This window comes from Sciurus carolinensis, chromosome 7 (assembly GCF_902686445.1).
Source record: "Sciurus carolinensis chromosome 7, mSciCar1.2, whole genome shotgun sequence".
Lineage (NCBI taxonomy): Eukaryota > Metazoa > Chordata > Mammalia > Rodentia > Sciuridae > Sciurus > Sciurus carolinensis.
In genome coordinates, this window is record NC_062219.1 from 109,505,724 (window position 1) to 109,710,099 (window position 204,376).

Here is a 204,376-nt window from a genome sequence, read left to right on the forward strand (position 1 = left end):
TACAGGCTCCTTTGGCAAGGACTCATGTATTACTGGGATCTAGCATGGGGTGGAGGCAATAGACATAATTTGCTAAAATGAATGAATGAATTTGATCTCTCTAGAAGCTTTGATTTTCCCCTGATGTACTCAGCCTTGAAAATTTAATTCCATTTTCTAAATTTTCTCTAGTTGTTTTATATTCAACATGAAAGAAAAACTAACATTTGATTTAAAATTATCTAGTGAGATCTGACTCAAATGCCTCTTTCTCATGGCCTTCCTATTCACCATGGCAGAATTACTTATTCCCTTTTACCTAGTGGTTTATTACTATTATATTTTGCAACTGTTTGCTATTTCTCCTATCAATATAAACAACTTGAAGGCAGGGACTCTGTTCATTTCTTTTTACATTCACCGTGCCTAGCACAATGCTGGACAGTCAGTACCTATTGAATGCTTAACAAAAGAGAAAGGAGTCTGGCACCATGTCCTTTATAGTGGACGGGAGGAATTCATTATAAAATGGTTTTATTATGGAAATTGTTTTATCATCACACGGAATAATAAAGATTTCAATACTTCAACTACAAGCTGTATAACCAAACTCATATAGACTACAAGGTGGTAGATACTGTGACTTTTCCTTTTAACTTGTCCTTCAACCTTCCATGGCCAAGGGCCTTAACCCTAGGATGTGGGGTGTATCATCCAGCCACCATGGGCTGATCAGAGCCTTCTTCTCCCATCCTCCCAGATATTCCCAATGTCCTGCCTTTTCTGTATCTGCAGTAGGTAGCTTACTTCTTTCTGTCCTGCTCTGCTGCTGAAAAGGGAATGGGGTCATTTCAAAAACCACTGCATTATGAAGATTAAACTCCAATTATATATCCCTCATGCTTCATTAAGCAAAATATTTTGAGTTCTATAAAAAATATTTAAAACTCCTTAATGTTAGGCTAGAGAGGCCCTTGGCTTCAGAAAAGCAGAGAAAAGGAATATTCTTATCCTAGTACAATACTTCAGGTTTCAATACTTCCTTTGAAGGAAAAGGCCAGGTATGGGATGTGTCTAAGAGAACTTTAGATACTACGTTATTTTAATATTTTTATGAAAACAAGGCACAAGGAAATTGGGCAAAACAGAAATCATATTTATTCTAAGCCACCTTAGACCTCTTTAAACAAAACACAGCATACTTTAGAGATTATAGTTTCTCCACCACTAATAAGCCACTTTTAAGGAGGCTTAGAAAATTACTGTTTATTGAATAGTTTATAAAGCATAATTATACCCTGTTATGAGAATGAAAATTACAAGCTACAGATAGGAAGAAAATATGTTCAAATCACATGTTAACCTAGGATTTTGTATCTATAGTATGTAAACAACTTTCAAAACCCAATATTAAAAAGAACAATGTAAAAATGAGCAAAAGACCGTGAGTTACATTTCATCAAAGAGGATATACAGATGGCAAAGAGCATGAAGATTTTCACCATCATTAGCTATTAAGAAAAAACAAAACCACAATGACCTATCACTACATACCAGTGATAATGACTAAACTAAAAAATAGTGTCAACACCAACAATGACAAGAATATGGAGAAACTGGATCACTCACATTGCTAGTGGGAATGTAAGATAGTGCAGTGCATTTTAAAAACAAAATGTGTACTTGTCATAAGACCTAGCAGTTGCACTTGAATTTTTATACAAAAGAAATGAAAACTTATGTTCATGCTACAACCTGTACGCAAATGTTTATAGCAGCTATATTCCCAATAGTTCCCAAATTAGAAACAGCCCAAATATCCTTCAGTGGATAAATGGTTTGACAAAATCTTTATACTGTGGAATACTACTCAGCAACAAAAAGGGAAAGAAAGGAACCAGCAATATGTGCAACACCTTGGAATGTTCTCCAGGGAATCATGTAGAGTTAAAAAAACAACAACAAAAAACCTCATATGATTACATAGCATATGATTTCTCTTTTTTAAAAATCTTTAGTTTTAGCAAATGTAAAATATTAAAATAGGTCCAAGTACATGAAAATTCTAAGTTTTCTAATTGTATTCCAAGATGGTCTTTAAAACATAATATCCCATATATCACAGAAGAGCAACCTTGAGCTGCAATTGTACAGAATGAATTTTACAAACATGATATATTTATGCCCTTACACATAACAATATGTACAATAGCAATTGACAATAGTAGCTCAGAACAGCAAAAAGATTAGCTCCTCCCCACAAGTTATAATTTGTCTTTATACAAAATTCTTAGATTAGCAGAACTCAGAAAAGATTAGTGGCTACCAGGAACTGGGGGAAGGCAAGAGAGTGGCTATAAAGGGGTAGCATGAAAAAGTGTGCTAATGGAACTGTTTGGTATCTTGAATGTGGTGGTACACAAGTTGATAAAATTGCATAGAACCACACACACACACACACACACACACACACAGGTCTTGTAAACTGATGAAGCCTAGATCTGAGGCTTTTACCAATGTCAGTGTCCTGGTTTTGATTGTGTATTACAGTTATGCAAAATGTTATTAGGGAAGACTGAGTGAAGGGTGTGCTGGACCTCCCTGTATATATTTTTTGCAACCCTATAAAAATCTAAAAGTCTTTAAACATATTTTTAAAAATTCTATGAAATTCAGATTTCAGTGTCCACAAATAGTTACATTAGATGACACACAGAGAATTAAAGCCTAGTTCATTGTGAGCTTTGAGTCACTGCAGGATTGGTCTCCCTTCTAAAGAGCCATGTGACCCACACAAATTATTTATTTTCTGTTGCCACATCTGAAGATAGGTGCAATGATACATAACTTGTGAGATGATTCTGAGGATCACATGCATTAATGTAAGTACAGTTAATATGTTTGTATTAAATAAATGCTTGAGATGCAATAAAACGTAACAGAAAAAGGAAGAATTTTAGATTTTGAAAGTCCCTATTTCTCATGTCAGGGCAACATGGACAATGACATTTTCAAATGAGTTTCCTCATCTATAAAAAAAGAAATCTTACTTAATTTAATTACAAAGACTGAATGACTCAATGTGGGCAAAGGACCAGTACAGTAGACATGTAATGAATTTTAAATTATTGGTAATACTGATAATTCTTTAAAATGCTTTCTCTCTTAAGTCTCTTAATCATTGAAAAAGCATAGATATTTTAAAAATAGACTTACTCTAAGAATTTTTTAATTTCCTTCCTAATATCTTCTGTTATCCATTCATCATATAGTAGCATATTGTTTAATCTCCAGGTGTTGGAGTAGTTTCTGTTTTTTTCTCTTTCATTAATTTGTAACTTCAATCCATTATGATCTGATAGAATACAAGGTAGTGTCTCTATCTTCTTGTATTTGCTAACATTAGCTTTGTGGCATAAAATATGGTCTATTTTAGAGAAGGATCCATGTGCTGCTGAGAAGAAAGTGTATTCACTCTTCGTTGGATGGTATATTCTATAAATGTCTGTTAAGTCTAAATTATTGATTGTGTTATTGAGTTCTTTGGTTTCTTTGTTCAATTTTTGTTTGGAAGATCTGTCCAGTGGTGAGAGAGGCACTTTAAAATCACCTAGTATTATTGTATTATGGTCTATTTGGTTTCTGAGATTGAGAAGGATTTGTTTGACATACATGGATGAGCCACTGTTTGGGGCATAGATATTTATGATTGTTATGTCTTGCTGATTTATGGTTCCCTTAAGCAGTATGAAATGTCCTTCTTTATCCCTTCTGACTAACTTTGGCTTGAAGTCCACATTATCTGAAATGAGGATGGATACCCCAGCTTTTTTGCTGAGTCCATGTGCATGGTATGTTTTTTCACATCCTTTCACCTTTAGTCTATGGGTATCTCTTTCTATGAGGTGAGTCTCTTGCAGGCAACATATTGTTGGATCTTTCTTTTTGATCCAATCTCCCAGTCTATGTCTTTTGATTGATGAATTCAGGCCATTAATATTCAGGGTCATTATTGAGATATGATTTGTATTCCCGGTCATTTGACTCATTTTATTTATTTGTTTGTTTATTTTTGACATGACTTGGTTCCTCTTGAGAGTTCCTTTAGGATAGCTCCTCCCTTTGCTGATTTGCTTCTTTGTTTTTCATCTCTTCCTCATGGAATATTTTGCTGAGAATGTTCTGTAATGCTGGCTTTCTTTTGTATATTCTTTTAGCTTTTGTTTATCATGGAAGGATTTTATTTCATCATCAAATCTGAAGGTAAGTTTTGCTGGGTATAAGATTCTTGGTTGGCATCCATTTTCTTTCAGGGCTTGAAAAATGTTGTTCCAGGCCCTTCTATCTTTTAGGGTCTGGATTGAAAAATCTGCTGATATCCATATTGGTTTCCCCCTGAATGTAATTTGGTTCTTTTCTCTCACAGCCTTTAAAATTAGGACTTAAAATCAGCATATTACAGAGATACAGCCACATCAATGTTCATAGCTGCTCAGTTCACAATAGCCAGATTGTGGAACCAACCTAGATGTCCTTCAATTCAATTGATGAATGGATAAAGAAACTGTGGTATATATATACAATGGAATATTACTCAGCCATAAAGAATGATAAAATTATGGTATTTGCAGGCAAATGGATGAAATTGGAGAACATCATGCTAAGTGAGATAAGCCAATCTCAATAAACCAAAGGACGAATGATATGGCTAATAAGTGGATGATGACCCATAATGGGGGGTGGGAGGGGTTAGTGTTAGGGTTAGAGTTAGGGTTTGGGAGGGGAGCAAGAATGGAGGAAGGAAGGACTGTATAGAGGGAAAGGAGGGGTGGGAGGGGTGGGGGGGAAGGGAAAAAATAACAGAATGAATCAAACAACATTACCCTATGTAAATTTATGATTACACAAATGGTATGCCTTTACGCCATGTACAAACAGAGAAACAACATGTATCCCATTTGTTTACAATAAAAAAAATAAAAATTAAAAAAAATAATTCAAGTAAAAGACAAAAAAAAATAGACTTACTGAGAATTTCCATACCATAAAACTCACCCTTTTAACGTGCAGTTGGCTGTTTTGACAAATGTATGCAGTTGTCTGTATACCTTTATTATTTTATTGCCATATTATAATTATATGTAATAGTGGGATTCATTGTTAAATATTCTCTGTGATTTTTATACAATATGAATTTGCATATGTTGTAAATGCACACCAGTACTAAGTACAAATGTATATAGTTGGAAGTATAGAGTACCACAATTAAAATATAAACATTTTCATTATTCAAAAAGATACCCCATGCCTGTTTGCTGTCTGCCACTCATGGGGTCAGTTCTTGAAACTGCTCTGCCTATTCTTTTGCCCTTTCAACATGTCACATAAATGGAATCATGGCTTGTAGCTGTCTTTGATCATTTAGTATATAAGGCCTTTGCATTCATCCATGTTGTTGTATCAGTAGTTAATTTTTACTGATAAGTATCGTCCATTGTATGAAAACATCACATTTATTCACTAGATGATGGGACTTTCAGGTTATTTCCAATATTTGGTGATTATCAATGAAGCTGTTGTAAACATTCACATACCCTTCTTTGTGTGGACATATGGTTTCATGGGAAACCAGTAGGAGTGGGGTTGCTGGATCATGTGGTAAATGGATGCTTAACTTTGTATAAAACTTGCCAACTTATTTTCCAAAATGGCCCTGTCATTTTGCATTCCTAACAATATACTAGCAGTTCTGCATTTTCAGCAGCACTTGGTATTGCCTGTCTCTTGAATTTTAGCCATTCTTCTGCTCTGTAGTGATACCACACAGTGGTTTTGTGTCCTTAAAGATGCTGACAATTTTTAATGTGCTTATTTGGCTTCATCTATCTTCTTTGGTGAAGTGTCTGTTCAAGTATTTTCCCCACATTTAAAAGGGCTGTCATCTTACTTTTGAGTTGTAAGAGCTCTTTTATGTTCTGAATACAAGTCAGACATGTGTTCTGCACTTATTTCCCTCTCAGTCTATGTCCTGCCTTTCACTTTCTTATTTTTTTAAGGAAAAAAAATGTGATTTTGATGAAATCAAATTAATTTTTTTCCTAGGCAGTAGTGTTTTTGCTCCAAGAAAAATTTGCCTAACTGTATCAAAATATTTCCAATGCCTTTTGCTATAAGTTTTATACTTTTAGATCTCATATTTAGGTCTATGATTAGTTTTTAATAAATTTTATATGTGGTGAGATAAGGACTGAGGGTTTTATTTATTTTGCATATGGATATACAATTGCTATACTGCCATTTGTGTCAAAGACTATAATTTCTTAATTAAATTATCTTGGTGCCTTTGCCAAAAATTAGTCATCTGTTTATGGGTCTGTTCCTCTGCTCTATATTCTGTTCCACTAATCCACCTGTCCATCTTTATGTCAATACCACACATTCTTGATTATTGTTCAAACTGCTTAAAAGTCAGTTTTGAAATTGGGTAATATGAATCCTTCAACATTTTTTTTTCTTCAAACTCTTTTTGGCTATACAGTTTTACTTTTCCATATGTTTTTTAGAATATACTCACTAATTTCTGCAGAAAAACAAACCCTGCTGGGATTTTCATTAGAATTGCCTTATAGACAGAGATCAACTTAGTAAGAATTGACTTCAGAGCAATAGGGAGTTTTTAAATTCATGGATGCAGTTTATCTCTCCATTTAAACCTTCTTTTTCTCAGGAATGTCTTGTGGTTTTCAGTGAATACATCTTTCTTTTTAGACTTAAGTTCTTCCTGTTTTTTGATGCTTTTATAAATATTAGTTTTTAAAACTTTAGTTTCCAATTTTTCTTTACCAGCATACAGAACTATATTCATTTTTTAGATTGACCTTACATCAGTGACTTTCCTAAGATTTGATTATAAACATTTGCAGATGTTTGAGAGTCCTTGGGATTTTCTACACATATAACTATATCATCTAGGAATAAGGACAACTTATGGCTTCTTTCCAATATGTGTACCTTTTCTTTTTCTTGCTTTATTGTAAGGGTTAAGACCTCTAGTATGGATGTGAATGGAAATGATAAAAATGGACATACTTGTTCCATACTGGATCCAGGGGGAAAGTCTTTTACCAGTATGATATGAGCTACCCACATATTTTATTTAGATTCTTTTTATCAGACTGGGGAAGTTTCCTTCTTTTTCATTTTTGGGGAGAACATTTAACACGAAAAGAATGAATTTTATAAAATATTTTTCACATTCTATTGACATGTTTTTTCTCTCCTTTTTGATTTGGCAATAGTGAATTTTTTGGTTGATTTTGAAATCTTGAACCAACCTTGTATTCCTGGGATAAACCTAAGTCACAATGTATTATACTTTTTATAACACCAGATTCATTTGCTAATTTTTTTTCACTTCTATGTTTATGGATTTTTAAAGATTTTCAGGACTTTTATTGTGGCAAAAAAACATAACATGAAGTGTGTTATTTTTAAGTATGGAGTTGTGGGGCATACATTCATACATTCATATTGTGCAACCATTACCACTATCCATTTCTAGATCCTTTTCATCATCCCAAACTGAAACTTTGTACTCAAAACAGTAATTTTTCATTCCCTCCTCCCACCCCAGACCCTGGAATCATGATTCCACTTTCTGTCCCTTTTATTATTCTAAGTGCCTCAAGTTAGTAAAATTCCATAATATTTTTACCTGGCTTATTTCACTCAGCATGTTTTCAAGAGTCATCCATTCATAACATATATTTTCTTCCTTTTGTATGTACATACCACATTTTAAAAATCTATTTATTTATGGATATTTGGGTTGTTTCTACCTTTTGGCCATGTGAATGATGCTGCTTTAAAAATTGTTGTAGCCAGGAGTGGTGGTGTACACCTATAATCCCAGTGGCTTGGGAGAATGAGGCAGGAGGATCGCACATTCAAAGTCAGCCTCAGCAACTTAGTGAGCCCCTGTCTCAAAATTTAAACAAAAAAAGGGACTGGGGATGTGGCTCAGTGGTTAAGAGCCCCTGGATCCAATCCCTGGTACCAGAGGGGGGGAAAATTGCTGTATAACTATCTGTTCGAGTCTGTGCTTTTGTCATTTTGAGCATATACCTGGAAGTAGAATTGCTGGATCCTATGGTAATTCTATGTTTAATATTTTCCATACTGTTTTGTGCAGCAGCTGCACCATTCTACATTCCCATCAGCAATGCACAAGTGTTCCAATTTCTCCAGAATCCCAATGGCAGTTGTTATTTTCTATCTCTCTCTATCTATTTATATATGATAGGCATCCTAAAGGGTGTGAAATAGAGCTCATGGAATTTTGGCAGATGTGTTCATAAGAAATATTGGTCTGTAGCTTTCTTTTTAAAAATTGAATGTAAGCATTTTGGATAAATAAGAGAAACAATGAGAAGTCAAGGATGACCCTGAGGTTTCTTGGTGTATAGAACAACAGGAAATCCTGGATAAACAGCAGATTTGAAAGGACAGGAGAGGAAGGGCAAAAAATATTGATTTAAGATTGAGAAATTTGAGCTCACATGGATTGCAGGCCATCCTGACAGATATGCATCGTTAAAAGTTGAGAAATGAGTAGGGACCAGAAATACAGATCATACTAACATCTACCATTTATTGAAGCCCCTTATGTGCTTGGGAATTGCCAACATAAGGATAGTAGCTGAAATCCCATAAATGTGTTGTTCTTCCTAATGAAAGAGTAAAAATTGAGAAGAGGTCCAAGAAGAGAACCTTGAAGAACCAAAATTTAAGAACTCTTGGCATCAAAAAAATAGCCAATGAGACTAACAAAGGACAAATGAAAACCCCATACAGGATGAGGGTCAAGAGGGAACAGTGTCACAGAAATCAAAGCAGAACATAGTATCAGAGGAGACTACTTCTCCAATATTTAAATAAATTTCAATTTTACTTTTCTCTTCTATCCCAGCCAGTAAGCATGCTCGGCACTCATTCTTAGTTATCCATCCTTCTTAATGAGAGAATAACTGAGTTCATAGGGAGTGACCAATGAGTAGAAATTATGGCTACAGAGTATAAGAATTCTTTTGGCATCAAACCGGATGCCCTAAATTAAACCAGTTTCTATTTTAGCTGTGAGAAATAAAGGTTAAGATTTTTTTAAAAGTTGTCTCTAAATTTTTTACTAGCATCTTAACTCAAAACTACACCAGGAAAAAACATTCCTTGAAAACAACCAATTAGGTATTTAAAAATAACATTTATTTTTAAAAATCAGAATAACACACTATATTTACTCACATATATTCCAGTTTGTTACCAGATATTTTCAGTAAACAGACCTCTTTAAGCATCTTCATCTGCTTTTATCAAACCTTCAAAGTGGCACCTACTGCTGTTGACAATCACAGCAGCCTGCTGGGGGTAAAGTATGGGGAAAGAAAAATAATCATGTATTTCTCAAAATTCAGAAATAATGAAACCACTGAGTGGGCAAAATGTGCATTTGTATGCTATTAACGAAGGCCAAATACTGGTATAATTTCCATGCATACTCAAAAATAAAGGATAATATAATTACATATTTGTTAAATCAACTAATAAGATTTTATATTATTTAAATCTATCAAATTCCAGGTTTTGGATAATAGTTATTAAACTAATATTGATGATACTTCTTTAAACTGTGGCATGTTTAAACACACATGACTTTCTAAGAAGGAAATTGAGCATTAAATGCGGTGAATGATAAAATCAGAGGCATTATACAAGATGATTCTGAAGGTCGGAGGAAAACAAAACATGAATTAAACATGTATATATAAATGCCTTTCTCTCTACCTTCTCCAAAAGACCCTTCTAATTCTACAAATACCTTCTATGCTTATAAGCCATGCAGAGATGTATTGCTTGGTCCTTGATTTCAAGCTGCTCATTCTTGTGTATGGGCCTTGATGTGTGCCTCCACCTAGCAGGGGAAGCAACAGCAGTACAGGGGCTTTGAAGCTGTTGAAGGCATTCAGAGGAAGCAGCAGGTGATCATTTTAGGTTATTAAGAGTTTAGCCAATCAAATGAAGCATTTGCAAGGGGTGATGACAGGTATGCAGTGAAAGGTAAAGGCCAGAAGAGGGCAAAAGGGCAGGCTGGCAGGGGATAGCACTGAAGATGTTAATCTGTATCATGTCTACCAAGGAGAACTGAAGGTAAGAATGCGGGGTAACTTGCCTAGAGCTCTGTAGGAAGACGACTGTTGCCCCGAGAAAAACAGATTTCAAGGTGAGACCATCCAGTCATGTAAGAAATCTGTAGTACATTTTAAAGTCTGAACAAAATTTTCCAATCTTAAAATGAGGACATAAACTCAGGAAAAACAAACACTAATGAACTTTTAAAGATTTTGTTTTAAAACATGATATCAATATAATGGCACCCTTTAGGTATAGACAGGTGAGGTTCCAGAGATGAATCATTTCATCTGGTAAAGAAATGGAAATCCAGGGAAGTGAAGGGACTTGATCCTATTTATACTACTCTGTTAGAGGTAAAGTCCAAAATAGGATAGATTCCAAGTTCAGTTCTTCTTCCACATCACCTGTCATTCAATAATTGTTTTATATTTATATATATATATATATACATATATATATGTATATATAAAACAATTATTATATATATATATATAATTTTGTTATACACACACACACACATATATATATGGTAATTATCTTTAAGGAATGCTGGTATAATCAGGGATAAGAGGATTATTTATTTTCCAAAAAAAATTTTTTTAAACTATCAAGTATTAAAATTAAGCATTTTTCCAAGGGAGAGCCTGAGAAAAACATGGGTGACTATATCAATTATAAATAAATATGCTTCAAAACTTGGAAGATACTAGAGGAATTCCAGCCTTATAGATACAAATTTAAGTTAACACAAAGTTAAGTGATTCATGTTATATGTAAGTGCAATTTTTCTTGAATACTTAATAGTAAAATATTGCTACTATGAAGAGCAGAGATTCATATAAAAACAGAACATTTAGTCCTTCTCACTAGTGTATAATAATCAAACAGGATTTGGATACCCGAAGAACACATTATACCTAACTAAAAGCAAACTTTTAGCAAATATTCTCTTTAATTAAGTATATATACTAATTTAATTATACATATAAAGAAGAGAGAACTTCACATAACCAATGATAAGAAAAATATATATGTATATATATATATATATATATATATACACACACACACACACACACACACACACATATACTTGGAAAAAATCATCTGAGAAGAGAAAAAATGTGAAAGCAAAGCAAAGGACTGAAATGTCAAATATTACCAATATGGAGCTAAAGAGAAGTAAAGAAGCACCACACAGAGTAGTACTATAATAAGAAACTGAGAACTGGAATTGTGAAGTGTATGAATATGTACAAAATATCACAGAAATTTGTATTCCTTTTGATTTACCAGATTATTTTGGAAAGGAACAAGAAGATCCTAAGTTGGCAAAAATAAACCAAAATAATTAATGAATGATTTCACTGGAGAAGTCTGACTGCGATGGAATATATGTAAGATATGCAGGATTCAGTCAGATTAAGGATTCAGATTAAGTGTCCAAGCCAGAGCATAGTGACTCCATTCTAAAATTTGTACTGGAAGAAATTCAGATTCATTTAAAATGTATGAGACAAAAAAACGAAAAAGAAAACCTGTTTTTGGAAGATGCAACAGTGCTGGGCTGGGTTGTTGTGAAGGTGATGTAAGACATTTACCTGGTACTTAATTGGTGCACAATAGCTATCAGCTGTAATAATAATAATAATTAGAAAGATCTGCATTTTTATCCTGGCTCTGCTGTTAAGTCACTATGAACATGAACAACTGTACTTCTCTGAGCCTCAGTTTCCTGATATGTAAAAGAAGAGGGTTAAACCAGATGACTCCAAGGAATTGTTTCAGGTTAAAAATTCCAGTCATTCATGTTGATTCAGATACCAAGGAACTTATTTATGTTTTAATCCCAAGTCCCCCAAAGAATAAAGCTAAATCTTTTTTTTAAATTCAGTTGCATGTAATTATTTTGATACAGTTTTCACTTAATTTTATAAGTTACAAAACATAAAAAAACCAAAATTTCCCCAAAGTTGTTCAATGCAGAACACTGGGGATTTAAGCACATAATAAACATTTAGTACATTTGACAATTCAATTACAGATTGGCAAATGTAATGGAAAAATGACCTAAAGAGGATTTGAAGAGATTAAACTCTACATTTTGCATCACATTAAAATAGATTTTGAAGTGTACTTCCCCCTCTTAAAATGGCAGTGATTATACATCAGTGCAACCACAGAGCACTTGTAAACTTATTTCTGTCCAACATCATCCATGTCCATCATAACAAATTCTACTTTGTTAGCTCCCGGGTCTTTCTTGGGCCTGAGCTTTTTGAGTTTTCCTATTTTAACAGTTATAGTCTTTTTCCATAACTGCAGCAATCCATCCAGGACAGTCCATTGTCTAAGGCTGGGGAGAATGTGGGACACAGATGAATCTGGAGAAATCTACCTTTCTAAAATAAAAGTGATTTGATTCAAAGATTGGGTACATGACTACATACCATAGACAGTTTATACTTATAACATTTTAGGCAGGGAGCTCTGTCAAACTGAGTAAGATTCAGTGTTAGTAGGATGTGATTTCTTTCTCTCTCTCTCCCCTCTCCCTCCTTCCTTCCCTTAATATTAGGAAAGGGAGGTAAGAAAGGACACACGTCAGAGTTGACTGACTTCATATCAGTCTTGCTTTTAGAATACCACTGAAAGGTTGATGGTAACAAAGGTTGCTTTTTACAAAAGGACCTATACAGTTGAATTTTAACCAAATCAACTGTGATTCTTTTATTTTTATTATTTTTTTTTGGTAGATGAACACAATACCTTTATTTATTTATTTTTATGTGTTGCTGAGGATCAAACCTAGTTCCTCACATGTGCCAGGAAAGCACTCTACTACTGAACTACAACCCTGGCCCCTCAACTGTGATTCTTAATAAGATTCTTGAAATTCAATGACAAAACTGTATTGTAATGGGACATGTAACAAGGTGAATGCTCGTCTCTTTTCTCATCTCGATTCAGAGTCTGTGGCTGTCAGGGGAAGTTACTAGCAAGTGTAGTGGACCACTAACCAATGAACACAGACTGAAGGATGGGCATTGACAGCAAGTAGCTTTGCTTGACATCCAAACATCATCTCAACTTTACATTTATTTTTTATCCTCCTTGCAAGAAAATGTACATCCATTTCCTTCAACACTAGGGAAACTCAAGATGCTTTTTTCATGAATTTTCATTTACCTCCCTTTAATTTACAATATATACACTTTACAACAACAGAAGAGTGGATTGTCAAACTTCAATTATAAACACTGACATAACAGGTTAAAAGTATTTCTTAAGCACTACATATATATTCTTCCACATTCCTATTGTCTACTTCAGCTGTGAGATGCTGGCTCCCTCCTGCTGACTTCTTCTAAGCAGTCTCTTCAGAACAAAACAGCATCTCAAGGGCCAAACCGTCTTGCCCAAGGTGAAAGTAGTCAGGGTTCCATTCTTCTTTAGAAAACAGTGTGCTGGGTCTCCTTGGATAGCCTTGTGAGAGCCGACAGATCACTTTTAGACAAAAAGAGGAGTCAAAGAGAACTTGGGTTTCCAGAGAAAAATAAAGTGCTGCCCCCTATAAATCACAGTCTCTGTGGAGTAAGGTGTCTTCCTAAAGAGGTAGAAATAATAGGGGGTGTGTGTTGCAGATGCCCGTATTTCAATAATACTGAATACTGTATCTTTAAGGGCTTAAAATGGACTGACTCCACTCATCTCTCTGATTTTTTCATAAGTAAGCCAGAACACCAATGACCAAGGGGTCTGAAAGATTAACCAAAGAGATTAGTGCATATTTCAAAGCAATTATAAATATTCTACATATATGCATATACATCTTTGAGTGATAAAGTCATTTTGAATCTACGTAGGCCAAAAAATATCTTGTCTTTCACACTTAATAATTTTTGAAGCATTTTTCTGTATTATTTATCACCAATTTCTCTAGAAAATGTATAATAGGAAGGAAAAGTAATCATGTCCCAATCTTATAGATGAGGAGTCTGAGGTTTAGCAGTCAGATGTCTACTGACATGGTGCAGAGCTAGACCACAGGCTTCTGTTTTCCATTCCCAAGGTTCTTTGAAACAACCACTTCTGGCTATAGGACTAGGACTCAAATGCCTGAATTTTAGGCTGGGCTCCTTTACATGTAGTTTGTATATACAGCATAATAACTAGACTTAAAACCTTTTAAGTAAGGAAAATAAAAGATTATTCTTTAAGAGTTTGTATAAAACCCCAAACTTGAGGTCTCACAACATGTATGTAAACATTCACATTAACTAGGGAAAACAGCTTCCATCTCAAAAAGGCTTGACTTTAATCTGAATGAAGGTGTGGCTGTATTAAAGGACTTATAAGAGGAGTCAGGTTAGAAGAAGATAAAAACCACTAGTGAACACAATGCTGACTGGAAAGGAACTCTATCCTACTAGAATAAAGAGATTAACTTAGGCAATTAGAATATAAAATGTATTTGGTTAGGGAGTTTGTAAAGCTGTCATGTATCTCTGTCATGTACTCAGATATACTGAGCACATTACATTGGTAAACTGAGAATTTACTAAATAGTGGATCTAGAAGAACACATCTTTATTAATGTATGAGGACATTAATAATAAATAATAAATATAAAGCTGTACAGATACCCTATTCTTCGGACAACAAATGTGAAGTGACCCAGAGATATAACTATAGTCAGATCAAGGAGCATGAGGCCTTTGTTAAGAAAGAACCATACAATCATTTCTAATTGCTGTGGTGATTGGATTACTTCATCATGTTAATGACATTATAGTATCAAAACAATAGACAAACAAAGTAGAGATTAAACGGGACTGAGAAAAGCAAGGTCATACCACCTCTACCTAGTGGAAGGACTTGGGAAAGAGCTTAGCTGGGTTTTATATAGAGGTAAAGAGGGAGATTAGATAGCCCAAGAATGTGGGTAATAAGTGAGTGAGCTTTTCTGAGCCTCTGCACAGGAGTGCATGCAGATACTGTGTTTACTTATTAATTTCCTCAACAGCATAGTTGTGACTGCTGTGAATAATCCAAGCACAGATGAACCTATGCTGTTTCCTCTGGTCTGCCTTTTGCCACAACTACTGGAAAAAAGCAGAGTTCTCTGCCATGCCATGTTACTGTGGAGCTGGACACGTAAGAGTTCTCTTGAGTTGATATCTGAAATATTAAGTCTAAAAATAGGCTCTTCTTATGGTGATTCTCTGTTAAGTCAGCAACCTTCTAATTATAACTTGGGCCACCATATAGCCTGAATGCTGGAGGAAGCATGCCGGCCTGAGGTCATCAACACCTGGATCACTTGCCCAATGTGTTGTGCAATGACTATACCAGGTGTTCCAGTCTAATCACCAGTTTCAATGAGTTCAGCTAGGTGAATTTGTATTTTCAAGGCCAATTTATTTGGAAGTGTTCATGAGTCAGGTTTTGGAGCTCAGAGTCATGCACTGTGTGAAAGCAGCATGCAATGGTCCCCTGGTGATGTTTGCTGGTTAGCAGCCTGTCTTTGTTAACACCCCTCCATCACTATATATTATTTCTTTTCTGTTAAAATTTTTGTAAACTAACTACAGGATCTTGAGCAGCTCAGTATACTGCATTAGTAAGGAGTGGGAGTTTTTGAGTTGAACAGACCTATAATCAATTCAGCTCTGCCACATACTAGCTATATGAATTTCAGTAAGTCTCTTAACACATTGAGTCATGGTTTTCTTATCTGAAAAAAGAGGATAACACTACTGCTTTACTGGGTTCCTATAAGGATTTAATAATAATTGATATAAGTGAAGAGCTTAGTACATATTAAATACTCCTTTTCATCATCTATATTTTCTAAACCTCACATATAAAGGGAATGTGTCAGATTAAGAGCTCCTATCCTTTGTACTTGGATAGTCTTCCTGCCCTTCATCCTGACTGATCCTAATTTAATGTTTTGGCAATGTTTTACCCACACTAGAAACATAAAAACCCCATTTTCTTTTTTCTACCTCTTGCCTTCCACATTTAATCAGTTACAAAGTCCTGTGGCATCAACCATAAACGTCCCTAGAATGTCTTCCTTCCATTACTCAGTTATCCCTTGGTCAGACCACTAAAAATTTTCTTTCTTACGTCCCTGTTTTCCAGGTGTCATCTATACTACGTTCACAGTAATCTTAGTGTGTTGCTTTTGTGATTGCTGATGGCAGGATCACACCTAGACCACTAAGCTTGGCCTGCAAGGTCTTTCCCAACAAGGTCCTTGGGGATGTCTCCAGCCTCACCTCCTGCCACCTCTCCCCTGAAAACCTAGTTTCCAGACACACTGAATTGCCTGCAGTTTTTCACACTTACCAGGCCCACAAATGACATGACACCCAGGCTCGCATTGCTTTCTCCTATTTCTCTTGACAAACACTGAGGCTTCAAAACCAGCTCCATGCAGGCGTTTGTTACTTTCAGACACAGTTAAAGCCATTCCTACTGTATTAACCATGTTCCCGCAGGGTATTGTTTATACACTGACAAGTCCTAATGCAACCTTAGTAAGACTACACACTCCAGCATCAGGCTGCCTGGATTTGATGCCTTGGGATACTAGTCAGCAACCGTCTTAGCCTTGCCATGTTATTCAGACTATGTTTTTGTTTCCTCCTCTATAAAAGAGGGATATGATAGCAACTTCCTGCAGAAATTGTGGGAAAAATTCAATGAGTTAAACCATAAAAATGATCAGCATAGTGTTCATCACATACCAAGTGATTCTGTGATATATATTTAGAAATATATATCATTTCTAGGATTTTAACTACTTACTTAACTTCCATATTGCCTTATAAGCTCCTCCAGCACAAAGATTCTTATTCCTAAGTATATTACCTGTGCCTGTGACAGTGTCTGGTTCATATAAGTCAAATCAAAACCTACTTTTTCAGTTTTGAGATAATGCCAAGGTACTGTATAATCAAGACTACCAAAACAACCTGTGTGTTTTTTAAACTCTAGTACACTTTGTATCAGATATTGCTTTGAGCTGTTACTTTGGCTATTAATTTCATATTAGTAAATATCTACTGTCCTTTGATAAACATTTATTCCCAAAGTTTCAACTACCATCTATATGTGGGCAGTGCTCAAATCTAAATCTCCATCCCCAAGTCTCTCCTAAGATCCAGAACTACATATTAAATTAGTCATCTATACCTTTCCACTCAAAAGTACTATGTGGACATTTTGCTCCCCAATTTTTTTCCTTGCAAATGATCCCCATTTGGAGACAGTGCATCCTCCTTGATTGCTCAGGGCCTGCCTTTTCTTATCTCCTCCATTCCCCTATCCTCATCTAATTGGTCACATTTCTACTTCCTAAATTCTATTTATAATCCATCTTTTGTCCCATTACCAACTCTCACTTAAGCCACCATTATCCTCATTTATCACTACGCTAGGCTTTTCTCAACCCAGGGAAGCTAGAATAATCTTTCTAAAAATGTAGATTTAATCAAGCCAGTGGCTACCAGTGCATGGTTATGTGGACCTCCTGGATCGGGCCTCTGCCTCTCTGCTTGTGGGGTTCTGTGCCTCTGCCTGCTGGGCTTCCTTGTACTCACCATGCTCTCTGTCTACTCCAACTGTGGCTCTCTATGGAATGCTTCTTTCTGCTCCTTTTGCCTGGCTAAGTCGTACTCATTATTCCAATGTCAGTTCAAAAGCCTTCCAAGAACCCTGGGGTTTCTCTTAATTTCCCAGCATAGGCCATACTTGTTTGCTACACATTTCCACACATGAGCTCTTCCTGCAAAACTCATCACTTGCAGTCTTTTATTCAAGGTTAAGCCCTTAGTACAGGGCTTTGTATGGAGTAGGTGTTCAATTAAATGTGTTTTCACACATACATACATATTATGCTACATATAATTGTTAATTTTTGGTTATTTGAATTTCTAAACCCATAATGCATCCATTCTTTCAAATATTTTCTAGCTTACAAAAGATATGAGTACCTTATGTCGTATTTGCTATATATTACTTAAACAAGTCTAGTCCTACATCTTAATTCACTTTAGTAAAAAAATAGCATGTAAACTAAGTAAGGAAGACATAATGCCTTCTTATGAAGCAGAGTTTTAAGCTGTAATAGGCAATGTAACATTTGCCATCAAAGTAACAAATTTGTTTGAAACAGTAAACTTTTCACAGGAATGATCTCTCCTGAAATCTGTATACTTATCCCAATCTACTATATTTTAATTCAATAGATTATGAAAGGCTCTATATTACCAAAAGTCTATCCACTGGTTTTATAACAGATTATGGACCTATTTGTTAAAAGAGGTAACTAATTTAATCTACTTTAATACACCAAGAAAGGCAATCCAACTCTGAGGAAAAGTGAAAGAAAATCGAAAAAGATTTAAAACGAAAGGATGGATCTTCATTTGGGGGCAGGGTCATGCCACAAACCAGAAAAGGGAAATGTTTATAGATTTAAATATAAAAAAAAGAAAAAGAAAGGAATTAACAAAATGCTTAACTTTACCATTCGCAGCCAAGATGGTAAAAAGCCTTTATATAGACTCATGAATCCTTCACCATGAACAGCCTGAATCAAGCAGTCAGTTGATGATTTATACAAAAGTCCCCTACAAAGGGAACAAAAGGCATTGTTAAATTTCCTCAGTCTAAACGGACACATAAATAAAATTGTCTAAGAAATATTATGTTAAATATTTTCTGCTCATCTTGAACAAATGATATTTGTGGTTTTAAAGATATAGATAGCTTTGTTTGAACTTAAAGAAATTTTCAAGACTGACTTCTGATTCATCCTCCCCTGATCTCATGCTTACAATTCACTCTACCTGATTTCTTCCAGAGAGGGGACTATTTCATATCAACTCTAATTCTCCATGTTACCTGAAAGTGAACAGCTTCTGAAGAAAGTGCTATGTAAATGCTCAGCAGAGTATGCTTTCAAAAACAAGTCATAATGAATACCTTCTGTTGAAATATTATGATTGTTAATTAGCTTATTTCCACAAATACATAGTAATTTTTCATCAAAGATGCAATAATTACATAAAAACAATTTCCTCTTTGACCACAAAAACACAAAAACACATTTATATCAAGAATAACTACATAAGTCAGATGCAGTGGCACACACCGGCAATCCTAGTGACTCAAGAGGCTGAGGAGAAGAATCACAAGTTCAAGATGAGCCTCAGCAACGTAGCAAGAGAGACCCTGTCTTGAAGTAAAAAAATATAAAGGCTAGGGATGTAGCTTACTGGTAGAGCATTCCTGAGTTCTATCCCTAGTACTGCCAAAACGAAACAAAACAAACAAAAACCATTATAGAAAAGTACATTCAAAGAACTATATTCTTATAGACATTCAAGTACAGAAGAATTTCTCATTACCTTCCTTGTTTATCTCGTGGTTGATTCATTATTCGGCTTTTGATAACATCAGCTGGTGTTCCCAAAATAGAAGCTACTAGTCCAGAACATAAACTGTAGATACAAATAAATGAAATTGAAAGATAATATGCAATAGTTTGTATATTTTAAGGAAGGGAAATTGATATGAAAAAGAATGGAATGAATCCTAAATATATTATTATAATATTCTTTATGATGATGTTTTTTAGCTTAAAATCAGTGCTAAAGTGATTCGGTAAAGAAGTAGAAAGAAAGAAATAACAAAAAGAAGGTCAGGCAACAGATTCACGCTGAGCACCCTCTGGTGACATGCAGACCCTGATCTGGAGGAGCATACACTCTACTTGGGGAGAGGCAAAGAAGAGATGAATAATTTGAGATGTTGATAGGTGCTATGGAAAAAATCAGACGGGGAAATGTGAGAGGGAACAACTATGGGCAGGTAGGGAAAAGCTTTAGAGGTGACAGTAGCCTGTGTGAAGACCTGGAGGAAGGATGTCACAAGCAAACAGAGCAGCAAAGGACCCGAGTCTGGTGTTTTTAAGTATATATGTATCTCCAAATATCACTGGTTTGACAATATTAATTTTCTTTTCTTTTCTTTTTTTTTTTTTTGTAGGGGGTGATACCAGGGATTGAACTCAGGGGCACTCGGTCACTGAGCCATATCCCCAGTCCTATTTTGTATTTTTATTTACAGACAGGGTCTCACTGAGTTGCTTAGCACCTTGCTTTTGCTGAGGCTGGCTTTGAACTTGCAATCCTCCCACCTCAGCCTCCTGAGCTGCTGGGATTACAGGTGTACATGGCTGTATTCAGCTGACACTATGAATATTCTTTTGGGGTTATCTCAATAGCCTAGAGGGATCCAGAATTTGTAAACAAGACCAGAAGCTAAATGAAATCACTCTAATGTTAAGGACAGTGGACATCTAAAAAACAATTTATTCTAATGGATAATTTGAACTTGTGTTACTGAGAGATTAAGGAACTGTCCCTTCTCGGAGTGCCTTTCCTTCTGTCCCTGTCTGGAAGAGTCACATTCCTTCCAAACCTTATCTAATTCTGCCATTGTGAGCCCTTCTGAGTAGTTATTTTCTCTCCTTCCTCTGAACCCTACAGTGACCAGTCATTCTGTTTGTTTCAGCGCTTACTCTGGAGTGTTTTTATACTTGTCTTGTTCTCTCTGTCGGTAAGCTCCCTAGTCAGGGGTTGGGTGCACTGCTTCTGTGCCCACTGCAGAGTCCTGCACAGCACCTTTAACATCAAAGGTGCTCATGTATGGTGTTGAATTGATTTAGAAAGTCAGTTATCACATATTGTCCCTGGGATGGCCCCATCAAGGTGTAAATACTGGGGGAAGTTTAACCTGAAATAACCTGTAATTCTGTCTCTCTTCCCCATTTTAACTGCAATAAGCTTTAAGAATATTATCATCCTCCTCTAAGGGTGGTACCACTAGATTCCTGATCAAAAGTGTACCAAAGTTGGAATTTATGGCACAAAAGTCAGAAAAGGTGATAACATAAAAAGAAAAAAAATAGGGTCAAACTAAAACAATCACTTACCTGGATAAACCGTGAGTCGTGATATTGTCCTCAAGTGGTGTATTCAATACCAAGTAGTGCTTCACTGTATCATAAGTGGTTAAATCTGGCAGTGGAAAAAAAGAAGGTTTAAGTCTTCATTCGTGCAATAGTAAACGTCTTTTGTGTCAAGAATGTGCTAGGCTTCTGGAAGGGATGGGTAACAGAATGAAAGATAGCATTCTTATTCTCAGGCAGAGGATGGAGGGAGAGAAAAAGAGGAAGAGGCTGACCCCTGGTCGTATCATTTGAACACCTGAATCTAGCTATGACTAACCCAAGCTCAATCCCTGGACTTTTTAGTCTTTAAACTGATAATTCATTTTTGGGTCTAAGTTAGGTTGAGTTGAGACCCTGTCACTCATAAACAAATGGCTCCAGGGATGGAGAGAAGCAAATGAATTTGCACTGTAACTACAAGATAACATTGCCTGGACTTGGAGACTATTTAGAGATAAGAAACAAATGAAAGGAAGAGCAAAAAGTCACGCCTAGGTTTCTTGCTAGTATAATGGAAGATATTGTGATATATTTTGAGGTTATGAAGAATGGAGAGAAAAGTGGTTTTATATAGAAGTCTGGTTTGGGCACATTCAAAGTGATATACTTGAGACATCCAAATAAAGATTCTGAATAAGGAGCTAGAACTTGGAAGAGAAATCTGGGCTGCAATAGTCTAAGGCAACAAACTGAGAACTACAATCAGAAAAGTTCCCTGAAAACCCAACTAACCAGTAATGTGATATAGTAGACACAAATGGATAGAATAGCAAAAAAAAAAAAAAAAAAAAAAAAATAGATTTACTTCTTTTACCATTTAAGTGCTGCATTACTGGAACCCTTGAAAGTGCTCCTTATAAATTTCTTAGAATCACATAATTGGTCTTAGAAAGGATTCTTTCATTGATTAATTCACCAAATGTTCAATGATTATACATGAAGGATGGGGAAAATAAAGATGAGTAAAAACACAGTCCTTGCCTTCAAGAGGCTCATATCTAGTGGAAGATACAGACCCATATCTAGTGGAAGATACAGACGTGCAGTAGAAGGCAGTGAAATGAGCTACAAGTAATAGCAGCAATAGGCACAGGGAACTACAGAAACCCACAAAAGGGCCTCTAAGACAACACTCCATGGTGAAAGGGATTGAGGAAGTTTCTGGAACTGTTAACACACTGGTGTAGAACACTCTTTAGATAAGAATTATAGGATCTGTAGAGAAAAGCTAAACAGAAAAGGGAAGAGGACAGAATGCAGAGAGGTAAAGAACAGCTATGCATATGTGAGAAGTGGAACCTTTTGGCTCATGACTTTCTGCTTCACTCTTTCCAGCAGGATCAATGAACTGCTCAGTTCTCTGGAAGCACAGGGCAATTCCTGCAGACTGTCTCTGTCATGTTGCAAAATTCCCACTTTGTTCCGTGGACAATGAGAAGACAGTGCTGGGTTTAGGGACACCAGCAACGTTCAGATCTGTGTTTTGATGAATCACTCTGGATGCTGTGTATGAATTTGGAGGAGGAAACCATTGGATGGCTGTGGCAGAGGTCTAGTTGAGAGGTTTTGATGGCTGGTACTGTAGAAATGCTCATTTTAAGGATAATAGGTGTGTACAGGGGAGGGGAAACTTTAAGAACTCAGAGGATGGCAGTGGTGACTGTGGAGGCTGCCTTCTCAGAGCCTGTTGTGCATCTACATTCTGACTATTCTCAGAGATGAAACCCAAGGAGGGCAGGAATAAGGCTTTCTTTTCTGTACCTCAAATTCTGTGCTCTTGTTTTCTAAATGGGAAAGATCAGCAGTTTCCTTTATCTCAACTGTTGCTCTAACCTTTCTTAAATGCATTTCCAGTGAAGATTTTGTGTTCCTTTTGCTATATGTGCATCAGCAGGGGCGGTTCAGATCTTTGTCTATTATCAGTTGTTAAACTATCTCTCAGTCTCTTCTTATAAAATGTTTTAACCATATATATTTATTTACATATTCTATATTTTGAAGTTAGAGAATTAGTGGATATACTTAAAATTGCTCTTAGCGAAGTCACCTATCAACATTTTTTTTCAGTAATGTTGCATTTATTTTTTTAATTCATTCTTTTAGTTATACATGACAGTAGAATGTATTTTGACATATCATACATACATGGAGTATAACTTCCCATTCTTCTGGTTGTACATGATGAGGAGTTACATTGGTTGCATATTCATATATGAACGTAGGAAAGTTATGTTTGATTCATTCTATTGTCTTTCCTATTCCCATTCCCTTCATTCCCCTTTGTCTAATCCAAAGTATGTCTATATTTTCTTCTTTTTAAAATACTTTCCCTCTCATTTGTTCTCTGGATGTTCAGTGTAACTTAAAACTTCACCTACAGCATATTATTACTATTTTAATAGCATTTCTTAAATAAACATAAATTGGTATTTTTCTGAGATACCGTTTTAGAAATTTTAATGTTCTTCAAGCTTTATTGAGGTCTAATTGACAAATAAAAATTGTTCATATTTAGGGCATAAGAAAAGAAAAGGGAAATTAAAAATGAGATTGAAGGGTAGAGATGAATTAAGAGATTGTTTACATTTCCTGCCAGGCTGAACAAGATGGATTATATAGGAATAGGAGTAGGATTGCCAGGGGTAAGGATTTGGATATTCTGGATATAATGACCATTCCTTTTAAAAAGGAGGTCAGGATTAGAGAAGAGACGTTGGAAATAGTTTGAGCCTTTCTCCTTATTTCCATTATTGGTCTTTCTTAGGAAATCCTTGTCAAACATTTCTGTAGAATAAGGTGAAAATGCTCCAGGAAATATATGCAATTGTGACATTATCACATATGTGGAGCCTGTCACTGATATATGTTATTACAAACAATAAAATAAAAACTTTCATATTCCTGATATAAGAGCATACGACTATTAAGTTATTTGGACTTCTCAGAATTCAGCAAAGTTTTCATTACCTCCCATATTCACCAGCGCTGCTCTTTGTATATTGGGTACCCAGCCTGCCCACAGCCCACGTATTCCTCCTTCAGCTAAGATTTTTGCAAATGCATGATGCACGCCACGGAATCTAAGGAGAACAATAATGAAATGTGAAAAGTTTGGGTATTCTTGGGTATGGAATGCAATTCAATAGGCTTCACCTATAATTGTTACAGAGTAAACTAATATTTATTCAAGTTAAAGGAATATATATAAGTCTAATATCCAGATAAACTTAATAATCCTTTAGAAGAAAGACCAACATTTGATTTAAACATTTTTAATGGAAATCATTATAATTTTGTCATTTCTTCTCAACTTCTCAGGTTATTAAAATAATCAAAATATCTTTCTTGACATATCATCAGTAGGCATATTAATTATAGGAGGAAAGAGTGACTGTCAAGACTTCTGGATGCCTCCTACTAGTGATGCGGGGAACCTGCAAACTTTTTAAATTTGTCAAATAACATTAAAAAAAAATCATTGACTCTTAGGGCTGAGGATGTAGCTTAACAGTAAGGCCCTTGCCTAGCATGTTCAAGTCCCTGAGTTAGATGCTTAATACCACAATTTAAAAAAAGAAAAGAAAAGAAAAATCACTAACTTTCACATAACCTTGTGAATAAAGGATATTTTTAGATCAGAAAGTAGAAAGGACAATAATCTAAGAATTTTAAAAATTGAATAATTTTAACTTTATGAACAATTATTATCCTATAATTATTTTGCTCACATTTCTGTAGGTAGGTGAAAAATGGTGCTGAACTGTGAATCGAATCTGGGAACCACTGGTGTAAATTAAAGTCTGGGATTGATATGGTCAGAAAAATCTGGAGTCAAATGCCAACTTTATCACTTACTTTACTACGTTGGCTTTACTAAGGCATTATACTTTCTGAATTGCAAAAAAATATGACATTCTGGACATGCATAATTGCTATTATGCTACATGGAATCACAAATGATAATTGTAGCTAAAATGTATTGCATACTTACCAAGTATCAGGTATTTTATACATGAGATGCCTTTTAATCCTGAAAAATTTCTGAGGTATAGGTATTATTATTCCAATTTGTATGTAAGGAAAGGAAGGCTAGAATGGTTAAGAAACTTGACTACTATTACAAAACTAAAGTGTGGTAAAGGCTGAGGCTGGCTTGGACTCTCAGGCTGATCTCAAGGTTCATGCTCTTTACTACAACATTAATTTAATCAAACCCAAAATTTCCAACATCAGGGAAAAAGAGAAGACTAAAAACCTAGGGAATCAGTTTAAAACATATCTATTTCATTTTTATTTTAATTTTTTATTTGTTCTAATTAGTTATACATGACAGTAGAATGCATTTATGCATTTTGACAAATCATACATAAGTGGAGTTCAATTACTCATTTTTTGATTGTACACAAAGCTATTTCTTGATCCCAACAGTTTTCTCCTCTCCAGTCAAGTCTGTGTCACTTCTTTCTGCTACTCAGTCATTAGAAATTGTTATAAAATGACAAACGGGCTCCATAAACTTCTCGCTTGAGTCAGAGTTGAGTCTTTTCTCCTCTGCTAGGCCTCTATCTCTCCCTTTTTCGAAGGCTAAAGGGGAACTGCGGCTGCCACAGCCCAACCTCATCCTCCAACATCTGCTAGAGGAGAAGGAGTGGAGCGCAGTCATCAGCGGCGACCTCCTAAAGATGCCTCCAAACCCTCCTCCTCTGGCTCTGGCTCTGCTACAGATCAGAAGTGTTCAAGAGCAAATCCCTTCAGACTCAGCTCAGATCATCCTGCACATTCCTTCTTTCCTGAAAGGGGTCTATCTATATGCAAAATTTGACCCTTTCCCAGGGGAAACTGGCTAAGTAGCTATCCTAATAAATTGCCCTTTGAGGAAAGATTGACTTTTGCTAATATGGGCAGGAAGATTTTACATCACACAATCATAATAAAAAAAGTCTTCCTTAAAGGGCCCTAAGATATAGGAAGGATGAGAGTAAAGAAGAATGTGGGAACACAAGATTGACCTTGTTATTTCCCTTCTTTCTGGGAGAACAGAGAGAAAAGCAAGGATTTGGAGCCAGGCATGTTAACCACCACTAAAAACTTTTGAGAGAGCCCCTTTTAAAGATGAAAGTACAGAGACTGGAAATGTTAAGTGAATGACACAATACGAACTACAGTGGCAAAGCTAGGGTGCATAGCATGGCACATTTTATTATTAAAATTCTTTATATCAACCTGCAATAGGGACAAGTCTAACTGCCTTGGCTGGGGAAGCAGCAAAGAGCTAGGGACACATGACGAGAAGATAAGAGACCTTGTCATACAAAGAAAAGATCCAGTTCAGCTCTCCTCTTCATAAACAGCTTCTAAATTTAAAAAGTCAGTATTAATACCTTTACTGAATACTGGATTGCAAAAATAAGTCCATTAGGTAAATGTTCAAAATATGATGGTGTCAACGGGAAGGAAAAGCATCAGTTAACTGGAGAACTTACCTCAATGGTTTTCCTTCAAGTTTCCTTTTTCCTTCCATCTGCATCTGAACCTTCACTAGGTCAGTTGGGTTGGCTAAAAATTGGCCAATAACACCAGCCATCATCCCTCCAATGACTGACTTCCTAATTATAAAAGGAAATGTTGTTTTTAAATTTGCCATCAATTTCACAAATTTTATAGTGAACAAATAGTAAGCTGAGACAGGCCTTGGGTAAGAGATTTATGACAAAATGAAGAAAAGGATAGACCAAAATGAGCCACAGGGAAAAAAAAAAAAAAAACAGATAGTTTGGTTGTTTAGTGATGGGAGGGTAAAGGACCAAAAGAAACTAAAATTAAGATTTTCACTTTCAGAGCAACTATGAAATTCATTTGGAAAAATAAGAGAGCCAGAATAGCCAAAGCAATCCTAAGCAAAGAAGAGTGAAGCAGGAGGCATCTTGCTACCAAACCTTAAACTATAGTACAGAGCTATAGTAACAAAAATAGCATGGTATTGACCTCAAAATAGATAGACCAATGGTGCAGAATAGAAGACACAGAAACAAACCCACATAAATACAGTTATCTCATACTCAACAAAGGTGCCAAAAGCATACATTAGAAAAAAGATGCCTCTTCAACAATTGGTGCTTAGAAAACTGGACATCCATATGCAGCAAAATGAAATTAAATCCCTATTTCTCACCCTGCACAAAACTCAAATTGAAGTAGATCAAGGACTAAGGAATTAGACCAAAGAGCCTGCACCTAATAGAAGAAAAAGTAGGCCCAAATCTTCATCATTTTGGCTTAGGATCTGACTTCCTCAACAAGATTCCTAAAGCGCAAGATATACAATCAAGAATCAACAAATGGGTTAGATTCAAACTAAAAAGCTTCTTCTCAGCAAAAGAAACAATCAATAATGGAAGAGAGAGCCTACAAAGTGGGAGAAAACCTTTACCACACGCACCTTAGACAGAGCACTAATCTCCAGGTACTCATAAAGAACTCACAAATCTTAACATCAAAAAAAAACAAAAAAACAAAAAAACAAGTCAAAAAATGTGCTAAGGAACTGAACAGACACTTCACAGAAGATATACAATTGATCAATGAGTATATGAAAAAATGTTCAACATCTCTAGCAATTAGAGAAATGCAAATCAAAACTACCTACGATATCATCTCACTTCAGTCAGAATGGCAATGATCAAGAATATAAGCAAGAATAAGTGTTGGTGAGGTTGTGGGGAAAAAGGGATACTCACACATTGCTGGTAGGATTGCAAATTAGTGCAACCACTCTGGAAAACACTATGGAGATTCCTTAGAAAACTTGGTATGGAACCACCATTTGACCCAGATATACCACTCTTTGGTCTATTCCCCAAAGACTTAAAATTTGCATACTACAGTGATGCAATCACATCAATGTTTATAGCAGTTAAGTTCACAATAGCTAAGCTATGGAACCAACCTAGATGCCCTTCAGTAGATGAATGGATCAAGAAACTGTGGTATATATACACAATGGAATTTACTCAGCCTTAAGGGAGAATAAAATGATGGCATTCATAGGTAAATGGAATAGAGCTGGAAATATCATGCTAAGCTAAATAAGCCAATCCCCAAAACCCAAAGGTCAAATGTTTTCTCTGATATGTGGATGCCAATCCATAATGGGGGTGGGGGTGGTGAATAGAGGAACTTTGGATTGGGCAGAGGGGAGTGGGGGATGGAAGCGGGCAGAGGAGTGGGAAAGATGGTGGAATGAGATTGACATCATTAACCTAGGTACTTTTATGATCACAAGAATGGTATGGAATCTACATGATGTACAAAAAGAGAAATGAATAGTTATGCTCCATTCAAGAACAATGAATCAAAACACATTCTGCTGTCATGTATAATTAATTAGAACAAATTTAAAAAAAAAGATTTGAACTCTCAGGTCTTACATGGCCTGAAATCCAAAGGAAAGGGTGGATGCTTCAAAGATATAAACTTCTGAACTGATAATTTAGTTGCAGCTTAATTCTGACTACCAGATGAGAAAAGTAGCAGAGATGTAATCAACCTAATAGAAATGGGTAAAAAAATATTTTAAAGCTTCAACTTTAGTGGTTTTCCAAGTGAAGGGGTTTGAAAACATTGCTCTCTGTGAAGAAATTGTTCCCATTCCTAGACTAGTCCTTCTCTTCCCCTATCAGTCAACAGTGAGCAAGACTAAATGATTATAATCACAAATAAGGAGCTGGGTCAACAGATTACACATGTTAAATTTTCAACTATAGTGTGTGTTACAAAAAGTCTATAGTAACTTATCTTTCCCTTAACTGCTTAAAGATAGTTTTAATTGATTTCCCTTTAATTGATTATTGGGGAGGTTGAGTATGTTTACAGGTTTAATGAATATTTATATTTCTTCTTTTGGAAACTATTGACATCCTGTTCTTATTTTTCCATTGTGTTCTCTATATTTTTTATTGATTAATAGGTGTTCTATGTGTATTATATATAGTAACAATTTCTTAGGGGTGGGTACTAGGAATTGATCTCAGGGACACACAACCACTGAGCCACATCCCCAGCCCTATTTTGTATTTTATTTAGAGACAGGGTCTCACTGAGTTGCTTAGTGCCTCACTTTTGCTGAAGCTGACTTTGAACTTGTGATCCTTTCATCTCAGCCTCCTGATAGTAACCTATTTTTTGTTTCTGTTTTATATTTTATTTTATTTTATTTTATTTTATTTTATTTTTTTCTTGTCAGGGGGATGTCATCCAAGAACCTCTCCCACCACTGCTCATAAAGCCAATGGCACACAGATAGCACCTTCAAGTGGACACTCCAACAACCTCGCAGGACTTCCTCCTCTCTCCACACCCTGTCCAGCAATGCTCTCTTCCCGTTCGCCTTTATCTGAGACTCAAGACCTGCTCCCTCCCGTTCCCTGTGCTTGAGTTTGATCCCTCGGGCTGCTGGCATCCTTTCTCACCACTCTGACCATTGAGCACAGACACAAAGCAAGGAAGGAAGCCACTTGTGTCCTAACTGCCAGTCACAGAGTGAGGAAGATCCCATATGCAGCCAAGTCAGTAGGAAAATGTCTCATCTGTGTTGTGTGTAGTAAATGGGTAGAAGAGTCCTTTGTAAATACAAAAGGTAGGAAAAAACAAGAAATCCAAGTGTCACGTTCTAGGAAAGAATGTCCTCACCGTGGGCCAGACCCTGGGCTGGGAGTCTTCGATCTCTGAAGGAGTCACTACCATCGCACCTCAACGACCCTCCTTCTAGGAAAGTCCAACAGTTGGCAGGTTTGAGAGGTGGAATTTGAGCACAGTTTCTCACTCCAAAGTCCTGCTACACCATGTGACTTCTCATGCCACACACAGGGGTCCCTTCACAGAGTGAGGGAGCTCCTTCCTTACCCTCCAACATACAACATGCTCAGGGGCTCAAGTGTTTTATATTTTATATATGACAGGTAGTAACATTCATTATCTCAACTCCTAAAAAAAAAAAAAAAAGCATAATGGTAGATATTACCTCTATAGCTGAGGAACTGAAGATAAAAAAGGAGAAGCCCAAGTTACACAGTAGGAGAGTGGAAAATGGAGCCCATCTCTGACTGACTAAAGCACAGTGTTCTGGGGTATGCAGAGGGAAGAATAAAAGAAGGTACTCTGCTGAAAGACCAGCATAAGTTGGTCATTGGATGTCACTATGGTTCTTAATAAGCAATGACATAATGACAATATGAGTCTTAGAAAGAATAATGGCATGGAAAAATACATTATTATAGGGATAAACTTGAATCAAAGAGACAGTCTAGAAGTTGAGGGTCAGAACTACATGCGCTGATTTGGAACTGAGCAGCCTACAGCTGTGGTTGAGATTGCAGGAGTGGACAATCACAGCAAACATAAGGAGAGCAAGCATCCAGTTCAGTGAGAAGAAAATATTCCCAGCATGGTGCTCTTCCCTTGCAAAACAGTGATGACCAAGATTGGTCCTTGACTTAAAGGAGTCACCTCAGTCTTGCAGGGATGGGGCTTATACGAGAAGGAACAGCAGCAAAAAAGGCAAAGAAGAAACCAGAAGAGATACTGAAATACTCCAAGAGCACAATATTCAGAAAGTCAAAGATGGAGGTACTTACAGGAGTGTCAAGAGAACTACATTTAAAGGGAAATGAGGATTTGGTACTAAGTCAATCTGATACACTCTTCATTTTTACATTCTGAGAATGAAGTATGTATTAGTTTGTATGTTCAAATCCTTAAAGTCTTATGCATTTTTCCAAGCTTCTAAATTTGCAACCTAAACTTTAGGGAATGAGAAGATTCTGCTAAACAGAATGTATGTTTATAAACTACGCCTTCTTTATGCTCCAAAAATAATGAAAACAGCACAAAACAAAATCCTACAGGATACTTGCCATCCTTTATAATTATATGACCACCAAAACCATTGACAGATATTTTTAAAGAAATTTTAAATCATTCAAAAAGGAGGCTAGGTATTGACAGAAAACAAGCAAGAGTTTTGCTTAAGTTTAGAAGGCTAGATTTTACTATTCTTGTTTTTATTTAATGAAATTTATACAAAATGGAAATAATTGTTTACTTCCTGACACAGGCTTAAAGAAACGGACCACACACTAACTTCTAATAATATAAAAGCCATACCCAGAGTGTGTGGGGAAAGTATGCATTAATCAAAGATCAGCTTGCTGGAGGAAGAGACGTTATTATTTTTGTGTGATTGAAATCCAAAGGGAAGGCTGGTTGCTTCATTTTTGTGTGACTTCTTTCTAAGACTACATTTTTCATTTAGAAATTTGATTCTGAGATCAGTGGTATCAGAATAAAATATGGGTATACAGGTAATTCAAATGCACTAAACATGAAAAATTTTAAGGATTTTATCAGATACGTAAAACCTGGCATTTACCAAATATATCATCAAACTAGCATTTGTAAAATTGAGTATAATGTCTTTTGAGTGTTATAACCATAAAAAAACATAATCCATAAGTTTATTATTATAATAGTTTAATGTGTTATTTTGTAGTCACCAAACCAAGCAAACAATAAAAATGATGCTCCCTTAGAATTCTTTTAATATTACAATATTAAATATTTCTACACATGTGTAATTCGTTATGCATGTATGTATGTCTGTATACATGTATGTATGTATGTTATGTATGTCTATACAATTTTCAGTAAATGCTCAATTATTTGGATTTATATGTTAATTATTTGCTTTTTAGCCTAAGCAATTTTAATACAAATGTACAATTTTACATAAATCTATTAGATAAACAGATAGTCTTTGGGGCCATAGCACATTGTTTTCAAAACAAAACTTACCAAAGGGGATAATGCTTATCTTCACTTTTGCCAAACACAACCTCCCGGAGATGTTCATATGTGACCATCCGACCTCCAGAGTACACTACATAAAATAGATCATTAAAAAGGCATATTCAGCTCCATGCTGAAAAAAATAAGAGAACATTCTACCCTGGCCTAGTCACACTCTCTAGCTGTGACCTTCTCTTATGCACCCTGTGTTCCTCAATCATGGGCTTCTTGATATTTCTCCAAATGGTGCAGGACACTTTAAGTCTCAACCTTCACACTCACTGATCTTTCTAGAACAGGTTCTCCTTTCTTGGCTTTGTTGATGCCTCCTAGTCCTTTAGAATTCAACTCCAGTATATTTTTCAGAAAGTGCTCTCCAATTTTTCCCCCAGTATTCTAGGCAAGCATTGCACACTCTCACATGGCAAATATCATACTCATTAGTGATCTAATTAGTTCTCCTTGTTGATCTTTCCATCAGAATACAAACTACAGGGAGGTTCTGTTTGTTTTTTATTATGTCAGATGCCCTGGTACAGGCCTTGGTACACAACAGGCATTTTTACCCAATAAACATAACTTCACTGGAGAATTTGTTATATTAACATAATTTTTTCAGTAAAGTTTCAAACTCATAAAATTAATCTTAATGGTAAAGTAATATATGGTGGTCAACAAATTACAAATGAGAAGAGGCGAAACGCTAAACAACAGAACACAAAGAAAATATTTTAAAAGATGAAAAATAAAATTATAAAAATCAGCACATCTTATTTAGAGAGTTTTTCTTGATGTTTCAGCAAGTTTTACTCCATATTTTAAGATAATCACTAATATATGAAGTGTGAAAACAGTAACAGTCCATGCATGGTTATGGTTAGTTCTTGATAAATATACTTTCTCATCTGAATAACTGAATCTTTAAAAATATGAAGCAGGTAAATATTCAGTTTGAGCGATTTCCTGGTCATAGGTTCCTATACGCTTAAATAAACATTATGAATGTAAAGGAGAAAAATACCAAAATACTACACCTATCCTACTTCCTTTGGAAGTCAACTTTAATTTCTCCTGTTAACAATCTAAGAAGTCAATAATTCTTGTTCCTATGAGTGTTGCTGTGGAAGCAGAGTAGAAAAGTGCACTCACTGGCACAGTTGCAACTACTCTTGTTTTTGTTTTGTTTTGGTACCATGAATTGAACCCAGAGACAATTTACCACAACCCTTTTTATTTTTTATTTTGAGACAGGGTCTCACTAAATTGATGAGGGCCTCACTAAGTTGCTGAGGCTGGCCTTCAATTTGTGATCTTCCTGCCTCAGCCTCCCAAGCCACTAGGATTATAAGTGTGCACCACCACAACCAGCCAGTTGCTACTATCTTGCCACAGTTACCAATAATGGCCCATAAAGCTAGTTAGGTGCCCTGGGGAACTGAGGCTGAAGTTGCCTGTGTTGACTTTTCCCTGTAGCCAGAAGTGGATGAGGCAGGGAACCCTGTTCTTTTTCAGAACAGCCTGGTCTCTGATGTATGGGATAGAGGTTCTTTAATTTTCAAAGAACATTAAAAAAGGTAAATCCTGTGTTTAAATCTTAAGTGGAAGAAAGTAAAAGTAACCATTATTCATTTTTTTCCTTCTCAAACCTTTAAAAAAACTTTTTATAAGGAATATTTTCAAACATACATAAAAGTAAATTATATATAACTTACCATTAAAATTTATCAATTGCAAAATGTGCTTCATTTTTTTTTCTTATTTTGAAGTACTTCACAGATACCATGCTAGTTAATCCCTAAATACTTTAGTATGCATTTCTAAAAATTTAGGACAATACCTCCTCAGAAACAACAGGTAGTTAATTTTTTTCTTCCTAAAAGATTGATTATATGTTCATTTATCATCAGTAGGGAAAAAAGTCTAGGTGGTTTTTGGACACAGCTAAATGGAAACACAGAGGAGACAAACACAGGACTCATAACAAACTTACCAGCTAGAATCAAGATAAATACCTACGTGTCTGTAAATGGCAGGCGTCACTCCTTGCCAAAGCTTTAGAAAGCCTTCCTCCTCAATGATTCCTAGGGCCGTGCGCACCATGCCCCTATAGGGGGCAGATTCTCTTGCACTGTCTCCCAACCGAGCAAGAGCAGCTTCTCCTTGCATTTGGAGTCGAGTTTTTGTAAGATCGAGGGGAAAGGTTGCTAACAAACAAAAGAACAAGCGAGGGGAAAAAAACCCACAACATTCAGAGAAACAAGCAAAAATTCTAAAATCATAGGACTAATGTTTTCCCAAGATTACTGATTGTCAATTTTAGAATTACAGATTTTCTACTCCCATGCCCATGTACTCTAATTTCAAATCAGCTGATTCTCATGCATTCCCAAATTTAAGAGTCACTGGACCAGAGCAAACTGGATCACCAATCAAAAATCAAACAGTGAAAACCCTTGAGTTAGTTTTCTTTAGAAATTTCAATCAGCAATCTACTTTAGTAATGGTAATTTTTTTCTCTCCAATGAAAATAAGTATCCATATTCGGTGGTGTTCTCCTGACTGCAACCATGATTGTTTAACATCTATTGTAACTTTAGAACACTCTACTACATATTCTTATGTATTATAATAAATGCAAGATAAAGGAGAATTTTATAATTTCATGGGTGATTTTCACATGCAGATGAATCACAGCCCCGATATTTGAGATACAGAAGATTCAACGGAGTTCATAATGGCTTCTTTCATATAGAAGGTTGGTGTGTTCAATATTCCTTAAATTAAGACATATTAGTGTTTTCCAGCACTGAAAAGTTTTAAGTGTGGCATATTTGTGGCCTCCTAACAAGTATCAACTATATATGTAAAACCTTTTTCTGTTTGCACATTGAAGTAAAGATGGATCTTTTACCTTAAAACAAAGTTAAGCTAGCTGACTCATATAAGGAAAATCAAGCTCATAACTTTCACATTGGGACAGGTTTGTGAACATTACTGACAACATTACTGAACATTTTCAATGATCACCACTTAATGCAAAACCTTATCATCTCTCTCTCTCTCTCTCTCTCTCTTTGTGGTCCTGAAGATTGAATTCAAGGCTACCACTCAACTCTGTCCCTGGCCCCTTTTATTTTTTTTATTTTGAGATGGAGTCTCCATAAGTTGTCCAGGCTGGCCTGGAACTTGTAATTCTTCTGCCTCAGTTTCCAGAGAAGCTAGGATTAAAGGCCTGTGACACAGCGCCCAGTTGAGCATGACTTTTCTAATAGAAGAAAGAGTGGGGAAGAGGGAAAAAATATATTACACTTTGGAATATCTTGCCAATAGTTTCCCTAAATCAGAAGCAGCTTTTATATGAAGTCTCCAAGTAATGTTGTATTGACAAAAGAACCTGAAGAAAAGTCATAAGAAACAGGAACCTCTTTCTAAGTACAAGTTATGCCTCTCAGAATAATTTTTGTGTTCTTTCTGGTTATAGATAATTCAGAGTCTGATCCTGAATTGATCTGTTCTCGGAACCATACCATATTGTGATTCCTTTCCCTCCCATCCCCATTCCCCACAGTTCTCTCCCTGAGTTTTTCACAGAAGGAGTCTTCCTGTATAAAAGCCATTGAAACATAAGGGGAAACGTCAGTTAAAAACTAACTGGAAATATATCTAATTATTCAGCAATCTCACTTTAGATGTCTTTAAAAGTTGATGATTTTATTTCAGGAAGAACAATGAAAAAGAAAAATTCTCCATCGGTTTTGAGAGGAGAGGAGGAGGGGGGAGGAAAAAGGGCAAATATGAGGGTACAAAGGACAAAATGACAGCATGTACTGGCTATGCCAGAAATGCAAAATAAACTCATGTTAGAACAGGACTAACATTCACAAATGACTAATGCATCAGAGCTGTTCCTCTTTTCGTTTTTTTGTTTTTTATGGGCAAGAAAATAAACGTAAGGGTAATCTTGAAACACACAGTTAAAGCTTCGCAAGGAACACACAGGCACTCTACTCACAAAACCCTTGGAAGAAACACCACCTGATCATGCAAGGGCATCATAATTTCCCCCTGGGTGGTCTCTTAAAGTTTGCTATGACTCATTAGCAGATAAAACAGTTCTAGGCTCTATGATAACCTAAAAATAGCTTCATCGTAATAAGTGGCACATTGTAATTGTCTCTCTCTGCATGTCTTCCAACCAGCCTGTAAGAAGGTCAGAACAGGAACTGTTCAATTGTACATCCTCAGGCCCTACTGCTGTAATAATTATAACGATGTCGCAATTAATAGGTGCCCTGCCTTGAATTTAGTATTTACATATCATTGACTTCTCAGGATCCTTCCTGTAAAGTAAACACAATATAGATGAGTTCAACTCAAAGAGGTCAGGTAACTGGATGTTAAATCCATGCTCAACAATGAATGGTTAATAACTGAAGTCCCACAAGGTAGATCCACAACTTGGCTTCAAAAGACACAATGAGACTAACCATATAAATCATGTAAGAGGCGATCCCCATAAGGATGAAAACTGTATGTTTTAAAAAGGCCAACCTTACCAAAAGGAAAATGATTCGTAGCGAGGAATGACAGCTCATGAAGCTTCTAAAAGTATACATTCGGACACAACAACACATCTCTAAGGGAGATTAGACGAAATTGGACAGAAAGAACCTGAGAGACCTCCAATCCCTTCTCCCAAAGCTGGCCTTGCCTCCACCCTGCTACATCCGCCAGGCAGGCGTGCAAGAAGAGGGCGCAACCTCTTGGGAAGCACTCAGCCTGGAGCAAAGCAGCACGCCCATCCCTCCCCCAGCGCCACGGCGCGGCGACTTGCCGAGGAGGCCCAGGTGTGGGCGGCCGGGTACCTAGCTCGGCCACGGTAGCCGCGCAGCCGGACAGTAGGAACTTGCTCGCTCGGGGCCATCTCTGGGCGAGTGGCAAAAGCCTCTCCTCATTCTCCGGGTCAGACATTCAGGAGCAGGTCTGGACGCAATGCACCCCTTCTCGCCGGTGCACCGCGCCGCGCTGGCCTGCCACCTTGCCACGGCGGCCCCTTCTCAACCTGCAAGCGGTCAGGTGGAGACCATTTCCCCAGTAGGGCTCGGCGAACCCGCGCCTTCCTAGCAGACCCCGACTGGAGTGGTCCAGCGGCCCCAGTATTCAAGAGCCGAAAAAACAAAACGGAGCTACGAGGCTTCTGGGAAATGTAGTCCGCCGAGCTCCGCGACTTCTCTGATTGGCGGGTAGAGAGACGCCGGTTGAGCAGTTGTCCCCAGGTCTCCATGGCAACACCTCTTGCTCCCTCCCCCCCAGCCCCGCCCCGCCCCGCCCCGCCCCGCCCTGCCCCGTCTAGCCCAGCCCAGCCCTTGCCTTGGTTCGGTGATAGCCAGGATTTGAAATAGAAGAGGAGGTGGGAGGGAGCGATGATGCAGACATCACCTAAAAATTGGGGCGGGGAAAGGAAGTTACAGTTACGAAAGAGAACTAGCTGCAAAAGTTGGAGCGGAAAGGTTGGGAGACCCGGAGGGTCTTCCCTAGCCCACAGGGAACGAGGAAGTGCCAGGTCAGCAGGACTTTCTCAAACTTCTCTAGTTTTGGAAAATGATGGAGCAAAATACAGAACTGATTTCCCCAACAGTGATTATAGCCCTGGGTTGCTTTGCTCTTTTCTTATGCCTTCAAAGGAAGAACTTGCGTAGACCCCCGTGCATCAAGGGCTGGATTCCTTGGATTGGAGCTGGATTGGAGCTTGGAAAAGCCCCTCTAGAATTTATAGAGAAAGCACGAATCAAGGTATGTGGCGTGGTAGACGGGAATTTCAGAGGAGTTAACATTTTCCTTTTTATTATTTTTTCTTCATTGGATTTCACGTGCAGTATTAGATCACCGGGAATATACTTGCTTCCCGCAATTCAATTAAACATTATTAATAAAGCATTTTTAATCCCTCTACTAACAATCAACAACCTTGTCCTACACAAGGTTTTACAAAGGAGACGAAGTACAATGCAGCTTGCTCTGCCTTATTGAAGTAGAGATTAACTTTGAAGTGTTAGCTACTTCTTCGAAGTTAATTTCTAAGCGAAAACATTTTAACTAAATGCTTGTATAGTTGGGAAAGACAGAAGTGTAATATGATATAAATTTATGAAAATGAGTAATAAATTCGTTTCCAAAATGGAGCTAATACCAGGATACTGTAAAAATTGCTTGCAAAAATTGATCTTTACAAATCTAAGGGGTACCATTTTTCCTCTTGGTATTGTTACTGATGATGGGTGGTTCTAATAGATGTTTTTGTTCTTAAAGTATCTTTTGAATGTTTGAGCACTTTAGGGAACAGACATTTGCCAGTCTTTAATTTCTATTCAATTTCCAGCCACCAAGATTGTGTGGTGATATTAACCATCATCATCATTATGGATCATATTGCAGTATTTTCTGTGCTGACTTTCTCCACACAGGTTTCTATCTAGTTAGCCCAATTTACAGAATACTTTTATATATAGTAGCATTATATATACTGTTGATGGTTTACTTTGAAAATTTCCAAAATTCCAATTTAGTTTAAAATCTTGGAGAATACTGAAGAAAAGTAAGATGAAAATAAGAGTAACCTAGAATATCACACCAGAAATGAAACATTAAAAATTTACCATACATTATATTGCCATTTTTCTATGCATTTATAAACTATTGAGTAAATAATATTGACTATTTCATGTCCCTTTTAATTTAAAAATTAATGTGAATAATTTCCCCAGGTCAGTATTTTTCTGAATCTTCCTTTGATGGCTATAGTTCATGATATAAAGATATGATAGTTTACTTAAATCTCAGTAGTTGCATACAAAAGTTGTTGCCACCCTTTTTCTTCATCTTAAGCAATGTTTCAATGAACATTCTTAGCCTGTGTCTATGTGGTTGTACATTTTGCACTTATCTGATAGTTTCCTCATAATAAATTTTTAAAAGTAGAATTGCATGCAAAATGTGACTACATTATTTTATATTTGATATTGAAAGTTATTAAGCCTCACTCTTGCCTCTTCCCCTTGTACTGTTCATCTGGGCAAGATGCTAAGAAAGTGTACGAACTCCTATCTTTGGTGCCAAGGGAAATTTAAACTGTACAAAACACCAGCTCTTACTGGGACATGAAATGGACCAAACTATATTGTTATTTTGTGTGACTGTATGAATATGTAGCAACAAATCCCATTATTATATAAAATATAAGCAACTGTAAAGAAAAACTTATTCATTAAGAAGCTATTAGGAAAAAAAAAGAAGCTATTAGGAAACTTTTCAAGGTGAATAATGGCATTCATTATCTTGATCATGGCAGTAATTTTGCAGGTGTATATATATGCCAATTTTAGCAAACTGTACACTTTAATATGCAATTTATTGTATGTCAGTTATACTTCAATAAAACTTAAAAAAATAAAACTCTCAAGCAGAAATGCTCAGACTCCCTGAAAGCAATAAAACCCCTAAGCGACATCTGCTTTCTTAAACTATTTTCAGATCAGCTTAGGAGACCAGTAGTACTCTTCCCAGAAAAGTCCCATTATGTAAGTGATAAACCTTTTCATACCCCCTTGTTGGGTATGTGACATCATCAATCTTGACATTTGAACCAGATTTTGGGTGGAGGGTTCATAGTGCTTTCTCACAGCATTTGCAGTAGGTTCTAATTGGTAGTCTTGATAGAAAGTTTCATTTAAGGGGCTACTATATGAGACACTACTTACTGCATATTGATTCATTTGAAGTTCCAGCTTCTTCCACTCCTGGAAAAGGCAGAAAAGAGAAAGCTTTGGAGACTGTAAAAATCTTCCCTTTATTTTTATTTAATAATTGAGTAGATTATGCATTGATATAGTTCAATTTTTTGAAAAAATAAAAACCACAGTGAAAAATCTCTTTGACTTCTGTTTCCCTTCCACTCAGTTCTTATCCTTTATTCCCAGCCTTGGTAATACTAATTTATTTCTTATGTATCCTTTCTTAGTTTCTTTAACCATATAAAAACAAATACAGTTATAGATTCTTATTTTCCATCTTTTATAAGTGAAATGCATCATATTACCCACTGTTTTTTGGTCAAAAGATATTGAAATCTTTACATATCAGTACTATCTAGAACTCCTAAGTTTTTTTTTTTAAGATGTGTGGACATAGTTAACTTTATTTAACGTGTTTTCCCATTGATAATCATATGGGGTAGTCACATTGTTTTAATCAGTTTTTTGCTGCTGTGACTAAAAGGATCCGACCAGCACAATTATAGAGGAGGATACGTTTATTTGAGGGCTCATGGTTTCAGAGGTCTTGGTTCATGGAAGGCCAGCTCCATTCCTCAGGGCTCGAGGCAGAACATCCTGGCAGGAGAGGATGGTAGAGGGAAGCTCACATGAGATCAGGAAGCAGAGAGAGACTCCACTCTCCAAATACAAAATATATACCCCATAGCCATGCCCCAATTCCCATGTCCTCCAGCCACACCCTACCACTTCAATTAACCCCATCAGGGATTAATTCACTGATTGGATTAAGTCTCTTACAATCCAATCATTTCTCCTCTGAACCTTCCTGCAGTGTCTCATATATGATCTTTTGGGGGATACCTCACATCCAGACTGTAACACAGATTTCTATTATAATGATCACCACCTTTTACATCCATTCCCATGTATAATCGCCTCCTCTGAGGTGTTGGCAGAATTTAGGAACTCCCTTCTAATGAATAAAAATATGGCATAAATGATGGGATGTGACAGGTGTCCTTAAGCTTTCATTTGGATAGCAGACTCTGTTGTCTTCTCGGCTCACACACTTTGATGGAGAGGCTCATAAGGTAAGAAACAGAGGGAGGCCCTGGCCCACAGCCAGTAAAGAACTAAGGACTGTGGAAAACTGAATCCTGCCACCTACCATGTTACCTTGACAGTGGGTCCTATCCCATTTAATCCTGTAGATGGCCAGTGCTCTGTCTTTATTTAGTAAGTTTACAACAGAAAAACCCATATTGTATACCCAATATTTTTAAATTTTGAGACAGAGAATTTTGTTTATATTTCAAACTGAGTCTGGTTATATCAATCTTACATTATGATTTACAATTTTTTAATTCATTTTTCTTGTAAACAAATGGGATACATTTTGTTTCTCTGTCCATGAAGTAGAGGCATACCATTTGTGTAATCATATATTTACCTAGGGTAATAGTTTTTGATTCATTCTGTTATTTTTTCTTCCCCTCACCCCTCCCACCCCTCTTATCCCTCTATACAGTCCCTTCTTCCTCCATTCTTGCCCCCCTCCCACCCCTCATTATGTGTCATCATCCGCTTATCAGCGAGATCATTTGTCCTTTAGTTGAGATTGGCTTATCTCACTTAGCATGATATTCTCCAATTTCATCCATTTGCCTGCAAATGCCATAATTTTATTATTTTTTTGGCTGAGTAATGTTCAATTGTATATATATACACCACAGTTTCTTTATCCATTCATCAATCAAAGGGCATCTAGGTTGGTTCCATAATCTGGCTATTGTGAATTGAGCAGCTATGAACATTGATGTGGCTGTATCTCTGTAAATGCTGATTTTAAGTCCTTTGGGTATAGACCAAGGAGTGGGATAGCTGGGTCAAATGGTGGTTTCATTCCAAGTTTTCTAAGGAATCTCCACACTGCTTTCCAGAGTGGCTGCACTAATTTGCAGCCCCACCAGCTTTTCTGCATCTGCAATGTATGAGTGTACCTTTTTCCCCACATGTTCGCCAACACCTATTGTTGCTTGTATTCTTGATAATGGCCATTCTAATTGGGGTGAGATGGAATCTTAGGGTAGTTTTGATTTGCATTTCTCTTATTACTAGAGATTTTGAACATTTTTTCATATATCTGTTGATTGTAGATCTTCTTCTGTGAAGTGACTGTTCATTTCCTTAGCCCATGTGTTGATTGGGTTATTTGTATTCTTGGTGTAGAGTTTTTTGAGTTCTTTATATATTCTGGAAATTAGTGCTCTATCTGAAGTATGAGTGACAAAGATATTCTCCCACTCTGTAGGCTCTCTCTTCGCATTGCTGATAGTTTCCTTTGCTGAGAGAAAGCTTTTTAGTTTGATACTATCCCAGTTGTTGATTCTTGCTTTTATTTCTTGTGCTATTAGAGTCCTGTTAAGGAAGTCTGATCCTAAGCCGACATGTTGAAGATTGGACCTACTTTTTCTTCTATAAGATGCAGGGTCTCTGGTCTGATTTCAAGGTCCTTGATCCATTGTGAGTTGAGTTTTGTGCAGGGTGACAGATAGGGGTTTAGTTTCATTCTGCCTGCATATGGATTTCCAGTTTTCCCAGCACCATTTATTGAAGAGACTATCTTTTCTCCATTCCATCTTTTTGGCACCTTTGTCTAGTATGAGAAAATTGTATTTATTTGGGTTTGTGTCCATGTCCTCTATTCTGTACCATTGATCCACTTTTCTATTTTGGTACCAATACCATGCCGTTTTTGTTACTATTGCTTTGTAGTAGAGTTGAAGATCTGGTATTGCAATACCCCCTGCTTTGCTCTTTCTGCCAAGGATTGCTTTACCTATTCTGGGTTTTTTATTCTTCCAGATGAATTTCATAATTTCTTGCTCTTTTTCTGTAAGGTACATCATTGGGATTTTAATTGGAATTGCATTGAATCTGTATAGCACTTTTGGTAGTATGGCCATTTTGACAATATTAATTCTTCCTATCCAAGAACATGGGAGATCTTTCCATCTTCTAAGGTTTTCTTGAATTTCTTTCTTTAGTGTTCTGTAGTTCTCATTGTAGAGGTCTTTCACCTCTTTTGTGAGATTGATTCCCAAGTATTTTATTTTTTTCGATGCTATTGTGAATGGGGTAGTTTTCCTAATTTCTCTTTCTGAAGATTCATCACATATATAAAAATGCATTGGATTTTTGAGCATTGGTCTTATATCCTGCCACTTTACTGAATTCACTTATGAGTTCTAAAAGTTTTCTGGTGGAATTTCCTGGTTCCTCTAAATATATAATCATGTCATCAGCAAATAGGGATAGTTTGAGTTCTTCTTTTCCTATTCATATTCCTTCTAATTTCCTTGGTCTTTCTAATTGCTCTGGCTAATGTTTTGAGGACAATGTTGACTAGAAGTGGTGAAAGAGGGCATCCCTGCCTTGTTCCAGCTTTTAGGGGGAATTCTTTCAGTTTTTCACCATTAAGAATGATATTGGCCATGGGCTTAGCATAGATGGCCTTTACAGTGTTAAGGAATATTCCCACTATCCCTATTTTTTCTAGTGTTTTGAGCATGAAGGGATGCTGTATTTTATCAAATGCTTTTTCTGCATCTATCGAAATAATCATGTGATTTTTTACTTTAAGTCTATTGATATGGTGAATTACATTTATTGATTTCTGAATGTTGAACCAAAATTGCATCCTGGGATAAAACCCACTTGATCGTGGTGCACTGTCTTTTTAATATATTTTTGTAGGTGATTTGCTAAAATTTTGTTGAGAATTTTTGCGTCGATGTTCATTAAGGATATTGGTCTGAAATTTTCTTTCCTCAATGTGTCTCTGTCTGGTTTAGGTATCAGGGTGATATTGGCTTCATAGAATGAGTTTCGGAGGGTCCCCTCCTCTTCTATTTCATGGAATAATTTGAGAAGTATTGGAATGAGCTCTTCTTTAAAGGTTTTGTAGAACTTGGCTGAGAATCCATCTGGTCCCGGACTTTTCTTTGTTGGTAGGCTTTTGATGACTTCTATTTCATTACTTGAAATTTATCTATTTAAATTGTGTATACCCTCCTGCTTCTGTTTAGGTAATTCATATATCTCCAGAAACCTGTTGATGTCTTCGAGATTTTCTATTTTGTTGGAGTATAGATTTTCAAAATAGCTTCTAATTGTGTTTTGTATTTCAGTTGTGTCTGTTGTGATATTTCCTTGTTCATTCCAAATTTTAGTAATTTGGGTTTTCTCTCTCCTTCTCTTTGTTAGTGTGACTAAGGGTTTATCAATTTCGTTTATTTTTTCAAAGAACCAACTATTTATTTTGTCAATTTTTTTGATTGTTTCTTTTGTTTCAATTTCGTTGATTTCAGCTTTGATTTTAACTATTTCCTGTCTTCTACTACATTAGGTGTTGCTCTATTCTTCTTTTTCTAGGGCTTTGAACTCTAGTGTTAGGTCATTTATTTGTTGATTTTTTCTTCTTTTATTGAATGCACTCCATGAAATAAATTTTCCTCTAAGTACTGCTTTCATAGTGTCCCAGAGATTTTGATATGATGTTTCTTTGTTCTCATTTACCTCTAAGAATTTTTTAATTTCCTTCCTGATATCTTCTGTTATCCATTCATCATACAATATCATATTATTTAATCTCCAGGTGTTGGAGTAGTTTCTGTTTTTTACTCTGTCATTTATTTGTAATTTCAATCCATTATGATCTGATAGAATACAAGGTAGTGTCTCTATCTTCTTGTATTTGCTAACATTAGCTTTGTGGCATAAAATATGGTCTATTTTAGAGAAGGATCCATGTGCTGCTGAGAAGAAGGTGTATTCACTCTTTGTTGGATGGTATATTCTATAAATGTCTGTTAAGTCTAAATTATTGATTGTGTTATTGAGATCTGTGTTTTCCTTTTTCAATTTTTGTTTGGAGGATCTATCCAATGGTGAGAAAGGTGTGTTAAAATCACCTAGTATTATTGTGTTGTGGTCTATTTGATTTCTGGGATTGAGAAGGATTTGTTTGATGTGTGGATGAGCCACTATTGGGGGCATAGATATTTATGATTGTTATGTCTTGCTGATTTATGCTTCCCTTAAGCAGTACGAAATGTGATTTACAATTTTTTAAGCATGAGACTTTGATAAAATCTCTAACACTCTGACTGCAAAAGTAATTTTAAAGGCGTAATAGTATGTGTCTCAGTCTTCCCATTGGCAGCTAAGATTATGTATTTGCTGACATGGTGGAAACACTATTTGAAAACAGTATCCCAAAATGCACTAGGACAAGTTTGGATATTTTGCAAAACTGATAGTATAATTTCATAAAACTCTTGAAAAGTTGTTTGCGCAATTAAGCATCATGATTTTTCAGACTTTATTGAAAGAAATGCTATCCACTTCCCACCATAGTGCTGAAATCCATAAATACGAGTACAAGATCCAGTTTGCAGACAAGCCTCCCCCTAAACATTCCCTACGTTAAAATGACTTACCTAGACAACTTCTTCAGCCTCTCTGCTTAAACAACTCTTGCTAAGGATACCTACTTGCCCATTGAAGAGCTATTTGATGGTCTTATATGTACTAATCCATCATGAGTTAAAATCAACTTTCTCTAATATTATTATAGTTACCCTAACTTTCTCTGAGTTTTCATGATACATGATTCCATCTCTTCCTTTATGACTGTTATGGGTCTTTATAATTAACTTGTCTCATGTGAAATACAAAATACATTAAGCTGAATGCAAAAACTGCAACATATCAGAGTTTGTCTCACTAATGCTTATATTAGAAAAAAAGAAAAACTAAAGTCAGTAATATGAACTTCTGCCTCAAGACTCACCCAAAACAGTCAAATAAACCTAAAGCAACAGAGAAATGTTAAAAATCAGGAAAAAAATGAAGTTGAACAGAAAAAGCAATGGAGAAAATCAATGAAAGAAAAAGTCGGCCATAAAGAATGATAAAATTATGGCATTTGCAGGCAAATGGATGAAATTGGAGAACATCATGCTAAGTGAGATAAGCCAATCTCAGAAAACTGAAGGACAAATGATCTCGTTGATAAGTGGATGATGACACATAATGGAGGGTGGGAGGAGTTAGTGTTAGGGTTAGAGTTAGGATTAGGGAGTGGGGCAAGAATGGAGGAAGGAAGGACTATATAGAGGGAAAAGAGGGGTGGGAGAGGTGGGGGGAGGGAAAAAATAACAGAATGAATCAAACAACATTACCCTATGTAAATTTATGATTACACAAATGGTATGCCTTGACTCCATGTACAAACAGAGAAACAACATGTATTCCATTTGTTTACGATAAAAAAAAAAGAAAAAGAAAAAGTCGGTCTTTTTAAAAGATCAATAACATTGCCAGACCTCATGCCAAACAGAAGTGACCAATGTTAGGAATGAAACAGGGGATATCATTCTGAACCCTGTAGACATCGAAAGAATGACGGAATATTATGAATAACCCTGCATACATAAATTTAACAACTTAGATGAAATGGACCAGCTACCAGAAAAACACAAACTACCACTAATATTCAATATGAAATACATAATTTGATTAGACTGTACTTTTAAGAAAATTTAATTTGTTATTTTAAAATTCCCCTAAAAAAACTCTCTAGGTCCAGATTGTTTCACTGGGGGATCATACCAAGTGTTTAAAGAAGTAACAATTAATTATACATAATCTCTTCCAGAAAGAGAAAGGAATACTTCTGAGTCTATTTTATGAAGCCACTGTTTCCTTGATATAAACCAAAGACAGTGCAAATGAAGAAAACCAAAGAATTCATTATGATTACAGAAGCAAACCTATTTAACAAAATATCAACAAATAAAATTTAGTAATATATAGAAGGAATTAACAAGTAGGGGTATATACCAGGGATGCACGATCATTTTAATATTTGAAAATCAGTCAATGTAAAGCACCATATAAACAGGCTACAAAAGAAAGAATGTGTGATGATATCACGTGATGCAGAAAAGGCATTAGACAAAATTCAGTATTCATGATAAAAAAAAATTCAGTAGGAATAGAGGGTAAGTTCTGCAACTTGATTAAATTCCCTCCCTCCAAAAAAGAATGTCAACACAAATCTTACAGTTAGCAGGATACTTAATTATGAAAGACTATTGTTTCCCCTCCATGATTGGGAACAAAGCAAAGATTTCTGATATCAGTACTCTTAACACAGTGCCAGAACTTTTAGCCAGTGTTACAAAGGAAAAGAAATAAAAGACATGTTTGGAAAGGAAGAAATATAACTTTCTCAGTTTTCAGATGATAGGATTGTCTATGTAAAAAATTCCAAATACTCAAAAAACAAAAAAAAAACAAGAAAAATATAAAAAAAACCTCTTGAGAAGTTTTATAAGGTCCTATTCAACTTTCAGTTGTGTTACTATATACTAACAACATGTGAAAATCACTATTTAAAATATGACATTCATAGCCATTTAGAGAAAAAATATGTAAATATAAATTTACCAAATATGTACAGGACTTACATGCTGAAATCTATGAAACACTGATTTAAAAAATCAGAGTCTTAAGTGGGAGATATACTATATTCATGGATTGAAAAAGCCATCATAGTACAGATGTCAGTTCCAGTTTAATGCAAATACTATCAAATTCCCAGCAAGACTTGTTGTAAATATAAACAAGATTATTCTAAAAATTATATGGAAAGGCAAAGGAACTACAACACCTAACACAATTCTAAAAAAGAAAAGTAGAAGGAATCATTCCACTAAATTTCAAGATTTATTACTCATCCAGACTGTGTGACATTGGCAAAGAGATAGACAAAATGATCAATAGAGCTGAATAGAGAATTCAGAAAGAGACTCATACCAGTATCTAACTTAGCTTTTGACAAAGGTGTAAAAGCAATTCAACAGAGTAAAGATAGCCTTCTCAACCAATGGTGATGAAGCAATTAGACACCTTTTTGTTGTTGTTGTTATAGAGAATTGAACTCAGGGGAACTTGACCAATGATCCACATCCCCAGCCCTATTTTATATTTTATTTAGAGGCCGAATCTCACTGAGTTGCTTAGTGCCTCACTTTTGCTGTAGCTGACTTTGAACTCTCTATCCTTCTGCCTCAGCCTCTTGAGCTGCTGGGATTACAGGCATCAACACCATTCCCAGCAGTTAGACACTCTTAACTGTCATTGTAGGGGTTCTCAGAGAGGGGACCTTAACTCAGGACAAGTGGGGTCTTTGGCATATTCAGGAAAATAATTTCAACCTGCACCAGTTGGAGACACAGATTTATTTAGAAAAATTGATACTGATGTGGCCTATTGAAAAAGAGAGAAAGAGCAAGAGACAGCAACCCCTTGTGGGATATTAATATTATAGAGGGACAGTACTGGATTGGGCTGCAGGTGGAGTCAGGGCAGAGTTACAGAGTTTCACACCAGTTTTCTTAGTGCTAATGTACTGCCTTCTCCTTATGTTACTTTGGGGGCAAGGTTGCCAGCCAAGGGCAGGAGCTGGGTTGCTCAACATTCCAGTGGTTCATGGTCATTTCCTGCATCCCTGTGGGCACTTCTTTTTTGAGACTGATTATATCTTTCTTTTTCTGAATCCTCAAATTCCTGCCTCAATAAAAACAAACAAACAAACATAACTCCAAACACCAAAATGTGCATGTCAACCTAAGTCTCACATCTTAAACAAAAATGAACTCAAAATAGATCATGAACTTAAATGTAAAGCATAAAATTATAAAACTTTTAGGAAAGAAACGAGGAGACTATAATCTAAATCTGTAGTTAGGCAACAGGCCTTAGATTTTTAGCTCCTACCCATCCATGTTGCAGAAGCCCACTTTCATGTTATGGTTTAGATCTAGACTTTCTCCTTCCAGATTTCATGTGTTCAGAGTTAGGGATTTTGGAAGTAATTGGATCCTGAGGGCTGTGACGTCTTCAGTGGACTAATCCACTACTGGGACATGGAACCTGTTGGAGGAAGAAGGTCACAAGGGATGTGCCCTGGAAGGGTTTATCTCCCCACCACACCCTGCTCTGCTTCCTGGCTACCATGAGTGAGCAGTTTGCAAACAATGAAAAAGACTCATCTTCTAAGTATTGATTAGTAAACAATTGCAGATAGGTAATATTGGAAAGCAATGTAGATGTCTGGATCATCACTGTGGGAAGATGGGCTTCCCTTTTTAGCTATACAGTGATTCTTGGACCCACAGTTGCCTGGTAACACCCACAAATGTATCAGAGGAGTAATCATCTGCCATCTCATGGTAAGTGTTGAAATGACTGTTATTTGAAGTAGCAATGAGCATAAATGATGTTCTGAAATTCTATAATAACTGTAATGGTCTATGAAAGTAAGGTTTCTTATGATAATAGAATCATGGATAAGATTATGGTTTCTTGCCTACATTCATCATTAAATCAAATGCTCAATTATGGTTGGAATTCACTGAAAATGATATCCCACTTCCCCAACAAGATCATGGACAAGATCATGGATCTAGCATGAAGTGTAACTTCATGCTAGAGTATGTTTTATAGGCTGCTAGGAGTGATTCAAGAGAGAGGGAAAAAAATTGATATCAGAGAAAGAAGGCATAAATGTAGAACAAAGAGAAAGCAAGGGAGCATAGGGTCCATAAGATAGGGAAGGAGTTGGCATTTCATGTCCTAATGTCCGTGTTCACAGGAGGGAAGGCCAGGGGAATGGGCACAAGTGGGCTTGATTAGCCAGATGATGGAGTGAGAAGATGAGGCTGGGCCCAGTAGATTGCCTGCATTTTTTTCCAGTGAGTTACAAGGCCTCAGAGTGGAGAGAGTTGAGTAATTTTGGAAAATAAGGAAGTGAACAGGCTAGTGGACAGAAAAGTGTTTGAGTTTGCAAGATATAGTTGAGTGACCATGGATTTCCTGTAAAAGCAGCTGGCAATTTTTGTGTCTTTTTCTTGAGCAATGTCTAGCTATTGGTTGCTTATAATCCTATTGCTATCTTGACAACAATTGTTTATATCACAGTGTTGATGTATTTTCTAGTTATTCTTTATAATAATTATTTTCTAATAATTATTTTATGCTGCAGGCATGCCAGGATTACATGCCTGCAATCCCAGTGACTTGGGAAGCTGAGGCATGAGAATTGCAAGTTTGAAGCCAGCCTCAGCAACTTAGCATGACCCTTAGCAACTTAGGAAGACCCTATCTCAAAATAAAGAATATGAAAGGACTGAGGATGTAACTGAGTGGTAAAGTGCTCCTGGAATCAATTCCCAGTACCAAATAAATAAATACATAATGATAATAATTACTATTATTATTATTATTTCATACTATAAGAAAGGAAGATATGATTAAATAATGTCTGTCTTATTATAGACATTATTAGGACAGAAAAAATTTTGATTTATATAACAACATGGCTGAAATAGTCAAAATTCATAATTAATTATCAGATATAGTCCTACTGATCTTTATTGTGACCATAACTTCAGTATTGGGGTTCCTGAGGAAAATATAACCATACTTAGAAATGCTTATTAATATGAATTGTGTTTCTGTGTTTTATTTCAGTATGGACCAATATTTACTATCTTTGCTATGGGAAACAGAATGACATTTGTTACTGAAGAAGAGGGAATTAATGTATTTTTAAAATCCAAAGAAGTGAATTTTGAGTTAGCAGTACAGACTCCCGTCTATCGTACAGGTAAGAAATACATTCAGATAGTTCATTTGAAGTACAACGTTGGAATTCAAGAGTAGTTTTTGGCAAAAATTACATCCTTACACTTCTCTCAAGAATGACAACGGTCCATTGCTTCATTCCCGGGGTAGAACTAGAAGGAGAAAAGAGCGTAGGATGAACTTCTCTGGTCATTGAAGGTCACATTACTGGCAGCCTGATACTTTTGGACTTCAGTTAGACATGAAAAAGAGATGGGGTTACCTCACTGATTGTTTTTAGAGAATATTTGCAGTGTGTATCACATTACCACACCCAAAATGTGGATAAAACTGTTATGCTGCTGTGATGACAGCTCTTGGCTTGATTATAAGTTGTTACTTTCTGTTTAGGAAACCCTTTAATGGTTTTTCCTGACATATCCCACAGGGCTAGTAAGGTAAGCCAGGGCCTGGCTTGTCTGTTCACAATTTCCCCATCTAATTTAGCAACTGCTGGCTTGTACTGGGGCATGCTTCTAGTGTGGCTGTTGGCCTTCACTTCTTCCCAGGCTGCAGATATGTGTGCTGAAGCTATTTGTCCTTCCCAGAATGCAAAGCTGGTTCACTTTGTGCCCATTCGTTTTCTCTACTTTCACAATGTTTGCACTTGTTTCTACCTTCTATGTCTTCTTTCTTTTTTTTTCTTTGTCTTCGGTTCCTTTTCATGTACTCTCTCATGCATTTCTTGCTATTAAGACAAAAAGTTTTACAAGTTATCAGTGATCCATAGCATAGCCATTTTTTTCTTCTTGTTTGCATGAAAATCACATGTTGATTAAGTACTCTATTTACTGCTTGTTGATATATGGGTTGTGGAATTTCTGATGAAGAAATATAAATACTTTGAAGACTTTTAATCTGTATGGTAACATCTTTTTTAAAAAATATACTAACTTACCTATTGGAGGTATATGGAAATTATCATTTTTTTTTCTACTGTGCCTCCCCTGGGGCCTTTTCTGTGTAAATATTTCTGTTTAACAAATGAAATATGATAATATTTACTCCTAAGCCAGTTTCCCTTTCCTTTCCTAAATTCTCATAGAGAAGATGTATACTCAGGAAATCTAGAGCTTATTTTAAATTAACTTACACAAAATATAACCTACACATAATAAGATGATGAAATACAAAATACAAAATTATATTTTTATATTTGATAAAAATTACTTCAAGGGCAATACAACAAGATAAAAGAAAAATCTAAGGAAATGAGTTTTTTTAAAAAAACTTACATTCCCACTACCCCAACCTAACTGGAAGTGTATATTGTGAAAGGAACATGAACATAAAGGAAATAGTGGAGTCAGTTATTCATGGAATTTGAAAAGGCTTTCTAGTAGAAGTAACATTCAAGAAGACACTAGAAGGATAAATAGAAATTAGCCTGAGAATGTGGGTCCTATCAATGTGGGTGGGTGGGGGTGGAGGTTGGAGTGGTAAAATAAAGAATGTTCTGAGCATGTAGAATAGTTTCTAAAAATGCTGGGATATGTAAAATATGTATTTTAAGTATGCATGGAATATAGATTTGGAGGAGGAAGGAGCAGAAAACCAATCCTCTCCATTCCGTAAAGTGAATCACCCTCTACAGTGGTGCTATCTCTATATGGATAGAATCTTCACCCACATTTACTTGCCAGATATAATTTTATGTACATGGAAGACTTTGGTAATTGTCCCTACTGACCATGTAATGTCAGAGGTATACTATCTGTATGATTTAAGGTGTGGTTGCTTATTTTGAAAATAGTTTTCTTTGCTTATAGCATCAATTCCTAAGACTATCTTCTTAACACTGCATGAAAAGCTATATATTATGATGAAAGGAAAACTGGGGACCTTCAACATACATCAGTTTATTGGGCAACTGACTGAAGAGTTACATGAACAACTGGAAAATTTAGGCACACAGGGAACAATGGACCTGAGCAACTTTGTAAGGTAAATAGGTAAATAAATAAACATGTTAGTATGATTTAATTTTGCTTTTCTGGAATAAAAAAAAATTTGAATACAATATATTGGACTTCAGAAATTACTTGGTGTGATGAAGTAATTAGAAACAAATTGATTCAATACAGTTAATGAAATTTACCTAATGAGGCTATTAGAAATTTTTTAAAAAATCTTTTAAATTTTAATTAATGTGCAATTTTAGTTTAGCACTTCAATTTTGTAGTAAGCTAGTGAGCCAATATGATTATTCTGATACATACAGTAACTTCTACTTTGTTCTTCCAGTACTCGTGTATATGCCACATGGATGTACCTCTCACAATTGTCACAGACCCACCATTCAGACACTGAAAGGACAGGGGAGAGAAGGGAATCATGAAGTGGATCATGGGCGTCCAGAAGGTGTCTGTGAGACTTTAAAAGGCAAAGCCCGCATGGACTTCAGGACTGAGCTCTAGTTGTCTTAGAAGGGAGGACCCAAGAGACAGGAAAAAACTGGGAGGTGGTGGTGGGGTAGGGGGCAGGGGAAATCAGCCCCATTCTACAGCTTGATGGAAAAGTTAAAGGCTGGGTGTAGAAGTCATGAGAAAAATTTCCTCCACACATAAAGAGATTTAAGAGATTTGGTAGACTGGAACACCTGAAGCTCTTTTCCACCTCAGTAGAATTCTGGAGTGCTATAGACAAAATCCAGCAGTTCTGACTCAAAACAGAACACTGTATAGTGGTTTCTTAGAAGTTCAGAAAGAGAGGGGGCAAACACAACCAACCAAACTTAAAAATTTGCTAAAGCTTGCTTAGTATCTATAATAAAACAAAGCAAATCCCTAGGTGTTTTTGAAGTTTTGGAAGAAGGTGATCCTCAAGGGGTAGTAAATATCTTTGATATTAGAATATATTGGATATTGAATATTTTGGATATTCTCTTTCTTAATTATGCCTCATTAATCATTTTATTCCATCATAGTAAAAATATTTTAAAGATCAATAGTATATTTCAATATGCAGTAGTTTGAATATGTGGAATCCTGTGAAAAATTATGAAATTTGGTGACTACTACTGCCCTTGATTCTCTGGTTATTTTTTGCTGCTATTGAAAGGCATGGGTTGTACCTTAGACATTGTTATTATCTGTTAAATAAATACTTGTTGAACTGTATTGAATCAATTTGCTTCTGTTTATCATCTCATATTTGTCAGGCTCTAATATATTTGCTTAGAAATTTAGAACCTTCAGACAAATAAAACCACAATTTCTGCTATTCCCATCTTGACCAGTAAGGAAATATTAAAAAATTTTAAGCGTGATTTTCCCCAAAAAGAAACTATCCCATAATATCTGCCCCTAATAAGTCACCTCTTTTGTATCTTGTGGCTTCCTTCTTCTATCACTAGGTCCGATTCACTATGTGCTTCTGTCTTTATAGGCATCTCCTTTATCCCGTCACAGTGAATATACTCTTTAATAAAGGTTTGTTTCTCACACACAAGAGGAAAATCAAGGAGTTTTACCAACATTTTCAAGCTTATGATGAGGGTTTTGAATATGGGTCCCAGATGCCAGAATGGCTTCTGAGGTAGGTCATTGATTCTTTAACCAAACTCCTTTTAACCATTTATATAGTTTTCCCATTTCTCTTTTTTCCAAGTAGACATAATAGCGATTTAAGTGGGAGAGGATTTATTTCTATGACCTTTTTGTGTTTTGGTGTGTGATTGTGAATTGAGGGAGGAATGAAAGAAAAGAGATGCATTTCTTCCTTTTTCTTTTCTCTCTCTCTTTTTTTTTTTTTGGATGAACAAAATCAAAATAATTTTAATTCCATAGACATTCCCTCTTTTATACTATGACCCATTATTCTTAATATGCTTTCAAATTAATTTCTACACACATATTTTTTCCTCATGCAGAAACTGGTCAAAATCCAAAAAGTGGCTCTTAGCACTGTTTGAGAAAAGCATTCCAGATAATGAGAAAGATAGGATGAAGAATTTATTCTGAGGCCTTTTATTCCACATATAGCTTATTATTATGACACTGATTCAGTTTGGATCCATGCTAAGCCATAAAGTGTGACCAGTCTTAGCCCTGTTCTCTCCGAAGCAAAAGTAGGTGTGGCCAAATGTATTTCTCACAGTTGGTTCAGATAAATGTTTGTAAAATTATTCAAATGAATAAATTTTAATTTTTTGACCATTGCTGTATGTCATACTCCATTTGAGCTGTTTTAAGTACCATGGCCTGAATAGTTCATAAGCAATAGAAATTTATTTCTCACAGTTCTGGAGGCTGGGAAATTGGAGATCAAGTTCCCAGCCAAACTGGGTTCTGGTGAGGGCTGTCTTCCAGTTTGTAGACAGTCCACTTCTCACTGTGTCCTCGTGTGGTAGAAGGGGTGGACAAGCTCTGTCCAGGCTCTTTTACAAGGGCACTAGTTCCCTACATCAGGAAACATTTCATGATCCAGTTACCTTCCAGAAGTTTCCGCCTCCTAATACCATTACCTTGGGTGTTAGGATTTCAACATAGGACTTTGAAGAGACACAGACATTTAAACCATTGCAATGTATATTGGTGGCTTTATAAAAAGATTAAAACTATGACAGCTAGTTTCTTTGCAGGTTTAACTCAGCAATTGGTCTCTGTGCTGGGTTTTCTTCCTTTTACAACTTTTGCAACAGCCATAGTGAAAGTAAACCAAGAACTCATGCAATCTCTTTTTTTCTTCAATGCCAATCTAGTAGGAATCCAGACTTTATTTTGCAAAAGACTAAAATGCAGTTCCCTTTGTCCTCTCAATTGTCCTTGTGAACACATGAGGTAGACCTCATATGAAATAGACCTCATATTAAAATCCACCACAAATAAAGAAGACATTAGGAGAAATAATTTTAATTCCATAGACATTCCCTCTTTTATACTATGACCCATTATTCTTAATATGCTTTCAAATTAATTTCTACACACATATTTTTTCCTCATGCAGAAACTGGTCAAAATCCAAAAAGTGGCTCTTAGCACTGTTTGAGAAAAGCATTCCAGATATAAAAGCATACAGACCTGCAAAAGATAATTCTGTGGTAAGGATTCCTTAGCTTCTTTTAGAAAATATGTAAGATAGTAATAAACTATGATTGTTAAAAAACATTTTTGCTAAAAGGCATGTGTTTAATTAATACCACTTTTGTACTAAGTGGATATACTGGACATGTTAACATACATTATTATTATATCCTCACAACATAGAGGTATCACTCCTATTCTACATAAGAAAAAAATGGAGGCTACATATAACAAAATAAAACAAAATTCTTATATTCTTTATATGTTATACAGTTGATTGTATCAAAGGAAAAAAAATAAAGTCTTAATTAAAATTATTTTGCAATTCTAGAAAACAGAATAAATATTCTGATAGGCTGAATGGAAGAGGTTGGTTTCATAAACGGAGAAGGGCTGAAAACAAATGAACAATTTAAAAAAATCCCCAAATCAGATCATTTGTTTCAGTCACTTCCCGTGAAGATGGAGGTCAGGGAGACTAGCTGGGCATGGTGGCATACATCTATAATCCCAGTGGCTTGGGAGGCTGAGGTAGAAATACTGCAGGTTTGAGGCCAGCCTCTGCAACTTAGTGAGGCTCTAAACAACTTAGTGAGACCCTGTCTCAAATCAAAAGGGTGGGGGTCCTGGGGATGTAGGGATGTGCCTCAGTGGTTAAGCACCCTTGGATTCAATCCCTGATACCAAAAACAAAGAATGATTGATTGATTACCATCAGATCACCACTGGTTACTTTTCGTAAGGATTAATGGATTTAAGGATTAAAGCAAAGGGAACTTCATCTTTTGCCTATTGATTTGTTTGAGAAATTTGGCTATCATTCATTCTCCTGATTTCTTGGACAGTCAGAGCACAACTTAATGATGACTTGATGATGTTTAACTTTAGCTTGGGTGAGTCTATTTGATTTTTAGTCTGGTCTCTGGGAGCCCAGTGTAGAAATTTAGTCCAAAACAATGGCCTCTGAAAATTTTGATTTAACAGCTTTGCCAACAGTGTCAGGAGGGAGTAATAGCAAATTAGGACAGGATATTAAAGCTCTACAAAGTAGACGGTGTTCATGATGCCACCACCACCAGCCGTTCTTAGAATAGTATGACTTAAAGTGCAAGATACTGGGACCAGTGCCCTCAGTGTTAGTCTATGCCTGTGGTTCTTCCCTGAATCAGAAGCTCTGGGGTAGATGGAGTCCAGCAGTCATTTCCCAAGCCTTCCCAGGTGTTTCTGAGGCCTTCCATGGTTTTCACTCATGGAAGTTATTAGAATCACCTCTAGAACTTTTGATAACGACCTGATCTGACACATGGGCCCACTCTCACAACCTGGATTTCTTTTGTTCTGGGCTGCTTGGGCTCAAATGTGATCACCAGTGTGTGACCATGGGCAGAACCTGAACTCTTAGCCTCAGTTTCCTCACCTACCTCATAGAGTCACTGTGGGGATTAAATGAGTTAATTTTTGTTAAGTGCTTAAAACATAGCGAGGACTAGTTAAGAGTTCATCACTGTTCTAATCATTTTAAAAATCATTTCAAATCTTTTTGTACTTAAAGATGACATCAAGAGCTTTTGCTTGTCTTTAGTTGTATAATAAATGTTGTCACAAACAACTTGACTCTGGAGAGGAATATAGTCTTAGAAGAAAGAAATGTGTGAACGCTCTCGTGTCTCCCTCCTCAGTAAAGGAACAGAAAGCTATCCTGTAATGCTTCTCATTGACAGAAATGTTTAAGAAACATTTCCTTTTTACAGAGAGACACAGGCAAACATACATTTTTGTTTGCATTGCTTTCCAGGGTTTAGGGACAGAAGTATATGTGTATGGAAAGCATACTCACCTCTGTAATCTATGGACCTAGAAAATAGGGTTTTTAAATCTCAAGCTAAAATTCCTTATATCTGTAGAATAACATTTATTTTTCTTTCTGTGAAGAAATGAGGCATTTTAAATCATAGGTACTTCAGTTCCCTATTTGAATTAAAAAAAAAATCTGAACTTTGCAGAAGTTAACCTAACATTTAAGACTTTGGGGAAAAAATCCAACTTCAACATTCATGAACTTCATTTTTTGTTGTATTGCCTCTCTGTTTTCCTTCAGCAGTGTTCATAATGAGCTTGTTTTTATACCCACTATCTCTTTTTTTTGTTTTTAATGTGGGTTTGGAAGAAAATAAAAAGATTTTGTTATCTTCTACTGTGTAAGGCCTGGTTCAGAAGAACACCAAATAGAAGTTGTATTCCATTTTAAAAAAAATTGAACACACATTTTATCACAACAGAAATGCAAATTTTGGTGATCTTCCCTGTTATTCTAGATATATATTATACTAATTTTTCATTTAAAATCACCACACCACAAAATAGCATGTCAAAAGAATTAAATACATCTGTAGGATTTTCATGAGATAGAACTTAGTCTTGTAACAATTTATAGTACAAATATGAGACCAGAAGTAAATGCGATTTATATTTAAACCATTTTTATTTCTGCCAATCCATTATCATAGAAATGATAATTAGATGTAAGCTCATATTTATGTAGTGTGCCAGTTATAGTGTTATCTTTTACAAAGCAATTTCTTACTTATTTATTTATTGATATTGGGAACTGAACCCAGGGGCACTTTACCACTGAGCTGCATTCCCAGCCCTTTTTAGTTTTTATTTTGAGACAGAGTCTTGCCAAGTTGCTTAGGGTCTCGCTAAATTGCCCAGGCTGGCCTTGAACTTGTGATCCTCCTGCCTCAGCTTCCCAGGTTGCTGGGATTACAGGTGTGTGCCACCATGCCCAAAAAGGGGAAGTTTTTAAAGATGAAATTGAGAAAAATTAGATTAGATATTTTTAAGCAATTAATCTATGATCCTGGGTTGCTTACATTTTCCTAAGAGTAGAAATTTATTTTTTAAAAAGATAACATTTGTCAAAATGTGATACGTACCAGGTTTTGCTTTGGGCATTTTATAGGTAACTGCACAAATTAATTTAATTCTCACAACAATCTTTCAGGTAGATACCATATTATGTCCATCTTATAGATTGAGGAAACTGAGGTACCAAGAGCTTAAACTAACTTGTCCAAGGTCACTCACCTCTTAAGTAGCAGAACCAGGATTTTAAACAAGACAGAAACACAACTGAGCTCCACTGGAGTTGTTATTCCTAATTCCTATACTACCAGCAAGTATATCAATCCCTTAGCATTGCCTCAAATTGAAGTCTGGGAATGACAAGAATATTTCCTTTTAGGTTAAAGAAAAATGCTTACTTTTCTGTTTATTAATATCAATCTTTGTCATGTAGCCACGGTTTGACAGTATTTATTTCTTTTAAACAGACAGTAATGCAGGCTGTGCTGGATATTGTAGAGATGGAAACAAATAAACTGAATCCAAATTATGGGCTGTTAATGCTTTGGGCTTCTCTGTCAAATACTGTTCCTGTAAGTATGTAATAAAATGTGGGTTTACTTCTGTCTACTGTACTTTTGTTTCTTCTTTTCTTTCTCCCTCCCTCTCTTTCTCTATCCTTCTGTCTCCTTCAGTCCTTTTGCTTATGGGAAAGAAAAAGACTATAATGGTTTCAGTTGTGAGATTAAAAAAAAAAAAACAACTGATTACCTAATAAAATCTGAGTAGGGCACAAAGGAGGCAGAACAGAGATCCAAAATGACTCCTCTGACAGGCAGCATGTACAGTCCAAGGGAAAAGTTTGCCCTCTGCAGCCACAGTGACAACCCCTGTTTATGAAGCACTTGCTATGTGAAGGCTGTGTGCTCAGAACTGATGCCACACAGGGTTTGGTCCCAACCTTTTATGGGGGAAGAATAGGGGAATGGATAGTTTCAGACAGAATTGGGCTTAAATCCAGACATCCCCAGTCATGGCTAGAGAATCTTAAGGTGGAACTTAAATTCTCTGTACCTCCATTTCCTTATTTGATAAAGAAATAAGGTACCTAAAGCCCCTAGTACAGTCCTAGGTCTTGGGTACTCATTTCTCTACAAACTTCCATTTCTCTACAAAGTTGCTGTGAGGATTCAACAAGATGATCTCAGCTGGTACCCAGTAAATGTGAGTTCTTTCTCTCCCTCCATGCCTATTCTGTGTACTGTCCCCATTTGCATGACTTGACCATTCAGTCCTAGAAGTTTCCCTGAGAATGGGGCTCGTGACATTGGATCTCACAATACATCTGAAGAAAACAGAGGCTTTCAAAAACTATTTCTTTTTAAAGCTGTTATGAGTTAGGTTAGAGCCATGAGATTTTCCTGCCACTTCCTGTTCACTCCACATCAATTTCCTGATGAGGAGACTCTCACATTAGCCTTGTTGCTCTGATGTTACCTCAAGTTAAAGGGGAGCCCCTTTTACATATTTATTTACTACCAAACATGCACATTCAATCCGTCTCAAATGATAAGACTCATTTTCTTCCTTTTTCTTCTAACTAATAGAAATAAAGAAGATGTTTTCAGTATTATTTATTCTTCCTTCTTCTTTCTAAAGGGGTTGGCTAACAGATTTCTAAGTCCTGATATCCCAGTTTCCCTTAAGTTGGTGTGAAATTTTTTTGGGGAAAAGCAGAGACTGGAATTCTGTTCTATCTAATCAAATACATGTCAGCCATGAGAATATATACATTTCATCATGTATGGTCAAGTAAAATTAGTGTAATCCCTTCTCCTATTTTATGTACTTCTAATGTTAATCTCTGATTTTTCCTTACATAAATTTCTTGGTAACTGTTAAGTTGCTGCAAAATTGAAAAGCAAACATCAAAACAATTCCCAAAGGAGCAACAAAACAGCCTCTTCTGTCAGAGGATTAATTTTCAAGATCTAATTAGAAAGGTTCCCCGGAAGAAAGCCACACAAAGGGCCATTGATCTGACACAGAGGAAGTCAGTTCTTTGGAATTTGTTCCTGGCACTGATCTGAAAGGATTTAAATCATTCATTTCAGAAAGGATGTGTCTGATTAGCAAAAGTTCCATCTTGCTGGCTTTTAATGGCCCTTCCAAGAGACTGCCTAGTGTGTGAGCAGAGACCTTGGGAAGATTGTGGAGTCAGATGCAAAGCCAGTTCCCAACACTGGGTGAAGTGGGTCAATTGTTTAACCTCTCCAGTCCTCAGTGTCCACATCTGCAAAATGGGATTGAAGCGCCTATCTCAAAGGATAGTTGTGAGGATTATCCTGGAAGAAGTGGAAAGTGACTTGCAGCTAGCACTCATTAAAAGCTAATTTTCTTCCCTTGCAAAAATCATCACTTTGGTTTTAATCAATGATTGCCTTCAATTAATAATAAATAAAGATTTCCCTGGTTTCCAAAACGCTTGACTTCCCAAAGGTCCAGGATGGGAGTGACTCTGCTGTCCGGGTTTTTATGACCTCTTGTTGCTGCCAAGAGAGCTGTGGAAGCCCTGCCAGAGATGGTGGTGGCTGTGTCCCTTCTGGGGGTCTGGATTACTTCAGTGTCACCTTGCTCCTATTTGTACTCTGTCTGGAGGCCCCTGGAGTCAGGTCTCAGATTTCAAATGGGCTTGGGACCAGTGTACTGGGAGGCTCTCTGAACTGACTGCCAAATGAGCTTTTTAGAACATTTCTCCCAACTAGTCTCAAAGCTGACATTTTACCTTTTATCTGCTTCTCTGAAGTTCTTTCTAAACGCTTTCAGCAGCAATCTCCATCTCATCCCACTCAACTCCTACGGCATTTGTTGTCTGTACCACATGGTGGCACTTTCACTGTCTTGTACATTTATGTGTATGTCTCACATCCCCAGTTAGATGACAAAGTTCTTTGGGCAGAAATTGCCTTGTGCATATTTGTGGTTACCATGACTGGCCTGTGATGCAGACTTTGTCAATATGTGTTAAATCATTTTTGGATGGATGAGTAAATGATGCTGGAGAACATAATTCATTTTCTTTTGACCCAGCAGAGCACAGAGCTTTCATTCTTGTCTCTTCTCGCTGTCGTTGTTAACCCCCCGAACAATGGAAAGGCATTGTGGCAGCTGCTTCTGCTGCTCAGTGGGTCAGGTGGCCTTTCTTCTTTTTGCTCAGCTCTGACCATGGAACTGAACTGACCCCTTTGGCAAAATATCAGTTGGTTCTGTTGGGAACAACAACAATTTTTGACTCTTTTTCCCAAATGTGAGTGCATGATGACATTAGGGTCACCTGACCTTGTTTATTGATTGAGCATTACATATAAACTTTTTATTAATTCCTTACTCTATTTTGCATACCTTGTCTTATTTTTTAAAAGTACTTTTTATTTGAAATGGAAAATAACAGATTTTTGAAAAAGAGAAATCTGTTAAGAAAAAAGAGGTCTTAAAAATGGTAACTTAACACCATTGCATAGCCATCTGTAGTTTAACTGGATTCCTTGTGTTTGTCCTAAAAATAAATATTAACCAGTTTTAGTAAACCTACAGAACTACCACAGGCATATAAAATCTGAACTCTTTGGTGTAACGAAAATCTATGTATTATCACCAGAATTCCCCTTCCAAGTGAACTCTGACTCTTCAACTACAATGAATTGAACATGGAGTTGTTATTTAATTGTTAAAGATCAACATATTAATTATATAAATTAATGAAATTTATTGTGGAATTTCCATAATGCATTGATTGTGTCTGTGCACATTTCTTTCTTATATCCTTGCTGCCCATCCACCCACTCTTCCCAGGCTGAAGTAATAACTATTCTACTTTCAGGTCAACAGTTTAAAATTTTTTTGACATAGGAGGGAGAACATGATACATGTCTTTCTGTGTCTGACTTGTTTTGCTTAACATGATGTCCTCCACTTCTGCCTATTTTGCTGAAAATGACAGAATTTCATTCTTTATGGCTCAGTCCATTGCACTTATGTACCACATTTTTAAAAATCCATTTATCAGTTGATGGACAGCTAGGCTGATTCCATATCTAAGCTATTGTGAGTGATTCTACATTAAAAATGGATATTCAGGTGTCTCTTTGGTATGCCGGTTTCACTTTCTTTGGCTGTATCCCCAGGAGTGAAATAGCTGGATCATATGGTAGACCTATTTTTAGTAATTTTGGTGAACCTCCATAATGGGTGTGCTAATTTACATTCTTTTTTTTAAATTTATTTTTATTGTAAACAAATGGGATGCATGTTGTTTCTGTTTGTACATGAAGTAGAGGCATACCATTTGTGTAATCATACATTTACATAGGGTAATAGTGTTTGAATCATTCTATTATTTTTTCCTTCCCCCCACCCCTCCCACCCCTCTTATCCCTCTATACAGTCCCTCCTTCCTCCATTCTTGCCCCCCTCCCACCCCCAATTATGTGTCATCATCTGCTTATCAACAAGATCATTCGTCCTTTGGTTTTTTGAGATTGGCTTATCTCACTTAGCATGATATTCTCCAATTTCATCCATTTGCCTGCAAATGCCATAATTTTACTATTTTTTATGGCTGAGTAATATTCCATTACTTACTGAGTAATGGAATATTACTGAGTAATATTCCATTCCATATATATATAAACCACAGTTTCTTTATCCATTCATCAATTGAAGGACATCTAGGTTGGTTCCACAATGTGGCTATTGTGAATTGAGCAGCTATCAACATTTATAGAGCTATATCTCTGTAGTATGCTGATTTTAAGTCCTTTGGGTATAGGCCAAGGAGTGGGATAGCTGGGTCAAATGGTGGGTCCATTCCAAGTTTCCTAAGGAATCTCCACACTGCTTTCCAGAGTGGCTGCACTAATTTGCAGCCCCACCAGCAATGTATGAGTGTACCTTTTCTCCCACATCCCCTCCAACACCTATTGTTGCTTGTATTCTTGATAATCGCCATTCTAATTGGGGTGAAATGGAATCTTTGTTTTGATTTGCATTTCTCTTATTACTAAAGATGTTGAACATTTTTTCAAGTTTGTTGATTGCTTGTACATCTTCTTCTGTGAAGTGTCTGTTCATTTCCTTAGCCCATTTGTTGATTGGGTTATTTGTATTCTTGGTGTAGAGTTTTTTGAGTTCTTTATATATTCTGGAAATTAGTGCTTTATCTGAAGTATCAGTGGCAAAGATATTCTCCCACTCTGTAGGTTCTCTCTTCACATTGCTGATAGTTTCCTTTGCTGAGAGAAAGCTTTTTAGTTTGAATCTATCCCAGTTATTGATTCTTGCTTTTATTTCTTGTGCTATGGGAGTCCTGTTAAGGAAGTCTGATCCTAAGCCGACATGTTGAAGATTTGGACCTACTTTTACTTCTATAAGATGCAGGGTCTCTGGTCTGATTCCAAGGTCCTTGATCCATTGTGAGTTGAGTTTTGTGCAGGGTGACAGATAGGGGTTTAGTTTCATTCTGTTGCATATGGATTTCCAGTTTTCCCAGCACCATTTGTTGAAGAGGCTATCTTTTCTCCATTGCATATTTTGGCACCTTTGTATGAGAAAATTGTATTTATTTGGGTTTGTGTACATGTCCTCTATTCTGTACCATTGATCTACCTGTCTGTTTTGGTACCAATACCATGCCGTTTTTGTTACTATTGCTTTGTAGTAGAGTTGAAGTTCTGGTATTGCGATACCCCCTGTTTCATTCTTCCTGCTAAGGATTGCTTTAGTTATTCTGGGTTTCTTATTCTTCCAGATGAATTTCATGATTGCTTGCTCTATTTTTGCAAGGTACATCATTGGGTTTTTAATTGGAATTGCATTGAATCTGTATAGCACTTTTGGTAGTATGGCCATTTTGACAATGTTAATTCTTCCTATCCAAGAACATGGGAGATCTTTCCATCTTCTAAGGTCTTCCTCAAGTTCTTTCTTCAATGTTTTGTAGTTTTCATTGTAGAGATCCTTTACCTCTTTTGTGAGATTGATTCCCAAATATTTTGTTTTTGAGGTTATTGCCAGTGGAGTTGTTTTCCTCATTTTCCTATCAGATGTTTCATCACTTGTGTATAAAAATGCTTTAGATTTATGTATGTTGATTTTAAAGCCTGCTATTTTGCTGAATTCATTGATGAGGCCTAGCAGTTTTCTGGAGGAGTTTTTTTGGATCCTCTAAATATAGAATCATGTCATCAGCAAATAGTGACAGCTTAAGTTCCTCTTTTCCTATTCGTATTCCTTTAATTTCTTTATTCTGTCTAATTGGTCTGGCTAGTATTTCAAGAATGATGTTAAATAGAAGTGATGAAACAGACATCCCTGTTGTTCCCATTTTTAAAGGGAATGCTTTCACTTTTTCTCCATTAAGAATGATGTTGGCCATGGGCTTAGCATAAATAGCCTTTACAATTTTCAGGTATTTCCTACTATTCCTATTTTTTCTAGTGTTTTGAGCATGAAGGGGTGTTGAATTTTGTCGAACACTTTTTCTGCATCAATTGAAATAACCATATGATTCTTATCCTTCAGTCTATTGACATGATAGATTACATTTATTGATTTACGGATGTTAAACCATCCTTGCATTCCAGGGATGAACCCCACTAGATTGTGGTGCACGATTTTCTTACTATGTTTTTGGATATGGTTTGCCAGTATTTTGTTAAGGATCTTTGCATCTATATTCATCAAGGATATTGGTCTAAAATTTTCTTTCCTCGATCTGTCTTTGCCTGGTTTGGGTATGAGGGTGACATTAGCTTCATAGAATAAGTTTGGTAGGGTACCCTCCTTTTCTATTTCCTGGAATACTTTGAGAAGTATTGGAATGAGTTCTTCTTTGAAGGTCTTGTAGAACTCAGCTGAGAATCCGTCTGGTCCTGGGCTTTACTTGGATGGAAGGTTTTTAATGGTTCCTTCTATTTCATTGCTTGATATTGATCTGTTTAAATTGTATATGTCCTCCTGGTTCTGTTTGGGAGGAGCACATGTCTAGAAATTTGTCATTGTCTTCGGTAGTTTCTATTTTGTTGGAATACAGATTTTCAAAGTAGCTTCTCGTTATGTTATGTATCTCAGTGGTGTCTGTAGTGATATTTCCTTTTTCATCACGAATTTTAGTAGTTTGAGTTTTCTCTCTCCTCTTTGTTAGTGTGGCTAAGGGTTTGTCTATTTTGTTTACTTTTTCAAAGAACCAACTTTTTGTTTTGTCAATTTTTTGAATTGTTTCTTTTGTTTCAATTTCATTGATTTCAGCTCTGATTTTAATCATTTCTTTTTTCTTCTACTTTTATTCTTCTTCTGTTCTTCTTTTTCTGGACTTTGAGGTGTAATGTTAGGTCATTTAGTTGTTGACTTTTCATTCTTTTCTGGAATGCGCTCCATGCAATGAATTTTCCTCTTAGTACCGCTTTCATAGAGTCCCAGAGATTTTGATATGTTGTATCGTCATTCTCATTGACCTCTAAGAATATTTTTATCTCCTCCCTGATGTTTTCTGTTATCCATGTTTCATTCAATAGCATATTATTTAGTCTCCAGGTGTTGGAGTAATTTCTATTCTTTATTTTGTCATTGATTTCTACTCTCAGTGATCTGATAGAACACAAGGCAGTATCTCTATTTTTTTGCATTTCCAAAGGGCTGCTTTGTGGCATGACATATGGTCTATTTTTGAGAAGGTTCCATGTGCTGCTGAGAAGAAAGTGAATTCGCTCGGTGATGGATAGAATATTCTATATATTAAGTCTAGTTTATTGATTGTGTTATTGAGTTCTATGGTTTCTTTGTTTGGTTTTTATTTGGAAGATCTATCCAGTGGTGAGAGCAGTGTGTTAAAGTTACCCAGCATTATTGTGTTGTGGTCTATTTGATTTGTGAAATTGAGAAGGATTTTTTTGATGTACAGGGATGCACCATTATTTGGGGCATAAATATTTATGATTCTTATGTCTTCCTGATTTATGGTTCCCTTAAGCAATATGAAATGACCTTCTTTATCCCTTCTGACTAACTTTGGCTTGACGTCCACTTTATCTGAAATAAGGATGGAAACCCCTGCTTTTTTACTGAGTCCATGTGCGTGGTAGGTTTTTTTCCCATTCTTTCATCTTTAGTCTGTGGATGTCTTTTTCTATGAGATGAGTCTCTTTCAGGCAGCATATTGTTGAGTCTTTCTTTTTAATCCATTCTGCCAGTCTATGTCTTTTGATTGATGAGTTTAGGCCATTAACATTCAGGGTTATTATTGAGATATGATTTGTATTCCCAATCATTTGACTTATTTTTGGTTTTTAACTTGGATTGGTTTCTCCTTTGAGTGGATTTTTCTCTTAAGGTAGTTCCTCCCTTTGCTGACCTCCATGTTGTTTTTCATTTCCTCCTCATGGAATATTTTTTTTGAGAACATTCTGTAGCGCAGGCTTTCTATTTGTAAATTCTTTTAACTTTTGTTTCTCATGGAAGCATTTTATTTCATCTCAAATCTGAAGGTTAGTTTTGCTGGGTATAGGATCCTTGGTTGGCAACCGTGTTCTTTTAGAGCTTGAAATGTGTCATTCCAGGCCCTTCTAGCTATTAGAGTCTGGGTTGTGAAGTTGGCTGCTACTTGTATTGGTTTCCCCCTATATGTAATCTGATGCTTTTCTCTCGCAGCCTTCAAAATCCTATTTTTATTTTGAATGTTAGGCATTTTCATTATAATGTGCCTTGGTGTGGATCTGTTGTGATTTTGTGCATTTGGTGTTCTGTAAGCCTCTTGTATTTGATTTTCCATTTCATTTTTCAGGTTTGGGAAATTTTCTGATATTATTTCATTGAATAGGTTGTTCATTCCTTTGGTTTGTATCTCTGTGCCTTCCTCAATCCCATTAATTCTTAAATTTGGTCTTTTCATTATGCCCCATAGTTCCTGGAGATTCTGTTCATGATTTCTTACCATCTTCTCTGTTTGGGCAACTTTATTTTCAAGATTAAATATTTTGTCTTCATTGTCTGAGGTTCTGTCTTCCAAGTGGTCTAGTCTTTCGGTGAGCTTTCCATTGAGTTTTTAATTTGGTTTATTTTTTCCTTCATTTCAAGGATTTCTGTTTGTTTGTTTGTTTGTTTTTTGAGAATCTCTATCTCTTTGCTGAAATGATCTTTTGCTTCTTGCAGTTGCTCTTTCAACTGCTTATTGGTATTATCATTCATTGCCTGCATTTGCTCTCTTATTTCATCCTTTGCTTTGTGAATCATCTTAATCATGTATAATCTGAAGTCCTGTTCTGACATTTCTTCTACCATACTGTCATTGGATTTTATTAGTATAGAATCTAGATGTGTTTGCGTCATTTTCTTCCCTTGTTTTTTCATGTTGTTCATGTATTTTCCCCTCTAGCAGTACAGATCTGGGGTATTGCAGATTCCCCCCTATAGGCCTACAGTGGCCCTATAGGTTTCCTAAACCTTTTCTTTGAGGGGAAGACCAATATTAGCAGTGCCCAATTCAGACAGTATGCAATCTTAGACCAAATAGTTCCTATGAGGACATTAACAATATTGTTATAATAAACAGAATGAGTTCAATTATTATCTTCAGTATAACAAACAGATTTGCAATAAGGTCTGCAGTTTCTAATGGAGGACAAAGAGGATGCAGAGGGATATAGGATGTAGCTGTTAATGGGATAAGAAAAGAATGTACAGAAGTTCTAGATAATAGAAAGTGTGAGAGTATAATCCAAAGAAATTGGTTGTTAGCATGCAAAAAGGGAGAAAGAGACTCTGAGGGAACAGGTAAACAACAGGAACAGATAGCAAGAAAAGTAAAGAAATAAAAACTGAAAATTGTTCAATAAGGAGAAAAAAGAAAATCTACAGTATAACAGTCATATAGTATTCAAACCTCGCAGTCTTCAGTAGCCTGATGCATGAGAGGTACCTGACAATGAGCTTCAAGTCTCCAACAGGCATCTCAGGATGCGATTTGCCCCACCTAAAGATGGGAGCTACTGCTTCCAGGATTATCCGAGATGGCCACTCTGGCTTCCAAATGTGTTGGCAAATAGGGAGATGCAGCTCGGGGTGTGGACATGGTCGACTGGAGGTCCTGGAGGCAGGGTGTGGTTGGTCAGGCAGGGGTCCTGGAGTTCGGTTGTTTTTGGTGTTGTTGCAGTATCCTGGAGGCAGGGTGCAATCAGTCGGTCTGGGGTCCCGGTGATAGGGCACAGTCAGTTAGTCTGGGGTCCTGGCGGGGGAGTAGTCAGTCGATGTGAGGGCCCCAGAGGCAGGGAGTGATCGGTCAGGCTGAGGGATCCTGGAGACGGGGCTCAGTCAGTCCCGCCAGGGGTCTTAAAGGCCCTGGCTGTTGTCTCAAAAGGGCGGCAGCCATATGTAACCAAACCTGCAGGTACTGCAACAGTGAACTTCCAGGCAATAGAAGGCAGCTAGTGCTCCACTGGCAGTCGGTGATCAATTTGCTGGCCATTGTCAGATGATTGGGAGGTGAACCTCGGGTGGTGGGTGATGGATAGATGTAAAGCAGGCGATGGACAGGCAAGAGGCAGGCAAGAGGCAGGTAAATGGCGGATGATAGGCGCCTGACAGTGAGCAATCTGCACTCAAAAAGGCGTTGATATGGTGGCAGACTGCAGGTGATCACAGTAGACAAATGGGGTAAACAGCGGGGGATTGATAAGCAGCAAAAACTGCCTCACCAAGAAACAGATATCCTCTGCTTGAAACCCCAGTTACAAAGTGACAAGGAACGCAGCCTCCCTCTAGTCCGCCATCTTCTCAGAAATTCTTGATGCTCTCCTAATTTACATTCTTACAAAGTGTTTGAAAGTTCATTTTTCCAACATTCTCATTAGCTTTTATTGTTTTTTGGGTTTGGTTTGCTTGTTTTTGGTATTAACTGTTCTAACTTAGGTGAGATGGTATCTTCTCGTAGTTTTGATTTGCATTTACCTATGGCTAATGTTATTGAGCTTTTTTCCATATATTTATTGGCCATTTGTATATCTTCTTTTGAGAATTGTCTATTCAGATCATTTGCCCAGTTTTAAATTGGATTACTTGTTCATTGTTAAGATTTTTGTTTTCCTTAAATATTCTATAAATTAACTCCCATTCTGTAGATTGTCTCTTTACTCTCTTGATTATGTTCTAACCTCCACAGAAGCATTTTAGTTTGTTCTAATCCCAGTTGTTATTTTTCATTTTTGTTTCCAATGTTTTTGGAGACCTGTCCAGAAAGTCATTGCCTGTACCAATGTTTTGAAGAGCATCCCTGAAATTTTCTTGTAGTTTCGAAGTTTCATGTCTTATGTCAGTCCTTGATCCATTTTAAGTTGATTTTTTTTGTACAGGGTGAGAGAAAGGGATCAAGTTTCAAACTTCTGCTTGTGAATATCCAGTTTCCCCAGGACCATTTGTTAAAGAGTCTGTCCTTTGACCAATGTATGTTTTTAGCACCTTTGTTGAGAATAACTTGGCCTTAGATGTGTGGATTTATGTCTGTATTCTTTGTTCTGTTCCATTGATCTATGTCTGTTTTTATGTCCATTCCATGCTATTTTGGGTATGATGACTCTGCAATATGTCTTCAAATCAGGTATTATGATACTGCTATTTTGTTCCTTCTGTTCAAGATTGCTTTGGCTATTTGGGGTCTTTTGTGCTTCCATAAGAATTTTAGAGTTGTTTTTCTAGTTCTGTGAAGAATGTTTTTAGTATTTTGGATGAGGATTGCATTGAATCTATAGATCACTTTGGATAGTATGGACTTTTTAACAACATTAATTATTTTAATTTGTGAACATGGGAGATCTTTACTTTCATTTGTTTTTTAAATTATTTATTTTTTGTATATTCAATTTCTCTTATTAGTGTTTTATAGCTTTCATTGTTTAAAGTTCTTCACTTCCTTGGTTTGTTATTTATGTAGTTATTGCAAACGATACTGCTATCATGATTTTTTTCCTCGGTAAATTCATTATTGGTGTCATTATTGGTATGCAGAAAAGCCACTGATTTTTGTACTTGATTTTGTATCCTGCTACTTTACTGCATTCATTTATCAATTGTAATAGTCTTTGGGTGAGGTTTTTTAGGTTTTCCGATGTGTAGAATCATATCATCTACAAAAAGTGGCAATTCAACCTTCCCCCTTTCTATTTGTATGCCTTTTTTTCCCCTTTCTTTTAGTTGATTACTTTGGTTTAAATTTCTATACTATCTTGAATAAGAGTGGCTATAGGGTGGTCTTGTCTTGTTCCTGATCTTAAAGCAAATGCTTTCAGCTTTTCCCCATTCAGTATGATGTTGGCTGTGCGTTTGTCATACAGAGGCTTTATTATGTTGAGTTGTGATTCTTCTAGACCTAATTTGTTCAGAACTTTTATCACAAAGGGATGTCAAATTTTATCAAACACTCTTTATGCATCTAATGTAATGGTCATGTGATTTTTTTTATGCTTCTTTCTATTTATGTGACACTTATTGATTTTTTGTTGTTGTTGTTGAACCATTTTTTCATCCCTTGGGATGAAACCAAATTGGTTATAGTGTATAATCTTTGTGATTTGCTGTTGAATTTGATTTGTTAGCATTTCGTTGAGATTTTTGCATCTATGTTCAACAGGGATGTTGGTCTATAGTTTTATTTATTTATTTATTTTTTGTTTTTTTTTTTTTGTTTTTTTGGTATGTGTGTGTTTTTAATGTCCTTGTTAGATTTTTGCCAGCAGTACAATGTTGGTCTCATAGAACGAATTTGGAAGGGTTCCCTCCCTCTCAATTCTGTAGAATGATTTCAGACTCATCAGTGCTAGTTTTTTAGTGTTTGGTAAAATTCAGCAGTGAAGCCATCTCATCCTGGGCTATTCTTTGTTGGAAGTCTTTTCTTTTTATTAATGGTTGCTGTGACCTGTTATGGCCATTAATTTAGGAACCAACAAGGGGTAATGGGGGATAAGAAAGACAAACAAACACATAGAGAAAAAGCTGGGATGAGGTGGGACACCATCCTCTGATGTAGGAACAATGACCCAGAGCTAGCTCAGCACATTTATTATATAGGTTTTATCTTCAAAAGGGTTTTCTGTGAGAAAGTTTCTTCACAGCAGGCAGGCTGAAGGTCAGAGTACTGGCAAGCAATTATAATTATCTAGATGCACTCAAAATTCTCTGTCCCTAGCAACTGGTGTCTGAAATCAGGATCAAAACTGATAGTCCTGTACCTTGCACAGAACCTCCTTAAGCAGGGCGTCATCATAGCAACTGGGCAATCTTTGACCTGCCTCTTTGCACAGAAAGTTCCCAGTGCAAGTGCAGTCTCCTGTGGTAAGGCAGTCAGAGACCATGATCCAAGTCACCACAATTGATTCCATCTCATTACTTATTATTGGTCTATTCAGGATTTTATATCCCCTTGGTTTAATTTTGGTAGTTTATAATTGTCCAGAAATTTGTACATTTCTTCTAGTTTCCATTCCAATTTATTAGCATGTAGTTTTTTAAACTAATTTGAGTTCTATGTATGGAGACATATTTAATGTCTCCTTTTCCTTTTTCCTTTTTGCCATATTGAGGATCGAACCCAGGGGTGCTTTACCACTGTGCTCCATATCCAATCCTGTTTATTTTGAGACAGGGTCTCATTAAATTGCCAAGATTGGCCTCAAACTTTTAATTCTCCTGCCTCAGCGTCCCACGTAGTTGGGATTACAGATGTGTGCTGCCACACCTGGCTGTAATGTCTCCTTTTTCATCTCAAGTTTTATTTGTTTGGGTCTTCCCTCTCTCTCATCGTTAGTCTTGCTAAAAGGGATTACATTTTGTTATCTTTTCAATGAAACAACTCTGTATTTCATTGATCCTTTGTACCATAGTTTTAGATTCATAGTTTTGATTTATTTTTGCTATAATCTTTATTATTTCTTTGCTTATACTAAGTTTCAGTTTAGTATATTCTTACTTTTTTAAGAACTTGTGATGCATCATTAGGTTGTTTATTTGGTATCTTTCTGTTCTTTGGATTAGGCACTCAATGATATAAATTTCTCTATTAGTACTGCTTTCATTGTGTCCCACATGTTATGGTATGGTATTTTCATTTTCTTTTGTTGCAAGAAATTTTTAAATTTTCCTTCTGACTTCCTCAGTGACCCACTGTTCAAAGGTGTCTTGTTTATGTATTTGAATAATTTCTAAAGTTTCTCTTTCTAATGACCTCTAGTTTTATTCCATTGTCATCAGAAAATATATGGGATATGATTTCATTTTTTGAAAATTTCTTAAGACTTATCTTGTAGCCTAATGTATAATCTATTCTAGAAAATGCTCCATGTGCTGATGAAAAGAATATATAGTCTGTTAATGTTAAATGGAATGTTCTGTAAATTTCCATTAAGCCCATTTGATCTGTAGTATACTTTAAGTCTCATTCCTTTGTTAACTTTTTGTCTGTATGGTCTATACATTGGTGAGAGTGGGATATAAAAATCCCTCATGTTTATTGTATTAGAGCCTATCTCTTCCGGTCAAGTAGTGTTTGCTTTTTTAAATTGAGTGCTCCAACATTATATGCATATAGGATTATAATCGTTATATTTCCTTGAACATTACACAGGTCTTTATTTCTTCTTCCATCCTGATGGATAGCCTTATCTGGTATAGTAGTCTTAGTTTGTAGGATTTTTGTTTTGTTTGTTTGTATTGTGTTGGGTTTTTTTCACAGGACTTTTTCTCTTTTTACTGTTTTTCTCTTAAAGTCTATTCTGTCAAATAAAAGTATAGCTACTCCTGCTCACTTGATGTTTCCATTTGCTTGGGATATCATTTGACATCCTTTCACTTTCAGTCTGTGTGCATCTTTATTGATAAAATTACTTTCTTGTGGGTAGCATACTATTGGGGCTTGTTTTTTATTTTTCATTTTAATTTATTTATTTATCTTTATAATGCTGGAGATTGAACATGCAAAGCTCTCAATGTACCAATGAACTGCATCCCCAGCCCAGGTCTTATTTTTTCATTCCATTTATTCAGTCTACTTATTTTAAGTTCAGAGTTATTACTATGACTGTCATTTTGTTGATTTTCTTCTAGTTTTATTGAATAGTCTTTATTTTTTCCTCTCATGAATCTTTGTGATTTGATGGTTTACTACATTGATAACTTTGTTAATCAACGTTTTGTTTCTGGGAACAAAACACCTGAAAAGGACAACTTCGAGGATAAAAAAGTTAATTTTGGCTCATGATGTGAGAGTTTTAGTCCATGGTGGGCAATCTCCATTGCTTGAACCCAAGGAAGAATATCATGGCAGAAGGAGATGGTAGAGGAGTCCTGCTCCAACCATGGCAACCAGGAGGCAGAGAGAGGTGGGAGAAAGGGGACCACACAGAAGGTGACTCCTTCCGGGGCCTGCTCCCAGGGATCCACCTCCTCTATCTAGCATGCCCCACCTGCGTACAGTTATCACTCAGTTATTCCATTCATATTAGAACAAAATGATGAGGTTATAGCTCTCATAATGCATATTCCTGTATTAACATAGGAACTTTGGGAGGACACCTCATATATAATGATAACATTTTATTCTCTTCTATTTCTCATTTATGTATCTATTCTTCTAGTGGGATTTATACTTTTACATGCTATCATGATTGTAGCTATTTTTCTTCTACTTTCAGGTATAGAACTCCCTTAAGTATCTTTTTTCTAGAAGATTCATGATTTGGTAGTTATGAATTCCTTTAGCTTTGCTTATCTTGGAAGGTCTTTATTTCTTCTTCCATTCTAATGGATAGCATTAGCTGGTATAGTAGTCTCAATTTGTAGGGTTTTCTTTTGTTTGTTTGTTTGTTTTCATGGAACTTAAATTAATCATTCCATTCCTTCCTGGTCTGTAGAACTTCTTCCAGGAAATCTGTTGTTAAACTTGTGGCATTGCTCTTAAATGTGACTTGGTGCTTTTCTCTTGAGTATTTTAAAATTCTTTGTTCTGCACATTTGACAGTTTGAGTATAGTACATTATGGTGAGAATTTTTTTTCTGGTCATGTCTATTTGGGGTTCCATAAGCCCTCCAGTATCTGGATGTCCAATTCTTTCCCCAAATTAGGGAAATACTCTGTTGTTTCATTAAATAGACTTTCTATGCCATTAACCGTTATTTTTCCCTCTTCGATTATGCCCATGATGTGGGTGTTGATCTTTTTTAGTGTCCCAAATATCTAGAAAGCTTTCTTCATTCGTTTATATATTTTTCCTTATTTCTGTCTGCATGTGATATTGCAAAAGACCTATCTTAAATTATACTTGATCTGGTCATAGTTGAGGCTTTCAATTAATTTTTAATTTATGCTTTTAATTATTATTATTACTATTATTTCCTAGTTCTAGGATTTTAATCCAGTGTCTTATGCCCTAGGCAAACACTGTCCTACTGAACTATACCACCAACCCCTTACCTGAGTTTTTTTATCTGACTTTTATTGAGCTCTTCATTTCCAAGATTTGATCATTTCTTTTTCAAAATATCTATCTCTGTTGAATTTATTGTTTGTATCTTGAAATGTCTACCTAATTCCATATAACTATCTGTAGTCTCTTGGTTCTCAATGAACTTTTAAAAATCATTCTTTTGAATTCTTTATCAGGCATTTCATCTACTTCGATATCTTTGGAATCTGTTTCTAGACAGTTATGATCTTTAGGAGGAATTATACACTTTAGTTTTGCATATTTTCTGTGTTCCCAAATTGAGATTTATGCATCTGGTGGAATTGATAGCTCTGCAACTTTTATGGATTGGTTTTCATAATAAGTGGTTTTCTTTTGCAGATGCTTCTTGAGATAATGGTTTATTATGCAATGTTGAGTTTAGTTGTAGCGGGCCACTATAGTATAATCTCCTGGAGCTTCCTTATCTTTGTTTGGTTAATACAGGAGTTGGAGAGACCTACTGTCTCTACCACTCATACAAGCATGGAGACACTCTAGCAATTTAAGCAGGTGTGGTGTTGGCAGCAGAGTGGGCAGAGTTTACTCTGGTTATTCCTGTAGTGGGATTTGTGGCCCTATCAGTTGCTGGGGGTTTCCACAGGCCCTGTTGAAATTGACTGAGTTGATTGAAAGGGTCTCTGGTATTGACTACTTCAGTAGTGGTGAGGGCCTGAAACACTTTTCCTCTGGTAAGACACTGATGCAGATTCAAATGCTGTACAGGGAGAGGCAGGGACAGGAATACAGAGGCTACCCCCTGTGACATTCACACCCACTCTTGCCAGCAATGAGTGATCGAACAAGAGAACAACCAGTTTAGGGAACCGAAATAAGTGTCGTGACAACATAAGTTGCATTGTTCTTTTCCGAGGCTACTGTGGGCATGCCTGCTCAAGAGTGTAACCTCATATTCCCCCAGCTGTGCATGCCTGGGCATGGGGCCTTTTCTCCCCCTGCCAATTCTTTCATCCACCAGGGATCAAGCAAGAATAGGTCAAGGCTGGAGCTATACAAAATTCTTTTCAGCTGAGATGCTCACAGGCCTTAGAGCTGAATGCAGCTAATGCTAGGCAAACTTTTTCTCCAGATCTTCTATGTTGTGTGCCTTGAGGATGGGGCAGGAGCTGGAGCCTCAGTGGTGTTGCTGCAGACTGCCCCAGCATACCTCTGTGGGTAGGAGAGCAGTGGAACCAGAGGTTCTTTGCCTTGTTAGGGACAGGTGCCTATGCACAGTGCTAGGAGAGGGTAGTGGGAACCATGTTGCCTTCAGTCCCAGTCATGTATGAAACCACATGTGACTAGCCACACCTGCAGTCTCAGAAGAAGGCTGGTTCCCTAACCCTCAGGTTCTTGAGGGCAGTTTCCACTTTACTATCAGTGTTGAACACCAGTGTGGTGCTCTAGGCAGGTTTGTTCGGAGTCATTCTGCTAAGCCTAGTTTGTTTTGTGAGGCATCTACCTGTGGAGCCAGTGCCGTGGAATGGCTGTGGCACACCAGAGATGGAAATATAGAGAGGCTTCTGACCCTGGAGTTGTCCAGAGTCAGACACTAGATCCCTTCTCTAGATGGCTCCTGGCTGTAGCACTCTTAAGTGTTCACTAGGAGATAAAGTGAATTCCTTTCCCAAAGCCTCAGTACCATGCAGATTTCAGGATTCTTATCTATTCAGGCTATAAAACCCATAGGGTTGTAAAACTCTCTAGTAGCTAGGTTTACCAGTATCTGCACTGATAGAGTTTGGTAGGAACCCTCTTTTATATTTACCCTGTGGAGGGGAGACTCCCCCTCCCTTGGCTGTGGAGTGGGATCAACAGGTGCTGGGATATAATTTGCTTCTCTTACTATGCCATTGTCTCAAATGTCTGGATTTTATAAGGTTTCTGTTTTTCTACTGTTGGATTCCAGGACTCTCCTAATCTCCTGTGGTCACTCACCTACACAGCTACACACCTGTTTCGCTGGTTCTTCTTTGTGGGGGGTAGAGGAATGCAGGGTGCCTCTTATTCAGCTATCTTGCTGATCCTCTCTGAGTGGTTATTAATTAAATTCAGGGATTCAGTACTTCCATCTACAGGTAATGGGAGAAAAGGCCTGAGTGTAGAGACAGGAAAAGAGAACTCTGAGCATCTCTTTTTCCATCTGTGAGAATGAACTGGGTAAAGCTTTCCTAATCTGAACTGCACCCCAGAAAGCTTGCAGGGGCATAGGTTCTCCTGTTTATCTTGTTCATGTAAACAGTACTATGGACACACGTTTAATCACTGCACTATCAATTTAATGTCACCCAGGGGGAAACCTCAGCAGTATTGCACTTGATTCCTTTGAGCATTTCCTGTCAGATGATTGCTCTTCCTCTTTTGACCACACCGGGGAGTATTGGGATGATTTCAAGGTGCATAATTACTTCCGAAAAAGACAAGAAGGTTGATGGTACACACCATTGTGCCTGAGTCCTTTCAGGACTAATTTTCCTTTCTTTTACAATGAATATTTATAGAAATATAGAAACTGAAAGGGAAACCCATGCTTCTTTTAATGATTTTGGACAAGTTTCCATTATTGTATAACCTAAGAATGGAAACAAAAACATCTATCAGAGTAAGAAGTTAAATTTTAAGATGCATAGAATGTGATTTTGTCTTATGATATCATATTTGGTAAGGACACGAAATGATTTCCATCAGTCAATCGATCATTTGCAAATATGCTGTATTCCACTGTATTCAGGTGTGAAATGATTTGATGCTTCATGTAGAGCACCATCATAATTTAGTTTATGAGCTTGTGCATTTGGATTCCTGGGCTTGTTTAAAATTACTGTTTTGCCTGAAAAAAGTAAAATTTGCTAATCCGTTTGTATTTTAGGGACATTAAATCTTGAAAAACGTTTTTGTTTTCTATTAACATTCTTAAATGTCATGATTTCTTGTTTCTGAATATTTAATACATGCCTTTATAATATTTTGTTGCTTATTAGTAAAAAGGCATTTTACTTTTTCTATTTTTAGTGAAGTTATTTCAATCTATATAAACAACAGTTAAGCCCTAGTGACAGAATAAATCTATAAGTTTGACATCTAAAAGTTATATGACATCTCTCCTGTTCATAAAATCTTGTCATTTTCAAAGATTCTCTTCTCTAACATGCTTTTAAGGTTAGTTTAGACATTATACTATTTTTTTTGTTTGTCACTAACAGTAATTATGTTTTTGTTTACCTTAAAGAAGTCTGTAATTTTGACATTTGTTTTTCTTTTTCAGGTTGCATTTTGGACACTTGCATTTGTCCTTTCTCATCCCAATATCCACAGGACCATTATGGAAGGCATATCTACTGTGTTTGGCACAGCAAGTACTAAACTCCAGCTCATTTTCATACTTGAGAACACATTTAATAATCTAATACACGGATTACTGGTCTATAGTTTGGATCTTAATTATCCCCTGAATGCCCATGTTTTAAGAACTTGGTCCCCAGGGTGGCACTATTGGGAGGTGATAGAACTGTTAGGATGTGGAGCCTAGTGGGAGGTATGTCACTTGATGTGTGGCCAGGAAGGAGATTGTGGGATCCTGGTCTCTTCCTTTTTTCTTTTTCTGCATCCTAAGTGTGAATGAACAATTTGCTGTGCCATACATTCCCCACCATTGCCATCCTGCATGCCCACGTGAGGCTCAAAGTAATGGTTTCACCCAATCTTGGACTGAACCTCCAAGACTGAGTCAAAATAAACATTTTCTCTTTATAACTTAATTATCTTGGCTATTTCATCATAGCGACAGAAAACTGACTAGCACAATTGGCAAAGTAAATACCTATAATTTTATAGAAAATCAACATAATTCAAAGTTCAACATATTTTGTGATGTGTTTCAGGATATAAATTGATCAGGTAGAATCCTATAATTTAGTTACAATCAAGTATTTTAGAGAGTATCTTAGCCAACTCCCGTTTTTTCCAAATGGTGAAAAGAGTCCTAGAGAGATTATGATTTTCATAATTCTCTTTTTAAAACATTTTTATTGGTGCATTATAATCATACATTCTAGTGGTATTCTTTATGCCATATGTGTACATACACATCACAAAATTTGATCAGTCTTATTCCCCTTTACCTCCCCCTTTTCTTCCTCCCTCCCTCTGATATACTTGCTCTACTCTATTATCTCCCTTCTATTATTATTATTTTTCTTTTTAAAATGCTTTCTTAGTGCCTTATAGTTACACATAACAGTAGAGTTCAGGCTGGATATGGTGGTACATGTCCGTAATCTGAGTGACTTAGGAGGCTCAGGCAGAAGGATCACGAGTTCAAGGCCAGTCTTAGCAATTTAGTGAGCCCTGTTTCACAATAAAAATAAAAAAGGACTGGGGATATGGCTCAGTGATAAAGTACCCCTGGATTCAGCCCGCAGTACAAAAAAAAGTATTATTAAAAAATAATATTCATTTGAACATAATCATACATACATGGAATTTAATTTGCTCCAATTCAGTCCCTAGTGCTTCCTCTTTCCTTCTGCAATTCCTTCTCCTCTAGTCTACTGATCTTTGTTCTATTTATTGTTTTTTTTAATTGGTGCTTTATAAATATACCCAAAGGTGAAATTCACTGTGGTGTATTTATATATATACATAACTTAATTTTGTCAAATTCATTCTGCATTTTCTCCCCTTTCCCATCCCTCTTCCCTCCTCCTCAATCTTCTTCCTCCACCATACTGATTGTCCCTCTATTATCATGAGATCTGCCCCACCCATATTTTATGCCCTTAACTCGTTCTAGCTTCTACAAGAGAGGACCCATTTGGTCCTTGATTCTGTGAGTCTTGCTGATTTCACTTAGCAGGATGTTTTCCAGTTCCATTCATTTAATGGAAAAAGTCAGAATTTCATTAATTTTTATGACAGTAAAACTCTGTTGTGTACATAAGTAACATTTTCTTAATCCATTCACCTATTGAGCGACCTAAGCTGGTTCCATAACATGGATATATTGAATTGTGCTGCTATGAACATTGATGTGGCTGTATCACTATAATATGCTGATTTTAGTTCTTTTGGGTAAATACCAACGAGTGGGATAGCTGAGTCATATGGTGGTTCTATTCCTAGTTTTCTAAGGAATTTCCATACTGCTTTCCAGAGTGGTTGTACTAATTTGAGGACCCACTAACAATGTATGAGTGTACTTTTTCCCTCACATCCTTGCCAGTATTTGTTAAAATCTGTATTCTTGATAATTGCCATTCAGACTAGAGTGAGATGAAATCTTGGTGTAGTTTTGCTTTTCATTTTCCTGATCGCCAGGGATGTTGAAAATGTTTTCATGTAATTGTTGGTTATTGGTATTTCTTCTTTTGAGAAATATCTGTTTCGTTCTTTTGTCCCTTTATTGATTGGATTATTTATTTTTGTGGCATTAAGTTTTTTGAGTTCTTTATATATTCTGGATATAAATCTCCAGTTGGAGGAATAGCTGGCAAAGATTTCTCTCTCCCATTCTGTAGGCTCTGTCTTCACTCTTGTAATCATTTCCTTTGCTGTGCAGAAGCTTTGTAACTTGATGCCATTATTGATTCTTGGTTTTATTTCTTGAACTTGAGCTTAGGGGTCTTTTTAAGGAAGTCAATACCTGTGCCAATATGTTAGAGCATTGACCTATGTTTTCTTCTATAAGTTGCAGTGTTTCTGGTCAAATTCCTAAGTCTTTGGAAACTTGAGCCTATCTAGTTTCATTCTTCTACCTATGGATAGCAAGTTTTCCAAGCACCATCTGTTAAAAAGGCTATTTTTCTCCAACATATGTTTTTAGTACCTTTGTCAAGTATCAGATGACTGTGACTGTGGATTTATCTCTGTGTCTTCTATTTCACTGGTCCTCCTGTTTTTTTAATTAATTTTTTTATTTGTTCTAATTAGTTGTACATGACAGTAGAATGCATTTATACATTTTGATAAATCAAACATAAATGGAGTGTAATTTCTCATTTTTCTGATTGTACATATTGTAGGATCACATTGGTCATGCAGTCATATATGTACACAAGGTAATAGTCTGTTTTACTCTACTAGCCTTCCTACCCCCATGCCTGCCTCTTCCTCTCCCTTCATTCCCCTCTACCTAAGGTAAAGTAACTCTATTCTTCCCTATTCCCTGCACCTTAGTGTGAATTAGCTTCTGCATATCAGAGAAAACATTTGGCCTTTGAATTTTGGGGTTTGGCTTATTTCACTTAGTATAATATTCTCTAACTCCATCCATTTACCAGCAAAAGCTATAATTTCATTCATCTTTAAAGTTGAGTAATATTCCATCATGTGTGTTTGTATATATATATGTATATGTATATATGTATATATATAAAATATTCCATTGTGTGTGTGTGTGTGTGTGTGTGTGTGTGTGTGGATATATATCACAGTTTCTTTATCCATTCATTTGTTGAAGGGCATCTAGGTTGGTTCCACAATCTAACTATTGTGAATTCAGCTGCTGTAAACACTGATGTGGTTGCATCACTGTAGTATGCTAATTTTAAGTCCTTTCGGCATAAACTGAGGAGTGGATAACTGGGTCAAATGGTGGTTCCATTCCACGTTTTCTGAGAAATCCCCATACTGCTTTCAGAATCATTGAACATTTTAATAATCATTTTTTTAGAGTCTCTCTCTGGAATTTCACCCTGTTCTATATCTGTGGGTTAATTTACTTAGAATTATAACTAGAGGGGGAAATCCTGTTTGTCTGTTTCTTCATGTTTTCAGAATTCTTATACTTGCACATCTGTTGAGATGGATTTTCCTTCCTTTTTTATGGACATTTCCTTTGGTGTGTACTTATTATTATTTTTTCTAGGGACTTCTCTCTTTTATTTGCTGTATGAATAGATGTCCAGGAGTAGGACCTGAGGTGCCCCTCTAGCTGTTTCTACTTGTGGCCTGTTCATTGGCTTGGGGATTTTGTCTCCCCTAATCTATGTGTCGAAGTATTGTTGGAGCTTGAGTGGGGCTGGTTTGCATGTGGAGTGAGGTTTGCTGTTACTTGGCTGAGCTGTGAGTGTAGCTCAGCAGCAGAATATCTACCCTGTGAACTCATGAACTTGTAGTGTCCTAATCACTTCTCTTAGAGAAAGGGGGATCTAGAAATAGCAATGTGGTAGCCTACAATGTACAACCTTAAAATAAATGTCCATTTCCTACTATGGCATCTATAACACTAATTATCACCTGAAGAGGAATGGTGGGGTCAGCATTTAACCTCAGTACCAGCAACAAATTGCCATGAACTAGGTCAGACACTGAAGAGAAGATGTCATTTAGGTTGTCCACGATATTAATAACTACAACAACATGAATGGGGTAGGAATTATAAGACTAAATAGTTCTATCAGATATTGGAATTACAGTTTCTTAAGTGAAGAGAAAATATGGTGGGAAGGCAAGAGAAAGTTTGCAATATTTTAAAAATGAATAGAGAAGAATCAGGAGAGAGGTAGCTGGTAATGGCTATAAAGTAGGAGGAATAAAAAATAACTAAAAGTAACAAAGTAAATAGAGAGGGGAAGAGGGAATAAGGAAATTTGGCTACTAGAAAGGGAAGAAAGGGAAGAAGTCATAATAAAAAGAACAAAAGCAAAGGTACAAGCAAACAAACAAAAATCAAACCAAATCAAACTCACATAAAATTTTATCCCACTAAAGTCAAAGCAAGGCCAGATAACAACCAACTAAAGAAGAGGGCAATTAAAATTAAAAACAATAGGAAAAAATATATATATAAGTATTTTTAAACCTATCAGCACAGCAATAATATGCGCACCTGTGTGCGCGTGCATGCACGCACACACACACACACACACACACACAATCACACAGAATGGAAAAGAATTAAAGAAGATAAAGTAAATTAAAATAAAAATAAAAAAGGGAGGAAAATAAGAAAAAAGTTCTTTTTTATTTTTAAATTTATTCTTTTTAGTTATACATAATAGTGGAATGTATTTTGACATATCCTACTTACATCAAGTATAACTTCCCATTCTTGTGGTTGTACATGATGTGGAGTTACACTGGTCATGTATTCGTAGCAAAGGAAAGTTTGCTGATTCATTCTACTATCTTTCCTTTTCCCATCCACCCTCCCTTTCCTTCATTCTCCTTTGTCTAATCCAATGAACTTCTATCCCTCACTTATTGTGTGTTAGTATCTGCATATCAGAGAGAACATTTGACCTTTGATATTTTGGGATTGACTTATTTTACTTAACATGATAACCTCCAGTTCCATCTGTTTACTGACAAATGCCATAATTTCATTTGAGTAATATTCCATTGTGTATATGTACCACATTTTCTTTATCCATTCATCTGTTGAAGGGCACCTAGGTTGGTTCCATAGCTTAGCAATTCTGAATTGAGCTACTATGAACATTGATGTGGATGCATCACTGTAGTATGCTGATTTTAAATCCTTTGGGTATATGCCAAGGAGTGTGATAACTGGGTCAAATGGTGGTTCCATTCTGAGTTTTCTGAGAAATATCCATACTGCTTTCCAGAGTGGTTGCAACAAATTGCAGTCCTACCAGCAATGTATGAGTGTTCCTTTTTCCCCAAATCCTCACCAACATTTATTGTCCTTGTATTCTTGATAATTGCCATTCTGACTAGAGTGAGATGAAATTCCAGTGTAGTTTTAATTTGCATTTCTCTAATTGCTAGAGATGTTGAACATTTTTTCATATATTTGTTAGCCATTCATATTTCTTCTTCTGTTTCTCTTCCATACCTTTGCCCATTTATTGATTGGGTTATTTGTTTTGTGTGTGTATGTGTGTGTGTGTGTGTGTGTGTGTGTGTTAAGTTTTTTGAGTTCTTTATATATCCTGGAGATTAAAAATCTATTCAAGGTACCAGTGGCAATAATTTTCTCCCATTCTGTAGGCTCTTTCTTTAAGTTCTTGATTGTTTCCTTTGCTGCGAAAAAGCTTTTTAGTTTGATACAATTCCATTTATCAACACTTGATTTCACTTCTTGTGCTTTAGGAGTCTTGTTGAGGCATTCGATTCCTAAGCTGACATGAATAGGGTCTCTGGCTTAATGCCTAGGTCCTTGATCCACTTGGAGCTTAGTTTTGTGTAGGGTAAGAGATAGGGGTCTAATTTTTCATTTTATTACATATGAATTTCCACTTTCCCTCAGCACAATTTGTTGAAGAGTCTTTCTTTTCTCCAATGTATACTTTTGGCACCCTTGTCTGGTGTGAGATAATTGTATTTATGTGGGTTTGTCCCTGTGTCTTCCACTCTGTATCATTTGTCTTCATGTCTTTTTTGGTGCCAATGCCATGCTCTTTTTGCTACTGTAGCTCTGTAGTATAACTCAGGGTCTGGTATTGTGATGCTTCTGCTTTGCTTTTCTTGCCAAGGATCACTTTGGCTATTCTTGGTCTTTTATTTTTCCAAATTAATTTCATGACTGCTTTTTCTATTTCTCTGAAGAACGTCATTGGAACCTTAGTAGGAATTGCATTAAATCTGTGTAGTGCTTTTGGTAGTACGGCCCTTCTGACAATATTAACTCTGTGTATCCAAGAACATGGGGATCTTTCCATCTCTTAAGGTCTTCTTCAATTTTTTTCTTTAGTATTCTGTAGTTTTCATTGTAGAGGTCTTTCACCTTATTTGTTAGATTGAGTCCCAAATGTTTTATAGATAAAATTTCTTAATGAGAAATAAAGGACTCATCTCCAGTAAACTGTCACAATTGTTGGTGAGGATAGATGTATATTGCTTATGCTGTTGTGTTATTCTTTTTGAGCTCTGTAACCCTTTGATCAAGGACTGCAGGTTGTTAAATCTGACTTCCTTGTATTTCTCACCAAGCTGCTAACCATTATGACCTGGAGCCAAAGCTGGCTGTAGTAGCTCTCAGCTTTCTGTGTAACAGTATAGGATAGGGTAGACTGTGGAGTACCAGCAACTGATGTATTCACAGAACAGGGCTGATACAGAGTTCCAAATGGGACGTTCCAGTAGCTGGGATATAATTCTGGCTGTATTTTGGAACTTTGGAAGGCATTTGATTTTGGATCGGTGCTCCCTGTTGCTAGGCAAATGCTGACTCCTGCTGGATATCTGGGTCTCAGGGATGTCCTCCAAATTCCAAGCTCTTCACTGGTCATGGATGTGAATTACCAGGATCAGACCAGGAATACACCTGTCTGACCAGTTTCTGGTCTCTTTCTCCAGCAACAAAGGGGACTCTCTCCCCTCAGTATCCCCAGCCTGGACCATCTCAGGCACAATCCTCTTTGCATCTGTTTCAGTCACGGTGGTCCAGGCACATTCGGGACCACAGGAAACTGCTGGGTCAGGCTGGCAGTGCCCTTTATGAGCCCCCGAAAGTCCTGCCTCTGCTGACTGCAACTTTGCCACTTGCAGTTGGTTCCTGCCACGACTCTCTGCTTGTTGGCCAAGTGATTGTGATCACTCTCAGATCATCAACTTGCTCGCCCTTGTGAGTCATTTAAGATCAGCCTCCCTCTCTATTCCACAGGTTTCCCCAAGCTGATTTTTTTTGGGTGATTTCCTCTCATTCTCCTCCCCTTGACCCCCTCCTTGCTGGGGGCTGGTGCTGCTGCCCCTGCTGCCACTAACCAATATGTTGTGTCTCTAACATATCTCTTAGTTCATGTTCAAAGCTTTTGGCTTTGTGTCTCTATGATTATTTTACTGTCCAGTGTTGGATTTCAGTGAATCTCCTCAGCCACCCAACTCACTGAGCTGTGATACTCCTGCTTGCTTCTGGAGCTGAGGAGCAGTGGGAGGGCACAGCTTCCTCTAATCTGCTGTCTTCCAAATCCCCTTAAATTTCTTACTTAAAAATATACGCAGGTTTTATTTTCTTTCCCTCCCCTAATCTCTCAATTGAATTACAAGTCCATAGTTTGGAATCCAAAATTTTCCAGATTTAATGAAAGTAACATGGTGCATAGGTGCATATTGCATGTATTATATTATAATGGGTATGTGGTGATCAGGTTTGGTTCGCATCAAAGGATTATGAGAAGAAGAAAAAATCTTTCCTTACCTGGAGCTTGCATCTCCAAGCAAATAGAAATGTACATGCCTACATGTCTACAGAAGGAAAAAGGAATACACATATTCTTCTTTATAATTTCCTTACTAAAGTCTTTTCCTGACGTAGAGTTCTACCAATCCCTGATCTTTAAAATTGAACAAATAGCGCCGTCCCAGAATAGGGATGGTGGGGAGTTTTATTTGACCCAGAGGCCACAATATAGCTGTAACTATCTAAATTTCTGTAATTCTTGTATCTGGGACTCTTGAACACAGTTCTAGTAGGGGAAAGACAAAGTCTTTTCTCTTTTTCTATATTCTCTCCTCTGACAGAAAAATGTTCCTTTAAGTAGTGTTACCTGGGTAACTGCTGTAGTATATCAATACTTTCAATTGAAAGCCATGTATAAAAAATATCAATCTTTTTTTGCTGTGCTTATATAGGAGCAGTTCTGGTCCATCCATATAGAACATGTAGTAACAGCTCAGGAGCATGTGGGAGTAAGAGCTTCCCCTTCTTCCATTCTTTGTCCCTTCTGGGCCCTCACCCTATTGGATGGTGCTGCCCACGTTCAACATGGGTCTTCCCAACTCAGAGTACTCACCCATGTGCTAATCTTCCCTTGAAACAGCCTTACAGACACACCAGATGTGTGCTTTACCAATTCTCTAAGCATCTCAAATCCAGTCAAGTCGACAGCCAAGATTAACCTCTTACCACTTAAAGACCCAGGATGTTTTGAAGGACCTAGGAGTCATCTTTGAAATGTGATCATCAAGGGAGATATTTTCCCTATCTGTTTCTGTGTAGGATAGAAGCTTATTTTCAGTGAGTACCTGACTCTATCTTGCAAAACTATCTTCTCTCCAAAAAAATACAATAAGTTTTATTTTTCTTTTAAGTACAACCTAACACAGACAGCCACCCCAATTACCAATCAAATTAGAATGAATAAAATATGAAAGGGGATACTGTCAAATCCCCTCACGTGAGGTCCAATTATCATTTATTTTCAGGACATGTCTGCACTGTATTTTAGAAAAGTGTGAGATTTCTTTTTGTCTACAGTCTCTTAATGATTATCTGTAATGCACACATAATATTCTACTTAATTACTTATGCAGTGTTCAAATTGTTCTTTATTTTACAATTTTGTGGAGTAGTTTTTGGGGATTAGGAGATTTTTTAAATGTTATATATCCTCAAAAACTCTCAACCATGATAAACTTTCTAATTTTAGTATTTAGGTGTGTTTTACACAGACCATGAATCAGTTTGGAAACCACACATGTAAAACAAGTGGAGTATATAAAATATATGAACATGTAGGACTTTATAAAACAGTATCAAGCAATTTGTTGTCTACTTTTCAATTTACAATTTTTTTCATGTTTTTTGATGAATACATTGTAATTTTCATTAATCTTAATATAAAGTGTATTTAAAATGTTAATTGTGCCTCCATGAGTTAATAATATAGAATGCATATTGATATTATAATTTTATTATATGGGGTATATCATTTATCAACTATATAATTAATTTGCTTCTTAAAGAGCTTATATAGAATATATAAAACTAAAATTAGATAATGTATAAAGTATTATGCATAATTCTTGATACATGATAACAATCCGTAAATGTTGCCTATTACTGTCATTATTTCTATCCTTTCTCTGTTTTATATGCTTTTATGAGATGGTCAGTCAAGTGTGGCTATAAGAGGAGACACAGGAGACACTCAGGGGAACAGAGTATGGCTCTGGGTTGAATAGTCTGCTATCAAAAACATGCATCTAGTTGAACTCTTTTTTATTTCCAAGAGCCATTTTTATCTGAGATTTGCCTAGACTGGTAAGGGCAGTCTCTCAATACTCAGAAAGGTTTTTTAAGATGTCTAAACATAATATACAGAAAAAAAGAGTTATAACATGTGCTTTGTTGTGGTTGTTGTTTTTTCCCACTAATATCTACAAAAAATGTTAAGACAGATTCAAGGAAGATATTCAGACATTGCTGGTCCATTACCATTTTAAGACAACCTTTATCTACTTCCCCTTCTATTCCCTGAGCCCTCTACCCTCTTGCCTGACCCTAAGCCTTCCACTAATAAAATGTCAACACAGGACTGGGGATATAGCTCAGTTGGTAGCGTGCTTGCCTCATAAGCACAAGGCCCTGGATTCGATCCCCAGCACCCAATTCTGTAATTTTAATAAAATTGACATTTCTCTTATGACTGCTTTTGAGAAAGGATTTTGAAAATTATACTGGAATCAAATTCAATAAATAATTTTGGGAGGTTAAAAAAAAAGTCAACACATTCTGCCAAATAGAATCCTTATACACAGCCACATTTATATGAGTTTTGATTATGGCTATACAAGGTAGTTCAAGATTTGCATTAACTACCAAAGAGCATAATGTAAATTATCAACTTATTGGAAAATGTAGACTAAAAATAAAGGCTGATTATCATGTTTTATAGGTTTGTGTGTATTCCTACGTTCTTGGTTCAATTTCCCCTTTCTATCTCTTTGAATTAGAGTTCAAATTCTTATATCGTATTTGGTAAAGAGCTAAAATGCTAAAAAAGCCCCATGTATTATTAAGGAGTAAATCCTAGGAGATTTTAGTGAAAATAGTTGTGATGGGAAAATTTTTATAATCTTCAGACATAAAAATAGACTGAGATAATATGAACAAAATCAACCCTATTTCAAATGAACCCTTGCTGTTTTACAACTTTTCATTCCTCACTTATCTTTCAAATATGCAGTCTAGTCTATAAGTAGAAATTTCTCTGCATATTATTTGATTTTCCCACAAAACAGTGAAATCCCAGCCAGGTGCTGCGACACACACCTACATCATTATCACCCAAAGTTTAGAATTACATCAGAGTTCACTATTGGTGGCACATGTCCTCTGCAGTTTGATGAATGTATGATGACGTATCTACCAGTATGATCTCACATGTTACTTTCACTGGTGTAAAAATCCTCTGTGCCCTACCTATTTATTCCTTTCTCCTTCTAATTACTGGGAACCACAGATCTTTTTACTGCCTACACAGTTTGACTTTTTCAGAATGTCATGTAGTTGGAAACATACAGTATTTGTCCTTTTCAGATTGTCCTATTTTACTTAGTAATATGCTTTTATGTTTGCATCATGTCTTTTCATAGCCTGATACCTTTTTTTTTTTTTTTAAATTGCTGGTAACATTTCATTGTCTGGATGTTATATACTTATTTATCTCTTCACCTGCTGAAGGACATCTTGGTTTATGCTATAAACATCCATATGCAGGTATGCATATCAGTTTTCTTTTCCTTCGGGTAAGAGTCAAGGACCATGACCATTGAGTAGTAATGTATAAGAATGGTAGGTTCTGTAAGCAGCTACCAGGCTGTCTTTGAAACTGGCTCTACTTTTTGCCTTCCCACCAACAATGTGTAAGAGTTCCTGTTTCTCCACCTTCTTACCAGCATTTGGTGTTGTCAGTGCTCTGGATTTTGGCCATTGTGACTGGTGTGTAATGGTGTTCATTGTTTTAGTTTGCACTTCCCTGATGACACGTTATGGAGCATCTTTTCATGCACTTATTTGTTATTTGTCTATTTCCTCTGGTGAGGTGTCTGCTAAGATCTCTGGCTCATTTTTTAACAAGTTGTTTGTGTCATTCATTGTTGAGTTTTAAGAGTTTTTTTTTTTTTATTTTGTACAACACTCTTTTATCAGGTATGTCTTTTGTGACTCTTATCTTCCTGTCTGTTCCTTGTCTTTTCATCCTTTTGAAAAAATTCTTCTTTGTAGCACACATTTGTAGTTTTAATAAAATCCTGCTAATAAATTCTTAATCTTTCATGGATCATAGCCCTATTGTTCCTCCTAAAACATTATCGCCAAACTCGGGATGACCCGAGTTTTATCCTGTGTTATCTTCCAGGAGTTGTACAGCATTGTGTTGTACACTTAGTTCTTCAATCCATTCTGGGTTAATTTTTGAGAAGAGTGTGAGGTCTGTGTTTTGGTGTTTTCTTTTGCATGTTGATGTTCAGCTGTTTCAGCATCATTTCTGTAAAATCTTTATTCCATTATACTGCCTTTGCCCCTTTGCCCAAATCTCCAATTATACTTAGGTGGATGTGTTTCTGAGATCGCCATTGATCTATTTGGTTATTATTTAATCAGTATCACACAAAATCTGTGGTTTATAGTAAATCTTAGGGTCAGGGAATGTCAGACCTTCAACTTTGTTCTTCCATATTCTATTGGCTATTCTGAGTCTTTAATCTCTCCATATAAACTTTGGAATCAGTTTGTTAATACTGTATTCACATACTAACATGCTATTAATTGTGATCACATTGAATCTGTAGATCAGTTTGGGAAAAACTGACATTTTGACTATTTTAAGTTTTCCTGTTCATGAGCATGAAGTATCTCTTCATTTACTTAATGTTTTATTTATTTTATCAGAGTTTTATAGTTTTTTCTATTGACTTTGTATATATTTTATTAAGTCTGTATTTCACTTTTGAGTGATAAGGTAAATAGTATCATGTGTTTAATTTCAAATTCTACTTGTTCTTTACCATTATACAGGACAGTGGTTGACTTTTGAATATTAACCTTGTATCCTCTAACTTTGCTATAACTGATTTTTAGTTTCAGTAGTTTTTGTTGTTGTTGTTTTTGATTCTTTTGAGTTTTCTATAAAGACAATTCTATCTTCTGCAAACAAAGACAATTCTATTTTTTCCTTGTTAATTAGTATACCTTATAATTCCTCTTATGCATTAAGTAGGACCTTTATTGTTCTTTTCTTTGTTCTTAGTGGAAAAGTTTTAAGTTTCTCACCAGTGAGTATAATATTAGCTGTAGGATTTGGGGTAGATATTCTTTATCAACTTTAAAAAAATTCCCTCTATTTTCAGTTTACTGTTTTTATCATGAGCAAATATTGGATTTTATTAAATGCTTTTTCTACATGTACTGATAGGATCATGTGCTTTTTCTTTAAGCAATCACATTGGTTAGAAATCTCACTTCCTAAGAATAGCAGAAATTGAAACTCATTTTTTTATTAGCAATCTCACCATATTGATAATGTACATGTGCAGTTTTATGAACTCAAGATAGGGATCCACATGTTTGCCAGCTTGATGCATTTCAGAGTTACAACAGAGGTAAAAGTAATTGTTTTGGCTTCCACTGGGTTTTCTTTTATAAGAATGGCATTTTAATTATTTTTTCATATCTAAGAAATACATCTGTGACAATTTATCTCTCCAGATATTGGCTGTATGTGGTGGAGGTATAATTGAAAATTGAGTTAGAGCCTACAGAACACAAACACACACACACACACACACACACACACAATCAATTAATGGAACTGTATTTGAAACCCTACTCCTTCCTATTTTGATAAGTTACCCACACATTTCATCTTATGGGAGAGTGGGGATGCCGACCCTGATGAGGGAGGAGTCCTGCAACAGCTGCTCTGACTGACAAGGCCAAGAGTGGCAGTGACGGTCAGCAAGGTGTTCAGCTATACATGCCATTACAGGAAGGAGGCTGGCCCTCACCTAGAAAAAAAAAAAAGAAAGAAAAATTGTTAACTTACATTAATGTAGATGCAATAATAAAATTGTTACTAGGGAAGACAAGACATAGTAACAACTGAATTATTTTAGTAAAATGTCAGAAATCCCATAACACACATGCACTGAAAAATTCATCTTAAAAATATAAGGTTAAACATCTGACACTGAAACTAAACTAATCCAGGATATAAAAATGGCAATAGAGTAAAATTTTTTATTTTGATAAAAAATTATCTTAAACAGCATGAAATTTAAAATATATCTAAGATGAAGGTATAATGTGTGCCAAAAATCAAATTCAAATATAAATTAAATTGTAAAGCATCTCATTCAACTTTAAGTGGACTAGATTTTATTTGTTTACAAAATGGATGAAATGTGAAAAGTTCAAAAGTTTAAAAATAGATTTTATATGGGTTCATCATAATCTCTCTGTATGTTTTTTTTTTCATGAGTAATGTTTGTAAATATGCAAATACTTTAAGATTAAAAGAGAAAACAGCCCATAATTCTTTCAGTAGGTACCAGGATCCCATCAGGACTAGAGTATGAAATGGGGGATAAAGCCAGGAAAGATGTAAAGAACACTGCAGGGTTGCATTGAATGAGCATCTGTCCAGTACCAAAATAATTTAGAAATAAGAGGACACTATGGAAACTTGATTACAAGACCCAAGGTGTAAAGTCTAAGATGGTCTCAAAGCAAGAATGACCTAAAACTGAAACTTCCATGTAATTAATTCAGCTCCTTATCTCGTTCAAATGCCTGAGATGGAACAGGGCCTAGTTTTGTGCCAAGTGGTTACAACCCCCAGGACAAGTGACTGAAAGAGGGATAGGAACTCTGGTTGCCTCTCTTATTGATGCTGGATGTTATATCCTTGACGCTATTGTAGAGCTGAGGATTTGCATGGACATATGGAGAAGACAAGGTCTTGAAAAATCTAGGCTACCAAAAAGGAAAAGGATGGCTGGTGATAGAACTTGGTAAAGAACCTAATGCAAGTTAAAATTCTACCATATTTGGTGAGGTAGAAAGACTTGAGTGACTGAAGGTATTGGTAGAGCCATAAAAGGCAAAAATATTTTCTTCTTTCTCCTTGCTTAAATGGTCAAATCCAGTGTATATGACATTTGTATTTGAAACATGCTAAACCAAAAATAAATAAATAAATAAAAATGGTAAACAATGTGGACTTTAAAGTCACTAGGTAAATCCTACTGTTTATTTATTTGACCACATGCAGTATATTTCATGGAACAATCATTTGCTCTCTCAATTTGAAAATATGAAACATCTACAAACTACTGGGGTCTTTCAGATATCACTGTCCTTAAGTTTTTTTTTTTTTTTTTTAACTTGTAATGACTAGAAAAACTGATTTGGGGAAAGAATATGCTAAATTCTTATTGAATCCCTCTTAATAACTTGGTCATTTATTTCAGGTAAATACAATATGCCTTTATAAAAAGGCATATTGATCAGTAAATGATCAGAATCATTTACTGAAAAATCTCTAGTTGGCAAGAAAACCAATTAAAATGTTATACATTCCTTTTACCAGTAAGTCAATGTATTTCAAATTTCATTTTATCCCATAGTATCTGTTCCTGGAGTGAAGGGAGGGACGGGTATAGGAGTAGGAATGATAGTGCAATGAAACACTCATGTACATGTGTGACTGTGTGACCAATGTGATCCTACAATATGTAAAATCAGAAAAATGAGAGATTACTCTTCATTTATGTATGATCTACCAAAGCGTATAAATGCATTCTACTGTCATGTAAAACAAACTAGAACAAATAAAAAAAATTTAAAGAAAGGATAATGACATACATGCAAGGTGCCATTAGAAAGATTTACCATATATATATATATATATACACACACACACACAAACACACATACACACACACACATATATGTATATATAAAATGTCAACATACATTTTACTATCATGCATAACTAATTAGAACAAATAAGTAAAAGTTAAAAAAGTAAAAAAGCAAATGTGCTAAATAATCTAAAAAATTACAAATTTAATATAGATATTCCAGCTATGTTATATTAGTATGTTTCGCTAAACCTGGAAATGAGTAAGAGAGGACATTATTTGAAAAATGCTGATAAAACAAAGAGTGGGAGAACCTTAAAGAGTTTTTGTTTTCAGAAACACTCTTTCACTTCTACTAATAATTGTAGTATGTTTGTTAATCATCACTTAATATTTTCAAAGCTATTTTATGATTGGGAAAAACTTTACTAATATTTTCCCCAAAATTGGGCACAATTTTTCAATTGAGAATGTACTTTATCAATAATATTGACTGATATTGAAATCTAATATTATTTTATTTTCCCAATGATATTTTCCCTCTTTAATTTTTATTTTGAGGCAGGGTGGTCAACTGAGGCTGACCTTAAACTTGCGATCCTCCTGCCTCAGCCTTCTGAGTCACTGGGATTACATGTGTGGCCACCTCACCCAGCAATTTTCCCTTATTTAAAGCTATAGAAGAAATTAGATCTCTCAGTTTATTATATCAACCATTGCTGCTAAAAGAAAGCCTGTTTCAGAATTCTTGAATTACATTTTAATAAATCCACAAACTGTCACAATATCTGACATTTCTTGTGGAGGACATTTTGCTACTGACCAGTAAAACTGCATTTCCTGATAGTAGCAATTATCAAAAGAAAAAAAATTTAAAGGAATAAGTTTGGCCTCCTATAAAATATTGTAGAAAGAGCATTCATAACTAATCTTAAATAGACACACTTTCTTTCGGAGCACCAAAGGTCCACATGGTAGTGAAGGATAACTGAGCACAGGTTTTGCAGTGTCTGCAAACAGAGCCAGTGGATGTTTGTTGGGAACACTGGCTGTGGATACACAGAGAAAACACAAGCAAAAGAGATTCTCGTCACACTCATATATTTTCTTGTTTAAAATTGGACTTAAAATTTCTCTACCCAAACACCCACTTGAGATTTGAGCTGGCCTCTCATCCTCCCAAGGAACACATCACTTGTTGGGTCTCTCTTCTCTTTGATCAATAAGCACTCGCACCTATGTTCATCCTCAACTGGTAAAGCAGGGTTTAACCCACTTTAAAAATGAAACATTAGCACAGGCTAAGCAATTGCTTGCTCTGCTATGTGAGAAGGAACTAAGGCAGAATTTCTGTTTTTTAGAATACAATAATTTCTTCACCTGTACCTGATTAAAGAAAGATAACCAAGGAGAAAGTTCTTTAAAATCATTAACTGGCACCCTTTCTCAATTTTAAAAACTATGTTTTTGTTAAGGAAACTTTGAGGGACAATTTGCCCTAATCGTTCCATATCTAGTTCTCCATCTGTTTCACAGAGAGATTACCAAAGAAGAAATCTGGACTTAACCCTGACAACTGGACTGGGAGGTCTGAGAGGAAACCTGGAGAGAGTAATTGACCTAGAATTTGAAGACCAGGCATTTGGAAATTGAGTCCAGCTTTATAATCACCCATCAGCTTTATAAAGTAGATTCTCTGATTCCTAGTTTCATCATTTATAAGTGGAAATATTAAACCTACCTTTTAGAGTTGTTTTAATTATAAGAACTAGTATATAGATAGATAGATAAATAGATATAGATCTAAACTCAGTCATCTCTTTTGACTGCATTCTTCCATGAAACCAATGAGTTTATAAGTTCATTAGAAAATATTTTTGTATTAGATAACGACTAAAAGGAATTGAAATCATTAGAATTTATCTACAAAATATACAGAATTCACATTAACCAATTACTGTTCCAATATAAAACAATGCTTTAAATGAAAAATTTCCTGACTTTTGTTCTCTTCACTCTGAATCCTCAGGAACCCAGGGACAGGTAGAATCATGGCCAGCTCTGCAAAGAGTTTGTTAAAATACAAATAATAATCATCATATCATCAGGCATGTATCAAATATCTGATGTATACCTATCACTATTTCTGAATGTTTCATATCTATTGTCCATTTCTATGGCTGAAGAGGGTTTGAGCCTGTGGTAGTCTCTCTTCATGTCCATCCCTTCCTTGACACTTGTCTTATATCTGGTTACAAATTAAGAATCCTTTACAGCTATTTCCATCAGAATCAGGGATGCTCATTGGGTTTTAGGAATTATATTCCTCAGAAAGTGCTTTTACTTTGCCTTTTAGTTAGATAGGTGAGGCATGGATCTTTATAGTGCATATATATTGCAAATAATGATAGCTTCTAATTGGCAAAGTTAGAGTGAAATGCTATTCTTCCATTATATGCATTCAAATATTTGCATTTTATGTATGTGTGCATTTAATCTCTTTATTTGTTTATTATTTTAACTCATTTGATAAGTAGATAAGTAAGTTAAAAGTAAAAAGGGATGCCAAGCCTGGTGGCTTCAGCATTGGGGATCTCTGAGAACCTGATAAGCATTCAACACTCACAGTGCTTAGCTGAGGCCTGAAGCACTGGATGATTCCCTGGTGTGGGTTAATGTTCCTTCCCACTTGGTACAGTGGTGGCACTGATGTCTGCAGGCAGAAGCCAGGATCTGGCCACAGGAACATGGTGGACTGCTGAGGGAATATGGTAGCTGCAGAAGGTAGGCTACCTGTCATGTGCAGAATTGAGTCACAGTCTACTTTCTTTTTCTTTTAATCTTAGGCTTATGCAAAGTCATAAATATGGGCAACAAAAAATTTGGCTAGGCTTGTGGCATGTGCTTATAATGCCCTAGCCATCTGAAGACTTGGGCAGGAAGATCACAAGTTCAGGATCAGCTTGGGCAACTTAGCCAGACTAAGTATAAACATAAGAAATTAAATGGACTGGTGACATAGCTCAGTGGTTAAGTTTCCCTGGGTTCAACCCTCAGTACCACTCACAAACACACAAAATCGATGTCCCCGTTCACTATTATCAAAAATGACCTACAGAGATAACATGAGAGGGAAATTCAGAACTCCAGAATGCCTATCCTCCATGAAAAGAATGAGAATACTGGCCAAAAATAAAGGTCAAAATTAACTTTTTCAGAATTATGGAAATTAATAATCTGGTGAGCATTTAGACAACTCAATCTTGGTAAAAACAGTAAATGTATTGGTATTTTAAATTGCTCTCTTCCCAACTCCTTCTCTCTTCCCCTCTCCCTCTCTTCAACTAGGGATTTGGCAGGCAAACCAAAATAACCCCAATTGTAGTTAAATAAATAAATAAAGTCACTGCAGGAGGCAGAATGAGATTTATCCTTCCCTAAATGCCACTTATCAGAAAATTATTACTGTTGGAGCTGTGTGGCAATTCCTTGAAAATCTTCATTGCAAGACCTGCTTCATGTCACCTGCCTCAGAGCTCATCCAGGAAGAACAGGCTTTTCTTCAGAGGTCTTTGTTGATAATTCAGGGGCAATTATTCAATATCACAGCATCCTGAGGCAGAGATAATGGTTCAGGGCAAACTATAGAGCAACTAAAGAAAAGTATGAGAAGTAGGACTTGCCAAATAGAAAAATATCAATAAAGAAATATAACATATTAAAAATAAGAAATTCATTATATATTTTGATAGCAGAGTTGAGCTAGCAAAATAATCAGTGAACTTGAAGATAAAGAGTGTTTAAGTAACACAAAAATATAATGCAAAATTAACAGATTCTCAGACATGTGGTCAACATTAATCTTACCAACCAACACATAAGTGAAGTCCTAGAAGGAGAGGAGAGCAAGCAAGGGGTGAACATTATTTGAAGAAATAATAGATGAAAATTTCTATTATTTAATGAAAAACAATCTGGTCATCTAAGAAGATCAATAAACTCCCAAAAAGATAAACTCAAGAGATTATCAAATAGGCACAGCAAAAATCAGACCTTCAAAAGCGAAAAACAAAAAGAAAATCTCTGAAGCATTAAGTGGCAGTATATAAAGGATTCTGCAATAGATTAAGCAATTTATTTCTCACAGGAAATCATCAAGTCCAGAAGGTATTGATATGGATACCATGGCATGATACCATTTTCAAACTGCTGAAAGAAAAGATTCTCAGTGAAAAATTATCCAGGAAAACTAACATTCACAACATAAAGGAGAAATTAAGATATTTCTGGAAAAGCAGTAACCAAGAGAGTTTGTTGCTAGAAGATGAGGCCTACAAAGAATAATAAAGAGAGTCTTTTAGGATAAAAACAAAGGTCAATAGATATTAACTCTGCATAAAGAAATGAAAAGAGTGTTGTTTACCAAACACGTTAATTAATAAATAAGACAATGTAAATGTTTTTTGGTGGGACATTTTTCTCCTATTTTAAAAAGCAACTGCATGAACCAGTGGTCTTAAGCTTGTATATGATGAACCTATAAGGTAATAATGATAGAATTTTATGTCAGTGGAACATAAAGTAGGAAAGAAGAAATGGAGCATATCCTTAGAAATAACCAGTAGCAAAAATCTGGATTGTTATAAATTAAAATGTTAATTATAATTCCCATGGAAACCATTAAGAAAACAACTAAAATAATATGTAATAAAACAATGAAGAAATATTAAAAGTTACATTAAAAATGCCCATTTAGTAGAAAAGAAGGCAATAGTAGAAAATCAGGAACAAATATATAGCAAGAGAAGTAGAAAGCAAATTATTAACAGCAGACGTAACTCCAACCTCATCAGTAATTTATCTTCAGTGTAAATGAATCAAACATTACATACACAAGGCAGAGATTGAACGGACTAAAAAATGTGATGTAATTATATGCACACACACTTTTGAAAGTGTGGCTTCACCATGCATGGTGAAGCTACCTAGGTGGGGAAAGAGAGATTAAAGACAACTGTTTCAATGCATTGAAAGGAAAGGGTTCAATTTTGTCCAATGCTTGATTGACTTGTACATTATTACATTCATAGATGGTATTTGTTTTTTCCCAGACACAACTTGTTCTCAAAGTCCTCTCCAAAGTGTTTGCTGTATTAAAAGTGTCCCCAGGGTAACTGTTCTTGGTAATATATTTGGGTTCCCTCCCATGTACTTCTAGTATTCAGAAAAGAAGCACATGTTCTTGGAATAGAGAGAAAACTGAAAAAGTGGAAAAACTGCCTACAGAGAAAAATTTAAATATAAATTTAAGTAAAATAAATATCTGGGAGATTGGAGATATTAAGTACTTCCTTCCTAGAGAATAAATTATATTTTGTGAAATCCAGCTGATTTCTCCTAAAGCAAGTCCCAGAGATGAAATATGAGAGTGAGGAAGTCTCAGAGCATCAGCTACTGTTTGTTGAGAGGTTTTCTCTCAACCAGGTTAGTACGCCAGGCGGGACTGAGCACTGATCCACATTATTTCATGGAATCATCTTAAAAAAACTTACACTTTGTTATACTTTTGCTGACTTGGAGGAAGAAGATTTTACCGTACAAAATCACACAGTAAGTGTGTGATTCTCAAATTTCTCTGACTCTCAGACCATACTTTTAAACATTTTTGCTGAGAGTTTCCAATATGCCAAGCATGATCCTGGGCACTTTATGTCATCTCACTTAATTTGCACTAGTAAGGTGGTTATTATTTACCCTGATTTTACAAATGAGAAACCGAGACTTAAAGCAACTAAGTCACATGCCCCAGGGCAATTAGGTGTTTTTCTTTGTTCCTTTTAAAATAATTTTTAGAGTCTTTTTAGTTTCAGAGTAAAATTGAGAGGACTGCTCAGGATTCCCAATACACCCCTTGGCCCACATACATTATCAGCATCCTCCCCATTACCAGTGTCCTCCACTGGAGCTGTACTTTGGCTGCGATTGGTGTGCGTGCAGTGACGCCATGATCACCGAAAGTCCACAGTTTATGTTAGGGTTCATTCCTGGTATTATACAATCTATGCATTTGGATAGGTAGTCAGGTTTTTAAACCAGGTGTTTCTGAATTCAAAGCTTTTACTCTTTAAGTGCAAAGAAAAGAAGAAAGAGAGGTAATTGTGTGTTTGTGTGTGTGCACACACATGTGCGCATACAAGCATGTGTGTGTATAAGAGAGAAAGAAAGGTGGGGAGTAGGGGGGAGCCTGACTTAATCTAAATTAAGAAACCTCCTGGGACTAAAGATGTTCCTATGATGAAATACTTCCTTGTAGCTCAATGCTCCTCAAATTTGGTGGCACATTAAAAAAAATTCTGAATCTCAGTCTATATTCCAGAACAAAGAAAGCAGACTCCTGAGGAAGGAACCAGGCATCAGCATTTGGCAGGTATCCTGGGTGATGTTAGTGTGCAGCAAAGAGAGGCACAATTCTAGAACTCCCCTTCCGCTGTGCTGTTGGGATGCTGCTCCCACTTATGCATACTTGAAAGGGTAACGTTAACTCCAATGACTTCAAAATAATGGAATAATCTTAGAACTAAGAACCAATACTTTCCTCCGAACCTCACAGTGACTTGATAGAAACAAAACATCTGTGATCTTATGAGAATCAATAGCTATTTAATAATACCTACTGATTGTGAGGGTCCTAAAGAGTGCTTGGACAGTAATTGTGGACTTAATAAGATTTAGAGAAGTAATAAGACACAAATCTGAACTTGACTCCAAATGTCTCTGGCAACTTAACTGGATGACATTCAGTCCAGAATCATTTGTTTCCCATGTGTTTCTCCAGGTTGGAAGCATGGGATCAAAGAGCTTTATCACATCTTACAAACATAAGCAAACGGGTTAAAAGCCCATCCTCCGGTTACTGCTTTCCTCTTGCGAGTGTTCTTGTAATTATGAGCAAGGCTCTCTTCTCCAGTCCCTTCCTCTCCTAAGACATTTCAGTACAACTGCCCAGTGGAACCAAGTTTCACAGTCCACCCGAGTCTGAGTCAAATTTTTTTTTCTTTTTGTTTTTCACAGTAGACTTTATTGTTAGAGCACTTTTAAAAATTGAGCAAAACTATACAGAGCTCCCATGTTCCGCTTCTTCAGCCCCCTCCCAGTTCCCCCTATGATTAGCATCTTCCATGAAGTGTGACATGCTTACATTACATAGTTTACATTAGAGTTCACTCCTTGTTGTGCAGAAAATATTAGTACCTGCTGACACACTAGTTAACAGTTTTCCCTGCAATTCCTGAAGCTGATCGTTGAAACAAGATCTTCTGCCCAACTCCCTACTTAACCTCACCTGAGGTTATCTTCCACAACAGTCAAGTGAAATATGTCTTCATTCATTCTGATGAGTTTGGAAGTCATCAAGAGGGCCTGGGGCAGCTACCCATTCTAACATGTTAATAGTGTAACGTGTCAGACACTTGCACATGGGCAAACTTGTTAGTGACAAATCATAGCTCAGGAAATAATCGTCTTTATTCTTGAGATTTGCAGAACTGAAAAGCATCTTGTGATTAAGCAAGTAGGATCACTGTGTCATTTAACCACAATTCTTCACCTATGAGAAGGTGCCCTACAGTCTGCAATCACACTTTTCCTTTGTAAACCTGAACCTTCTGGAAAGGTGGACTGTGGGCAAGAGTCTTCTCTCTTTACCTTTAACCAGTTTTTTAATTAAGTCTACTTCTTGGCCCCCACACCTTGCGTCGCAACCTTATTGGCCTGTTTTGGGGTAGGCAGCTGGAAGTCCGGGAATAATTTTTGGTGAACTAGCCAGGTGCCAACCCTATAATAAGGAACCTTGGGACTGTCACTCGCAACAGCTGGAATCCTTTTATTCTTGAGAATCTCCCTTGCCTTCCAGAGGTGACGCAGACATCCCAAAAGCACTCTATTGGCACAAGGAATTTATATTTGGGTGAACCAACAGTCACATTGGGAGTTCCTTTTCTTCCTTGCTTAAGGCTTTTGCCATCTGAAACTTGGGTCAGATGAAATAGTTGTTAGATTCTGTACCCAGTTTTGTGTCTGTGTGCTTGTGGGCATAAAGCAGAGATGGGGATATTTGTATGCTTGATGTTTGGTCCAGATAGTAGCTCACTTGGGTACATTCTGGAAAAATGATCTGAGTTTGGTTACCCTCCTAGTCTGAGAAAGAGATGACTGATTTTCTATTATAATACTCTCTGGCTACAACATACATTAGGATGTAAAGAAAATAGGTCTGGAGTCAGGATTAGGCAGAATTTCATTTACACTCACTAAGGTAAATTGCCCTTGGAATTCGGGAACAGCTTTGACCAAGGTGGCTGTGTTTACAAGGATTTGTAACATAGAGCCCATGGTATCATCTTATGGCCTGTTTTGCATTCACTGTGAGCCTTTTGTAATATTTTTGTTTGATTGGCATGCTTAATTTAAAAATAGTTAAAGGATTTTTGGTTCTTTATTTTTCTTTCAGCTGACCTGCTTGCCTGTACTCATCTGAAAATGAGAAAAGGGCAGTGGGGAGTTAAAGAGGCTTTAAAAAAAAAAATCAATCTGCTATGGGAACTGCTTGACCTGAGAAATTTTGGTCTACAGACAAACATAATTTGTATTCAACTGTCTCTCTATAAACTGGTATGTTTGTAATGATAAAAATCCCCTAAGGAATTCTATTCACAATGGGTTACAGGTAGCTGAGGGCACAAATGAATTAATTTAAATTTGCTGGTAAAATAAAAAATGAAGATATCTTCATGATTGTTAGCATAATTGTTTTCCTGGGTTTCTGGTCAGTCAGGATTATATCTTTTGGTGTTATATGTTTAAGACCCAAAACAAATATGTAACATTTATAATATCTCTTGTTTTCTATGTTTTGAGTACAGCAACTTCCTGGGCTTTTCTCTGGTACACAAAGAACTTGAAATGATGGCTATGTTTGTATGCTTATCAGTTTTTGTAAGTGATCTAGACTTGACTCTTAAAGGTAAATAAGTGTTTATAACTGTTCTGTAGAGACAAAAATGTCTGAGTCATTTTTAAGTGAGTTGAAATACTGAAATAGCAATTGCAAGGTATAAATTCAAGTACTCTTGGAAGGAGGATATATATTTACATCTGTTAATATGTTCTCATAAATTGTTTCTATATTGAAAAACTGTTTCCATATGTAATTCTATGTGAAAAAAAAGAAAGAAAGAAAGAAAGAAAGAAAGAAAGAAAGAAAGAAAGAAAGAAAGAAAGAAAAAGAAAGAAATCAGGAGAAGAGGGCTGAAACAGCAGGCTGGGTTTTACCCTCAGACACCAGACAAGGAACCCAATTTGATGAGGGTGCCTCCTTCAGAGTAGGGCAATTACAAGGACAGGAGGGCCAAGTTTGGATTCAAATTAACCAGTTTTTCAGTTGTCACCGCTGTCACCTGTTACCTGTGAGACAGTACGGCCCTTTGAAATGGGCAAACGGGACCCTGGAAGAGCAAAACATACCCAACTTTTACAAATACCCCTAAAGGAAGACATTGTAAATCCTAATTTAAAGCAATATCTGCTAAAACAGGAAGCACAGGAGGCATACCACCGATTTTTAAAAGATTCTTGGGCATGTATTCTCCCTATAAAAAAGTCAAAACTGAATGAATGCCGCCATCTGTGGGAGAAGGGGAAGAAAAATAAAAAAGTTGATGTAGATTTGGTATTATTTCTTCCTTGAGGGTTTGATACTGATCACTAATGGCCTGTGTAGAGCTGTAGTTTTTTTGTTTTTTTTTTTTTGTTTTTTTTTTGTTTTTTTTTGTGTGTGGTAATGACTTTACCTGTGAATTCAATTCCTTGGTAAGCAGAAGATGCTTCAGATTACCAAAGTTCACTCAAGAAGAGATAGTTTGTGAATTTTAAGAAATTTGCCCATTTCATGTAAGTTCTTGAATATTTTGGCATAAAGCTATTTCACTATATTTCCTGTTGTTTTAATATCTGTAGGTTCTGTGGTAATGTCATCTGCCTTATTTTGATATTGATAATTTGTGACATGTGTTTATTTTTCTAAACAGTTAATCTAAAGGCTTATCTTTTTTTCTAAATTATCTCAAAAGAGGATAACTTTTTGTTTCATGGATTTTCCCTGTGTTTTGTTTTCCATTTAATTGATTTATGCTCTGATCTTTATTTCCTTCTTATTTCAACTTGAATTTTCTACTTTTAAAAATAGAACCTGCAGTTCTGGATTTGAGACTCCTTTATGCAAAAGTGTGCTTCTATAGACAAACCATTTCAACTCACTTAAACCCATTAGGGAGTTTGTTTTTGATGTACTGTAACAATACATGTCTCTTGGCCAGTGTATTTAGAACACTCACATTTGAAATGGCTATTGATGTAGTTAGATTTCTGCCTGCTACATTAGTATAACTTTTTTTTTTTTAATGGCACCTGTTTGTTTTCCTTTCCTCCTCCTCTCTTTCTTTCATTGGTTTAATTGAGCATTTTATATGATTGCATGCCATCTCTTCCTTTAGCATGTCAATTATGTTCTTCTTAAAAATATGTACGTGCGGAGATCCAAAATGGTGGACTAGAGGGAGGCTGCATTCCTTGTCACTCCTTAACTCTGGTTTCAAGCAGAGGATATCTGTTTCTTGGTGAGGCAGTTTTTGCTGCTTATCGATCCCCTGCTGTTTACCCCATTTGTCTGCTGTGACCACCTGCAGTCTGCCAGCATATCGATGCCTTTTTTGAGTGCAGATTGCTCACTGTCAGGCGCCTGCCTGACATTTGCCTGCCTCTCGCCTGTCCATCGCCTGCCTTACACCTATCCATCTCCCAACCCACGAAGTTCACCTCCTAATCAACCGACAACAGTCAGCAAACTGATCGCCAACCACCAGTGGAGCATCAACTGCCTGCTGTTGACTGGAAGTTCACTAGTTACAGTACCTGCAGGTTTGATTACACATGGCTGCCGCCCTTTTGAGACAACAGCCAGGCCCCATAGGACCCCTGGCCAGACTGACTGAGCCCCGTCTCCAGGATCCCTCAGTCCGACCGATCACTCCCTGCCTCTGGGACCCTCACATTGACTGATTGCTCCCTATGGCCAGGATCCCCAGACCAACTGTCTGTGCACTATCACCGGGACCCCAGACCGACTGCACCCAGCCTCCAGGATCCCACAACCACACCAAACACACCTGAACTCCAGGACCCCTGCCTGACCAACTGCACCCTGCGTCCAGAACCTCCGGCTGACCACATCCACACCATGAGCTGCAGCTCCCCATTTGCCAACACATTTGGAAACCAGAGTGACCATCTTGGATTATCCTGGAAGCCGGAGCTCCAATCTTTAGGTGGGGCAAATCCCATCCTGAGATGCCTGCTGGAGACTAGAAGCTCAATGTCAGGTACCTCTCCTGCATCAGGCTACTAAAGACTGTTATACTGTAGATTTTCTTTTTTCTCCTTATTGAAAAATTTTCAGTTTTTATTTCTTTACTTTTCTTGCTCTCTTTTCCTTTTGTTTACCTGTTCCCTCAGAGTCTCTTTCTCCCTTTTTGGCATGCTAACATACAATTTCTTTTGATTATACCCTCACCCTTTCTTTAATCTAGAACTTCTGTATATTCTTTTCTTATCCCATTAACAGCCACATTCTACATCCCTCTGCATCCTCTTTGTCCTCCATTAGAAACTGCAGACCTTATTGCAAATCTGTTTATTTTACTGAAGATAATAGTTGAACTCATTCTGTTTATTATGACAATTTTGTTATTGTCCTCATAGGGGCTATTTGGTCTAGGATTGCATAGTGTCTGAATTGGGCACTGCTAATACTGATCTCCCCTTAAAGAAAGGGTTTTGGAAACATATAGGGCCACTATAAGCCTATAGGGGGAAATCTGAAGTACCCCAGATCTGTACTGCTAGAGGGGAAGATACATGAACAACATGAAAAAACAAGGGAAGAAAATGATCCAAACAAATCTAGATTCTATATTAATAGAATCCAATGAGAGTATGTTAGAAGAAATGTCAGAAAAGGACTTCAGATTTTACATGATTAAGATGATTTGCGAAGCAAAGGATGATATAAGAGAGCAAATGCAGGCAATGAATGATAATACCAATAAGCAGTTGAAAGAGCAACTGTAAGAAGCAAAAGATCATTTCAGCAAAGAGATAGAGATTCTCCAAAAAAAAAAAAAAAAAAAAAAAACCAAACAGAAATCCTTGAAATGAAGGAGACAATAAACGAAATAAAAAACTCAATGGAAAGCATCACCAAAAGACTAGACCACTTGGAAGACAGAACCTCAGACAATGAAGACAAAATATTTAATTTTGAAAATAAAGTTGCCCAAACAGAGAAGATGGTAAGAAATCATGAAAGAATCTCCAGGAACTATGGGACATCATGAAAAGACGAAATTTAAGAATTATCGGGGTTGAGGAAGGCATAGAGATACAAACCAAAGGAATGAACAACCTATTCAATGAAATAATATCAGAAAATTTCCCAAGTCAGAAGAATGAAATGGAAAATCAATTACAAGAGGCTTAGGGAATACCAAATGCACAGAATCATAACAGATCCACACCAAGGCACATTATAATGAAAATGCCTAATGTTCCAAATAAAAATAGGATTTCGAAGGCTGTGAGAGAAAAACATCAGATTACATATAGGGGGAAACCAATACAGATAGTAGCCAACTTCTCAACACAGACTCTAATAGCTAGAAGGGCCTAGAATAACATATTTCAAGCTCTGAAGGAACATGGTTGCCAACCAAGAATCCTATAACCAGCAAAACTAACCTTCAGATTTGAAGATGAAATAAAATCCTTCCATGAGAAACAAGTTAAAAGAATTTACAAATAGAAAGCCTGCGCTACAGAATGTTCTCAAAAAAATATTCCATGAGGAGGAAATGAAAAACAACAATGGAGGTCAGCAAAGGGAGGAACTACCTTAGAGAAAAACTCACTCAAAGGAGAAACCAAGCCAACTTAAAAACCAAAAATAAGCCAAATGACTGGGAATACAAATCATATCTCAATAATAACTCTGATTGTTAATGGCCTAAACTCATCAATCAAAAGACATAGACTGGCAGAATGGATTAAAAAGAAAGTCCCAACAATATGCTGCCTGCAAGAGACTCATTTCATAGAAAAAGACATCCACAGACTAAAGTGAAGGATGGGAAAAAACCTACTACACACGTGAACTCAGTAAAAAAGCGGGGGTTTCCATCCTTATATCAGATAAAGTGGACGTCAAGCCAAAGTTAGTCAGAAGGGATAAAGAAGGACATTTCATACTGCTTAAGGGAACCGTAAATCAGGAAGAAATAACAATAGTAAATATTTATGCCCCAAACAATGGTTAATCCCTGTACCTCAAACAAATCCTTCTCAATTTCACGAATCACATAGACCACAACACAATAATTCTGGGTGACTTTAATGCACCACTGTCAGCACTAGATAGATCTTCCAAACAAAAGCCAAACAAAGAAACCATAGAACTCAATAGCACAATCAATAACATAAACTTAATAGACATATACAGAATATTCCATCCATCAACAAGCAGATTCACTTTCTTCTCAGCAGCACATGGAACCTTCTCGAAAATAGATCATATGTTATGCCACAAAGCAGCCCTTTGGAATTGCAAAAAATAGAGATACTGCCTTGTGTTCTATCAGATCATAATGGAATGAGAGTAGAAATCAATGACAAAATAAAGAACAGAAATTACCCCATCACCTGGAGACTAAATATGCTATTGAATGAAACATGGATAACAGAAAACATCAGGGAGAAGATAAAAAATTCTTAGAGGTGAATGAGAATGACGATACAACATATCAAAATCTCTGGAACACTATGAGAGCAGTACTAAAAGGAAAATTCATTGCATGGAGCGCATTCCAGAAAAGAATGAAAAGTCAACAACTAAATGACCTAACATTACAGCTCAAAGCCCTAGAAAAAGAGGAACAGAAGAACAGCAAAAGTAGTAGAAGACAGGAAATAATTAAAATCAGAGCTGAAATCAATGAAATTGAAACAAAGGAAACAATTCAAAAAATTGACAAAACAAAAAGTTGGTACTTTGAAAAAGTAAACAAAATAGACAAACCCTTAGCCACACTAACAAAGAGAAGAAGAGAGAAAAGTCAAATTACTAAAATTCATGATGAAAAAGGAAATATCACGACAGACACTACTGAGATACATAACATAATGAGAAGCTACTTTGAAAATCTGTATTCCAACAAAATAGAAACTACTGAAGACATTGACAAATTTCTAGAGACTTATGCTTCTCCCAAAGTGAACCAGGAGGATATACACAATTTAAACAGATCAATATCAAGCAATGAAATAGAAGAAGCCATTAAAAATCTACCATCCAAGAAAAGCCCAGGACCAGACAGATTCTCAGCTGAGTTCTACAAGACCTTCAAAGAAGAACTCATTCCAATACTTCTCAAAGTATTCCAGGAAATAGAAAAGGAGGGTACCCTACCAAACTCATTCTATGAAGCTAATATCACCCTCATACCCAAACCAGGCAAAGACACATCAAGGAAAGAAAATTTTAGACCAATATCTTTGATGAATATAGATGCAAAGATCCTTAACAAAATATTGGAAAACTGTATCCAAAAACATATTAAGAAAATCATGCACCATGATCAAGTGGAGTTCATCCCTGGAATGCAAGGACGGTTTAACATCCATAAATCAATAAACATAATCCATCATGTCAGTAGACTTAAGGATAAGAATCATATGGTTATATCAATTGATGCAGAAAAAGCGTTCGACAAAATACAACACCCCTTCATGCTCAAAACACTAGAAAAAATATGGATAGTAGGAAATACCTGAACATTGTAAAGGCGCTAAACCCATGGCCAACATCATTCTAAATGGAGAAAAACTGAAAGCATTCCCTTTAAAAATGGGAACAAGACAGGGATGTCCTCTTTCATCACTTCTATTCAACATTGTCCTCGAAACTCTAGCCAGAGCAATTAGGCAGACCAAAGAAATTAAAGGGATATGAATAGGAAAAGAGGAACTTAAGCTGTCACTATTTGCTGATAACATGATTCTATATTTGGAGGACCCAAAAAAACTCCTCCAGAAAACTTCTAGACCTCATTAATGAATTCAGCAAAATAGCAGGCTATAAAATCAGCACGCATAAATCTAAAACATTTTTATACGTAAGCGACGAACATTTGAAAGGGAAATGAGGAAAACAACTCCATTTGCAATAGTCTCAAAAAAATAAAATACTTGAGAATCAATCTAACCAAAGAGGAAAAAGATCTCTACAATGAAAACTACAAAACATTGAAGAAAGGAATTGAGGAAGACCTTAGAAGATGGAAAAATCTCCCATGTTCTTGGATAAGCAGAATTAATATTGTCAAAATGGCCATACTACCAAATGTGCTGCACAGATTCAATGCAATTCCAATTAAAATCCCAATGATGTACCTTGCAGAAATAGATCAAGCAATCATGAAATTCATCCGGAAGAATAAGAAACCCAGAATAACTAAAGCAATCCTTAGCAGGAAGAATGAAACAGAGGGTATCGCAATACCAGAACTTCAACTCTACTATAAAGCAATAGTAACAAAAACAGCATGGTATTGGCACCAAAATAGACAGGTAGATCAATGGTACAGAATAGAGGACATGTACACAAACCCAAATAAATACAATTTTCTCATACTAGACAAAGGTGCCAAAAATATGCAATGGAGAAAAGATAGCCTCTTCAACAAATGGTGCTGGGAAAACTGGAAATCCATATGCAAGAGAATGAAACTAAATCCCTATCTCTCACCCTACACAAAAATCAACTCACAATGGATCAAGGACCTTGAAATCAGACCAGAGACCCTGCAGATTATAGAAGAAAAAGTAGGTCCAAATCTTCACCTTGTTGGCTTAGGATCAGACTTCCTTATCAGGACTCCCATAGCACAAGAAATAAAAGCAAGGATCAATAACTGGGATAGATTCAAACTAAATAGCTGTTTCTCAGCAAAGGGAACTATCAGCAATGCAAAGAGAGAGCCTACAGAGTGGGAGAATATCTTTGCCACTCATACTTCAGATAGAGCACTAATTTCCAGAATATATAAAGAACTCAAAAAACTCTACACCAAGAATACAAATAACCCGATCAACACATGGGCTAAGTATATGAACAGACGCTTCACAGAAAAAGATCTACAAGCAATCAACAAACATATGAAAAAATGTTCAACATCTTAAGTTATAAGAGAAATGCAAATCAAAACTACACTAAGATTCCATCTCACCCCAATTAGAATGGCGGTTACCAAGAATACAGGCAACAATATGTTGTGTTGTATTCCAATATGTGTTGGAGAGGACGTGGGGAAAAAGGTACACTCATACATTGCTGGTGGGGCTGCAAATTAGTGCAGCCACTCTGGAAAGCAGTGTGGAGATTCCTTAGAAAACTTGGAATGAACCCACCATTTGACCCAGCTATCCCACTCCTTGGCCTATACCCAAAGGACTTAAAATCAGCATACTACAGAGATATAGCCACATCAATGTTCATAGCTGCTCAATTCACAATTGCCAGATTGTGGAACCAACCTAGATGTCCTTTGATTGATGAATGGATAAAGAAATTGTGGTATACATTTACAATGGAATATTACTCAGCTCTAAAGAATAATAAAATTATGGCATTTGCAGCCAAATGAATGAAATTGGAGAATATCATGCTAAGTGAGATAAGCCATTCTCAAAAAACCAAAGGACGAATGATCTCGCTGATAAGTGGATGATGGCACATAATAGGGTTGGGAAGTGGGTAAGAATGGAGGAAGAGGGACTGTATAGAGGGAAAAGAGGAGTGGAAGGGGTGGGGGGAAGGAAAAATAACAGAATGAATCAAACACCATTACCCTATGTAAATGTATGATTTTGCAAATGGTATGCTGTTACTCCATGTACAAACAGAAACAACATGTATCCCATTTGTTTACAATAAAAATAAATTTTAAAAAAATATTTTAAAAAATGTATGTGCTTACCCCCAAGTTTACATTATACAGTTACAACTTCTCTGTCTTCACATATCACAGTACTACCTCATGTGTAGTACAGGCACCTCACAACACTGTCCCTGATTCCTCCTGACTGTCTTGTATGGCAATGTTGTCATTCATCTCATTTATGTATATGCTGTAATTCATCAATACATTCTTACCATAATTACTTCAAATAAGCAGTTTTCTTTTAGATCAGTTAAGAATAGGAACATTAAACAGTTTTACTCATGGATTCCTTCTTCTGCATTCTTCCTTTCTGACACTTGAACACTTTCTTTCCCTCCAGTTTCTTCTTGCTTAGCATGGTAACACTCTAATTCTTTCCAGATGTCCAAGGTACTGAATACATATTTCTCCCTCTGGATACTTGCAGTATTTCCTTCAGTATCTTCAGTAGTTCTTCAAAAGTCCGAAGATAACTTTTGCTTTTTTGATATTTATCCTATTTCCTGCAGGTTTGATTTCTGTCATTAATTTTTGAAAAATCTCAGGCATTGTTATAACAAATACTTCTTATCTATTATTTCTTCTTCTGGTATTCCAGTTATGTTTGTTTTGCAGATTTTCCAACTCATCATACAATATTATGTCTATTCTGCTTTTTTCCCCATTCTTTTTTTTTTCCTTGTACTTCCATTTGCAGAGTTTCTTATGGACATATCTTCAGATTCTTTGATTATTTCATTGTGTATCCACTCTATGGATGAGGTCTTCAAAGCTGTTATTTATATTAGAATATTAGAAGTTTAACACTTACCTTTTGATTCTTAGAGTTTCCATCTTTCCTATAAAACCCATGGGATCTTGAACTTTTCTGCTAATTTTCCCTTAAGTCATTTATGTATCAATCATAGTTGTTTGACATTACTTTTCTCTGTGTTTTGTGAATCTGTATGCTATAGGGGAAAAAGGTTCTGTATCACCTCATAAATATATAAAAACTAGCAAATTATGAATGAAGCTTGGATCCTATGGTGATCTTCTAAGCAAATTCCATGTTTACATTATTTTAATTAGATCGTCAGTTTCACTGCATTACATTTAAAATTTTTCACTTATTCTTAAGATCTTATATATGGTTGTCACTTGTCCATGTAATACCTGGTGACTTTTCTCTACTTGATGTATCTCAGTGCCATCTTGCCAACCAATGACAACATTCTTGGAAGATTCCATCATGGCCTGTCATAGACCTGAAACCCTTTAGCTTACTTAACAAGCTCACTCATTCCCAATGTCCACCCTGCCAGGAATCAATGGCTGATAGCCAAAGTTATGTCTGTGATAAATATTTGGTCCTTTGTGTTGCTGATTGCCCAAAATATTGAAGAGATCAAGTAACAGAGCCAAGGGCATTCTGATGGAGTTTGGACAGAGAAAAGTAATTTTATTAAAATTCTTTCCACTCCCACTTGAAGCCTGACAATATGAATCTAATATGGAGATTTGCAAGGCTATTACATTTTATACAGGAAATTTGTCACTTAGCCTCATTTTCCTTTGCTGGCCTGACTTTTATGATCTTGGATTGGATCCAGGAAACATTAACTATGCATAAGCTTCTTATAAAGCACTTCTCAGTCTTCAACCTTAAAGACCATATCTAGATTGCCTAAGGAAGTATTTCTACATGGGGGAGATTTCATCTGAAACTTTTCTTTAATATTGTTGTTGTTTTTAGATACATATGACAGTATTTTGATATATTATACATATATGGCGTGCAACCCATTCCAGTTTGGATCCCATTCTTGTGGTTGTACATGATATGGAGTTACACTGGTCGTGTATTCATATATGAGCAAAGGAAAGTTTGCCCTGATTCATTCTACTATCTTTCCTACTCCTATCCCCCCATCCCTTCCCTTCATTCCCCTTTGTCTAATCCAGTGAACTTCAATAGTTTCCCTCCCTATCCTCCCTTATTATGGGTTAGCTTCCACACATCAGAGAGAACATTAGGCCTTGGGATTTTTGGGACTGACTTATCTCACTTAGCATGTTATTCTCCCATTCCATTCATTTACCAGCAAATGCCATAATTTCATTCTTCTTCTTTATGGCTGAGTAAATATTACATTGCGCATATATACCACATTTTCTTTATCCATTCATCTGTTGAAAGGCACCTAGTTTGATTCCATAGATTGGCTATTGTGGATTGAGCTGCTTTAAACATTGACAAGGCTGCATGCCTGTAATATGCTGATTTTAAGTCCTTTCAGTATAAACTGAGCGGTGGGATAACTGAACATTCCAAGTTTTCTAAGGACTCTTCATACTGTTTTCCATAATGGTTGCACAAATTTTTAGTCCCATGAGCACTGTATGAGTGAGCCTTTTCCCCCACATCTTCACCAACATTTACTGTTAGTTGTATTCTTGATAATTGCCATTCTGACTGGAATGAGATGGAATCTCAGTGTAGTTTTAATTTGCATTTCTCTAGTTGCTAGAGATACTGAACATTTTCATATATTTTCTGACCATTCATATTTCTTCTTCTGTTAAGTGCCTGTTCAGTTCCTTTGCCCATTTATTGATTGCGTTGCTTGTGTGTGTGTGTGTGTGTGTGTGTGTGTGTGTGTGTGTGTGTTAAGTTTCTGGAGTTCTTTGTATATCCTGGAGCTTAAAGCTCTAAATAAAGTGTAGTCTCCCATTCTGTAGGCTTTCTATTCACATTCTTGATTGTTACCTTTGCTGTGAAGAAGCTTTTTAGTTTGATGCCATACCAGTTATTGATTCTTGATTTCACTTCTTGTGCTTTAGGAGTTTTATTAAGGAAGTCAGTTCCCGAGCCAACATGATGGACAGTTGGGCCTACTTTTTCTTCTAGTGAGTGCAGGGTTTCTGGTCTAATGCCTAGGTCCTTTATCCACTTAGAGTTGAGTTTTGTGCAGAGTGAGATATATAGGTTCAATTTCAATCTACTTCATATGGAATTCCAGTTTTCCCAGCACCATTTATTGAAGAGGCTATCTTTTCTGCAAAGTATGTTTATGGCACCTTTGTCTAGTGTGAGATAACTGTATTTAAGTGGGTATGTCTCTGTGTCTTCTATTCTGTGCCAATGGTCTTCAATTCTATTTTTGTGCCAATACCATGCTGTTATAGCCCTATAATATAATTATAATACATATATATAATAAGTATAATTATAGGGCTATTATTGTAATGCCTCCTGCATTACTTTTGTTCGTAAGGATTTGTTTGGGTGATTTTGGGTCTTTTACTTTTCCAAATGAATTTTATGACTGTTTTTCTCTATTTCTATGAAGAACATTATTGAAATTTGAATGGGAATTGCATTAAATCTGTATAGTGCTTTTGGTAGTATGGCCATTTTGACAATATTAATTCTGCCTATCCAAGGACATAGGAGATCTTTCCATCTTCTAAGGTCTTCTTCAATTTCTTCCTTTAGTGTTCTGTGTAGTTTTCATTGCAGAGGTCTTTCACCTCTTTTGTTAGATTGATTCCCTAAAGTTTTTTTGTTTTGTTTCGTTTTGCAGCTACTGTGAATGGGATAGTTTTCCTGATTTCTCTTTCAGTTGATTCGTGATTGGCATATAGGAATGCAATTGATTTATGCATATTAATCTTATATCCTGCTACTTTGCTAAATTTGTTTATTAGTTCTAGAAGTTTTCTAGAGGAGTTTTTTTTTGTCTTCTAAATATAGAATCATTTCATCAGCAAATAAGGATAGTTTGAGTTCTTCTTTTCCTATTTACATACCTTTAATTTCTTCTGTCTGATTGCTCTTGCTAGGGTTACAAAGCCTGTGTTGCACAGAAGTGGTGAAAGAGGGCATCCCTGTCTTGTTCCAGTTTTTAGAGGGAATGCTTTTAATTTTTCTCCATTTAGAATGATGTTGGCCTTGGGTTTAGCACATATGGCTTTTACAATGTTGAGGTATGTTCCTACTATCCCTAGTTTTTCTAGTGTTTGTACATGAATGAATGCTGAATTTTGTCAAATGCTTTTTCTGTATCTCTTGAGATACTCATGCAATTGTTGTCTTTAAGTCTATTGATGTGATGAATTACATTTATTGATTTCTGAGTGTTGAACCAAACTTGCATCCCTAGAATGAACCCCATTTGATCATGGTGCACTATTTTTTAAATGTTTTTAAATGTTTTTGCCAGTATTTTATTAAGAATTTTTATATTTATGTTTATCAGGGATATTGGTCTGAAGTTTTCTTTCCTTGATGTGTCTTTGTTGGTTTTGGTATCAGGGTGATACTATCCTCGTAGAATGAGTTTGAAAGTGTTCCTCCTTTTCTATTCCATGGAGTAATGTGGAGTATTGATGTAAGTTCCTCTTTGAAGGTCTGGTAGAACTCAGCTGAGAATCCATCTGTCCTGGGCTTTTCTTTGTTGATAGTCTTTTGATTGTGTCTTCCATTTCATTGTTTGAAATTGATCTGTTTAAATTTTCCATATCCTCCTGTTTCAATTTGGGTAGGTCATATGTCTCTAGAAATTTGTTGATATCTTCATAATTTTCTATTTTATTGGAGTATAGATATCCAAAGTAGTTTCTAATTATCATCTGTATCTCAATAGTGTCTGTGCTGATACTTCTTTTTTCATCATGAATTTTAGTAATTTGAGTTTTCTCTTTTTTTTTTATTAGCTTGGCTAAGGGTTTATCAATTTTATTTATTTTTTCAAAGAACCAACTTTTTATTTCATCTATTTTTTGAATTTTTTTGTTTCAATTTCATTGATTTCAGCTCTGAATTTAATTATTTCCTGTCTTCTACAGATTTTAGTGTTGACTTGTTCTACTTTTTCTAGGGCTTTGATGTGTAATGTTAGGTTCAATTCTTGATGGATGAAATATTCTACATATGTCTGTTAAGTCTAAATTAGTAATAGTTTTATTAGTTCTATAGCTTCTTTATTTTGTTTCTGTTTGGAGAATTTATCTAGTGATGAGAGAGGCATGTTAGTCACCCAGTATTATTGTGTTGGGGTCTCTGTACATAGATGCTCCATTGTTTGGGGCATAAATATTTCTGATTCTTATGCTTCATTATTGTATAATTTCCTTAAGCAATGTGAAATTACCTTCTTGGTCACTTCTGATTAACTTTGGCTTGAAGTCCACTTTATCTGATATGAGCATAGAAATCCCTGCTTGTACAAGATCATGTAAGTGATAGATTTTTTGTCTCATCCTTTTACCTTCAGTCTGTAGATGTCTTTGCCTATGACGTTAGTCTCTTGGAGACAGCATATTGTTGGGTCTTGTTTTTTAATCCAATCTGCCAGCCCATGTCTTTTGATTGATGAGTTTAGGCCATTTACATTCAATGTTATTATTGAGATATGATTTTTATTCCCTGTCATTTTGATTTATTCCTGCTTTTTAAATTTGAATTAGTTTCTCCTTTGATTGGTTAGTATTCTTGTATTATTCTTCTTTGCTGGTTTTCACTTTTATTTTTCATTTCTTCTTCATGAAATATTTTATTGAGTATATTTTGTAGTGCAGTCTTTCTAGTTGTGAATTCTTTTAACTTTTGATTGTCATGGAAGGTTTTTATTTCATTGTCAATTCTGAAACTGAATTTTTCTGGATATAGTATTTTTGGATGGCATTCATTTTCTTTCAGAGCTTGATATATTATTCCAAGACCTGCTAGTTTTGAGGGTCTGGGTTGAGAAATCAGCTGAGATCCATATTGTTTTCCCTCTAAATATTGCCTGTTGCTTTTTTATGGCAACCTTTAAAATTCTATCCTTATTCTATATGTTAGTCATTTTCATAATAATGTGCCTTGGTGTGGGTCTGCTGTAATTTTGTATATTTGGAGTCCTGTAAGCCTCCTATATTTAGTTTACCATTTCATTCTTAAGTTTGGGAAATTTTCTGATGTTATTTTATTGAAAAGATTATGCATTCCTTTTGTTTGTGTCTCTGCATCTTCATCTATCCCAATAAATCTTAAGTTTGGTGTTTTCATATTTTATTCCATATTTCTTGGAAGTTCTGTTCATGGTCTCTTAACATATTTTCTCTATGGCCAACTTTTTTTTCTAGAGTATATATTTTGTCTTCATTGCCTGAAACTCTGCCTTCCAAGTGGTCTAGTCTGTTGATGAAGCTTTCCATTGAATTTTTAATTTTGCTTATTGATTCCTTCATTTTAAGGATTTCCAACTGATTTTTCTTCAGGATCTCTATCTCCCTTTTGAAATGATCTTTCATTTCTTTTATTTTCCCTCATTTCATTTCTCACATCATCTTTTACCTCATACATCAGTGTAACCATGAACTTTCTGAATTCCATCTCTGACATTTCTTCTGCTGTGGTGTCAAAGGAGTCTATTGTTGAGGTATTATGTGTTATTTGGGATGGTTTATTTCCTTGCTTTTTCATATTGTTTGTGCCTACCCATCTGCTGAATGGATCTGATGCTGTAGAGTTTGTTATGAGCTTATAGTGTCCCTCTATGTTGCTAGTACCTCACAAATGGTGGGAGTGGGGGGAACCCAATGACAGCAGTAATATATGCAAACAATATATAGCAGTAGACTGGGCCCTTAGTCCCTATTTTGATATCTAGTGTTAACAGGTATGATATATAGAGATAGTAGGATCAGTAATTTCAATCAGTAAAAACAGTAAATACTCAAGCATTTTGTCTGGTTTAAAATCAAACAATAGGCATTGTCTATGACTTCCACTGTATTAACTATTGCTGTGACACTGGTGGTAGGGGTAGTTGTTATATACTTCAATTAGTATTAAGAGGTGTTAAGGATAGAGTTGAGTATGAGGAAAGAAGAGATAAGAGGGTACAAGTGTTTGTAATTTCAAAGAATGAATAGGACAGATGCAATGGTAACTTAGGATATGTTAATGTGAAAGGGGAAGAAAAGTAGAAGAATATAAAGGAGGAGATAGAGAATGAAATTTGGGTGTCAGGAATAGAGAAGGGAGATAGAATAGTGGCAAAGAGGATACAAAACAAAATCAAAATAAGCTAATCAGAAACCCTAACCTTCAAAATACAGAGCATCAAAAAAAAAAAAAAACCCTCAAAAACAGAAAAAGAAAAGGAAAAAAAAAAACTAGAAATGGGGGGGAGAGAAGCAAATATGAATATGTGTAGGAGTCCTTGAATCAGTCAGTGTACATTCAAATGACACTAAAAACCAATATAGGAAACCAAAAGCAAAAAGCAAAACAGAACTACAACCACAACAAACCAGTAACAACAAAGAATAAAAAATTTTTTTTAATAAAAATCTTGGTGAAATGTTAAGAAATTAAGGAGTCATATCCTCTGTGGTGGACAAAGTAGTCAGTAAGCATGTTTTCACTGTCTGTGCCCACCTGATTTTCTTTTCGTTTCTTCTTGATTATGATATAAGCATGGAAGTATGGACCATGGGTGGTTGCGTTCTTCCTTCTTATTATGTTGCTCACCAGGCTAAAGATTGGGGTTTAAGACTTCCCCATTTCCCTTTTTGGGAGATTGGTGTGGGCGGACTGGACTGCAGGCTTGGAGGTGAAGTGGTAGGCCATGTCTCGGGGCAGGTGGATCAGGGTCAGGTGCCAGGTCCTGCTGGCCCTAGGCATAGCTGTGTGCTGGACCAGGCGGTGTTTTGGCTAAGCTGTGGACCTAGTCATCTGAGTGGTAGACCAGGTTGGAGGCCAGAGGGTTGGGGGGCTGGGGGCTGTAGGGCCCTAGCGAGTGTTGAACTGGTGCTGGACTTGGGCATTCCCAGGGACCCATGGATGTTGGACTGGAGAGCAAGCTTCAGACCATGTTGGTGCTGGGATGGCGAGTGTTGGCCTGGGTGGGCCCCAGGAACCTGGTGGGTACTGGACCTCTGACTGGACAAGCCAAGAGCAAAATGCTCTTTCACCCACCTTCCAACCTCCCGACCTGCTATAGCCAGCCCCATCAGTTCCCACTAGCTGCAGGACTCCGGGGACTGGGGAGAGCCAGACTCTCTCAAGCCTCTCTAACCTGTGTTCCATGGGAGAAATGCTCTCAGTTTCTGAATTTTCACAGGTTTGTTAGGCTCCAACAGGCCCACACAGACCTAACTGCAAACTCATGGATCTGGGTTTCCAGTTTTTGTTGGTTCCACCAAACTGCAGTCCCAGCATGGCTTCTCGATCTGCTCTCCATGGATGATTGATAAACTGAAGGAGAGAGGTGTTTTTGTTTTTGTTATTGTTGTTGTTGTTGTTGTTTCGATCTGATTAATGAGTCAAACAGTCTCTGGTTCAGCTAGGGCAGACTGCCCTGCCAGTCTTAGGATTTTTTACTCTAAGCCTCAGGGGGAAGTACTATTCCAGTTGTTTGAGTTGTGGGTAGCTGAGCTAGGAGAAATGCTGTCTCACACTAATCTACCATCTTGCCCAACTGTTCTTTTCTACACCAAATATATAATTCTATCTCCTTTTCCCTTGACCTTAAAGACCAAGAGGGTGTATTTTGGAGCACTTCTGTGTCTTCCCCATCCACCCACCCAGCCATGAAGACCCAGCGAGACTTTAGATGTATGGTATCTGGCCTTCCTGAGAGGCTGTTTCTTTCCACTAATTTCTGCCTGAAATACCTGAAGTGGGTCTTGTGATGACTTAACTCAAGATATTTTATGTTAAATCACCCTCTCCTCCATTCTTGTCCAGTTTCAACAAGCTGGAGGAGATACTTCTGATGGCTGTAGGTCATTTGAGAGCTCCCTTCAAATTCAAAGGCTTAGAGAGTGGATTACTTGAGAGCATCTCTTATTAATTCTTTCATTTTCTCATTGCCATGTAGCACTGCTAATCTGCTTTATTAATTCTCCTCATTTTTCATTTAAAGACCAGTCTTTATTCAGAGTATTCTTCTGGAGAATTATTCAGGCATTTGGATAATCTTTCTCTCCTATTCATAAAATACTGAAGTCCGAAGTCTTAAAGGCGTGTCGACATCTTTCCAGGGACTACAAGTCAAAAATTCAGAACCAATATGCTGACTTTATACATAAGCAGTATTTCTAGATTGATTTATTTCACATTTTATCCACTTACTGTTGCCTTGTTTGGGCAATATTTTCTCCTTTTAGTTTATTATAAATTGTATTGTGTCCTTTATTCCTTGAAAAATGTGCCATAATTATTAAGCAGATTCCATTTTATCCTCTAATAAACACAAAAATTGAAAATCCCCTTTAATATATGAGAATAACACTTGTGAAAATAATGTGAGACTTTTTTTTTCAAAAGGGGATATTATATAGTGGACTTGGTTTAGTGGCATTACATTCCTTTAGAAATGACACAATAGGATTTGTGCATGCATTTTGGATGAATAAAGGTGAGGAGGGTCCATCTGTCTATTCAACTGTCCCCTATCTGCTCTAATAACCTGTTCTAAGCCAAACTGCTGTCCTTGCTGTCTTCCTCAATCTACTGGTAGCACTGTCTCTTTCATACTCATTCTCTTATGAGTGTCAAACCAAAGCAGCCAAACGGACTATTTCCAAAAGCATATTGCTTACAAATTTCCCACAAGAATGTGCAACTTTGATGATTAAATTTTATTCTCCATCCCCCAGATGCCAAAAAAACATATCCCCTCTAGAAAAGTTATAAGAACTGGACATGGAAGTGCAGAAATTGTTACAGGGCTTGTAAGAAGCGGGTGGCTGGAGAGGGAGTTGAAGGAGAGGTGGTCTGCCAGGCTCCTGCTATGGTCCATGAACCCCAGGCCATATTCCCAGAGTCTGTGGGTAATCTCTAGGCTTAGTCTTCATTTTCCCTGGTCTGTTTTCACCACAAATACCTCAAGCTGCTTCTTGGGCCTTCCTTTGATTTTACACCTCTCCATATTCATTTAACTGGTTTGTCTCTTAACAATCAGGTTAAGGTGGGAAGAAAAGCATAGTCCTTTACAAAAATATATGTTTTAAATAAACAACCCAAATAAAGAAAAAATCATACCAATCTTCCTGGATGGAAAGATTTAATATGGTGGAAACGTCAACTCTTCAAATTACATTTAATTAATTATGATGAGAATTCTAATGGGTTTTTAAAAAATTCCCTGAATGACTTAAACTTTATATAGAAAAATAACTGATTATAAATAAAGTTATGAGAAATATAAATTAGGAAGTTCAGATTTTAATAAGATATTAAAGCTTATGAAACTGCTATAACTAAAAAAAGTACATCCTTAGCACAGGAAAAATTATTGAGCTGCATGACTGTTCTTTACCATTTGCCAACAAAAATCAAATTCATAATATTTATTTTAAAAACCAAAAAAATTATAGGAAAAAGTTATGTTTTGATTCTGTCTCACATTCTTGAGCTAAAAGTTTCCAAACTATCTACATTTGCTATGAATTAATATTGCAAAGGGTACAGTGAGTGAATTCTATCTGAAAGAATTTGTAGGAGACAGCAATGAACTACAAGGCCATTAATTTCCTAGTTACCATCTATTCTATTTGTAGTCTTTTACTTCCTCTCACCCATTCTCCCTTGAATTCTTTTTTATATTTGACTTAATATCTTTCCCACAGATATTGTCTCAGAGGACATGTGTAAAAATTCATGTGTGTAATAACAAAGAAGGTTAATGTTTTGTAAGAAAAGAAAAATCCAAATTGTATGTCTTCTTTTTTTTTTCTCTTTTTCTCTCTCAAAGAAATATTAGCAAGGTAAAATGGAATATTTTTAGTCCAATTTTTGAAGGGTCCCTCAACACAGCAAACTTAGAGTTTGCTTGAAATGATAGCGTAAGCCTTATATTTTCAGGAAAGTGGAAATGTCTATTCTTTTGCATCTGGGTCCTCACTTCTAGAGCTTCCTTGTGTGGACATCCTGTTGTTCCTTTTTTCATAATCGAGAGGTTTCTGGGAGCTGTCTAAGTGAGGCAGCAAGACATAAGTAATCTCCTCAGATCCATTCTACTTCCTTTAATTTCTCTCTCTCTCTCTCTCTCTTTCTCTCATTTTAGTATTAGGAAAATCATATTTGCTCCCTAATTATTTTGGGTGTCCCATAAATTCCTGTACCATGTCTTCAGCTGACATCAGTCTAGTCATCTCTACATTCTCTAACAGGGGGAAAGAAACAGGAGGTAGGGAGGAAAAGTAAAGGAGAGCAGAAAGGACTAGATGGTTGATTGGCAGATTGTCTTCTACAGTAAGCTGGATTTTGCTACACAAAGCCAACTATGCTACCCTCTCCAACCTCACTCCTCGGAGACCTCTGCATCACTCCCTCTCTTCCATCACACAAGCTGAGCAGTCTCTCCCTTTCTCTACGCACCTTTTGAAACTTCTTTCTTTCCTTTACATCTTCTCGATACATTCACTTCAGTTTGATTTTGCCTAACAAAAGGCATTTGTGTGTGCTCTGTGTCCCACTGTGACCACTGAGGTCTGGTCCACAGATCATAGTACTTGGGAAAGGTCCCACCCCAAGCACAGTGAGCCACACATTAGGAGAGATTCATTGTGCTGAATAATTCAGTCCCTCCTAACCTGTCCCTTGCTTAGCCAAGTTAACCCATTACCTTGCTTACTAATTATCACGTCCCCTCCCAGTTGCTGGGACTCTGGGTTTCTCAATTCAGATCTGACCCCATCCTAGGCATTTTTCTCACCATCTCTTAGTCCTCAGGAACAGAGGGGGAATACAAGTTTGGAGAGGGAAAAGGTCATCAGGGTCCTTATCCAAAGTTTAAAATTAACTTTCTGATAAGCAAAGATCAATTTTGCAGGATTTCTTCTCAATATTAAAACAACAGTTATAAAAAGAGTTTTATTGCTTTACCCCAGGGAAGACAAGCTAGCAAACAAATCTTTATCTCTACAAATTCCCACATCTGTAACCAGACCATTCCTAGTACTTATAAGCAACAATTATAGGATCTTTTGAATATGTAAGACCTATGACATATGGTATGGATATACTTCAGGGCATTTTTATCTATAGTTATTCTCTCTATATGCAATGTGCTAATCTTTTCCAGTGAATATAGATTTCTTTTGAAGAAAGAGAAGAAAACAATTTGTAAATATAACAATATTTCTGAAACAAAGTAGACACATAATTTTAAAAATGGAATTCTTGAATGTTACATATGTTGAGTTTTTAAAATTCCTAAAATGAAAATTGGGATAAAGGGTTTCCTTTGCCCTCCCTACCCCCAAAATTCTAAATTCTTATTGTTTCTCTTTAGCTTTGTCTCTCTTCTCTAAAAATTATTTTATTTCATATTATTTTTTAGGAGCTTATCTTGAAGTCTCTGGTTGGGAAAATAAGCCAGAAAACTAAATAGCTTCCTCTCTTCTTCTCTGATAGCAATTGATGTCTCTGCTTCATTATTTTTGTATAGAAGTATTAGTAAGGCTCTATTTTTTCAAAGATATTGCATAATTTTCTGAGATGACAGTCTAAAGTAAATACCATCATTTTATTATTTGATTATACTTTTTTCATAAATCATTGTTATAACATTTAGAAAGGAGACTTTTTGACCAAATTTTGGGAGGAATCATTGCTGAAGGTTTCCACCTCAGTCTGTTTGGTTTTCAAAGGTTATCTCATGTGTTTTCATCTGTGGCTCATTCTCGGTCACATGTGCTGTGACCTTTTGCATACACCTCAACTTTCAATATTTTAAACAAGCCATACTATGAATATGAAAAAGTAACCTCTGGAGGGAAAGCTCACCTCCAGACACAGAGCAAACAGAACTGGAGATCCTGGCTTTTAGAAGGAAGCAAACATGGCAGCCTGTACAGGATGTGCTCCTTAAAGTTTAGGGGGATTTTTTTTTTTTTTTAATTTGTGGTTCTTCAGGTAGTAAACACACCTGTTTGTCATTTGGGGGGAGGCATAAGGTCTTTCTCAGTGTTCAGCCCCAAATTCTGATTCATCTCACCATTACCTCTCAAAAGGTCTGGATGACTCAGCAAATGCTTACCAATCCTCCTTTTCCATCAAATCAGGGACTATTTCCCCACAGTTATTAGCAAAGTCATTATATAATGTTATTACAGGACTATGATAATAATTTTTACATATATTTATTTATTTCCTACTGTTTGTGTTATGTGTATGGAAAAGTGGCTTGAAATACTGCCAAACCAAAAGGAGCCATCTCTCAAAGAAGGACTTCCTGTAGCGATTCTATTTGGCTCATGTTCCTTTCTTTCAAGTCCAAGAAATCTTATTTTTATGATGAATTTTGGAATTTTTTCAAGTTTTTTCTGCCTGAGTGACTCCTACCCATCCTTCTAGGCTTAGTTTAAATTCCAGCCCCAGGCAAAAGGGAATGAACTCCACTGACAGACACTTGAATCCTCTCCTATGAAACTTAGTTATTTATATACAGATATTATTCTGTGTCCTTGTGTCCAAGATCCTTTAAGGCCATGTGTGTACTTCTCATTCCTTTCTCCTCTCCTGGGAAGCACTGTGTCATATTAGCAAGCTCGAGTTCTTTCAGTGTAGATAGCCATTGGTTTGAAGCTTGCTCTGACACTTTTCATCTCCTTGGATACATGAACCTCTCTGAGACTGGATTAGCTGGTAGGTAGCTATGAGGAATGCAGAAATACAAAATCTTTGGAATAAGATAGCCAATAAATTAATGTTATTCTCATCCTATCTTTCATAGCACCTATACCTAAGCTAGTACCTAACAGATATGTAGCAAATTTATTTGGTGTGAACCAGTAACTGAAGTAATAGAATTTCAATCTATTGTATATACTTACTTAACAATTCATGGTTACTGTTTTGCTTGTTATTATGACTTCAATGTCAAAACTATACATAATATTTTAGAAAACTTTTTTTTTGCTATTTCTGAATACAAGAATCATCTTTAATTTGGTTTCAAATATCCTAAGGTTTGATTTTGTTGTATTAATGCCAAGAGTTGAACAGATGATTTCTAAATTTTACTCCAGATCACCCATAGTTTCTTTCCTGGTCTGTCTTCTATAGTGGTCCTGGTCTCAGTTAGTTTCCAGCCTTCTGATGATTACCTTGGCATCCTTCCAAGGGGAGCCTTCTAATTTTAGAGTCACAAAGCTGGAGGAACAAACCACAGATGTGCATTGAAATATTCACAAGATGGGTACAGAGCCATTTCTAAGAGTTTTAATAAAAAAGATCTTTTAATCTAGAGATGTTTGAAAACTTAGTATACTTCATTTTTCTTTGCTTAGTCCAAGAATACTACTTTATTTTTCCACATCACATAGGATTTGAGAAACTAAAAATATTTGATCAAAACCCTTATTTTCCAAATATAGTCTACATCTCTCATACATTTATAGGTCATAGTTTGAAATATCTTCAACTAAAAACAAGCCTTTGTTTTCTGTATTATATAATGCCATATAAAATGTTTTTGTACTTTGTAATTCAGTTAGTGTAATAATAATACAGAACTTCTTTTTTCTAATGAGGTTAGAAACTTCACCACTACTAAAGTCCAAACTTTTTCAGGGCTAGAATTCTGCCTGCCTTCATAGGCGAGTCACTTTGGAATGTCACAGATCTGATATCAAGCATAAACCTTGACCAGTGGTCACCACCTATCCTTGCTCAAATAGAAAAACATTTCTGTATCCTATAGTAGCAGTAAAATAAAACAGAAAAAGAAATTAGAAGGAATGTGTGGTGAATTTCTCCAATGTAGATGCTCTCAATAGGTCTTTGGAGTTTTTTTGTTTGTTTGTTTGTTTGTTTGTTTGTTTTTGTTTTTTTTTTAGGAAAGTTAGATTTTGACTCTGAATTGTAGGTTTCTACTCATTTGCTTTTTAAAAATAATGTCCATTTGTCAAGGGTCCTAGCTTACTGAGGTCTCCTTGGTTTTCAGGATAAAGGTGAAATTGTTCTGAACCCTGTCTCAGATTTCTATGAATCTGTGGAGGGAAAAATGAGAGAGATAGCAATGAAGGAAGCCTTCTAGTCTCTGATCCCTGGTTCCTGCATTTGCTGAGTTCTCAATGTCTACTCTTTTCCCTTTGTGTGATCTGCCTAGATAAATGAAGATCTGGAATGTCCAGTGGGGCAATGATTTAATTCAGTTATGAAAAATGGCTGCCTTATAGCCTAATTCACAAAGCCAGTCCTTAATTATAAACTAACCAACCAATCCAACTTATTTTCCTTTTCCCCCACGTCTTCTTTTGGTGCATTGTAATTATACACAATAGTGACTTGCTGTTGCATATTATACATGCACACGACCCCACCTCCCTCACTTGGTCCCTTTCCTCTACTAGTCACCCTTCAATTTTCATGAGATTCCCCCACAGCTTTCTTTTCTTTTATCCTCTCTAACTTCCACATATGAGAGAACACACACCACCCTTGACTTTCTGAGTTGGTCTGACTTATTTTCTAATGGAAAAGATCTTAGTTTTGTTGTTTTTCATCAGACATGTGTGGCTGTGATCCTTGTCTCACTTTTGAGTTCCACTCCTAAGATCAGTGGACATCATGGAAAAAGATACATGGTTTGTGAGCAAGGGCTCTTGGATACATAGATGGAACAAGACATGTCTGTCTGCAGCATTTTTTTCCTATGCCTGTTTTACTTTGCTTGCAAGAGCTTTTCCCTCAGGTGCATGGTGTTATCTAATTGCCCTTTTGTTTGGTACCCAAGAGATGTTTGTACCTCAGGGAAAACACAGCAGATTTGATGCAGCAAATATAAATCAGATGGCTGAGAGGCAGGACATTCTGCTGGGAAGTGAGGAAAAGGTGACTGTATAAGGAGGTGGAAAAAAGAATTGCAGCACAGTATTTTCTAAGTTTAGTTTTAGAAAAGAGTAAACAAGAATGCTGAGAATCAGGAAATTGATCTTCTTAGCCTTTCCTACTCCCATGTGCCCTTTGAGTACCTGAACATAATTTGAAGACCATTGTAACAGAATATATTTTAAATAAGGATTTCTCCCCTTTAGAGATGGTCTATGTATTCCTATAAAATAACCATATTTTACAGGGTTATTCAGATACTATTCATTGTATAATTGACTTGCTTATGTAAATAACAGGAGCAGTGAAGACAACATAGAATGTATAGTATTTGTAAAATCCAAATGCTGGAATAAAATCTAGAGTTTCTAGGGCTGGGAGGTACATTGAAAAATAAATGGATAGCTCATTCCCTTGAGGTCCCTTTTTCTGTATAAGACCAGAAAATAATTATTTCAGGCTTTATGTCGCCTCTGTTAAACTCTGCCACAGTAATGTAAAAGCAGCTACAAATGACATAGAAACAAGTGAGTGTTACTGCTTTGAGGGCCAATATGTATGTAGTCACATGGTAAGCTCAGCCAGGGCCTCTAGAAGATGCACTGGCATTTCTTTTCAGAAGAAGATAACACTTTTTGAACTGCAAAAAATCTATAATGAGGGCCCATTTTTGAAATTCTGACTGATTAAAAATTCAGAATTAATCATCTCATTATCTAATTTTATGATTCATGATAAAAAGTAAAAGCCCTTTTTCATCTCACATGTTCATGCTAATAAAAGCCTTCAGTAGCAACATATATGCTCAGGTTTTCTGATTTAAATTGTCATTTTTATCCACTTAGTATGTTTGCCTCTATTTTCTTCAAATAGAAGAGATCATTTAAAAACTGGTAATAAGAACTAGGATATTTAAGTCTAGGATATTTAAGAAATAAAATCCAAGTATATTTTCTACATCTTTTAATCTAGCACTGTGTTCTTAATATATGAATTATCCTGGGACCTGCAGCATCAACATCACCTGAGAACTTGGCAGAATTATAAATTCTTGGGCCCTCTCAGACTTATAACTCTTGGGTCCTGCAATCTGTATTTCAAAAAGCCTTTCACATGGTAGTGATATCTGCTTAATGTTTGAGAACCACTGTTCTGGTATATACCAAGTTCTCACTACATTCTTTTAAAAAATATTTTCATATTGCCCCTCAGAAATATCTTTCAAATTTGACTTTTCTAAATCTCTTCCATTGCCCTCACACAAACAAGTGAGTTGTTTGGGTTTTGGGGGATCAAACCCAGCTATGCTCTACCTCTGAGCTACATCCTCGCTCCTTTTTATTTTTTATTTTGAAACAGGATCTCACTAAGTTTCCCAAATTAACCTAGAACTTGGAATCCTTCTGCCTCTGCCTCCTGAGTAGCTGGGAGTACAGGTGCACCACCTCACCCTGCTTTAAGTTTCTTAATTGATTTTCCCTTCTACCATTTTGGACATTCCTTTTACATTTGCATGTATTCATTCATTCATTCAATAAAAATATATGGAATGCTTAATGTGTGCCAAGTACTATGTCAGATACTGGGTATGAGTCAGGAAAGAAATAGGAGGAAAAAGATCCTGAAACAATTGGAATCTTATCCTCTTTGGGGGAGCCATCAAAAGACAATTATCCAAATTATTTCATATTTTAAAAGAAACTATAAGAAGATGAAATGAAGTGATAGAGATTAGGGAGGTATTAACTGAGGTAGTCAGGGAAAGATTCCCTGAGAAGAAGATGTTTTTATTGAAGCCCAAAGGATGAGAGGGAACCAACCTTTGAACAGTTGGAAAAGGAGGAGGGAATAATAAATGGGTAATGTTTATTGAGTTTTTGCCATGTGCTAATTATAATTGTAAGAGTTTCACATTATTTTCAGTGAGCAAACCAAGTAGGCCAGAGAGGTTGGATAATTTACAAAGGTCACATGGTCTCCAAGATTCAGCAAGAGATGAGATCGGAGAGGTATATGGGGCTTTATTTGCCAAAGTGAGAATATTGGAATTAGTTGCAGATGTAATTAAAGTCATTCAAAGGTTCTGCAGAGGATGTTGTCTTGGTCAGATTTACAAAGGGATTGTTGAGAAGTTTTGGTCTGGGTGTGTAGTAGAGCCTGTTACCATGGACCAGGTGAGAGATGATGGTGGCTTGCACAGAAAGTAGATATGGAGATGGAGTGATATGGATGGAGGTGGAATCTATTTTGTGGTTAAAATAACTTGGTGATAAAGAGAGAGAAATGGAAAAGGAAAACAAAGGGAAAGTGTCTCACAGCACTTCCAACACCAAATATGTAGGTTTTCCACACCAAATAATTCCTCAGTTCTCTTCAGACACCAGATATGGGTCCTAAAATTCAATTCAATTCCGACACTGTCTACCTAGAGTTACCCTACAAGTTAATGGGCTTAATCCCACAGTACTGTCCCCACTTCAGATGCTCAGTGAATTTAATAGGACACCGGGTTGCTGACACTTCTGTCCAATTTGACAGTATGGTTTCCACAACCTCTCCTCAGTATTGATAATTTGCTCAGGGAAACTTTAGTAGTACTTATTATAAAGACTATTTATAAATTTTTTTCCACATTTATCTTCTTTATTTTTAATTAAAAATTTTACACTAACATTAACAGAATGAGAGTGGCAGAGGATATTCTAAATTTCAGACATGCATAGCCAGGTGGAAGAGGAAAATCTGCAAGGGGCCCAAGTGTAAAATTTCCCCATGGAGTTTGGGCATGCCACCCTCTTAGCAGGTAGACATATTCACCAACCCAGAAGTTCTCTGAACCCATTCATTAGAGTGTTTATGGAAATTCTATTACATAGGCATAGTTGATTAAGTCATTAGTCATAATGATTAACTCATTCTCCAGCCCTTCTTCCCTCCCCAGAAGTCGAGGTGGTGGGTGGGACTGAAAGTTCCAGTCTTCTCATCACTTGGTTGGTTCCTCTGGCAACTAGTCCCCATCCTCTTAAGAGTCACCTTGCTAGCATAAACTCAAGTGTGGTTGAAAGGGCTTATGATAAATGTTATGGCTTAGATATGAGCTGTCCCCCACAAGCTCATATGTAAGACAATGGAAGAATTTTTAGAGGTGAAATGATTAGATTATGAGAGGTATAACCTGATCAGTGAACTATTCACTGGATGGTGACCGTAGGCAGCTAGGCTATAGCTGGAGGAGTTGGGTCACTGGGGGCGTGCCTTTGGGGTTTACATTTTGTCATTGATGACCTCAACTCTCTCTCTGCTTCCCTTTTGCTATGTCTTGAGCTGTTTTCCTTCACCCATGCCCTTCTGCCATAATGGTCTGCCTCATCTGGGGCTCAGATCTATGGAGTCTGCCATCTATGAATTGGGATCTCTGAAACCATGAACCGAAGTACAGTTTGTCAGGTCTTTAGGTCACAGCAATGAAAAAACTAACTCAAATAATGAATAACAAAAGATTTTTCTCTCTCCTGTCTTCAGGAGACTGCAAAGGTTAGTTGCACTCTGTGCCAAGGGACCAAATATATATTGCCTATTATATCACAATTTTAAACAGAGGCATAATGGATGACTCCTAGATTTTGGACTTGAGCAACTGGGAAGACATTGCTACCATTTTCTGTATGGCAAGACCAAGGGAAGCATGGCTTTATTTCATAGTGGAAATTGTTGTGTCTTGTGTTGTGTTGTTGTGTGTTGGACAGTGTGTGCTCTGAGATACCTTTTGGACATGCAAGCAGAGCCAGTTGGAAAGAAATAATCTGGAGCTCAGGGGAGTGATAAAGGCAAAGGTATCATCCTGAGTGTCACCACTTTATCAGTGGTATTTTATATAAAAAGGTTTGTTTGAATTCTTTCCAGAGAAAGAATGTAGATAGAGAAGAGAGGAGAACCCAGAACTGATACCTGATACTCCTGGGGTACCTTGAGAGACTGGATAGAGGGAAAAGAGCCATCTATCACAGTCTCTGACTTCAGCTGATGTGAGCAGACTGGACTCAGTAGAGCACCTTGGGAGACAGGGTGGACCATTACAACCCACCATGAACCAAATGTGACACCTTATTTGGACCTTCATCCACAGTTGATCGATCTAGTTACCTTCTGCCCTGGACTCTGCTTCAGCCACATGAGTTCTAGCTATATGAACATGCTCTTTATCTTCATGTAGCTGACTTTTTTGCTCAAATTTTACTTCTGAGATGCCTCTTCAACATGTCCTTTTCCTTTCTGGTCATTGTTACCACTGTACACTTCACAGGAAGTAGCACACTTTAATGTGGTAGCACTTATTACAAGTTGATTCCTTTTAGTTGTTTGTCACCTGTAACAGACTATTAAGAGTCAGTACCCTGCCATTCATCTTCATACTTAGCACTTGAAAACTTCTTAGAGGTGTTCAGTAATTATCTATTGAATGAGCATCATATGTGATTTCATGTTGCTATAACAGAACACCTAAGGCTAGGAAAGTTATAAAGAAAAGAGGTTTATTTATCTCATAATTCTGAACATTAGAAAGTCTAAATAGCATTGTATGTTTAGAAGGAGTCCGTGGCTGTGGCACAGCATGGCAGAGAATCATAAAGGGAAGCAATATGTGCAGAAGAGGCCAAGCACACGGGGCAGCCTCACTTTATAACAACCCCATCTCTTAGTAACTAATCCAGTTCTGCAAGGCAAGCATCACCCCCTTCATCAGGTGGGCATGACCTGATCTCCTTTCTCTAGCCTCTACCATGTACAGGTCCCACCACCTTTCTATAGGTTGCATTTAGGACCAAGCTTCCAGCACATGGGCAAACCATATCCAAACCAGAGCAGAGAAATTGAAAAAATTCCTCAAACATGTTATCCAAATAGTTTTTGGTATGTTCCTCCAATCTATAGATCTTCCCTTCCAATAAAGGATTTAGGGGGAAAATGTGTCAATCATGGAATAAAGGCATATTAGGAAGTATGGATCCTATAGAACCCTTAAATTCACACTAATAATGATGGTAGCAGTAATGAATAATATTTTGTTATTGAGCACTTACTACATGGTAGTCTCTACTCTGTGTATGTCATTTGTAAACTAACAGATTATAACCTCTAAATTTCTTTTTTTTTAAATATTTTTTAGTTGTAGATGGATACAATACCTTTATTTTATTTATTTATTTTTATGTGGTGCTGAGGATCGAACCCAGGGCCTTGCACATGCTAGGCGAGTGCTCTACCACTGAGCCAGAACCCCAGCCTGCTAAATTTCTTTTTAACACTGTTTAAAGAACATATTCACAATAAAAATAAATTAAAAAAAAGAAAGTATTCATCCTTTCTTCAGTTTTAGTTTATAGTCTTTTGAGGATAAAGACCTCCTAACACCTAAATTTCTTGGTCTCCTAAAATGCTAAGTACTTTGTTCTCCACTATATGCAAAGGGCATAATGATATTTGTTCCATATGCAGAATCTCAGACATTTCAAGTAAAGAATGGCTAATTCCAGCTGTGGACTTTCTAAATTGTTTTTCTGAACTATCCCTTAAGAAACATAAAGAGAGTTCAGGAAAAGTAGAGAGCATGTAAAGTTTGTATTGCCACTCTCATTCCATGGCATATCAAGATGGTTTTCAGTTAGTAATATTTTTGTTGTTCTTAAATAGCTATTTGTAGATTAGGCCATACACATGTGCAGAGTCCAAGAGACGTGGATGGAGATCCCCTACCTCACTCTCACCCACCAACTGCCCGTATGGTCAAGAAGTAGAAATGAAAGAGAGAAATGGGTCGACTTAATAAGATTGACAGTGTTGTTGACTTTTACTAAGCAAGTACTCTCCAAGCCAATTGAAAGCTGTGTTGTCTCTAATAATTTTCAAAAAGCAAATATTTTCTTGAAAATTATTATCTAGACTCTATAAATGGACTGAAAAATCCTGACTCTATGAAGAGTGAACTCTAATCCTTTTTCAGGTTCCTTATTCTAAATATTAAAGTACAGGTGTACTTTAGAAAAGTCTTAGCTCCGGTGCTGAAGGGCACACTCACAGTTCCAGCAGAGGTCACAGAGGCCATTGTCCCTCTCCTAGTGTTGTTTTTGGATCTTCTGAAATGAATTGTTTTTTTAAAATTGATTATCAGGAAAAAGATAGGAGAAGAAAGCCAGATAGCTTTTCATAGCTTATCCTGTGTGCATTTGTTGCCAAACTTTTATTGTTTTTACAAATGGAATGAGAATTTGGACAAGAAAGGAGGAGGTGAAGGAAAACTGATCCCCTTCCTGACAGGGGCTCTCTTAGTCATTTCACAATCATAGGACTGTGAGAGCCAAGGTGGATACCAATGTGTCGTGTCACAGAATAAGAGGCAAAATATAATAGTGACAGTAACACTTCACTTGCCAGAGGCAGTATGTAACCCTCTGTTAAGGCGCTTTTCATAAAACCACTTTCTGGTCCCTTTAGCCTATCTCTTCTTTTTTCACTAAAAAAAAAAAAAAAAAATTTCTTTGCAGGTAAAGAGAAAATTAAAGTGTCTGAGGATGAATTGAAGAAACTCCTTCTAATTAAATGGTGCATTTTGGAAACCATTCGGTTAAGAGCCCCCGGTGTCATTACTAGAAAAGTCATGAAGCCAGTTGAAATTTTGGTAAGCTTTTGTTTTGCTTTAAAATGATCAATCTTCTAGAAAAAAGTACATAGTTTGCTTATGTATTTTATTTTTACTTGATATATTATTGATTTGTTTAATTTTAATTAGTTTATTTTTAATGGATGAATACAAATTGGATACATTTATCATATATGTAATATGCATACATTGTGGATGCCTAAATCAAGCTAATTGACATACACATTGTCTCACATACTTACCATTTATTGTGGTGAAAACATGTATCTATTAGCAATTTTTTCAAGAATATAAAACATTATTATTAACTATAGTCACCATGATACACAATATAACTCTTGAACTTATTTCTACTATCTAACTGAAATTTTGTATCATTTGACCAACATTTCTCCAGGTGCCTCTCAATCCCTCAGCCCCTGGTAACTTTCATTCTATTCTCTGTTTCTGGGTTCAACATCTTTAGATTCTACTTTGTAAGTGTGGTATTTGTCTGTTTCTGGTGCATTTCACTTGACAAAATGTCATGCAGGTTCATTTGTGTTGTTGCAAATGATGGGATTTCCTTCTTTCCAAATAGTATTTCGTTTTGTGTGTGTGTGTGTGTGTGTGTGTGTGTGTGTGTGAAGTTTTCTTTGTTTATCTGCTGATGGACACAAGTTGATTCCACATCATGGCTGCTATAAAGAATGCTGAAGTAAACATGGGACTGCAGATATCTCTTTAGCATACAGATTTCATAATCTTTGAATATATGCTAGATAGTGGGACAACTTGATCATATGGTAGTTTTGTTTTTAAGTTTTTAAGAATTTCCCACACTGTTTTTTCCTTTACTAATTTACATTCCAAACCAAGGGTTCTCTTTTCTCCACATCCACACCAAAACTTACTTTTTGATAATAGAAATTCTGACAGGTATGAAGCATCATTATGGCTTTGATTTGCATTTCCCTAATTATTAGTGATTTTGAGTATTTTTTGTATATCTGTATATTTGTATGACTTCTTTTGAAAAGTATCGATTTATATTCTTTGACTTTTTAAAACCAGGTTTTTTCCTTTCTATTCAGTGCCTAATATAGTTGTGATATTAACCCTTCTCAGATAGTATAATTTGCAAATATTTTCTCCCATTCTATAGTATCTCTTTACTTGGTTGATTGTTTCCTTGGCTGTGCAGAAGCATTTCAATTGCTTGTAATTGCATTTGGCAATTTTTGCTTTTGTTGCCCATGCATTGGGGTACATATCCAAAAAAAATCAAGATTTCCCCCTATGTTGTATTTTACTGGTTTTATAGTTTTAGGTCTTAAATTTAATCCATTTTGAGTTGATTTTTGCATATTTTGTGAGATAAGAATCTAATATGTCTCTTCTGAATATGGGTATCCAGTTTTCCCAGCAACTTTTATTGAAGGGACTATCTTCTCTCCATCGTGTATTCTTGACACCTTTATCAAAATCAGTTGACCATAAATACATGAATTTATTTCTGGGCTCCATATTCTGTTCCACTGCTCAATGTTCTGTTCCACTGGTGCTATGTATCTGTTCTATTGGTCTATGTGTCTTTCTGCCAGTATCATGATTTTTTTTTAAATTTTAAAATTTGTTCTAATTAGTTATACTTGACAGTAGAGTGCATTTATACATTTTGATAGAGTGTACATAAATGGAGTGTAATTTCTCATTTTTCTGATTATACATATTGTAGGATCACATTGGTCATGCAGTCATATATGTATATGGGGTAATGTCTGGGGTAACTATCCTTCCTATCAATATATCTTTGTAGTGTATTTTGGAGTCAGATAGCATGATGCCTCCAGCTTTGCTTGTTTTGGTCAAGATTGATTTGGCTTTTTGTGATTCCATGTGAGTATTAGGATTATTTTTTCTGTTTCTCTGGAAAACGTCATTGAAGTTTTGATATCACACATTATTGTACAAGTCCTGAAATTCTATTAAGCACACTAAGTGACCCTGTAACAGGTTACTAATATAAGTTGTAAGGCACCATTTCATTAATATAGAATATAAACTTTTGCTCATCTTTTTGGCCATGTGATCCTATGTTAGAATCAGTGTCATCCTGTTTAAATCAAGCAGGTAGATTGGATGGTGTCTTGTCTGCTGATTCAACCAATACATATTCCCAAACAGCAGTGAGTTGAGGAATTCAGAATGTGACAGGAATTCTTTTGGATAACTGGAAGATGATTTCAGGTCACAGATTACAAATGTGGAAAAAGATAGCAGGAATATCATGGTTAATCTCAATTGATATTAGGAGTCAGCAGCTGAGCAGGGAAGAGAGGGCCTTTCTATGGACAAAGTAGGAGAATATTCTCAAGTGCACCATGAAAAGGTATGTGCACATGTCAGACTTTCCATTACATATTTGTGAATCAGTCGGGCAGAATGAATTTATTTTAGAGTGATTTGATTTAGGACCTTCATTTTCCAGAGAGAGATCACATTTACTCAGTCTTTCACTCTTGTTTTCTTTGATAATACACAGCTTGTGAGTGCTTGAATTCAGACCTAGGGAATTTTGGAGTAGAACACAAAAGGGGTAAAAATTCAAATTTTATAATACTTAATGATTTTTGCCTCAAAAGGAGACAAAGTTTGTTTAACTGGTCTCACATAAATTATGGAATTTAGTTTTAGCAAGATTTTTACAGTTTCTGCTTTTAATTAATCAAATTATTAATTGATTCAAGCTGTAACTATGTCTGAGAATATGCTTTGAGAGGAAATAATCTACTTGGTTACAGTTAAGTGTAACAATATGGTAATTGCCCTGAATATTACTACAATTTTATTCAACTATTATTAAGACTTTTATAAATGGTATTTTTTTAAGTTTTGATTTTCAGCTTTATATTACTTGTTCATAGAAATTACATTTGATTTTTGTGTGTTGACTTTGTATCTGCAACTTTGCTAAATGTATTTATTGACTCTAGGAGTATTTTTATAGATTCCTCAGAATTTTTTAATGTAGACAGTATTTTTGTTTTTACCTCTGTGATCTGTATGCATTTTATTTCCTTTTCTTGATTTATTACACTGGCACTAACTTCCAGCATTAGGTTACTTACTAGTGGAAACATCAGATATTATTTTGTTCCTGATCTTAAGTGAAAATTGTTTCATTTTTTATCATGTTGCTTTTAGGATTTTTTTTAAAGTAGATATTCTTCATCAAGTTGAAGAAATTTTGCTGATAAGTTTTATAATGGATTGAATTTTGTTCAGTACTTTTCTACATCAACTGATGTAATCATAATTGTTTTTTTTTGTTGTTGTTGTTAACCTATTGATATTGCGGATTATATTTGCTGATATTTGAATGACAAACCAGCCTTTCATACCTGGAGTAACTCTCACTTGATCATGGTATATAATTCTTTTTCTACATTGTTGGATTTATTTTGTTAATAGTTCGTTAAGGATTTCTGCTCTAATTTTGTGAGAGAGATTGATCTATAATTTGTTTTTCTTATTTTACTGTCTCATCTGTTTTCTATATCATGAGAATCTCTTTAAATGTGTTCTCTGTTATTACTGCCCCCTTTTCATAAAATCTCAGATTCCTTTCCTCCCTCCCTCTTCCTTCCCTTCCTTCCTCTTTCCTTTCCTTTCCTTTCCCTTCCTTCCTTCATTCCTCTTTTACAAGAGGGAGTCCTGCCTTCTCTTCCCTCTTTAAGCAAGGCCCACCTCCAGATTAGCAGATGAAACTCATTTGGCCTCACAGCATTCAGGTGAAGTGGGCTGCCCAGGTTCAATTCCGTCAGAGTGATGTAGTTATTGCAGTACAGAGTGGTGATAACTTCCCTTTGCTGGTGATCTACATTCTGGTCCTGCCAATGTTTTGTCTTCCTCTTGATCTTTTCTCTTCATTTGTTATGTAAACAAAGATTGAGATTCCTCAGTCTATTCAGAGGGTTTCTATGATGCAACCAGCTCACATATTCCTTTCTGCCATTCATCATCAGTACTGGAAAATTCTTTCTTGTCCTCTCCCTCTTGTTAATGTAAATTTGTGGGCTGCAGCAGTGATCAGTCTCCGGCTGATAATCACAGGTCAACAGTGATTGAAGGGGACCATGGGGTGAGGTGGGGAGGGACTGCAGTTGTCCCAGGCTGCCCCCAGCTCTACCCCCACATAAACATTTGGTACCTCTTGAACTGATTTAATCATGACCCCTCTAGCCTCGATTCCAGCACAGGTAAAATGAACACTGAGGATTGGAATCTCAGAGGTCTCTTTTTCTTTTTAAAATGGTTAGAAGGCACCAGCTAAAGCCTCACTCTTACCAGCTTTCCTGGTTCTGAAATTGTCAAACTTCAAGCAATATTCAGCTCCCATAGGAGTTGACAGGGGTTCTGGCAACTCTCTGCTACAATAAAAAGACTTATTTTTAATTATAAGGTGCATCTTTTGGAAATACAAACTTTAAGTATTTTTCAGCTATTGTGAGGATATTTCAAAATTATGCAGAGTTAAATAGACATGTTTATAATGATTGGCAATGAGAGTTACCTCATAAAATACTTCACTTCAGTGAAGTAGGTTGCCTTCCAGTGATCACACAACTTATGAGATCTTGTCTTGTGGTTCCTACATATGTTGAGGATAGGGTGATTTTATGAAATAGTTTTTAGTTCTTGGTGTATAGTCTGTAGGTCTTGAAAACTTATTAGAACATGAATTGGAAAGGATAACGTGCACTCTTCTGCTTGAGAAAACTCATGCTTATTCCCAGTCCCACAAGTACTGCAACCCCAAATACAAATTCAACCAAATGAATGCACAACTCTTGATTTTTCTGTGTTTTCCTAACCAGTTGTCCTTAAATTCTTCCTGCCCCAATAACTGCTTGCTAGACTAAAACTAAATTAATTAAAAAATAAAATAATCCACAGTCCCCTGCCCTGTCACTATTTTCAGTGTCCTCAGGGACAGGACACCACTGCCCCTATCCTCAGTGCTACAGTGGCCATGGTCCCTCTCTCAGAGTTAGATTGTTTTTGCTTCACAACCTAGAGATACATTGTGGTTTCCACAAAGTACACTTGCTGCAAACCTCAACATCAAACATCAAAAGCTGCTTTGGAATGGACTAATACTCATTTCTAAAATTTTGACACATCTAATATTTTCCTCTGTGTAATCAAATATATGTAGGTGTAACTAATAATCAAAATGAGAAGTCAGTCATTGCCAAGTTGGATAGTAGAAGTGACCTGTCCAGAAAAGCTGGATTTTCTTGCCATTGCTTATAAAATGTTTATGTCTTTGTTATAATATAGTTGAGCATTATTTTTAAAGATGGAAATGCTCCTCAAAGGAAATTTTAAAAAATTGATTTGGAACTGATTTTTTTATCATAGAATTTCACTGTTCCTTCTGGTGACCTGTTGATGTTGTCTCCATTTTGGGTACATAGAAATCCAAAATATTTTCCTGAACCTGAACTGTTCAAACCTGTAAGTTCTTTTTCAATGCACATTACTCTTTTATTTTTATTTTTAATTTTTTTTGGACCAGGAGTTTGAATTCATAAAATAAGACTAAATCGTTACACAGTCATATGTCTCTGGTAAAGATGAACATGAACAAAGTTGGCTTCAATGTACAGATTAGATTTGCAAAGTAGACAGTGCATCACTTACAAATCAGATAGAAAAGCTTTAGAAGAAGCATCTCATACTTGAAAATAATTTTTTTATCTGAAACCAGGAGGCATGTTAAAGTAAATACCCTTGGTTTGAATAGAAGAATTGTTTCATATTCTTTGGGCAATTGCTTGTGTTATTGGTTTCCAAGAAGTAAACAAAATAAAAAGGAAATTTAAACAGTGATCTGCTATTTCTTATAACTGAAGAGTTACAGGGCTGAACAGAATCTTAAGAGGCCATTCAGTTCATTCTCTGCCTTGAGGTAAAACTATCAAAAACGGCCTCCAGATGTATTCATTCTGCATCCCCAACTTTCTCTAATAGGCAGGGCTGTTGGTGTCTTATTACTAAATTTATTACCAAGAACAATTTTATGATGGAGCCTAAGACCTTATTATAAATATACTTCTTCTTAGGTCCATTCTGTGGTTGATTTACATTATCATTTATATTTACCACTTAACAGAATTCTTTTTAAACCTTTTTATTTATAAGTTCCTGTTCCAAAACCACAATTGTGTCTGATATTAATAACAGGTTGGAAAAAATTACCAACAACCCTGCAACTTTATATGCAAGGATTAGCTGTACAAGGTCATTTTTAGCCTAGAGAAATAAAGTTAAGCTTATTTATATAAGACTGATCTGGAAAAGAAAATGTTTTCTTCCCACAGGAACGCTGGAAAAAGGCAAATTTAGAGAAGCATGCTTTCTTGGACTGCTTCATGGCATTTGGAGGCGGGAAGTTCCAGTGTCCTGGAAGGTCAGTGAGACAGCTGGGCTACATTTATCTAGAAAGTCGGTGGAAAGATGGTGGCTCACAGTGGGCTGCTTTGACTTAACCTCTCAACTACAGGGAAATCCAGGAGAGCACATTTTGTTTGGTTGGTCGGTGGTGTTGTGTGATCTCTTTGTAGAAATGCGTTGTCTTCTGTTGAGAGGCCTCATGAGGAGAAATATTTCACTTGCAGATGCCAGAAAGAAGCAGGACTTCTCTGGATCAAAGGCTCGGCTTTCACAGAAGGATAATAATGAAGTGATTTGAATACTACTTTTTTTAAAAAAATCAAAATAGATTAATATTTATTCAACTATAACATCATTTTGGATGTTTGCTGGGATTATTGAACATCCTTAGCTTGGAGCACAGCAACAGCTTACTAAGTTGTTTTTCTTTATTGGGTTAGTTTCTTTATTAGGTTATTTTGTTCTGCAAAACCTTTTCCTTGATATCTTCCATAGTTAGATTAATCTGGTACCCAGGATTTGTCTTCAGTGTGATACCCTGTTCTAGTACAAGTGTTCATCATTTACTGAAATGTATGTTTTTTTTCCAAGCAGAAAAAAAAAAAAATTGTTTTTAAGTATCTCCCCTATGCCAGACCCTGTGTTAAGCAGCAGAATTAGCACAATGGAAAGGATGTGGTCCCTGACTCAATAGAATTCAGTTTACACTAAGTAAGTCCCATTTCTTCATTGAGGAGGATTCCATAGGTAATACCACATTGGCATCTTTGTGTAACAAAATCTCACCAAGTGAATGTACAAATCTTCTTAAAATTTTATATCTAAAAGAATTGTAGTTTTTGATTTAAAAAGTCAGTCATCATTGTTTGAATAGTAAGCATTCGTTCTATCCCTCCTTTTTATGTATTTTAGAGTGTCAACATGCTTTTAGTAATTTACATCTCTTCCAAATGCTTTAATTAGTCGTAGCCAACCTTAAAAATTCAAGCCTCCATTTTAGAAATGATTCTAGAAACCTGAGCATCAGCAAATTGATGCCTGGTGTTTCTTTGGACACAACCAATTGTCCTGGGCTAGACCAATGAACTAAACAGGCCAACAGACTGAAAGGAGAGACTTTTCTTCCATAATTAGAAAAGAAGCCTCCTTTGTTCTCTCTCATTAGATGTGATTAGGTTAGCTATGGCTCCAGTTGTTATTAGCAATAAGTTCAAGATAGACAGCCTTGTGATGGGACAGAGTCTATGGATGGCAGAGCAGAGATATGGAAAGATCCAGGGTCCATGAGACACCACTATGTCACTTAACTCATCTACTTCCCATTACATTAGATAATAAATGACCTTATTTGTTTAAAGCAGTTTAGTTGAGGGTTTCATTGTTTCAGATGGGAAACTCGATGACAGATCCACCAAAAAGCCTCCACAGGTTTAACATCATAATTGATTGTTAGCCACTGTAGGGGCATAATTTAACAAACAACAATAACGAAACCGGTCACATACATCCTGCCTTTCATTACTCTTTCCACTTTAGAGAGGCAGTTCTTATGCCAATAACAAATGTGTCATTCTTGTCACCTACTAAGTATTAATATCCAAAGAGCAGCCCTTCTAAAAGTTGTAGGTGTTACCTTTTTTTCTTTAGGTCCTTTTACATAAATGTCTAATAGCACCTAAATAATTTATTATAACCAGCTTTGACATTGAGGTAGAAGTGTTTTAAACCAAGGACCAATACTTTACTGTTTTGCAATGAAGTATATAGTGTGAACCAATGGTCAAAAGTTGTCTAATGACTGTTGTTTCTGAGAGAGGGGCTGCTACTGCCTTCCATGATAGATTCTGAGACTAAAAGACATTTGCCTGGATTTGAATGTAATGGGTACAATAAGGAAGACCATGACATTGTAGCTCAACCAACAACATCTTTTTTATAGAGATGCTATGTGTTTTGGGAATGTACTGAGGTTTTTCTGTATGCAAGGTATCATCCTTAGTACTGCAGGAACCTTGGTAATGAGTAAGACAAGTTCTCACCTCTTATGAGGTGACCACATAGTGGGGTGGAGGAGGGCATGAAGTTCATAAATAACTACAAGGAGTGCAGGATGAGAGATGTTCAAGCTCCTCTATGGAGATTCAAGAGAGAATGTGGAGCTGGTCACAGTGATTGGAGATTTTGTGGGGAAAGTGGCTTTTGAAGAACCTCAAGAACTTTTAGGATGAGGAAACAAAATAAGCAAAGGGTCATTAAGAACAGAGGTGTCTGGTTTAGGAGTTTGTGGTTTTAACTCTTATTGAAACCAGATTATAGATAGTGGTGAGAAGGAAGACTGAAAAGATATATTGGCCCAATTGGGAAGGCACCTTAATACCCACTTTAGGAATTCATATGCAGCTCACAAGGCACAAATAAAGCATTAAGTGGTTTGGAGTAGAATGGATTAGTGTGGGGTATAACTTCAGTTATATGGTTTTGCTAATATTTCATGCAAGAGACATGGAGTGGTAGAATTCACCAGATTTGGAAAATGATTGGAAACTAGAATCTGTTGAGAGTTGGAGGTAGACTGTGACTTTGAATCAAAATGCCTGGAAGAGATGGTGCACGTAGATAAATCAAGAATAAGAGAGAGTTTGGGGGCATGATTTAAAGTTTTCCTTTGAAAACTCTTGAGTCTGAGGTATAGCAAAATATCATATAGCTAACATCTACATGTTAAATACAAAAGTTGAATACATCTGATTTTTTTTAAAAAAACTAAGTTGAGTTTTCAATTAAGTTTCTGCTTCAAAATGTCCTTCATTTTTCTGTTACCTAATTCAAATAACCAACTCATGAAGAATTTTGTTTTAAAGAGAGATAAAATTAAAATTGTTAGGGAAAGCGAATGACTTCATTTGGACAATATATACCAAGACTGATCTTTCCACTAGAAATTTAATTCCACAAATCCTTAGTATAAACACCAGAAAATTGCACCCATTACTAATTGTTGTACTAGGAGCCAACTTATTTTCTCATGCACCAAAAACTCAGTGAATCAGAGAGTGTTGCCTGTAATGCATCTGACAATCCGAGTTCATCATGAACACATACTCTTACGGCCTTGCAGCTGTCGCTTCTTGGAACTCAGTTCACTGAGGTGGTATGAGAGTCCCTCTCACAAGTAAACACAGATGACTTTGCTGATTTACCTAAATAAGTACTTGGTGCTGTCAACTCAGAATAGAAAATCTATTAGTGCCTCTTCCTAATAATGGGAGTTCTGAAAAGAGATTTGCAGAAGGAGTCTCTCCCTCGGTATTTCCCTGCAGCATAGGAAGGAAAAATATCCCAGTGCTTCTATTGCTAGAGAATTCTGGTGGTTTTATAGAAAAACAAACAGGAGAAAGAGTGTAAAGTCTTAGATTTCCCCAAATACAGTACAGTGCAAAACAAAAGGACTCATTATAGTGGAAATTCTCACCTTAAATGATGAGATTTAAATGCAGGAACAAGACAAGGGGATTTTTCAGAGTTGAGGAAAACTCCTTTGAGTGAGCATCTGAGAGTTGATGATCTTAACACAAAGGGATGTGTTTACTGTACCTCCAACCAAAATGTACCCTAAAGCCAATGAGCTGGATTTACCTTGGTTCCCATCACTGCAAGAGGAGACCTGCTTGACTGGGTGAACTAATAGGGATTAAATTTCAGCATAAAACAACAATCTTGGTCTTTGGCAAGATTAACCATCTTACAGAGAAAGTCATGCTCAGATTAGGAGAAGGTAAGACTGCAATATGTGGGAAGCGGAATGCATGGGAAAGTGTGGATTCCTCAGGAATGGAAACCGTGATTCTAGTTCATGTGGAGGGCAGGTAGGGGAGTGCTTCCTGTGTCTTAGGGCAATGCTAGGCTACAGAGTCATAGATTTTTGTTGAATTACTGATGAAAATCACATAGCTATAGAAAAATTAATTAAAAGCATAAGTACAGCTAAGATTAGATTAATAATACTAGTCAACTGAACACATCAAATGTCTCTTGAACACTTAGTATTAATATGATTAATACTTAGTACTAATATGATTACTCTTACTTAATACTTGTTTATTGAGTATATGCTGTGTGTTAAAGCAGGGTTCTAAGAGCTACCTTTAGAAAACAAACCAGATAAAGCTCCTTCCCTCAAGGGAATTATATTTATAATTATATATTTATATATTAATATTATAACTCATGTCACTTTGTTTAAAATTGGGGGGATTCAATAGGCACAGTGGCACGTGCCTATCTCAGCTACTCAGGAGGCTTAGGCAGAAGGATTACAAGTTTGAAGCCAACCTGGGCAACTTAGCAAGACCCTGTCTCAAAAAACCAAAAATAAAAAGGTCTGGCGGGTATATAGCTTGGTGGTAGAACACTTGCCCAGTCTGTGTGAGGCCTTGGGCTCAATCCCCAAGACTACAAACAAATATACAAAAACAACATTGGAGAGATTCAAAGACACAAAACATCATGAATAACTTATATTGTGTTTGGGGAGATGAGACATAGCAACATGAAAAGCAAGCCCTACTTAACTGCATAAGAGGGCACATGAGATGCATCAGATGACTCCTCTGCATACCTGCCATAGCAGTTTAGTAGAAGGGGGATTAGATAAGACTTTTGGATTAGAAGGGAATATTCAATAAATAACATAGAAGAAAGCACATTTTCTGAGGTGGAGTAGACATCAAACTTCGAGGAAATTAAAAAAAAATTAAGTGCACATAGGAATGCAATGTACCTGTATGTCAAGGCAGCTATATGTTTAGGATTCATGAAGCTTGAGCACATTTGAGTCTATATGTGTTAAAAATAATGTAATTTTACCAGGCCTGGTGGTGTGAATCTATAATTTCAGCCACTGAGGGGGCTGCAGCAGGAGAATGACAAGTTCAAAGCCAACCTCTAGCCAAGAATTGCAGGTTCAAAGCTAGTAACTTAGCAAGGCTAAGCAACTTAGTGAGACCTTGTCTTGAAATAAAAAATAAAAGGACTGGGAATGTGACTCAGTGGTAAAGAACCCTGGGTTCAATCCCTGGTACCAAAAGTAAACAAACAAAAAGTGTAATTTTAATGGTGATTCCTTATTTAGTAAATTATCTTTGCACCATTTTGTATTGGAGAACTGTTATAAGTAGTTTTCTCCCTTTTATACTTAAAAATAAAAATAGATTGTTGCTTTTGAGGAGTGAGCAGATTCAAACCGCCATGGATTTAATGACAAATTGAAAATCCATTCTATTCTGAGGAATGTGTTACATCAACAAATGTATCCCCTCAACTCCAGTTGTTAAATATAATTAAATATTCATATTTATTTGTATAATTGTTTTCTAATAGTTTTACTAAGTGTGCACATGTCCTTGAGGGTGAATAAAAAGGGTTTAGGAACGAGGGTGGAATGAAAGGTGAAGGTGGTTTATTCCAGGACTGAGCCGGGTTGTCAGGATCCCTTATAAATTTTTAGCCATGTTTCTTTCCTCTTCCTGCTTTGCTAAGGAGCAGTGACTCACTTCAAGGAACACAGAAATCATCGGCAAAATTGCAGTCATTATTTTCCTGGCCATTTCACTCTGACACTTCATTAGGAGGCTAAGATTTAAGGCTGTCAAGAACAGAAGCAATCCAAGAGTGCTTTTTAATACTTAGGCACTAGCGCTTGGAAAAAACATCTTTTCTGAGCAAGAATTTCAGAAAGAAGCCCCTATTCTTTTTATTTACAAAATAGATCTTCAGCCCCTTCAGAGTGAATATACTGTCCCTGCCCCCATGGGCCTTCTCCCCTCAGCAGACCAAGTGACTGTTCGCTAATGAGGAAGGTTCAGAAAAAGGACTTCTTTTCTCAGAAGGAAGACTGAAATTTAAAATGTACTACGTCCCAGTATCGCCTGTACCTAATGCCTTCTCCTCGTTTCCCAGTAGTTCTCAGTTTCATCTGGACACCCATGAGGTTGTGGGGTGCTGATTTTACCCTCCGCTCTATCATGGGGGACCTCTGCTCCCTCAGCCAGTTGGCACATTCTAGCTACTCCCTCTTTCCCTTCCCAGAGTGATTGCTTTAGTTAGGTATTGGCAGATGTTTTAAGCATGACAATTAATTACCAGGGTTTCTGTTGAGGCTTCTGGGTCAAAAATAGTCATTTCCTCCAGGATATGAATAAAGTGGCATTGGGACCCAGAAACTGTCAACAGCTATTTTGAGACTATAAGAGCAGACAATGTTAGGATGAAATTGGCAGAGCAAAGCACCAGGAAAACTGCCTTCATGGTAATGTCCCTGGCTGTTGGAGAGATCTCTGTTGGAGGCCAATACCAGCTCAAGGATTTTTTTAGTTACATAGAGCAATGCATTCCCTTCAATAAGGAAATCAGTCTGATTATGTTATTTGCATTGAGTAGTACAACTTTCTTAAAAGCAAGTTTCTTTCAAGTGTTACTGAACTCCATGAACATATTTAACCACATCAGTTAATGGTTTTTTAAATCGTTTGTGCTTTATACAGAGTCTGAGTTTCATTTGCTATGGGGATGTCACAAAACAAAATTGATCACACCTACGCCTCCAACACTGGCACCACTACTGCCAGAAAAGTGCCCGTACCCCAAAACCTAGCGCCACCAGGGCCAGCAGCATTCCCACATGCCAGGATCTGTGCCACGAGGAAGCACTTTGTCTAGGACTCCCCTCCCCAACTCAGAAGCAAAGAGAAACAGGAAGATCACAACAGCCTTTGCCAGTAAGGGCCCCAGGACCCTTGCCACCACCACTATCACAGACACCACAGCCCAACCTGCCAAGCACCCTAGTAGTCTTGGCTGATATGGACCTTAGCTGGCAGAGCTGGACTGTGCTGCCACTTAGCATCTGGCAGTGCCCTCTCAGTCACCCACAGTCTTTCCCCACTGAGGCCAGTCAGGAAGTCTGGAAGAGGTTACTGCTCTCCCAAATGTGCAGGCATTCACACAAATGTGAAAAAGCAAGGAATCACAATACCACCAAAGAAACACAAGTTTATGGAAGTTAGTGCACTCTTCAGCAACCAAGAAAATTACAGAGCAGAGAAAAATTAAAATACAATGTACCAAAAATTATGGGATGTGGTGTAAGCAATGCTAAAGGGAAAATTCATAGCTATAAATGCTTATGTCAAAACCTAAGAAAAATCTCAAATCAACAACCTAAATGAATAACTTAAGAGATTAGAAAAAGAACACACTAAACTGAGAATTAGGAGAAGGGAGGAAATAAAAAGATTAGAACAGAGATGAATGAAAGACAGAAAGGAAAATAGTAGAGAAAATCAATAAATCCAAATGTTGATTCTTTGAAGATATCAAAAAAAAATTTCTGACAAACCTTTTTAACTAAATGGACTAAGAGAAAAGAGAAGACTTATGTTATAAAATCAGAAATAGGACATTACTACTGATTCTATAGAAACAAAAAAGATTGAGTGCTATGACCAATCAAATGCCAGCAAATTAGCAAGAATTTCAACAAATTGGGTCACCTCAGTGAAATAAAAAAAAAATTTCTAGAAATACAACTATCAATGTCAAATCATGAGAAAGAGAAAATCATAATAGACTTGCTTAACTAGAGATTGAATCAGGATTCAGAAATCTTCCAGCAGAGAAAAGCACTTAATTAATGGTTTCACAGTGAATTCTAGCAAATATTGAAAGAATAACTAATATCAGTTCTCCTCAAGCTTTTCTTAAAAAAATGAAGAGAACGTTCCCTAACTTATTCCATAAGTTCAGCCGTTACCCAACACCAAAGCTGGATGAAGACACTGCAGTAAAGGAAAACTATAGAACAAATCTCTACTGTAGTTTTCCTCATAAACATTGATGCAAAAATCCTCGACAGAATACTTGAAAACCAAACTCAGCAGCATATTAGAAAGATCAAGCACCATGACCAAGTGGGATTTATCCCTGCAAGGTAGGATGTTTCAACATATGAAAATTAATCAACATAACATACCACATTAGCAGAATTAGCAGGAAAAAACTCTTATGCTCATTATAATAGATGCAAAAAAAGGCATTTGACAAATGTCAACACTCTCCTGTATAGGAACAGAAGGAAACTGCCACAATAGTGTGGTGCTGGCGTAAAGACCAAAGTAGAGTCCCATGGAATCAAGAACCCCGGAATGAAGTGATTTTTTGACAAGAACACTAAACCATTGATGGAGATATTTTCAACAATGGTCCTGGGAAAACTGGACATCCATATGCAAGGCATTGGGTGGTAGGTTAGACCCTCACCTGACATCATACACAAAAAATCATTTGACCCTTTTTCCTGAATGAGGAAGTTTAAAAAGAGGTACCCAAATTTCTAGCAAATAACTCATACATATGAGAGTTTCCCTTCTAGGAGGAGTAGCTGTAGGATCATCATGGGCACCAACCTGGCTTCAGTTTGGAAAACTTCCTTCCTGGGAGCCAGTTCCAATCTCAATGAAACAGAAAACAGTATCTCAAGAAGAGTCGGGGTTCCCCAACCCGTTCCTCTTTGCTTTACCATCTGCTTTCTCCTTTTCTGCCTGTAATTATTTCCTATTCTCCTCTTTTTCATGTTTCCTTCTTTTCCTCCTCTTCCAACATATGCCCTTCTTCTCCTCGTGTCTTGTTTTCTTTATTTAGCATAAAGTATTTTCCTGCACACTCCACTGATTGTGCCCTTACCATTATTCCCAGTCAAAAAATTTGCTGCCCTGGCTATAATGTTTCATGTATGATTGGAATAGTCATTGTGATTTGGATACTATGCATTAAAATTAAGAGGTTTAAATGTTACATCCTTTAACATTCATTGTTTTCTTTCTCTTTGTCAATTTCCTCTAGCTCAGCAGTTCTCTAAATGTGGTCTTCAGACCACCACTAGGAATATTATCTGAAAAGTTGTAAAAAATGTAAATTCTTGCACCCTGTCCTAACCTCCTGATTCAGAAACTTTGGGTTGAGGTCCAGAGATCTGTGTAATGACAAGACCCCCAGGGGGGGTCTGACACATGCTGAAGTTTAAGGATCATGGGTCTGAATGACTTTGTTTCTTGCCACCAAACTGATTTTGTCTTCCTAAGAGTGTTTGTGGGACAAGGTTGTGGGAAAGTCCTTCCCCTTCCCCTTCCCCTTGAATAGCTACGCGTTAGCGCACTGTGTGCTGCTGTCTCTAGGTTCCAGCGCAAGGTCACTCTATTTTCACAAGCTGCAGCTGGTGGCAACTAGGAATGCACTTCAGAGCTTCTGCTCCTGGCAACAGTAAGTTTTCCAACCTTTGCTGGCTTTGCCTGCAATGACTTCTAGAAGGAAAAGAGAAAGATCTTCTCTTTAAAAGTGAGGGAGGAACTCGGTTTCATAATCAAAGCATCTAAAGTGAAAATCATTAATGCCCCCTATGCTAACCCTGTTTCTCTAGATTTCTTTTAGATGCATCATTACTGCCATACACACCTGGATTTTGGTGTAATCCTCTGGTCCTTTTGAGCCTTCTGTGTCTATTCCATCCTCCCAAACCAAGTTTTTATCCCCTCAGCATCCTGTGATTGCTGTTCTCTAAGCCCTCTCCTGATTCTGTCTCATTTTAAATCTATCCTTACTTACCACATGCAGTTACTTTTCAATAATGACCTATGATTGTCACTCTGTTAGGACTCTGGCACAACTGCCTGCCTGATATACTCCTCAGCCTAGACTCCAGACTGTGCATAACATGTCACCAACTGTGCCTTCTACACTTCAGAGAGTACGTCCCAAGAGGGTCCACTTGCTGTTCCCCAACTTCAGAACATCCATTCCTCTCCCACTAGTGACGTCTGCTGGCTCTGAAATGCCCTCACTCAACACGCCTACTTATGTAAGCCTGTCCTTCCTCAAGGTCTAGCTCAAGTTTCACCTGCAAATACCCAGTCCTTTGTGCTCTCTCCAGACTCCCAGTTTCTGTAGTCCTTTTGTTTCCACCTGCACCTTATTCCACCGCCTCGGACTGTTACCTTATATTGTTACCTGTCTCATCTCTCCCTGCTCATTCCCAGCAGTGCATTTCTGCAGGATTTTGTGTTCTCCGTGCATTCTGTGAACAAATATTTACAAACGAGGAAAATATGCAAGTACTAACTATTTGAGGAATTTTCAACATGTTTATATCTTAATGAGTTTTATTGGTAGATATGCAATATTGTTCCTCTAAATGTAAAAAATAAACCTGTTATAAATACCATTCCTCATTATTTTTACTGTTTTACCATCAGGAGTATTAAGAAAACATTCCTAACATGAACATAGTTCAGCTGATTTCTGAAAAGCATCTTAAAAAAATACAGATTTATGAATCCCTTTTCTTTGATCTTAAAAAGCTTCTAAAGTTCAATGAAAAGTTTCTGGTATTTTAGACATTGAGCAAACTTTAATAACATAGTAAAGGCTTAAAAAACACACAGCATTTTTATTTTTGCCATTGCCAACAAAATAACTTAAGTGGGTAATTGAGATAATTCTACCAAAATATCAAGGTATTTGGATTTGGGGAAAATAAGATTTTTTTGCATTATTAATTCAACTTTTGCTTTCACTGAAATAGCAAAACATTTTTAAATAATACAAATGGTCATGTTAATATTAATACTATTTAAGTAACTAATATCAATGTATAATCAAATGAACAATACTAAAAACATAAAGAACAAAATAGTAAAGCCTCACTAATTCAGAATGCACAGCATGATTGGTGAGAAGCCTGAGTTATAGTTTAATCTTTAAGGTGAGATAGTTTTATCATTTTTAAGAGCATCACAGGGAGTAAAATTAATTAAGAAAATGCTGCCTTGTTGATTGTGGGAAAGTATCTTAATGAATGGGTAAATATTATTTTTCTAATTCTCTCCTTTTTGGGGGAAATTTTCTATCATTCCTTTTTCTCATTCTACTTTTTCTTTAGATTCTTTTTTAATAAAGTTCTTTTTAATTTATTAATTTTAATTGGCAAGAAAAATTGAATACATTTATTGTATACAAGGTACTACTTTAATACAAATATTTTGTGAAATCAAGATATCTGACAAATATACTATCTCACATACTTAAAACACTTTTTGGGTGAGAATATTTAAAATCTATTCTCTTACTAATTCTCAAATATACAGTATATTATTATTAAATGTAGTCACCATGAGGTAAAATAGATCTCTTGAATTTTTACCTCCTAACTGACTAACATCTCCCTGACCACCCCTTCAGCTTTGATAACCACTATTTCTAATTAGTTCTAATTGAAATATACATGGTATTTCCAAAATGATTAAAAATTGTACTCTTCAGTATGAATGTTGATCTTGTTAGCATTCCTCTTTTGCTTAGCAAATCCTTTTGTTTTTGTTTGGTTGCTTTGTTTTTATTCAGTGGATTGAACCCAGGGGTGCTTAATCACTGAGCCACGTCCTCAACCCTTTTTATTTTTTATTTTGAGACAGAGTCTTACTAAGTTGCTGAGAGCCTCACTAAGTTGCAGAGGTTGGCCTTGAACTTGTAATCCTCCTTCCTGCCTCAGGCTCCTGAGTCACTGGGATTACAAGAGTGGGCTACCATGGACGTTAGCAAATCCTTTCAATGATGCAAGTATTTATTGAGGATGTGTTCTTGTGATAATGCTTAAAGAAACCTCATTTTCAAACTTAGATATAATTTTTCAATATGTGCAATCTACTAAGTCTATAGCACTCTCAGGATCTGAGTTCCAATGCTGTCACATAGCACATTTCAATTCCTCCATGAACACTCTGTCTACTCTGACTCTCGTCACCTCACCCTCTGCATGGAGTAGATGACTTGCAGGCCCCTGATAGTTCCAGACCCTCTCTTAATCTGTCCCCCTGCCTACTGCACCTTTTCCACTTGAACTACTCTGACACTGTCCCTCAAAACTGTTTTGTCCATATGACCTGTTGCAGTCCCTGTAGGGGCTTGAGAGGCAGAGTGCCAGGGGGTCTCCTAACCTAGGATGCTGAGCTCAGAGAAGCGGGGAATCTCTGCAGTGGTCTATAGCATGCTAAGATTAGAGAGGGCTTTAAACAATGGTAAAAGATAGGATTTTTTGGATAAAATATGGAACCTACAAAACCATTCTGCAACACACAGTGCAAGATTAGCTGGTGCTTTTCAAGCACCATCAAAGAAATATTGACGATCAGGAAGTCGCTGCCCTCCACTGAACGCAGAATGTCAGCCTTATCTGGAAGAGCGACCTCACCCAACTGACCTGTAGGAAGTAAGCTGAGTGCTGGCAACTATGTAAGTGGGAACTTCAGTGTCTGATTTCACATGTAGTACTCGTTGCCACCTTTCCATTTGGTAACTTGGCTCCTGTCATCCTGAACACTTTCCTCAAGGGGTTTCAGAGACACCACCTTATTTTTGCTACTCCACCCCACTAGCCTCTGACTGCTTCTCAGCCTCCTTCGCTCATCTTCACCTTCCTGACCTCCATGTTTCAGAGTGTGCCAGGGCTGTGTCCTCAGATTTCTTACATTTTCTGTTTAACTCACTCCCCAAGTGATCACATCCTGTCCCCTGGCTATAAATACTTGTCTGAATAATAAGAAGTCCTGTATTAATATCTCTTATATTTTCAGCCCTGAGTGAGCCCCTCCTACCTCCCAGGCTCATTTACGCAGCTTCCGTTCAATGTCTCCACTGTACATCACGAAGGTGTTGATCTATAGAAAGCTATCCCGAAGTGCAGAACTCAGCTCCAGGTTACAGTTCCTTCAACCTATTCCTCCTTCAGTTTTTCCTATTGTCAAGGTAAATGGCAGCTATACCTTCTTATTTTCTCAAGTTAAAAACTTTGGGCTCATCCTTTATGTCTTTTACATCTACAATGCAAACTATCAGTCCAACCTACAGAATATATCCACACTCTAGTTCACAGTCATTTCTGCCCCACATCATTACTTCCTGTTGTCTGGAAAATTGTGATGGCTTCCTATCAATTTTCTAGCTTCCATCCACATTACCCTATGTTTTATTATCAATGTTGTACCCAGAATAACCCTTTTAGAAATGTTCAATTTGTTTGAAAGTGTTCAGTGGCTTTCCATCTTACAGGATAAAATGGAATATTTAACACGCCCCACAAGACTCTCTATATAACTCCAGTATTTCTATGACCTTCACCTTTCTTGGTCACCTCAGCAGCACCAGCCTCTGCATTGTTCCTCATTCTCCTCTCTCTACATTTTTGCAGCTTGAAATTCCTCTGCATGGAATACCCTACCCAAGATACTCACATGACTCACTCTCTTGATTGACTCCAGGGCCTGCTGAAATGTCACTCCATCAGAGAGGACTTCCTTATCCACAATATTTTAACCCAAACCTCCATCACTCACTTTCCCCTTGTCTTATTTATAATTTCTAGTATACATTCTACTGGAATTTAAACTCAATGAGAACATGATTATTGTTTTTGTTTACTGGAATAACGTCAGTACCTAGAAACAGATGGAGCACATGAAGGCATAGTGTGAAATGAATGAATGATCTTACTTGGTAAGAACTCTCAGGGAATAACCAAAGTGTCAGTTCATTATTACCATGGAGGAAAGACAGGTGTGTTACATTCATGCCCTGTAGTCTACTCAGACCTTGACGTGTGAGGTACTCTGCATTCTTGTTGTGCTGTAGATACTCTGTATGTCACCACCACCTCATTAAAAATGGGGTGCTTCTGCTCTCACGTGTTAGGGGCATAAACTGTCCATGCTTCTGCCATTTCATTCCTTTGTTCTCCACTGCACTATCAAACAAGATAGTGTAAGTGCATCAGATTTTATTGAATTTTTGAGGTTAATAGCAAAAGGAAAGTATAGGTAGGGAAATAGTTCTGTACGTGAAATGTTTCTTTACCTGTAGTCCAAGAGAAAAGTATTTAAGTGAAGCACTTAACAAAAAGCCTCCTGTTCTGGCTGTGTGCTTCTTTACATGGCACTGTGCTTATGTCTCCGACAAAGTAGCCACAGGGCAGCTCCACCCTCTTTTTAGCCTTATCTCTCCCCTGAGAAGTTGATTCTGGTCCAGGAGCCATCTCCCTTCCTCCATTAGTACATTTCTGAATTTCTGAGAATGGAATTACACAGGAGGTTTTCAACAGGACTTTCCATGGTTGTTCTTGGAAGTGAAACTCTTCAAATGGCCCACAGCAGACACAGGCACACCATGTCCTTACAGTCTGTCCAAATGCTAATTCTCCAAATTCTCTACTGAGTGGTTATGTCAACCTCCTTCTCTTTCTCTCTCTCTCTCTCTCTCTCTCTCTCTCTCTCACCCTCCCTCTCTCTGTCACTTTCCTGTATTTCTAAAGACAATAATCTTTTTTCCCAATAATACATGGTGCAATCTAAATCCTTAACAAGGAAATTATCACAAAATTATCAATCCTGCTGGCCTCTTTGACAGTAGTTAGTTCATTATTATAAAGAACTTTATTAGTTCCTTTTCTTTAGACACTGATGGTTTATTTTTTCTGTCACCACTTTAAACCTATTGATCCATTGTGTTCTGGTTTGCATAGTTTCAGATGAAAAGTCTGTGTCAGCTTTAATTTTGTTATTCTTTGTGTCTTTTTCTCTGACTGCTTAAAAAATATTTTTTTCTCTCTGGTCTTCAGCAATTTGATTATGATTTGGCTTGGCATTGTTTTCTTTATATTCCTTCCGCTTGGGGTTTTCTCAGCTTCTTGAGTCACAGTTGTAGTTTTCAAAAGTTTTGAAAACTTTATTTTGAGACAAAATAAAATATTTTGAGTTGCCTAGGTCCTTGCTAAATTTCTGAGACTGGCTCTGACTTCTGCTTTTCCTGCCTTAGCCTCCTGAGCCACTGGGATTACAGGCACATGCCACCACACCTGGCTCATTATTTCTTTTGAATGATTTTTCTCTTGCTTAGGTCATATGTTCTTATTTCCCTTAGGCAAAATTTTGTTCTTGTCAATAGATATATTAAAATTACATATATTTATGGAGTACCTTGTGATGTTTTGATGCATATATAAATTGTGTAATGTTCAAATCAGGATAAAACTATCTCCTCAAACATTTATCATTTGTTTATGCTAAAAACATTCAAAATCCTTTCTTCTAATTTTTTTAAAAAAATATACAACATGTTATCATTATCTATAGTCTTCCTACCATGCGATAGAACACCAAAACTAGTACCCACTAATCAACCATTTCCCTTCCCCCTAACTCCCTTTCCCTCCCCAGCCTCTGGTAACCACCATTCTACTCTCAAATTCAATAAGATCAAAATTTTAGTTTGAATGAGATCATATGATACCTGTCTTTTATGTGGAGCCTGTTTTATTTCACATAATGACTTCCAGTTTCATCCATATTGTATGAAATGATATGATTTTATCCTTTTTTAATGGTTGCCTAGCATTCTATTTTGTATATCAATTACTTTCTCTTTATCACTTCACAGATTAATGGACACTTAGGTTGTTTTCATTTCTTGGCTATTGTGAATACTGCTGCAATAAACATGCATCTTTGACAGGCTGATTTTATTTTCTTTGGATATACACTCAGTAGTGGGATTGCTGGATCAGAATTTGATCTGAATCAGCATGTTCTTTTTCATAGACATTGACACAGTTATGGAATAAATTATCTTTAACATTTACAAGTAAGGAGGATTAAATTTGCATCATAAATATTCCTGAAAACTTGATATGGTGTCCAAGTTGATTATAATAACACCTGGAATACTCCATATTTCATTTGAAATAAAATGTCACCAAGATGTTTCAAGAACATCAATGGGGAAACAAGCTAACTATCTGACATGAATATCAGAGCATTCCTCTTAATTCATTCACTCATTTCATTAACAAATATTGAAGATACAAAGATGAATAAGAATAAGGTGAATAAGACATGGTTTCTGCTTTTCATGGAAACTATAGTCTATAAGAGGAAACAAATACAAATGACTAAACTACAGTAGGATACAGTAGGATTTTTGGATAAGGATGTCAGTTGAGGGATGTGTAAAGTGCCACAGAAACACAGAGAAGGGTTGAAAGGATAGGAAACTGAATTTCCTTTATGGAAGACATTACTGTCTATCATCTGTTCATTTATTTATTTAACACTTATTTATTTAATACTATGTTAAGGTCCAACAATACAATTCCTACTGTAGAAGAGAGATGGCTCTTAAGCAATCACTGTTTAGTGCAGTAGAAGCTTTGGCTGAGATGTAAACAGCCATAGAAATGGAGAGGAAGTGGTTGATCAGGGAATGCTTGTAGAGGAGACTGAGCCTCACACAGGAAAAAGGCTTACAGCAGATCACAGCAGAGAGCATCCCACTCAGGGAAGTCAGGTAATTATGTGCGACAAGAGCATGAATGTCAAGTGGTAACTCTAGAGGAAAGAAGGTGGCAGAGATAGGTAGCAGGTGGATCATCATGAACTGACTGTGTTCTTCTGTGGTGTTTAGCTGGAAATAGGAAGCATCGAAAGTTGTGTGTGTGTGTGTGTGTGTGTGTGTGAGAGAGAGAGAGAGAGAGAGAGAGAGAGAGAGAGAGAGAGAGAGAGAAATGAGGAAATAGTGATGATTTGTGTTTTAGGAAGTTTACTCCAGTGGTAAAGTGAAGGATGGAGGAAGGAAATGAAAGAGACCAAGAGGAAGCTAAACTGATTCAGTAATCTAGAAAATAAATGATGAGGAATTACACTGAGGGAGCAGTGGGAGAACTGGAGATGAGAGATTAAGGAGAGGATCTAAGGAACTGTTTAGGAGATCAACAAAACACATGGTGTCTACTTAGATATGGAGGGTGATGGAGAGGACAGAGTCTATGATGATTTCCAGTTTTCAGGCCCATTGTACTAACTGTACCTAGTAAAGACTCTGACTCCTAAAAGGGCTTGTCTACCCAGTGAAATACAAGGAAAAGTAAGAGTTCAATTGACACTTTTCTCATTTTTTTAAGGTTTGTTTTTGGGTATTATAGATAATAAACTAATACGGTAGTATATGTACATAATTTAAAATAAGTGAACAGCAACATATTATGGGGTATGCTCAAATACTTTATTACCAGGACTGTGTAATCAAAAAACCTGGGGACTCTTAAGACAAGGAAGAGTGGATTTGAAGTTTCTGGGAACCTTGAGGTGCTTGTAGGATGTTTGGCAATAATTTCTAAACTCAGGCAGGACTTTTCAATAGAACTTTCTGTCCAACAGATCACAGGAATGCTCTAAATATATCCAACATGGTAGCCTGCAGTCACTTAGGGATATTGAACACTTGAAATATGGCCAGTGTAACTGAGTGTAATTTTTAATTCTGTTTAATTTAAGGTATTTAAATTTAAATAGCCTTAAGTAACTAATGGCTACAGTATTGAAAAGCACAGATTTAAAACTTAGGGGGCAGACCTGGGACTTTCATTTATTGAGCACTTCCACTGGCAAAGCATTTTATACACATCTACATAATTTCATCACACCAGTTGCCCTAATGAGTATGTGGTGGTAAGAAAGAAAATAGTGAGTTCTTAGTTTATCCTTTTATTAGTAAAAGATAAAAAGCACATTTGCTCTGACATATATATAATTTCTAGATATTCTGATAGTAGTAGGTATTTATATCTCTCACAACCAAGTAACAGTTTTATGTTTTTCTTCCAGATGGTTTGCTCTGTTAGAGATTCAAATATGTATTATTTTAATACTTTATAAATACGACTGTAGTCTTTTGGACCCATTACCAAAACAGGTAAGTGTATTCAGTATCTTGACTATCATGACAACCTTCAGATTTAATATAAGCTCTAACCCTTGGTTTTAAAGTCTAGGAATGAGTTGACTGATCCCTTCACTTTCTCCTAATCTGCACATGTGCCTTAGATGAAACCAGACTAAGACTACACTGGTCCCCTTAATTCAAAATCTAATCTATGCCGGGACCTAATGGTGTTTCCACTACTTCCAGTGTTAGGGGCTCCTCAATGGATTTACCAATTTTTACCCTTTTCCTTGGGTTAAATAAACATGGCCTTAAATTTGACCTTGTTTCCCTAGAAAGGAATGTTTTCTTTGGTACAAAAGTGTACCATCTATTTTTGATGCAAGTCACAACCCTTGGTCCATGTTGAAAGCAATAGCATGGAAAAAAAAAAAAAAAATCATCTCCCAGTAAAACCAGAAAGCAGAAATGAAAAGGTGGTGACTTTACAGCTACCTCTGAACAACAAGTGTCCAGCCATTTAACTCCTCTGTAGATCTGTTCTTCTAGACCTGTTGCTCCCAAATTGTCAGGAGCTTCAGAATCACCTGGAGGTCCTGCAGAATAGACTGCTGCCCCATCCCTTGAGCTCCTGATCAGTAGTTCTGGGGAGGGGTCTCCATAATTTGCATTTCTGATAAGTTCCAAGTGCTTTTGCTGCTCCTGGTCTGGGTACCACACTTTGAAGACTCCTGTCATAAGCAATAAGGGGAAGTTCAACTTAATTCCAAATGTTTGAAAGTCATTTTTAAAACTCTAAATTAAAGGTGCTATTTAAACAGAAGTGAAGCAGTACAAGCTCAGGGCTATTCACATAACAATTTTATGCTTTGATTTATTCTTGATATAATAAGGCTAATGTACCAAAGATAACTAAAACTCTTGATATTTCAGTGGAAATTACATAGGTGTATAAGTGACATAAAATATATTTCAAATATACACACTTCAGCACTTTCCTTAGACTTCTTTTGCACTTCTATTTTAAGTGCAGTAACTATTAGTGTTGAAGAACTCTCAAAATCTTATATTGAAAGGCAACTCAAAACCATCCCTCACCAAGTCCTCAGCTGCCTTCAGTGTTGTTGGCAAAATGAAGATCAGAGCCAGGCTTAAGACTCCAAATACTAGTTCCTGGCCCACAGAGTTAGATGTCACAATTTTTTCCAGTACTGACAATGTCCAGCTATTTTTCTGCCAGCAAGAGAACACAAGAAGAATGTTTGCCTATTCATTGAGATGACATTTGTCAAAACCATGGAGATCAATATTTTTGATCAGCTCCTTAGGCAAAATTTTTTCCTAGTACTTTCTTCATACATAAGAATTCCATTAGCTATACTTTCTTGTACAAGTTTGTGTACATTTTATTTATGTTCTGATGACACTTAGAACATTATTAAAATGTTACCTCAGTTTGAAATAAGTACAAGTTGAAGTAAATTTTCATTATCTCAATCAGTTCATTTCACAATCCTTATTCTAGGAAGAGAAAGATCAATGATGGACTTGCTTTAATAAATTGTAAAATGAGGTGATCGACCAATGTAAGAAATGACCTTCAAACTTCCAACCTCTTAAAAGGAGGGAATGGGTCATCAAGAGTGTCTGAACACTCTGTGGTCAAGTGGAGGGAGGTCAGTGGACTTAGAAACCTGCTGCCCCACAGGAGTTCGCCTGCCCTAGTAGCAGAAAGTCAAACACTGGAATTCCCCAACTTTAATTTTCAGATATCTCAGTATTTTATATGTTCAGGTTCTGGGGATCAAACCAAGGGCCTCATGGGGTTCTAAGCAAATATTCTACCACTGAGCTACATCTTCTGTCCCCAGTGTTTTATTATTTTAGCTTCCATTCCCTCTCAATATGAACCAAACGATGAGGAAATACTATGAAGCATTCAAGAATCTGTGATTGGCAGCAGGGTCCTGATCCTGGCAAGTGGAGACTGTTCCATTTTGAGCATTTGTGAAATGACCACTTCGAGCACACCCTTGCTACTGTAGTGGATTTTCACTGGTTTGGCTGCTTTTATTCCATTTATCTTTCGGAGGTTACAGATTCTAAAAATCTTTTCACAAAACTTTGGATCCCCTTCTAGAAAAGTACATATTTCTTGATGCAAAATTGTGAGTACAATTTCAGTAGGTTCATGGGAACCCTGCTCCTCATTCTATCAACTCCCCTGAGAATCGCCTTGCTAAGGAGCCCATTCTGTGCCCTGCTGTCTTCAAACCTGAAAATAGACTGATATACCTCCTCTTTCAGGGCTCCCCATTACCACCCTCCAAACCCTCAGTCTATAGAAGAGGTTACTTTTCATTTTCAATTCCCTAAGTGACAAAAATCCTTTTTGTATTCTTAACAATACACTGACCTCCTCTCACTCCCACCCAGATCTATACTTTGTTCGTAACTCAGGAGAAAAAAGTCACAATATTTGAAACCCACAAAGGTCTTTTTGGAACATCATGATCGTTAGTACACTGTAATCATGGTTTATATCAACTTGGGAAGTTTTTTTAAATACCTATTACACACATAGAGATCTCAGCCATCAATTGTAAATGAGGTATTAGAGCTTTTGAGCCAGAAATGTAGAAGGAGCCTTATTGATAGTATCCTCTTTAGCCAGAGAAAGTGAAGGGGTAGACAGCAAGCCGGCCCATGGACTTGGGTGTGTGAATCTGAAGAGACTGTTATTAGAATAAAGTATTTTCTTTTTCTGCTTCTTCAGTGAAGGCTAAAGTTGAGGCTTGATGTGAAACTCACCAATGCAAACAGTTCCTGTACTCCCCAATTGAAGCTCCCAGAAAATTCCAATGGAATAAACCTTAAGTCTGAACTGTTTACTTATGTCTCTTTACTTTCCTATTTCTTCTGCATTTATGTTTTTAGAGTTATCTCCATTTGGTGGGTGTCCCCCAGCCAGAAGGGCAATGCCGAATAAAATATAAACAAAGAATATGACATCCGCTGGGGCTCAAGAGGGCCAGAGCCTTCTGGAAGAGTGATGCTACCTACCCCTGGAAAATCCCTGACACTAATCTGGCAGCACCTCCACCTGGGCTGTCCTGAAACATGCTGCTTCACTTCATTTGGGATCTTAGTTCAAGAAAATGTCCAAATGTGCATGTGTTTGATATCTTCAAAACCAGGAATCTGACATCGCTCCCTATGACTATATGGTCTATAGAAAATTTTTTTTTGCTTTAGTTTTTTTATTAGTGTATTTTAGTTATCCACAATATTAGGGTTCATTTTGACATAATCATACAAACATGGAATATTATTTGCTCTAGTTCAGTTCCCTTTCCCTTCCATCCTCCCTCCACCTGTTCCCTTCCCTCTACTCTACTGGTGTTTCTTCTATTTAGTTTCAGTTTATATTAAATCAGTACCTTATAGATATACATAAAGGTGAAATTCATTCTTGGTATATTCATATAAGTACAAAGGATATTTAGATCAATTTCATTCCACTGTTCCTCCCTTCTCTCATCCTTCCCTGCTCCTCTCATGAAAATAGAAGATAGGTCAGTGGAGTATAAAATGTTGAAATGATTAGAAAGAGCAGTTTTGAAAAACTGGAATTTAGTTTCATACATTACTGTATTATAGCTTCAAAGAGAAACAATGTCATTTGAATACAAATTTTAGTACGTTAAATTCACTATGAAGGCAACATACACAAATTTGCATTCTGAAAAGACAAAGTCTTAGATACTAAAAAAATTTAATGTTTCTAAAATTTTCTTTTTATATGATCCTTAGCAATTGGAATTCTTAGACTCTATTAATATAATTCTTTATTATAAATGTATCTAATGCTAAAAGCATGAATAAAATCATAGTTCTCTAAAACCAGTGAACTGGTATTATATTCATCTCTACACTCTGCTATGTCTGGGACAGCATCTTCTCTACAGGGAATATTTAATAAATGTATGTTGATTGACGTATTGATTTGTGTTTTAATTAAGGTAGAAGCACACTTTTTACTCAAGGTGTTTACAATTATATTTCACAGATATGACATTTTTGCTATGAATGGAAACACAAATATAATGGCATGCCAACACCAGAAATGTAGAAGGAGCCTTATTCATGGTATCCTCTTTAAGAGAAAGTGAAGGGTAGACAGCATTTGCACTCAACTGCATTTGAATCTATTACTCAATACTTACAAGTGTGAAATATTTGCCATGAAATCCAGAAAATAAACCCTATCATGTTTGGGGGAAACATACGACACTAATCACAGAGTAAAAAAGTGATGTCATGATGTATCCTCCAATATTCAAGAAAAGACTGCTTGTCTCCTTTGTTTTACAGCAAGTTTTGAAGTGCACGTTATCCTCTAGGTCTATTTGCTTCCCTGTGTGAGAATCATCTCATGGGGTTGATAATTATTGCTTAGTCATCTATTTCCTACCAACAAGCACATGACTCCCTAGGAGAAAATTTAGTACTTTGAGGGGTATTAACTCTCCCAGGCTAATGCTGCGATTTTGAAACCTAGCTACCAACTCACAGCTTTGCTTAACACACTCAGGGGTCTGGAGTCGGAAAGGGCTGAAGAAAGCAGGTCAGAGTGCATAAGGTCTCTGAGAGTTGCAGACCACAACCTGGCAGGTTCTACTAAGTATGGCAGCTGTTCTGAGTGAAGGTTTATCCTCCCCACAGCAAAGCCCACAAAGAAATGCTGTGTTTGCAGAAATATCCACTTCAGCTAAATTGTAGTGGCTCAGTGCTAGTTTTTATCTGCATATTCTTGCTGGGTAAGGAAGACTGTTAGCTGACATGTCTGCACGTTTTAAAACACAATGCAGACACACATCTGTTGACCTTTGGAATCATGAAGAGTTAAGATCACTGCACTTGGAGGTCTCATATTTCTTTTATTTCCCTAGGCTGGGGTTTTGTGTAATATATTCATAATTTCTGACCAAGGGTCTCAGATAACATCTTATATGTACATCTGTACATAATATATAATAATAATATTTTATATATGCATAATATATAATAAGTTATTATATATACTATTATAATATATATGCATAATATATAATAATTTATTATATATACTATTAATTTATTAATACAGCCTCATGTGTTAACTTGGATTTTCTGAAATCAGAGTCTGAGACAAAGATGTGTGTGTAGAAGTTATTTGGGAGGTGCTCCCAGGCAACAGAAGTGAGAGATCAGGTTACAGGGTTATGTTATCAAGGTACATTGTAGCATATACAATACCTGCTAACTTTGTCCACCTGAAGGATAAACCTGAAGTATAAGAAGCAGGAGGGACTCTTGACTGGCTCCTTATCCCCACTGATTAATGATTATCCCTGGAGATGTTAATCCTGCAGTGCATTTGTGTATCTGTGTGGAAAGTAGGTGGTGGGTGGGTGAATTTCACTGCAGGGGGACTCTGTTTTTATTTTTTCTTATTTTTTGCATTTAGCACGCCATCTTTTTAGCTTTCAAATCTGGGGTTAATTTACCTTGTGACAGAGTGTATGATCATTGGAAGTTGTGACAGAACTGTACTGGTTCAGGATTGTACTGGACCTGATAATTAAACTGCATTGGGTCCACTCAGGTCGCAGATGTTTGACAGGGTTGGACAGAAACTAGCAGTAAATGGCAAGTACTACAAAAGGTATGAACTCTGGCTTTACGAAATTTGCAGGGGTTTAGACTATCCTCTTTGCTTTATTTTCTTGTGCACTTAAGTAGAAGAAAACTATTTTAATTGACTATTTCATTGTCAAATGAAGAATCAATGAAAACTGTAAGATCCTGTCTGGGTGTGTGTTACATGTATGTGATTTGTCATCAAAATACATGAAAAGGCCCTGACTGACTTAAAGAAAAAAACATAAATGTTTGAATCTTCAGTGTTTGAATCAAGTCTTTAATTACAATACACACATTTTTTAAATGTAAATTTAAGTAAGTTTATCTCCTGGATATCAAAGGCCATGAAACTGTGAGTCCAGGAGCAGAAATGACCAATAAGAGTGGATTCCTTGATGCATATCAGCCAAGAGAGAAAAAAAGAAAATATGTTTGACATTTTGATTTTTGCTTTTCAGTTTCTTTGCCTGTGTGATATTTTTGATACTTACTTGATTTGTCAATGACCTGAAACTGTGGGTCCAGCTGCTGGACCCTCTGAGGCCTTGTGTGTGTCTTGCTTTGAGCTTGTCTTTGGTTTTTTAGCTTCTCAGGTCTGGGAAGGTGGCTCTGATGAGGCCTAGGCACATGTATGTTTCTGTGGCACCTGGGCTGCCAGCCACAGGAGTTGGGGGTCCAGGCCCAGTAGGGCCCCCTCTGTCTTCTCTGGCCCACTTCAGCCTCCTTGCCCTGCTGGAAAGAGTCAGATCCTCAGGACCTTGTCTTCACAGCTGCCCATCCCCTGTTCTGGGCATGTCTAGGGTGTGAACCAAGGACCCAGCTACCCTTGCCCTTTGTAGCTATCCTGGATGCCACGTGGATACAGGGGACCAGGACTACTAGGGTAGAGGTACTGATGAGGGACCAATGACTGGACTCTCAGAAACTTGGTTAGATCAAGGCTGCTCGGTAGAGTTTTAGCTTGGTGCTACTATTAAAAAAGAGAGAGGGGCTGGGGATATAGCTCAGTTGGTAGAGTGCTTGACTTTCATGCACAAGGCCCTGGGTTCAATCCCCAGCACCGCAAAAGAAAAAAAAAAAAAGAAAGAGAGAGAGAGAGAAGGCTAGTTTTGTTTTTCAGAAGCAATTCAAACAAAATTGTTAAAAATGAGTAAATCAGGTAAATATAAACAGCATAAATATTTATAAATTACCTCTACATGTTCAAAAATTTTTTTTAAAAACTTGAAACCTTAAGGTGAAATAAAGCAAGAGGCACTCACTAGATGCCTGGGTCATTTCTGAATAAGTTAAAATGCTAAAAATATTAATTACTAAGCATAAGTTTATATATTTTGGCATCTTGTTTTTATATGGCATAGAGTAGCTAGATACATTTGCATCTGTTAATTTAAAAAAATGTCTCTTAAAGTTATGGAAAATGCTAATATGAGACAGTTCAAAATTGCTTACTATTTAGGTTTTCACTAGAAATTAAGGTTGCTAAGGATTATAATCCTAATTATTTTATGATAATTAAAACTAGAGATAATAATGGAAACAAGGAAACTAAGATGTCTTTGGTGAGGAAAGATGTAAGGAAAACATAATAGTGTGTTTGTTTTGTCTAACTGGAGGTTGTTCTGGAATGAAGGAAGGATTCTATACATCTCCAGTGGATGTGATATGCAGCATGGATGAACCCCCTAAGATTAACCAAAATCAAATTATCTGTGATGACTTACTCAGTAAACAAAAATGAATGGCCGTTATTATCCTTGTTGTACAAACAAGAGAACTGAAGCTTGGAGAGGCCAAGGGACTTGCCAAGGTCACATTGCTTGTGGCAGAAGCAGGGACTCTGGGGACAGACCCAGGGACTATGGCTATAAGCTGCCCTCATGCTATTAAACTGCATTCTACTTAAAGGAGAAAACATCACCTACAAGAGACAGCAACTTGACCTTGTGGTGGTCATAATTTATACTGTGGTTGTCTCCTAACTCTTACAGGAAAAGTGGTCAATCTGTTGTGTAGCCTATAGTACAGAAGAGAGAGGGCAAGGAGTCACTGTGTGCCCCATTTCCTTCCCCAGTTTCCTTCCCTAGAACCCATCCCCCACCACCTTGTGGGAACTGTGCTGCAGACTGGCCTAGAAGAGACCCCCTGGCTGCGGGAGGGGCCCTTCACCACTGGAGGAGAAAAACACTTAGGGAAAATGTAGCTTCTGAGTATGAGCATATATGTGTCAATATTGAACAAATGTTAATACATTCAGATGGTATGTGACAGCATGTGTTGAATTTTGTTAGTTAACAGCAACTGGATATATGTATTTTTTTCTTTAAATAGTACTCTACCTTGTTTCTTCACAAAAATGCCATGGTCATGTCCCCCAACAGGTCATAGGACAAGGAATCTTAACATGTTCTCTTTTGGTGGAGACAGGAACTAAGTACAGAATAGCCTTAGTTGAACCTTTGTCTTCAGGTGACCTTGCCTTCAGATATTTTGTAATTTTGGAAAGATTTATAAAGAAGAGACCAGAAGGGGACTATGGTTCCTGCTTCACAAAGCATGTAAGCTCTCCATTGATTCTGATGCTGTTGTTGTTGAAGACAAACATGCATAGAACCATAGTACCTAGTCAGAGACCCAGCCTAACATCTTTGCTTTACTGCTTAAGAAGCTAACCTCGGGGCAGAGAAATGTCACATTTGGAGCCCTTGTAGCTTGTTCAGTGACTAGCAAAGACAAAACCTGCATGAGACTGTGTAAGTGAATGGTCCTTGCAGGACAGAAAACCGTGGACCACACGAGTCAAGTTCCAACTTCTATTGGCAGCAAAAGTTTGCTTTCCAAGACATTATGTGATAGATCCCTAATGAAAAGGCACATAAAAGCTGCAACCATCCATCCAGTGGTTCTCGGGTTCCTCATTTAGGTGACTATACATTAGTGTTTACAGAAATCATTTCACACCTGCAGAGTCCTGGGAGTGGAAGAAGCACTCTTGGAAAACACTGGATCTCTGGATCTCTGGATCTCCACTTTCCCACATTTCCCGGGACCTTAACAGCTATGCAGGGTTGTGTGACTAGTTTGGGCCAATGGGTTGTAAGTAGAGGTGGAGGATGTCAATTTCAAGTGGAAATGTGTAAGTAAATGGCCTCGTCCCCCTACTTCCCTGATGCTGTGATGGGGACTGTGCAGCAACAAGAAGGCAGAGCCTCCCTCAGCCAGGGTCCCTGATTGTCAGTGAGAAGGAAAAAGTCCCTCCCACAGCCCACACTGGACACAGCATGAGCGAGGGGCCGTGATGTTGGCTACCCCAGCATAAACCAGCCTGCCTGAACTGTACTGGAACTGAAATTCTGATTCCTGTTCTTTATGCTTTTGGTCCTCTTTAATCTGATTCATGTAGAACACAGTCTCAACATGCTGAATTCCAGTTCAGGGGTGTCAACGTGATGACACTACATGTATTATGGATGTGCTATGCAATGATGTTTCTTAAAGTTGTAACACTGAAGTCAAAGTTGTATGTTGTTGGTTGTACTTCATTTTCTGAGCAATTGATACATTTATTAAATAGAAAAGAAGTCCCATCCAAAACAGTTTCTGAGTCACACACATTACTAGCTCATGTAGAAGACACTCATCAACACATTTAGTGAGTACCTGACAAGGCACTGTGCTTATACTAACAGGGAGAAGAGCACAGAGGTTCAAAATAGGAACTTTAATATCCAATCATCTGGCCAGGTGCAGTGGTGCACGCCTGTAATCCCAGCAATTTGGGAGGCTGAGGCAGGAGGATCAAAAGTTTGAGGCCTGCCTGGGTAACTTAGTGAGACCCTGTCTCAAATAATAAATGAAAAGGGTTGGGATATGTCTCAGTGTCAGAGACCTCAGTGCTAATGAGGGAAAAATCCAGTCATTTGCTTTCAGAGTCTGAGTCTATTACTTTCTCAGTGTGAGAGCTTTCACAAGTTACTTAATTCCCTAGGCCTGGAGACTGTGTGGAGCTAATAAGCCATTCTTATTTGCCTCGACGTCAACTAGTATTCTAACACAAAATCTAGCACTTAGTAAGTATGAAACAAATGTCAAATATTGTTGATTGAATGATCTTACTTACTCTTATCTGCAAATGGAAATTTTTGTTTCTGTTTAATAAAAGTCTTGCTGGCATTATATCACTAATCACTGTCTTAAGCGAAAGAAAAACAGGCAGAATTCTTAGCTCTATCCAACATGCTGCAGGACTGCAGGGCTCTTCCTGCAGGAATGTTCTTTTAAATGTCTCTCTCTTCATCTAATCACCTCATTGTGAAACACGTCTGTCCCAAAACAAACAAAATGATTCATTCCTTCCCTTTCATTTTACTAAGTGGCCACTGTGTTTTATTAATTTGATTCATAGATTGCATAAAACATTTTCCATCATGCCTAATGTAATATTCCTTATCTGTTCATTAATACATAAGACTAACTATGGCCAAAAAAAAAAAAAAAAAAAAAAGAAAGAAAAAAAAAGAAAAGAAAAACATGAGCAAGGCTAATTTTCCGCTACTTTTGAAAGTAAAGAAAATAAATCAAAATAGTGAAAAATTCCACTTAATATCTAGGCTCTCTGAAGTTGGAAATAGGAGGTAGAAAGACAACTATTGTATAACAGGCAAATATATGTTGTATTCTGGAAGGCCTCAAGTTCAAGCTTGGCCACATATCTCCATAAGTTAATGTACCAATCACATTAGGCCTCTAAGCTTCAGTTTCTTCTCATATTAATTATTATTTGACAATAAAATAAATGAAGACAAGCACAGGGAAATCTCTATCTTCCTTTCAGTTTTGCTATGCATCTAAAATGGGTCTAAAAAATAAAATTATATTAAAAAACAGAAATGAAATACTGATAAATCCTGCAACATGGATGAAACATTATGCTAAATGAAAGAAGTCAGACACAAGAGACCAAAATTCCTATGATTCCGCATATTCAAAAGATCCAGAAAAGGGAAATTTGCAAGAACAGAAAGTCAGTTAATGATTTTCTAGGGCTCTGAGGGGTGGGATGGTGGGTAACCGCTATGCAGTACTGGGTTTCTTAGGTGCAATGCAAATGGTCTTTGTTTGTTATTGTTGTTGTGATACACTACCCAAATCAGCTCAGGTAATATATCCCTCACCTCACATAGTTTCCTGAGTTTTGGAACTTTTACAGGGAGAGAGTTTGTGAAGATGAGAACAAAGTATCTCTCAGCAAATAATGGTGATTGCCAGGGACAAGGGATTGGGAGAAATGGGAAAATGGCTATCAAAGGATAAAAATTTTCGATTGTGATGAATGATTTCTGGGGACTCTAGAGACTATAGTTAATAGACTATAGTCTAGAGACTATAGTTAATAATATTGTAGTTTACTTGAAATTTGCAATAAAATGTTGTAAATTGAATGTGGTGATGTTTACACAACTCTGGATATACTTAAAGTCGTTGCAGCTTACATTTTAAATGAGTGAATTGTCTGACATGTCAATTATATCTCAATAAAGTTGCTTAAACAGGCAACTGTGACTGAGTGTGGTGACACATGCAAGTTGGCGACCAGCCTCAGCATCTTAGCAAAATCTTGTTTCAAAGTAAAAGAAAAAGGACTGGGGGTGTAGTTCAGTGGTAGAGCGCTCATCATTTAATCCACAGTTTCTTTCTCTCTCTCTCTCTCTCTCTCTCTCTCTCTCTCTCTCTCTCTCTCTCTCTTTCTCTCTCTCTCTCTCTCTCTCTCTTTTTCTCTCTCCCCCACACACACTATTGTGAAGAATAAGCAGTGTGGTTATGACACTTAAAACACAAGGCAGTTTTGCAAAAAATAACATAATAAATTCTCCATGAAGCATCACAATTCCAGCTTCTGAGATCCTATTCTTTGGGGCCAGATGCAATTTCACCATGACTAATTAATTCTAAGGATCCCCCATCCTTCCTAGCATCATAGTAAAATCAGGAATGTTACCTGGAGCTAGAAAGAGGGAGAAGTGCCTCCACTCACCACTGCTTCTAGTCTGCCTCTCCACCTTTGCTGTCCACTGCAGTCCCAGGGCTCCCTGGGGTTTCTGGACCTTGCCGCCATGGCTGCCGACACTGGGGCCTGTGTCCCCTGCTGCCCAGACTCCCCACCTCTCACACCTCCATCAGACCCTTCAGGACTCAGATCTCCAGGACTCAGCCATCCGTCTCACCCTTTGCCAGTCTTCCTAGTCTAGAGAGATACTGTCTTTGCCCCTCACTTCTCCAAGCTTCCCTGCTGTGTCCCTGAGCCCCAATGCTCCTTGTTTAAGAGATGGTCTTGATGCGGGTCACATAAACCTATGGCCAACCTCAATCACAAGGACAGGAATAGCTTAAACTTAAAGTATTTCCAGGAAATGGTAGAAAGTTACATTTGACTCTTCTAGTGTAGCAAAGAACAAACAGAAGGATTAACGTGCTCTATTAGAGCTTCTGAAAGTTTGCCTCTCTGGATGCAGCAGTGCCATGAGCTAAAGATGATGATGGTTTAAGTTAATAGTGGACTTTGTGTTTGGCCTCGTGGCACTTTCCATGCTTTTCCTTTCTTCTTTCAGGAACAAATAAGAACCATACTCAATAAGGGAATGCTGACTCTGTTTCAGTTTCAGGAAATTTAACAAACTGCATCTCAAAACAAGCATCCTGAGATTGTTGACCAGACTTGATTGAATGATTTCAGGTAAGAAGCCAGGATTCTTGCTTTATAGTTGCCTGTGCTCATGGAAATAAGCATAGTGTTCAATTTACTTCCTCATAAGAAGAAGTGGAAATGGAATATTCACCAAAGAAGAACAGCTCAGGGCAAAGTTTTTCCTCAAAAACAGAAAGCAGTGGCTCTCCTATTGAGATCCCAGGATGAAGAAAGGAGGCACCTTCCTGACTGAATGTGAGACACAGGGAAAGGTGTTAAGCACAGTCCCTGATGCCAGTCGAGGCACACTTCTGCTCTGGCTTCCTCTGTAACTCGAGAAGGCAGAATAGACTAGAGGAGCTCTAAGACCCTCCATGTGTCTCCCATCTTAAGATGGACACCCACGGTTGTGCAGTAAATATTGCATCAGTATGTATGCATGGGAGGCAGAATCTGTGCAGTTCTCAAGTCACTGCTTTGAGACTTTCTGCATGTTTTGTCATGAATCGGATGAAGGGCAAGGCAGCTCAGAGCAGGGACCCAAACACTGACTTTGGACTCAGACTTCTCTGCCCTACTTCTGGTTCACCTGTTTTCTAACCTTCTTTCTACTTGGCCTCTTAGTCACATTTCTTAGTGGATAAAACAGATACCCACTCCCTCACTCTTTGTTGAGGGTCAACCACTGAGAACGGTGCTGCCTACCAAGTACTAATATTGCATTTGATTGAACAATGGTTGAAAACCTTTCAGGACCCACTTCCCAGCCTTGCATGCTCCCTTGCAAACTCAAGTCAGCTCCTCAGCACAGGAGGTCCGAGGAAACTCGTAGCTGCTGTGACTTAGGACACTCAACTGTGTTTCTGCAGGAGCTGGATGTTCTTCCACTCTGCCTCTCTTGTCTGGGACATCCTGAATCTCGCCTGCTGCTTTAGATGAACACGCCTCTTATCTGAGGTCCAGGTATTTCACATTCGCTTCAGCCCGCTTGCTGTGAATATCTTTAGTTCTTTTCCAACTCAATTTGTAGAGGTCTCTAGTTTCTCTACTTTCTGCCGTGGGGGAGCCCCAGTGAATTATGGAAAAATGTCTTTTGGGAGGAGGTCAAGATCAAAACTACACACAACAGACAGAAATGGTGGTTTAGTCCCCAAGTTGCACCTTCGACATTCTTTCCCCATGCTATTAGTCATCTGGTCAAAGGGGAAAATAAGTGAACAATAAAATGAACACAAGACATTACCCTCATAAATCAGGATCTGAAAGAAGAATGGACTAAAGTATAAAAAATGTCTTCAGGTGGACCCCAAAACCACAATTTTTAGGACTCTAGATATTGAGATTTTTGCTGAGCTCTTTCAGTATCATTACATCATTCAAGGTGGCTTCATGGAAAACCAGAGACAGTGTCAGCCACAGTTTTATACACACACACACACACACACACACACACACACACACACACACACATGAAGGTGTGGGGGGGAAAGACGGAAAGAAACAGAGACAGAGAAACCCTGCCCTCCCTCATGTCCCCATTAGTGGAGGCATTAAAATACATCCCTCCCAAGAATCCTTCTAACACCTACCTGTTGCAACCTGAGTCCTAACATCAACTCCATGTTTCAAAAGAAGAAATGGAGGCACAGAGAGTTTGATGGCTTTGCTAAGTCCACATGGTAGTGACTTAGAAGAGTAAGAACTTCATCTGCACTTTTGCCTCTGGCATCCGTGATCTTTGAATCTGCTTCCTCTTCTATGGCAACATCATCACCTTGCCCTCGAAGAAGTGGCCTCACAGACATTTCAGATACTGTGTTGAAACCTTTCAGATTCTCACATGGCTGAACGCTAAACACTAAGTAGGCAATCATCTCTTCCAGAAATTCATCAATTCAAACATTTCAAGACGTTCTCAGCACCATGGAGCAGCATTATCCACCAGGAGTAGGTTAGTACATTTTTTAGTTTTCATGTTAAAAATTTGTTTTCCTGCATGTATCCACTGCCATTATCAGGAGGAGAAACATACCAGAGAAAAGAGACTCAGTAATGAAAAGCGTTCACTTTGTTTAGCTTGTTAGTCTTGTTATCCAGAATTTTCAGTGATTTCATTTTGAAAATAACTACTGAATTCCATCAACATTCCACTGTCCCACAGGAATTATCTTAAGAATTGATGTGAGAGAGATGGCAAGAGCAGTATGTGCTGCAGAATTTGAGATCTTTCCAACAAAACAACCCAACTAGGCCATAACAGGCATTTGTAGTGCCTGATGGTGTCGTTTTGGGAAAAATGTCCATTCAACCTTCCACAGATGCTCCCAGGCAATTCATTTCTATTTTTCACTAGATATTCAGTCCACAGCTGCCTCCCTTCTCAGCAACCATCCATTCCTCCTCCAACACACACACACACACATACACACACCCCACGTGTTTCTGGGACTTTCTGAAAGATGAATGCACATCCTTAGCATAGGTTATATGAATACATTTAAAAATAGACCATTACACAAAACTCCAGACTATAAACGTTACAAATAACTTTAGATGCTGAAATAACTGCTGCTCTCACAATCCAAGAGGGGCTGAAGAGTTGTGTCACCTGTCAGTTGTGGGTGTCACATACCCACTTCAGGAACCAAGAGGAGGTGCTATCACCTGAGGAGCTCCCTGTTCCCTTTAAACTCGCTATCATATCTCAAGCTGTGGAGATGAAGATACAAACCACAGCCACCTTACCTTGTGCCTGTTCCCTTCTACACAGGCCACTCTGTTCTGTCTTTGGTCTTCTTTTGCTGGGCAAGGAGCCTTTTCCAATTTGTTCAAGTGTCTAAAAATGCTTCCACCAAGCTAAGCCGACTTTCCTCCTGGATACAGGGCAGCTTCACACTTACCAGATGCCCTTGCAGTTTGGTGTGGCCATGAGACTGGGTTTTGACCAGTGAAATGTTGACAAAATCATGTGTGGGACTTCCAGACCTGGCCCACAGAAAACCTCTGTGCCCCACTCAGCATCCTCCCCACCTGCAGCAGGATTCGGGGATTCAGTGAATGACTCTGGGGCCCTAGAGGATGGTGGAGCCCCAGGAGGAAGAAGCTGGGGTCCATGAATGTGTGGAAAAGGGTCACCTCCTCCAAGCACAGCCCACATGGATGTAAAAAATAATAACGAATGCACTTCCAGGTGAAGCCTCTTAAAGACTGGGAGTTGAGTGCCAGCAGATAACTTACCCTGTATATCTACACAAGAGTTGTGTCACATAATTTAAATGCTATACTGGTTTTTGGAAGAGATTGAAATAAGCTTCAACATCACTTCAAAATTATTTCTGTTGCCATGTCATGAAGAAAACTAAACTGCATTTTCTTAGTTTAGAGCGTAAGCACCATCAAATGAAAAACAACATTAATTTAGACCAGATTAGAAATGTGTTCTATTTGATTTACTGGAGCTCATCCATCAATAAATGGAATGTAGTAGAATATCTGTATATATTTTTCAAATTTTTATGTTCTATTTATATGGATCCTCAAGAGTTTTGTCTCAACAAGCTTGTTTTGTGATTCTGAGCTCCTTCAGAAAATAAGTTTTATATTTAATACAGCATGTTTGGCTGTTGCCAAGCATCAATTTGGTGCAAATTAATAATAACACAAGCACTAGCCTCAAAAGCCAAAACCAGCATGGGGTTAGGGAAAGGGGCACTGGAGTTACTGCCTTCTAGTTTGAAAAAGCAAGAAGGTTTCACATGTAAAATTCCACAAAAAATATCCTCCTCCTCCTGCTCCTTCTCCTCCCCCCCCCCTCCTCCTCCTCCTCCTCCTCCTCTTCCTCCTCCTTTCCCCCTCATTTTGGCTTCTGCTGTAGTAAAGAAGAGAGTGAAAATGCAAAATTGTGAGTAAGGACTCAGAGGTTGATTAACTTCTCTTTAATTCTCAAGCCAGTAAAGAAGTTCAGCTTCACAATGGAAAATTCTGGCAGGTATATAAAGATGGCAGATCCAGAACTGAGGTGACTGCAGTGTAAAAGGCTGACAGCAAACCTGGCTGAAGCAAAGCCCTGGGCTCAGATACAGATCACACCTACCAACCAATAAACAGGCAATATGCCAATGCTGCGAAGGACAATCTCCATGGTTGCAGGCAGGTAGGAAAGCTAATGTGGCGCTGTGCAGCAGGAACACAGGGCTCATGGGTGTGGGCCCTGGGACAGGAAGTGGGGTGCCCTTTGGTGTCTGACTGTGACTGGTGGAAGGTACTGATGAAGCAGAGGCTGGACCATCCTTGGGCACTAAACTGGTCTCTTCGGTTCCCTTCACATCAAGCTGCCACTTCTTTCTTCTTTCCCCTGTAACTTCCATTGGTCATTTCCCCTTCAACTTTTCTCTCCTTTGCCAGCGCCTCTGCTCTCAGTCTAAGTGTTGGAGTGAACAGAAGCTTTTCTGTTTTTCAGGGTTTTTTTTCCTCCCACCTCATTGGACAAAGCAAGTCACACAGACCACAGCAGTGTCACTATGATGAGCATCCAAGTCCTCCTTTAGGGAAGAGCCATTATCCTACCACAAGCTCTTTCTAATTGTTTCTCTGTGGACTGGGATAGGGCCAACTTAGTCCAGGGGGCAGAGAGAAAGGAGTGTGATGCTGAAGCCAGATACAAGCCTCAGGAATATTTTGAGCTCATGGGGGAAAGTGGAATGATGGCTTGTTTGTAAAGCTTGGCAGAATACCAAAGTAAGTAAGTAGTAACTGATGAATTTATTTAAGGAATGAACTACAGGTTTGATCAAGTTAACTTAAAGAGAAAACTGATATTGGCTTATAGTATGCAAGGGGAACTTTGAACCTTAGTCTTATGGATTGGACTGGAAATGACAGCAGATTGTAATAATGAAATCCCTGGGAAAAATATGTATTCAGTGAGCAATGAGACCTCCATAGCTACCCAGTCTCCAGCAAATGCCATGTGACTGTCAGTTCAGGAGGCTCCGTCCACGCTTCAGAGAAGTCTTCTCCTTTGTTCTTACAGCTGATTGCTGTTTTTGTTGTTATTGCTACCTTTCCTCCTACTCCTCTTCCTCAGTTCCTCCTCCTCTTCCTCAGCCCCTTCTCCTTCTCTTCCTTCTTTTCCTCTTCTTCCTTCTCTTCTTTTTCTTCTTCCTCCTCTTCTTCCTCCTTTTCCTCTTCTCTTCCTTTCACCCCCCCTCTTTCTTCAGTCTTCCTCCTCCTTCCCCTCTCTCATTCTGTCTGTTCATCCCTCCCCCTTTCTCATCTTTCTCCTCCTCATCCTCACCCTCTTTATCTCCTTGGCTCTTTCCTCCTCCTTTTTCCTGTTCTTCTTCCTTATTATTCTTTTCCACTTCACTGTACTGCCACTTTCTCAATTATTTGAGTGTTCAGTCAGTTCTCATGTTTTTTTAATGTACTTTTTAATACTAAAAATTAACAAATTTACAACAATTGGGATTTCATTTGACTATATGTGTTAGAAAATCCCAAAATAATACTAATGCAAACATATAAGGACTTATTATTGCACGTTACAGAAGTCAGGGTTTAGCAGTCCAGGACCAGTTATACACTCCACAGTGCCATTAGCCATACACACAGAAGGGCGGAGAGTCCTGATAAGGCCAAACATCATGTTAGTGGACAGAACTCATTCTGCTGGGAAACAAGACACATTTGTAACTTGAACAATGGGACTCCCAATGATTTCTAAATTTAGATTCTTTTGAATTTGCCTTTGTTCTTATCTTCCTCTTTCCTAATCTCCTTTGGTTTCTTTGTTGGCTTTATCTTCTTTTTGCAGCATCCATGTAATGAAATTCAGCACTTGAACTTATTCACTAGGAGACAGCACTTATCAGAAATACAGATAGAAGTCACTGCCTTTAGGGCGTTCAGACACCTGCTCATGGTCTCAAGAGGGTCTTTGGGAATGTAAGATGCACTGCCCAGAGCTTGCAAAGTGGGCATAGATACAAAGAAGGCATAGATGCAAAGAATCTGTTAGAATTCACACAATTACAAAATCAACAGAAGGGTCCCACTGACTTGAGTCAGTTTTTGATGTTTCTGACTTTTTCCTTGAGTAGTAACTATTGGGTTATACTAATATCACAGGTAGATAGTGGGTGCAGTAGAAAAGGATGTGAGCTTTGAACTACTATTTAGAACTACCTAGGAACTAGTTAAGGTCCTTGGGTAAGCTATTCTATAATTCCAATTTCTACTATGCTAAATAAAGTTAATAGTCTCTACTCCATTAAGTGATTGTCAGGATTAAATGGGATCACGTACACAAACTTTTTGACCTTTCTACATTAAATAAAAACTGCAAACTACAACAAAAACAAGTGGTGAAAATTATGGGTACAAGATAGGGTTAGTAAATTGATGATCATTTAAAGTTTTAAATAATAACTACAATGATTTAAAATTGTCCATCCTCAAAGTCAATGCAAAGATCTTTTTAATTTTCAAAAATAAAATCCAATGTACAATTCAAGAAGAGAAGTGATGTCTGTTTTATTCACCGTTGCATCCAGAATGAGAACAGCTTTGGGCACGTGGTAACTGCTCAGTAAATACTTGTTGAATGAATGAAAATTTGAATGAATGAAACAACTTTTTATTATTTATGTACTTGACATTGTTGTAGCTGCTGGAAATATAAACAAGAGCCCAACTTTCATGATATCAGACTCTAGACAAACTAATAGAGTGATTTTATATAACAAATGCTATGAGAAAAAATTTAAAGGATTCTATGGTAGAAACTGATTCAAGGAATGTGGAGGGGTCAAAAAGTGCTTTAGATTGTTTGTCAGGGAAGTCCTGAGAGAGACAAGCCAGTTACAGAAAGATCTAGATCTGCTGTCACAGATTTCAACAGCACTCTACATATGAGACACACAAACACACACACACACGTAACATTAGTTGCATATTTATAATTTAGTTTACATTATGAAAATGTTTTGTCCTGTTATTATTTAGTCATAAAGTTATAGGCCCAGTTCCTATCTGAAATCCTACAAAACTTGAAAATCCTAATACTGTAGGTTCTCTACGGAACTAACTTTGAAATTCTTATATTGGGCGGTGTTTTCTAAAGCATGCCTCAATAGACATAAGATGATCATAGATGCACTACTGAAAAACAAATGAAAAGAAAGAAAAGAAAAAGAACAAAAAGGTATGATCAAAGATACTTGGGAATCAGTCTATTATTGATAACTCACATTATATTTATGTGATGCTTTCTGAAGCTATTAAACATTTTATATTTAATTTTTCCTCTATATTTAATAACATCAAAACACAATATTGGGAACTATTGTCATAGTGTAACAGACAAAGCTGTGGTATAAAGGAAAAGGAGAAAAGTAAAGATCATAAGCACTGTAATTACAAAATGGGGTATTTATTACAAATTTAGAAAAAAAACCTCAAGTAAGTTCAAGCTCCAGGTATCAGGTGTACATACATCACCACTGACTAAACACATTCAACTGGTAAGAGAGTTACTCATATTTAGTTTTTTGGCTACTGGGGGTTTTATAAGTTGTCTGGTCTGACAATGGGATATATTTGGTTTTCCTCTAGTCTTTTCTTCAAGAGTGTGAATAACATTCAAGTGGATCTGCTTTCTTCTTGTGTTGGTATAAGACAAGAGGTAGGACGTGGAAGAAACATCATGAACTTTGAATATGCGAATACAGTACTTTGCTCTATCACTTCATCACCTACTAGAGGTGATTTTAGACTCCAAACCACATTTTTCATCTGCAATCAAGGACAGTAAATGCCATATTCTGGACTTTGGAGGAGTCAAGCTGATGTAAGAATGGATAAGAATGTCATTTTAGCACTTTCAGAAACATTTGCTTGAGGACTCTATGTTTTTCCCTCTAAAAGTTTTTCAATACCCCTAGAAACTCATGGCGAAAAACAGAATGATTGCTGTTTGTTCCTACAATGATGACATGGAATACTGATTTATTGAATCAATTAATGAAGAAGTAAACAGTGTCCTACTGAGTAAGTGTGAAATGAACTATTCCATCAATGATGTGTAGGGTATAACACATTCTGAACCAGAGCTTGTCTAGATACATTACTTCGTTATCTCACTAACAGAAGTCCCTAGCCAAGGAGAGAGTCTCCTTATCTCCCAAACATGTCCTGAACTTATAGAATGTCTTAAAAAGTGATGATAGAATTCATCACATCAGCTGTACAATGATAACTGTGGACTGTCTCCGACTGCTGGTTTCGCCCCAGCATCATGGAGGAGAGTTTGCCTGCCTAGATCTTGGATGACTGCACTTTTTCCAGAGGACCACACACAACCAAAGGCAACAACAATTTAACTTTGGTAATAACTGATTTAGTTAAGAACACCATTTTAGAAGATTGTTTAATAGAACATATTTTTAGTCTTTAAAGAATGTCCATGAAGCATTTTAAGTCCCCTTGAACAGAGCACTTCCATATCGCACAGTGCTGTAAGTTTTCAGGAATTGTCTCATGAGTCATTCCTAATGTTAACCCGAAGTTGAACTAATGGTATGTTCTTTTAGTTTGATTGTTTAGTTTTCATCTCATTGTTGATTTTAGAGATGTGGAATGTAAAAATGGAACCACACTACTGGCATGAAGAGAGGGAAGAAAGGCATCATGGGAATTAGGATGCAGGGACATTCCACTTCAGAGCCTTCCTTCCTCTAGGATGCTTTGCCTCCTGATATAAAACAGGATAATTGTTTAATGCATTGTTTCATTAATTGTGTCAATTTTTCATTGCTGTGACTGAAAGACCTGACAAGAATAATTTAAAGAAAGAAAAGTTTACTTTGGGTCATGGTTTCAGAGGTTCAGTCCTTGGTCAGCCAACTCCATAGCTCTAGGCCCCAGATGAGGCAGCACAACATGGTGGAAGAGCATGGCCAAGGAAAGTTGCTCAGTTCATGACAGCCAGGAAGCAGAGAGCTTAAGTGCAAGGAGCCAGGAATAATATAATCCCCAAGGACATGCCTCGAGTGACCTACTTCCTACAGTCACACCCTAACTGCTTATGGTTACCACCCATTAAGCCACTCAAATGGATCAAGCCACTGATTAGGTTTTAACTTTCATAATCTTATCATTTAATCTCTGGATATTCCTATATTGTCTTACATATGAGTTTTGGAGGATGCCTCATATCCAAATCATAACAATTAATATACAATAGGAGAAATAAATAATGATCTGTGTAGGAAGAAACTTGGATGTAAGTGGCCAGAGAGGTTCCCATGTTGACTCTGCCCCTTACCTACAAGTGTCAAGTCACTTTCTTTGTCTTACTTTGTTCTTTTGTAAATTGATGATTTCATAGGTTGTTTCTAAGGCATTTTCCAATTTTCTGATTCATTAATAAAAGCAGAGTCAATGTCTTACTCTCTTTCCTAATTCTTAAATTTCTTACTATTATTGTACTTCTTCACAGTTTTGCTTTCAGTTAAAAGTTTTGAACAAGAATCCCAGTTTATACCAATCTCCCCAGGAGGGTCAAGAGAGAGGGTAATTGCTGTTTGTGATGGTGGAGTCAAAGCCTCCCTTTTTTGATCACAAAATTCACAAGTTTGCATCTTTATTTCTGAGTGTTGATGTTTTTCAGTTTCTCCTGCAAGCCGTGTTCTGGATTCCAGTTACTGGTAAAGGGAAATTTGATCAGTAATTTGTGACTCTTTCATCAATCAAAAATATCTTTTACTGGCTCTTCTGATCTAGACAATATGCCAGGCATTACTATAACAGTAAGAAAAGATGAAGATGAAAAGTTCATTTACAGAGGTCTTGATAATCCAGCTAGAGTGATAAAGCTTGGGCAAAGAAAGAAATGATAACACAGACAAGAAGACAGCGTGAGGGCTCAGTGGTAGGTATTGGAAGTAAGTGCATGAAAATTCCTTTGAGGGAGTGGTCACTGTGGCCAGAATATTTTGGGTAATGCTTTAGGGGAAAACTAAGTGCTAAGTGTGAAAGAGTGGAGAGAATTAAAATGGAAATGGCAGATAAAATAGTAATTGAGGAAAGTCATAAGGAAATATTATGAAAATGCGGTGGGGGAAGGGACACTTGTTTCCTATTATCTTCTCATCTTGTGAACAAAACCTTGGCAAACAGGGACTTCAAGGACAAAGCACAGTCCTCTGGGCACACATCCAAGGATGAGGAACCTTCCTGAAACAAAAGGGAAATGGATTTCATGCAGGAAAGTATAATTCTGTCTGAAATTAGAAAATCCAGTAATTAACTTGACTTTTCCTTAGCAACTGCAATAGATGAGTTTATCCTAGGACCCATGTAACTTCCAGGTTATAAAAGAAATCCTACTGGCTTCCCTTGCCAGGCTAAGTTTAAATCTCTCAGATAAGGTGCTTTATCCTGGGTGTTATGGTTTAGATTTAAGGTGTCCCTCAAAAGCTCATGTGTAAGACAATGCAAGACAGTTTAGAGGTGAAATGATCAAGTTATGAGAGCCTTAACCTAACCAGTGCATTAATCCACTGATAGGGATTAACTGGATGGTGACAGGTTGGGTGTGGCTGGAGAAGGTGGGTCATTGGGGACACACCTTTGGAGTTTATATTTTGTAATGGCAAGGAGAGCTCTTTCTCTGCTTCCTGGTGGGATGTTCTAATTTGCTTTCTTCCACCACACACTTCTGCCATGATGCTCTGTCTCACCTTGGGCCCAGAGAAATGGAGTCAACTGTCTATTCACTGAGACCTCTAAAACTGTGAGCCCCAAATATATTTTTTTCCTCTAATTGTTCTTGTCAGGTCTTTTGGTCACAGTGGCAAAAAAACTGACTAAAATACTGGACACATAGGTGAAGACCAGAATCTTCTCTTGCCAATGAGAAGAAAAGGTAGAAATTAGTTCATCAAGTCCCATGATTATTAAGAAAGATACCAGTCATAGTAATTTTTTTCAATCTAGGAAGGATGCTAAGATTATCTAAGTCTTCATTTATATATGGAAAAATAAGGACCAAAATTTGTAAGTGACTTTTTCAAGGTTGTCACAACCATTTATATATGAGAACAATTAGGTTATAATTTTGTTGTCATATCCTTCTTTTAATAAAAATATTTTCCCTTTCCTCTGCCATAATGATAAAATGCATTTCTGATCTTGTGCTAGACATACTCATTTTTTAGCATCTCATGTTTATCCAAATTCTTATGTCCTTAGATATTAAATTGAACAAAAATTACACAAGAAATATATATGACTTGTGGAAACATTTAAAAACACAGATTAGTACAAAAAGGAAAATTAAAGCCATCTGCAATCCTACCTCTGGAGAAAATTGTGGCTACATATTCCATACACCTTTCCTATGCATTATAAACATATTTTTAATCTAGCAATGTGATTCGATTCTTTTATGGTATGCTATTTTTACTTAATATGTGTAAGCAAATTTTCATGTGAATGTATATACTTCTACAACCTCATTCTTGACTCTACATAACAAAGAGTTGGAGTAATCCCAGGTGAATTGCTTAAATCTACTCCACAAAAATGCAAAGTATCTCTAAAACTACTGACCTTGCTTGAAAAAAGAAATACGCATTTGGCTGTGCATATACAGAAATACAAAGCTCTTCTACTTTTAAAATCTGTTGGTATTATCAACTCCTATTTTAAGCTTGTTTATGGAACTAGAATAATACTAAACTTAGATATGTAAAGGTGATTATAGCAGTGGAAAGTTGACCTTTCAAAATCCTTCCCTGTATAAACAAAGTCTGAGATGTTTTAAAACTTATAAGCCAGTCAACTTTTTTAAAAATCATAAACCCGAGTCAACAAGGAATGTCAGTTTTCTTTGAAAAGTAGGAAATGCAAGTGCCTGAGTTCCCTGTCCATATATGAAGGAGGAGGTCCATTCATGTCTGGACACTCTGGGCTCAACTTTGCATGACTGGACTGCTCTCTCAAGTCCCTGCACACTGGCCTCCCCCTGTAGCCGAACCTGATGTCTCTGCATTGGTGGATCTGCTTGCTCAGTTCTGGAAGAGCTGTTCTTCACATCCCACATCCATGCTGGTCTCATTCCTATGTCCATATTTTTATACCAATAAGTTTCCCATGGAATGTCCACTGTCTCCTACTCCAACCCCGTCCTGGTTTCCAGGCCCAACTTTCCCACCTTCTCAGTGCAGCCTTCTTGGTGATTCATCCCACCAACACCTTTATCTGGAACTCCCTGGCTCTGAAAATAAGTCTCAATGACAAAGTCACCCATTTTCTACTGTTCATTTTGTAATCTCTACCTAAGCCTGCTGGTCCCTTTTGGTAGAAACTGTGTTTTAGTTTTCATTTATATGGTGCACAGCAATGAGAACATATTACACATTAAGTACTCAGAACATGTTTACTAATTTATGAATGATTGGGGGAGTGCTATGGTTTAGATATGTGTGTCCCCCAAAGGTCCATGTGATAAATGCTTGACCCCCTACCATGTGGTAATATTAGGAAGTGGTGGAACCTTTAAGAGGTAGGGTCTAGTGGGAGTCATGAATTGTCCTTGAAAGGGATAGTGGGACACCTCTCTCTTCCTCTTTCTAACCATGAAGTAAGCAGTTTCACTCAACCACACACTTCTGCCATGATATATTGCCTGATCAAAAGCAAACCAGGTCAACTGATTAGAGATCGAAACCTCTAAAACTGTGAGCTAAACTTAACTAAAACTTTTTTCACTGTAGGTTGATTATCTGAAGTATTTGTTATAGTGACAGAAAGCAGACTAACACAGAAGGGCATAGAATCCTATTTGTATCTTTTTTTTTTTTTTTTCTTAGTTGTTGGAACTTAGAAAAGTTTCTTAACTTCTTTCAGCTTGTTTCCACTCCTGGGGTTGGAGTAAAAACACTGACCCTATGAAGTTGTCATTAGGAAAAATGTATCTGATGTGAAGAGAATGAAACAGACTCAATAAATGACTCCCACCATTGCAATGGACCTGTTCCTTTTAGTTTCATTAAAGGCCATCATATTAAAACATGGTTCAGACTCTATAATTTATAATTATTCATGATAAATCATCATTATTCATTATAAATTTATAATTATTCATTATAAATTTTAACTCTTGGGTATAGTTTCTAGCAGTCTCAGAAGTATGTGTATGTATGTACACTTTATATATTTATATTTATTTATATAAAGTAAACCCATCTTTTAATTTAAAGCCATTTTCAATTGAATATAGTTACTGTAGCCCACAATCTGCTCCTAAGACCGGAAATAAGTATGTTCCTTTAACTACTCTGAACCTCCTTCACCCCTAAGCTTTATAAGTATACACATTCACACATTTACATACCCATGTAAATGCTCTTTATTCTGCACAGTTTTGATGAATGTGTTATATGTGCACACACAGCTCAATGTGCATATTTACACACTGCATTACGCAGTTTATATCTAACTCAAGAGGACTTCTTAGTTGCGAGTGTCATTAACACATTCAGATCAACTTGAAAATAAAAGAGAAAATGAATGGCTCAAGTAGACATCTATGTCAATTAGGATGAGATGTGGCCACGTGTCATTTTAAGTTTTATTAAACAATTTCCTGAAATATAAATCTATTTGTCCCTTATATACAAGAGTCCTGAAACATGCAATCAACATCTTCAGGACACTAGGAACTGAGGTCCCTTGCCTACTGCCCCATTATTATCAGCACATGGCTTTAATTGTACAGTTCAAGATGCCATTTGAGCTCCAGCTGCCACAGTTCACCTGCTAGATGGAGGAAAGCCTGGCCTCCTTCCTGCTCAGGGGCCTCCCCAGAAGTAACACCCAGCACTTGTATGTACTTCTCATGGGTCACAGTTAGTGACCCCTATCTAGCACTGCTAGCTATACCACCTGTAGATGTGCCCCCTTAACTGGATGGTAATTTGCACAGATAAAAAAACAAAAATTATTTTATTAGAGAAGAGGGGCATGTGTTGTCAATATTACTACAGTATCTATAATTCAATTAGTTTTTGAAATACAAAGTACACTTCCTATGACTTTGCTGCTTAGTTCAAATATATATGAAATATCAAGAACAATGAAGGTTTTGGAATTTTTAGAATGGAATTCTGGGTGGATAAGTTAGTAATGGTAGTAAGAAACTTTAAAATTGAACTTTTAAATGCAGAGTATTTTAGAGATAAGCTAGGAACAGAAAAAAAAAAAAAAAAGACTTAAGGAACTGAGAGGTGAAGAAGCCTCAATACTTCTAAGACGTACTACTTCCTAAGTATCAGGTTCACTTTCCCTGAAGAATGGAGTTTCATAGCAAGAAATTCTATTGATGCTTTGGGATCTTACTTACAAATTTAAAATATAGCATTGTGAGAATAGTTAAGTAGGGAAAGAAGGAAAAAAGGAATGAAGGGGAAAGGAAGGGAGAAAAGAAGAGAAGAAGAAACATAACTGAGACAGCATCTATTTTCCCCAAATTTGACTTTGGTTGTGTTTATCATGCCTCATCCGAGACTAAAACGTGGAAGTGGAGCCTGGGAACATCAGGAAAATTTGCTTTGCTGCCATACAACTTTCTGTATTGATAAGGTTATTACCTTTTACAGTATACATTTTTAGAAGTGGAGAGATCATTTGCTATGAGTTGGAAGAAATTAATACACCTTGGACTTGAAGTAAATGTTTGGAGGAGCCTTGGAGTCTTTGTTGTAGATCATAAGAATCCTATGTTTTCCATGCATCTTGGCTGGGGCCCCCACAGAAAAGCAAAGGAAGACAATAAAGTAAGGACATGATTGGTGAACAGACAGCCAGAAAGGTACTCAGACTTTGGAGTGCAATGGAAAGGCAAGGCTGGCCAAGGTGGCTGCTTTGGGCGGCGGCCTTGGGGTGGGGAGGATGGGGTGGGGCAGGGCTGAGAAATGCAATGCAGCAGGAACGTGGCCATGAATTCTGGCACAGTCATTTCAGAAAGCGAACAAGCACCAAGAATTTTCTGAAACTACTGTTGTTCCTTTGAGCATTGTATTTTAACCTAATGACAGGATTTCATTATGGGCATTTTATTAGTGCAAAAATAGGCCTCTGAACATATAAAATATAAGAAGATGAAAAGTCTCAGATTGTGGTAGTACAAAATATTTGCAGTATGTAGACAAATGATTAATGCTTTACTACTTAAATATCTTCTACAAGTTAATAAGAAAATGATGAAAACTTCATAAAAACTGCTTAAAATATGTATGAAAATAACTAATAAATGAAAGTAATGACTCAACCTCAGTAATAAGTAAAAAAAATACCAATGAAGAAAATGAGATGCTATTTCCCACCTAAAAATTGGCAATACCTCCAAAACTTATAATTCCCAATGTATCAAAACTCATGTGCTCTCATGGACTACTGGAAAGCATTGATTATTAAAGCATTTTGAGGGAATAAATTTGGAAACATTAAAACCTGCAAAATTTTGGTTCATGAATTCTACATCTAGGGAATTTTTAAAAACAAAATCCTAGGTATGTAAAAAGATTTATCCTCAAGATAGATAGTTCATTATAATATTGTTGATGTTAGCAAAACAAAAGAAAAACCAAACCAAAGGCAACTAAATATCCTACAGATTGAAGTAGGAAAAATAAATTAGTTTTAGATCTAAATAATGAAATACCAAGAAGCCACTAACATTCAGATTAAGTGGTTAAAAAAAAAAAAGCAGGAATCATGAATGTGAAAATTCTATAACTTATCAAATCAAATAAAACTATTAGAAAACATAACTTATAATATGAACCCATTTTTTCTATAAGTCGTATCTTACATTTTTCTATAAATTTGATATTTTTTTTAAATTTATAACCCAAATATTTTATTTTACCTGTATATCATTGTTACAATTATACTGTTCTTATCAATTTTTATCATAATTTTTTATTTTGCAGATTGTATTTTGATTCATTGTACACAAAAGGGATACAACTTTTCATTTCTATGCTTGTACATGATGTAGATTCACACCATTCATGTAATCATACATGTACAGAAGGTAATGATGTCTGTCTCATTCCACCATCTTTCATACCCCTGCCCCCTCCCCCCCTCATTTCCCTCTACATAATCCAAAGTTCCTCCATTCTTCTCTTACCACCCCCCCAACCCCATTATGTATTATCCACTCTTGAAGGGAACATTTGGTCTTTGGTTTTTTTGGGGGATTGGCTTATTTCACTTAGCATGATATTCTCCAATTCCATCAATTTACCTGCAAATGCCATAATTTTATTCTTCTTTATGGCTGAATAATATCCTATTGTGTATACGTACCATAGTTTTATTCATTCATCTGTTGAAGGACATCTAGGTTGGTTCCACAATCTAGTTATTGTGAATTGAGCTGCTATAAACATTGATGTGGCTGTGTTACTATAGTATGATGGTTTTAAATCCTTTGGGTATAAACCAAGGAGTGGGATAACTGGGTCAAAAGGTGAAGTTATTTCTAAACAAGTTAAAAGGAACAAAATACAAATCAAAATCATGAGATACCACCTCACTCCTGTTAGGGTAGCTATTATCAAAAAGAGGAGAACAGGAAACTCTTGCACACTGTTGGTGGGAGTGTAAGTAAGTACAGCTATTACAGAAAACAGAAAGGAGGCTCCTCAAAAAGTTGAAAAAGCAACTACCATATAATCCAGCTATCTCAGTTTTAGGTATTGTTTTAGTTAGTTCTTCTGCTCTGTGACTAAAAGATCTAACCAGAAAAACTGTAGAGGAGGAAAAGTTCATTGGAGGGCTCACAGTTTCAGAGGTCTCAATTCATAGACAGCAGGCTCCCTTCCTCAGCTCGAGGTGAGGCAGGACATCATGGCGGAAGAGTGTGACAGAGGGAAGCAGCTCACATCAGGATCTATCAGGCAGCAGAGAGAGAGTCCACCCAACAAATACAAATACATATCCCAAGCCACACCCCCAATTCTTACCTCCTCCAGTGAAGCCCTACCTCTTCGGTTACCACTCAGTTAATCCCTATCAGGGGATTAATTCACTGATTGGGTTAAGATTCTCACAACCCAATCATTTCTCCTCTGAACCTTCTTGCACTGTCTCACATGTGAGCTTTTGGGGGACACATCACATCAAAACCATAGCAGATCTATATTCAAAGGACATAAAATCAGTATCATGAAAAGACATCTTTACCCCCATGTTCATCATGGTACTATTAACAATAACTAAGAAATGGAATAAACCTAAGAATCTATCAACTGGTGAGAAGATAAGGAAAATATTATATACACACACATACACATATATGCACATACATATACATATATGTATAATTATTTATATGTGTATATATATGTATGTATATATATACACATATATACGTATATATATATATATATATATATATATATAAATGATTCCACCTCAAAAGAGAAGATAATTCTTTCATTTGCAAGAACATGGATGACCATGAAGGACCTTATGCTGAGTGAAACAAGCCAGACAGAAAGACAAAGACTGTATGATCTCACTTTTGTATGGAATCTGAAAATGCAGAACTCAAAGAGCAGAGGCTAACCAGAGCTAAGGGGTATGGGAAATGGGAAGATGTTGGTCAAAGGTACTATTTTAGTCAGTTTTTTTGCTGCTGTGATCAAAAGACCTGATAAGAACAACTAGAGGAGGAAAAGTTTGGGGGGCTCACAATTTCAGAGATCTCAGTCCACAGATAGCCAGTCCCTTTGGCCCAAGATGAATCAGAACATCATAGCAGAGGATTGTAGTACAGGAAATCAGGTCAGGACATGGCCATCAAGAAGCAGAGAGAGAGAGAGAGAGACAGAGAGAGAGACAGAGAGAGAGAGAGACAGAGAGAGAGAGAGAGAGAGAGAGAGAGAGAGAAAGAGAGAGAGAGAGACAGAGAGACAGAGAGACAGAGAGAGAGAGCACTAACCTCACCACAGACACAATATAAACTCCAAGGGCATGCCCCCATCCACCCAGCTCCTCCAGGCATACCCCACCTGCCTACAGTTACCACCCAGTTAATTCCTATCAGGGAATTAACACACTGATTAGGTTAAAACTCTCATTAACCCAATCTTTTTACCTCTAAACTTTCTTGCATTGTCTCATAATGAGCTTTGAGGGACACCTTATATGTAAATTGTAATAGGTACAAAGAAAGTTATAAGATGAATAAGTTTCGGGGATTTAATGTACAACATAGCAGCTGTAGTTAAAAATTCTGTACTGAGCTGAAAGATTAGAGTTTAAGTGATCTCATTGGGCACAGACACATACAAAGGGATCTATGTGCAATGATGGATGTGTTAATTATCTTGTGGTAATCATTTCACAATATATCTGCACATAAAATCATCACATTGTGTACCTTACATACATACAATTTTATTTGTCAATTATACTTCAATAGATTTTAAGAGGGGGGAGAGAATGTATATTTGTTAGATCCATAAAAAATAGATAATAGATTACTAGAAACAAAGATAACATATAGATTAACACATAATCAAAAGGGGGAAGAGAGATTTATAAATGAGTACTCTGACTTCTCAGGGAAATTATAAGTTAAATATTCAAGGTATATGAGTGTACTATCTGATCAACATTAAGGGCACTTGAGAGAGAAAGAGAGAGAGACCTCAAACTAAATACACTAAAACTACAAATAATGGATGTCTTTGAATGGTAAGGTTATAGTGCTACTTATTTTCTTTGAGCTTTTATTACTGTACTAATCTTTCTCATTTCCTTATTAATAAGAATTTGTAATATACATAAATACATATATTCAAAACCAGATTAGACTCATAATTGATTCATTTTATTCAACTGTATTTACTTGGGGCACAGAGGGCTATAAGTAATAGTTCTGCAGCATGGATCTAAGTCTGAAAATTCGTTTTAGGCTAACCATTGGCTCAGTGGTGTGATATCCCTGATAGAATAATAGTGCAGATATATTCAGAGAAAGCCTCTATATCCATTTAAAAATATATATTAAAATCATTGGTTTTTAAAAGAATGTTATTTTAGAACAACAAATATAAGTTGAATATTCTTAATTTGAAAATCTGAAATCTGAAACATTTTGAGAAATGGCTCAATATCCTAGTAGATAATGCCACACCAGACCTCATATGACAGGTCACAGTTAAAAATGCAGATGCTCTAAAAATATTGTATAAAATTATTTTCAGTCTGTATGTATAAGGTGCATATAAAACATAAATGACTCTCCTGGTTTAACTTGGGTCTCATCTCTAAATTTTCTCGTTATGTATATATAACTATTCCTGAATTCCCAAATACCTTAAATCTGAAACACTTCTGGTGCCAAACGTTTTGGATAGGAATGCTCAACCTGTAATCCATGTGTTTTGAAAGCCAAGTTTCCATCAACAGTCACAAGATGGCATCTGAACTTCCTTCTCCTCATCGACTTCTCTGGCTTCTGAGCCTAGGCTCAGAATCCTCCTGCTAAAGGCCCCAAGCACTCAGCTACTCTATCTCTGCCTCCTCTGATCTCGGAAGCACCCACCTTTGGAACTGGTATATGCTGCCCTGTGATATGAGTTGCTGTTTATATTTGAGTGTTTTGCTTCTCAGAGAAATTATAAACTAAATACCCAGGAGTCAGGAGTAGACTGCCTGATCCACATTAGATTAAAGCTGGTTTTAGGTCAAAGGACTTTGTACTAGTCAACTTTTTGTTACTATAATAAATACAGGAGATAATCAGCTTATGATATGAAGGAAAGTCTTATTTTGACTCACAGCTATGAAGTTTCCAGTCCACAATTGATTGGACATGTTGCTTTGGTCCTATGGTAAGGCAGCACATCAAGGCAGGAGTATATGGCCAAGCAAAACTGCACCTCATCACCAGGAAACCAAAGAGAATGAGCATGGAGGGGAGGGCATGAGCCCCTTCAAGGGCTCTCCACCAGAGACCTAAAGACCTTTCACTAAACTCCATCAGGAAAAGTTCCACAGCCTCCACAAAGTGCTGTCTTAGGGACCATGGCTTTAATACATGGATTTAGGGGGAAATTTTAAGATGCAAATTATAGCAGATTTTAACCCAAAAAAAAAAAAATGAAATAGGGAGCATAGGAGTTGATATATTCCTTCAGTGGTTTATGAAAACAGAAGTGGCTAAATGGGGAACTTATTCTTTTATTAAGTCCTGCCACTGAAGTGGCTCCAAACAGAGGTCTGAAATCCACCTACCTGGCTCTATAGAAACACTCTCTGCCTCAGTTTCCTGATATGTGAAATGGAGATAATAATGCTATCAAAAAGTTGATGTGAGAATTAAGCAAAATAATATAGCTGAAGAACCTAGAATAGTACCAGCACTCAATAAATGTTAGTTCTTATAAGAATAGTAGGTTTCTTTTCCCATGGTAAAAATAGTTGAGAAAATTAACACTTGAAAAAAAATTTATTTAATTTTTTGATTAAAAATCCCCCATATTGTCAATGCTAACATACAAAATTCTTGGTTGTAATCACTGTTAACATGCTGATTTCTTTCAATTTGCTTCTTCTCTCCTCTCCTCTTTGTATTTATTCAGATATATCTTAACATTTTTTCATAAGAAAAATATCATACCACAAAGAACTTTCTAGCTGCTTTGTATACTTACAGTATAATGAATATTCTAATACAGTTACATATTTCTATGAACATTTATAAAGGCTTCAGTATTATTTGAAAACAACTAAACCAATAAGGGCAAATTTGGCATAAGTATCAAATGTCTTTCAGGTGAGTCAAAGAGAATGAAAACATTGAAAAATGTAATTTCCTCTTCTAAATATTCAAACAGTAAAATTAGAAATGTCAAGAGATTATGAACAAAGCTTTTAAAGTGCTAAGAATAGTATTAAGAACATTTAGAAACCTATGTCCTTTGAGGAGGAATTTGATTACTTGATTTTATAAAATGAAGTATTAAATTATTCTCCCTCATTTTTCACTTCTTGTGTATTTATAGAAAAAGAAACGGTTGTACTTTATTCTAAAAATAAGGAGACTTTGGGTTAGGGATTTGAATACTCTTGCCATTTTAGCCATCATTTGACAAAAGCAAACATGTATCCATCTCTTTGGGCTTTTTATCATAACCCCTGTTCAGGTGTGTTCCTGCTGGGATAGAGTAAAGGTCACCCACCCACAGAGGAAGTGCTTCCAAGTGGCATTTGCTAGGGACAAAGAGCATGATGCAACAACCCCGTAGGGAAGGGTGGCAGTTGGAGCACCAGTGGGTGGACTGGAATCAGTGCATGGCTCAGGAACTGGATGCTTCAGGCACAGTCCTGCCACCTCACTAATTGTGTAGCTTCAGACAATGAAATCTTTGGGTGCTTTAGTTTCTGTTGGATGTACCTCCCTCATAGAGTTCTTGTGACCTCTGGACTTCATGCGAAGTCCTCAGAATAGGGTCTGGCACACATAGGGTGTGCCCATATCATCATCAATTATTAGTTTTTGTCACTTTCATGATCTTGCGAAATTCAACCTCCATTCTCTGCTCTGGATATCCCTGGATGAAAAAGGAAGGAAGCAGCAGAAAGCTTCTAGGCCAGCCCTAAGTGTGTGTGTCTAGGAAGAGCCCTGAAGGAAATCTGCTTGCACTGGACCTTCATTGTCACTCCCCTCCCTGTCCTCTGCCCAGTGCTTAATGAAATCACATGGAAATTAAAATGAGAACACCTTATGTGGAACAAGAAGAGTAGACATTGTCAGTGTCTATTATGGAATGAATGTTCAGGCCCTCCCCATAATCAATATGCTGAAGCTGTAATACCCAATGTGCTGGTATTTGAGGGTGGACCTTACTGAAGTAACTAGGTTTACATGAGGCCATGAGGATGAAGCCTCCAAAGTGAGACTAGTATTCTTATAAGAAGGGAAAGACACACCAGAGCTCTCTTGTGCTGTGCGTATTCATTCTCTCTCTCTCTCTCCCCCTACTATAAGAGCACAGTGAGAAGGCAGCCATTTGCAAGCCGGGAAGAAAGCCCTCACCAGAACCTGACCTTGCTGCCACCCTTCCCTTAGATTTCTCATCCTCCAGGTGGTTGTTCATACCACCTCATCTATACTATAGCATTCTGTTCCGGCAACACAAGCTGACTAAGGGCTTAAACATATTGGGGATCACAGGTCCAACATGCTGTGTTGGGACACAGAGAAGGGTTGTAGGTTGACTCTCAGCTCTGCAAAGGAAGCCAAGGTTCCCATTCACACCTGCTTCTTGACCCTCTTCCCAACAATGCCTCTCTCAGTCACTAACCAGCATCTGGATTCTTGGAAATATCCACATTTCTGTGCCCTGGGGAGAAGAATTTTTAACTGAGGTAGAGGATTAGGTGAAAGGCAAGAGACCCAACACTACTTTTCTACAGGAAAAATATATGGCAGATATTATATATACCATATATATGATTTATGCATATAAAACATCAAAAATATGATAGAAATAACCAAAGCTGACCAAACCAGCTGCTTAAATTTTGATGCATAAACCAAAGGAATTTATATTTTGGCCATGGAAAAATGCACATTTTATGTGAAGACAATATTTAAGACCTAGTGCCCCTCTTCTCCATTTTAAGGATACTACCATCACAACATGTTTCATTTGTTCAGTGCTTCTACAGAAATTACTTTGACTAGGGGGGTGTCAGTAGCAGCCCCTCACATTGAAATCCCTGATGTACCTTGTACTTATTTTGTTTTTTGGAAAATACTTTATTTTCAGCCTCACAAAGAAAGATGACTTTGGAGACACTGAGGCAAATAAATGATTGGCAAATTTTTTTAAATTACTAATTCTATCTTTTCCAAAAGCCAACTCTTTGTTCTATTGACCTTTTGTACTCTCTTTAAGTCTCTTTTTTTTATTTATTTCTGATCTGACCTTTGTCATTGCTTTCCTTCTACTAATTGGATTTGGTTCATTCTTGCTTTTCCAAATGTTTGAGATTCATCATTAGGCTGTTTATTTAAAATCTTTTTTTTAAATTTCATATAGGCATTTATTATTATAAACCTCCATCTTAGTATTGCTTTAGTGTTTTCCATAAGTTGAGTTTCCATTTTAATTTATTTTGAGAAATTTTTAATGTCTTTTGATTTCTTCAAAGACCCACGTATATTCAGAAGTGTGTTTTTCAGTATCCATATATTTAGATATATTCTAAAATTCATTTTGTTATTAATTTTTGGAGTATTCTATAAATGTTAATTTGGTCTATATGAAAATCTGTACTATATGTTAACTCAGGTTTTTTGTTGGTGTTTTGCTGAATAATTTGTACATTAGTGAAAGTGGGGTATCAAAATCCTCCACTATTTTTGTATTGGAGTCTATCTCCCCATTTAAGTATAGTAGTGTTCATTTCATAAAATTGGGTGCTCTAACATTAGGTGCATATAAATTTACAATCATTATATCTTCTTGCTAAATTGATTCTTTGATTATTATTGAGTGACCTTCTTTGTCTCTTACAGTTTTTTTTCTTAAAATCTAATTTGTCAGATGTAAGTATGGCTATTCTTACTCACTTTAGGTTTCCATTTGTTTTGAATATCATTTTTCATCCTTTCACTTCCAGTCTGTGAGTGTTTTTACTGGTGCGGTGAATTTCTTAAAGCTGGCATATTGTTGGGTTTGGATTTTTACCCATTCAACCATTCTATATGTTTTAATTGGCAAATTTAGTCTGTTTGAACTCAAGGTATTTAAGGAATTATTCCTATCATTTTGTTAATTTTCATCTAGTATTCTTTCCTTCCTCTCTTTTTATTTTTTTGTGGTATGATGGATTACTGTGTTGATAGCATTTCTTTTGTATTTTCCCTTTTTAATCTACTTTCCCAGTGGGATTTACACTTTCATATGCTTTCATGATGGTATGGCTACCTTTAAATTGCTACTGGGTATTGTACTACTTTAAGCATCTTTTGTAAGGCTGGTCAGCTGGTCATGAATTCCATCAGTGTTTGCCTGTCTATAAGTACTTTATTTCTTCATTCTTTCTGAAGGTTAGCCTTGCTGGGTAGAGTGTTCCTGGTTAGAAATTATTTTGTTTCAGGACTTAGAATACATCATTCCATTTCCTTGTGGCCTGTAGAGTTTCTGCTGAGAAATCTGCTATTAGTCTAATGAGGATACCCTTAAATTTTTCATATCTTTCCCAAGATTAGAGAGGTTTCCCAAGATTAGAGAAGTTTTCTATTATTTCATTGAATAGTTTTCTAATCTCTTGCTTTCCTTTCTTTCTCTGACAGGGATATTTCAAAAACCTGTCCTCAGGGTCAGATATTATTTCTTCTACTTGATCTAGTGTGTGATTGGGTCTTTCATCCGTATTTAAAAATTTTTTTAATTTGTTCTTTTTAATTATACATGGCAGTAAATGTATTTTGACATATCATACATACATGGAGTATAACTTTTGTGGTTTTACATGATGTGGAGTTACACTGGTCTTGTATTCATATAAGAACATAGGAAAATTATGTCCAATTCATTCTATTGTCTTTCCTATTCCCATTTCTTCCCTTCAACATCTGTATTTTTAATGTGACTTATTAATCTCTTCATTTCTAAGAATTCTGTTTGGTTCTTTTACAAAATCTCTACCTCTTTGTTATAATTTATCATCCATATACGGCCCACAGTCTGTATGGGCCATGCAAGAGTGGGGTCACTCTAGCAGTTCAGGCAGGTATGAAGCAGACAGCAGTGAATATAGGGAGCTCACTAGGGATATTCCTACAGCGGAAGTGGTAACCCCTACTGTGCAATGGGGGCCTTCTCAGGCACTGTTGACATACCTGTGCTACTAGAAAGGCTTGTAGCACTGGCACCCAAGCAGTAGTTAGAGGCTCAATGCACTTGTCCTCCAACCAGTCAGTGGTACAGACCCAGACACTGCCTGGGCATAGGTGGTGGCAGGAACTGCAGCACCCCTTTGGTGGCACTGACACTGACACTGAGTACTGAAAACAGTGTGTGATCAGACAAGGTACAGGGGCAAGGTACTGATGAGGACCCAGTAAGTGTGGTGCAGTAGGAATCATAGTGTTCCTCTCTATTGGTGACAGTGCCCACCCAGGGGTGGGACTGTAGCTGGAGCTAGGACTTTTCTCCCCTGAATCCTTCCACTGTAGTGTGCTCCCTCAGTGAAGCTGACATCTGGAACCAGAGCTGCTCAAGCCCCCCTCACTACACCCTTGTTGTCAGAGGAGCAACAGAAACTGTAGTGTTCCCTGTCACCACCCCACATCACCCTCCCCCATTGTCGACTTGAGCGAGGCTCCTGAGCGAGGTCCAGGGAAGGAGGAGTGATGGGAACTGAGTATCTGACTTCAGTCCTAGCACTGCTGTGAATTCACATGCAGCTGGCCATGCCATTGGTCACAGAGGGCAAGGTCCCCAATCTGCTGGTTCTTGAGGTGACACCCTCCCTTTTCCTCCATGTCACGACATCCATCCCCTACATTGTAGGGCATCCATAGTACTTAGGTCATAGTCAGTCTGCTGGGCCTTGAGTTCAGAAGGCAGATACCCCCAAATGCAGTGCTGTGGAATACCTCTGAAATCTGACCCCTAGAACAGTCCAAACTCAGACAATAGCTCCCTTCTCAGGATGGGTCCTGGCTATAGAGCCCTGAGTATTGACTGGACAATGACATGAGATCCTTTTCTAAAGTGAGTCTACTGTTCAGATTTCAAGTTGCTCATCTAAGTGGGCTGCAAGCCTGCATGGATTGTGAAGTTTTCTAGTAGCTAGGTTTGCCAATATCTGCACTCATAGAGTTTGCTGGGAAACTCACTTTTATCCTTACCCTTGCAAAGGGGAGACTCCACCTCCCTGGGCTGTGGAACTGGGTGGCAAACATTGGAGTATGTTTTGTTTTTTTCTATGCTATTGTCCCACGTCTTACAAGTTTCCAGTCTCTCCCTTGCTGATTCACAGTGATCTTCCATAGTCACTCACCTCAAAATGCAGCTACATACTTGTTACTTTGGTTCTCCTTTTTGGAGAAGAAGAAGGAAGGGGAAGAGATAAGTTCTGGGTGCTTCTACTCTGCCATCTTGGATCCATCCATTGGTAATCTTGCTTCTTGCCTGCTTGGGGTTTGACTTGCAAACTTTTCCTTTCTTCGTCCTTTAGTTCTAAACTTGGATAGTTGTTTACAGTCTTGAACTAGTCTTGAAAAGTGAGCAACCTACATTTAGAGGGTGCATTGAGGTTGTCTGGCTCAAACTTCCTCCTGCAATAGGTTGCTACAATCTCTGTCAGAAGATTTCTCATAAACAGAGCATTCCAATGAATAAGGCAACCCAATTGTTGAATAAATTATTATTTTAAAATTTCTCTTTTACATCAAAGTGCAGTACTCTTTCCTGTCGCTCTCAGTGATACTTTTCCTGCCTTCTACTTTGACACTGTATAACCAGGTGCTGTCCTGACCAAATTTTATCTTTCCAAATGCAGAAGATAGTGATTATATAACTGTTTTTTCTAAAAAGTCCAAACTAAAAATATCCATTTTTTTCCTAATTGCTCCTCACATAACTTCTAAACTTCTCTATCTTGATTTCCCAGCAGCAGATACTTTCTAGCTTATTATTTTCTCCAATAAAATATGGCTTATGTTCCAAATGAAGCCTGACCCACACAGAGTGCTGTGAGGCCATGGCTTCCAGTGATCTGTGAGGGTTTAGTTTTGTTTTGTTTTTTAGCTGCTGTGTCATGATCTTGGCTCACATTGAGGCTGACTTCAATAAAACCCCTGGATCTTTTCACAGGACTCCTGCCAAGCCACAGCTCCTCCTTCAATATTTGTGGAATTGATAGTTTTAAAAATAACATTCACATTTTCTCATATTATAAGTCATGCATAATAACTATGCAGTTTCAAAGATAAAGTGAGGTAAACACGTTTTAATCAGCAAAAGTTCCACTATCCAGCATTATCTGTGGCTAATTCTTTGGTGATTATCAGGGGAGGCAAACTCAAATTCCAACAGGGCCCAGGTAGTTGTGATAAAGGAGAGAAGAAGGTTGGGAGGGAATCAGTAGGGCCTGGGGCAGGGCTGATTGCCATCCAAGGATGACAGACATTATTCAGCTCTTGGTTATCTCCCATTGCTCTGTAGAACTGAGGATGCCAAGGAACAAATACTCTAAATTCTTTCAAGAGACATTGCAAATTCAGAATTTTAGGAAGAATCTCCTTACTAAGCATTGACATCTAATTTATGTTGACCAAAGAATTCATGGTCTTAGAACTTCTTAGGTCTTTGACTTAATATTCCTTTGTGTGGTTCCTTTGATGTTTATCCTTCTATCTTACCTTCTTTCTTCTCTCCATCTCTCAGGAAAAAAAAATGAGCTCATCCACTCTATATGTCATACCAATTGACACTGACTTGTGATCACCTTAGTAACTCCAGACACCTTTGCACAGCTCACAGCTCCTTGCTCTCATAGTCACTCTCCTCCACTCAACTCACTTCCTTTCTGTCCTCCACACATTGATCTCATTCCCACTGCAGGGTTGATAAGAGCTGCCTGAGCTTCATACTTTTTCCAAATATGTCATGCCAAACCCAGCATTTTCAGCAAGACTTTGTTCAAGACACCCCTTCTTTTTGCTCTACTCCCCACTCTCCAGCTGTGGAAAAGCCTTTAAAGTCTAAATGACTGTTGTTCAAATCTTGCTGCACAAGTCTGTGGAAAATTGCTTTGACATGTCTGCACAGTCATGATGTTGGAAATAATAATCCTTCATTGAAAACTAGTTCATAAACTAAGTTTGAAATCATAGCTGTATAATAATAGTATCTTGGTTTTAATCATCAGTGGATGCTCATAACTGTTCTCCCCAACCTGTTTAGAAAATAGTAGCCATTTAGAAATGTTCCTGACACATAATGGGGGGTAGGAGGGGGGCAAGAATGGAAGAAGGAGGAACTGTATAGAGGGAAAAGAGGGATGGGAGGGGTGGGGGGAAGGAAAAAATAACAGAGTGAATCAAACACCATTACCCAATGTAAATGTATGATTACACAAATGGTATGCCTCTACTTCATGTACAACCAGAGAAACAACATTTGTATCCCATTTGTTTACAATTAAAAAAACGTAAAAAAAAGAAAAGTTCCTAAGCAAGTGAATAAACGGAAGAATGAGTAAACGAATAAATGGAATGTGATAAACAGGCTGGTGGACCTAAGGTGTTCTTAAAGGTAGATACAGAACAACATTTCACCCTGAGAAAGGAAGGAACACACTTGCCCTGAGTGACTGTTTCTTTCTTGTTTGATCCTGTCTTGTTCCGAAGAAATATTGCCATCCAAACAAGTGTCTCCTTAGAGTGGTATTGGTTTTAATAATTAATTATTAAAAAGCTTCTATACTCTGCGATTTTTTGAAATATGTGGGAAACAGAATTCTCAACTCAGCCTTCTTGGAAATGTTTTTTCTTTACTAGATGTTTTCCCTTAAGTGATATAGTGGCCAGACTTTCTCTGAGCATTTAGACACACATAAGTTGCAGTGCCAGACTCTGGATAAGAGCTCTCCCTGCCCTGCCCCTTGCAGCTCTGTCCAAACCCTGAAGCCAGGAAATGCCACAGGGTCCAAGGGCTTTTATTTATTTATTTATTTTAAGACCCAATGAATACTTTTTGAATAAATAAATGGACAAAAAAAGTTGAATGAAAAGAGATAAAAATATCTTTTATTTACTCTCTCTTCACCCTCTGTACCTAGCTAGCTGTAAAACCCTATGGAAAATTAGTTTAATCTCTCTGAAACTTCATTTACTCATTTGTAATCCTGGGAATAAAACCTCTTATTCTCTGTGTCTTCCAATATTAGGTAGGTTGATTTTGGTTGTGCTAGTAAGAGAAAACTTGACCGAAAGTGGTTTAATCAGTAAGGACATTTATTATCTCACATAACAAGATGTCAAAGATGGTTCAGCAGCTTGTCAATGTCTGGGCTCTGAGTTGACTTCTCTTGTGGTTCTCCTGGCTCCTCTCATGGTCATATATGATGGTCATCATCACATCCCCTCACAACTGCATTCAACACAGGGAGTAAAAAGCTCTTCGTGTGTGTGTGCGTGCGCACGTGTGTGTGTGTGTGTGTGTGTGTGTGTGTGTGTGTGTTACTTAAGGAACGAAAGCTTCCATGGGGAAGCTCCTAGTACATTTCCCCTTGGATTCCTCCCTTGATCAGACTTCAGCTACATACTTGTGCCTAAACTGGGAGAGGAAGAGATTATTCTAATTGGATGACACCAACCATGGCTCATCCCCTGAGGCTGGAGGAAAGAGCCTCCTTTTCCCTGAACACCATGGGGTGTTGAATACCTAGGAAAAAGAAAAGATGGTTGTTGAACAATATCTAATACTGACATTATTTATTTTGGGTGGCTGTGTGCCAAGCCTAGTTCTAGAAACTTTACATATGTCAGTATCTTGTAACATATCTCTGTGAGGTAGGTGTTGTTATTCACACTTCACAGATAGAAAAACAGAGGCATTGAGAATTTTTCCAGTGTCACACAGGTAGCAAGCTGGTGGGTAAGAGGACTAGGATTTAAGTCCAGGCAGCCTACCTGATTAATCTTCATCTATGCTAGCTTCCTCCACTGAAGTCTGCTACCCAAAGATAGCCCTGGTCTCTCCAAAGTAAGGTCTTACACTAGTGGGATGAATACCTGAAAACTGAATAAGCACTTGACTGGTTGCCAGGGCAAACAGCTAGTGGAAAATTTCTAATAACAATGATAATGAAACCTGCCTATTGCAGGTCAAGTGTCCTTATGACATCATCTCATTCAATGATCATAACAGTCAGCAAGTTCAATATTATTTTAAAATGCAAAATGAGACTCAATTACCTTGCTCTAGAAATAAGAACCTAGATTTGATCTTAGCTTTGTTTGATTCTGAGGTCTAGGCTCTTTCTCCTCTACCCCTCAGTCTATAAAAACAAGTAAAGTAAGTTTCCATCTATGTGACCCAGAAATAAGCAGCTTGAACATGGAGAGAATTCCACCACTGAAATACTAACAGGGTGGAGTAACTCCTTGAGGAGGCAGGAATCAAGACAGTGTGTTAACCAATGGATTTAATCATGGAGGAAAAAGCGTAAGTATTTATACTTAGCTGGTCCTTAAACTAAAGATAACACAAGTTTCCACTTCTGTTAAACTATTTATTACATTTTGTCCAGCTTATTGTATGTTAATTGGTGTCCTGATCTCACTTCGAGACTATAAACTCTCTGAAGACAGTTGTATTTTCTCTCCTTCCTTCTTTTCTTCCTTCCTTCCTTCCTTCCTGCCTTCCTTCCTTCCTTCCTTCCTTCCTTCCTTCTTCCTTTTCTTCCTTCTTTCCTTCCTTTTTTTTTCATGGCATCTAGTGCAACTTGGTAGTTGCTACATGCTTAAGAACTATGTGTGTTATTTTTTAAATACTATTTTTACTTTGGAATAATATTAGATTAACTGAAAGTTGCAAAATGGTAGAGGGTTCCTGCATACTATTCATTCAAATTTCCCAATGTTGGGATTTTATATAATGTGTGCATTTGTCAAAGAACCTAACATTGGTTCTAAATTATCTAAACTGCAGACTTTATTCAGATGCCACCAAATTTTCCCACTAACATTCTTCTCTTTTCCAGGATTCCTGTCTAGTATATTACATTGCACTTAGTATGCGTAATATTTTGTTTTGAAGATTTTTCATTGCTTAAATGTCCAAATGTGATAGGAAAGGAATCATGTATGTACACACCATTTCTGTGTCTAATAATAATAATATTAAAAACAGCCAGAATTTCACTGAGCTTTTATCATATGCCAGACTCAATTCTAAGTGGTTTATGCATACTATTCCATTTTTTGTCTTCACAAAAACTCTTTGAGGAAGGTAATATTATCTCCATTACATAGGGAATCAAGACAGGGATTGTTCATGCCACCTAGTTAATAAAAGCCATGGTTGAAATCCAGAAAGTCACATTCTCTCATATTTTACATGTAAATATGATATTTTAGAATATGCTGTAAAGATGTGAAGGGATTATTAAGTGGTTTGTTTTAATAATGTGTTGTGGAATAATAACCATTACTTCCTGACTTATTTTGGGAGGCTCGTATTTGTTCCATTCATTTGTTATACATGGAAGAAGAGCAGCATACCCAGGCTGTGTGTCTTTTGCTAAAATGGAACTGAAGTCCTGACACCTAGTCTCAAACTCCTTCCCCATCTCACGTGCTAGGGTGTCATGTCCAAGCCTGGGATATAAATGAAAAATGAATGTGATTGGTCATCATTTTTCCCCATCATAAACCTCTGCCCAAGGTCTCTGATGCTGGAAGAGCAGAGGCGTTGAAAGAAAGAATGAGGGTGAACTGGCAGAGTACCATGCAGAGGCTCGAATGGCAGTTCAACACTCCATGACAGGGAACTTTCTAAATGTGTCTCAGTTACAACCATTGAAGCTCCAGTTAATTTTCACTGAGGAGATTAATAAAATATTAGCCATGAACAACAACAGAAGAAATACAAAATACCCCAAACTAAACTATTGTACTTCTACTCACAAATTTTCTACTTCACCTTACTATTCAACACAATTATTCATAGAACCACTCTTCCTTTGAAAATTCTTGTTGTGACCAAACATTCATCATCATAGGTTAATAGTTAATGTTAGTGACTGCAAAGTTATTGCATAAATAGGCACTCCCTCATAATTTTAAATTAATTATGACAATGGAGTCAAGGAGTTAAGGCATAGAGAATGACAAGTTGCAAAAATAACTCATAACAAGATCTACCCATCCATTTATCATTCATTGAGCAAAAATACTGAGTCCCTCTATGAGTAAACACTGGGCCTTGTCCTCCATATCCAGGAGAGAAGATAGATATCAGTAAGTCATCAATCTAGTGTCACACTTCCTCTGAAACAGTGTCTCTGCATAGGGTTTTACAATTTGCCATTCATGACCCATTTGTGGTCTTTAAGTGAATTCTACAGATTGTAGATAGCAACACACAAAATAAAAAAGTAATGTTGAAAATATCTGGGTTCATCTCACTCACTAATTAAATGTATTTTTTCATGAAACTTTAAGCACTATATAGGTTATGTGTGTGTGTGTGTGTGTGTGTGTGTCTATAAGATTTATTAATGTGGATTTCAGTCAAAGAAGTTGAACAGCATTAACCTGATCTTCAATGGGGAACAAAGATGGGAGTGGGGAACTCCTACTTATAATAGAATGAGGGAGACAAGAGAAGTCTCCATGATACTGGAGTTGAATCTTAAATAGTGATCTTTGCCAGCTGGATTGCAAGTCAAAGGACACATTGAACAAACAAGAGCAGAATGGAAAAGGCACAAAGAGGCCTAACAGGCTCTACTTCCTGGTTACTTTCCTCCATCATGTCCTTCCATCATGATGGTCTGTCTCACCTAGGGCCCAGGGCAATGGAGTCAGATGTCTATGAACTAAACAGCAGAAACATGAGCCAAAACACCACCTCTCTGTTGTTCTTGTTAGATCTTTTGATCACAGCAACAGTAAAGCTGACTAAAATAGAAATTGGTACCAAGAAGTGGAGTTGTTGCTGTGACTAACCTGACCAGATGGTTCAGAAGCCTTTGGAGCTGGTTTGTGGGGAGAAGGAATTTTGAAAACTATAGAGATGCAAACTGGAAACTCTTTAAAATGTTGTAAGCAGAGCTTACTGGGTGAATCTGGTGGGAACTCAGAGATCAACATACAAGAAGACTGGGAATGTGGACAATAAAGACTGGGTTCATGAAGTTTCAGAGAAGGAAGACCTCTTTGGATATTGGACTAGAGATAATTTGTGCTATGCTCTGACTAGGAAATTGTCTACATTGTGCCCATTTCCTGAGATTTTTGTGAGTCTTTATTTAAAGGTGATGTACAAATTAATCTGGGGGAGAAAATTTCAAGGCAGCAGAGCACTCAGGTGGGACATGTATAATGCTTGTGGCTTCTAGCTAAGTTTACTGTGATAATCAGGAGTAGAAAACAAAGAAGAGAGATTTGAAAATTTAGAGTTTGACCAGAAAAGTGTGAGTAAAAAGGGCTAAGAAAGTTGTGGCTATTAAAGACATTATAGCCACTAATGGTATGATAAGTACTTTGAACAGATAATAGTAAAGATGGCTTGAGGGCTCTGAGGGACTTGTAAGATCACACCCATCTCAGGCTCAAAGATGTAAACATAAATATTACTTCAAGATGAGGCCATGAGGGCACCCTGCTTGCACAGAGGACCTTCAAAGTTTTTTCATTCATCATGCTCAACCATACAGGCACTCAGAGGAGTGGTCCCAGTAGACTCTACTACTGCTTAAGATGGTGGCAGACCTTGGCATCAATAACATGGTACTAGTTCTGCATACGTACAGAATGCTGGATTTAGAGGGTCATGGAGGAAGCCTCCACCAAGATTTCAAAAGAAAGCCTGGAAGACCAGACAAAATATAGCAGGGTTGGAATCCCTGTGGGCTACTCCAGAGAGGGTGATGTGTGTAGTTGTGAGAAGGAAGCTAAAGTTGTATTGCAGACCCCCAAGACTAAGAGATGCCAATAACATGGAATGCCTGCCAAGGAAGCTACAGGAATCAAGCAGAGACAAACCAAGAGAGAAGCTTCATGGTCTTCAACCAGCAAGGCCATAGAGTTGGAGCTATTCAAGCCCACATCTTTCTATATCCCTATTTCTCCCTTGAGGAATGGAAATGTTTACTCTATACCATTATATGTTTGATACATGTAACTTCCTTTTGATCTTTACAGGGGAAAACATCCATCTGCCTTGAATCTCAGATGAGATCTTGGACTTGATCTTTGGTCAATGCTGGAACTGTTAATACTCTGGGGACTCTCGGCAATGGACAAAATGTATTTTGTATTATGAGATGGACAAGAACCTTTGGGGACCAGGAGTGATATGTTGTGGTTTAGATATGGGGTAGCCCTTAAAGCTCATGTGTGAGACAATGCAAGAGTTTTCAGAGGTGAAATGATTGGGTTATTAGAGCTTTAACCTAATAGGTAGATTAATTCCCTCACAGGGATTACCTGAGTGGTAACTATAGGCAGGTAGGGTGTGACTGGTGGAGATAGGTCACTGGAGGCATGCATTTTGGGGTTTATATTTTGTCCCTGATGAGCAAAGTTCTCTCTCTCTCTGCTTTCTTATTGCCATCCCTGAGTTGCTTTCCTCCACCATACTCTTTCATCATTATGTTCTGCCTCATTTTGAGCCCAGAGCTATGGAGTCAGCTGTCCATAGACTCAACTTCAGAAACCATGAGTCAAAATAAACTATTCTTCCTCTACATTATTCTTGTCAGGCCTTTTGGTCACAGAAGAAAAAAGAAAAAACCTAACTAAAACTCATTTGGGGTTAATGCTTTTTTTTTTTTTTTATTTCTACAGACTGCATTTTGATTC

At 36.9% G+C, this 204,376-nt stretch overlaps 2 protein-coding genes across 7 annotated transcripts; one reads left to right on the plus strand and one right to left on the minus strand.

Moving 5' to 3' along the window:
* Window positions 1–11,239: 11,239 nt before the first annotated feature.
* Window positions 11,240–37,200, minus strand: Slc25a27 (solute carrier family 25 member 27). 6 transcript variants are annotated; one of them, XM_047558954.1, is made up of 9 exons: window positions 36,907–37,200; window positions 34,054–34,245; window positions 32,048–32,132; window positions 26,683–26,805; window positions 24,167–24,279; window positions 21,182–21,266; window positions 19,593–19,685; window positions 18,710–18,812; window positions 11,240–13,653 (listed from the first exon to the last, which is right to left on the minus strand). In XM_047558954.1, exons 1-9 carry the CDS (start codon window positions 37,010–37,012, stop codon window positions 13,492–13,494), a joined length of 1,062 nt encoding a protein of 353 aa, XP_047414910.1. In that variant the 5' UTR covers window positions 37,013–37,200; the 3' UTR covers window positions 11,240–13,491. The 6 variants fall into 6 exon arrangements, with proteins under 6 accessions (XP_047414910.1, XP_047414913.1, XP_047414915.1 ...); XM_047558957.1 differs by having other exon boundaries at window positions 36,598–37,200; XM_047558958.1 differs by having other exon boundaries at window positions 13,510–13,674.
* A 261-nt stretch (window positions 37,201–37,461) lies between these two features.
* LOC124988759 (24-hydroxycholesterol 7-alpha-hydroxylase) lies at window positions 37,462–161,323 on the plus strand. The gene is made up of 13 exons (XM_047558504.1): window positions 37,462–37,604; window positions 37,726–37,834; window positions 50,416–50,551; window positions 52,338–52,512; window positions 53,956–54,105; window positions 55,516–55,609; window positions 58,928–59,032; window positions 78,243–78,333; window positions 132,991–133,124; window positions 138,513–138,608; window positions 139,475–139,563; window positions 157,304–157,391; window positions 160,299–161,323. The coding sequence occupies exons 1-13, from the start codon at window positions 37,465–37,467 to the stop codon at window positions 160,368–160,370; spliced, it is 1,479 nt and encodes a 492-aa protein (XP_047414460.1). The 5' UTR covers window positions 37,462–37,464; the 3' UTR covers window positions 160,371–161,323.
* The last annotated feature ends 43,053 nt before the right edge of the window (window positions 161,324–204,376 follow it).

What these genes read in the sequence shown, in the direction of transcription:
- Slc25a27 (XM_047558954.1), bottom strand. Translation starts at nt 37,012, where the DNA reads ATGTCTGACCCGGAGAATGAGGAGAGGCTTTTGCCACTCGCCCAGAGA. An exon ending in AGCGCTGGTGAATATGGGAG is followed by an intron (nt 21,267 to 24,166) that starts GTAATGAAAACT and finishes TTCCACTGCCAG; the next exon opens with ATTTAACCACTTATGATACA. An exon ending in TACCATCTTGGCTGCGAATG is followed by an intron (nt 13,654 to 18,709) that starts GTAAAGTTAAGC and finishes GGCTCTCACAAG; the next exon opens with GCTATCCAAGGAGACCCAGC.
- LOC124988759 (XM_047558504.1), top strand. Translation starts at nt 37,465, where the DNA reads ATGATGCAGACATCACCTAAAAATTGGGGCGGGGAAAGGAAGTTACAG. An exon ending in AGGGAACGAGGAAGTGCCAG is followed by an intron (nt 37,605 to 37,725) that starts GTCAGCAGGACT and finishes ATGCCTTCAAAG; the next exon opens with GAAGAACTTGCGTAGACCCC. An exon ending in GACCTGAGCAACTTTGTAAG is followed by an intron (nt 52,513 to 53,955) that starts GTAAATAGGTAA and finishes CTGTCTTTATAG; the next exon opens with GCATCTCCTTTATCCCGTCA.